The following is a 288,358-nucleotide window of genomic DNA, read 5'->3' as shown; positions in this document are numbered from 1 at the left end:
ACTTTATCTCCTAGGTGTTGTTAATGGCTGGAGTAGTTAGAGATAAAATTAAACTGGGCTTCCTTGGTAGCTCAGCAGTAAAGAATCCACTTGCAATGAAGGAGACACTGGTTGAATTCCTGGGTCCGGAAGATCCCCTGGAGAAGGAAATGGCTACCCACTCCAGTATACTTTCCTGGGAAATCCCACAGACAGAGGAGCCTGGTGGGCTACAGTCCATGGGGTCACAAAAGAGTTGGACATGACTTAGAAACTAAACAACAACAGCAAAAATAAGCTGTGTTGATAAGTGTCACTTGAGATGCAAATACTGGGATGAGAAATAAGCTCTGAAACGGAGAGTTCCAAGCTGTCTAGATTTTTACTACATCTTCCAACCAAATATCAAATTTTGGGAGAAATGACTGACTACTGGGAAGAATGGGGCACTGCAGATGAAATGTCATTGACCCTAGTCCATTATAGATAGTACCCAAGAGATGTCATTCAAGAAAAAGAGAAAAGAAACTAGGAAGAGAGCAAAGAAAGCACACTCAACAAGAAACTGGGTTATAGAAGTCAGTGGAAACAGGGGGTTGGGAAGCTGCAGGCAGAAAAAAAAACTTATGTTTATGATGTGTCCATTGTGTGCTGGAGAGCATGCGGTGAAATGCTTTCCATCATCTCATTTAATTTCACAAGAGTCTGATGAAGTAAGGTGTTTTTGCTTCATTGTAAGATAAAGATCTAAAGTTCAGAATATTTAAATAACTTCACTCCATATCTTGGATTTTAAGTAACAAGGCCAGAAGAAGAATACAAGTTCATCCAACTCCAAAGTGTGTAATTTTCTCATCTATACTTTGCTGTAGGAAAAGAGACCTATGTTCTAAATACAAATCATGTTAAGTAATATACATTTAAAGTTTAGCATAAGGCCTTTTACCTCGTTGCAGCCGAGAAAGCAACATGGGTCACCAGCAGCTCTACTGGAGCCACCCGAGAAAATTCGGCCAGGGTTCTCGCTCTTGCCGAGTCTGCTCAAACCGGCACGGTCTGATCCGGAAATACGGCCTCAATATGTGCCGCCAGTGTTTCCGCCAGTATGCGAAGGACATCGGCTTCATTAAGTTGGACTAACTGAACTTCCTCAGATGGCTCATCCAGCACATCAACCTTAGGCGGAAATACTAGCTCTTTGTATATAAAATAAAAGTTTTCGAAACTTCAAAAAAAATAAAAAAATAAAAAAAAAGTTTAGCATAAGGACTTCCCTGGTGCAGTAGATAAGAGTCCGCCTGCTAGTTCAGGGGCACGGGTGTGATCCCTGGTCCAGGAAGATTCCACATACCGTGAAGCAACTGAGCTCATGCATCAGAAGTACTGAGCCCATGCTCTGCAGCCTGCGAGCCAGAACTAGCAAGCCATGTGCTGCAGCTACTGAAGCCTGCGTGTCTAGAGCCTGTGCTCTGCAACGACAGAAGCCACCACTGCTGAGGTTGTGATGCTAGCACTGGGGAATGTGCCTGCCACTGTCTTTCTGATAAGAAGCCCGAGGACCACAAGGAAGAGTAGCCCCCGCTCTCTGCAACTAGAGAAAGCCCGTGTGCAGCAACGAAGACCCAGCACAGCCAATGCATAAATAAATGAATTAAACAAAGCTTAGCATAGTTTGAGGCCATCTCCCTACTGTGAAATATTACACATATTTCTGGGAAGCAAACTGGAGAAAGGTGTTTTTTCCCCTTAGTTATATCAAACAAATGATCTTACAATTACACAAGTAGCTGCCCATTATGGTCTCGCTTGTCTTCTTGTCCAAGCCTCACAGTGAAACATGCAGACTTTCTGGAACCACATGTTAAAGTCTTGGAAGTTGAGTCAGCCTTTCTTCTTTCTGAGTAACCTAAACTCAGTGCTATTCAGCAGACAAGTGAATTGCAGGGATAAGATCTTTAAAACCCAATGTCAAAAGGTGAATACCTGATACTCATTGCCTCAGTTTCACACTCATGAAAACTGGCTTTGTCTTAATTATTCTCAGGCATGTAGGTGTGTCCTGCAGTGTTGTGCCCTGTATTACAGCCTTTTAAGAAGTAATCAACCCCCAAATTTGGCATCAGTGTAAATTAATGAAATAAGGTTTTTGGGTAAACTAGTCCTGAAGAAAATTCCTAAACAGATATGCTAAAAATGGTGGGAGATTCAGACATCTCTCAAAGAAGCCTAGAGTCCTCAAGATGATTATTTTGAATGCCAGCCTTCACTGGGGGTATTACATGGAGTAGATTTGATAAGGCTGCTAAGGGGTTTGAAGAGCACTGCATATGGAGTCAGGAAGCATCCATTTGCATCCCAGCACTGCATCCCAGCTTCCTGAAAGGCACCATGTGCATACCTGAGAGCAATGTCAGTCACCTAACCTTTCCGAGCTTCTGTCTTCATGTGTGACGCTGTTGAATAATACCTCCTGAAACTGTGATTATCATGACAATATGAAAGCCCTCAAGACAGTGAAGCAGTAGAACAGAATGTGACAACTCACGTATAATTAACCTCTAAGTTTCAGGTCACAATTTGAAACCAAAGCCGTCAGATTCATATGGAACATCAGTGATGGTAATTCCCGCCTCACCCATGTGTGTGAGGTACAGTTATTTTTGTGCTGAGTTTGACATCTAACACCACCCAAGTAGAGTACATTTGTTCAATTTTACAAGCCCCAGAAGAGCAGTGGATACTACTTGCTTTTCAGTCCTGGAACCTAGATCTCAACAGTTTCCAAGGACTCACTTTATCCTTGTCCAGAGTAAATGAGATCAGAGTAAGACTGAATAAACATACTATAAATCTGGTTCTTTGTAAACCACAATGATATTTCATATAGCCAGAAATAAAATCATACTTATCATGTGTAGGACTCAGCTGGGTGACGAGTAGGACAAGAGTGTGTCCATTCCATCTGTGGGCTCAGTGTGTCCCTGCAGATTCCTACTTGAGTCAGGATTTGGCCATTGATAGAAGGAGAAACGAGAGCCAGAGATTGAACTCCTTCCCAATTCCTAGGTCTTTCTCAGCAGCTACTTTGAGTTTCTGGTTACCGATCCTGTAAATCAGTGGTTCCCAACTTTTTTGGCACCAGGGGCCAGTTTTGTGGAAGATAATGTTTCCATGGACTGGGGAGGGGGATGGTTTCAGGATGATTCAAGCCCATTACACTTATTGTGCACTTCGTTTCTATTAGTATTACATTGTGATATATAAGGAAACAATTATACAACTCATCACAGTGCAGAATCAGCGGGAGCCCGGATGTTTTCCTGTAACTGAACGGTTGACTCCAGGGGTGATGGGACTCCGTGGCAGCTGTTCCCCAGTGCTAGCATCACCACCTCAGTTCCACCTCAGATCCTCAGGCATTAGATTCTCATAAGGAGTGAGCAAACTAGATCCCTCTCATGCACAGTTCACAGGAGGGCTTGCACCCCTACAGAAATCTAATGCCACCACTGATCTGTCAGGAGGTGAAGCTCAGGTGGGTAATACAAGTGATGGGGAGAGCTGTAAATGCAGATGAAGCTTTGCCTGTTTGCCAGCCACTCACCTCCTGCTGTGTGATCTGGTTCCTAACAGACCACAGACCTGTACTTGTCCACAACTCCAGGGCTGGGGACCTCTGCTGTAGATCAGAAGCCCATGGACATTAGAATACCATTCCTGGGCTTCCACGGTGGCTTAGTGGTAAGGATTCTGCCCGCTAATGTAGGCGTGATCCCTGGCCCCAGAAGATCTGCCATGCTGCAAAGCAATGAAGTGGGTGCAGCTTAACGACTGAACCTACCTCCTAGAGCCCGGAAGCTGCAACTACTGAAGCCCGCGCACCCGAGAGCTCGTGCTCTGAAGCCACCGCAAAGAGAAGCCTGTGCACCGAAACTAGAGAGGAGCCCCCCGCTTGCCACAACTAGAGAAAACCTACGAATAGCAACGAAGACCCAGCATAGCCACAAATAAATAAATAAAATCATTAAAAAAAAAGAACACCATTCTTGCTCTGCTGCTGCTGCTAAGTCACTTCAGTCGTGTCCGACTCTGTGTGACCCCATAGACGGCGGCCCACCAGGCTCCGAGCAGGGCTAAATGGCTGCATTATCTTGCTCACATTGCCTAACCTCTCTTTGCCTTGGGTTCATCATCTGTAAAGTGGGAGAATCATAGAACCTATTTCTTTCCTACATATAAAGCATTCATAGATGTGTTTATATATATACAGTTATATACACATGCATTGTTTAAAAGCATATTTTCTAAAGTTAGATTGTCTGGGTTCAAATCCCAGCTCCACCACTTATTTGCACTCATGATCTTTTAAAAATCAGGCAGTAATAGTATCAACTCCATAGAGTTATAGTGAGGATTAAATGTACTAATACACATACAGTTCTATCAACATGGCTGGCACATAGTAAGTACTATATAAATGCTATTATATTATTACTTATTTCCTAGAAAAGCTTCAAAACTGTCTATAAAGATACAAAAGTGAAAATTAAAAAATTTCCAAATTGTTTTTTGTTTCTCTGGTTCTCAGGTATAAAACATATAATCATGATGTTGTGATTTTCTCTACTGTCTCAACCTAATATTTCAGCAGTGTTCCTCACAGAACATTTTCACTCTCATTTTTAAAATTAGTTATTGGCATATCTTTTACCAGTTATTTATTGAGATCATTTTATCCCCTGGTTCACTTAAGCTTAATGATATTTAATCTCTCTGAATCTCATTCTTTTCTCTCCCCGTATACAAAAAAATCAATGATTTTTAAAACCTGTGCACAGATAAGATTCACGTATACTGGGAAGATGATGAACGAGCTAAACATTTGTTTGGGACAATTTCTGATTCTGTCTCTTCCCCTCTTTCCTCACAGCATTCATTTTCATGTTTCTGCCATTCATTTATTCATTCAGTATTTATTGAGTAGACTTCTCAATCTTGAGAGGGAGTAAAAAATCCTGATTCTGACACTTGAATGGTGCTTTACAGCTTACAGATCGTTTTCACATATATTGCATTTATTCAGTCCTCAGAAGCACTCACTTCATTTCACCCCAGTTCTTCCTCCCGTTTAAACTTTACATTTCTCTTAATCTTCTTCATTCTTTTCTCAACTCTTTGGTGTGCAGAATATTTACTGTGTGCACTGGGGGTGGGAAGCTGGTTGGAAGAAAAGGCAATAGGTGGGGAAGAGATACAAATCAGATGAGAAAGTAGGTACAAGGATGTAGCCAGGACCCTACATTTCAGGATGAAAGGACAGAGCTCTGTCTCTTATATAGAAAAGTACACAGTCACTTGAAAAGAAACAATCACCATCAATGCATCCATCACTAGAAACTGGACTGAGACAAGATGCAGAGCTAGTGGCTTCCCAAATCTACCCTTGAAAAGTGAAAGCGTTAGTCGATCAGTCATGTCCGATTCTTTGCAACCCCATGGACTGTAGCCCATCAGGCTCCTCTGTCCATGGAATTCTCCAGGCAAGAATACTGAAATGGGTAGCCATTCCCTTCTCCAGGGGATCTTCCCAATCCGGGGATCGAACCCAGGTCTCCTGCATTGCAGGCAGATTCTCTACCGTCTGAACTTCCTTCAGTTCAGTTCAGTTCAGTTCAGTCGCTCAGTCGTGTCCAACTCTTTGTGACCCCATGAATCGCAGCACGCCAGGCCTCCCTGTCCATCACCAACTCCTGGAGTTCACTCAAACTCACATCCATCGAGTCCGTGATGCCATCTAGCCATCTCATCCTCGGTCGTCCCCTTCTCTTCCTGCCCCCAATCCCTCCCAGTATCAGAGTCTTTTCCAATGAGTCAACTCTTCGCATGAGGTGGCCAAAGTACTGGAGTTTCAGCCTTAGCATCATTCCTTCCAAAGAACACCCAGGGCTGATCTCCTTCAGAATGGACTGGTTGGATCTCCTTGCCTTACCCTCTGACAATTAAGCATATTTAATCTACTGAAGAGCCTAAAGAGTTACGGCCCTCCCCTCCTCTGTAAACACCCAGCCCATTAAGTCCCAGCATTAAAGTTCCCTATTTTATTTCCTCTTGAATTTCACGACATCAACCAGTAGGCAGGAAACAGAACATTACAAAATTAACCAGAAAATTATTCCATCAGTCTGGTATCACCGGTTTCACTCATTACTATTCCTCTCATGCACAACCGAGATTTCTGTAAGGAAATCCCAATGATTTTGTGCAGTGGGCCAGCTTCTGACAGATAAATGTGTGAAGTGATGGAGAACAAAGATGCCTGGGCATATACACGTGAGCTTGTCCTGTCTCTTCAAGAGTACTCTGGCGATCACAGGATACATGAAGCTGATACAGCAGAAAAGCTCCCACTGTGAGACATACCAAGCTCATTCCTAACCCAGACTCCTTTCTCTTGCTCTGCCCTCTGCCTGAAATGTCCTTCCTTCAGAACTTCCCATGGCCGTCTCTCTTATTATTCAGCTCAAATGCCACTCTCCTGGAGAGGCTCCCAGCCAGTCTGTATACAGTGGTGTTGTTCAGTCGCTCAGTCATGTCCCACTCTTTGCGACCACATGGACTGCAGCATACCAGTCTTCCCTGTCCTTCACTATCTCCAGAGTTTGCTCAAACTCATGTCCATGGAGTCGGTCATGTCATCCAACCATCTCATCCTTTGTTGCCCCCTTCTCCTCCTTCCCTCAATCTTTCCCAGCATCAGGATCTTTTCCAATGAGTTGGCTCTTCACAGATACATATGTATATTCTCATATACTGTAGTATTCCAGAACTTATTTCACCAACCAGTCCCTCTATCTCATTTCACATTTCTATTTTCTTCATGGCATTTATTGCTACCTGAAGTAGATATACTCATCTATTTACTTATTATCTGTCTCCCTCACAGGTCTGTAAGCCCCCACAGAGCAGAGATTATTTTTTTAAACATGTTGTCTGGAACATAGTAGTAGACCTTTAATAAACATTGGTGGAATAAACAAGTGAGAAACAGTTATCCAATGTCTATTATATGCCAGTTCTGTTCCAGGCACTCTTCCAGCACTGTGGTGCTGAATCAAGCAAATCCCAATTTTTAATCTCTTGGACTTTATATTCTAATGTAGGGAAACAAACAGCAAACAAATAAAGCAGGGTACATGATTCTGTCTGGGTGGGGTTGTGCCGCCTAAGTGGGGTGATCAAAGGAAGGGCTTGCTGCAGAGACCTGGAGAAGATGAGAAGGGAGACACCTGAACAAGATGAGGAAGATAAAAAGGGAAAAAGAGCAGGAAGTGCAAAGGCCCTGAGCCAACAGTAGGGGGAGTAGAGGGTAACCTGATTAAAGCAAGCAAGAAGTGTAGCCCCTCCTGTGTGCTAAGTTGCTTCAGCGGTATCCAACTCTTGGTGACCCCATGGACTGCAGCCCACCAGACTCCTCAGTCCATGGAATTTTCCAGGCAAGAATTCTGGAATGGGTTACCATTTCCTATTTCAACCTGGGTCTCCTGCGTTGCAGGCAGATTCTTTACCATCTGAGCCACCAGGTTAAAGCAACAGTTCATGGGAAAATGGCAAGGGCTCTGAGAGGGTTGCCCAGGTGGCACTAGAGGTAAAGAACCCAACTGCCAAAGCAGGAGACTTAAGAGACTCGTGTTGTATCCCTGGGTCTAAAGATTCCTGGAGGAGGGCATGGCAACCCACTCCAGTGTTCTTGCCTGGAGAATCCCATGGACAGAGGAGCCTGGCGGGCTACAGTCCATGGGGTCACAAAGAGTTGGACATTACTGAAGCTTAGGACGCATGCTGGTCTGAGAGGTCCTAGTGGGGCAGCTTCAATCTACTAGAGTATTGTAAGCAATGAAAGGACTTTAGTTCTTACTCTTTAGTGAGATGAGAAGCCAGTGAGAGGCTCTGGACAGTGAACATGATCTGACTTAGTTAAAATAGGATCCCTCTTTTGGTTCTGGTGATAAAGGACTGTAGGAGGCCAAGGTGGAAGCAGTTAGGAGTCCAGTGGGTGGCTTGGTCCCAGGTGGTGGCTGGGAAATGGTGAAACATTAACAGCCTGGAAGAATTCTGAGCACAGAACTGACAGGATTTGCTGCTAAGATGATGAACAAAGAAATGATACAAAAATATGTACAGAATTGATACAAAGAAGGCTTTTCTTGGATTTACAAAAAAGAGACTGGTTTCTTTAGGGCTTTGACACTGATTTAACAAAGAGCACAGCCCTAGAAAATCAGCATTGGAACTTGGAACTTCTGTGTCAGCTATTATTTATACCCAAGAACAAACAAAAAGAGAGTGGTCAAATATATTCAGTATCAGACTCTGTCCTTGCAATTAAGTGAGCTGATTTGGGGCTTGATCTTATTTCAGCACACTGACATGAATGAGATAATTGTTCAGCAGACATAAACATTTCAAAGTAAAAATGACACTTATCCGTGAGGAGACTGTAAAGCTCATTGGGTAGTTACACAAAAGGGGAAACATTATGATCAAGAACAAAGATCTTGACTGATTTATACTGATTGACAGTCTGTGCTTCACACAGATCTGATAAACTGCTCAGACTTCTAACTCTAGCCTACCCAGGTACACTGAAAGCTCTTTGGAGCGTATTCAACCTTGCATTCTTCTACCGGGTGCAGCCAAACAGCTGGCGCACAACAAATATCCACTGACTTCACGATTTGCCAACAAAGGTCTATATAGTCAAAGCTATGTTTTTTCCAGTAGTCATGTATGAATGTGGCAGCTGGACCATAAAGAAGGCTGAGCACTGAAGAACTGATGCTTTCAAACTGTGGTGTTGGAGAAGACTCTTGAGAGTCCCTTGGACTGCAAGGAGATCAAACCAATCAATCCTAAAAGAAATCAACCCCGAATATTCATGGGAAGGACATGCTGAAGTTGAAGCTCTCATACTTTGGCCATCTGATGCAGAGCCAGCTCATTGGAAAACATCCTGATGCTGGGAAAGATTGAAGGCAGCATGAGATGGTTAGATAGCATTACAACACAATGGACATAAGTTTGAGCGAACTCTGGGAGATAGTGAAGGACAGAGGAGCCTGGCAGTGCTACAGTCCATGACGTCACCAAGAACCTGACATCACCTGGCCACTGAACAACAAAAAGCACACCTCCTGCACTAGCCTCTCTTCTGTCCTCTTTCTGTAGTGCTCAGGAGCACTTCATCTGTTAAAGTCAGAAATCTGATAATCACTCAGAAATGTGAAATTTCATATTGTGTTGGGCCTTAGGGTACATGGAAGAAGCCACCCGAGGCCCACTCGCCTGAGAAGTCAGGGAAGGCTTCCCGGAGGAGACTTGTGTGCTGCATTGTAAAGGGGGTAGGAAGTTACAAGGCCAAATGAGGTCTAGAGAAGGCCTTCAAAAGCACAAGGACCTTGACTAGAGGGAGGGCTGAAGGGAATGACCCAGGCCTGCGGGGAGCAGGGGCGCAAGAACCTCTGCGAGAATAAAGACGCAGGGTTCGAAAGGTAGGTTTTCTAAATTCAGTTAGATCTTCAAACTCTCCGAGTGCACAGAGCCATTCACCCGGTGCTGAGAGGGCCCCGGAGACGGGGCTTTCCCTTAGGCCTCACCTTGTACGCCTCTTCAACCTGGCCTCGAAGGGGAGGGTAAGCGGGGAGGACACCGCGACGGCCACTCAGAAGGGAGCTTGCCCCGAGGTCCCCCTCTTTGCCATTTCAGCCCGTTTCCTCCAGGTCTGAGGTCTCCTAACTAATGAGTTTGCCTTTTGGCCCAGAAAACAAATTACGGGAGAGCAGGATACCGAGGTTAGCTTTTTGTTTGCAGGATTTTTTTTCGAGGCTACTCGTACACGCGAACAAAATCTAGCTGCCTCCGGGCTGGGGGCGGCCCTACCACCTCTCCAGATTGTTTGGTTTCTCTCTAGAACTTTCAGCGAAGCGACGACCGGTGTGTTTACGGCGCCACAGTTCCAGTGTTTCAAGCGGCTAGTTTCCGGGGGAAAGGGGTGGCCAAGGCACTCCCACTCCCCGGGTTGGGGGAACTGGAAAGTTTACATGCTTCTTCCACAGTCCCCGGGTGCAGTTAGGAGAGGAGCAGGCACACCGGACTGCCCCTCCAAAGAAAGCTCCTCTTCCCCAGGGGCCGGGCCCAGGACCTTCCACTTTGGAGGAGAAATAAAAGTTGGGCGGGAGCGGGAAGGCGTTAGAGTGCGGGGCGACGGGGCGGTAGGGAAGTCGGGGCCCCCAGGCTGCGCGCGAGCCGGGGTGGAGCCAGCCGCCGGCCGCGGCGTCAGCGTTTAAGATGCAAATCGATTCCCCGCTCCACCACCCCCTCCCGCCCGGGGAGCGAGGCTCCGCCGCTCCGCAGCCGCCCCCGCCTCCTGCGCGCCGCGGCGCCCGGGCGGGCTGCTCTACTTAAGCGGCGCGCCGGCTTCCACCCGGCACTCCCCTGGAGCGCGCGGGCGAGGCGGGCGGAGCGCAGCGGGGCTCGCGGGGGCGCACAGCTGCGCGCTCGCATCGTGCGCTCGGCTCCGCGCGGCTCTCGGCGGCGGCCGGGGCGCAGGGCTGAGTGAGCGTCCGAGAGAGGCGGCGGCGGCGGCCCCGGCCACCTCTTGGCCATGGCTCTGGCCGACAGCACTCGTGGATTACCCAACGGGGGCGGCGGCGGCGGCGGCGGCAGCGGCTCCTCGTCGTCCTCGGCGGAGCCGCCACTCTTCCCCGACATCGTGGAGCTGAATGTGGGGGGCCAGGTGTATGTGACCCGGCGCTGCACGGTCGTGTCGGTGCCCGACTCGCTGCTCTGGCGCATGTTCACGCAGCAGCAGCCGCAAGAGCTAGCCCGGGACAGCAAAGGCCGCTTCTTTCTGGACCGAGACGGCTTCCTCTTCCGCTACATCTTGGATTACCTGCGGGACTTGCAGCTCGTGCTGCCCGACTACTTCCCCGAGCGCAGCCGGCTGCAGCGCGAGGCCGAGTACTTCGAACTGCCCGAGCTCGTGCGCCGCCTCGGGGCGCCCCAGCAGCCCGGCCCCGGGCCGCCGCCGCCGCACTCCCGGCGCGGGGTGCAGAAGGAGGGCTCGCTGGGCGACGATCTGCTGCCGCTCGGCTCCGCAGAGCCGGAGCAGCAGGAGGGCGCCTCGGCTGGGGCGCCCTCGCCCACGCTGGAGCTTGCTAGCCGCAGCCCGTCCGGGGGCGCGGCGGGCCCGCTGCTTACGCCGTCGCAGTCGTTGGACGGCAGCCGGCGCTCGGGCTACATCACCATCGGCTACCGCGGCTCCTACACGATCGGGCGGGACGCGCAGGCAGACGCCAAGTTCCGGCGAGTGGCGCGCATCACCGTGTGTGGCAAGACGTCGCTGGCCAAGGAGGTGTTCGGGGACACCCTGAACGAGAGCCGGGACCCCGACCGGCCCCCGGAGCGCTACACCTCGCGCTATTACCTCAAATTCAACTTCCTGGAGCAGGCCTTCGACAAGCTGTCCGAGTCGGGCTTCCACATGGTGGCGTGCAGTTCCACGGGCACCTGCGCCTTCGCCGGTAGCACCGACCAGAGCGAGGACAAGATCTGGACTAGCTACACCGAGTACGTCTTCTGCAGGGAGTGAGCTCCCCGCTCCCCCTGGCGACTCCAGCGCGCCCTTCCGTCCTTTCCTTTTTGCCCCGGAGGGGACTCTAGATTTCCCCTCCGACCCACCGCGTTCTCGCGTTTCCCCGTTCCCCACCTCCCGTAGACCCACTGCCCCCTCACTTTACAGGCTGCAGCTTCAGGTCCTCTCGGCTTCTTCGTCTTCTCCGGACCCCACTGAAACAGAGAGCCCAGACGTACCCCTCCACCCCATGTTTCCTCTGCCCCCGGCCCCAAACCGACCCTCCCCCCGAATTGTCCTGCAGTCTGGGTCTAGTCGGGGGGTGGGGCAGTGTGGCTACAAAGCCACCGAGTAGTCGGGAATTGTTCCGACCCTGATTGGACCTTGGCCGCTTGTATAGAAGATTCCTTGAAATCTTCTCAAAGCCCTGATGACTCACTCGCGGTCTAAGAGACTTGGTAGCACTCTGGGAATAGCTTAGTTTCGAAAGGTCATTCGTTACGCAGTCTTTTGACCTTCTTTAAAGGTAGAGTTTCAGAAGGCTAAACGGAGGACTCCGGGGCCGAGCCGGAATGAGTTCAGTGCGGAGGCAGTTCAGTGACTACACGTGAAGAAAGTTCTGAACGGTTACAGGTAGGAGAAGAATCTCGTGCTGGCTCTACGGAGGAGCCTCTGCTTTCCGTGCCGAGTTAAAGATCTTCGCCTGTGGCTTAAACTTGCAGGACGTTCCCCTCCTGCCTGAGGAGGCACCCTTTCAACTGGGCTCAGCGCCCGAAGCCTTTGGTGTTCGACGGCTTGACATGGCAGCCTTTATTGGCAAGAAGGGGAAAGACAGCATGACAGCCCAGGTCACCAAGTACTGCTGTGACTGTGAACGGAGCTGGGTGGTAACGCACGTCGTGGGTGTTAGGAAAGCCCGTTTTCTTGCAGTGAATGGCAGTAGTACCTTAGCTCTTAAGACTTAGGGGGTAGGGTGGGGAGGGAGGAAGGAGAAGGGTAAGAGGGGTGGGAAAGGGGGGGAGCAGATACACTCATTTATTGTTGACAGTTGGAAGTTTGTACCATCCGTCTGAGTATATGCGCATTAACAAAATAGCAGGCAAGAAACAAGCTGAGCGTTTTGTAAAGATCAATCACAGATCTCCTCTTACCTGGCAGTTGATTGAACTAACTGTTTTGAGTCCTAAACTTAGAAGTTGCTGATACTTTTGTAACCTAACCAAAGAGTTACCCAGTAGGATTTTAGTTTTTGAACTTTTATTTTCTTGTTGATTAAAATCTATTACCTTGAGCAAAATATGTTTGAGTTACTTAGATTTAGTTTTCTTATTAAAAAATCCTTATTTTCTCCAAGCCCAGCCAATGTTGACTTCTGGGCAAACCTGAAAATGCCCTTTTGATGCAGGTGGTTTGAAGTGAAGGTGAGTCTTTCCAAATGACAGAGCTGCAGAGAAGCAGAAATGCTGAGGGCTGCCATCTGTAGATAACTGGAAAGTGGGAACATTTTTAAATGAAGGCAAATAAGTACTTCAGAGTGAGCTGAGCAATAAAATGGTGTCCCAGGTAAATGCAGCTGAAGCAGAAGGAGACCTGGTTGCCTTATACCTTTACTTTACCATGGAATAAATCCCCACTGTATATCCTATCTACACTGTAAGTGAAGGGAAATGAATCCTTATCTTTCATGCTGTGAGGCTCCTTTGGATATTCTGTGATTAAGGAGAAGCCTTTCCTTTTTCATTTGTTTCAGCATCATTCTCTGAAGTAAGTTTTTAAAAGATTTTGTAAGAGTCTTTTCAGTGTTGAAATTAGCGCTATTTTTTTCTTCTTTTTAAAAATGAATCTTGTACTGTATCTTCCTATATGTCCATAACAGATGTTAAGAATTGAAATAGTTTTATTCTTAGCCTCATGTGATCCAATCTGTATATACCATACATAAACATTTTACATGAATCATTTAGTTTTTTAATTCATTTACTAAATGCTATAAACTTTCCTGTATTTACCCTAGTAACTTGCATCAGATGGTGTATATACTAAAGCAACATGCTTTGATGAGTTTCTTATATCCTTGTCTATGGGGAAATTGGGTTAGAAAAAAATGCATAATTATGAAGCTGAATTTGCTCCATTCGCTTGGCTATTAGTTGTATTCTAATATGTTGATTAACTATCTTTGTAAACCAAGGTACCTGCATTTTTAATCCACTAATTCTTTTCTTTTTTTATTGAGGGAAAGGACTTGAGGTCTTTCACTGGAGGTTCAGTTTTAGAAAAGTAAAGTTAGCTTTATATACAAAGACTGTAATTTTAAAGGAAGCAGAAAAATTCAGGAAGTCATATTTGCTGGTGCTGAGCATGTTCTCAGACTAGGTAACGCATTAGAACATACCCCTGTTTCAAACCTGAAATGATTTAGGGATGTCACCCGCTGGCCAAAAGTGAGTATCACAGAGATTTCTGTACCCCATGTAGTCTTCGGTATTGTGCAACACAAAGCACATAATTGAGAACATCTTGGGGACAGATCAAAGCCACTGACATATGGCAAGACTCCGAGCTTCTCATTTTCCTTGTTAAATCTGCTCAACTCCAGGAGTCATGGGAAACTGCTCGAGTTTTGTCTCTGCCACTCAAGTCTAAAAAGTTTTATCTTGTAAAACTTTGAGTTGACTGTTCCTCTGCTTGGCAAAATTTTACTCCTTCCAGACATCCCTGGTGGCCTGCAGGTCTCCCCTCCTTCTTTCATTAGCTGAAAAACTGGGAATTGAACCGTTAGAGACAGTAAACTGACCTCTTTTCGTGTGATGACTGTCCTCTCTAAAGCTGAAAGTTGATACGTGAAAAATTCCGTCTTCAACCTAAAGTAAAGGCTGGTTAGGAAACTCATGTTTCCCTTGGGTGGACCCTGTAACTGAGGTAAGATGACTTGGCCTCTGCCCTCTTGGGTCCCTTATTCACCATGTGCTTCATGGAAGGAACCTTAGTGGCCTACATCACAGGCTGGAGTATTGATTGTCATCTGTAGGTTGGATGAGATTCTGAGGGTACATGTGAGTAAGCCCTCCAAAGACATTCAGGAACTTGGAAGAGTGTCATGGATTTATTCAGAAATTATGACTGCATTCATCTGACTCAGTGCAGTGTGTATTTACATATGTAATGGCTCAACTACCATTTTGTCCATAAATACTACTGAGATTTTAATAACAAATTTAACTTTTTGAAAAAGAATAGTTGACATTGGTGGTTAGAAAAACAGGTACCATGTCCAATGCTTTTGCACCAAGAGTTTGACAAATTGTCTGTTTTTTAATACATGTAGAATTATGATCCATGCTCATTTTAATGTTTCAGATTATGTGTTTTGGAAAATACTCCTTGAATGTGTGAAACTTAAATTTTTTTTCCATTTCAAGACAATTTTTATTCATGTGTTTTATTTGGGTTTGGTGTTGATAGCAAAGTAATTTGTATTAATACTAGCCCCAATTGTCTTCTCTTTCAAACCAGATCCATATAAATATATATATAGCCTGTTGCTTCTCTGGGGAAATGCATAATCTGAATTCTCAGTCAAAATGGGCAACTGGCAGTGCTCATGACACATTTCCATTTTTATTAGATTTTTCCTTGTAATGTTATTACATTAAAGCCATGTAAGTTGAAGCTTTGATAATTTTTTACTTTTCAAATTATGGTAAATTCTAATCTAATACTCAAAAACAAACAAACAAACCAGTTTTGTACTCCACATGAAAAATGCTAAATGATAGTGCAGGTATTTAGAAAAGTATTGACTGGGGTTGAATTCCCTAAGAATTTCTTTTATAGTCTAAATCATAAGTACTTTACTCAGTTAACTTAAAATTTTTATTGTAAACTGAATGTTTTTATTCTAAACCTACCAGAGTAAATTCTTTGGATTTTTTTTTCTGTTTTTCCTTATTATAACTCATTTAAAAACTGAATTAGTTTTCTTAGATGACCTAAATCTCTCTCTTGAGAAATAAAATATTGTTGTTTCCAGTGGCTATCGTACCTAAAATAAGACTTCCTAAAGCCAGAAACATGCTATGTTGAAGTTAACTTTATTGTCACAATTTTGGACAATAAACATCTAAAAGGATTAATGTTTGAAGATTAATATTCTCTACTGGGACCCTTGAAACTTCGATGGAAGAAATTCAACCAGAATATTTATATTACAGTATAATCTTGTGTGGTAGGAAGCTGAACTAGTTGATCAAGAATTCTTGTCACCTTAGACATTTTGTGATTTTTTTCCCCCAAGTTTTTAAAAAAAAACTTAAATGTGTTTTGAGGTATGTGGACATAATTGTAATGTAAACTATTATACAACTGTCTTTGTGACTTCATAGGCAGGTGAATTTTGCTATTACTATTGAATACAAATGACAATTCATTTATGATCACTCAAACAGCATTTGTGATGTTTAATGACAAAAATATCCATTATGGATGTTAATTTTGAAGTTATAAATTATGTGCTATTTAAGTTTTTCTGGGCATCTGAAAAACTCTTATCTGGGAGACGATGTAAGATTCCCACAGAGTTACCTGGGATTATGAAATTGTTGAACATGTTATATGCTCAGTGATATGGATCACTGAGCCATTTCCTCAGTGATTGAAGGAGAAAGGGGGAAAAAAATCATCATACAATTAACAGACTTTATAACAAAACAGAAAACCAAGGAAAAAAACAATCCTTCTATATTTTAAAAACTGACGAAGTTCTTCTCAGACATGCCCAAACTTAGAGTGAGGATTTCTTCAACCATCTAAATGCTCTAGAAATTTTGGTTCTCTCTGTCCACAACCAGTTGTATAACAGAAATCCTCGATACTGTTTTCCTCCCTGTGTGTGAAGTAATGAATCATTGATTATGTGACTTGTTATGTATTCTATTAAACACTAAAAAATAAAACATCCACTCCTTTGATTATTCCTCTTGGCTCCAAGATATGGACTGGCTCCAGTACACTGGTCTAATTTCATTTAAGGGGCACTCTGAATCACTTCAGTCATGTCTGACTCTTTGCAACCCTATGGACTGCAGCCTGCCAAGCTCCTCTGTCCATGCGATTCTTCAGGCAAGAATACTGGTTAGTTCCTGGTAGTGGTTCAGTCGTGGCCTACTCTGTGACCCCATGAACTGTAGCCAGGCTGTTGTGTCCATGAAATTCTCCAGGCAAGAATATTGGAGTGGGTTGCGATTTCCTGCTCCAGGGAATCTTCCCGACCCTGGGATCAAACCTCCGTCTCTCACACTGCAAGCAGATGCTTTACCATCTGAGCCATCAGGGAAGCCCCAGAAATACTGGAGTTGGTTGCTATCCCCTCCTCCAGGGGATCTTTCCGACCCAGGGATCGAACCTGAGTCCCTTGCGTCTCCTATATTGCAAGAGGATTCTCTACCTCCGAGTCACCAGGGAAGCCCCTTAAATACTGGTAATGCTTCCTAAATTATTGTGAGGTTAATACCATTAGAAGGGCTCCTCCTCGGAAATTAGCCAGCTGGGCCAGGAGAGAATGGGCCTTTACCCCAGAGTTTTTTGTCAAGAACCCCTGTTGTCGAGGTGGTTTGGTCCTCAGTGTGGAGGTAAAGCCCTTCACAAACATTTTCTTTGACCACAGTCTCGGCAACACATGTGAATTATTTTGAACAGAGGATGGGGTTGTAGATAGAGATGATCTCTTAAAGTTTACTAGGAAAGGAAATAGATGCTGTGAGATAGGCCTTAATTAAAAGTATAATGCATGAAGATAAAATCTAAAAAATGTGGGAAGAGGCTGTGCATTTAAAAAAAAATATTATTTGCTGTTCTTAGTCGATCAGTTGTGTCTGACTCTATATGACCCCCATGGACTGTAGCCTGCCAGACTTCTCTGTCCATGGGGATTCTCCAGGCAAGAACACTGGAGTGGGTTGCTATGCCCTCGCTCTAGGGGATCTTCCCAACCCAGGGATTGAACCCAGGTCTTCCTCATTGCAGGTGGATTCTTTACCATCTGAGCCACCCGGGAAGCCCATTTATTTTATTATCTTAGTATAATTGCTTTATAATGTTGTATGAGTTTCTATTGTACAGCAGAGTGAATCATCTGTATGTATAGATATATCTGCATTTTGGATATAGGGGCTCTTTCTTGAATCATCCATGGTCATTGATGTCCCACTCTTCTTGATTGAAAACACAGTGCCTCCCGGGTTGAGAAACCAGAGACATTGGAGCTGGCCACACCAGCCCTGGGTTGCTGGGCTGTGACACAGGAAGCTGTGCGTTGGGTGGGGTAGCAAGGCCGGCTTTGGCCTTCCTCTTTGCTTTAGCCTGTACTTCCTCTAGATAGCATTTGTTTTAGTTTCTAAAAAATGTAGGGTGAAAAATTTAAGCAGTATAAGAGTGTGTATCATAGAAAGTAGATGTCTACCCTTCAGTAACCCCTAGTTTTTTCCAGGGGTGAAAGTGAAAGTGAAATCGTTCAGTCGTGTCTGACTCTTTGTGACCCCATGGGCTGTAGCCTACCACGCTCCTCCATCCAAGGGATTTTCCAGGCAAGAGTACTGGAGTGGTTTGCCATTTCCTTCCCAGGGGTAATCATTGGTAAATCTTTATAGAAATATTCCATAAATTGAATGAATGAATTAATATAGGAATGAATGAATACATAAATAATTCCTCTCTCTTTTTTTTGTGTTTAGTAGGGTTTATATCCATTCCTTGCCTTGCTTTCTTCTTTTAACCACTGACCCTGGAGCTCTTGCAATGCATGCTTGTACATGGAGCAGTGATTTACCTCATCTTATTTGATGGCTTCATAATATTCTGAGTGATATGCCATTGTTGAGATGTGCTGTCATTTATTTTACCAGTCTTTTTTTGATGGGCATTTAAGTTTTTTTTTTTCTGCTTCAAAAAGTGCTCTGTTGAATATCTTTTTACATATATGCAAATATATCTGAGTCTTTTTTGTATGAAGTGATGCCAAGAGAGAAAGTACCTGGAGATGCTTTTTTCTTCTTTAAGTGCTGTGGAAATAATAGGATTCATTGGAAACTCTAAAGGGAATGAGGATGGTGGTAGGGTGAAATAACTATAGAGTCATTAGATAGATAAGAGTGTGAAGTTTTATGTACCTTTCACACTGAGGACAAGCCCCCCTTGCAAGAAAAAAAAAAAGAAACCCAAAACCCAAACCCCACACACACACCTTTTTTTTTTTTCAATTTATGAAAGTCCTCCTCCCCCCTCAGTTTTTATTCTAGTTTTTTTTTTTCATTAATTATGGCTGATGCTTGTTTTTAAGAATATAGTACGTTAGAGGAACTATAATGTTTCCCATACTTCTTAATGAGGCACCTCTTGGGGGAGTTGGAAAAGGATGGGAAACTATAAAATAAATATGGGGCACCTTCCTGGACTATTAGTTGGACTAATTGAGGTCTGGATATATGAATTAGGGAATTAAGTAATTTACCTGGTAACTGATTTACAAATACTGATTCCATTTTATGGAAAGAATGGTAAATTTACGTGAATTTATTTATTTATTTATTTTAATTTTAATTTTTACTTTATTTTACTTTACAATACTGTATTGGTTTTGCCATACATTGACATGAATCCACCACGGGTGTACATGAGTTCCCAAACATGAACCCCCTTCCCACCTACTTACGTGAATTTAAAAGACAAATTCCTAAACTTTGAAGATACCCTGAAGTTGTAGAATTCCAGGGAGGAGTTCACCTTCTTTTGTCGCTGAGAACTTGGTGATGGTGGTGGTGGTGATGGGGTTGAGAACTGTTGGTATCTGCTGGGCTAGTGTTTTGATGGCTAGGTTAGGGAAGATGTTAGTCTCTCAAGCTCTTTGCTCTGCTCACAAAGTAAGTTTCAAGGCCAGTGCTGTTCTGAGGCCAAAAAGCACCTCCCCTCCCACTTACAGGTAGAGTGCTCTCTGCTGCTGCTGCTGCTAAGTCACTTCAGTCGTGTCCGACTCTGTGCGACCCCATAAACGGCAGCCCACCAGGCTCCACCACCCCTGCTATTCTCCAGGCAAGAACACTGGAGCGGGTTGCCATTTCCTTCTCCAATGCATGAATGTGAAAAGTGAAAGTGAAGTTGCTCAGTCTGGGGCTAAGTAAAAAAGAGGCAGAGAGGGTTACTTTTGGTTATTAACTCTAAACTTGGCTTCTGCAAGATTTCTCTATGGGGAGTCATTCACTAGTCATTCATTCATTCATGCAAAATCTCTTGAGTACCTATTGTATGCTCGGTTGTGCCTGTCTCAAGAGACATACGAGTAAGTGCTGAGCATTAGTAAGGGAGCTGGTGAATAATGACAACATAACTTGGAAGTGCAGTGCTGGGATAGCCTGAGTAATTATGGGAGTGAGAAAGGGGGATATCTAACTCTGTAGGCTTGCTAGAGGAGGAGATGCCAGAACTGAGGTTTCAAGGTAAGAAGGAATGGAGGTGCCTTCTAAGCACAGGCCGACTTAATGAGGAAAGACCCAGGGATAGTAAGAATCATAAACTCATGGGAAAAAGCCAACCCCCTCCAATCGCACAACCCAAAACACCAAACCAAACCAAAACAAAAAAGTCAACCAATCAACCAAACGAAAAAACAGTTGGAGGGGCAATGTTTGTGTTCTTGTTTAGTCACTAAGTCGTGTCCAACTCTTTTGTGACCCCGTGGACTGTAGCTGGCCAGTCCATGGGATTTTCCAGGCAAGAATACAGAAGTGGATTGCCATTTCCTTCTCCAGGGGGTCTTCCTGACCCAGGGATCGATCCCATGTCTCCTGCATCAGCAAGTAGATTCTTTACCACTGAACCACCTGGGAAGCCCATGAGAGCCTCATATATGATATTGAAAGATTTGAACATTATAGTTCTTAGGGATGAAGAATTTTAAGTAAAATGTGAAATAATCAAAGGGTTGCATTGGAGAAGGGAAAGGCTACCTACTCCAATATTCTGGCCTGGAGAATTCCAGGAGAGTCACAGGCAGAGCACATGAGTCTGCCTGTGGGGTAAGGTTTTGTTCACCTTTCTTCTCCCTTCAAATGTTTCAGGTCATGCAACTTAAAAAAATTTTTATTTTTAGTTGGAGGATAACTGCTTTACAGTATTGTGTTGGCTTCTGCCATACAATGTGAATCAGCTATAAGTATACATATATCCCTTCCCTCTTGAACTTCCTCTCCACCCCTACGCCTTCCTACCCCTCAAGCTTGTCACAGAATGCTATGTTGAGCTCCCATTATCTATTATTTTACATATGGTAATGTATATATTTCAGTGCTACTGTCTCAATTCCTCCCACCATCTCCTGCCCCCTGCTATGTCCATAAGTCTGTTCTCTATGTCTGAGTCTTTGTTCCTGCCCTGCAGATAGGTTCATCAGTACCATTTTTCTAAATTCCATCAGTTCAGTTCAGTTCAGTCGCTCAGTCATGTGCGACTCTTTGTGACCCCATGAACTGCAGTATGCCAGGCCTCCCTGTCCATTACCAACTCCCAGAGTTTACCCAAACTTATATCCATTGAGTCAGTGATGCCATTCAACCATCTCATCCTCTGTTGTCCCCTTCTCCTCCCGCCTTCAATCTTTCCCAGCATCAGGGGCTTTTCAAAAGTGTCAGCACTTCTCATCAGGTGGCCAGAGTGGGTTAATATATGATACTTGTTTTTCTCTTTCTGGCTTACTTCACTCTGTGTAACAGGCTCTACATCTACCCCAGTTCAACTGACTCAAATGTGCTTCTTTTTATGGCTGAGTAATATTCCATTATATATACGTACCACAGCTTCTTTATCTAGGTCATGCAATTTTACCTGAGATTTGTTTGCAATAATAATGGGAACAGTGTGGTTTTTCTTTTGAATTTATTTTTAATTGGAGTATAATTTCTTTATAATATTGTGCTTGTTTTTGTCATGCAACAACACAAATCAGCCCTAAGTATACACATGTCCCCCCCCTTTTGAAGCTTCTTCCCACCCTGCAACCCCATCCCACCCCTCTAGGTTGTCACAGGTTGAGCTCCCCATGCTATGTGGCAACTTCCCATTGGCTATCTGGTTTACCTATGGTAATGTATACATTTCAGTGTTACTCTCTGAATTTGTCTATCCTCTCCTTTCCCTGCTGTGGGAACACTGTGTTTGAATGAGGAACTCTTCTGTTAATCCCTAGATCTCATCCTCAAGAGATGTAGTAGAAGTCTTGAGAGAAACCTAATGAATTATTTATTTAGTAGGTAGTTTATCAATCACCTACCTGCATTAATGCCTCAAGAACCCTGAAATAGCAGTTCATCCTTTCAGCTTTCAACAATCATCCACTGAGCCCCTCAAATATCTGAGAAACAGGCATGTCCCTTCAGGTTTGCTTTCTTTATCTTCCACAACAGTGAGCAAAACAGTGAACTGGCCAGTTAAAGAAACTTTACCTCTGGAACAACCAAAAATCACAGAGATCTTAGCCATGTTGGGCATTATACACTTGGCATTTTTGGGCTTTTATGAATAGTATCTCCTCTTGCAATTAAAAAAGTACACTGAATAGCTTCTAAGAATGATACCCTGTTATGTGCTGCCCTTCCAGAGTTTTTCAGAGTGGAAAAGATGAAGCCAGCAATGGCATTTTTTCAAAATTTGGGGCTTCTCCTTTGTTATAGTAACTGGAAAAGATTTCCCAAGTTATTTACAAATTATTCCTCATTAATTCATTATCTTTCTCCATTACTTTCTGGGTGGGTGATAAAGAATCCAAGGTGAGATGAAGCCCTCATTTCTGTATGTTGATGGAAAGGGCAGTACAAATATCTTCTTGTTCAGCCTTTATCTTTCTTCTTTGGAAAACATTGAATGAAAGCCACTGGTTAGGGTGAGAGGAATGTGAAGGAAATGAAACTAGGAGTTTAGATTTCCTGGCGACTTGGGTTGTTTGCTTTTCTTTATGGTGTAGTCTTAATATTCACTCACCTTTGACATCTATTTGCCCATTTGTAGGAGGAGAAAAAGCATTTATGTCTTTAGTTTTGTTTCAGGGCTCCCTACTGCTTAGCACATAATAGATCATCAGTAGAACTGTGTTGAATAAATGAATGAGTGCTTATGTTAATTCATTCTTTTATGTATTAGGGAAAAAATAAACTAACTTAAAATTAGCTTTTACCTTTTTGGTAACACTACCAAGAATCACTTTTCCCTCTGTATACCTATGTATATATTTTTTGAGAAATTTGTAATTGTAGTTTTCACAAATAAATACATAAAAATGACTATCCTCTTTGACTTGAAAGTCGCAGGAATTATGATGAGACCTAAACTGATTTGGTTATTTTTTTCTGAATAGTTGTTAGGTGGCAGCTGTTCCAAGGCCCCAAATACTTGACAATATTTCCATTTTATGATGGAAGTTAAGTTCACTGACAGCTATATTATAGGCTTTCCTCTGGGGCTGTTATTTGTTACAGAGTTTTGAAAATCTTAACTGGAAAGTTTCAAGAGGTGCCTCTTAAGAGTTGTAGGAAAGAAATTTGACTTCCCTGACATGCTAGAGTGTACTGTTTCAAATATTCAGCTGGTGAGAGTTGTGAGTTTTTAAAATGACAGCTTTAAGGACTTTAAAAAAATGAATGACCTGTACAATGATGTGCTGACCTTACAATAGCAGATATGTTTTTTTTTTCTCCTTCAGCTCAGAACCACGTGTATTCAAATGTATAAATTCTCCCCCTCAGTTTATGTTAGAAAAACAGCTGTAAGGTCTATGTTTTATCCAGGGATCTGGGAGGCTTTCTTTTAAAATGTGAGCAAGAAATAGCAACAGTGCTATGGGCTGAATGTTTATGACCTCCCAAAATTCATATGCTGGAATCCTAATTCCCACTGTGATGGAGTTTGAGGGTGGGGACTTTGGGAGGTGATTAGGTCATGAGGGTGGAACCCCGATGCATAGAGTTAGTGTCCTTATAGGAAAGACCCCAGAGAGACCCCTCATTTCTCCCACCATGTAAAGTCAATGAGAAGAGGTGTGTCTATGAACCAGAAAGCAGTCCTTCATCAGACACCAAATCTGCCAGTTCCTCCATCTTGGACGTCCCAGCCTCCAAAACTGTGAGAAGGAAATGTTTGCTGCTTCAGCTAGGGGTCTATGGTATTTTTGTTATAGCAGGCCAAACCAAAACTTCATTATATTGTTGTTATATTTCTCCCCTATAATGTACAATCTTCTCCCAGTGTCTTAAGAGAATTCTCAAAAAAGCTTCATGCTATTATCATCATTTAATTTAATTCTAGTGCAATTTGAGGATAAGTGAGGAAAATCACTGCTTTTACCTTAATTTCTGGATCTAACAGGAGAAAAGAGCCTTTGGAGCTTGTACATGGTAAGCTCCCCTAGGCTGTTGACAGGGAGATGCAAGAAGGTCAGGATGATTCAGGCATTGAGTAGTGGGAATGTATGAAGCACGATTAGGAAAAGGCAAGAATTCTCCTTTTGTATAAGAAAGTTGAATTAATAAACCTATATAAATGCTGTCCTTGAAAACAATTATTTTGGTAGACTTTACATTAATTTCAGTAAGAACTATAGGAAATTAATTTAAAATGACGTTTAGCAGATTATTAGTAGGCAGAGGAGAGGCAGTATCTAGTAAAAGCTGTTGCTATTGGAGAAGGCTGTAAGGTGAGTGTGGAGAAAAAGAAAGCCAGCCAGCAGTCAGGCAAAGAAAAGGAAATTTATCAGAGGGAAATGAGATGATGACTGGCCCTTAAGGAGAACCAGTGTCCTCCTTTTTTGATGGGGTCTTTCTTATACCCTTGGCAATGAAAAATTCTCTGAAGGGATGGTTAATTTTTAGCCTGTAGCTGAGTCCTGTGGTCACGTAGCCAAAAGTCTTAAATCAGGTGTCCTTGTAGCCTTGAGAAGGCAGGGGCCAGTGGGAAAACAGAATGTTATTTGGCAATTTGGTCAGTCTCAAGGGTCACTGTGATTTTATTCTTTGTTTGCAAAGTCAACATAATGAGCCATTTTAACAATGAGCCCCCATGTAGGCCCTATGTAGATGAAATAGTTTTGGAATTGAATGGTGGTTATGGCTGCAACAACAATGTGAACGCACGTAATGCCACAGAATTGTCCACTTAAAAATGGTTCAGTTCAGTCAGTTCAGTTCAGTCGCTCGTGTCCGACTCTTTGCAACCCCATGAATCGCAGCATGCCAGGCCTCCCTATTAAAATGGTAAATTTTACATTATGTATAGTTTACCATAGTAAAATAATATGGGCTTAATAAAGGTAACAAAATATAGACAATTATAAAGCAAGCAAAAGTTGTTCTTTAGCTTGACCAAAAACTTAACACTAAAATTATCTCCAATTATGATGAAGAACTATGGAAAGTCATTTCTTTGGTTGTGTTTTGCCAATAATGTTATTCTCACAATTCTTCACTTGGATGAGTTATGAGTCACACAATAAAATCAGTCTAATAACTTTTAGTAACCTTTTAATTTCTGAAAATTTGAGAATACGTGTTTGTGTCAGTATGTGCTTAAATTTGTATTATGTGGATTTTTAATTTTTTGTGCTTTACCCCTTTGCATTAGCTCAGATAATTAAGAATTGTTACTCAGAATGAATTGAAATTCCACTTGATTTGAAATTTCAAAGGGGTTTGCAAGAACATATGATTCCTATTTAAAGGGAGAAATGAATAATTGTTCAGGAAGGTACGTGAGTTTAGAGTCAGGAACCAGCTTAGCATCTGTAATTTTAAGAGAGGGTCTGATCTATGTTCTGTCTATTAATACTCCCACTGTTATATAAATTAATTTGGTGTTCACAGGGCTTATAGCATAAGGCCAGTCTTTGTGGAACAAAGGTATGTAATGGAGAAATTATTGTTGCTCCTCTGCAACGGGAGGGTTAAGGATGACTAACAGATGTGAGGATCTGTCTTAGCTGCTTTGGAGTTGGCATCATTTGCGAAGTTGAATCAAAGCTGAAGGCTGCCAACTCAGGAGGAAGTAGATGCTTCAGAGTAATGGATTGTAAACTTGGGTGAAATTGAAACTGGGAAGGAAATATACACCAGATGGCAGAGGAACGAACTGAACTGAAGTAGTTTTAGACATACAGAGCAGTGGTTTTCAATGGGGTGTCAGGATGGAGGGGCAGTTCTTCCCTCTCCCCAGGGATCATTTGGTAATGTCTGGAGACATTTTTGTTTTACAAGTTGGAGGAAGACTGTTCCTGACATCTACTAAGCAGGGACCAGAGATGCTGCTAAACATTCTATTAATATACAGGACAGCCTCCCACAACAAAGAATGATCTAACCTTACATGTGATAGTTTTGAAGTTGAGAAGTCCTGTGATGGAAAAGAGAATGAATAGACGGACAAAGAAATGGCTAGGGTAAGGTGTTTGGTCCAAATGTAGAGCAAGAGCAAGGCATTGAATATTGCTGAATTCCAAGAGCAAAAGATTATGTGGATTGTCAGATTTGAGAAGGGCTTAAATGAAGGAGGAAAATGGTGTGTGGGTAGTTAGTCTCTTGCCAAGGTACTTTTGTAACCTTGGTGGATGTTCTATTGGGAATAGCCAGGAGAAGACAGGACATGAAAAAAAATTGATCAGAAGGTCTTGCCAGGTTTGTATCAAGCCTGGAGAAGAGCAAGAGAGTACCATAGCAAGAGGCAGCAAAATGAAGGTCAAGAGGTCCTAGAATGATGAAAAGAAGTGGGTAAATATGGTGGTCTAGGTAGCTAAGTGTGGAAGAAAGTCTGGGAAGAAGTGAAAGGTAAAAAGGAGCAGAAGCTAGCAAGGTAGAACAATGGTTCTCAAACCTGTGTACATTAGAATCACTTATGGAATTAAGAAAAATACTGGTCCCTGGGCCCGACCTCAAACTGTTACTCCAAGTTCAGTCATGCCAATAAATCAGAGATGAAGTATTGAGGCAAAGAATACAATTTTATTCGGAAAGCTGGCAGACCAAGAAGATGGCAGATTAATGTCTCAAAATAACCATCTTGTGGGGTCTGAACGCCAGGTTCTTTTATAAAACAGAGAGGTGGTGAGGTGAGGAAGTAAAGTAAAAAGGCCATTTATCTTGCAAATATCTTCTGGAATGGCCAGCCTTGGGGATCAGTTCAGTTTAGTTGCTCAGTCGTGTCCGACTCTTTGTGACCCGATGGACTGCAGCACGCCAGGCCTCCCTGTCCATCACCAACTCCCGGAGCTTACTCAAACTCATGTCCATGGCATCAGTGATGCCATCCAACCATCTCATCCTCTGTCCTCCCCTTCTCCTCCCACCCTCAATCTTTCCCAGCATCAGGGTCTTTTCAAATGAGTCAATTCTTCATATCAGGTGGCCAAAGTATTGGATCCAGCTTCAACATCAGTCCTGATGAACACCCAGGACTGATCTCCTTTAGGATGGACTGGTTGGATCTCCTTGCAGTCCAAGGGACTCTCAAGAGTCTTCTCCAACACCACAGTTCAAAGCATCTATTCTTCAGCGCTCAACCTTCTTTATGGTCCAGCTCTCACATCCATGCATGACTACTGGAAAAACCATAGCTTTGGCTAGATGGACCTTTGTTGACAAAGTAATGTCTCTTCTTTTTAATATGCTGTCTAGGTTGGTCATAGCTTTTCTTCCAAGGAGCAAGTGTCTTTTAATTTCATGGCTATAGTCACCATCTGCAGTGATTTTGGAGCCCCCCAAAATAAAGTCTCTCACTCGGAGATGGGATAAGTTAATTTCTTTGTTGTAGCTATTCACAGTTGGACAGGGTCAGGATGTCTTCCTGAATAAAGGCATTTTGGTTTAACATTCAGTCAGGGGGTAGGGTTCCCTGAGGAAGTCCATTATGAATGGGCAGTATTCTATTAGTGAACAAAAACAATGGGAAACAAAGGTTAAAGTAAAACAAACAGATTCCACATGGGGTCAGATTTTGTTTTTCCCTATAACAAGAATGGGTTCTGGACTTCAGGTCTGGTTATCGACATCTCCTAGGTACTTCTTATGAGCAACTAGTACTGAGAACTGCTGTCCTAACAGGTCAGTAAAGTCAAGGATGAACAAATACGTCAACTAGAACAATACTCTGAAATAAGCTGCCATCCAAGATTAGAGGCTGCTTGCCCTGTGTTGCAGTGTTTTGCTACCTGTCCTTTGCAGAGAGGTGTGTAGGCTGCGTCTGAGATGACAGGAGCTTCAGGCTGGGTTTTGCTTGCAATTTGATGATAAGGAGTGAGCAGGCAGCAGGCGCTCACTTCTTCCTGGTGACCAATGACACAGCTTTGGGTTTAAACTGGTAGAGAGTAGCCAAATTACCCTGTGATGAAGAAATACCACTTAGAGTAAAAATAATAATAATGTAAGTTACATGGACAATTAAAAATTACTTCATATTCTACATATAAGATGGCATTACAAGAGACAAAATGAAAAGCCATCAAACTGTGGCTATCTTGGCAAAAATGCATCATTTTCTCTACCAGTAAAGGTGGTAAAGGTAGCCTGTTTTCTTACCTTGTTGCCCAAGGAAGGCTAATGAACTGGTCAGAGGGTACCTCTAAGAGCTTCCTTTTCAGAAGGTCATCCTTCATCTGTCTTTTCCAGGTCAGAGAAGACGTTCCTTTCTAGTAGAAAGGGAATATGAGTGAACGTGTTCTCTGTCTGCAGATTCCAGAGATGTTTTCAAAGGGGTTGAATAAGTGACTGGTGGTAAGAAATCTGTTCTGTTTTCATTTGTCTCTAGCGGGGGCTTGGTGGCAATTTAATATTCTTTATTATTATTTTACATGTAACTTCCTTCCTAGCTTATGATTCCTGTCAGGACTGAGTGTTATTACCCATTAGTCATTTTTCTTGGGTTGGCCTATGATGCTGCAAAGGAGGGCTGGTGTATTTCAGTCATTTTGCTTACAATTTGATTTGTGTTCTCTAGAATCCCAATTTAGTTTCATCAGCACATTTCAACATACAACAGCTGGGTCCCTGGATGAAGTTATTTACATACATTAGCAGCTGAAAGCTAAGCACCATGACCCAGAAGCTGGCCTGATATTTTCCCAGAGCCTCACCTGACATTTTTTAAAGTAAACTCTGCCTTCTTATTTGTAACTGTTGGTGTCAGTGACAATATCCTGTGAACGTTAAAAAACAAAACAAAACAAAAAACTGTTGGCCTCTAGATAATTTTTAAACTAAAATACTTTGATCAAAACCTCAAATCCTTATTAGAGAACAAGTTTGGTCCTAGTTTAGTATCGGGTAAGAATATTGCCTGCCTCCATTACAATTATGTTTTATTATTAGCCTAAAGGCAGAGAATCTGCTGATCCACAAACATCATTATGACTAAGACCCTGAACATGACTCCAAACACCTGACATCATATAGTCATGACATGAGAAGGACATGGATGGTGTGAGGCTTAGGGATAAGGCAGGTTGCCCACCTCCAACCATTTTCTTTTTCTATGTTTAAATTCTTGAGCTATGGTCCTGAGCAGTGTGATCAGTATGATAGGCTGAAAATACCACCACCATCTGCACTCCCCCCCAAAAGATCTCCTTCCTAATTATTGGAACCTGTAATTGTGAAAACAGTGTCTTTACAGATTTTGATAGAGTTAAGGATTTTGAGATCAGGATATTTGATTATATGTTGCATGTGTTAAGTCGCTTCAGTAGTGTCTGACTCTTTTCAACTCCAAGCCCGCCAGGCTTCTCTGTCCATGGGATTCTCCAGGCACGAATCCTAGAGTGGGTTGCATACCCTCCTCCAAGGCATCTTCCTGATGCAGGGATCGAACCCATGTCTCTTACATCTCCTGCACTGGCAGATGGGTTCTTTACCACTAGTGATATGGTGGTTCTTAAATGCCAACACAAGTGTTCTTATTAGAGAGGCAGAGAGAGATTGGAACACAGAGAGAAGAGGATGAGCTCGTGAGACCATGGAGGCAGAAGCTGGAGTGATGGGACCACAAACCAAGGAATACACTAAGTCCCCTACATAGGAACACGTTCCGTCTGGGAATGTAAGTCCAACGAAATTAGCCCAGGTATGCAGCTAACATAATCAGCTATATAGTACTATACTGTAATAGGTTTATCTACTTTTCACACAAATAATACATAAAAAACAAGCCCCCCAAATAGGGAAAACATTTTTAATCTTACTGTAAAGTACCTTGGAAAGTAGAGTAGTACAGTCCGACAGCTGGCATACGGATGCTGGCATTGAGTGGACAGGCTAGAAGAGTTACTGACTGGAGGAGGGAGAGGAGGTGGGGCATGGTAGAGCTGAAGGGTCATCAGCAATAGGAGACGGAGGGCAAGCTGCAATTTCACTCATGCCTCATGCTGATGGCACAGGTTCTGGTTCCCTGCTGGATTCAATTCTATCTACCTTCTTGAGAAAAATGATCCAGTGATGTCTGGGCAGTAGCTCTTTTTTTCCTCATCACAGATGACACAGTAGCACTGGATTGCATTCTGAATGGCTGCTGCAACCTTCGTGTGCCATTCTATGTTTGGGTCCTGTGCCCAAAACCCAACAGTGCCTCCTCAAATAAAGAAAATCCCTTTGCCATTTCCTGAGTCGTGAATCTCTTTGTTTCTTCGGTAATGTCTTCTTCCTTTTGTTTCTCTTGGTCCTTGCTCTGGGCCTCCAATTCCGTCTTTGCCTCACTGTTTCAATTATTTTCACCTTTGTTTCCATTGTTATCATTTGGCACTTCTTAGCAGTACCAGTGACGTCACTGTTCCTTTTATGCTTGCTTCCAGACATCCTGGACTTGAAATAAAGATAGTGTACTACTGTACTCTGTACCGTTCTGCACAGTAAAAGCCAACCACTGGTAGAGAATGCATATATGTGACAAGGTACGCCAGACACATGAACCCATGTGACTGAATATGTGAATGCACTAAGCATCTTTGAAAATTTTCAACTTGAAGGGTGCACTAGATTTTGGACACCTAGCCTCTGGACCATGAAGGAAAAAATTTCTGTTGTTTTAAACGATCAAATTTGTGGTACTTTGTTGCACAGGAACTTAATACAGTCAATAGGCGTCTATCCTATGGTTCTTGGACAGGTAGTTTATTTATTCTGATGTGTCAGTGTTTTTTTCTGGAAATGTTGATTTTCTTGATATTTTTCCATTTGGTATCTTATTTAGGATCCTTTCATTCTATTCAGTCCTTTCTGTTTGAGTGAATAGAGACCAGTATGGTAGATGACTAGCAGGATTGGTTGATTTGCTGAAGAAATCCCCAGACATGGGGCAAAACAATTGTGAACAAGTAACCCAGAAGCCTCATTATTTCAGGAAGGAGAGAGAATATTCTCTGCTATATATTGAATGTTCATCAGTTCAATTCAGTTCAGTTGATCAGTCATGTCTGACTCTTTGTGACCCCATGGCCTGCAGCACGCCAGGCTTCCCTGTCCATCATCACCTCCTGGAGTTTACTCAGACTCATGTCCATTGAGCCAGTGATACCATCCAACCATCTTATCTCTGTCCTCCCCTTCTCCTTCCGCCCTCAATCTTTCGCAGCAGGGTCTTTTCAAATGAGTCAGTTTTTCACATCAGGTGGCCAAAGTATTGGAGTTTCAGCTTCAGCATCAGTCCTTCCAATGCATATTCAGGACTGATTTCCTTTACGACTATTTTGATCTCCTTGCAGTCCAAGGAACTCTTAAGAGTCTTCTCCAGCACCACAGTTCAAAAGCATCAATTCTTTGGTGCTCAGCTTTCTTTACAGTCCAACTCTCACATCCATACATGACCCCTGGAAAAACCACAGCCTTGACTAGATGGACCTTTGTTGGCAAAGTAATGGCTCTGCTTTTCAATATGCTGCATCACTTCAGTGTTTTATTTTCCTTTCCAGTTTCTATGATAGACCCACTGTATTTTATCAGTATAAAAATAATGTTCTATCTTAGAACTGGAATTATACTCTATGGATAAGATTGTTAAGATTCTGGACTGAAATGGGGAGAACAGAACCAGGATGTTCTTGTCCCGTTTAGTCAATAGCAGAATGCCATCAGACTTTGCTCCTCTGCAGTGATCTGACCATGATGCACTGGGCCTGCTCACGAATTATGGGAAGCTATAATACAGGTGTCACTGAGGATAATGTGGGCCCTTAGGGGGGCTTATTTATACCTAAGTTGTGATGCCCAGTGAAATGTTTCAGAAAAACTAATGGATTTTTGGTTTTAGCCAAAGGTCCTGGAAATATGGATGAAACAAACTGCTGAATGTTTTAAAAATGTTCTTCATTAAAGCACTTTATGAATTCTTTTCTTAAAAAACCAGAGAAATATAATTCTTTTTATAATTATCTATCCCCTAGTGCAACAACTGCTTAAAGGGAACAGTCAAATCTTTATAATCGAGTTAGAAAAACTGAAATGGCCTTCTTTTGCAAAGAATTCTATCATTCTATATGTGCCTTTATCTTTGCCAAAAGATATCAATAAGCAAGCATTTTTGGAAGACATAATTTTATGACAAAATTGTTAAGTAAATTTTCTGTTAAATGTAAATGGTTTATTTTCCCGAATACCTTCCTCTTGGAAATGGGTGAACTCTTCAAAGATAGATTTGAGTCAATGGTAGGGGAAATCTATACTTAAAGATTAATTTTTTTTGCAGGCAAATACCTAGGAGGTTATCATTTTCACATCCTCTCCTTTCCTTCCATAATTCCTTACAGGGCACCTTAGTAGAAACTGATTGAAGTAAATAAGACATTGTCTTTGCTATTAAATATTTCATCAAAGCCCTCGTGAATTTTCAGATCCAAAGCAGCTGTGAGCAAGGTGGGCCTGAGATCAGATTGGGAGGGGAGAAGCTGTTCACTTCAGAATGAATCTCCAAAAGAACAAAAATAAGTTAAATTTCACTCAGTTGGGAGGTGGGTTATGCATGTGTAATTTTTATTTGCAAAATAAACCTTTGATAAGGAAAATGCTGAAGAATAATGACAGGCTTTGCTCTGAAGGGTCAATCTGAGAATTGACCAGAGAGACGGCAAATGAATTATGAATTTTCTTTTCCAGTGAAATCTCTTTTATCACAATTCTCAAAGAAATTGTCGTTATGCATATTGAAGAGAATGAGAATTAATTTAATTATCTACTTTCTCTTGCTCATTATTTATTTTTTATCTGAAAGACAACACTGAGTTTTTTGTTTTTTTTTTCACAGCTAACACTTTTGTTAAGTGAAACTATGATGAAAGCAAATAGAATGTTTTTGTTGTTAAAAATGTTCTAATCTATAATAAGTGTGTTTTCTTTATCTGAGACAATACAAACTGACTTACCTATCTTAATATACTAAAAATATAAGAAGGTGGATAGTGAAAGTATCATGTAAAGTTGAAATTTGCTAAGGGATTAGGTGATTGAGTTGTGTAAGAAGATAAAAACAAATAGAAAAGTTTTTTTTTTTTTAATTTGGAGTAAAGTTTGTCTTTTATGTTTGTAGACATTTATGTGGAGGGAAGGGAAGAGGAATTCAATTGTGGCAAAAGTGAGAAAGCAAAGGATTTTAAAACTCAGGCCTAACTAAGTATTTTCTTGCAACTGTCCAGTGGTCCTGCTTTCACTACACGCTGAGTTCCTACTGCTCAAGTCTGAGCGAGCTCCGGGAGTTGGTGATGGACAGGAAAGCCTGGCGTGCTGCTGCCCATGGGGTTGCAAGGAGTCAGATATGACTGAGCGACTGAACTGAACTGAACTGAACTAACATTGTATGTTAGTTGCTCAGTTGTGTCCAACTCTGCGACCCCATGTACTGTAGCTCTCCAGGCTCCTCTATCCATGGAATTCTCCAGGCAAGAATCCTGGAGTGGGCTGCCATTCCCTTTTCCAGGGTTATTGTCCCAATCCAGGGATCGAACCTGGGTCTTCAGCATTGCAGACAGATTCTCTACTGTCTGAGCCACCAAGGAAGCCTGAAGTAACATTAAGACTTATTAAATTATCTCCTTTGTGCTTCAGTTTTCTCAGTATAAAATGGAAGTACTGTGCAGTTTTGTTTCAAGTAATTCTTAAAATTATATATATATATATATATATATACACACACATATATATATATATATATATATATATGCATCTAGAAGTGATTTGTAAGTAGTGGGGACTCAGTCTTTTTTCTTTCTTTTATTTTTATCATTATTATTTTTTGTAAAGAGCACCTTTTTCAGCCAGTCATTGAAGCACCTCCTTTAGGTGGTGGTGTAGATTCTAAAGGTTCCCTGCAGATATTTCACAAATATTTTATTATTTTGAAATAACAAATGAGCAGACGAATTAAGGACTTCACACGTGCATATGCCTATCTATCTATCTATCTATCTATCTACCTATCTATCTATCTATCTATATCTGTATCTGTATAGCTTTTGTTTTTGAGGGGACATCTTACCTTTTCTTCCCTTCTTTTGTGTGTATATAAGAAGAAGGGGACGACCGAGGATGAGATGGCTGGATGGCATCACTGACTCGATGGACGTGAGTCTGAGTGAACTCCGGGAGTTGGTGATGGACAGGGAGGCCTGGCGTGCTGCGATTCATGGGGTCGCAAAGAGTCGGACACGACTGAGCGACTGAACTGAACTGAACTGATATATATTTATATCTGTAGGTTTTTTATTTTTGAGGGGACAACTTACTTTTTCTTCACTTCTTTTTTCCACATCTTTTTCTCAGACTGGACATACAGCTGCCATCAGGGGCCCTGGGCAAAATTTTGAATTTTGTTTTGGTAGCAACTTTTTGGAATCCCTTCATGTGTGAGCCTTACTTTGGCTTCCTACCATTTTCCAATTCTGTCTTTAGGGATAACCAGCATATAATGCTGCTTGTGGCAGTCAACCAGACCAAGGATCTTGAAAACCCATTTCTGAAGAGCTAGAACATGAATTAGGTTTGCATTTCCTAGGAGGGATTTCTCTGTGTAAAGAGGAATGAATTAGTCCACTTGAGAGGATGACCAGGGCTGGGAAAGGTCTTCTCCACTTGTTCCCTTCTTTTAGGTTTTATAAGGATTTGCAGATGTAGATAACAGACATGACTTATTTAACTTGCATAAATTAAAATAATGGATTGGCTGCAAATTTTCAAACTCAGTAGATTTTGCACTCAAATTTAGATTTAGGTTTCCCCTAAAAAAAGCCTGGCACTATCCAAACTGGCTAAGGATTGATGGAGGATAAATAGCTGCCTTAGGAAGGACGAGTGATCCCTAGTTCAGATAGTTTTCTTCTGCCCTGTGCAATTAGCTAAAATAGCTGTTTGACCCTTGTTTGCATTTGGATTTGTGACACCCACTCCACGCTTAGCACAGCTTACTCACCTCTACCTGTCTTGACCACATCTTCCCTCTTCCTGCCCCAGCATCCACCCACACATGTATGTTTTTCCAACAGAGCCCCTGAGCTCAGCTAAAAACAAGAACTGGTTGTCAGAGAAAGAACAGTGCTTACCATGGCAAACCAATGATACTCAAAGCCACAAAGCATAATTCCAGAAATGCCAGTTCTGTTTCTTCTTTCTTTTGAGAAGTAAATAATCCATTTTGGAAGTTAAAATTGTAATTAGAATGTTACAGTGGTAGTAGTCTTATGGAATCATTTGAAAAACAGTAGAGATGATAAAGAAAGACTGGAATTAAAAGGATGTAAAAGATAAATTGGATGAGTTCTCACCAAAGAACAGCTATATTAATTTATTTAAAAAATAGACTTTTAAGGCAAAAAGCATTACTAGAGATAAAGATAACATATTCAGTTTCTTTGAATGATGCAGCAATATTAAGTTGGGTGCTCCACATAATATAGTTTCAAATGGATAAAGCAAAATCAACAGAACTGTGAGTAAAAATAACTTTACAATCATAGTGGGAGATGTAACATCTCTGTCTCAATAAGTAACAGAACTAGTTAACAACAAAATTAACAAGGAAGGAAAGAGAAAGTTTTGCACAACACATTAACAAATTTGATCTAATGGTCACATACAGACAGGAAAAAGTGAAGAATACATTTCTTTTTAGTAACAGATGGGTTATTTATAAAAGTTGGTATATCCTGTGCCTTGAGGGAAGTTTAAACAATTTAAAAATGATAAAATCATACACAATATATTTTCTGACCATAAATGCGATTATGTTAAAAGTCACTAAAAATAGATAAATAAAAATAAATCAATATATGTTAAAATTAAGAAAGAAGTTTCTAAATAACCCATGGGTCAAAGAAGAGTTCATAATAGAAATTAGAAAATATTTAGAATCACACCTAAGTATACTCTGTATAAAAACTGATGGGATGCAACCAAAGATGTACACAGAGAAGTTTTAGCCATAAATTTGTACTTCAGCTTATGCATTCGTAAATATAGATGAATTTCTAGAAAAACATAATCTCCAAATGCTGACTCAAGAAGAAATAAAAGACCGTTCTACAAAGAACATTTTAGGGTCAGGTAACTTTGTCAGAAGTTTTACAAAATCTCTAAGAAACAACAGGCTATACAATACACACAAACTTAGAGGATAGAAAAAGAGGAGTAATGTTTAGAATAAAGAACTCCTGTGAATGAGAAGTCACTCCTGTAAGGACAGATCGAATGTGACTACTGGATTTGACAACAAAGAGAATGTTGGTGGTGATGGTGAGAGCAATCCCTGTAGAGTTGTAGGGGGATTAGGGCAAGAAACCTGGTTATGGTGAATTAAAGAGTAAATGGGGGATGAGAGAGTGGAGGTAGGGAGAGACGGTCCAAGGGTCTTGGTTATGCAGGATATGAGAGACACTGGAGCTGGCCTGGGTCCTGTCCTATTTCTGGCTGGGAATCCTATTCACTATGCTCCCCAGCCAGGACTGTGTTCGCTGTGCATGCCCTGCCTGTGTATTTCAGAAATTGTTGAGTAATTCCCAGGCCTGGTAATGTTAACCTGTCATCCATTTCTCTGACCATTCTAGTTACTTTTCTTCGACCTTTGTTAGTGCCAACATTTCCTTCGTCAGATGTGGCAAGAACTACATGTATGCTCTTGTTGAATTTAAACGCGACTTTTTTCTCATTGTAAAAATGATATGTGTTTCATCATAAAAATGAAAAATAAGAAGATGCAGAAGGAAATGTAAGAAATATATATAACCCTAAACCACGGAGATCATCAAAGATAAAATATCGCTGTGTTTTTCTTTTAGCTCTCCCCATCTACATTTGTATTTACTTTGTATAGTGGAATTTTTGCTGGTGTTTAGTCCATAAGTCGTGTCTGACTCTTTGTGACCCCATGGACTATAGTCTGCCAGGCTCCTCGGTCCATGAGATTTCCCAAACAAGAATACTGGGGTGGGTTGCCATTTCCTTCTCCAGGGGATCTTTCTGACCCAGGGATCAAACCTGTGCCTCCTGCTTGGCAGACAGAATCTTTACCACTGAGCCACCTGGGAAGTCGTATAGTGAAATACTATTTTGCTTTATAACCTGGGTATTTTCTTCATGTTACATGATGAATTTCTCATCTTATGAAATGTCCCTGATGAATACAATTCTCTGAAAAGTATTCTGTTGTATGGATAGGTTATTTAACATTCATCAGTTAATGAACATTTGTATTGTTTCCAATTTTCCTTTGCTACATTGTGCCTGCCTATGATATGTTATCTTGGGATAGGTTTGTAGCAGTGGGGTGATTGGTTCAAAAAGTATCAGTTCAGTTTAGTCGTTCAGTGATGTCCGATTCTTTGTGACTCCATGGACTGCAGCATGTCAGGCCTCCCTGTCCATCATCAACTCCCAGAGCTTACTCAAACTCATGTCCATCGAGCCAGTGATGCCATCCAACCAACTTATCCTCTGTCCTCCCCTTCTCCTCCCACCCTCAATCTTTCCCAGCATCAGGTCTTTTCAAATGAGTTGGTTCTTCGAATCAGGTGGCCAAAGTATTGGATTATCAGCTTCAGCATCAGTCCTTCCAATGAATATTCAGGACTGATTTCCTTTATGATTGACTGGTTGGTTCTCCTTGCAGGTTGAGGGACTTTCAAGAGTCTTCTCCGACACCACGATTCAAAAGCATCGATTCTTTGATGGTCAGCTTTCTTGATAGTCCAACTCTCACATCCACACATGACTACTGGAAAAACCATAGCTTTGACTAGATGGACCTTTGTTGGTAAAGTAATGTCTCTGCTTTTTAATATGCTGTCTAGGTTGATTAGAGCTTTCCTTCCAAAAAGCAAGTGTTTTTTAATTTCATGGCTGCAGTCACCATCTGTGGTGATTTTGAAGCTCCCCAAAATAAAATCTCTCACTGTTTCCATTTTTTCCCCATCTATTTGCCATGAAGTGATGGGACTGGATGCCATGATCTTAGTTTTCTGAATGTTGAGTTTTAACCCAGCTTTTTCACTCTCCTCTTTCACTTTCATCAAGAGGCTCTTTAGTATAAGATACTTCTAAGGTTTTTGGCAGGGTAGCAATTTGGTTAAATGGAGGCACTCTTGATCACACTTGAGTTATAACACAGATTCTGCCATTTTCTAGGTGTATGATATTGGGTAAGTAACTGACCCAAGTTTTGGTTTCCTAATCTGTAGAATGTGAATCATAGCATCTACTTCTGGAGGTTCATAATAGATTAAATAAAATATTTTGTGGAGAGATTTTAGCACAGTATCTAACTTGGTGGTGGTTTAGTCGCTAAGTAGTGTCTGACTCTTGTGACACCATGGACTGCAGCCCACCAGGCTCTGCTGTCCCTGGGCTTCTCCAGGCAAGAATACTGGAGTGGGTTGCCATTTCCTTTTCCAGGGGATCTTCCCAATCCAGGAATCGAACCCAGGTCTCTTGTATTACAGGCAGATTCTTTACCAACTGAGCTATGAGAGAAGCCCAATCTAGCTTAATAAATAGGAACTGTTTCTAGAAATGATACGTCAATTTACAAGTCTGAAACAAAGTCTATTTTATTTTGGGGCTTTCCAGGTGGCTCAGTGGTAAAGAATCTGCCTGCAATGAAGGAGACGCAGGAGGTGGGGGTTCAGTCTCTGGGTCAGTATGATCTTCTGGAGGAGGAAATGGAGTATTTTATTTTTAATCTGCTACCTGTAAAGTTTAGCGTGTATGTGCATGCTAAGTTGCTTCAGTTATGTCTGAATCTTTGCAGCCCTATGGAGTGTAACCCACCAGACTCCTCTGTCCATGGGATTCTCCAGGCAAGAATACTGGAGTGGGTGGCCATGCCCTTCTCCAGGGGATCTTCCCCACATCTCTTATTTCTCCTGCACTGGCAGGCTGTTTCTTTACCACTAGCACCACCTGAGAAGCCCTAAAGTTTAGTGTATGAGTTTTTTTCTTTTTAATCTACAATGATAGATGGCTAATGTGTCCAAAGATATTTATCTTAATAAATTTGGGTTCAGTAAGTCTTTAGCCCTAAGATTTTTCCCTCAGGCCAAATATTTCAAGTTCAGAGGTAACATTGTGTTGGCTACAGAATGTTCTCTAGATAACTTTCATTTTGCCCTTCACTGGGTGTCTCTTGCTAGTACATTCTGTGTAGATTCTCTTACTTTTGATGAAAGCATTTGAATTAATGCAAGTGGTGCTTATACTACTTCCTCCTCAAAGGACTTCCCCCATCTCTAACCTTTAGTTTCTGTAATGTATTAATCCGTCAGGACTAAACAAAGCTATAAATTGGCTTTGAATAAAAATAATGCTTAGATCTGTTAAAAAGCACTGATACCAAATGTAACCTTTAGGCCCTTCTGGAATCTCTCAGAACAGAGAAAAGGCAGTCTTATAACCTTGCTAAAATGCCAAAGGATTTTCAATAGCTAGTCAAGTGATCTATAGCTCTGATAGCATCTGACTTTTCCACTCTCTGCCCCGAGGCTCAGTTCCAGCTCGTGGAGGTTTTCTGGCCCATGGATTTGCTTTAGTGTGGCAGTCATGGAGCCTAGAGTTCTCACTGCATAATAATGTCCTCGAGATTTGAGAATAATCTTTGGGAGGATAGAATCAAGGTAGTTCACCTGACACTTTTGTGTATCAGAAATAGCCCCTACTGGATTTTTAATTACCAAGTGGAAACTTACATGTTATTTTTTTTATATAAGCTTATTTTCAATCTATTTTTTTATTTTTAAAAAGTTTTTATTGGTGTATAGTTGCTTTATAATGTGTTGTTTTTGGCTGTACAGCAAAGTGAATCAGCTATATGTAGACATATAGCTGTCCAATCCCCTGGAGAAGTGCAAGGTGATCCACTCCAGTATTCTTGCCTGGAGAATTCCATGGACAGTGGAGCCTGGTGGGCGGCAGTCCATGGGGTCACAGAGCTGGACATGACTGAACGACTAACACACACACACACACACACACATAGCTGTATATATAAATATCCCCTCTTTTTTGGATTTCCTTCCCATAATAGGTCACCACATAGCACCGAGTAGAGTTCCTTGTGCTATAGAGTAGGTTCTCATTAGTTATCTATTTTATACATTATAGCAATAGTCTATATATATTAATTCATCCCAACTCCCCTTCCCCCTCCTTGATGTCCCTGTATTTGTTCTCTATATTTGTGTCTCTTCAATCTATTTTTTCAACGTATTTTTTCTTTCATAATAATACAAAATTCAAATAATTAGAATGATGTTTAAAATTATGTGATTTTCCCCTCTTTATCTCCTCCCCCCGCCCAAACTTTAATTTCTGTATCTCTGCCAAGGGTTTGGCAGTGGTTGGCTGGAACTGGCTCATCTGGGGCAATATTAAATTTTCACAGATTGGTTGAGGTCATGTTGGTAGCTTGAAGTTATCCTTGGTGGGGTGTTTACATCATGGAAATCAGCAATAGTACAAATCAGGACACCCCCACCCCCGCAACATCTCCTTTCCCCTCTCCCGTCAAACTGGTTAGTGAATATTTACCTGCAGATGACTGCTTTTTGGGCAGTTTTAAAGGAACTAGAAAATTTAACCTATCAGATTAAAGTTTCATCTACCATAGCTGAGGTGGAATAGAAAGCTTAGTTACCAGGTATTGCACATCCTATCAGTGGATGTTTGTGAAATGCTATCATTTACTAAAAAGATAGTCATTGAGAACACGACAGACAAATTGAACGTGGGAAGAAAGGAAACCACAAATAGAAGACACATATTACAGTAAATGTAGAAAAATAGACAGCAAAGGTAAGAAAACAGAAAGCCAAAGGAAAAATTCTGGAAGAGTGAAGGACAGGAAGAAGGCTGTGCCAAGCGAAACTGACACTAAAATTGAATTTGAGAAGTACAAACAGGTTAAAAAAGGCATCAAAATGAAATAGTTTTGAAAATGGTCAGCAATACCAACTTGGTGAAGTAATGTCTTCCACCCAAGGTGACATTTCCTGAGATGGAAAGTGGCAGTAAAACCACCAGCCGCTGAAAACAATGCATCTTGCCTTTGGCATGTTGGCGTGCATTTAGAGAATAGCATTGTGAGTAGGGGACCGTATATTTATTGTCCAAACTGGGACTTCTGTGAGTGAAAGTGACTCTATTGAGAAGTACTTCTGAACAATATTAAACCAGAGCCATTGAGGCAAACCCAGAGGTATGTACATACTAATAGGCTCTACCATTGGCCACCCAATTTCCAACCCAGTAAGGTAAAAAAAAAAATCTTGACCAATAAATGTTACAATGAAAAGGTTAAAATAAATATTCCAAGCATCTATAGTGATATTTGGGCAGTCGGCGGAGAAGGTGATGGCCCCCCACTCCAGTACTCTTCCTTGGAAAATCCCATGGACAGAGGAGCCTGGTAGGCTGCATTCCGTGGGGTCGCAAAGAGTTGGACATGACTGAGCAACTTCACTTTCACTTTTTACTTTCATGCATTGGAGAAGGAAATGGCAACCCACTCCAGTGTTCTTGCCTGGAGAATCCCAGGGATAGGGGAGCTTGGTGGACTGCCATCTATGGGGTCGCACAGAGGCGGACACGACTGAAACAACTTAGCAGCAGCAGCAGCAGCATCAGCAGCATTGCAGTCGGTAAAGATCTGCCTGCAATGTGGGGGACCCGGGTTTGATTCCTGGATTGGGAATATCTCCTGGAGAAGGGATAGGCTACCCACTCCAGTATTCTTGCCTGGAGAATTCCCATGGACATAGGAGCCTGGTGGGCTACGGTCCACGGCGCCACAAAGAGTCGAACACGGCTGAGCAACTAAGCACACACATATAGTGATATTTATTAGGTGTTTTCCCATTATGAGAAGATTAAAAAGTAAAAGGAGGTGATTCATAGTACTGTTGAATAAACACCAAAAAGCATGTGAGGACCTGTGAAGCCCCATCTCCTTCTGGTTTCTTCTGACCTGGTACAGGGGTGATCCTCAAGTAACTGTTCTTGTTTTAATTGTCAGTGTTGGACACTGTAATTCCAGAGACTCTCCAGGCAAGAATACTGGAGTGGGTTGCCATTTCCTTCTCCAGGGGATCTTCCCAACTCAGGGATCGAATCCAGGTCTCCTGCATTGCAGGCAGATGCTTTATCCTCTGAGCCACTAGGGAAGCCCAATATTTCTAACCTGGTTCCTTTGTCCTGCTAGAATGATTAAGTTTCTCAGAGCTCCCGACACCCGAGTAGGAACATGTGTGAGCGTGGCTGCCTTGGACAGAAGTGCTTGTGAACTCCAGTGAATTCCATGGTTTTCCTTCCTCAAACTTGCCATTCTTCATTATAGCTGTTTGTTGTAGTTGGCTTTCAGAAATCTTTCTCAGAGACCCACCTAGGATTTCTCTTGAAAATCACCAGTGTCCTGATTCTTTGTGGCTTCTATAAGCGCTTTGCTGAATTATGCATCCAACATGTGCCCCAGTGTATGAGCATACTTGTGATATAATGGGGCTGCATCTGGCACTGCCAAGGTGATTTCATGTGGTGGGGCTTTGGCTATATTTTATGATGTGTTCACTTTACTTTCTCCTGGAGAAGGCAATGGCAACCCACTCCAGTATTCTCACGTGGAGAATTTCATGGACGCAGGAGCCTGGCGACCTACAGTCCATGGGGTCACAAAGAGTTGGACACGACTGAGCGACTGTAGTCTGCCAGGCTCCTGTGTTCATGAAATTCTCCAGGCGAGAACACTGGAGTGTGTTGCCATTCCTTTCTCCAGGGGATCTTCGAAATCCAGGGATCGAACGTGGGTCTCCTGCATTGCAGGCAGATTCTTTACTGTCTGAGCTACCAGGGAAGCTCTTTCTAGGAAATGATTCAACTTAAAAAGTTCAATATCTCAGGCAGGGGACTCAAACACTTTTTTTTTTTTCTTCTTGGAACTTTCTTCACAAGTATCTTCCTAGAAATCTTAGGGTCATTTTTCTGTAAGGAAAATTCTAGTAAAACTGTGTTCCCGTTCCCTTCATCCTGAACATCAAGTAAGCGTGACAAGTGGCACTGTGCAACAGACCTTTCTATGATGCTGGAAAGGTTCTCTTTCTGGGCTGTCCAATATAATAGCTATTTTCTACACGTGGCTACTGAGTATGTGAAATGTGGCTTCACATGATTGAAAACTAAATTTAAAATTTAAGTTCATTTAAAGGTAAATAGCCACTTATATCAAGGGGCTACTGTATTAGGCGGTACAGCTCCATAGTAACCCAGCAGCTGTGCTGCTGCTGCTGCTGCTAAGTCACTTCAGTCATGTCCGACTCTGTGCGACCCCATAGATGGCAGCCCACCAGGCTCCCCTGTCCCTGGGATTCTCCAGCTGAGAGCACTGGAGTGGGTTGCCACTTCCTTTTCCAATGCATGAAAGTGAAAAGTGAAAGTGAAGTCGCTCAGTTGTGTCCGACTCTTTGCAACCCCATGGACTGCAGCCTACCAGGCTCCTCTGTCCGTGGGATTTTCCAGGCAAGAGTACTGGAGTGGGGTACCACTGCCTTCTCCAACCCAGCAGCTATAAGCTCCGTCTATTCAGCAGTACCCTTGCCACAGTTCAGTTCAACAGTACTCCCCAAGCAAGGAGTGGTCTTTAAGGGCCCACATTGATCTGAGTGAGATCATTTCAAAGTCCCACTGCTATTTCCCACAACATCAAGGAGCTGAGGTCGAGAGGGGGCAGCTGGTCTAAGGGGTAGCTGAATGTTGCTCTGGAATTTGGACTATTCCTGGGCAAATCCCTTCTCCCTCAAAGATAGTAAACATTTCTGAAGGCTCTCCCCACTCAGGTAAAAATAAAAGAATAGGGCTCACGATAGTGTTAATACTAGGAATACTGTGAACACCGCATGACAACACTATAAACACTGGTCATCATCTCTGACTCAGTTTTGTAACAGATGCAGCTTCTGAGTCTTCCCTGTCCCTGAAGGTGACTGAGGACAGGTCAGAATGGCAGTCCTGCCACCACTGGTGGTGCCAAACGCTCCCTCCACAAGGCTGGATGAGAGAGTTCCCACCCTAGTCATCGTCCCAAGGCTGGCCCCTTTTCTGTCAATGCCATTTCCTCTTTTGTTAGACATGTCATCATATACTCACAGTTCCTTCCAAGGGAAGCTTAACATTTTTAAAAAGAACTTTATTGAGATATACTTTGCATGTTCTTCAATTCACCAATTTAAATTGTAAAATTCCTGTGTTGGGAAGATCCGCTGGAGAAGGGCTAGGCTACCCACTCCAGTATTCTTGGACTTTCCTTGTGGCTCAGCTGGTAAAGAATCTGCCTTCGATGTAGGAGACCTGCTTTCAATCCCTGGGTTGGGAATATCCCCTGGAGAAGGGAAAGGCTATCCACAGAGTTGGGCAACCATTACCACAATCAATTTTAGAACATTTTCATCATCCACAAAAGAAACCTTGTACCCATAAGTAGTCAATTCCCATTCTCCCTCATCATCTCATTCCCAGTCCTAGGCAAACAGTGATCTATTCCCTGTCATGGGGATTTATTTATCCCCCACCTGTTCTGGGGATTTCATACAAATGAAATCGTACACTACATGGTCTTCTGTGAGTGACCTGCACTTAGCCTAGGTTTTAAATGTTCATCAGCATTATAGCTTGTGTCAGGACTTCATTCCTTTTTATTACTAGATAATATTCCATTGTGCCAATATGTCACATTTTAGTTTTTCATTTATCAATCAATGGACATTTGGATTCTTTCAACTCTTTGGCTATTATGAATGATGTTGTTTTGAACATTCTTGTCCAAGTTTTGATATGAACAGCTGTTTTAATTTCCCTTGGGTGTATAACTAAGAGTGGATTATGTGCTCATATGCTGACACTGTGTTTAACATTTTAAGGAATAGGCCCAGTGTAGAGTCTGGGATTTCTTTGGAAGGAATGATGCTAAAGCTGAAACTCCAGTCCTTTGGCCACCTCATGTGAAGAGTTGATTCATTGGGAAAGACTTTGATGCTGGGAGGGATTGGGGGCAGAAGGAGAAGGGGACGACCGAGGATGAGATGGCTGGATGGCATCACTGACTCGATGGACGTGAGTCTGAGTGAACTCCAGGAGTTGGTGATGGACAGGGAGGCCTGGCGTGCTGCGATTCATGGGGTCGCAAGGAGTCGGACACGACTGAGCGACTGAACTGAACTGAACTGAGAGTCCTAAGGAGACTGTCGAATCCTAACCACTAGACCACAAGAGAGCATTGAGTCCTAATGATTTAAAAGCCAAATTGTCTACAGGAGAGAAGCCTATGTGACTTATCTCTTAGGACAGCCATCCTAAACCTATTGCAGCCCACCTGACGCATCTGAATGCAAAGTGTGTTACATCTTTACCTTCCCTGAAACACATTCTCCCCGACTCCCACTGTTACTGAGAACTCATTAACATACATCACTGTTAAGTTTAAGGCATACAAGCGTCATGGTTTGGTTTACATATATTGTAAAATGATTATCACAACACTTTGGCCACCTGATGTGAAGAGCCGACTCATTAAAAAAGACTCTGATCCTGGTAAGATTGAAAGCAGAAAGAGAAGGGAGTGACAGAGGATAAGACGGTTGGATGGCATCACTGACTCAATGGACATGAGTCTGAGCAAATTCCAGGAGATGGTGAAGTACAGGGAAGCCTGGCATGCTGCAGCCCATGGGGTCAAAAAGAGTCAGAAAGGACTGCGCAACAACAACAAATATCCATCTTCTCATATAGGTACAATAAAAAGGAAAGAAAGGGAAAAAAGGGAAAAAACATTTTCCTAGTGAGCACCCTCAGGATTTACTCTTTCATCAGTTTTCTTATGCATCATGTAGCAGTGTTAACTGCAATCATCACACTGTACATTACATCTCTATGCTATGCTCAGTTTCGTCAGACATGTCCCACTCTTTGTGACTCTGGACTGTAGCCCACCAGGCTCTGCCCATGCAACTGCTCATGCAAGAATATTGGAGTGGGTTGCCATTTCCTTCTCCAGGGGATCTTCCCCACCCAGGGATCAAACCTGAGTTTCCTGCATTGCAGGCAGATTCTTTACCACTAAGCCACCAGGGAAGCCCACAGTACTTCTCTGGTACTTATTAATCTTACAAACGGAAGTTTGTATGTTTTAACCACCATCCTCCAGTTTCCCCTCCTACACCCTCTGCTTCTGTAAACACAAGTGTCTGATCTCTTTTTCCATGTGTTTCACCTTTTTTCTTTTAGATTCCACACATAAGTGAGATCAAATAGTATTTGTTTTTCTGTCTTATTTCACTTAGCGTAATACCATCAAGATCCATTCATATTGTGGCAAATGGTAGGATATCCTCAGTTTTATAGCTGAATAATATTCCATTTATTACCTCCTTGTGCATTCATCCACTGGTGGACACTTAGTTTGCCTCCATTCCTTGGCTATTGTAAATAATGCTGCTATGAACACAGAGGTGCATTTATCTTTTCAAGTGAGTGTTTTCATTTTCTTTGGATATATTCCCAGAAGTGAAATTGCTGGATTCTATGGTAGTTCTATTTATAATTTTTTAAAGATCCTCCAAAGAAACTTTTTTTATAGTTCCCCAGGAACCAACAGTCTCAGATGGCATTCCTAGGCATCACATGACTCTTGTCCCCAGTCATAGTTCATTGTTCCCGAGACTGGTACCTGTCCCAGAGGCAGCTGATTCCCAGGCTGTCCAGAGTCCTAAGATATCATCTGGCTTCAAGAAATTAGCTGTACTGACTCAATTCTCTCTGTCAAGAATGTGATCTGTGGATTCTAACGATAGAGAAGAGGTCAGCCATGGGAGCTGAAACTGAAAGACTGCTTAGAGAAAAGCCGTGGAGTAGTGTTAGCACCGTGAGGGTCACGACAAACCAAAGTCATGACTAAGCAGAAGATGCAAGGCAGGGAAAAGAGAAACAGATGAAGAGTCAGTCTCTAGCTCCTGGAGAATGGTAGAGACGTGAAGAAGAATCAGAGCCACACCGATGACGAAGCCCTACAAGGAGAAGTACAAATTCCTGCTGCTGAGGCCTTGAGTAACTGGGTATCTGAATGGCTCTGGTCCCGGAGCCCGATTCAGTCTTTTCTGTGTAAGACAGGGCTGTTGGCATCTCTTGGGTTCCCTCGTATAGATCTGTATCAGGCAGGGTTTTCCAGGGTAATAGGATATATATAAATGTAATATTATATATGCACATCATATAACATAAAATATTTAATTATCACATATAATATATAATAAATAAATATAATTTATATAGTATATATAATAATATTCAATCATTTAATTATATATACATGTAATATACATGTAATATGTAATTAGTGTATATTTATGTATGTAAAATATATGGAACACATATATTTATGTATTATTATATTGCATGCTATTCTATATCATATATGTGTGTGTATATATATATATATATATATATATAGAGAGAGAGAGAGAGAGAGAGAGAGAGAGAGAGAGAAAGACAGAGAGGAAGGGAGGTGAGGAGTCAGAGAAAGAAAGAGAGAGAGAAATAGATTTTTAGGAATTGGGTCCCATGATCGTGGGAACTGGCAAGTCTGAAATTTAAATTTAGGTAAGAGTTAATGCTGCAGTCTTGAGTCCCAATGCTTCAGGGAAGCAAGTTGGAAACTCAGGCAGGGTTTCTATGTTACAATTTTGGGGAGAATTTCTTCCCCTTTGAGGAACCTCAGTCTTTCAAGGTCTTCAGCTGATTGAATGAGTCCCACACACATTATCGACAGTACTCTGCTTTACTCAATGTCTACTGATTTAAATGTTAATTACATGTTAAACAATAGCTTTACTGCAACGTGTTGCCTGGTGTTTGGGTACCATAAGACTAGCCACACTAACACATAAAATTAACCTCCACAGAATCCTCACTGAGAATCTCCTGTTGCATGAGGTAACTTTAATCTCAAGTTTTTTCAGCTTGAAGGATTTGAACCCAGAATTCTGACTCAAAATTTGCATTTTTAACCACTAGGGGCCTACATCATTTTGTCTTAAATCTATCATTTACTAACTCATTCTTTTTTAAAAAAGTGTTATTGGATGTACTATGTCTTTGTTGCTGTGCATGGGCTTTCTCTAACTGTGGCCAGTGACCACCGCTCTTCCCTGTGGTGCAGTGGCTTCTTGCGGAACACAGGCTTTAGGGCACATGAACTTCTATAGTCATGACTCGTGAGTTCCAGAGCGTGAGCTCAGTTGTTGCGGTGCTTGGGCTTAGTTGCTCCTTGGTACATGGAGTGTTCATGGTTGTGTCCCCTCCATTGGCAGGCAGATTCTTAACCACTGGACCACCAGAGAAGTCGCTAACTTATTTCTTTATACAGGAATATTTATTGGAGACCTCTTAAATGGTTGGCATGGTGTTAGCTTCTGGGGAGACAGTAAATAATTAAAATCTATAACAATATATTTATTAAATATGATAATTAAATATGATTACCAGTAATGCTGAAGAAGCTGAGGGTGAACAGTTCTATGAAGACCTACAAGACCTTCTAGAACTAACACCCTAAAAAGATGTCCTTTTCATTATAGGGGACTGGAATGCAAAAGTAGGAAGTCAAGAAACACCTGTAGTAACAGGCAAATTTGGCCTTGGAGTACAGAATGAAGCAGGGCTGTGGCTCAGATCATGAACTCCTTATTGCCAAATTCAGACTTAAATTGAAGAAAGTGGAAAAAACCACTAGACCATTCAGGTGTGACCTAAATCAAATCCCTTATGATTATACAGTGGAAGTGAGAAATAGATGTAAGGGACTAGATCTGATAGACAGAGTGCCTGATGAACTATGGACGGAGGTTCATGACATTGTACAGGAGACAGGAATCAAGACCATCCCCATGGAAAAGAAATGCAAAAAAGCAAAATGGCTGTCTGAGGAGGCTTTACAAATAGCTGTGAAAAGAAGGGAAGTGAAAAGTAAAGGAGAAAAGGAAAGATATATCCATTTGAATGCAGAGTTCCAAAGAATAGCAAGGAGAGATCAGAAAGCCTTCCTCAGTGATCAATGCAAATAGAGGAAAAGAACAGAATGGGAAAGACTAGAGATCTCTTCAAGAAAATTAGAGATACCAAGGGCACATTTCATGCAAAGATGGGCTTGATAAAGTACAGAAATGGTATGGACCTAACAGAAGCAGAAGATATTAAGAAGAGGTGGCAAGAATACACAGAAGAACTGTACAAAAAAGATCTTGATAACCCAGATAATCACGATGGTGTGATCACTCACCTAGAGCCAGACATCCTGGAATGTGAAGTCAAGTGGGCCTTAGAAAGCATCACTACGAACAAAGCTAGTGGAGGTGATGGAATTCCAGTGAGCTATTTCAAATCCTGAAAGATGATGCTGTGAAAGTGCTGCACTCAATATGCCAGCAAATTTGGAAAACTCAGCAGTGGCCACAGAACTGGAAAATGTCAGTTTTCATTCCAATCTCAAAGAAAGGCGATGCCAAAGAATGCTCAAACTACCGCACAATTGCACACATCTCACACACTAGTTAATTAATGCTCAAAATTCTCCAAGCCAGGCTTCAGCAGTACATGAACCGTGAACTCCCTGATGTTCAAGCTGGTTTTAGAAAAGGCAGGGGAACCAGAGATCAAATTGCCAACATCTGCTGGCTCATCAAAAAAGCAAGAGAGTTCCAGAAAAACATCTATTTCTGCTTTATTGACTATGCCAAAGCCTTTGACTGTGTGGATCACAATAAACTGTGGAAAATTCTGAAAGAGTTGGGAATACCAGACCACCTAGCTGCCTCTTGAGAAATCTGTATGCAGGTCAGGAAGCAACAGTTAGAACTGGACATAGAACAACAGACTGGTTCCAAATAGGAAAAGGAGTACATCAAGGCTGTATATTGTCACCCTGCTTATTTAACGTATATGCAGTGTACATCATGAGAAACGCTAGGCTGGAAGAAGCACAAGCTGAAATCAAGATTGCCAGGAGAAATATCAATAACCTCAGATATGCAGATGACACCACCCTTATGGCGGAAAGTGAAGAAGAACTAAAGAGCCTCTTGATGAAAGTGAAAAAGAAGAGTGAAGTTGGCTTAAAGCTGAACATTCAGAAAACGAAGATCATGGCATCTGGTCCCATCACTTCATGGCAGATAGATGGGGAAATAGTGGAAACAGTGTCAGACTTTATTTTTCTGGGCTCCAGAATCACACAGATGGTGATTTCAGCCATGAAATTAAAAGACGCTTACTCCTTGGAAGGAAAGTTATGACCAACCTAGACAGCACATTAAAAAGCAGAGACATTACTTTGCCAACAGAAGTCCATCTAGTCAAGGCTATGGTTTTTCCAGTGGTCTTGTATGGATGCGAGAGTTGGACTATAAAGAAAGCTGAGCGCCGAAGAATTGGTGCTTTTGAACTGTGGTGTTGGAGAAGACTCTTGAGAGTCCTTTGGACTGTAAGGAGATCCAACCAGTTCATCCTAAGGAAGATCAGTTCTGGGTGTTCATTGGAAGGACTGATATTGAAGCTGAAACTCCAGTACTTTGGCCACCTGATGCAAAGAGCTGACTTATTTGAAAAGACCCTGATGCTGGGAAAGATTGAAGGCAGGAGGAGAAGGGGACGACAGAGGATGAGATGGTTGGATGGCATCACCGACTCAATGGACATGGGTTTGGGTGGACTCCAGGGGTTGGTGATGGACAGGGAGGCCTGGCGAGCTGCGGTTTATGGGGTTGCAGAGTCGGACATGACTGAGCGACTAAATTGAGCTGACATACAATGTGTTCAGTTCAGTTTAGTTCAGTCACTCAGAAATGCCTGTATTAAATATGCTTTAAATATAATGAAAACATTTAAACTATAAAATTAGATCTCATGTGATAATAGTTGGGGGAGGAAGGCACAGTCAAGAGGGCCAGCTACTGTGGTTGGGAGGTAGGTTGAGGGGAAGTTTCCACTGGGCAAAACTGGATGTTGGATGTGAATGATGAATCAGCCTTAGCTAGATAGGAAGAAAGAGTGGAGAACACGGGGCTGGCCCAAGAGGAAAAAATGTCACCACTGAAATGTTAGCTGGAGGTCTCCATTTAAGATGTAGGTGCTTTGAAATAATGATTCACATTTCTCCCTTTCTTCTTTCCTTTTATTTTTTCCTTTCTTTCCCTCTTCTCTGATTTCATCCCCCAGCCACTTGATTGAAGCATTATATATCTCTACCCTCTTTATTATAATTACCGAATGAATGAATGACTACTAAGAAAAACACATTTTATCTTGAAAACCAAATTTTTCCACAAGTCTACCTGCTGCCTTCAGAGACCAAAAAACAGATCACAAGTCTTAGTTGAAACAATAGTTCTTGTTCATTCAAATAAAATCATTTGATGATGATATATTCAATTATTGTTGCCCCTTCCCCCTTTCTGCATGGATAATCAAGGACTGGTTGTGGCTATGAACCAGGTAGGCAGAGGAAGAGCCTGAAGACTATGTTGAAACTTAGGCTCAAGCAATGGAATGTTGCAATTGACTGGGGGGAACAGCTGCTACAAATGGCTCCTTCTGGAAGCCAGCAATTAGGAAATAGGAAACTTGGTGTTCAGTTTGATTAGAAGCGGTGGGCCATCTGGAGGGCCAAAAGGCAAGGCAGTGCCTTGTGATGAATATTGCAAGAAAGAGTGTGTGTGCACCATACGTGTGTGGACATACATCTAATGTGTTAGGAATGTCTCTGTTCATGAATGCTTTCTATTTAAAGGAGTGTTAATACAGAACAGTGAGTGACATGGGGAACTATTATTTTGGCTTAAATAGTTATTAAAGTGTTTTGATCTTTTAATTATATATTTTAGAAGGAACTGAGAAATTGGATTTATTTCAATGCACAACTTAGAGGCAATCTGTTAAGTAAAAATATGTAAGGTTTTTTGCCTATCCCAATAGCCTAGCACACGTGATATAAACAGAAACATGTGCACTATCAGGTCTGTACAGAGTGATGAAAATAGCTAGCCATGAAAGTGTGAAAGTGTTAGTTGCTCATCATGTCTGACTCTCTGCGACATCGTGGACTGCAGCCCACCAGGCTCCTCTGTCCATGGCATTTTCCAGGCAAGAATACCGGAGTGGGTTGCCATTTCCTTCTCCAGGGGATCTTCCTAACCTAGGAATTGAACCTGGGTCTCCTGCATTAAATAGCCTAGCACATATGATATAAACAGACAATGTGCATTATTGGGTTTGTGCAGAATGATGACAATAACTAGCCAGAAGTCCTAACTGTAACATTATAGTATAGTCCACAGGTTCATATGGGATTGAAAACCCTTCTTATATCGATATTCTTTTGGCTCTAAGCTTGGCACTACTCCTGGCTACTTATGAGTAAGTTCTTTAGCTTTTCTGAGCCCCAGTGTCTTTATCAGTAAAACTGGGGACCAAAGTAGTCAATTATTCTAATTCATAAAATTCTGTGTTCATCAGAGAGGTCTTATTTTTAAAAACATTTTGAAAAGTGTAAGAGTTCATACAAAGATAAGAAGTAGAGCTATCTGTAATTCAGGGGATGACAGTGGATGAGATGGCTGGATGGCATCACTGACTCGATGGACGTGAGTCTGTGTGAACTCTGGGAGTTGGTGATGGACAGGGAGGCCTGGCATGCTGCGATTCATGGGGTCGCAAAGAGTCGGACACGACTGAGCGACTGAACTGAACTGAACATATTGAGCATATTCACTGCTGATATGTGTATAGTTCTGTATTATATATGTGTAACTATATCATATGCTACAGACTTTGCTAATTGTTAAAACCACATTGATGCAGGACAGCTTTTTTTTTCTGTGTGATATGTCTGGTCTCTTTGAAGTGGTTGAAAACAATTGGAAGATTATTGTGAGTTTCTATGTTACCACTTAATAGATGTATGATTTCAAGTGTAAAATGGAAGATTATACTGAATTCCAGGACTGTATCACAGGATGGCTATGAGAATCAAATATGGTAATTGTTGTAAAATGTATTAAGTGCTATACAATGAGACTCAACTACGAAATAGCAAGTAGAGAGAGACAAGAAATTAGAAGAAGGTCAAACCATGGAAACTTCTCTAACCTATGGACAGGGATAAAAGAAAACACAAAAAGAGAAGAAAATTGACAAAGAGGAAGGTAGAAAAGTGAGAGGAAGTAATACATAGGAATTATAAGCCATCTGTACTAAAAAGATTTTTCCGATCTTACTTAGTTTAATATATTGAATTCATAGCTCTTATTCCAGCAATATTTCCTTCAAAATTTGGGTACATTTTTGCTTTTTAAAAAAATCATAAAAAAGGAAAAGCATCTTTCTGATTCTTGTGTACAAGTTCTAAATTAGTTTATTTCTAGCTTAAGGAAAGGTCAGTTCTAAAAAAGTCAGTCTGTATTTGCCCTTTATCCTGAGCCTGTCTTTTCAGTTACTTTGCTCAAAAGATTTTTGCTTTGGACTTGGAGAAAGAGCAAATGGTGTTTCAGAAGAAAAATTCTACCCAGTTGACCATAGGCTTCTAGTTGTGCACGGGAGCACACGTTCTGGCTAAGTTCTGACACCTAAGCTTCATATTTTCAAAGAACAGTTCTTGTTGGACAGTGTAACTATTTCATTGGTTTTGTTGAAGGCAGACAAGATTAAATGCTTCATTGATGCAAGAGCAAAGGTAAGCTAGGGGATCTGCAAAAGTTGAGCAGTATATTCTTAAAGTGAATATTACACCAATTTTAAGAGTCTGCCAGTCACATTTTGGTTGAAAATCTGATCTTTTTAAATACCATCTTGACAACATGTAAGATGTTTTGAGACAAACCCATTTGATTATTTTTATTGTGACATGTTGAGAAACTGTCATTTTAAGCAATACAGTGAATTAGTGTGCACTGTATTTGAAGCTTTTACAAAGGAAGGAACTTGTTTGTAAGTGGTTTTGCTGATATTTATCATTATCGCTCTTCTTTGGTCTCCAGCATTTTGGCTAATGCTTTATAGTCCTTCCCTTGATTTAAACTCTAATCATTATCTACTTTGAGTCACTCATGAATCTCAAAATTGTTTGCTGAAATAGAACCTTCGATATTTAGGGCAAGGTTTAATGATCTGTCTTCTTCTGAAGTGACTAATCTTAAAGGAAAAAATGCTGAGTCATACTCACAAGCATGCATTATTTTGTGACAGATTTTTTTTTTTTTTCTGAGCATAAAGAATTTCTTCTTAGAGAAATAACTTGGAAGAAAACAGCCACCAGGGCCAATACATCTACAAGTGGATTGTCTACAAGGGGAGCAGCTTATCTTAAATTTATGCTGCCATCAAAAATGAAGGTAGATAAAACCTTCTTACATTGTCACCTATGGGAGGAAAAGCACAAATGAATACTTACTGCTTTGTATTTCTTCTTACATATCTTACGAGAAAATGATTTTCCTGCTCAAAGCGTCTTTGCTAAAATTTATCTCTGGAGAGACACTGTTATTCAATCAAATCTTTGTAAGATTTTACTGTGGTGTTCCAAAAAGAAGAATTACTCAGTGTGATATGTTTTATTGTTTTCTTTTGAATAATTCCAGGAATAGGTCATAAAATGTTTTGGTCAGCAAGTGTTCCAAACTGAGTCTTGAAGATTAAGTTGTCAAATTAAAAGAGAGAGGTTACAGAATCCCTGTCTGGGATGGTTTAACTGTTACTGTGTCAAGCTGAGAAGTAGCTTTATGTTGTTTTATTTATTTCAGAGAATGAAACATGAAATAAATACAGTTTTGCTTATACTCAGCCTTCTTATGTTAAAGTGAGAAGATAATCTCTTATGGAAAATTAAAAAATATTGAATTAATTTTTGAGATGTGAGGTAAAGAGGTATGCCTTTTTTTTTTTAACTGTAGCACAGGGACATTAACTTTTTTATTTTGTTTTGCTAAAATCATATACTCCCTCTTGGTCTGGGTTATTTTGGACACATATTTTTCTTCAATTTTCAAAGCTGATAGAAAAAAGTACCCATTCTCCCTTCAGATTTTCAATGTGAGAAAAATGCTGGCATACTTATATGCTACCTGGAAACTGACTAATAGTATCTTTATCACTTTGGTATTTAGAGGAATAAAACAAAAAGTTCTTGCGTGTGTATAGGTATGTTTGTTTCTCTTTTTTCCCCTCATTTTTTGCCTATGTTTTTACTTGTGATTTAAAAACAAAAACTCGTTTCAAACATTAATATCAAAAGTTGACTTACTTGTTAAGGTTTATGAGCCCTCAACAATGAAATTATTAATTTTTAGGGCTTTTGTAGTTTCAATTAAAGTTCTCAGTCTCCATGTATAACATACGTAAGTAGAATGGTTCTCAAATGAAAAAGAGTAATAAACCCAACCCAAATTTAACAGTGAAATTGAAAGTGTTAGTCATTCAGTTGTGCCTGATTCTGATCCCATGAGCTGTAGCCTGCCAGGCTCCTCTGTTCATGGGAAGAATACTGGAGTGGGTAGCCATTCCCTTTTCCAACCCAGGGATCAAACCCAGACCTTCTGGGTAAAGAACTGCAGGCAAATTCTTTACCATCTTAGTCAACAGGGAAGCCCCTAGGGAACTGTATAGAAAGACAAATATTAAAAAAATGTATTCATTTAAAAATTTATTCCCTGCCAAGAATCTTGGTTCTCCTGTTAACCAATCCAAACTCCCTAACTATTCCTTCCCTCTGGCAACTATAAGTTTGCTTTATAAGTCTATGAGTCTCTTTCTGTTTTGTAAGTAAGTTCATTTGTATCATTTATTTTTTAATTCCACATATCAGAGATGTCATACGATACTTTTCCTTGGGAGGGTCATGTACATGCTTCTGTATTTAAAATGGATAACCAACAAGGACCTATTGTATAGCACACGGAACTCTGCTCAATGTTATGTGGCAGCCTGGATGGGAGGGAGCTTTGGGGGAGAATAGATACATGTATGTGTATGGCCGAGTCCCTTTGCTGTTCACCAGAAACTTTTCACAATATTGTTAATTGTCTATACCCCAATACAAAATCATAAAGTCAGTCGTAGTTTGCTCAATCTCTTTTTTCCCCAACCTAATAGTTTTCTGAGTTTTTGTGAAGTTAGTGTATGAGTACTAATCAGAAAAACACTTGGGGGTTATTTGTTGAGAATCTTACTTTAACCAAAACTGCAAAGGAGTTTTTCTTTGGATCAAGCACTGGGGCCTCAAAGCATCGTCATTTAATATGCAATTTTTAGTAGACTTTCATCTGAACAAGTTAGAATTTTTAAAGTGAAATTAGCCCTCCAATTTCATTATTATTTAATTATTTATCAAAGGAATCAGGACCAAGGGAACTTTACCTTTTGCTTTTACATGCCTGAGTTTTTACTTTTGGTTTATTAGAACTTCAGGGCTTCAAGCACATCTTCTTTGAACTGATATATTGAAACGAAATGCTATTCCAAGAAAATTGAGGGCTGGTACTAGGGAGGCTACAGGTGATTGGAATTTTCCCATGACAGTCACTTTTATATAACATTCTACAATTTTACTCTAGTTTCTAGCCACTGTCCTAGCTAGCAGCAGTCTCATTCCTTTTCTTCCACCATTTTCTTTTTGCTTATAGGTAATAAGAATTTTAATGGTTTTAAATAGCTTTCTAAACTAACGAAATAAATATTTGTTAAATGCATTTTTGTACATTTTATGTTTTAATAATTAATCCCCCAGAATTCATTTTCTTTTTTGCTAAGGGAAATTCTAGGAAGTGTTTTATTTCATAGTGTTGAAACATAGACTATTGAAATCTCATGCTGTGGTGCCGTATCACTTGATTGCTACTGTTTATGCCACAGAACCATGTTTCTTAACTTTTCTTGGTGAAGTTAAATTTGATTTGTGAAATTAACCAGAACACTTTAAACCAAGAATTCTCATTTCCCCATCCAGTCTTAGAAATGGAAAAGTTAAAGTCCCTTGTGTGCTAAGTCGCTTCAGTCGTGTCTGACTCTTTGCGACCCCATGGACTGTAGCCCACCAGGCTCCTCCGTCCATGGGATTCTCCAGGCAAGAATACTGGAGTGGGTTGCCATTTCCTCCTTCAGGGGATCTTCCCGACCCAGGGATCGATCCTGTGTCCCCTGCGTTGCAGGTGTATTCTTTACCGCTGAGCCACCGTGGAAGCCTCAGAGATAGTTCCGGTTTCCTTTTTTGATTGTCGTGTGCAGTGGAGAGAGCAAATTAGCCAAGCTGGCATGTTCAGGGCTCTCTTGCCCCATGTTTTGTCAATAATGACTATGTAACAGCTGAGATCGCTTATAGCACTGCTTCTACGCCTCAGGAGGTGCTCACTTGGTCGCAGGCTACTGTGTGCAGTAAGCCTGTATGAGCTTCACCAGGAAAACCCTGGATGCTGCTGCACTGGGTCTACGCTGGAGCGGCATCAGGATTGTGTTATGCGTGGTTATGTTTATTATGTTATGTCTGCTTCTACGCCTGCTGAGCCAGCCAGGAGAGAATAAACATGTCTGCAGTTCCTACGGCTCCGTTCATCTTCTTCCGACCTTTTAGCTTGTGCCTTGCCTACTCTGGGTTCGATGAACAGTGTGCACAGTAAGATAGAGTGAGACAATTGGCATCACAAATAGGATCAGCAGTACATCCTCTGTCTAATTTATTGTCCTGAAAGAGTCAACGCGCTCACCATTCTAAAGAGGTTCCTCTTTGTCACCAGGCTTTAGTCCTTCTCTGGACCCTCAGGCTGTGTCATATTCGGGATGCCTTCAGCACCTGCCTCAGTGACACAGACTTCCCAGGCTTTGAGTTACTTCTCTCCAATAGCTTCCACCATAGGCCCTCTTTATCATGTCCTTCTGTTTTCATACTCTGCATCTTTTCATCACCTCTGTCTTCAGCACGGAAATTTTGTATCCAGACTTTGCTTCCTTGACATAGCCTCTGGCAAGAATCATTTATTTGTTGGTCACATTGGACTTTGCAGACTCTAGTTTCTTCTGTTTTCTTTCTCTGTTACCCACTTTCTATATTTATTTCCCAAGCCATTTAGATTTTATGAGATTTTTAAGAGAGATTCTGTCTCTGTTTGACAGTATCAACTCTTTTGTCTTTTTGTTTGTTCTTCTCTCACCTCTGCTTAGCAAAATCTCAAGCCAGGATGAATTCAACCATTGGTCTAACACTCCTGAGTCCTGCTGATTAGAAAACCTCCCCATGAGTAGATTGGTGCTGCCAGAGGTTTGACACCTTCAACTGGATTCTCAGTATATCTTGGCTTTGACTCCTTGTTATTCCCAGGAATATGCCACATGTCTTCCTTCAGCTATTTGAGACCCCTTTTAAGACTCAGAAAAAAATGCTCTGACTTTATATGTGGGTTTGCATATTTCTTCTTCAAGTTTTTCTTTAGTATCAGTAGTTCAGCTTGTTGAAAGATCCAGGGTAAATTGTGGCTGAGTCTCCAATGTGGTGGAAATCTGTGGGCACTAACACTGACACTGAGTCTAATGGGAGGTGACATGGTGGTACATGGTCTTTCTGATTTACGGCTGGATCCCAGGTAATAACTGGGTAACAGGGATTGGCAAATGGTCTGGGGAAGTTGTCAGCACCTCAGCTCAGTGTTCAGGCTTGGGGAAGAGCTTCAAGCCCAGTAAGGGGACAGGAAGGCTCAGTCAAAATCTGAGCAGTAAGGCTCAGTGTCCTCAGCTGCTGGGTAGGATTAGTTCAGTTATGGTTCCCAGGGCTCACCCAGGCACACTAGATACTGGTTGTGTTACCACAGGATTGATTTAAGATCTTACCAACTGCATACATATACCTATGGCTGATTCATGTTGGTATATGGAAACCAACACAATACTGTAAGCAATTATCCTCCAATTAAAAATAAATAATTAAAAAAGAGAAGATCTTGCCAACTGTTTCCTTTGTCAGGACTGGTCTTGGGATATGGGGTAGAGCTGAGAGTACAGGTCTTCTCATGTTTGAAAAGAGAGTCCCTTGGACTGCAAGGAGATCAAACCAGTCCATCCTAAAGGAAATCAGTCCTGAATATTCATTGGAAGGACTGATGCTGAAGCTGAAACTCCAATACTTTGGCTACCTGATGTGAAGAACTGACTCCTTGGAAGAGACCCTGATGCTGGGAAAGATTGAAGGCAGGAGGAGAAGGGGACGACAGGGGGTAAGATGGTTGTATGGCATCACCGACTCGATGGGCATGAGTTTGAGCAAGCTCCAGGAGTTGGTGATGGACAGGGAAGCCTGGCGTGCTGTGGTCCATGTGTTTGCAAAGAGTTGGACATGACTGAGTGACTGAACTGAACTGAGGGTACCGGTGGGTGGGCTAGTGAAACTCTAGGGGTAACAGTGATGGAGTTTCATCAGAGATGAGGCAAGAGGCATGAGCTAGACTCAGCCTGTAGAAGGCTTAGCTGAAGGTCCTTGCCTGGTGGAAAGTCCTGGAGGAGAGGGAGCCAACTGTGGAAACAAATTAAATGGAAACTGAACAAATAGGAGAGGGTCAGTTGTAACTTTTTTTAAACAGAATTATTTCATATAAAAGGGATGGAAGAGAACTTCTAAGCCAAGATCAGCTCTTGGTTTGCCCTTTGCAGATTGTAAGTTTGAGGAAATTTTAGACCTAGGCATAGTTTTTGAGTCTGTGGCCTCCTGGCTCTCTTTTCTGCATGCTAATCTTCCAGTTTCAGTACATTCAGGGAAAATAAACTAATTTTAATATTGGCTTAATTAAAGTACAGGAAGGCAGATCTACTTTAATAAGATAATATGGTATAATACAAAGTTTAATATATTTGTTTCCTGCTGTAGGCAACTATAATATATTAATAGATAATTACAAAAAGTCAATTGAAGGATACTGATTTGCCTTACAAAATTTGATCATAAGATTCCTGTAAAAAAACCCCGAATTTCCTCTAGGGAATTTAAAATTTGATTTGGTGTACTATGATTCTATTTGCATGCACATTTATCCTGATTAATAATCAAGTGAGACTTATTAATAGAGATAAATATACAGTTTTGAGTGTAGGCTCAAAAATGTCATTGTAAGATGGAGTTGAATGCTCTGACTTTTCAGCAGACCAAGAGGCTAGTTTTATTAACTGAAAACCAAGTATAAAGCTATAATGTGACATGGATGCCCAAAAATGTGAGCACCATCCCAACCTCAGTTGACAGAAATCAAGGTCCGGAAGGAGAGTGGCACAGAGACCGCCATGTGAACCACATCCAGCTACTTCCTGCCCCACTTTTCTGGGGAGCTCTACATACTCAGTGCCTGTAGAGGCAAGTGTCCTGCACGGTGAAGGAACTGGGGCTGCAACAGAGTCTCAAAGGGTGAAGACAGAGGATGCTTGTCCTGAAGAGGATGAGGATGGTTCCTTAAAAACTGCGACGGTTTGCCATGTGGAAGCAGACTTGGATTTATCTGTTAGAATGTCAGATTTAGAATTCAAGGCAGAAATTACAGGGAGGTAGTTTTTGGGTTCTCCTTTTTCAGGTCAGAGAGTGTCAAGTTTTCTTTTAAGTTTTCTTTTTTTATATACAATTTTGAAAGGTTACACTCAGTTAACAAAATATTGGCTATATTCCCCATGTTGCATAATCGTTCTCATAGCCTATCTTATACTCAATAGCTTTACCTCCCCCTGCCCTACCCCTATACTGCGCCCCCCCCCCACCCCCGCCACTGGTAGCCACTAGTTTGTCTTCTTCTTTTTTTGTTTTATTCACTCATTGGTTGTATTTTTATATTCCACATAAAAGTGATATTATACAGTACTTGTCTTTCTCTATCTGACTTATTTCACTTAGCATAATACCCTCCCAGTCCATCCATGTTGCTCTAAAATGGCATATATACACACGCACACATATATCTATATATATCTAGAACTCTTTTGGGGGGACTTCCCTGGTGGCTCAGCAGTAAAGAATCTGCTTGTCAATGCAGGAGACATGGGTTTGATCCCTGGGTCGAGAAGCTCCCTTAGAGAAGGAAATGGCAACCCACTCTAGTATTTCTGCCTGGGAAATCCCATGGACAGAGGAGCCTGGTGGACTACAATCCACAGAGTTGCAACAGACTCAGGCAAGATTTAGCAATTAACAATACATATTGGCAATTGTAAGTAATGCTGCTATGAACATTGAGGTGCATGTGTCTTTTTGAATTAGTGTTTTTGTATTTTCCAGACATATATCCAGGAGTGGAATTGCTGGGTCATGATTTTGGTTCATAGAGGATTCTTATATGAGATAAGAGGTTAGACTGAAGGCTTTCATGGCTCTTCCACTGACTGATTAGTTTAAATTGATCCCATCAGGCATCAGCTAAGCTACTCAGCTGTTATTATTTGTTTTTTATACTTATATATCACTTACTATATACATATATGTATATATACATATACAGTTCTGAACACTGAAAAATCACCTCATTTCACTTATTTAACAACCCGAAACATAGCTATTAGCTGCATTTTATAGATGTGGCTAGTGAGGCTCAGAGATGTTAAGTTATTTGCACAGAGTAGCACAGCAAGAGCCAGAAGCACACCCAGGCTATCTGCCTCTTTATTTTAGTAGGAATATGTGTCTTGAGGATTACATTATGCCTGAGTTATGTATGTGTATTCTTGGTGTATTATTGAGCGACTGCCTGAAAATGATTTTTATCTTCAATTATTATTATGATTTAAAGTTTTTCTTAGTTGAGAAAAATATTTCTGATTAACTTTGATGCACATATGTATGTTTTGCTAGAAAAGCAAACAAATATTTTTTGGTCTTCCTTGTGATACAGATCATTTTTAAATGGTAATTTGGATGCTACTTTATCAGCTCAGGCCTCTCTTATTTGTAAATTATATTAAATTTCAAAAATGACATCTCTCACAGTTGCTTCTCTTCACAACCCATGTGATTTCTTTACAATCAAAGAATTTTATATTATACCTCCATGACTTGGAAAAACTGTTTTGTTTGTTTTTTTCCCCCAATTTAACTCCCTATCAGGGATAATCTTAATACTAGAGGGTATAAGGTTTATTAAACACAGAATGGTCTTTGCAGTTCCTTCAGCTCACAATCTCCGAAGCCTCATCTGTTAGCAGACAGCTGTAACACACCCATAATAGCCTTCCCAGTGTTTATGTTTAGTTCATGAAGCAGAAAATATGACAGGTTCTGTATCTTTCCAAACATCTCCCCCCAAATGCTAGTTAATCCCCTGGCTTTCAAAGGCCCGCAAAATTTATCTTTCTGCTGGCAGCAAGAATATAGGCTTTTTTTTTTTCATCCTTATGTAGATATTATTTATTGACACTGTTGTTTATCCAAGATAACTGTAATCTTTCATATAATATTAAACAGACAAACCTTTGTTTCCAAAATATGAACTAAGTTGATGAAGGAAAAAATCAATCACTGAGTCCAGTTCCAGCTTTTTCCTTTGTTATGGAAATGGTGAATACTTTCAGATCTGAAGAAGTACTATCTGAAATAAGTCCATAGACAATTCAAAAATGTCTTGATAATGTAAGTATTTCAGAGAACAGTTTGATTATCTAAATACAATAATACGACAATTGGAAATGCTATTTGCAAACTGTGTGGCTCTTACCAGTTTTATTGTGTGTTCAGCTGAAACTAGACTTTGCTGGAAGTAGGAAGGGGCCGAGAAGTGATTGGACAGGGGAGGTTTCTGAGAACCGCAGGGCACCAGGAAAATGTGCCGTAGTAATAAAACTGGTAAGGTGGAGAGAGACAAGTGATGGGAAGATGTCTGTTCCCATTACCGGGTGACACTGAAGACAAAACTTATGAAGCTGGTGTCAAGGGGAATCAGGAGCACCAGCATCAGGATGCTGGTCACCCAGAATGTGGCTTCCAGGAGGGCAAGAAATGAAAAGCCTGCAGCAGGAGCAGCCAGAAGTGCATCAGCCCCTGGAAACAGGAAGATGGAGTGGGGAAGACCTAGAAGGAAGGGCTCTCTGGATGTTTCCAGGATGCAGCTTATTCAGGGAAAGGTGGAACGCTGAAAAGAGAAGCAGGAGCGCCAGGGACCTAGTTTTATCCTAGTTTTGAAAAGAAATCAGATATCAGTGGCAATGGGAAAGCATGACTGCTACAGACTGGTATCTCTCAGGTCATCTCAAGAGCAGCATGGAGTCTATAAACTTATCTATTGGTCAGGAATGCATCTGGCTGCTTGCAGCAGAAAATCTGAATATGATGTCTTAATTGTAAAAGTTTTTTTTTCCATATATGATGACAAATCTGAGGGTGGGGGGTTGTTGGCACACGCTGTGGGGCTCAGCAAGTTAGCACTAAGGTCTTTGATTCTTTGGGGGTTTCCTTCATTGGCTGGTGATCATTTCAGTAGGCAGAAGGGAAAAGCTGCATTGTGCCATGTGGCCACTGCAAGCTGGAAGAGGACCTAGGGAACTGGGGTTGCCCATTCAACCAACAATGTCTGCCAACAGTACTTTTCTGCTAACTAATTTTTATAATTATCTCTTGAGAAGAGTTTTTTGTTTTGTTTTGTTTTTCTCCTGTATTTCAAATATCCCAGGAAGTGTTGGGAAAGAAGAAGATATGTGAATGTGAAATACGCTGTGACATTCCATGAAACTGTTTCTGAGAATCCACAATCTGTGGATTGTGGTACCTTATAATGATGATGGGGCTTCCCTGGTAGCTTAGCTGGTAAAGGATCCATCTGCAGTGTAGGAGATCCTGGTTTGATTTCTGGGTCGGGAAGGTCCCCTGGAGAAGGAAATGGCAAGCCACTCCAGTATCCTTGCCTGGAGAATCCCATGGACGGAGGAGCCTGGTAGGCTACAGTCCACAGGCGTCAAAAAGAGTCGGATACAACTGAGCGACTTTTTACTTTACCCACTCCAGCATTCTTGGGGCTTTCCTGGTGTCTCAGACAGTAAAGAATCTGCCTGTAAGGTGAGAGACATGAGTTCGATCCCTGGGTTGGGAAGATCCCTTGGAGGAAGGATTCTACTCCACTCCAGTATTCTTGCCTGGAGAATCCCCATGGACAGAGGAGCCTGGTGGGCTACAGTCCATGGGGTGGCAAAAAGTTAAACATGACTGAGCTACTAAGCACAGCACGGCATAATGCTGCTGCTGCTGCTGTTGATGATAATATTTAATAACTAGCACATACAGCTTCTTATGTTCCAAACTCTGATTTACATGCTGTGTGTAAATTACTGTTAAAAATCTCGTCAAGAACATTATGATGTAAGAACCAGCGTTATTATCTCCATTTTACATGCTGGATGACTGAGACCACTGAATGAGTAAATGACGTTTCCAAAGACATCTAGCTAGTGTTAGTGAAAGTCGATCAGTCATGTCTGACTCTTTGTGACCCCATGGACTATACAGGCCATGGAATTCTCCAGGCCAGAATACTGAAGTGGGCAGCTTTTCCTTTCTCCAAGGGATCTTCCCAACCCAGGGATTGAACCCAGGTCTCCTGCATTGCAGGCAGATTCTTTACCAGCTGAGCCACAAGGGAAGGCCGGGAATACTGGAGTGGGTGGCTTGTCCCTTCTCCAGCAGATCTTCCTGATCCAGGAATTGAAGCGGGTTCTCCTGCATTGCAGGTGGATTCTTTACCAACTGAGGAAACCAAGAACTACTCTGCAGTCTGGCCCCAGGGCCCGTGCTCTTCCCCTCTGGTCTACTTGCTTTTTTAATTTTAATTTTTTTTAACTATCACACTTACCTCTTTAATATTATTTTAAACTTTGTCATCATTGTTATTTTTCCTAATGATTGCTGAATTTTATGGTCCTGAAAAAGCTAAAAATGTAAATACGGACATTTGCCCATCTCCGAGAAGTAAAATCACGGCTAGGAAGATAATACCTATGCAGATGAGATGGAAAGATGAGACACTGCATCCAAATATGGTGAACTGGCCAAAGTTGACTGAGTTAGTCCAGTTTTATCCATTTTGAGAAGTTTGGCCCAGATTAGAAACCTTTAGAGAAAGCATTGTGCACAGTTCAGGTTGGAGACATGACATATTTAAAAGGCAGGCAGCTGGATGATTCCAGCTCATATATAACTTTGGGTATAATGTATTTTGTCACCTGCCTGAACCAAACAGGATTATTTCCTGCTGGTGTTTTTCTTCGGTGTAAATGGTTTTGAACATCCAGGACTGAGCAATTTATTTCTTATACTGAGGCAAAGTTTCACAAAATGCCAGCATTCAAATAAACTAGCTTCTCACCTCTCCAAATTGAGTAACAGTCAGTGTGTATGTGTGCATTTGTAGGTATGAAGCAAATAATTGAACACATTTGCAAGCGAAAAAACCTATTAAATAAATTAAAATACTAAGGATAAAGAAATAATAATTATATACATTTGTTGATGTGACAGGCTATACTTGGAGAAAAATATAATTTGCTGGAAAGAGAAGTTAGCTAGGAGTGAGAAAGCGTCTATTTTATGACACTTTTAAAGCTCTTTTCATTTTACTGTCTTAATAACACTGTGGTATATGTCCTGCAGTATGAACTGCCTTCAGAAGGATAGTTCCATGTTATAGGACCATAGTGGTGTTGGCCATTTAAAATCAGAAAATAGAATCTTGACTGGAAGGGATTTAACTCAGAGGTCATTTCCTCCAATACCCATCGACAGAGATGACCCATGAAATGTTTGAATCAGTATCTCAGCAGCCATGTTGATGAGGATTTTTGTGGCATTTGTTATAGTGTGGTTCATCTAGAATCTAAGCTGTTCTTATTTTGCTTATTAGATATCAGAAGCTGCACGAAGTCTTTCAAGCCGAAACATTCTCCATTTGCCTTTCGGATAAAGTCCAGTCTCTTACCTCCAACCTTAGCAACTAGCAAGTGGTTGCTGCCTCTGTAGAGAAAATCTCATTACTTCCAGCCTCATACCAAGCAGAACTACCTAGGCTCCTTCCACATACCATGTGATCAGTGTCCTCTTCCCTCTCCTTACGGATTTCCCCTGACCTGGAATATCCATCTTCATCTTTCACTCAGCTAATTCCTTTGCCAACTCTAAGTCTCAACTCCAGTATCCCCACTCCAAAAGCCCATAGTCTTGCTTGCTTCAGGTTGAGTTAGGCTGCCCTTCCTTGTGTTCCCATAATGCCCCGTGCATGTGTACTTTAGTATAGTGTGGCCCACACTGTGTTAAAATGATCTGTGTATGCCTCTTCCCACTAGGACTCTGAGCACCTTGATGGTAAGGACATGTGTTAGCCACTTTTTGTATTTCTGGGACCTCCTACAGGACACATTATTAAATTCTCAGTAATACGTATGGACTTTCTGAAAGAATAGGAACAAACACCCCTGAATATTCCTGCCACAGTGTATGGGGGTCGTTATATCCAGGGTTGAAATGGAATGAGTTTTGAGACTGCCTGTATCCTGGTAAACACAATTTTGGTTAAAAGCCCTGTAGGTTTTTCTTTGTACATCATAGTCTAGAGTTGGGTTTCAGTGCATTTTGTTTGATAGCAGCTGTTGGTAGCTAAGGGATTTTATTTGTTTAGTTGTCCTAAACAATAATATGAAACGTTTATACTTACATTGTTAGTTGATATCTGATATTATGGCTATTTTCATTTTTGATATTTATTTTCTCCAGTATCTGAACTAGTTCAGTATCTGCACAGTATGTTATTTTGCAACTCCTTTGTTCAACACGTTGGAAGGTTTAATACCAGCAAAGCTTAGGTGTGGTAAATTTTTTGCTAGTTGCTAGACTCATATTTATAGTGTGTGTGGTTTTTTTTTTTTTTTTTTGTATTATATAGTTTGCCATCGGAGATCTGAATCAAAGCCACACACCAAGTATTTGTTGAATCTGTTATGTGCAAAGTCCCATAACAGGTGCAAAAACATGTAAATGATGGACTAGCAGGAGACACAAAGCAGAAGTTACTTGGAAAATTAAAGTCAGAATAAGGGTTAAGTAATAAAACAGGAACAGCTGTGAATTGCTGGGTGAATGTGTAGCTAGATAAGTACTGTCAGATTATTGTTCATTAGCTCATTTGTGTTCAACTCCTTGTGACCCCGTGGACTGTAGCAGGCCAGGCTCCTCTGTCCTCCATTATCTTCCAGAGTTTGCTCAAATTCATGATCAATGAGTAAGTGATGCTGTGTAACCATCTCATCCTCTGCTGCCCGCTTCTCCTTTTGCCTTCCATCTTTCCCAGCATCAGAGTCTTTTCACATCATGTGGCCCAAGTATTGGAGCTTCAGATTCAGCATTAGTCCTTCCAGTGAACATTCAGGGTTGATTTCCTTTAGTATTGACTGGTTTGATCTCCTTGCTATCCAAGGGAATCGCAGGCAGGCAAGAATCCTGGGCTGTGGAGATCTGCGAAGATTTTGGAGTTGAGAGACTCAACTGGGACTTTGAGAAAAGCAAATTCTACCTTTAGGCAAAAAGTAGGGGAGAGGGCTTTGCAGTTGGTGGGGAAGAAGGTTGAGAGGTCTGGAAAGCAGGGTAGTTTGGTTTAATAGGAGCAAAGTATTCATGGGGGGCTGAGGCCATGAAGGGAGGACATTCAAAGAAGTTATTCTGACATCAAGGCTGATAAAAGTAGTTTATTGGATATATGCTAAGTCCCTTTAGTTGTGTCCGACACTACGACCCCATGGACTGTAGCCCACCAGGCTCCTCTGTCCATTGTTGCTAGTGGTAAAGAACTTTCCTGCCAATGCAGGAGGCATAAGAGATGTTGGTTTGACCCTTGGGTTGGGAAGATCCCCTGGAGGAGAGCTTGGCAACTCACTCCAGCATTCTTGCCTGGAGAATCCAATGAACAGTTTATCAGAGTGCTTCTCAAATGTGGATGTAGCTGTGGGTTCTCCTGAGGATCCAGTTAAAATGTAGATTTTGATTCAGTTGGTCTGGGGTGGAGCTGTGGACTCTGCATTTCTCCCATGCTTCGTGGACCTCACCTTGAACAACAACAGTTGGGAGGGCTAAGTGAAAAGTTGTGTAGATTTAATTGGAAAAATGATTAATGATATTTTTATTATATACTATATAACCTGACTATTTCAGGGTTTCACATGGCACTTCAGAGGCATGAAAGAGTTATATCTAAAGGTGCATAATATTCAACCGGGGAGTCACATAGACAAAGTTTACATTCAACTGGTAACGCAGTTTTATGGAGCTGTCCTGAAAGAGAAAAACTGGACTGGCTTTTTATAAAATATAATTATGAAATATGTATTTTACTGAGTGTTAGACAAATTAAAAAATCTAGTGAAATTACTTGTTTAAATTAAACTGGGATATCATTCTTTAGTATTTGTCCAGTCATAATTGTGCAAGAAATTATTTTTTTGCATTTGCACACAAGCTTGGTACTCTGCTTTTCTTGGGTTGGATCCTTAATTTGGAACCCTGACTCACCTTTGAACCACCTGCAGTGCTTAAAAAAAAAAACCAAACACTGCTCTATGCTAGACCAATGAAATCAGAATTTCTGGACCTAGTACCTGGTGCTTAGTCATTTTTAAAGGCTTCCAGGAGATTCAAGTGTGCATCCAGGATTGAGATCCAATGCATTATCTGACCAGACTGCCTGACACTGAATTAAAACACTGGAACTCGGGGGGTTTGACTAACATACTGCTGAGTTGGCAGGATTGAAATTGGAGTAGATGCTGAGAGTCAGTCTGTGGTCCAGGAGGCAGGATGCCTGGGACCCACATCTGTAGTTCTAGGAGTTCACAGGGGAAGCTGCGAACATTTAGGGGGTGGTGTCAGAGGTGGGCTGGTGATTGGAAGCCCTGGTAGCTAGGGAAGCCAGAGGCACGGGTGTGGGAGCAGTTGCTAGGGAGCAAGGTAAAAGCTTCCTGCCAGATGGTGCAGCCATCTCCATGGCAAGGAATTGTTCCTGGGGCGAGCTTGTTCTTGCAACACCGTCTGCAAACTCCCATCCTGGATAGGTGGTTCAAGGCACAGAGCCCTTTGATGTGGACGGGCAACGTGAAGATAGTGTCTGTGGATGCAGGACTGAGAGAAGCTTCCAAGGGATTCTAGAATGTATAAGAGGGTGCAAAAGAGAGAGAAGGGGACAACCCATAAGATATCACATTCTTCCTAATCCTCCTTAGTGGCGCTGTGGTGAAATCCCTCATTCAGTGCCAAGACTGTGCCACTGACTCGTCATTCATAAAACACAGGTCCTGGTGGCCAGATTTTTGATCTGAAAAGTGACAGGGAAAGTGTTAGTTGCTCATTCATGTCCAACTCTTTGTGACCCCATGGACTGTATGGACTGTAGCCTGCTAGGCTCCTCTGTCCATGAAATTCTCCAGGCAAGAATACTGGAGTGGGTTGTTTCAACCTGTGCTTGTATCAGATCTGAGCTGATGGTGGAAAGCCTTTGCCCAAGCTGTTTTTTAGGTTTTAATGAGCTTCAGGTTCGATCCCTGGGGCTGGAAGATCCCCTGGAGGAGGGCATGGCAACCCACTCCAGTATTCTTGCCTGGAGAATCCCCATGGACAGAGGAGCCTGGTGGCTACCGTTCATGGGGTCGCAAAGAGTCGGACATGACTGAGGCAATTTAGCACTCACTTAGCACAATGAGCTTCCTATTGGAACATGCCAAGTTGAGTGAGTTTGGTACCAAAACCAGTCTTTCAAAACAAAATGAAACTCGATGGCTTAGTTTAATTCTTGACTATTTAGATGTAAAAATTTTATTTCATGTAAGAAATGAGTTGGTCTTCCTAGTGCTTTCTCAAGGATTTATGGAGGCAAACATTCAACAACATTCACATCTCCCCGGCAGCCAGCCAAACCATGAACTGGCTTTCAGGCTTCATCTGCATGTGCCTTTGTGATGCTGACTCCAGCCCTGTTGAAATTAGAGGGAGGCAGTTACTGTGGGGCAGATCTGACATCTTGGCTCCCCTCTGGGGTCCCAGGTATAACAAACAAACAGGCAGAAAGGTAGAGAAAAGCACTTCCACGCTGTGGAGGAGTTGGGCAAATGTAAATTATTACCTGCTCTCAGTTTGAGACTGAAATAGGGCACAGGGGAGACCATTCTTGTTCTTAGCAAAAGGGTCTGGATTGTAAAATGTGTTTTTCTGACATCTTGGCGGGCAGGAGATAAAGACAGTTTTGGTGGCAGGACTATGTCAGGAGCTGAGCTACAGTGGCACCTTCCTCTTCCTACCTGGGACCTTGGCTGTGTAGGAGCCCTCAAGAGGGTCACAAGCACAGGCTTGCTGGGAGTGGTGTAGGGGAAGCGGGCTGGGGGAAGGACTGGGAATGGAACAGTTGGACTCCCGTAGGAGAGGCCAGTTTTAATAAAAAATAAATTAAGCCAACTCAACATTGTTAAGATTATACTATTGGTTCACAGTGCTTTTTCCAGGTCTGCTATATCCTTCTACTTCTCTGTATATTCATTCTATTAATTTTTATATTAATTCTATTAATTCATTCTATTAAACTTTATTATTAAAGTTTGCTATTGAAGCTCCAACTAAGAATCTTAATTTATCTACTTAGAAAAAGAATTGTATATATAGTGGAACTATATGTAACCTTGTTGTGTATTTTTTAAGTCTGTTGTGAATAATTTAAAATGATAATTTAAAATAATAAAATTTATTATTTAAAATATAATTTAAAATAATAAAATTTCATAATTTAAAATAATAAAAGATTAGAAAGAGAAAAAAATTTCAGGATAGGAAGAAAAATAGGTGAGGCTCTGTTAAATCATCAGCCTGTAACTTTGCAATTAAATGTAAGGCCAACTGTATACACAGTAGTTCCCTGGTTGGAACTACAAGATTTGGCTAATTTTCTTTTCTTTTTTTTTTTAGAAAAAAATCTCTCACAATTGGAAGAACAAAGCCCTTTAAAGCAGTTATTCAGCAAAAGGTTTCAAAGTTAGGATTGATTGCTTTTTTTAGAGACTAGTGCTTCCACCACCGCCCAGACAAAGCCGCCCGCAGAGGACATCTGTTGTCTCTTTTCTCCCTCCTACTTTTGTTCAGATGCCCCAATTCTTCTTATTAGAATATGTTACCTGGGAAAAGGTACGAAGGACTGACAGAAGTTTAAAACGTTCTCTCTCCAGGAATCACTTTAACAGGAATCCAAACCTTAGGCTACAAGCTAATTCCAAACTTGACTAAGGGGCGCTCTAGCTATGCTGGCTTCCCATTTCCATGAATTGGAAAAGCCCTCAAAGGGCTGATGGGGGTAGTGAGACAAATTCGCGCTGTTTGTTTAAATGTCAGAGTCTGTGGACGATTGGCCACCCTCCTTTCTCTTCCTATGCTGGTGGTAATCTCCCTTTTTTCTTCCTTCCCACCTTCAGGCCTTGCAGAAATTGGGATCTTCCATGGAACAAGTCCAGCCATTCCTCTCTACCTAAGGGAGGTCATACAGTCCTGGGACCCCTTGAGGAAGAAGTCTCTTCCGGGCTTCAGGGAGTTTGTAAATCCCTGAGTATTAGTCTCTGAGTTGTATCTGACTCTTTGTGGCCCCATGAACTGTAGCCTGCCAGGCTCCTCTGTCCTTGGGATTCTCCAGGAAAGAATACTGCAGTGGGTTGCCATTCCCTTCTGCAGGGGATCTTCCCGACCTAGGGATTGAACTGGCATCACTTGAGTCTCCTGCATTGCAGGCAGACTCTTTATCACCTGAGCCAGCAAGGAAGCCCTGAAATTGCAGGCAAATATGTTCACTTATTTTTCAAAGAAGAAGATTGATTAGATTCATTATAATCTCAAAAGGCTAAACCATCCCCCCCACACCTCCCGCTTATCCCCACACCTCACCCTGCCCTCCCCGCCCCACCACACCCTGCATCCCAGATGCTCTAGGATGGCATTAGCAGATGGAAGAATCCAGCTGAGGTCTCTGTAGTCTTCTTGGCACACAGATCTCATGGAACAGGAGTCAGCTCCTACTGGTACCTACCAGCACACAGTCCCCCATTAAATATCCTTTGGGCTTATTTTCTGTCGAGTGTCGTCTCAGCATTAACATGGTGAGCCTCTTAACTGAGCCTCACAGCAGCCCTGGGAGACCCAAGACGGAGGTCTGAATTATGCAGTTGCAAGTTAGTGTAAACAGAAGAGACTATTTATTGGCTCACATAAATGGGATATTTGGGGGGAGGAGGAGGATGTTAGGGTTGATTCAGCTAATATTAAGAACTGCTCTCCGTCTCAAAGATAAAGGTGGCTGTGTAGACTGCCAGCTTTTCTTCTGCTAGTTTAGTAGCCATAATAGAAAGCCTTTAATTCCTCCTTCCCTGCATCCCTCCCCCTTCCTTTCTGATCTGATAGCTCCAGCACATGCCCTAGGGAACTCTCTCGTGAACACTGTGCCATCCATGATTTATTTGCTGGGACGGGGGGAAGAAAGTATTCTGACTGGTTAAGCTTGGGTGATGTGCCTACTTCTGGAATTGGAGGGAGTTATTCTACTTTTCTTGAAACACGTGGACTGAGGATGGGAAAAAGGGGATCTCACAAAGGGGAACTAGTGCCATTACCAAAAGGAAAGGGAAGGGTGCTGGGTAGGCGAGACTAATGGTCGTCTGCCATGATGACCTTCTAATTTAGGTGCCTTCACCATCTGAGAGATGATGGGATGTGGGATCTTAGAATGTCTTATGGTTAAGAGACTTATGATTCCTTGAACTTGTGAGAAAAAAGAGTCTGGCACATATATAAATGTACCTAGTTTCAGGGAGAGGATCCATGCCTTTTGCCAGCTTCTTAGATAAGAACCGCTGAACTAAGAACCTTTCATTTTTCAGATGAGGAAGCAAGGGCTCAGAAACTCTAAATGACCTGGTCTTGGAGACCCCAGTCTTGGGTCTCCCAGGGCTGCTGTGAGGCTCAGTTAATACTGTATTATCCGCACCTCCAGGGTTTTCTAGCAGGACACTAACCTCTGGATACTGTTAAAAATAGGCTTCTCTGGTCAAATACATCTGGGAAACTGCAGGGCCTCTGGAAATGCACAATGCATTGTGGCATATTCGAAGTTCTGAGAAAGCTTATTCTAAAGAAGTACATCTAACTGTATTTAACCCAGAAACCTATTTGAATACATTTCCTTTTCACGAGCCACCAGTAACATGCTCCGGGAAACTGTTGCAGTGCCTTGCCTCTCCTTTCGGCCAGATGCTGTCCCGTGGGCCCTTGGTGGGAATCTGGGACACCTACTTTCCAGCCCCCTGTGATCCCTGTTGATCTGGTTCACTTTTAGAGGTTTCAGGACGGAGTCCTGAAGTTGAATGTGTGGAGGCTCCTCCCCTCAGTGCTCTCCTGCATTTTGTCACGCTTCTCTGTGCACAGTAGGGCAAACAGGCAAATGCTCCTGGCTCAACCCCGGAGGGAAAGGATGACTGCAGTTCAGTGCCAGGCCCCCAGCGGACTTTGGTCAGTGCTGTGTGCCTGGGACCTGGGAAGTGTCCACAGGGACTTCTGTACACTCTTGGATGGTAGGGGAAGCTGGTCTGCTTGCTTTCTGTTTCAGCTCACCACCCACTTCCTTCCCCCACCCTCCCTGCTGCAACTATTCACATTACCCCATGGGGCCTTCCTGTTCTGGTTTTCTAGACATTTTTCCTCTCCCATCTTTACTTCCCATGTTTTATCAGTCATTGGTGATGACGATGATGATAGTGATAATAATATTTACTGGGAGCTTACTATGTATCAGAAACTGTGCTGAGCATTTCAGATGTGTTCATCATTAACTCTTCCAAACACATGAAATGCTAGGTGCTGTCCTGTCTCTGCTTTATAGAGGCAGATGCATATTTCATTTTACATCCAGGGATTTGCACAGCTCTGAGGATATAGCAGAGAACAAGACGAACATATGTCTATGGTTAGACTTGTTCCCTTGGGACAGCTGACTAAAGTGACCACCAGGAATACAACACCCAATGCTCCTGAAAATACTAAAGGTCACTAAGGACACAGTGCATTCCTCCCAGCTAGTGTTCTGCTTCTATCGTGTGTCTTGGAAAGATAGGATGTCTTTAACTTAAGAGTAATCCTAATGATGAGAGTTGTGGACCTTGAGGGGAATGATGGGGGGCTGATTTTTAATGAGGGAATCTTTTATTCCTCCTTAAAGCAGAACATTCTTGTGTCTGCCTAAATGGGATTGCCTCCTACAGGCCACCCATCACTTTTTTTTTTTTTTTAAATTTGGAATTTACAGAGTGGGAGAAACGGGGTGCTTATAGTGAGGACATAGAGACAATGTTTACAGGTCCATTTTTGCCAAGACTTTAGGCCTGTAAAACAACTTAGGAACCCCTCTTAAATTAGCTGGTTTTTCGTGGCTTGGATGAGTTGGAGAATGCATTGATATGTCTTTGTCCACACATGTCTGCACAGTCTATGCTTCTTCCTTTATGGTCTTTTTGTTCCACAGGAGAGTCCACAATATCCTAACATGAACCTACCCCTGCCATTCACATGAAGGAGTTGGTGGCAAAATGTATCACCCTTCCCCAGAGTTCTGACATTTCAATTAAGGACTTGGATTTCAACATAGAATTGTGAAGAACTTCCCTTCAGATGAACTAAAATGTCCTCCTCACCATCTGGGTCATTTTTCATAGACTATACCTGTTTGGCAGAGTATAGAGATTTTCATTCAGCTGATATATAGTTACGGGTCTTTGGTTAAGGAACCAGATTAAGAAAGAGGAAAAAGGAAAAAAAAGTGTCTGGTGAGTTCAGCTGCTAATGAGAGGCAGGGACTTCCCTAGTGGCTCAGCAGAGAAGAACCCAGCTGCAGTGCAGGAGACCCGGGTTTGATCCCTGGGTCGGGAAGATCCCCTGGAGAAGGGAATGGCAACCCACTCCAGTATTCTTGCCTGGAGAATCCCATAGACAGAGGAGCAAAGAGTTGAACACAACTGAATGACTAACACACACACACACACACACACATACACACACACACATGCACAACAGGAGGCAGTGACTAGAGTGGGTAGAGGCCAGGAGAGGCTGGAGGGAACAAGGTTGAGGGCAGTGGACAGAAAGAGGGACTTGGAGAAGAATTAGGAGGCTTCTAAGTTATGGACTCAATTATGCTTTACCTTGATGGGTGTATTATATAAACTCATATTCCAAAATCTGTGATCAAGCAGACGTTGTACTCTAAAGAGCTAATTGATTATTTGCTGTGAAGGAAGGGAACTAGGCTGTGACCTCTAGGCAAAAAATTGAAGAGGGGTGAACTTCGTCCACTCGCCCTCAAAAAGATATGTTGAAGACTCAGTCCCTAGTACCTCAAAATGTAACCGTATTTAGAAACAGAGTCTTCAGAGTGCTGCTGCTGCTAAGTCACTTCAGTCGTGTCCGACTCTGTGCGACCCCATAGATGGCAGCCCACCAGGCTCCCCCACCCCTGGGATTCTCCAGGCAAGAACACTGGAGAGGGTTGCCATTTCCTTCTCCGATGCATGAAAGTGAAAAGTGAAAGTGAAGTTGCGTAGTCGTGTCCAACTCTTAGCGACCCCATGGACCGCAGCCTACCAGGCTCCTCTGCCCATGGGATTCTCCAGGCAGGAGTACTGGAGTGGGGTGTCATTAGTCAGGTTAAAATGAGGTCATTAGTGTGGGCGCTAATCCAATATGGCTGATATCCCTGTAGAAAGGGGAAATTTGGTACAGAGACAGACATGCACAGAGAAAAGACTGCGTGAAGTGACACAGAGAGAATGTTACTTTAAGATGGAAGCAGAGGCTGAAATTAGGCTGCTACAAGTGGAGTCCGGGGCTCCCAGTGGCTGGAAGGGCCAGGGGAGGAACTTTCCTCTATAGGTTTCAGAGAAAGCATGGTCGAGCTTCACCTTGACTTTGGAGTCTTACTTGCAGAACTGTGAGACAACAAGCTTCTGTGGTTCTGAGCTACTCTGTTTGTGGTATTTGTTGTGGATGCCCTAGGAAACTAGTTTCAGGGGAGAAGGTATTGGTAATTACATTTGCTAAGATTTCTCATGTGAAAGGCTTTGTGAAAAGGGCATCAAAGTTAGTGCTTCTCTTTATCTTCATGGCAATCTTGGGAGGTAGGCATCGTTATGATATTTAGGCTAGATAATTGCTCAAGGATATATAATTAATATTCAGTGGACTCTGGGGTTTCAAAAAAAAAAAAAAAAAAAAAAGCCAGCTCCACTCACCACACCGCAGTTCTCAATTTTCTGGACAGTGGTAATGGAATTCATGGTTAACCTGGGAAGTTTTTCATTTGGGGCCACCCTGGGAATTTGGTCTGAGACCTCATATCTCAAAGCACACTAGTGTCTCCTGTGTTCATCGGAAATTGTTATCATCTACTCTGTTACACTTGTTGGAAAATTTTGATTTGAGAAGCACAGTGATGAACTAGTATTATCATAGGTCTCTCATAATTTGGGTTTCCCAGTGGTGCTAGTGGTTAAGAACCCACCTGCCAGTGCAGAAGACTGAGATGAGGATTGGATCCCTGGGTTGGGAAGATCCCCTGGAAAAGGGCGTGGCAACCTGCTCCAGTATTCTTGCCTGGAGAATCCCATGGACAGAGGATCCTGGTGGGCTACAGTCCACAGGGTCACAAAGGGTCGGACATGACTGAAGCAACTTAGCCTGCATGCACTCATAGCTTTGTTATTCTTTGTACTAACTTGGAAGCCTCCAGAGGTTTTATTTTGCTGTAAGACAGTCTAACCTAGGATCAGCAGGATTATCAGCCTCATTATCTTCATCAAAAGTAATTGATCTTCTGCCTTAAGTCTAGTTATTTCCTGGAAAAGGTACATGGCAAGTTAAAAAAGCATGATACTCATTTGCATATACATTTCAATTAATTAATAATCTTTAAATTCCACAAACAGTTTAAATAATGCACTCATAAAGTAAAGTAATGAAATCTGAATTGAAAAATAATGGAATCAAGGGGTAAAACATTTTGGGGTAGATGTCAGGGTAGGAAGAAAACACAAAATGCACATATGCTAAAACTTACCAGTTTGGAACTGATCAGGAGAGAGAAACAGTCATTTGAGTGTGGAAAGTTGAATAGAGAGAATTACTGACTGTAACAGGGAATTGAAGCAACAAGGTGTTGCCTGGGAAGAGATCAGGAGAGCTCTATGGAATATTGGAAGAGCAGAGATGTGGGGCAGACACTATTCCAAGGGCTGAGAGTGAGTGGGAGGAGGTCTCCCCCAGGGCTGAGACCCAGGCCTGGTTGGAGACCGCGCAGCTATGGCTGCCTGGGTAGCAGAGCAGCAGTGTGATGCTGTGCTCTAAGATTTATCCAGAAATTCACCCCTAGGAGCTTGCTGGCAATCTGCCCTCTAGGATTTGGAGGAGCTGTTCACTGGGAGGTGGATGCACAGGGAGGTGTCTCACGGGAGAAACTCTGCCATAAATCTGCCCAAAGGGGTTGGCTGCTGGGTGAAGTGGACCACTGTGCTATGCAGGAGTCCAGCCCTAGGGAGGCTGCTTCTGCTGCAGGTGCTGGGTCCTGGGGAAGCCACGTGTGCTGTCAGAGGGCCTTAGAGAAGCTGTGCGCCCTGCAGGAGTCTGGAGAAGCAGCACCAGACCAGGAAACAAAATCCTTTCATCCTGAAATGTCTCTCCAGAGCCCACTGCTGATAAAGGTTAACAGTGCCAGCTGATGAAGGGAAAACATTTAAAGGGCCCATACCCCTTTTCAGAGTAGACACAAAGAATGCATTTGGAACTGAGAGGCAATACATTGCTAACTGGCCTGTGTGCACGTTAAGTCGCTTCAGTCATGTCCGATGCTTTGTGACCCCATGGACTGTAGCTCACCAGGCTCCTCTCTCCATGGGATTCTCCAGGCAAGAATACTGGAGTGGGTAGCTATTCCCTTCTCCAGAAGATCTTCCTGACCCAGGGATCAAACCTGCGTCTCCTGTGGCTCGGGCATTGCAGGCAATTTCTTTACCGCTGAGCCACCTGGAAGCCCACTAACTGGCCTACTAAGTCATAAATTTTAAATGGCTTCAGTTCTGTTTGGATCTAAAATAGATGCAAATATGATGGGCCTGAAAGTGAAGCTGAGTCTCCTGGTGGCCAAGGTAAACTGAAAAACATGATCACTTTTCATTGTTTATAAGACCAGTGATTTCAAGGAAAGCATTTCATAGAACAAAAATGTAGAGATATTTTCTCATGTAGTATCTGCTTTCAGAAGACACTGGGAGAGGTAAGACATCCCCAAAGCAATGGATTTCTTGAAATTTTGTAGTTTTCCTCAAGTAAAAGCTGAAAGCTCTTACACTTTAGTGAACACCGATGTTTAGAACCTTACCATCCTGTGCGGGAAACATTGAGGTACAAAAAAAGTGAAGTCAACTAGATTTCTGATGAAAGAAGAAAATTGAACACCTAGCAAGAGATATCCAATAATACTTTCCTTGGATGAACAGAGAAGAAATAGGATGGAGAAAAAAAGCGCAAAAAAGGGCTTTTTTTTTTTTTTTTTTTTTTTGGCTCGGACCACTAGAAAATGTTAACTTTCCCATTAATTCTACTTAAAAATGTTTAAATTAGTATTTGATTTCTAGGATATAGATTCCCATCTATACCACATTCTTAGTATTTTCTTGAAAATTGAGGGTTTGCAGTTTATTTTCAGACATGCTTTAGATAGAATGATTAGCATACCACTCACTTGAAGAGGTTAAGGGCACGTTTGGTTTCCTCACAGCCAATTTTGAATGTAGGAGATGTTTCTACGTGAGTCTCTGTGCCACAGAGAGGCAAAAGTTTCTCTTCCCTGTTTTATCTGACTTGACTCTTCAGGGAGGATGAGAGGAAATACAGTGCATGCTTTCTGATGTCCCCTCAAAAGAAATTCGAGACAGAAATATTGGCAAGTTTTCTTCTGTTGAGCCAGTCTCCATGCTATAACAAAATGTTTTATGAAAATTAACTTTAAAAATCCTTAGAATATACTCTTTCTGTAGACACCATGATCAAGTTTACAGTATGAAAAGGGAGTGTCTTGGTCACTAACCTGTGATTAAATGCACTGCTTCTGGAGCCAGCTTGTCTGGGTTCAGTCCTGGGTCGGTCCCCTATATGCTGTGGGATCCAGTTGAGTTTTACACAGGCTGTAAAATGGAAATAATAACATTTACTTGACGGAGTTGCCACAAGGATTGGTGAGCTCTCAGCGTGTACCTAACATGTTTAATCAGCACTGTTCAGGTAAATATTGGGCCAGTGTGTCCAGATTAATGGGAGATGCTGAGGTGTTATTTCTGTCTCTGCCAGCATGCTTGCTGGGGAAAAATCAACTGCTGACTTCCTTCTACCTGGATTCCCTAAGAAAGATGTCCTACTTAAGAAAACTCACAAGTGTCAGCATGTGGGGCAGAGCCATGCTAAGAAGCAAGGGCATCCATAGTCATGCTGATAGGTAAAAACTCTATGGGGTAAATTTAAAATCACCCATCTTTATGGATTGCCTGAAATTAACACAGCCTTATGTGAAATGCTATGGGCATTCCAAGAAATCTAACAAGACTTTCTGCCATTAAAAGCTTTAGTGGCTAATGGAGGAGATAAGACATATTTATGTATAAATAAGTAAATGTGTTCTTAGTCGCTCAGTCTTGTCTTACTCTTTGCAACCCCATGGACTGTAGCCTGCCAGGCTCCTCAGTCCATGGGGATTCTCCAGGCAAGAATACTGGGTTGGGATGCCATGCCCTCCTCCTGGGATCTTCCCAATCCAGGAATTGAACCCAGGCCTCCTGCATTGCAGGCAGATTCTTTACCATCTGAGCCACCAGAGAAGCAAATATATATAAATCAGTAAATAAATAAATAAGTCCATGGAGTACATTTAAAATCACATATCTTTATGGATTGCCTGAAATAAACAAAGCCTTCTGTGAAATGTCATGGATGTCCCAAGAAATCTAACAAGAGCTTCTGCCATTAAGGGCTTTAGTGGCTAACTGGGGAGATAAGAGGGATTTATGTATAAATAAGTAAATAAGTAAACAAGAAAAGACACAGAGTTTGAGACAATGATAGAAGTGATGTCATATGGTACATGACCTACTGACAAATGGGTTATAAGATAGTAGTTACTACAGTAGATTTTTTTAAATTAATTTTTATTTGTATATAGTTGATTTATAATGTTGTATTGGTTTCTGCTGTACAGCAAAGTGAATCAGTAATACATACACATGCATCCACTCTTTTTTAGATTCTTTTTCCGTATAGGTCATTACAGGGTATTGAGAGGAGTTCCCTGTGCTATATAGTAGGTCCTTATTAGTTATCTGTTTTTTATATAGTACTGCATATATGAGGATTCCCCAGCAGCTCAGTGGTAAAGAGTCTGCCTGCAATGCAGGAGACCTGGGTTTGATCCCTGGGTCAGAAAGATCCCCGGGAGAGGGGCATGGCAATCCACTCCAGTATTCTTGCCTGGAGAACTCCATGGACAGTGGAGACTGGCAGGCTACAGTCCATGGGGTCGCAAAGAATTGGACAGGGCTGAGTGACTGAAGCTTTTACTTTTTTACTTGGCTGATTAGTCCCCAAGCCTGCTGATGGGGTCTTCCAAAGTTTCTGTAAGTGAATTAATATCACTTAATCATATTTTTTTTCTACTCCAGCTCTTTAGAATAGTTGGTTTTGGATTACGTAAACTGAAACTAACATGGCAAGCTGCTGTGGGGGCGGAGGGGCCCAGGCACTCTAGTGTCCATCACTGTAGGGAAGATGCACTTTTGCATCCTTTATTTGAACATTCTATGCCCTCTTTGTCCTCTTCCCCCACCCTTCTGCACAATTTATAGACCGAGGCACCTTGATCTATAAATCAGTCTAGGTGATTTATAGGCCTTTTGGTGCCTTGGGTCAGCTGTCTTTGCCACTTTTAAAAGCAGAAATGATCAGTACCTCCAAATCCTACTGATCCCAAGTTATCGTATTGACAGATGTGTTACGCTGCTTTGAACACATGGAATGCAGAGCCCAAACTCTGAACTCAGAGTTCCTGATGACTTTGAACTTCTAGAATGATAAAGTTAATAGAGTGAGTGGACAGATAGGCAGGATGGAAGATGGAAATAGAGAGAAGGACAGGGTATCTGCAATCTTTTAGTACCTGAAGCAGAGTGGAAAGTGAGAAGGGTGTCATGATCAGGGGTTGGAAACATGAGGAAAAGAGTAGAAAGCATGTACCAAGGGCACACCCTGCCTTGCCTCCTGCCCCCGCCTCTGTTTATCCTCTTTGTTGTTAACTCAGGGTGCATATACCCCAAAGACTCAGTTAGCTCCTCGCCTGGGTTTTCTTTCTCACACCATCGTCCTGGCAAATGTCTTTGGAGGAGGAGATGCCATCAAGCTATTGTACTTTTATGTAACAAGTTTACTGTTCTTTTTAAAAAAGTGAAATCTCCGTTAAAGGACAGCACCAATGTCTGGGGTTTAAGAAGCCACAGAGCCCTGGGCTTTGTGGTCTTTGGGGGGATAGGCTGTCTGAGAATGACTGTTGAGAGGAAGCTCCTGTGTGAAGTCTGAGAAGTTGCCCTAAGTAGACTTTCGGAAGGAAACCATTAGGGAAAGTCCTAGAACCATTCCACCAGCCACATGGCTGGATTCGGAGAGATCGGGAGCTATCCTGGTTAGAGATCAGGGGGCGGAGAGGTGGACTTGGGGGCGTGAGAGCTCATGCTCATGTGGAGTAGTTCTATTTGACCTCCCATAAGATATATCCTCTAAATAATATATCTTTATTGTGGCGGTTGTTACTGTTCAGTCGCTCGGTCGTGTCTGACTCTTTGCGAACCCATGAACTGCAGGATGCCAGGCTTCCCTGTCCTTCACCATCTCCTGGAGTTTGCTCAAATTCATGTTTATTGAGTTGGAAAATATGCAACATGTTGACCATTTTTAGGTATCTGTTTTAGTGGCATTAAGTACGTTCACACTGTTGTGCAGTCAGCACCACCATCCACTGCCGGAACTTTCTCTTCTCCCCAAGTGGAAACTCTGTACCCATTAACCCTCATCTCTCTGTTTCTCCCTGGAAAACAACATTCTACTTTCTCTGTCTGTGAGCCTGACTACTCTGGTTACCTCATATAAGTGGAATCATGGAGTGTGTGCATTTTGGTGATTGGCTTGTTTCATGTAGTATAATGCTTTCAGGGTTCAACGATGAAGTGGGTGTCAGGATCACTTTATTTTAAAGACCAAATGGCATTCCAGTGTATGCATATACCACATTTTGTTTATCTGTTCTGTTGATGGCCATTCTGGTTGTTTTCACTCTTGACTATTGTGAATAGTGCTGCTATAAGCATGGAAATGAAGAGGCCTCTTTGAGTCCCTGCTTTCAACTTTTGGGTATATGCTCAGAGGTGGAATTGCCAGGTCATATGGTGATTCTGTATTTAATTTTTTGAGGAAACACCATAATGTTTCTAAATAACATATGGAATAAACCTTATTAAGTTTAAATACACAAAATAGAAAGACTAGTATAGTAAGTTCTTAAGTGTACAACATTTGGTTTTGAAGTTTATTTAGGTTGAATAGTTGATGTGCAGGATGGATCCCTTTAGCGATTCAGCAAACATTTGTTGAGCAATTGAGACTCCAGTGATGATTCAAGTGTGAACTCTATCAGCTGAAGTGGTGGTGGTGATGAAAATAGGCAGCTCCAATCTCCAGCTCTGCAGTCATGGCTGATTGACAGCCCCAGTTGCTGCCCCACTGAATCTACCATCACATTTGCACCAAGTACACACTTCCAGTGGGCTGCTACCAGCATGGTGGGGCCATTACTGCAAGACTTCCAACAGTGACTTTGACTTAAGGACTTTCCATCAGTCTGGCTGGATCTCTCATAGAACTGCTCTATGACCTGAGGCTCTTTCCACCCATTTTTCCTTCGCTCTCCCTCTCCTTTCATAAGTGTCAAATCTGCATCTCTCTCTGAAGTCTCTTCTCACCTTCTATAGCCTCTCCTCTTACTCCTTTACATGTGCTTCCCCAGTAAGTCTCTTACACGTTCAATTATGTCTGCTTCTTGGCATACCCAAGCCAAGGCACTTAGGTTTGGGGATTTAAATAATATAGCCTTGAGTCATTCAATGCACATATCCTAGGAAGCCCAACCTCATGACCAAGACTTCTGCAAATTTCCTGAAGGTTTATATTTTCACTTTGGCCCCAAGCTGTAAGCCTCTGAACTCCTACCTTTACTTCTATCTTTTATCCATGGTTCTCCTCCCTCTACTTCATCTCAACTCCTGTATGGAACTTGGCTTCTTTTCCTTGATTTGGTCCCAAACCACTTACCACATGCCCCTTTGTGTTCATATCAGGGTTTACCAGAAGTCTTAAGTCTTTCTCACATCTCAGAAATACAAACAATTTGAACTTAAAGATGACCAATTCCTCTTTTAAATGTTCTGCAGCCCCACTCACCAGGAATCTCTCACTGGCCACCTTTTTCTGCAAGCTGAAATATTTTTTCATGTTGTTTGTCTGCCTTGGTCCCATTCACCCAACTTATTTTTCCCTGCCCACCTGGATGCCTGAATATATGTGTACTTCTCTTACAGAGAAATTAGGTTTATCTCTCTTTCTTTGTCTTGTTACAGTCAGAGTCGTTGGGACTCATCTTTCCTGCCAAAACTTACCTCTCAAGGTATTTTTCTTGTGAAGAAAATAGCTGAAAATTTTCAAGTTTAGGATAGATAGGAAGACAATGTCCTATCCAAGCAGACTTCTGATACCAGCTCTCCAAAGATACATTACTTATGAAAATCCTAGAAGAAAATATAGAGGAAAAATCTTGACACAGATATTTTTGGGGTATGACACCTAAAGTACCTGAAGCACTATCTGAAACTAAAAAGCTTTTGTAGATATTTTTGCAAAGAAGGTATGTGTATGATCATTAAGCACATGGAAATATGCTCAACATCACTAGTCATTCAGTTCAGTTCAGTCTCTCATTCGTGTCTGACTCTTTGCGACCTCATGAATTGCAGCACCCCAGGCCTCCCTGTCCATCACCAACTCCTGGAGTTCACTCAGATTCATGTCCATCGAGTCAGTGATGCCATCCAGCCATCTCATCCTCTGTTGTCCCCTTCTCCTCCTGCCCCCAATCCCTCCCAGCATCAGAGTCTTTTCCAATGAGTCAACTCTTTGCATGAGGTTGCCATAGTACTGGAGTTTCAGCTTTAGCATCATTCCTTCCAAAGAAATCCCAGGGCTGATCTCCTTCAGAATGGACTGGTTGGATCTCCTTGCAGTCCAAGGGACTCTCAAGAGTCTTCTCCAACACCACAGTTCAAAAGCATCAATTCTACAGTACTCAGCCTTCTTCACAGTCCAACTCTCACATCCATACATAACCACAGGAAAAACTAGTCGTTAGGGAAATGCAAATCAAGACCCCTATGACATATCACCTCACATCTGTTAGAATGATCCTCAAAAGGATAAGAGATAACAATTGCTGGCAAGGGTGTGGAGAAAAAAGTGAAAGTGAAGTTGCTCAGTTGTGTCCAACTCTTTGCGACCCCTTGGTATGTAGCTTGCCAGGCTCCTCCATCCATGGGATTTTCCAGGCAAGGATACTGGAGTGGGTTGCCATTTCCTTCTCCAGGGGATCTTCTTGACCTAGAGATCGAACCAGGGTCTCCCGCATTGCAGGCAGACTCTTTACCATCTGAGCCCACCAGGAAAACAAAAACAAAAACAACATTGTAAACAGTTGGTGGAGTTGTAAATTGGTACAGCCATTTTGGAATATAGTATGGAAGAGCCTCAAAAAATTAAAGAGAGAACTACCATGTGATCCAGTAACTCCACTCCTGGAAATATATCCAAAGGAAATGAAGACAGTAACTTGAAAGATATCTGCACCCCACATGTTCATAGCAGCACTATTTGCAATAGCTAAGAAATGGAAACAACCTAAATATCTGTTGAGTGGTGAATAAGGAAATTGTGATATATATCATTATATGTGCATATATATAATGGCATATTATTGGAATGTATATCTACATTGGAATATTGTTGCTAAGTCACTTCAGTCGTGTCCAACTCTGTGCGACCCCAGAGACGGCAGCCCACCAGGCTCCCCTGTCCCTGGGATTCTCCAGGCAAGAACACTGGAGTGGGTTGCCATTTCCTTCTCCAATGCATGAAAGTGAAAAGTGAAAGTGAAGTTGCTCAGTCATGTCCGACTCTTCATGACCCCATGGACGGCAGCCTACCAGGCTCCTCTGTCCATGGGATTTTCCAGGCAAGAGTACTGGAGTAGGGTGTCATTGCCTTCTCCACATTGGAATATTAGTGGAATATATATAGAAATATTAATGTGTGCACATATAATGGAATATTATTCAGCCATAAAAAATGAGGAAATCCTGCCATTTGTGACAACATGCAAGGATGGAGGGCATATGATAAGTGAAATAAGTCAGATAAAGACAGATAATATACGAGCTCACTTACATGTAGAATATAAAATAAGGAAAAAGAATCCCAAACTCACAGAATAAAAGATCAGATATGTGCTTAGAGGAAGGTAATCAAAGTACTTCCAGTTAAAACATAAATAAGTACTGGTGATGTAATATGCAACATGATTAATATAATGCTGCTGTAAGTTATATATGCAAATTTTTAAGAGAGTAAATTCTAAGATTTCTCATCACAAGGAAAAATGATTTTTTACTTTATTCCTGTATGAGATGACAGAAGTTCCCTAAACTTACTGTGGTCATCATTTCATAGTATATGTAAGTCATACATTTATCCTGTACATTTGAAACTCATACAGTCATGTGTGACAATTATATCTCAACAGACCAGAAAAAAATGTTTAAAATATGTCTTTCAGTGGCACTGTACCTTACTATAGATAGATAAAGTCAAAAGTGCAGTAGTTGCTGTACTCTGTGCTATATTTAAAACAGATAACCAACAAGGACTTAATGTATAGCACAGGGAACTCTGCTCAATGTTATGTGGCAGCCTAAATGGGAGGGGAGTTTGGGGGAGAGTAGATACATGTATATGTATGGCTGAGTCCCTTTGCTCTCCGCCTGAAACTGTCACAGCATTGTTAATCGCGTCTACTCCAATATAAAATAAAAAGTTAAAAAAAAAGAAGTGTCTACTGGGTAGAGTGAGCCACAGAGGAGGGGATGTTTGATTTGAACTGGAGGTGGGTGAGGTGAAACATACTAGAACAGGAAGCTCTGTTAGGATCCTACTTGTTGCCGGCGACCTGGGGTGGGGTTGGGTGGGTGTAGAAGCGGGGCTGGAGGGGAGAAGTGGAAATACTAAAGAAAGCCCTGATAAGAAAGAAAGATCATTGTCATTGAAAAAACTGCTGCCCCTTGGACAGCAAGGAGATCAAACCAGTGAGTCCTAAAGGAAAACCCTGAATGTTCACTGGAAGGACTGATGCTGAAGTATTTTGGCCTTCTGATGTGACTCGTTGGAAAAGACCCTGATGCTGGGAAAGACTGAGGACAGGAGAAGGGGACAGAGAGGACAGATGGTTGGATGGCCTCATTGACTCAATGGACATGAGTCTGAGCAAACTCTGGGAGAGAGTGAAGGACAGGGAAGCCTGGCGTGCTACAGTCCATGGGGTTGCAGAGTCAGACCAACTGAGTGACTGAGCAACAACAATGTAGCATTTATTACCTGCCAGACACTGTTCCAAGCCCTTTGTATATAACGCAACAAACTCACATCACAGGAGGTGTTACTAGCCCCTCTTTCTACCAGAGGGGAATGAGGCACCGAGGGAGTGACTGGGCAGTCATCAAGGTCATAATGCTAGTAAGTGGTAGAGTCAGAACTTAGACTTGGGCTGGCTCCAGACTGAAACTCTGAGACTTTGTGGCTGGCCTGCTCACTATTTGGTTGTGGATGTGTGGGTGTTAGAGAGAAGGAATGCTTGGAGTTCATCATCTTAGCAACTGGCAAGCTCATCTTTTCATTTGACCTCAAGGGGAGAGACAGTAGTATCATTACTGATGCTTACCCTAATATAAAAGATAGCATTCAATATTTATAGTCAGCCAAGGCCATTTATTTAAGCAGATGCAAAGAATGACATGAATGCTATTTATCTGTTGCAATACCATTTGCAGGAAATGGTGGGTATTTCTGAATTTAATTGTCATGCCTCTTTCAGTGCCCCCAATCCCGTACAGCTCATAACTCACTCAACCTTTCTCTTTCTGAACTGTAATAAAATGTCTTTGCCATAGTGTGTCATCTTTACCTGCAATTAAAATGGAATAAGGATCTATGAGTCAAAAAGCACATTTTAATTCTTTTCCAGTCCTCACCTCCATGAGCTATGGAATAAAATAACAAAAATGACAAGAGATGGTTGAAATGTGAATCTGCAGGTTAATTTCTGTGTCCCATTTCCAAAGTAAGCCAGAAAGTATTCATATTAAAGAAGATTTCATTTCTAAAAAAGTATGGTATACATTGTATACCATTGATATACAATTGCTTATATGTCTCAAATTATTTTAACAGTAAAAAGACTTCCAATTTATAAATTTCGTGTGCTGTACTTTCAAAGCTTTATATATTTCCCCTGAAAGTACTCAGCAAAACACAGATGCAATAAAAAACAAATGTCCTAAATGCAAGACCAAATCAGTACAATGCCTCTTGATTTGGGATATATGATATATTGACTTGATGCATAACAGAAGCTATTTGTATTCTTTATTTATGGTCACTTAAATCTAATGCTTTAGAATCTAAGGGAAATTTTTGACTGATTTAGAATACCTGGGGGAACAGTTGTGGAGCATTTTGAAAGGTATGCACAGTCCTGGGCTTGAGTGTCTTGTGGAGGAGGTCCCATCCTGGCTTGAGAGTGTCCCATAGTTCTAACACCTATTACCTCTGCCCTCGTTTTATGCTCACACCTCAACTGTGGTTGTTAACTGTTGGTGAGTGAGGCTTGGTGCTATCACACTGACTGTAATCTGTGGCTTGATCACAGGATGCAGAGCCTTTTTGGAGAAGACCCCGACATGCAGTTGGCTGCCCCCAGGGGACCGACTCTCTCCTCTGGCTTCCCCGCTTTGAGTCATGCTCAGCATGTTATCAGGGAAACCAGCAGTCCATGCATCGATGGGAAGGTTTTGTTGATTTCTTTCTCCAGCCTGTCAGCTTGGCTGCAAGCTCGGTGACTCAGACATGGTTGGTTCCCTGTTGTGCGAGCAGGTGATGCTTCTGTGTGCTAACAGGCACTCTTCCTGACCTGCTGCCTCCCACAGCCTCTGAGACTCTTCTGCCGCCTCATCCAGTGTCCTGGGAGAGAGGAGACACTAACCATTGTCTGGTATATTCAGAGAAAACCAGTCCACAGAGACTGTCTCTCCCATGTCCACCGAGTCCCCTACTGAAACTCATTGGGAAATCTCTAGAGATAATTCTGGTAAAGCACTCTAGATTCTTATATAGAACAAAGCCTACAGGCCTTTTTACTGTCATCCTCATCATCATCTTCACAATCTCCAATTAGAGATCAAACATTTATTAAAGACCTAATTCTAGATGATTTTTCAATGTGATACTGAATCAAAAATTAAACAGCCTAGATTCCTTCTATCTAGGATTACTCGTGCATTTGTGCTCAGTAGCTCAGTCATATTAGACTCTTTGTGACCCCATGGACTATACAGTCCATGGAATTCTCCAGGCCAGAATACTGGAGTGGGTAGCCATTCCCTTCTTCAGGGGTTCTTCCCATCCCAGGGATCGAACCCAGGTCTCCTGCATTGCAGGGAAAATCTTTACCATCTGAGCCACCAAGAACACTGTCCACGGGACTTCCTAGGAGAGAATACTGGAGTGGGTTGCCATTTCCTACTCCAGGGGATCTTCATGGCCCAGAGATTGAACATGCATCTCCTGCACTGGCAGGTGGATTCTTTACCACTGAGCCACCTGGGAAGCCCATGCAGGATTATAATCTAAAGTAAACCACTGGTATGGCCACTCATATATAGATATTACTGAAAGATGAAACCCATCTGCTAGCAGCCAGCATGGGGAGCACACTTAAAAAGTGGGTCCCCGAGTGGCATATCAGAACAGCTGTAAAGTATCTCAGAGGAAAGGAAGCACTTCACCTTTCTCTGGTGAGCATTCAGGGGACAGTGGGAGGAGAGTTCACCTTCGCTGAGTCTTGGCAGTCCAGGAGAGTGTGGAGTTGATGGGTGTACCGGGACTTCTAGGTGCTAGGCTTTTTTTGGGCTGTGCTGGGTCTTCAGTGTTGCACACGGGTTTTCTCTAGTTGCAAGAGCGGGGCCTATTCTCTAGTTGTGGTGCATGGGCTTCTCTTTGCAGTGGCTTCTCTTGTTGCAGACTACAGGCTCTGGGTGTGCAGGCTTCAGTAATTGCAGCACGTGGGCACAGCAGCTGTGGTACGTGGGCTTATATGGCCCACTACACGTGGGATCTTCCCAGACCAGGGATCGAATCCATGTCCCCTGCATTGCCAGGTGGACTCAAAACTAGTGGACCACCAGGGAAGTTCTATGTGCTCAGCAAGGAGTAAGGTTGAGTTGATTAAATGAGCTTTGTCCAGTTGCACCTGAGATGGTGGAAAGAGCTGCCGGGTTCCTGGCCCAGGCTTGGTTTGGATCACAACCCTGTTACCCGTGAGCTGTACAATTCAGGGCCAATCACGCAGCCAGAAATTCTCAGCCTCATTTATCTGTCAAGTGGGAATAGGAACATGTACCCTGCCTAATATATCTGAGGTCTCTGGCATGGGCCACAAAGAGTGATTACCGTTATCTCAGCACATCAGAAGGGACAAAACAAGACCATCTGGGGGACCCACATGAACAATCCTGGAGGCTTGGATTTCAGCATGAATGCGTGCTAAGTCGCTTCAGTCATGTCCGACGCTTTGTGACGCTCCAGGCGCCTCTGTCCATGGGATCCTTCAGGCAAGAATACCGGCATGGGTTGCCATGTCCTCCTCCGGGAGAGCTTCCCGATCGAGCGATCGAACCCCCGTCTCTTACAGCTACCTGCACTGGGAGGCAGGTTCTTTACCACTAGTGCCACCTGGGAAGTCTTTCAGCATGAATACCTATTTTCTAAAGATGGCATGACCCCCGGCTTAAAATCTAGGTTTTGTGTTGCCCATCCATCCATAATCTAAAGCAGAGGAAACCGTGTCTTTTATTTTTAGACTCTCAAAGCCCTGTTTTAAAATGAGTTAATGGAACAGTTTCTGCAGGGGAATTCGTCTGCTTTCACACTGGCTTTTGAGAGGTGCCTGTGGGGGCGGGAGGGCAGGGGCCCTGCAGCTGTGGGTTAGTCGAGAGCCCTCCATGCTCCCTCTCTGCATTCGGTCTGCTGAGGCCGAACCACAGCTTCCCTTTTTCTGTTTCCACACATTTCCACTGTAGCTACAGGCGGCCCAGCCCGCAAGCAAGAGGCCCTGGGATGCAGAGGTTCTTTCTCTGTGCCTGAGCACTGAGCTGAGTTCCGTTACTGCTGCCCCCGCATTCAGAGCTGGCATCAGGAGGCAGGGGGCAGCCAACCAGATGCCTCTAGAGGGCTGTGGGCAGAACCGACGAAGGTGCCACAATTTCTGCTGCAGAAAACCCTCAGCCGGCCATGCTCCAACTTTTCCACTCCAGGAACCCTCTTTACTTCTCTTCTACTTTCTCTTCTCTTTCCTTGCAGCAACAAGGAGACTGTGGGGAGTGGATGGAGAGTCATCTGAATTCCAGTCCTGGCTCTGCCTTTGTGTCATCGTCAGTCCCCACCACCCCTCATGGATTTTTCATCAGTAAATGCTGAAAGTGGACATCATGTGTGTTGAAACGCCTGGGCCTTGAACTCTAAGGGCATTCAAGACCTCCACTCTCCCCTCCGTGGGACCCATGTTCCTAGTGCACAGGACACCAGGTCTCTGCTTGTGTCTCAGCTCCCCTGACTGCCCATATCCTGGCTGTTTGCCACCCACCTCCTGTGTGGAGCAGAGGGTGTTGAGAGTTTGTGCTCAGGCAGGAAGTGAGAGGAGTCAGAGCCTGTTGCAAACCCTCCATGGGGAGGATGGGGGTAGTGGAAAGTTTGCGCTCACTTCTGTGTTGCCTGATGGAAATTGAGCCGGGTTGCTGGGAGCCAGAAAGCATCCCATAAACACAATTTCTGGGGCAGGAGTCAGGGGGCTCCACTCCCTGAAAATTCCACTGCTCTGCTTCAGGATTTTCGCATGAAACTTTTCAACACTTGAGTGCTTAGCTAAAGCTTGGCGCTGTTCCTTCACTGCTGGCCTTCCTGTTGGACTGGCCAGGCTGCCAAAAATGGCTCATTGTGCTTTGGGGCAGTGAGGTTTGGTAAGACCTCTGATCTCATTCTTGCACTTTCCTCCTTACTGTCCAAACCTGAGCAATAAATCTAGTACCTGAGGTAGAGCTGAAGAAGCTGAAGTTAAATCTGGATCAACACATGGGAGATGGAAGAAGGGATTAGAGAGATGTTATAAGAAACATCTCATTAAAGTGGCAACTTCATTATCTGGATATTCCAGATGAAACCTCTAGAATGGCTTGCTCCCTTGAACATAAATGCATCTAAAGACAGTGAGGAGGCTTCTCCGGTGGCGCTAGTGGTAAAGAACACTCCCCAGCCAGTGCACGAGATATAAGAGACGTAGGTTTGATCCTTGGGTCGGGAAGATCCCCTGGAGGAAGGCATGGCAACCCACTCCAGTATTCTTGCCTGTAGACTCCCATGGACAGAGGAGTCTGGCGAGTTACAGTCCATAGGGTCACAAAAAATTGGATACGACTGTAACAACTCAGCACTCAGGAACACAAAGACAGATGCATCTGTATTTGTGACCCATGGTATTTTGCCTGGTGTCCAGTAATATGCTTTATGGAGGAAACATGTAAAATATGACCTGTGAACAGCTTTTAAAAATGATTTCTTGGAAATGACTGCCACCGATGGCCCTTAGCATGTGAGATGGCAGATGGAATCGCATATCCGCCCCCTCTCCCTGAGTAAGGATGTGTGTAGAGATTTCTTTCATACTCCAGTGCATTTGTTAACTGAGACGTAGGAAGGATCATGGAACTTTATACCTTTGCTCATTACTGCTCAAGGCTAAATTCAGCCCCAATCACTTCAGTTAGAGAAGTGAATTTAGACAGTTCCTTTAATGTGGCAGGAAGGGGAAATTCCATTTTCTGCCTGAGCTCAATGCAGTCTGCCCCAGGGCTGAGGGGTCCAGATGCAAATGAACATCCCCAGACCCACTTGGATTCTAGTGGAGCTGCGTCAGCAGACCTGAGGCTCAACCCTAACTAGGAAACAGATGCCATGAAAAAAGAACAGAATCTGCTCTGACAAAGCTGCTGCCACAGCTTGCATGGCTACCATCTACTGTTGCAATGTCCCCTCCATCATGGCTTCCTGCTTCATCTGGTACCCTTCCCATGCGAGTGGGGCTGCCTGGCTTGGGAGACTGTCTTGAGAGTCCCTTGGACTGCAAGGAGATCAAATCAGTCAACCCTAAAGGAAATCAACCCTGAATATTCATTGGAAGGAGACTGTGATGCTAAAGCTGAAGCTCCCATACTTTGGCCACCTGATGTGAAGAACTGACTCATCGGAAAAGATCCTGCCTGATGCTGGGAAAGATTGAAGAGAAGACGAGAAGGGGGTGACGCAGGATGAGGTGGTTGGATGGCATCATGGACTCAATGGACATGAATCTGAGCAAACTTTAGGAGATAGTGAAAGACAGAGGAGCCTGACGTGCTGCTGTCCATGGGGTCACAAAGATTTGGACACAATTTAGCTACTGAACAACAACAGCAGATAAAAATAATGGCATTAACATCTGCACTTAAGCCTGGAGCAGAATCATCTGCTCTCAAGATTGGTCTCAGCAAGGGAGAAGTAGGAGGTTGTCTTCATCTGCCCTCCCCTCCTTCTCCTTCTTCCCTCTTGTCAGTTCTCTCCTCCCAATCGCCTCCTTCTCTCCTGTTATCATCTGTGTTCTCTTGTCTTGCCAATTGCACCTAGTAGGCCAATGGGCAGCTCACCTGGAGCATCTGTCTCCCAATCCAGTGAAGAAAGCCCTGGGGAGAGGGCAGTGCTTGTTCCCGAAGAATGGACTTTTGAACTGATGGTTTAGCAGGTGCCCTGCTTACTAACAGCAGGGTCAATGAGATACTGTTGCACAAGGTTGCCCCCAGATGCCTGTCCTTCCGATCAGACCATCTAGGTCATTTGCCACATTGGGGGTAGGGTTGGCCCTGACAATAATTAATTTTAGTCCTTCCTTCAGAGTAGGAGGACCCAAGAACAGGAACTGTTGACATACAGCTGACCGCCCTGGGGACAGTTTCTTCAGACATTTACGGAGTTTCATTTGGCCTCTATTTTTAGCACAGGGTTCAGATGTGGTACTAACTATAGGGCTCTGCGTGTCTTAGCTTGGCTGGCTATAACAGAATGCCACAGACTGGGTAGTTTAAACAGTAGGCATTTATTTTTGATCATTCTGGAGATTGGAAGTTCAAGGTCAAGATGCTGGCTGATGTGGTTCCTGTTCCCTGGTAGCTCAGTGGTAAGAATCCACCTGCCAATGCAGGAGACATGGGTTTGATCCCTGGGTCAGGAAGATCCCCTGGAGTAGGAAATGGCAACCATTCCAGTACTCTTGCCTAGGAAATCCCATGTACAGAGGAGCCTGGCAGGCTACAGTCCATGGGGTTGGAAAAGAGTCAGATACAACTTAGCAGCTAAACAACCAACACAACAAGGAGTCAATGCCTGGTTTGCAGACAACTACCAACTTGTGTTATGTCCACACATGGTGGGGCCGGGAGGGTCAGGTCGAGGGGAGAGGATTTGGGGGAGGGGGAGTCTATCCTTTTAAGGGCACTAATCCTATTATGAGGACCTCACCCTCATGACCTCATCTAAGCCTAATCATCTCCCCAAGGCCCCACCTCCAAAGACCATCACGTGGAGGGTTAGAGCTTTAATATATGTGTTTTGGGGGACACAAATGTTCAATCCATAACACTGGGCAAATTGTGTGACATCTCTGGGCCTTAGTTTCTTTATCTTTGAAATGCAGATGATGATAAGACCTGCTCACAGGATGCTTTTGAGGACAGGATGAGATGGTGTGTGCAAAATGCCTGGGACTTGGTAAAGATGTCATCACTGGTAGCTCTTTTCTTTCTCCCATCTTAGCAGTGTTTCTCAGTAGTACACTACTCTAGTATCTTAGCATCATAAGAATTTAGAGCAGAAAAGAGCCCCGGAAAGGGTCTCACCTAGCTCTCTCACTGTTTAGATAAGGAACTAGTATGAAAGTATGAAAATAAAGGCTTCCCAGAGCTGTACTGGCTGCACCAGATCAAGGAGCCAGTATTCTGAATCCCAGTCTATTGTTATTTCAGCAACCTCCTGGTGCCTCAGGTACCAGTTGTTATTTTAGTTACAAAATCTGCCATTTCAGACTTCCTTTTGTCAAGGAATTTGTTCTTATTAAGTCATTTTAATAAAAAGAATATTTGTACTTTCCTAGAAGAAAGTTGAATACCTCAGGATTTGCAGATGCGACCATCAAATGATTAGTATTTGCATCAAAAACAGGCCAAATATATTCTTCCCCAAGGAAAAGTAACACTAGTTCCTCTAAGCAGAGGTGACAACCTGAATGAAAATATCACATGGTCCTTAAGATTGTGTAATAGCAATATTGTGTATGCCTGTGCTTAGTTGCTCAGTTGTGTCCAACTCTTTGCAACCCCATGAATTGTAGCCTGCCAGACTCCTCTGTCCATGGAATTTTCCAGGCTGCAATACTGGAGTGGATTGTCATTTCCTCTTGCTGGGGATCTTTCCAACCCAAAGATTGAACCCTCATCGCTTACATCTCCTGCACAGGCAGATTCTTTACCCTGCACCATCTGGGAAGCCATGCCAACTGAATATCAAGTTCCAGAGAATAGCAAAGAGAGATGAGAAAGCCTTCTTAAATGAACAATGCAAAGAAGTAGAGGAAAGCAATAGAATGGGAAAGACTAGTGATCTATTCAAGAAAACTGGAGATATCAAGGGAACATTTCATGGAAGAATGGACATGATAAAGGACAGAAATGGTAAGGACATAACAGAAGCAGAAGAGATTAAGAAGAGGAGGCAAAAATACATAGAAAAACTATATAAGAAAGGTCTTAATGACCTGGATAACCATGATGATGTGGTCCCTCACCTGGAACTGGACATTTTTGCGTGAGAAGTCCTATGGTCTTAGGAAGCATTGCTTCAATCACAGGTAGTGGAGGTGACAGAATTTCAGCACAGTTATTAAAAATCCTTAAAGGTGATGCTGTTAAAGTGCTGCACTCAATATGTCAGCATATTTGGAAAACCCAGCAGTGGCCACAGGACTGGAAAAGTCAGTTTTCATTCTAATCCCAAAGAAGGGCAATGCCAAAGAATGTTCAAACTACCATGAAATTGTGCTCATTTTACATACTAGCAAAGTTTTGCTCAAAATTCTTCAAGCTAATCTTCAGTAGTATATGAACTGAGAACTTCCAGATGTACAATCTGTGGTTTAGAAAAGGCAGAGGAACCAGAGATCAAATTGCCAGCATTTGTTGGATCATAGAAAAAGCAAGGGAATTCCAGAAAAATATATACTTCTACTACATTGACTATGCTAAAGCCTTTGACTGTGTGGATTACAACAAACTGTGGAAAATTCTTGAAGGTATAAGTGTACCAGACTACTTCACCTGTCTCCTGATAAACTTGTATACATGTCAAGAAGCAATAGTTAGCACCAGACAATGAACAATGGACTGGTTCAAAATTGGGAAAGGAGTACAACAAGGCTATATATTGTCACCCTATTTATGTAACTTATGTGCAGAGTACATCATGCAAAATTCTGGGCTGGATTAATCACAAGCTGAAATCAAGATTGCCAGGAAAAATATCAATAACCTCAGATATGCAGATGATACCACTCTAATGGCAAAAAGTGAAGAGGAAGTAAAGAGCCTCTAGAGGAGGGTGAAAGAGGAGGGTGAAAAAACTGGTTTGAAACTCAACATTCAGAAAACTAAGATCGTGACATCTGGTCCCATCATTTCAAGGGGAAAAAACTGGAAGAAGTGACAGATTTTATTTTCTTGGGCTCCAAAATCACTGTGGACTGTGACTGTAGCCATGAAATTAAAAGATGTTTGCTCCTTGGAAGAAAAGCTACGACAGCATATTAAAAAGTGGAGACATCACTTTGCCAACAAAGGTCTGTATAGTCAAAGCTGTGGTTTTTCCAGTAGTCATGTATGGATGTGAGATTTGGACCATAATGAAGGCTGAATGCCAAAGAATTGATGCTTTCAAATTGTGGTGCTGGAGAAGACTCTTGAAAGTCCCTTGGACAGCAAGGATATCAAACCAGTCAATCCTAAAGGAAATCAACCCTAAATATTCATTGGAAGGACTGATGTTGAAGCTGAAGCTCTAGTACTTCGGGTACTTGATGTGAAGAGCCGACTCACTCTCTGTAAAAGACCTTGATGCTGGGAAAGACTGAAGGCAAAAGTAGAAGTGGGTGGCCAAGGATGAGACAATTGGATGGCATCACCGACTCAATGGACATGAATTTGAGCAAACACCGGGAGATAGTAGAGGAGAGACTTGGTGTGCTGCAGTCTATGGGGTTGCCAAGAGTCAGACATGACTTAGGGACTGAACAATGACAACAACAATTGACAATATTAACTTTGGAAATAAAACATTTCACATACAACCACCATGAGTCTTAAGATCCTTGTTTGACCTTATCAACATGATGAAGAATGAGAAAAGATATGACATCCAAGTGTGGGAGAAGGAGTAAAGGACAAGTGAGTGTTGGATGCAGGGAATCAAGAGAGGTCTATGTTGGTACTGGTCTTTCAGACTCTATGCTGGGAAGGCAGAAGGCACCCATCTTCCCCAAGTTAACGTGTTAATTTCTAGAGACATGTGTGTTCCTGTTGTGGTGATGAATGGCCGGAAATCCTATAATCTGAATTCTCGTACTAACTTCAAGGCTAAACCCACAGAGTAAATTGCTTTCAGTCTGTATTCCGTGTGGTATTCAAAATCAGAGAGGCTGGGCTGGCTAGAGGAGACATTCGTGAGGATCTTGAATGCTGCATGGCTCAGTGTAAATGCAGATGCTGGCTTTTTTGTTTATGCCTCAATATCCCGTGAGTTTAAATCCCCAAGAGGTGCATTCACTTACATGTGCTAAGGAAGGAGCAGGATCCTATGATCCTTGTCCCCAGTGTCCTCTGCCTGCCTTTTATCTGTAGAAAAACTGTAGCCAAAGAGTAAGTTTAATCAAAGAAGTGAGAATATGAAGAAACAAAGGAAAACAGTCAAAGGAGACCAAGTAATAATTTACTCATTAAAAATAGTCAAGGACCTTTAGTTCCTTCTCCTGGGCTATAGATAATATTCTGAGCCATATCCTGTGAGCTGTCTTATAGATAATGAAATCCCCACCAGGTGGGAGAAGTTAACTACTTGATGATGAGACTGTAGCTATGATATAAACTGCTCCAATTGTGAGAACTGACCTCAAGAAATGGAAACAAACCAATCCTGGAGCTGAAGAGTAACTGTACTTAAAACAATGAAGATGATGCTGGTCAGACCACCAATGACCAGTTTCAAGATGACTGTCAGAGCTGACTGTGCTGTTTCTGCACGCAGCCCCCTCCCTCAGCCTATAAAAGCTCTTGCCCACTAATTGTCAGTGGGGAGGTATGGGATTGGCCTTTGGACAGGAATCTTCCCCTTTCCCCCAGCTGCCAGCATATAAACTAAAGCAAACTTTCCTTCCACTAACCTTGCCTCTTCACTGACTTTTGAGTGGCAAGCAGCCAGACCTCACTTTTGGTTACACTAAGAACACTTAGAACATGAAGTATCAGAGCCTACGAAGGGGAGGACTTGGCTTTGCTCAAGGAGAAAGCCCCCAGGGGAATGTAACTTTGAGGGATCGTTTGGCCCTAAGCCTGGCAGCCCTCCTGGTGACACTTCTAACCTCCTTTCTATGTAACCAGGGCAATTATTTATATGCATATAGTGTAACTGAACTATATTTCCTCCAGCTAGTCAAAGCTTAACTTCACCCTGCTCTTCTCATTTCAACTCTTCCTCTGCCTTTCTCCTCCCAATTCCTGGTTTTATTTCAGCGGCTGCCTGTGGGTCTACTCATTGTTGAAACAACTTGAGAAAGTGAAATGGTCTTATCGCCGGCTACTCTGACTTGTGTGTGATACAATCTTATCTTGGACAAAATGAAATGCATTCTTAACCTGTTTTCTAAGAAATGAGTCATTTCTAGGTGTGTTTCCAAGAAAGGTCGATTTATTAACAAAGGTGTTTGTCTTTATGTACTATGTAATGTATTTGCCTTAATAACATTTTACTTTATGGTCCTGCATCAGGCAGGGGACGAATGGGACAGACAGTCTCCTACCAGATGAGGGGAAAGAATTTAGACCGTGAGAGTACTGATGACAAAGATGACAGAAGATGGCTTTTGTGATAATAACAATAACGGCAATAATAGGGTCCCTGTATATATGTATATCGGGCTTCCCTGGTGGCTCAGTGGTAAGGAATCTGCCTGCCAATGCAGGAGATGCAGGTTTGATCCCTGGGTCAGAAAGATCCCCTGGAGTAGGAAATGGCAACCCACTCCAGTATTCTTGCCTGGAGAATCCCATGTACAGAGAAACCTGGTGGGCTACAGTCCATGGTGTCCCAAATGAGTCAGACATGACTTAGCAACTAAACAACAGCAACCATATATGTGTACCACTTCCCATCCATTATGGTGCTTGACCTTCAGGACAACTTTGTGAGGCAGCTGGGAAGACTACATTGTTTGTCTTAATTATACACGTGGAAACTGGAGAATGCTTCCTTTTGAATGAATTTTCTGTTTGTGGTGGGGAGTGATGTCACATAGGTGACACAGGAGATTTTGGAAATTCAAGCTGCTATTGATTTGGAATCCAGATTCTCCCACAGATCTATCTGCTATATAACAATCAGTGTCTCCCACTAGCACTATGACCAGAATGACATCATCGACCTACCGGGAAGAAGTTAGTTTATTAATGATTGTTGTTGAGTTCCTATTATGTGCAGGTCACCCTTCCAAATTCTAGGGAAAGATTTATAGACGTGATTCTTGCTTTGGAGGTCACAGGTAGTGAAAAACATTATCTAAAGGGGGCTTCTTTTCATTGAATAATCATCACTGTTCTGCATGTGGGGTTATAAAGATAAATTAGACATAATCCATAACTTCTAGGAACTCTTTCTTGATGTTGAAGATAGAAGCATGAATAAGATACTGTTCTATACTTGACAGGTACAATCAAGTAAATGCTGCTACTGCTAAGTCGCTTCAGTCGTGTCTGACTCTGTGCGACCCCAGAGATGGCAGCCCACCAAGCTCCCGTCCCTGAGATTCTCCAGGCAAGAATACTAGAGGGGGTTGCTGTTTCCTTCTCCAATGCATGAAAGTGAAAAGTAAAGTGAAGTCGCTCAGTCGTGTCCGACTCTTAGCGACCCCGTGGACTGCAGCCCACCAGGCTCCTCCATCCATGGGATTTTCCAGGCAAGAGTACTGGAGTGGGGTGCCATTGCCTTCTAATAATGATAGCTCCTAGTGACTGATGATCTACTGTGTACCAGGTGCTGTGCCAAACACTTTGATTCTTCTCCTTAAACATTAGGCTTTGTGACTTTGTCCTAATATTTAATTAGGACTAGTGATCCCAATCACAGAGAAGTGTTTAGGGTCATAGAAATAAAGTGAGCTGATATTGATCACTTGGGCAGAATACTTTGGAAAAAAGATCAAACTTAGTGTGACTCTAAAGCTGGCCTATTTCCTCTGTACAATAATATAAAATCCTGTTGTTGAGTAAAGTTTTATCATCAATAAGGAACAGGTTCTCTTATACCATCTGCATTGTTTCAGAAGCTCTAGTGATAAATGGTATAAGCAAGCATGTGGCCTCTATGGTGGGCATCTCAGAAAGAAGATTGACTAAGATAGATTCACCACTGTAACGAACAAATTTGAGTAAAGAATGTAGAATCGCTCACAGACAATAGAAGTTTACTTCTCACTTATGTGACACCCTGAATGGTTGGATTGAAGGCTCCTAGTGATGAATCAGGGACCCAGGCTCCTTCTATCTTGTGGCTCTGCCATCCACCCCACGTGGCTTCCCAGGTATTTGTGTTTGTTACATCAGACTAGTGGATGGGGAAAGAGTGAAGATTACTGTGCTTGGAGTTTCATGGGCCAGACTTCACACTGCCACTCAGCCCTCATAATCCACTAATTAGAATTCAGTCTTGTGGTTGTAACTAACTATGCGGGAGCTGGGAGGGGAGTTCCAGATGTGTGCCCAGGTGAGAAGAGGGAAATGACTAGTGATCTTTGCCAGAAAATGATCTCACTGCACCTCAGTACCAAAAAGCATCACTAACTCGGCAGCACAAGGCTGTCCTGTGGAAGATAGCATGCTGCCTTGGGTATAACCTCAGCATAGTGGCCTGGAAGTTCTGGCTGGATGATTTTGTAGGGAAAAGTAGGGAGGAGATTTCCAAAGGAGAGAGAAGGAAAGGTGAGGACAGGTGAGATTTGGCACCCTCACATTTCCAGAGCCCTCCTCTCATCTCTAAACTCACGAGGCTCTTGCTGGCATTTAGCCAGTGTCTCTGCACTTAAAACAGCTTCTCAGTGGAGTGTGGGAGTGTCTTCCTGAGTAGCTTTGCTATGGACTGTGCGGAGCTGCGGAAGACCACCCAGACCTTGTGTTGAAGACAGAAAGATGGGACCTTGACTCTCATTTTACAACCTAATGTTCACGTGGCCTTTCAGGATCAGACTCACAGGACCCTGCAGTCAGCAGGTTAGGGTGGCAGAAGGATGAGGAAGCTGATCTTTGGAGCAAAACCAGAGCATGTTATTTTTCCTTTTCCTCAGATCTCTATTCTTTCCCTCATTTCTCTTCACTGAGCGTGAACTTTCTCTGAGAGAATATTTGTGGAGATCTCCTACCTCAAGGTTTCCCCTCCATCATCCAAGTTATGGAAAATGTCAGCTAGGGACATGCTGAGCAGAAGTTCCGTGGGGAGAAGAGTTATAAGACCAGCCCTTGGCACAGCTACGAATGGGTGACATTATTTGGGTCTCTTTTGCCTTTCTTTTCGTTACGTGTCCCAGATAGGTCCCTTTCTCTCTTTCTTGGCTGGAAAAATATCTGACGATAGCTGTTACGTGGGGGTGGGTTTTGTATTGTGTCTGGCAGCTCTTCACACATCTTCAGAGCAAATCCCCAGTGACAGGATTTCTGGCTCTTCAGCAACTTGCTGGGAGTTAGAGCCTGGGCAAAGCCTTCTACATACCCTCCAGTAGCTATAGATGGATTCTGAAGATTCATATTCTTGAGGTCAGTTTTTCTTTTTCCAGTGACACTGAGTGATTTTATCTGAGCCCTGGGTGGGGTTGCTTTACCTACGTGTGAGTGCATGCTAAGTCACTTCAGTGGTGTCCGACTCTTTGCAACCCCATGGACTGTAGCCTCCCAGGCTCCTCTGTCTATGGGATTCTCCAGGCCAGAAAAGTGGAGTTGGGTGCCATTTCTTCCTCCAGGGGATCTTCCTGACCCGGGGATCGAACCCTTGTCTCTTACATCTGGTGCACTGGCAGGTGGGTTCTTTACCCCAGTGCCACCTGGGAAGTCCATCTTTCCCCTGTATACATAAAACAAATCACTGAGGAAATTTGGAAAAGTTCTCAGCTACCCCAAATCATTTTCTGAAAGTCTCATCTTTAGGCAATGTACTGAGTTAAGCACCTGGTAAATTATGATTATTCAGTGGCAGAGGTGCTAGAGTTGGAGCCTTTGATCTACACTCAACCCTGAGAACAGAGGTTCTCAACATTTGTGCCTTCTAGACTGACAGCACACTGCAGGAGGTTGGGGGTCTCCCCACAGCACAACAAGCAAGCATCGATTGCAGTGCAGTAGCTATTATTACCTAGTGACACTTCACGGGGTCCAGGAACGTCTGCCTCTTTATCACACTGCTCACTGGTTTGCTCCAGTGGTGTCTGTTTTGGTGGGCTTACTGTTTGCACAGAACTCCTTCTCTCATATTCACACAAGGCAAAAATTCTTGTGTGTTCTAGTGCAGCGGTCTCCCACATTTTTGGCACCAGGGAAGACAATTTTTCCATGGGCTGGGTGGAGGGAGATGGTCTTGGGATGATTCAAGCACATTGCATTTACTGTGTGATTTATTTCTATTATTATTACATCATCCCTTCCACCTTAGATCATCAGACATTAGATACTGAAGGTTGGGGACCCCTGTTCTAGTAAACCGACAGTCTTTATCCAGATAATATTCCTCCCTCTTTTCCACAGCAAATTGTCTTCTCTATGAGATTTAAATTAAAATACAAAGGCATATCCATGCAAGGTCCACAGTGACTGAGAACCAGTTCAATAAAGGGTGGAATAGGGACTTCCTTGGTTGTCCAGTGGTTAAGACTCTGTGCTGCCAAGGCAGGGGCACATGGGTTCGATCCCTGGTCAAGGAACTAAATCACACATGCCACAGCTGAGACCCTGTGCAGCCAAATTAAAAAAAAAAAAAAAGAATTGAATATACAAAGAGGAGCACGGAATAGCTAAGCAGCAGTACAAGGCTACTTTGTGTCAGTATTATAGAGGGTACTGTGGGTCAATTGCATCTCCCCAAAAGATATGTTGACGTCTTAACCCCTGGACTGTGAAGAAGGCTGAGCGCCAAAGAATTGATGCTTTTGAATTGTGGTGTTGGAGAAGACTCTTTAGAGTCCCTTGGACTGCAAGGAGATCCAACCAGTCCATCCTGAAGGAGATCAGCCCTGGGATTTCTTTGGAAGGAATGATGCTGAAGCTGAAGCTCCAGTACTTTGGCCACCTCATGCGAAGAGTTGACTCATTGGAAAAGACTCTGACACTGGGAGGGATTGGGGGCAGGAGGAGAAGGGGACGACAGAGGATGAGATGGCTGGATGGCATCACTGACTCGATGGACGTGAGTCTGAGTGAACTCCAGGAGTTGGTGATGGACAGGGAGGCCTGGCGTGCTGCAATTCATGGGGTCACAAAGAGTAGGACACGACTGAGCGACTTAACTGAACTGAACCCATGAATGTGACCTTATTTGGGAACAGAGCTTTGGCAATGAAATCAAATAAAGATGAGGTCATCCTGGGTTCTGGTGGGGCCTTAATTCAATGACGAGTGTCCTTATAAGAGGAGGCAGCTTTGCACACAGGGACACAGAGGCACACGAGGAGAGTGCCATGTGACTACGGAGGACCAGATTGGAGTGAGAGAGCTGCAAAACAAAAAATGCCGAGCAACCCTAGCCAGCAGGAGAGGACAGAGGCAGGAGACAGGTTCTCCTTGGAACCGCCAGAAAGAACCAACTGTGATATCAGACTTCCAGATTCCAGAGCTATGAAAGAAAAATATTCCGTTTGAAGCAACTCAGTTTGTTATGCTTTGTTATGACAGTCCTGCAAGAAACTAACACTTTGGGTAGTGTTGAAATGTCTTCCCCGCCTGCTACAGGTGTGCCTGGTATTCATGGAAACCCTGGAAATGTCTGCTGGTGGGAAAGTGCTTTTGCTATAATATTGCTCCCTCTTGGAGCTAAGACAACTCTCTCTCCCTTTCCTCCTTCCTTCTCCATTTCTCCTACCATCTTAAAGGTCACTCATTGGTAAAAGCATCACAGTGATACATGTACTTTCTTTAAAAATATGTGCTGACAGGGATCTATGGATTTCTCTTGCCTTTTCAATTGCTGAAATTTTTAGTGAGGTCCTTTCTTGCCAATACTGCAGGGCTTCAATCAAATAGTATTTGAAGTCTTTCAAAGACCTACAAGATTGAAAAAGATTCCAGCCTTCTAGAATGAGGATAATCGGTTTCATACACCCTCCTCATTCCTATAAATATCCCCCTTCGCTTGCTGGCTAAAACTGTGAGAGAGGAGGGGACCAGTGCTCAGAGGAGATGAGAGGGCTTTGTAGTTCAGGGCAGCGTGGAACACAGGACCTGGCATTTTGTAGATTACACCGATTTCCTGATTATCCCAGAAAAGTCTATTGAATCCAAGGTGCCTGTTAAAACTAACCCAGCAGTCCCACTGTTGCCTTTGATATTTAGAATGGAGGACTCCCCTTAATGGAGGAGTCCAATCAAGAATGTGGTAACTTTAATCAAATAAAGATTAAGGACAAGCAAAGACAAAAATAGTACCTAAACTGATTTCTGGAAGATAATTAAATCAGCCTTACAGAACAGGGAGAGAAGGGATATTGTAAGTTTATAAAAGAGAAGACCTTAAATTCTGCAACATTAATGCTCTGCATCAACAAAGCGAATAAATCCCCTCTTTGCTGAGTGATGTAGGGGAATCAGGATAGTAAGTCACTATTAAAAAAGATCGCAAGGGTGAACAATGAAATTTCCTGAGCCATTGAGTATCATATGCTACACATACATTGAATAGTTGGATGAAATGTTTTTAAACTGGCTGCATACAATACAAAATTTTTCAACACAGGGAGGTAACTCACTTCGTTGCTGTTGGAATAAGTGTTAGTCACTCAGTCGTGTCTGACTCTCTTGCGACTCCATCAGTTATGGATCCCTGTCCACGGAATTCTCCAGGCAAGAATACTGAAGTGGGTTGCAATACTCACTGAAAACCCCTGTTAATGAAATTTCAGGATATATCACTAGATACATGTCTGTGTGTGTCATGCCTGGGAAAGGTGTTTTCTTAGCACTTGTCATTTTCCCCTGGAGAGAGTTCATGGCAGACTTCCTGCCTGGAAATTCAACTTCCCTGGATCCTCTTTACTCACTGATCAACAAGAAGCATCTGTCCATATATACTCACTGCCCCAAATTAAATAATATGTTTAATTGGGTTCCTGTTTAGAGTTTGTTTCATCAGTAACTGAATGGTCAGAATTCTTGGACTGTAGTCAAGAGAAACTGACTTTGGGCAATTTTAGAAGGGAATCTCCTGGAAATTGACCAGGAGCTCAGCAAATCAGTTGGAAAGCTAAGAACAAGGATTGGTAATAGTCACTACTTAAGGCTGCTCTGAAGGGCTGAGAATGTTTCCAGACAAGGCACAATCATGTCAGGGAACCATAGCTGGAAAGAATGATTTCAAATTTCCTCTATCCCAGAATCTCTAACATAACATGCAAATACTGGAAGACAGTAGCTGATTCCCTGGGCTTCTGACTCTTGAAAGTGTGAGGAATGCTGGTTTATTTGACATTCCTAGTGAGAGGCAGGCACAGGATTCACTGTTCCCTCAGTTGGTAAAGAACCTGTCTGCAATGCAAGAGACCTGAATTTGATCCTCGGGTTGGGAAGATCCCCTGGAGAAGGAAATGGCAACCCATTCCAGTATTCTTTGGAGAATCCCATGGACAGAGGAGTCTGGCAGGCTACAGTCCACGGGGTCGCAAGAGTCAGACACGACTTAGAGACTAATACACCACTGAAACGATACCACTGGAAAGAAGTCATTCTCAAAAAGGAAATTTGTGTTTTATAGAAAGGATAAGTGGATGCTGAGCTGCCAAAAATATTAAACACACATGCACACAACTATCTACCAAAATAACTTCTATTTATGTATTTATATCTGATTGTTTTATGTATATGTATTTGTATATATGCTGTGCATAGATTTTTTGCCACTTTGTGATGGTACTTTGCAACGATAGTGCTTAATTAATACTTACAATCAAAGTGTTACAAATTTCATGTAGATTTTTGAAGGCTATGAAACACTCCTTTGATGACTGTCTTTTGGAAATAATATTCCCTAATCTGAATGAGGAGATCCAACCAGTCCATCCTAAAGGAGATCAGTCCTAGGTGTTCCTTGGAAGGACTGGTGCTGAAACTGAAACTCCAATACTTTGGCCACCTCATGAGAAGAGTTGACTCATTGGAAAAGACCCTGATGCTGGGAAGGATTGGGGGCAGCAGAAGAAGGGGACAACAGAGGATGTGATGGCTGGATGGCATCACTGACTCGATGGACATGAGTTTGGGTAAACTTTGGGAGTTGGTGATGGACAGGGAGGCCTGGTGTGCTTCGATTCACAAAAAGGACAGAACTGAGTGACTGAACTGAACTGAACTGAATCTGAATGACTTCTTATTTAGAGTCTAGCAGAGAACGAATGAGGGTAATATATTGACTCAAAAGTACAACTGCTGATTTATGGGATACTTCAATAGTGACTTGGAGATGAACAGATCATTAATTGGCTAACTGTTGAAAATAAGTGAAAGTGAAAGTCACATCTGACTCTTTGTGACCCCATGGAGTATACAGTCCATGGAATTCTCCAGGCTAGAATACTGGAATGGGTAGCCTTTTTCCTCTCCAAGGGATCTTCCCAATCCAGGGGTAGAACCCAGGTTTCCCACATTGCAGATGGATTCTTTACAAGCTGAGCCACAAGGGAATTGTTGAAAAGGTGAATGGAAACACATAGTGAGGGGCTGAGATTACTGAAACACCAGCCCTTTTAACATATTCATGAAAAGGATTGAAAGGGTGCAGGGATCTGGCCTATGAGACAAAGTAGGTGGTTGGAAAGGAAGAGGTAAATGAATGTAATCATCTAGTCTAGGTCATTTTTAAAAAGGTTTTTAAAAATTTTACTTATTTTTAATTGAAGAATAATTGTTTTACAATTATTACAATTATTGTGTTGGTTTCTGCCAAACATCAACATGAATCAGCCATAGCTATATAAAGAATTTTTTTGATGTGGATCATTTTTAGTCTGTTAAATTTGGTACAATATTGCCTCTGTTTTATGTTTTGGGTTTTTGGCTTTGAGGCCTGTGGGATCTTAGCTCCCTGACCAAGGATCAAACCTGTACCCTCTGCGCTGGGAAGTGTAGTCCTAACCACTGGACTTACAGGGAAGTCCCAGGTTATTTTTAAGACTTGTGAAGCTAAACTCAAAATTATCAGAGTTTACACTTGACAAGTATACCTTTTGTCTTGTTTCTAGAAAAAGGAGACTGTTGTTATTTAGCTATATTTATGCTAAAGCTGAAACTCCAGTACTTTGGCTACCTCATGCGAAGAGTTGACTCATTGGAAAAAGACTCTGATGCTGGGAGGGATTGGGGGCAGGAGGAGAAGGGGACGACCGAGGATAAGATGGCTGGATGGCATCACAGACTCGATGGACATGAGTTGAGTGAACTCTGGGAGTTGGTGATGGACAGGGAGGCCTGGCGTGCTGCAATTCATGGGGTCACAAAGAGTCGGACACGACTGAGTGCCTGAACTGAACTGATGGGTAAACATCGTTATCAAATTCAGTATATATTCTGAATTTTTATTTAATTAAAAAAGTAGGGTTATCACATTAAATTCTTAGACAAACACAATTAAGAGGTCTGTTTTTTGAAACAGTGGTTGCTATGAAAGGATATTCTAACATTTTGAAAACATTGGCATCTGTGATTAAAACAAACTGAGTCTAAGTTGTTATATTTTGGATCTTGAGTTTTTGTCAGTGTTTTAAGACCCATAGTCATTGATACATATTGTCTGCAAATGAATGTTTTCAGTAGAAGAGGGTGGGCATTCACTACTAGTAAAAGTTTCTAATAGAGTTACATGTTATTTACTTGGGTATACAAAATGAAATGTGCTTTTCTCTATGTAATTTCCTTTAAAATCCAGTAAAGTTGTGGCTTTATTTTTTCACAGTTCTGCCATGATGGTGCTCAGTTGAGATTAGTCTCTATTGTTTTCCTTGGCTCTCCTGTGGTGGGTCTTACTTTCCTATAAGGCTGATGGTATGTAAGAAAGGCAGGGTGGGGATTTCCCTGGTGGTCCAGTGGTTGGGACTCTGTGCTTCTACTGCAGGGGGCATGGGTCACATCCCTGGTCGGGAAAGTAGGATCCCACCTGCTGTGTGGCACAGCCAGTAAATAAATAAATAAGCAAAAAAGAACCATTTATTTGAAAAAAAAATCATTAAAAAAAAAAGAATGACAAGATGATCTATCCTGGAGACCAGCTTTTGCTTTACTGATAGGTGGTTATATGAGCTAAGACTAAAACAGGAAGTGGATGGTAATATATTTGGTGGTCTCCAAGGTGAAAAGTCAACAGGTTCCATATCACTATAATTTCCTTAATGAAGGAAACTTCAGCCATGGCATTCACATATTTTGTGTAGTCTTAAAAGCAGCAATGCATATATAGAAATGTGAGAATCTCAAGCAAAATCTTAAGCTAGTGTTCTTAACATGAGATCAGTAGTTCCCTGAGACCTGCAGGAAGATCATAAGAGAGAGCTTGAACATAAGAGAGAAAGAGAAGGTGCATGCTATGCTTTGGGAGGGGTGGGCTGAACATTTTTCTCTGAGCTTCTTATACCATCCCCCTGCCACTGTGCTCCCTCCCATTCCTCACAAATCCCCTGAAACCTTCATCCATGGGGGTGGCTGCTATACCTGAACTTAAAGGCTTTTCTTCTATTATTCTCACAAAGTCTCCCTAGAGTAGGCTAATATTATCACCATTTTACAGATGAAGGAACATATGTCACTACCCCACAATTATAAAGAAAATGACAAAGCAGAGATTAGAAAATTGTTCTGTGCTTAGTTAACCGAAAAAAGATTCATGATATTCATGTGATTAATCCCAGAGTTAGTGGTGTGAAAGTTTAGAAATATCTGGAAAATTGCACTCCCCCCACCAGGATTTTTTTCTCTTTTTTCCCCTAAAATCGTTTCAGTGAGAAACTTACCAGTGATTTCAGAAAATGAGAAAAAAAAAAAAATCCTTCCCACACTGAAACATTAAAAAATAGGTTTTCCTGCCTTGATCCAGGAGACATAAGAGACACAGGTTTGATTCCTGGGTTGGAAAGATCCCCTGGAGGAGGGCATGGCAACCTGCTCCAGTATTCTTGCCTAGAGAATTCCTCGGACAGAGGAGCCAGGAGGGCTACAGTCCATAGGGTTGCAGAGTCGGACACAACAGAGACAACTTAGCACACACACACACCTTAATCCAGAGAGAGCAAAAAGGTGGGTACTCCTGTCTTGAGACCCAGTATTTTGGAGGCGGGAAAGGGGGGAGGGACAGGCTGAAGCTGTCTCAGGGCGATGATGTGGATGAAAACGTCAGTTTTCATTCCAATCCCAAAGAAAGGCAATGACGAAGAATGCTCAAACTACCGCACAATTGCACTCATCTCACACACTAGTAAAGTAATGCTCAAAATTCTCCAAGCCAGGCTTCAGCAATACGTGAACCGTGAACTTCCAGATGTTCAAACTGGTTTTAGAAAAGGCAGAGGAACCAGAGATCAAATTGCCAACATCTGCTGGATCATGGAAAAAGCAAGAGAGTTCCAGAAAAACATCTATTTCTGCTTTGTTGACTATGCCAAAGCCTTTGACTGTGTGGATCACAATAAAACTGTGGAAAATTCTGAAAGAGATGGGAATACTAGACCACCTGACCTGCCTCTTGAGAAACCTATATGTAGGTCAGGAAGCAACAGTTAGAACTGGACATGGAACAACAGACTGGTTCTAAATAGGAAAAGGAGTGCGTCAAGGCTGTATATTGTCACCCTGCTTATTTAACTTATATGCAAAGTACATCATGAGAAACGCTGGACTGGAGGAAGCACAAGCTGGAATCAAGATTGCCAGGAGAAATATCAATAGCCTCAGATATGCAGATGACACCACCCTTATGGCAGAAAGTGAAGAGGAACTCAAAAGCCTCTTGATGAAAGTGAAAGAGGAGAGTGAAAAAGTTGGCTTAAAGCTCAACATTCAGAAAATGAAGATCATGGCATCTGGTTCCATCACTTCATGGGAAATAGATGGGGAAACAGTGTCAGACTTCATTTTTGGGGGGCTCCAAAATCACTGCAGATGGTGACTGCAGTCATGAAATTAAAAGACGCTTACTCCTTGGAAGAAAAGTTATGACCAAAAAGCTTTGACTATGTGGATCACACAGATAGCATATTGAAAAGCAGAGACATTACTTTGCCAACAAAGGTCCATCTAGTCAAGGCTATGTTTTTTCCAGTGGTCATGTATGGATGTGAGAGTTGGACTGTGAAGAAGGCTGAGTGCCGAAGAATTGATGCTTTTGAACTGTGGTGTTGGATAAGACTCTTGAGATTCCCTTGGACTGCAAGGAGATCCAATCAGTCTATTCTAAAGGAGATCAGCCCTGGGATTTCTTTGGAAGGAATGATGCTAAAGCTGAAACTCCAGTACTTTGGCCACCTCATGTGAAGAGTTGACTCACTGGAAAAGACCCTGATGCTGGGAGGGATTGAGGCAGGAGGAGAAGGGGACGACAGAGGATGAGATGGCTGGATGGCATCACTGACTCGATGGATGTGAGTCTGAGTGAATTCTGGAAGTTGGTGATGGACAGGGAGGCCTGGTGTGCTGTGAATCATGGGGTTGCTAAGAGTCGGACACGACTGAGTGACTGAACTGAACTGAACTGATACACCTATTGCAAATAGGTGTCTAGAGTCAGGGTTCTGTAGCAAGGAACAGAAGGAGACATGGCCACTAGCAGATGTTAAGACACCATGATTAGAGTATATGGTGGCTTCCTGTCACTGAAGCTGAGATTAGGGTTGGCTTCTGGGTAGTGCTCTGGCGATGTATCCTTCAGGATATATGTTTTCAGCCTTCTTAGGATTCTTCTTCCCCTCTGACTTTTGCTTGTGTCACTTGTCAAAATCTAGAGCAAGTCAAAGCAGAAGTTAATTTTGTTATATTAGGTCTCAGAGAAGATGCGCTCCGATGAACACTGAAGACCGCTATGGTGAATTCTTAGTATAGTATCCTGAATCAATGATGGGTTGATTTCGGATTTTAACTCCGTGCATGCATGCTAAGTTGCTTCAGTCATGTCCAACTCTTTGTGACCCCATGGATAGTAGCCCGCTAACCTCCTCCATCCATGGGATTCTCCAGACGAGAATACTGAAGTGGGTTTTCCATTTCCTTCTCCAGGGGATCTTCCCAACCCAGAGATTGAACCTGCATCTCTTATGTCTGCCTGCTTTAGGCAGGCAGGTTCTTTACTGCTAGTGCCACGTGGGAAGTCCATTTTAATTCCATCTGGCAATTAATATGAGTTTCATCAAGTCATAATTCTCCAAGCTTCAGTGACCTAATCTGTAAATTGGAGCCCATCTTCCTGGGTCTTGATAGGCTGTTTTGAATGATGACTGAGTTAAGGTACATAAAGGTGCTATACACAGTAGCTAATCTATACTGAATACTTTGGTCTGACCTACAATTGTAACCCAGGTCTTTTGGATGAGGTCTGAATTCCACCTTTTGGAGTTACATGTTAGAGTTATCTCTCTAAATAGCAATGTAGAGCATGTGCAGACAGAGCATCTTGTGTTTGAAACTCAGATCTGTGGTTCTCATAGTTGCTGATTACCTCAATCTCTCCCAGTGTTTGTGATTGTCACAGAGCCACTTAAAAATGGTATCTCACATTCTTTGTAAAGGCATCACTTACCCACCTAAGGCTTAATAAATTGAAAATTTTGCTGCTTAGAAAATAATCAGGTGTGCAGAAACACAAGTTGTACTATCATTTTCTGAAGGTTACTTGGCCTTTTCTCTTTTTGTTTGTTCCTCCACAGAATTACCATCTAACACAAGGCCACTTTTCAAGATGAAGGAGGGATTGAACTGTCACACCAGTGTAATCAATTAAACGACAGAGGAAAGAGGCATCTGCTACCTGACAATCTCCTGGGCAAGAATGACTGAATGGGGAAGGCTGAATACAGTAAGACTCAAAGATGGAGAAAATCAGCAGATTATCGTTTAAGGAGGCACAAAGCAGTATGAATGTTGACTCATGACAAAACAGACATCCTCAGGATAAATGCTTATTAGGATGTGTACTGGTTCACTTATTTGTTCAATTCTGAGTGACTGCAAAATGAACATAAACACCTTTAGCAAAAGCAATATGATATAAAATGAAGCAGCTACGTTTTTCAGAATTTCTAGATTTTATGTTACTTAACTTGCTCAACCAAAGTGACAAGGAGAAAGATGACACAAAATTTATGCAAGCTATAGGAAGTTCTATGAAGAAGACAGAGGAGATATGACTAAGAAGGGAATATGATAGCTGACTTCCTGTTTAAAGGCTCGTCATTGGGAGAAGACTTAGACATATTTTGGTGGGAATGGCAGAGTGGAGGGTCATAAGGCCTTTGGCTTAGTGTGAGGAATGGCTTTCCAATATTTGTCATTGGAACAGCCATGCTCAGTTTCCTGTTGCTGGGTTGATGGATAACCACGGGTATAAAGGGGTTCCTACATTAAACAAGATGACCTCAGTCACCCCTTAATATGCCTTTTCTGCAGCTTTAAATCACAATGGAGAGGTCTACAATGTTTCTGAAACTTCTTTTGGAGCAGAACTGAATGAACTTTGGAACTGCTTGGGCTCTGATAGAATTAGTCCTTCTTAGCAGCGGGTATGTATGTTGTTGGCCTGGGAATGGTTGCTAGTCTGTTTCAGTTATGGACAGCTGGTGTTAGCCAAGGGCTTTATTGGATTAGTCATCCCTAGTAACCATTACATGAGGCGTTTCTCCCTGGATTATTAGGTGATATCTATTATGTTCACATTTTCCATTTTATATATTTTTTTCTTTTCCAATGCAAGCACAACCTAATGCAAGTGTTGTGGTTGGGAATCTGCTTCCCAAAATAAGCTACTTTTTTTTTTTTTTCTCTAGAATCCATTTGGCTGTTTCTATTTGTGGAGTCAATAGTGAGACATCCATTTATCATAGCTGTGGAAAACTAGCAGAAGGTCCAGAGAAAAGCCGTGGAAATGATGAAGAACCAGGAAAATGGATTTCAGCCATGTATCCAGGAGAGGTAAGGTTGAGAATAATGTTTATACTTGTTTGCAAGCCTCCATTCCTAGCACAGATGCTCAAATACATATGTGTTGATTAACTTATGTATAACTGTGGTCTTCTAGTTTATGAAGGCTACATAGAGGATGTTTTCTATTGAGACATAGGCATGACCAAGATGGTCACATTTAACAAATATTTGTGGGATTAAGTTGAATTCAACATTAGTTTCAATATAAGCATCACACTGATAGGGAAGGTCATTAAACTTTAAAGTGTGTTCCCAAAGAATGCTGTGGCATCTCCATTTGAGAACATCTTTTAAATTGGATGGGATTTCCCTGGTAACTCAGACGGTAAAGCATTTGCCTGCAATGCAGGAGACCTAGGTTCGATCCCTGGGTCAGGGAGATCCCCTGGAGAAGGAAATGGCAACCCACTCCAGTATTCTTGCCTGGAGAATTCCATCGACAGAGGAGCCTGGTAGGCTACAGCCCATGGGATTACGAAGAGTCAGACACGATTGAGCGACTTCACTTCTTTAAATTGGATAGCTAATTATCTGTTTAGAATAATTCTGAGCACTTCATAAGGACTCCTACAGTTCTGATTTCACTTGTGTGCTTTGCTTGTGTGTAAGCTGGAATCAAGATTGCTGGGAGAAATATCAATAACCTCAGATACTCAGATGACACCACCCTTATGGCAGAAAGAGAAGAACTAAAGAGCCTCTTGATGAAAGTGAAAGAGGAGAGTGAAAAAGTTGGCTTAAAACTCAACATTCAGAAAATTAAGATCATGGCATCTGGTCCCGTTAGTTCATGGCAAATAGATGGAGAAACAGTGGAAATAGTGGCAGACTTTAATTTTTTGGGCTCCAAAATCATTGCAGATGGTGACTGCAGCCATGAAATTAAAAGACACTTACTTCTTGGAAGAAAAGTTATGACCAATCTAGACAGCACATTAAAAAGCAGGGACAATTATTTTGTTAACAAAGGTCCATCTAGTCAAGGCTATGGTTTTTCCAGTGGTCATGTACGGGTTTAAGAGCTGGACTATAAAGAAAGCTGAGCATCAAAGAATTGATGCTTTTGAACTATGATGTTGGAGAAGACTCTTGAGAGTCCCTTGGACTGCAAGAAGATCCAACCAGTCCATCCTAAAGGAAATCAGTCCTGAATAGTCATTGGAAGGACTGATGCTGAAGCTGAAACTCCAACACTTTGGCCACTTGATGTGAAGAGCTTGATGTGAAAAGACCCTGATGCTGGGAAAGATTGAAGGCAGAAGAAGAAGGGGATGACAGAGGATGAGGTGGTTGGATGGCATCACTGGCTCGATGGACATGAGTTTGAGTAGGCTCCGGGAATTGATGATGGACAGGGAAGCCTGGTGTTCTGCAGTCCATGGGGTTGCAAAGAGTCATGACTGAGCCTAAACTGAACTGAACTGAAAGTTAGTTGAAAGTTAAGTTGCTCAGTCATGTCTGACTCTTTGTGATCCTATGGACTGTAGCCCACCAGCCTCCTCCATCCATGGGATTCTCCAGGCAAGAATACTGGAATGGGTTGCCATTTCCTTCTCCAGGGGATCTTCCCAACTCAGGGTTCGAACTCAAGTCTCCCACATTAGAGGAAGATGCTTTAACCTCTGAGCCAACTGAAGCAAAGCACTATATCCATAACTTAGGGGTAAAATAACACATACATAAGATAACTAGGTATGAAGAAGCTTCTCCTTTGAAGCCTTGATTTTCCTCTAATCAAAGAGTATATGATAGTCCTAGTTCTCCACTATCATATTTCCTATTAAAAGTAATGATCACATATATGCCTAAGAGTGCTCACCATGTATTGCAAACCTATTGTCCTTAGGAAAAATCAATTCTGGGGAAGAGGAGATAGATTAAAAATATATATATATATATATATATATATATATATATATATATATATATTTCAAAGTGACTACATGGAGAAAATATTGTTCTAGAACAAATAATACCAATAGGAATTAAGAGCTTCAAGCTCAACTATGATTATAATTATACTGCAGGAAAACTTTTCTTTTCTGGTTGGTGAATACTGTAGTACACATTCAGTGTTCACCTCTCCAGCATCCATTATCCCCCTGGAAATTTAGGTGACATTGATCCTCCTTATACATCCTAGTATATAACCCGATGGCTCTGATTGGCTTGTTCTAATCTGCACATCTCAGTCTCCCTGTCCATAACAAATGAGTACATAACACAGTCAGGCCAGTGAGAGTGTGGATTCCAGAAGAGAGCTTCTTTTCCTCTGAATAATTTGGTGATTGAGATGTAAAGGCTGACACTGCTGCAGCCATTTTGCCACTAGGAGGGAGAGCCAGATCCTCTCAAGATGAAGCTGACCAACTCTGAGTTCTTCTGTTTCCTCATCTTTAAAACAGATATGATAATAGCAGCTTTGCCTGGGTTTGTTGTGAAACTAAATTTTTTAACTTACATAAGATGCTTAGAACAGTAACTACTCAATAAGTGATCATTTTTATTAGCAGATAGAGTGTATTTCCTCTCCTTTAACAAATAGCATCATTTCCTCTCTGTGAGCCCAGTATAACCGTTTTGGGGGCCTGAGCTGTCTGGTTAATTATATTTAACTCCTTAAACCAGTGGTACCCACACTTTTTGACACCAGGGGAGACAATTTTTCCATGGACCAGGGGGAAGGGGGATGGTTTCGGGATGATCCAAGCACATTACATTTATTGTACACTTTAATCTAATGCCATTGATCATCTGACAGGAGGTATCAGTTCACGACCTGGAGGTTGGAGACCGCTGCTTGTTTTTTTCTTCTCTTAGGTGAGCTCTATACTTAAGTCATCTTTGCACAGAATTGGTTTTGCCAGTAGTCAACTGTCCATGTCAGCATTTAAATAATGAAACCTTAGGGACTGGTCTCTTCGTGCCATTTCTGGACTTCTAGTGCCTGCAGAATCATCTGATCCTTCCTCTTGGACCCGAAGCTCTGTCCAGGTTTTGCAGAGAAGGAAGAGTTGTGATGCTATTCCCTGGCAGTGCCCACAGGCAGGATGTGTTTTCACATGGGAGCTGACCTGGGGCATCTGTTGAGCCCAGTTTTGAGTTTGAGCTGATAAAGGTTGCCATATGCTTGTGTCTGGGAGACCAAAAACTGCGCATGCAGGGCCTTTTTACTGTTCTTGCTGTCCCAGTAACATTTTTTCCTCTAATATTAATGTTTATTTACTTATTATTTAAAGATAACAAAATGAGCAAAGAGAAAATAATGGTCAGCATCAATTGTAGAGGCTACGAATAATGAACATTTCTTTGAAAAACAGTGATCTCATTTTAGTAAAAAAAAAAAATTGTCGTTTTTGGTTACATTTGATGGGACAAAGATTTGAGATATTTATAGATATTCTTGAGGAACTTTGGGAGTGAGTGATAGGAACCATGTAGAGATACCTACTTTTAAAATGGAAAGGATCTAAAACAGGGTATCTGTGGATAGAGGAGTGGGTGGGCAGAGGGTGAGACTTCAAGGAGAATTTCCATTTTTCACTCTGTGGACATTTGCATGGTATGAATTTTATTTTGCAGTGATTTTATGCATTGCTTGTATAATTTTCAGAATTTACAATGTCAATAATTCCATTTAAGGGAAGGGTTGTATTTTCTCTGACTACTTGTTCAGATCAGGTCGTTGTAATCATTCCATGCGTTTGTACCTGAGTCACCTGATGATTCAAGTGAATTCAGATGATTAAACTTAGTGAAAATATTAGTCGCTCAGTCATGTGCTACTCTTTGTGACCCATGGACTGTAGCCCATCAGGCCCCTCTGTCCATGGAATTTCCCAGCTAAGAATGCGGGATTGGATAACCATTTCTTTCTTTCTCCAGGGGATCTTCCCAAATCAGGGATCGAACCCAGGTCTCCTGCATTGCAGGCAAATTCTTTACTGTCTGAGCCACCCGGGAAGCCCAAACTTAAATATTGGATATAAAGCTAACTGCTTATTTATGTTTGCTATACTACATGGTTTAGGTTTCTCAAAGACCACCTTGCCTAGTTCAATACCGTAGATACTGGGACTGTATTTACATCTGCATCGAACATTTTGCCTAAGAGGTTTGTTCTGAGATAAAACAGCATGTTGGATCTCCTGCATACCGATGACTCGGCTTTCGCCACTTCCGGTTGAATGAAGATCACTCTGTGAAGGAACTTTGCAGCACCTTCATTCATGTTCATGGCAATTAGAACTTTCTGCTGCAGTTGGATCTAGCAGCTCATGGAAAGCAGACTTTTCAAGCAAGGGCCCAGTCTTCAGTTCATACGTGGGGAGAGTTTGGCCCAGATGCTCAGGGATTTCCAAGGTCCCGGATTACACTTGGGGGGCAGGATGGGGACTCAGAGCCAGTTCTTCTGGCTCCTTCTGCTTCCTGACACATGGTGAACTGAGAAGTCACCCAAAAGTCAGCCTGCTTGCTTCGTTTGCATCCTGGATGCCAGAAACAAAGTTGAACCATATGGGCCTTGGGAAATCCAGAGAATAGGAAATGAAATTAGTGGCGTAGAATGTGGTGTAAATAAACAATAACGTGCTGGTTTAAACTGAGGACTATCCTACCTCTATGTAGCAGTTTTTTTTTTTTCTGCTTATAATAATAATACATATTCAGGACTTCCCTGGTGGTCCAGTGGCTAAGACTCCATGCTCCCAATGCAGGAGACCCAGGTTTGATCCCTAGTCAGGGAATTAGATCTTGAATGCCACAACTAAAGATCCTGCATGCTGCAGCTAAGACCAGGCACAACCAGATTTAAAAAATTAATAATACATGCTCAATTTAGTACACTTTTGAAAGTATGAAGAACAAAATCAAAATCACTCTTAACCACTTTATCAAGAAATGTTCAAGATTAGTATTTTGGAATCACACACACATACATATGTATAATCCAATTAGATCATACTGCATACCTAATTTTCTCTCTGGGTGTTTTCATCACATACTATATGATGAGCACTTTCCCATATCATTGCATGTTCTGCAACGCTATGGTTTTTAAATGGCTAAAGAATATTCTCTGGTTGTTCCTTTTGGTTTTTGTTACTTGATGAACCATTAGAACAGGATGATGTGGCATAAATCCTGGTATAGAATAAAAAGAAAAGCATGCTAAGGTTTGGTGCTATGATCTGATCTGGGATGTCAGTGTGGAAGCATTGGTGACAGCAGCAGCTGAGAGCTGTCAGTCCTCTCCAAGCAGCAACATGAGGGCATTTAGCGGCAGATGACAGTCAATTGAAAGACACACACTTGAAAGAATGTTATAGCTTCTTATTTTGTCCTCCTCGTCAGTATCCATTTGTAATGCTAAGCACCATTTAGGCCACAAGATAAAGTCCTCATCTTGGAAGTGTGTGTGCCTACATGCTAAGCAGCTCAGTTGTATCTGATTCTTTGCAACCCCATGGACTGTAGCTTGCCAGGTTCCTCTGTGCATGGGATTCTCCAGGCAAGAATACTGGAATGGGTTGCCAGGGGGGTCTTCCTCCTCCTGGATCCTCCTCCAGGGGATCTTCCTGACCTCTGGATCGAACTTTCCTCTCTTATGTCTGCCTGCATTGGCAGGCGAGTTCTTTATCACTAGCGCCACCTGGAAAGTGACTCAGATGCAAAAGGCGCCGATTATCCAGCCCACTTGGTCACCCCTTGGACAATCAGCCTTTAGACTACATCTCTGCTTGTCACTCTCCCATCAAAAGGAGGGCAATTAAAAGAGGAAGGGGTACAATTTCAAACAGTCTGTTTTGTTCCATGTCAACCAGTTCTGCTAAAAGGTGTGTTGAAAGATGAGACAAAGTGTTTGAAGGGCTTGCCTTCCTTTGCTTTGTGTATTCCCTGTTGCCATGGACAACTGGGAACCTGCAGAGTGGGAAGAACCCCCATAACCTGAGTGATGAAAGTCAAATCTGGCATCGAGGCTGGTTTATCATTTGGGGCTGTGGAGTCCTACGTGATTCAAGAGAGAGCTTCTCTACTGAAAAGTCCTGGGAGAATGAGGCTGGGACAGCAGTGATACCCAGCCTAGCTCTAGTGCTCTGGATACAATAATGCTTTTCCTTCCCTCTTCCCCTATTTCCCTAGATTTCTAGTATTAATTCTAATAAATTGAACAGAATTCATGTAGGGAGCGCAGTACTTCAGGTGAGCAGAGAGTTTCTGTAACGATTCCAGGAACTCTTCTTAAGACTGATGGGTACTCACAAAGTACTGAGAGCAATCAAGATGCAGTGTCTTTTTCTTGCTTTGTGTTTTCATTGTGGGTTGGGTTGATGAAGAACCTGTTGCCAGCAGGGTACCATTTCCTCCTGTGCAGAAATGCCAAATTTGCAGCGCTTAGATGGAGGATGAGCTCGGGATGTGATTTCTTCCTTCCCCAGCAATTTTCTGCCTGCCTGCATGAAATGCTAATGAACATCTCACACATGACAGAGCAATGAGACCTATCCTTATTTTACAGTTTTTGGCAGATCCAACTCGACAGAGTCTAAGTCTTCTTGTGTCGGTGACAAGGCACTTGTGGCAGACCTCTCTCCCACCTCCTTCAGGTTTCTGCTCTGGATGGATATTCCCCTCCCCACGCTGACCCCATGTGTTGTGGCTCTGACTTGAAGTAAGCTCTAAATTGCCATGGCATCTCTGCATCCTGTTGCTTCCCGCCAAGCCTCTGTGTCCAAGTCTCCAGGGAGAGTCCAACTCCAGCCAAAGCAAGTCTTGAACTTCAATCTCAGACCAACTCAGATACTTATTATAAGTTGTGGGTGAGTAGTATCAAGTCAGATTTTATTTCTTTATTATTTTAACTAGTTGGGGGTTGTGTGTGAGTGTGTGTTAATTGCTCAGTCGTATCTGACTCTTTATGATCCCGTAGACTGTAGCCCGACAAGCTCCTCTGTCCATGGAATTCTCCAGGCAAGAATATTGGAGTGGATAGCCATTCCCTTCTCCAAGAGATCTTCAAGACCTAGGGATCGAACCTGGGTCTCCTGCATTGCAGGTGGATTCTTTACCACTGAACCATCAAGGAAGCCCAGTTTGGGGTGGGATGAGGCACAAATAGGAGGAGTTAACATGCTTATGGGCTACAGGTTAAATGCATTGATGATTTTATAAATTTACCATCAAATACATAGACTTGTGGGAGGACTGAAGTGAAAACAGAGCTTCCTTTTAGGACTCGGCTGATTGATGATGCCAGTGGAGAGCTTAGATTGGGGGCCTGCCTTTGTGGAACTGGTTGCTCTGATAGTCTTGCCATATGTACAGGAGGGCCACCCTCAGACCATGAGTGACGGAAGTACACATGTGCTTGAGGCATGAAGGATGCATTCTTGTTAACTGCAGGGACAAATAGAGATGCTGCTTGGGGGGAAGTCTTATCTCAGCACTGACTGATGAGGAGCCCCAACATATGACATTGGGGTTCATCCTACTTCCCGCTTGCACTCCAAGGCTGCCTGTGGCAATTGGGCACAATTTCTTTCAACTGTAGAAGAATGAGAGAGACCAGAGAATGGACAGATTTTGTAAATACAATGAAACTTAGAAAGATCTGGGCTTGGGGATACATTATTCCCCAGCATGAATCCAGCTTGTTCAGGGTCCCCTGGTTCTGAGGTTTATTTCAGGCTCTGTGTTTTCTTATCTCTGTTCCACCTTCACTTTAAGCTCTCCTCATTCATCTTCTCAGTGACCTCAGAAATTCTAGTGAATGACATTAAGGTTACCATCCAAAAGCCCATGGCTGCAAACTATACCAGCTAGAAGGCCCTTTGATCAATAATATATCAAGGAAAAGATGTGTTTTCTCTTTTGTTCCTCTTAGTTATCTTTCATACAGGAAAGGAATTGAAAGATACCACAACTGGATAAACAACTTGGAAATAAACTCACCTGATCTCAGAGTAGCCTTGGGTAGTGAACTCGGAATAATTATAAGTACTAAGAAAGATGAGTTGGAAAGGTCCTTTATCAGAGAGAGCTTTAATAGTTAGAAAAAATGTAGTAAGTTAGCTTTTGTGGTTGGGATAGCAAAGGCCAAGAAAGTTTGATTGAACATAATGAAAGTGTGAAGAATATAGATTGGGTTGACATGCATGGGCTGGATTTAAGAACACCAGGCAGGAGACAGAAGTGGAAGCTTGTGAATCTATTGACTGGATCTCACAGAATCTATAGAACTATCCTCGCAGAAGAATAAGGATATAAAATATGAGCAGCTTCAAAACAGGCTTAGACACATAACAATAAATGTTATAAAGAAAGTGATGAGTGCATGGAGGGTAACTTTCCACCCTTGTTTTTAATATTCTAAATATTATTTTGAACTAATTAAAAAACACACTCCTATTAAAATAAGAATGTACATATATGTATAACTGAATAGCTTTGCAGTACAGCAATAATTAGCACAACATTGTAAATCATAATTTAATAAAAAAGAAAGCATCTCTAATTTTGTCTTTTATTATTGGAAACAAATTATACCCTATTACGCAAAAAAATGATCATGGAAGATTTAAAAAACTGACTTGGAAACATAAAAAGGAAGAAGAAAAGATTAATTATAGTCTCACTTTACAGATTTTTACACATTTTAACATATTTGTTTTCACTTTTCCACACTATTTAAAAGTTATCTTACATAGTTGTGAGTTTGCAAATTTTTATTCCTCTTTTATATTTTTATTTAAGCCCAGAGTTTTTTTGTCTCTAGGAAGTCTTTATTTTAAATTATTTTAAGATGCTGTAGACTATAGAACACATTATTCTACACACTGCTATGAAAGGAAAAAGATGTTTTCAATTAAGCTATGACCGGATTCACGATCCGGTCATAGCCTTTACGATCTCCTGAAACACATTTGTTACTTACACTAGCCTTTTGATGCTTTGACATTTCTTTCATCTCTTCTAAGCATTTGGCAATTCTTTTGCCTAAGAGTTGCACTACTTAGCATGTAGGAGATGCTTCTTTTGCATATTCCTCAGAAAACTAAATGTAGCACCGTTTCATCTATTTAGGTTCCATAAAACACATGACTTTTTTTTCCTTTGGAACAAAATATGGAATAGTGACCATTTCTCCCATGGTGAATATTTGCTTCACCAATATAAACTTTACCTGCTGCAGTTCTGTTTACATGGTTACACAATAACTTTTCATCTCAATACTGAACCACTGTGTTACTTTTAAATGGCAGTGAAAGCAACATGTGTAGTACCAACAATGTTCATCATTCAACAGAAGTAATGACAAGATGAACATCTGTGACCAAGTTAATGCTTGCCTGCCAATGACAGCTCAGTTCAGTTCAGTCACTCAGTCGTGTCCGACTCTTTGTGACCCCATGAATCGCAGCATGCCAGGCCTCCCTGTCTATCAGTAACTCCCGGAGTTCACTCAGACTCACGTCCATCGAGTCAGTGATGTCATCCAGCCATCTCATCCTCTGTCGTCCCCTTCTCCTCCTGCCCCCAATCCCTCCCAGCATCTTTGGAGGGAATGATGAAACTCCAGTGACAGCTACTTAGTGGCTATTGCATAGCTGATGGGGATAATAAGATGCCAGCTACTATAAAACATATTCCAATTTCAAAGATGTTAAAATGGAGAAAGGTGAGTCTTAGTATCAATGTTTGCACCTGAATTTAATTGACCATTTTGTTATTATGGGTCTTTTATTTATAAAAGACAAACTTTTCTTTTTTTCTTTTAATACAAACTTTTCTTTGCATTTTTGATTATTTCTTTACTACAGATAATGAGAAGAGGAAATATTCAGTCAAAGGATGGACGTATTTTAAGGTTTTGACATACATTTCCAAATAGATTTACAGAAAAGTAGTTGTACTTTTATAGTCTTATGAACAATGTTATTTCAGCTTCAAAAACTTGGCTTTATGGAGGAAAGCTGTGAGAGGTAGCCTGCAGGGTGACACCAAAGATTCAGAGTGATGACATGTGGCTTTGAGACTCCATCTTACAAGATTGTACCTCCCACCTGCTCTTTTGGACCACATGTTCTTTAGATGACTGTAATATCTCACAAAGAAAACCACCATGAGATTTTCTGGATTCCATGAAGAAAGAAAAATGTTTTACATTAAATCCAGGTCAGTATCACATAATATTGAATCCCTCTATCAACATGAATTATCTTATATGTTAAATTATCTTATATATTTAATAATTTAAAATAAGGCACAAAAATTCCTTTTGATGCAACTGTTTCCATTTTTCTTGAGCTGATATGTCTGATCTTTGTGACTTTGGGACTCTGCCTTGCAGATGCTTAATGTGGGTGGGATCCAAATGCATGTCAAATGGAATATTGCTAGATGTTAATTAAGAGCTCAAGAGAAAACAGGAGGGTCATATATCTTTGCATTATGGATGAAGGTCATAGTAGCAATTGGACTGAATTCAATTCAAGAAAAGACTTATTGAGTTAACTCAGCATGCGCCAGCTACTGTTACAAAGTGGTCACTAAAACTGCTGATCTTCCTGCCCTGGTTGAACTTATAACCAAGGGGCAACATCACTTATCCCAACTTTCCTGAAGTGAATCTTCATCTTCTGTTATAAAATGTAAGTATTTGAGGTGTTTGAAGGAGGCTGAAGCTAGGAGTGGACTGTAAAATGTCCTAACTGGGTGAAAGAGTTTTTCTTATACAGCATACAGTTCTTTGTTGTTTAATCACTCAGTCGTGTCCAACTCTTTGCGATCCTATGGATGGTAATCCACCAGGTTCCTCCTTTCCATGACATTTTCCAGGCAAGAATGCTGGAGCAGGTTGCCATTTCCTTCTCCCGGGGAGTCTTTCTGACCCAGGGATTGAACCCATATCTTTTGCATTGGCAGGTGGATTCTTTACCACTGAGCCACCAGGGAGGCCTCATACGGTTCTTAGAGTTCATTAACTGACTCAGTTTATTCACTACCTTGTTTTTCGGTTTTCTTTCCTTCCTTTTTTTTTTTTTTTTTAAAGTTCTATGGTACTGTTGATTAGAAACTCTTTGTCAGTTTCCATGATGTCCAGCTGAATGTGTCACCAATATGATTTCCTATAATTCTGACAGTCAAACAGAATCCATCTTCTTTTGGTTATCCCAGGACCCCCAAAGGTCCATGTCTTCTTCCAAGAATAGAAACACTGCTTGTGTTTGTGTCTTGCTCTTCTCTGGTGCCTTCTCTCTGCATGTCATCTTGGGCACCCTCAGAGGTGGCATGATACTATGGAAAGTTACAGGAATTTGGAATTACACGAACTAGATTGAAATCTGTTTCTTCTACTTAGCTGTGTGTGATCTTAGGAAAATCACTTAATTTTTCTATTCTCACCTTTCTCATCATTTTCACAGCCACTTTAAGATTTAGATATTATACCCAACAACAAACTGGTTCCAAATCTGGAAAGGAGTATGTGAAGGCTGCATATTGTCACCCTGCTTATTTAACTTATATGCAAAGTAAATCATGAGAAATACTGGGATGGATGAAACACAAGCTGGAATCAAGATTGCTGGGGGAAATATTGGTAACCTCAGATATGCAGATGACACCACCCTTATGGCAGAAAGGGAAGGAGAACTAAAGAGCCTGTTGATGAAAGCAAAACAGGAGAGTGAAAAAGTCAGCTTAAAACTCAACATTCAGAAAACTAAGATCATGGCATCTGATCCCATCATTTTATGGCAAATAGATGGGGAAACAATGGAAACAGTGAGAGACTTTATTTTTTGGGGGCTCCAAAATCATTGCAGATGGTGACTGCAGCCATGAAATTGGAAGATGCTTGCTCCTTGGAAGGAAAGCTATGACCAACCTAGATAGCATATTAAAAAGCAAAGGTCTGTCTAGTCAAAGCTATGGTTTTTCCAGTAGTCATGTATGGATGTGAGAGTTGAACCATAAAGAAAGCCAAACACTGAAGAAGTGATGCTTTTGAAATGTGGTGTTGGAGAAGACTCTTGAGGGTCCCTTGGACTGCAAGGAGATCCAACCAGTCTATCTGAAAGGAAATCAGTCCTGAATATTCATTGGAAGGACTGATGCTGAAGCTGAAACTCCAATACTTTGGCCACCTGATGCGAAGAACTGACTCACTAGAAAAGACCCTGATGTTGGGAAAGATTAAAGGCAGGAGGAGAAGGGGACGACAGAGGATGAGGTGGTTGTATGGCATCACTGACTCGATGGACATGAGTTTGAGTAGCTTCAGGATTTGGTGATGGACAGGGAAGCCTGGCATGTTGCAGTCCATGGGGTCACAAAGAGTCATGACTGAGCAACTGAACGGAACTGATACCCATTTTACACTTGAGAAAACAGAAGTTCTGTTAGGTTAGCTAATTTTCCCAAGATCTAGGTTTCAAATATATGGAGGTTGACTTTAGTGTCCATACTTAAGGACTCCTTTATGTCAGTCATTAAGAGCTGAACACAGTATTTGTTCATAGGAAATCCACGATAAAATATAGTTATGGTTATGGTTGTCATGGCTCAGATCCAAGATAATCGGTGCCTGTGAAAGCTAAGTAGCTTCAGTTGTGTTCGACTCTTTGCCACCCCACAGACTGTAGCCCACAAAGCTCCTCTGTCCATGGGATTCTCCAAGAAAGAATACTGGAGTAGGTTGCCATGGCCTCGTCTAGGGCACCTTCCCACCCCAGGGATGGAAGCTGCATCTCTTAAGTCTCCTGCATTGGCAGGCAGGTTCTTTACCACTAGCGCCATCTGGGAAGCCCAAGATAATAGGAGTATTTACTAAAAGTAGAAGCAAAATCTCCTTGACAGACCTGTGGTAGAGTTATTTTGGCATAGAGAATCATTCTCATTCAACCTCTGACCCCACCCACATGTAAGGCTAACCTTGATTAGAGTGGTAAATGTCATCTGTAATTGAAAGATCTAATTTTTATAATTCTACTTCTGCTGTAAAGAAAAATTACACTTTTGACATTTTAAGTTAATGCTCCAGATAGTCCTGGATTGACATATGTGGTATGAGGGGCCTTAAACCAAGAGCTGAAATATAGAAATGAATTCTTAATCAATGAGTTATGGGTCTGGATAAAAGGTTAAAGTTAAATAAAATATCTGCAACTGGTGCTGTTTTGAGGGGTTGAAATTGTTCCTTTTCTACATGCATTTTTAAAAATAGGGGAAAATCTATATAGATTTTCATATATGGCAACACAAGCAAATTTTTTGGCTAATGATGTACTCTTATCTTTTTGGTTCAGCATGGAGAAATGCAATCTACTTTCCTTATCATCTTCTCCCTAACATATTAGCATTTCCAAGGTTAATCATCTGTGACATCTTCTTAAACTGCTCTTGTTTTATACTCACAGGTTTCATTTATTTTTTTATCCACCGTAGAGAGATATTGTTCTCATCTTTTTTGATTGCATTTAGGTATGGGATTGTTGTTGTTTAAACATTATGTTTCAGGATCTTTCCCCTTCTTTCCCGTTCCATTATTTTTTTAAGTTGTCTGTTGCATCTGAAATAATCTGTAAGTTTGGGGAGAGGATTAAAAAACCATAGCAAAAGGTACAGCAAAAATTATTACAATTATTTTTCCTTCTATGAAACAGAATAAAATCTCATTTTTCTATATAATTGTGACCCCAAATCATCTGAGTTGAGTAGACAAACAGGACAGTGACTTGAACATGAACATATCCATCCTCACAAATCCTTGGAGGGAGGGTGAAAACCTTGGGATATGACCACCAAAACGTGTGTTCTGCTTGATTTTCCACAGAACTGTGAAAGTTCAATTCAGATAATGTTTATCAATGGAGCTGTTTTAAAAAAGTTTTTTTCAAACCCACACCAAGTAAAAATAAACTTATGCAGAAGCTGCTGGCAACACCTGATTGTGGCTTTGCAGATTTGCACCAGCATCGTAATAAGATTCCAAAGCATGGAAGGAAATGGAAAACGAAATCTAAATGAAAATACTTCTGTTTTTGAAGGAAGTGAAGAAGAAAACACATAGCTTCACACTGACATAAACACTTATAAACATGGAGGAAAATCAGTTTTGTTTCTAGAGTATATGTCAGTTCTTTTGAGCTGAGAAAACTCAGACTTCAGGCCTGGGACCTAACTGGAATTATTTATTGTTAATGATTTAGTGTTTTATTTATTCATTTTTCAGAGTTCATTACTCTTCAAGGTTAAATAACAATAGAATGAAACTAACAAAATATTGTAAACCAACTACATTTCAACAAAAAATAACAATAGTAAAAAATCTTTTTCTTTAATATTACTCCACTGTCAATGACACTGTACTATGGATGTTTTCAAAAAGAAGTAAGTAAATTTGAAAGTTTAAGACATCTTACTTATGGCTCAGTGGAAAGAACCTGCCTGTGATGCAGGAAATGCAGGAGATACAGGTTCAATCCCTGGGTTGGGAAGATCCCCTGGAGAAGAGCATGGCAACCCACTCCAGTATTCTCTACGGTGGAGAATCCCATAGACAGAGGAGTCTGGTGGGCTACCACCAGGGAGGCAGAGAATCGGACACGACTGAGCCACTGAGCATGCACATGCTCATCTGGAAGGGTCTATTCCATCATCATCCTTTATGTATATATATTTTAAAATAAATTTAGACAATTGAACAAACCTGAAATATTTTGTTTGGAAGGCATCAAGAAACTCTAAGGCTGGGACTCTTAGTGGATATTTATTGAAAATTGTAAGAGCCAAGAATGGGACAGTCCGTTTTAGGATCCTGAAAATATATAATTAAACCAATCTGCTTGGTTTCATAAAAGTGACTGAAGACCAACAGAATCCAGTTTTATCTCTAGTGTGATGCTGTTTGTGACAGACAATTCATATGATATAGAAGCTAACCTGCTTCATAAAAAAATGTAATAAAGTTTTCTGTTTCTGCCACTGAATCACAATCCTTTCAAACCCTTCTCACCAGTGCATTTATTCCTCCTAGAGAGCTCTATCAGGAGCCCCCTATAATCAGTGTGTGTAGAAAGGCGTGAAAGTCCCGTGGAGTTATTAATGATGGGGGAGAGGCAAGATTAACTTCTTAAAAACTGAAAGACTCTCAGAACATGTCCTTTTATTTTACGCAGGTGTGAGGGTCTGGAAAATGTCTTGTTTAAACATACATAGGTATTGTTATGGGCTCTTACATCTTTGTCTTACGCTGTAGTTTCCTCCCATATGTTTATTGTCAGCCAACAGCAGAGAACTGATGAGCTGAGTGGAAATGCTTTTTAAAGCTGCAGCTCTTCCTTTCTGTCAACTGTTTCTTTTGTTTAACTCAAACTTCCTCTAAAAAAACAATATGATTTATTTGCATATTTTTTTGTTCCCCGGCCAGTTAAGGGTAAGCTTTTGCATGAAAGGCGGTTTTGTTAGATACAGTTTCTTTCATTGTGATTAGAACGGATGTGACAGGAACATGCTGTGTTTTGGGAAGATAACTCTGGCTGCAGTGAGGGAAATAAGGTGAGACTGGAACCAGGGAGACCAGATTGACGCATAGTAGGAATGGTGTGGAGAAGAGGGAACAGAATTCAAGGATATTCTAGGAAGTAGATGTTAGAAGAGAAATTTATTGAGGGGGAAAGAGGATTTATTATGACTCAAAATGCCTTCCTTGGGTGGTGGCACTAATAAATAGCATTGATAGAGATAGGGAATGTAGAAGAAAGATGCTGCTGTGACATTCTGAGATTGAGCTGCCCTTGGTACCTGCATGTGGTTCAGCTAGGAGTTGAGCTCAAAAGAGAAGTCTGTATGGAGATTCAGAATTGGTGGTCTTCATCCATGTGACAGTTGGGAGGGGAGTGTGGGGTTTGATAAGACAAAGGGAAGGAAAACGAGAAAACTCAAACATACAAGGGTAGATAGAGAAGAGGAGGCTGTGAAGGAGTGTCAGAGAAAGGAGGCAAAGATGCTTGAGTCTCCTTACCATCATGTGAAGAATGCTTGAATGAATGGCCATAATTGGTGTTAGGGAGAGCACGTCCTTTCAAGGCTGGACTGGTGTGGCTTTTAGTCTTTTAAAGAGGGACTAGATTTAGTCCGTGTTGCTCCTCCTGAGGGCACTGAGGAACTTATGAAAGTCAGTTCTGTTTATGTTAATGCAAGGACTTTCAAAGAATAGAAACGTACAACATGGAATGGAACTACCTCAAAGCATCTTTAGTTGCCTCCCCATTAAAGAGTCTTATTGCCCATCAATAAAGAAGTAAGTCCTGATTAGAGGGGGCCGGGTAGGGACACTTGATGACTTCTAAGATTCTCTGAAGTCTAAGAGTCAATAAAAAGTCTTTAAAAAGTCATACTTAAAGAAAAAAAAAGATCTGTTGTTGTTTGTAGTTCATTTATAACTTGTTCTTATGAAGACACATTATGTGAGCAATGCTTTCTGGTGATACACTGGGTAACTATAATGAAATCATGACACTGTTTTCCTGATTGGTTATAAAAATAATGTAGTTTAGTTCTGGGGCTTAACCCTTTCATGTGAAAAAGTCATACTTTTTTTGGTTTTGTTTAAGAAGGTGTTTTGCAAAATTTACGCTCAACTTTAAGGGGACAGTATAATGCTATAGTGACAAAGCAAACACACACATACACAGTGAAAAAAAAATTGCATTTCTCCTTCATGTTCTCTCCAAATCATGATATCTTAGTCCCTTTGCATGTATGCTAAGTCACTTCAGTCATGTCTAACTCTGTGTGACTGTAGCCTGCCAGGGTCCTCTGTCCATGGGATTTTCCAGGCAAGAATACTGGAGTGGGTTGCCATGCCCTCCTCCAGGGAATCTTCCCAACCCAGGGATCAAACCCATGTCTCTTACGTCTACCTGCATTGGCCGGTGAGTTCTTTACCATTAGCGCTACCTGGGAAGCCCCTTTGTATAATATTCAGCCTTAAAGTGAAGTCAGTCAGTCATGTCCAACTCTGCGACCCCATGGACTGTAGCCTACCAGGCTTCTCTGTCCATGGGATTTTCCAGGTAAGACTACTGGAGTGGGCTGCCATTTCCTTCTCCAGAAGATCTTCCCGACCTAGGGATCAAACCCTGGTCTCCTGCATTGCAGACAGACGCTTTACCATCTGAGCCACCAGGGAAGCCCATTCAGGCTTAGAAATTACATAAATTAACCATTTTGAGGGGCGATCAGGCAAATTGTTTTGCATTGTTATCCTACTTGTATTTGAAAATAAGGAAGTATATGTATAGAGGTTTGTAGTCTGATAGTCGAATGTTTAATACTAGTTTTCCAGCAAAGATATGATCTTTCATAATACAGATTTGCCACTATGCTGATTCTACATCAGAATCTGAACAAATCCTAGGTTCACTCTACTGTGGCACCATAATGCTGTATCTGATGTACCAAAGAAGACTCAGAAACATATTGTTCATGGGGAATCCTTGAGAGTACATTAAATGAAAATAACCCATAATAACCAATGATTTGGTCCTATTAAGCCAGGCAAATGTGGCAGGGTTGGGAAGAATTTTGCGTGTTTTTTAGAAACACATCTCTGATGGAACATGTAGATTGAAGTTAGCGTGTTGGGATAGAAACTAGGAGAGGACTTGAATGGAATTCTGGTTGTTCATATAATTTCTCCGGCTCAGTCACATAGACTTTATTATCCCAAATTACAATTTGCTTCATTCAAATGCAAATGAACGTTCAAAGCTCTGTGTGGGCTTCATGTAATTTCTTTCTGGGCAAGTGCTGCTCACTGTTTTACTTATTTGAAAGAATTCAGTGATGCAACTGATTCCAAGAGAAATAAAAATGTGAATTTGAAAGTGTTCTTCCTATTGGAGGGGATGATATAATCATATCAAATTCACATCTGGTTTTATTTTGCTGTCTCTCTCTTGGCTTCTCTAAGTAATATATTATATCTCTTTACCTGACTATCCTTTGTTTCCCAGAGCTTGAATCTTCCCAGAATTATGATTCCACTTAAATATTGACTATAAAAGTAAGGGACAGAGAAGAAAGTTTTGAAAAGCAAAATAAGCTAACGATCTTATTATGGATATGTGGAAACTCATTCAATGGTAACACTTCATTTTTGGCTTTTATGAACCAATCTCACAGTCAACCAAACTGCTCATAATGCAGGACACTTCATAAGTCACCAAAGCTGCCTTGGAAGTTTATTTTAACATCTTTTGTTCTTGAATGTAAGAAGATATTCACACGACTTTAATCCTCTCCAGCTGTTCATTGGTAAAGACCTTAACATGAGGCTTATAGGAAGAAAATTGTGCTTGATTTAAATTCTAAAAGCAGCTCTACAAAACGTCTGATTCTCTTTACCCTCTACTCTCAGAAGATGTATCAGTATCTTTTCCCCTCAGCCCCATGACACTTGTCGTGCTCCTCAAAGCTTTTCAGTGGCATTTCTGTGGTCACTGGTTCAGGTTACTCAGTGAAAAACTAACTGGTGTGATCTTCTCTTCAGATCTTTTTCTGACCAGCTTGTTCCAGTGGAGAACATGGTTTGCTTCTGAAGGGGTCCTCTGGAGAGCTGACCACACAGGATACTTCATGGTGAAAAAGGTGCATGGGACAAATTAGCTTGGGAACTTAATTTAGAGCTTATAAATGAAGTAGCATATAAAGGGGCTTCCCAGGTGGTGCCAGTGGTAAAGAATCTGCCTGCTAATGCAGGAGACATAAGAGACAGGTTCAATCCCTGGGTTGCCAAGATCCCCTGGAGGAGGGCACGGCAACCCACTCCAGTATTCTTGCCTAGAGAATCCCATGGACAGGGAAGCCTAGCAGGCTACGGTCCATAGGGTCACAAGAGTCAGACATGACGAAAACAACTTAGCATGCACACATGCATTAAAGTGTCTAAGATATTCCACAGTAAAGAATTTCTACTTAACTCTGTTTAACCCAGTAGTAGATCACAGTGTTTAAGAGCACCACTCTGAACACAGGTAGACTTGTAATGAAATCCCAGGCTCACCATTAGCCCTGAGACTTGGGCAAGTTTCTTCCCTGTACAATGGGAAAATGAGTCCCAGCTCAGGCTTATGTGTAGCAATACTTTTAAAGAACTGAGAGGGTCGGTACCCTTATATCATGAGAATTCTCTATTAAGTTGGCTGATACTTCTGTCCTGGTGTTGTATTCAGAGACAAATATATATAGAATTTTGTGTAGATAATGTGAAATTGACTTTGAAATATAACACACAAAGGTTGTTATAAACAAGGCCTGTTTTCTGTCTGGAATATCAAAAGCTAAATTCGAAGACCTAAACGTCCAGAAAGAAGCACCAGGAGGGTGAGAGAGAAAGAAGGGAAATTTGTTTCCTAGTGTAGAGAAGAAATTAATGGAGAAATGAATTTGAACACCCGCGGGAGCAGGAGTGGAGCCAAGTCATCTTTTAGAGGAGAGATGAGGGTGTAACAAGGCTGATTACTAATTAGGTTCTAGTAGGTAATTGGCTTTTAAGCCCAAGTGAAATGTAAGAAAGGTTTGTTTCACTCCAGTAACTGCCCTTTTTAGTTTTCTCCTTTCCCTTTGAGGTACCCCCTGGCTGGATAGCATCACTGACTCAATGGCCGTGAGTCTGAGTGAACTCCGGGAGTTGATGATGGACAGGGAGGCCTGGCGTGCTACGATTCATGGGGTCGCAAAGAGTCGGACATGACTGAGCGACTGAATTGAACTGAACTGAACTGAACTGCCCTTTTCTTCATTCCTCCCCACCCTAGGCACCTTGCTCCATGAGATAAAACTGTATGGAAGCCTGATCTTTGTTAGCTAAACTTATGAAAGGATCGGGTCATTAATTTATGTGGAAGTATAAAGCAGGGTTATTCAACCTCCTCACTAGTGACATTTTGGACTGGATAATTCTCTATTGGGGTTGGGGGTGGGGTGCTGTCCTGTGCATTCTAGGACCTTTAACCAAATCTCTGGTCTCTACCCACCAAAGGCCAACAACTGCCTTCACCCCAGCTGTGACACCAACACTTTCTGTAGATATTGCCAAATGATTCCTGGAGGGTGATAGCCCTCTCTCCCCTCACTGGAAACCACTGAGTAGAAAGGTTTAACAACAGATAAATCTGTATCATTCTCTGACTTAGGTTTCCTTTCTTTCATGTGTAATTTCTTACTTACCCAAGACAGACTTTGAAAAGAAAGTTCATTTATAAGACACAGGTCAGGGAAGAATGGTTTTGTACAATCACATGCAAGAGGTGGCTATCTCAGTTCCTTAAACCAAATAGTCCACATCTGTTACAGTGAACAAACTTTCCTCCTTAGCTGATGTCTTTGAGGCTTCGTCCACATCTGTGTTAAATGTGAAGCCTAATTCCTGCCCTTCACTCCAGATAGTTTTAATGACTGAGCATTTAACAATGAAAAGGGTCTCCCATAGTCTATCTGACTTGGTCATGGATAAAGCAAAATAACAAAATAGATCGACTACTCATTTTTTGTCCTTTGGTGACTGAATTAGGTTTATTGTTCAACAAAACCTATTGCAGAGCAGCACTTCCAGCAAAGACAAAAAATAAATTCCAAATTGGGGATATTTTTTTAAATACACATGTGACAACAGACCCTAAAGCAGAGGCTGAAGTCCAGAGATTGCTGTTTTTTTCCCCTTAATTTGCATGTGGCTTTTGGGGTCTGGTCTTTCACGTACCTGTTTCCCTTTCTCCCTCCTCCACTGCAGTTCTTCTCTGTGAACTTTTTGTTTAACAAAGAGGAACACATATTGTGCAATGAAAACATGGGCTGAAAATCATCTTAGCTATAAAATGTAGCTGTGTGGAGCCTGGTAATTGGGTTGCCTTTCTGAAAACAAGAAGGACAGCCAACATCTGAATGTGTCAGTTAATTGGTCCACAGGGAGAGAGACCCTGGGAGTGTCCAAAGGACTGTTTTTTAAAACTTTTTATTGTTCTATTTTTTTCCAGGGGACTTGCAGTTTTTCCTTGCTAATCGTTTACCACAAATAACTTCATTTTGTGTGATGAAATTCCATTGGTATCACAGAATTCAGAGCTCTGACACAGGGAGACCCTTTCAAAGGCTTGAATGCTTGGCAGGCAGAAATATGCATGCTTTGTAGATTCAGTGCAAAGTGACTGGGAACATTTCTTTATGGCCACAGTGTGGTTTGGGACACTGGCTACAATGTTATCTGTGAAACCCAGGCTGGGAGCAATGCGAAATCCTTGCTTTGGTCACAGAGCAAAAAGTTAATTTATTTTGGATATTTTAAATGTGCGTGGAATTCTCATTGCTTCATGAAATCCGTGGGATATATGCTATATAAATGTGCAGATTTGGAGTAAAAATAGTCAATGCAGTGAGCAACCTGATATGTGTGTCAATAATTTGTTCTCTGGGTGGTCCAGTGGTTCAGAATCTGCCCTGCAATGGAGGGGACAAGGGTTCGATCCCTGGTCATGGAACTAAGATCCCACACGCCTCTGGGCAACTAAGAGCCTGCACAATCTAGAACCCGACTGCTTCAACAAGAGAAGCCTGCGCCCAGCAATCAGAGAAGATTTGCATGATGCAGTGAAGACCCAGCACAGCCAGAGAAAAAAGAATTGTTCTCTACAGTCAGGTATCAAGAAACATTTATTTGTTCTATAAAGTTTGAGGATGTGTATTCCCTGTATTGAGATAAGAGGAAGGTTTAGTCTTTCCTTTTTTGCCAAACCGGAGAGAATATATTAAATTATATATACATTTGCACTTCTCTCTTTTAATTAGTAAATGTCAATCCTGAGATCCAGAAGCGTGGTTCCAGAAATGTTGGGAGCTTACATTTCAGAAACAAAAGGATATTCTAGAAAAGCTCAAAGTTGAGGTGAGCTGCACCAATGGCTGATGTCAACTTCTTCTTTAGAGCATAGTCTAATGTCGCTTTCCTCTCCTGTGGGTTAGGGTCTGATATCTTTAGCACCCAGCACCGCAGAGTCACAAGGGTATTCAATAAATGCTGACTGAACTGATTAACACTAGTCATCTTCTTCATGGCATTTCTTCCTGACTGACAGCTTGAGAGAAGGGTGGACAATGATGGGGATGTGTGGCGGGTCAGCCTCATGGAGAACGGAGCATAAAGAAGATGCTTTGCATGACAGTGATAGAAACCCCATTTAAAGTAGCTAAACCTAAAGGGATTTAAATGGAGTTTCTATTACTTTCATGCAAAGAATCAATCCATTTATATACATTTAAATTTATGATCCATTTATATACATTTAAGTAATAAATATTTATTAAATATTGAGGGTCTCACTAACCCAAGAAGAGGAATTCAGTCAATACTCAGGAACTTACCAGAAACAGGGAATCAAAGACCACCAGAGCTTTCTCCCCAGTCCTCGATTGTGCCTTTTTCTGTTCAACTGCTCCTCTTTTGTCTACTGGAAATTTAACCCACACTGCCTCCATTTTATCCATAGCAAGACACATGGCAGACATCGAGACACCAGCATCCAAAGTGTTAGTTATCTATTTATTAATTGTTTGGCTGCATTGGGGCTTAGTTGTGGCATGCTAGATTTTCTGTGCAATACGTGGGATCTTTGTTGCAATGGGTGGGCTCTCTAGTTGTGGTGACTACAGCAACTTAGTTGCTCCTTGCAAGTGACATCTTAGTTCCCCCACCAGGGATCAAACCTGTGTCCCCTGCATCAGAAGGTAGATCTTTACCTACTGGCCCACCAGGGAAGTCCCTAAACTTTGTTTCTTTCCTGACTCAAATCTTTGGGCATTGAGTCTAAAAATTCTAGAGCAGGATCTCACTGGCCTGGTTTGGATTAGAGAGTCTTTCCTGCTCCATTGACCAGGATCAGTGGTGGGATGTCAGTCTATCAAAAGGGCTCAGGCATTAAGCAGGGACAGGAAGAGGAACATCTCCTAGAAGGAAGATGGTGGAGTGTCCACTGGTTTCAATGATCCAAATCATAAGTGAATGAAGAGGAAGAAAAAAAATCAATGGCATGAAGGTCTACTATTTTATATACTATATGATTATATGATGTATTGTTATGGGCTAAATTGTGTCCCCCTGCCCCAGACTCATATGTTGAAGTCCCAACCACCAGTACCTCAGCATGCACCTGTGTTTACAGATAGAGTTTTAAAGAGATAATTAAGTTAAAATGAGGTTCGTGGTGTTGGCCCTAGTCCCTTGTGATTAGCCTTATAAAAAAAGAACGTCTGAAGATAGATACATCCAGAAGGAAGACCATGTGAAGATGTGTGAAGAGGCATCTATCTGTAAGCCAAGAAGAGAGGCCTCAGAAGAAGCCAACCCTGTGACACCTTGATCTTGGCTTCTAGGCTGCAGACTTGTGAGCAGATAGAAAGTGAAAGTGTTAGTCGCTCAGTCGTGGCTGACTCTTTGCAACCTCATGGACTGTAGCCCACCAGGCTCCTCTGTCCATGGGATTCTCCAGGCAAGAATACTGGAGTGGGTAGCCATTTCCTACTCCAGGGGGTCTTCCCAACCCAGGGATCGAATCTGGATTTCCTGCATTGCAGGCAGATTCTTCACCATCTGAGCCACCAGGGAAGCCCCTGTGAGCAGATAAGTCTCTGTTATTTAAGCCACACAGTCTGTGGTATTTTGTCATGACAGCCCTAGCAAACTCATACACATAATACTTTTTATTATGACTAGTGCTAGCTTGGCGATTTAAATAATATTTTCTATGACTAGACCTCCTGGGTTCAGATTCTGGCCTTACTAGTTATGAGTTTATAAGACCTTGGATACTTCTGACTCTGCCAAGATAGAGTAGTCCCATTCCTCCAAGGTTCCCCCCTTTACAACTGAACAGACCTGATACAACAAACAAGCAAAGGAAGTCTGTGCAAGGTGAAAGAATGCGCTGCCTGAGACCGTGAGACCTTGAGGAATGACAGTGATGAGTTCCTGGGTTACCTTGTGTGTGTGCATGCTAAGTTACTCAGTTGTGTCCGACCCTTTGCAACCCCATGAACTGTAGCCCACCAGACTCCTCTGTCCATTGGATTCTCCAGGTAAGAAGACTGGGGTGGCTTGCCATGTCCTCCTCCAGGGGATCTTCTCAACCCAGGGATCGAACACACATCTCTTGTGGCTCCTGTGTTGCAGGCAGATTCTTTACCACTGAGCCACTGGGGATGCCCCTGGGTTACCTTATTATATATTTATTTTGAACAGGCACCACAGAAGCCTCCAACCCAGAACCACCAACAGGCACAGATATAAAAAGCTCCAAGGAAAGCCTGTTCTCCCTGGGCAAAGGACCAAGAACATTTGAAAACATCTCCTGTACTGTAGCCAAACACCAGCTCAAAGATGCCCCCTCTATCCTCCACTCCCTTGCTGGGTGGAAGCAGGCAGGCAGCCTGTTCCCTTAACTCCATAGGGTGGTGGTATGAGCAGGGCTGAGCTGGAAGATGACCTTCTATCCCATGCATGATGTAAGCAGACCCCCCCATTCTTCCTCCGAGTGCTGTCATCAGAACCAGATGGGCAGCTCATCTTTCATTCCCTGTCTAGTGGAACCAGTTCTACTGGGGTAGTGTCAGTGGGGTCCAGTGGTGACTCGAGTCTTCATTGTCCTTCAGCAGCAATGAAATTTAAGGAGATGGTACATGCCAGGACTAGTCAGTACTCCGCTCTCCCCTGGGCTCAGTGGGGAACTTAGCCTCCATCCCATCCAATAGCAACAAGATAGAATTAGGAGGCTGGAGGTGGGCTTATGACACTCCATCCCTCTCCCTCCCCTCTCCTGGTGGCAGCAGAGCCCAGCAGGGTGGGAGTCGGTACCCTTCTCATCAGGAAAGTGTCAATAGGGCAGGAGGGGGAGATGACTAGGAACCCACTCTATAATGGGGAGGGGTGAATCAGTGCCCTACTCTTCCCATGCTGGTATTGGCAGGGCCTGGAGGGAACTTAAATATATACACCCTTACACTAAAAAGCTCAAAGGAAACTGTCACCAGGGGGACTGTCTGCTTAAAACAAGATACAACAGGATCCAGAGTCTCATAGTACAATATCCAAAATGCTCAGAGTACAATAGGAAGTCACTTGTCATACCAAGAACCAGAGAAATAAAACATAAATTTGAAAAGACAATCAACAGATGCTAATACTGAGATGAATCGGATATTGAAATGATCTGCCAACAATTTTAAAGCAGCATCAATCAGGAAACTGTTTCCCAAGGAATTACAAATTCTCTTGAGCAAATGAAAAAATTAGGAAATTTCAGGAAATAAAATAGGCATTATTTTTAAAAGAAACCAAAAGGAAATTATAGAACTAAAAAATACAATGACTACTGTAAAAACTCATTATTGTTGTTGTTCAGTTGCTAAGCCATGTCTGATTCCTTGTGACCCCATGAACTGCAGCACTCATTGGATGGGCTCAATAGTAAAGTGGAGAAGACAGGATAAAATCTGTGAATTTGAGAACAGATCAATGCTATGTAATCAGAGTGAATAACAGAGAACATAGACAGAAAATAAAAAGACTTTGGATGAGTTATCCAAACTGTTTGGATTTCACTTTCTTCCCCGATGGCTCAGTGGGTAAAGAATCTGCCTGCAGTGAAGGAGATGCAGAAGATAGAGGTTTGATCCTTAGGTCAGGAAGATGCCCTGAAGGAAGAAATGACAAGCAACTCCAGTATTCTTGCCTGGAAAATCCCAGGGACAGAGGAGCCTGGTGGGTTACAGTCCGTGGGGTCTCGAAGAGTCAGAGATGATTAAGCGACTAAGCCTCTCCCCCACACCTTTAAAATGATAGTCTTGTTTGTAGCTCTGTCAAAGGTGTGTTGTGACAATTAATTGAGGTGTATATAAAAGGCTTATTTGTCAGAGTGCCAGACACATAGTAAGTTCTCAATAAAAGTTGTGCTTAAAAATAAAAATTACTCCATCATGTCCAACTTTTTGTGACCCCATGAACTGTAACCCTCCAGGCTACTCTGTCCATGGAGATTCTCTAGACAAGAATACTGGAGTGGGTTGCTATGCCCTCCTCCAGGGGATCTTCCTGACCCAGGGATCAAACCTAGGTTTCTCGCATTACAGGTGGATTCTTTACTGTCTGAGGCACCAGTACAGTTCAGTTCAGTTCAGTCCAGTTCAGTCGCTCAGTCGTGCCCGACTCTTTGTGACCCCATGAATCGCAGCACGCCAGGCCTCCCTGTTCATCATGATCTCCCGGAGTTCACTCAGGGAAGCCCCCAATAAAAGTTAACTGTTGTTTTTAATCACCCTGAGTAGCTCACTATGTGATTTAATCTCTTTGTACACTTAATCTGTAATTCAAAATGCTAAATGCTGTTCTTAAAGCTGAGAGAGAGGGAGATCAGTGTGAGGGACTGCTGGGGAGGGAAGCTTTCTTGAATGAAAGTGTTTTTGATGAGTTTGGAAGATATCACAGGCCGGGATGAACAGGTGGAGGTGGGGTGCCTGGAAATGAGAAAGACCTGGTTAGGAGGGAATAAGGGCTACTGCTGGAGTCTCTTGGCCTTCTTAAGCTGCTGCTGCTGCTGCTAAGTCGCTTCAGTCGTGTCCGACTCTGTGCAACTCCATAGACGGCAGCCCACCAGGCTCCCCCGTCCCTGGGATTCTCCAGGCAAGAACACTGGAGTGGGTTGCCATTTCCTTCTCCAATGCGTGAAAGTGAAAAGTTAAGTGAAGTTGCTCAATCATGTCCAACTCTTCGTGACCCCATGGCCTGCAGCCTACCAGGCTCCTCCGTCCGTGGGATTTTCCAGGCAAGAGTACTGGGGTGGGGTGCCATTGCCTTCTCTGCTCTTGAGCTAATAAGGATAAAAAGTGCAGTGAATAGAGCAGTGAGGAAAGCAGCCCTCAGTCCCTAGGGGACCATTTAGGAAATGACTTCGGTGCCGAATGTGGTTCTGGTCTCAGTGATCTCATAAGAAGCCAGTTGCTATGCTAATTCCCCTTTATCTATCTCTGCTCTTTGTCTCCTTCTAAGCCATGGAAACACCTTACTGTTTTATTAGAAGTGATCTGCTCTTACAAACAGCTCTTACATGTGCTTACATGTGCCCATGTGCATACATATGCACACTCACAGCATGCTCACATGTACACTTATACATACATGCACATACACCCATGTACATCCATGTTCACACAGAGTTGCGTGTTTTCACAGGTATACCTCCGACAGATAGGCACTCTTGCATAGAGTCACATATACTCATATACGCTGTTACACTTTCATACACACATGGCACACAATTATACATCCAATCATATGTACAACCACATACATAACCACTCAAGTCACACAGATGTATGTAAACACACCAAATACATACGAGTTGTTGCCTACACATGCTCAAAATGTGAGTGACCACCTGTGGTCCTTCCCACAGAACATATGTACGTAAACACATATGCACGAGCACCTTTTGAAAACATCCCAATGTATTTATTTTCATAATATGATTTAAGTTAATATGTAGACAATTTTCATAAAACAGGCTAAAAATATACTCTTTATTAATTAGTTAAGAATTAATTTCTACCAAGATCATAGAGTGAATTGCTTTTCTTTGTGTGATTTCTCAAGGTTTAGTTTTGTGGGAAAGCCCCCAAGATTCTATAACTTCTCTTAATAGGCAACAAAAATGTACTGTTACTGGGCTTTTTTATTTGCTTGGAGTCACCGTGGTTAACAAGAACACACATTTTGGCTATCAACTTCTTAAGTAAATAAGCGTTGTTTTGTTTACCATATCCTTTCTACCCTCTCAGCATTTTCAATTGTATTCTGTTTTCTGAAACAGCCATCTATTCTTCAATTGATCTTGTAGGTGGTTTTTCTCAGAATCATCTTTTTTTGTAGTGGTTAAATTAATCTCCCAAGCCTTTGGATTTTTTATCTTTGCTCTTTGAACTCTCTGAGACTCTTTTCTTACAATCAATTACTTTCATTTCATTCTCTTTCACCTCTACTTGTTTTTATAGAAATATCTTTTTTTTTTTCTGCTTCTGGTATTGCCTTTAATGTAATAGCACACTGCTTTCTTCATTCTAGCTGTGAGTAGCCTGCATGAGCAGATAGAGAGCTAAAACCCATGATGAAGAGGCTGACATTATTTGCACAAGGCCCCAAATATCCATTTGTCATGCTGTGCACCTAATGGTTGAATCTATCACCAAAGCAATAAAGGGAGCATATTAAGCAGATATATTGGTGCTGAGGATAGTTGCTTAAGAGAGTATAAATAAGCACAATATTTCTCAAACAGATAAATACCACCTGAGTTTCCATCTTCACAAAGACAATTGGGAGCCATAATGATAACCAGGGATTGCTGCTTTATAGGTTTCTTGGTTTTTAGTTAGGTAAACAAGGGTCTGTAATTTAGCTCAGGGCCATTGACTCTCTGATGGTCAAATAGGGACTAATAATGCCAGTTAAACAAGTAATATACCTCATCTCTGACCTCGAATAGTATGATTCCGGATGAGAAAATACTAGGTAACTTGGTATATTTAGCTTTCTTAAAACATTGAAACTGGGTCTGTTAACTGGATTAGACAATTTTAGATTAGCCCAGTAGGAAAACTAGGTAAATGTGCAGCGGCCCAGAAGTCAAATGGTGCTTTCCGGGAGGTTAGTGGGGAGGGCCAGGGTCTGCACTAGTCTGTCTCAGTGCTGTTTTCACCCACCCCTTCCTGGTCTCCCCCCACCCTCCCCGGGGATTTACCATGCCATCCATTCTTAGGTGCCAGGCTGGCAGGCCTGTTTCATCAACATAAAGCAGTCCAGGCCTATCACTCTTCAGCTCTGTTTTCATTCTCCTCCCTGGTGTTGGTGTCATTGGTGGTTGTGGTAGATATAGCAGTAAGAGCCCTTTCTATGGTTCCTTGCAATATATGAAGTCTTCACATTAAGCCTTGTGAGATGGTAAATCACCCTTTTCACTTGATCAATGAGAAAATGGTCTTAGAAAAGCTGGATGACTTGCTCAAGTACTATGCTTGTCCCACTCATGGCAGAAGTCTTTACTGAATATCCAAGTTCTCCCCAGCATTTACTAGTGCCTTATGGGAAGATGGAACATTTGCGAGCCAGTACATGACTCTGTGATCCCTTGCTCTGAGGGTCTTTGTCGCCACCATGATATAGAAGCCACAGCTTAAGATTCTGGAACCCCAGGATGCAAGTGGACTGGATTCCTGACTCTGTGCTTGAAGAAAACTGCCCTGCAGAGCTTCCAGATTGACAGTGATTATACTTGAGTGAGGAATAAACCTTTGATCTGTTTAACTAAGGAGCTTCCAAGATGGCTCTAGTGGTAAAGAACCCGCTCGCCAATGCAGAAGATGTAAAGTGATGTGGGTTCGATCCCTGGGTTGGGAAGAAGATTCCCTGGGTTGGGAAGAAGATTCCCTGGGTTGGGAAGAAGATTCCCTGGAGGAGAGCATGGCAACCCATTCCACTATGGGCTTCCCTGATAGCTCAGTTGATAAAGAATCTGGTTGCAATGCAGGAGACCCTGGTTCTATTCCTGGGTTGAGAAGATACCCTGGAGAAGGGATAGGCTACCCACTCCAATATTCTTGGGAATCCCTGGTGGCTCAACTGGTAAATAATCCTCCTGCAATTTGGGAGACCTGGGTTTGATCCCTGGGTTGGGAAGATTTTAGTTATTACTTATTATTGCAATATAGTCTGTCCACTTTAGTAAAATGATCCTTATTTTTATCTAAATATGTATAGTTTAAAAATACATTTTTTATATATAAAATTTAATCTCCACAAGAATTCTGAAAATTAAATATTACATTTATTTCTACTTGATCAATGTAGTCACAATACTGATACGTCCCAATTATTTTCTGCTCTTTTAGGACTGGAAACCTTTCACACTTAGTATTTATCACAACTGGGATTTTATACGTATTTGTATAATTCTTTGATCAATGGCCGTCTAGAATTCAAGCTCCAGAGGATAGTATATTCTTAAGCCTGAATTAGATGGTTAATGCTAATTTGTTGAATTCAGTTAATATATGAGTGCATCTTATTCCTATGGACTAGCCATAAAAATTCTACTTAGAACCAGGAGAGTTAGTTGTGTGGTTTGACTAATCCGTGGCATTTGGCAAAAAGGAACTTGATCAATTTGTCTTCATTAGGGGCTATATCTACCCTTGAAACAGGATGAGGCCTGCCCTTGGGCCAGCACATTCATTTTCTGGCTGTTTTGATATTGGAAAATAACAACTTCGGGCTCTTTATGTTTTCACGTTTAAAATGATCTATATTGGTGAACAGACTTCGTGCTCATTTTATTGATGTGATACATTCTGACGGCATTGCAAACTTTGCTACAGTTACTCTAGAGGCAAAGCCAGTGCTACTGCATTCTATGCTTTAAGGCTGCAGAGAAAATTCCTGAAGGCTTTGGTCGTGATGATGTCACCAACTCTGTGAACCTGAGACTCTGATGTTCTGACACTGTATATGCAATATTAGTATAGGTGCTGGCTTGCAGTTGTTTATAGACACTGGGTGAATGACACTTTTAATGGAACACTTATATCTTCAATGCAACTATTTTCACAGGACTATGACCCTCCCTCCACTTTTTGGGGGTGGAATGGATGCTTTGATTTGTTTCATCTCTTGGGATGGTGGATTTGTGCTGACCTGGCCGCACTTTGATAACTTGGTATTCTTAGTAACCTACAGTCATTTCTGAGACAATTGGCGAGGACTAGTACAGTCTGTGACATGGAACTGAGTGACATTAATTGACAAATGGATAGATTAATGGTTCTGACCTTATTAAAATAATGTGCTTATCATCTGAACTAAAGAGCACTGACTTCAAAGAGAGTTCTTGGAACCAAGGAAAGCTGAAGGAATAAAATGCAGACTGAGTGTATGTGTTCTCTGGATTCAACCAGCAACAGAAATCCTGTTCAACTGTATAAATCTGCCCACCATGGACTTCAGGGCACCCATAATTGGGCAACTGAATTCCTCAATCTAATGAAGAAAATGCAACAGCAATCTGCTTAATTTGGACACAGCTCTTCTTATCTGTGTTCATGAACATGTTGTGTGTGATAACCAGAAGTCAAAGCAATGGTGGCACTGTTTACAGAGGTTACATTACAGTCAAGGTTGTGTGTGAGTCATTGACAGTGAGGAGGCTGCAGCTCCATACTCTGACCCTGCTGAGTTGTCATCCAAGATGAGGCCATTAGCAAAGCATATCTCAGTCATGGGGCAGAATCACAGAGCCCCCACCTGTAAATAGCCCCATGTCTTATATGTCAAATACAGACCAGACATCTAGAAAGGAAAGCCATGTAGGTACAAATGCTGATCTTTTAATCAGACTGGGAAGCTGAGGGGAGTCACTGTTGGCCAGACAGAGATGGTTTGCTTCCAGGGCTGGAGGTCTTGTCCTCAAGCTGACACTACCCAGGAAAAGCCCTTCATCTCTGACCAAGCAGGTATTCAACCACTGATCTGGTTTCTTTCATAATTTCCTGAGAAAATCCTTTCATCTGAAGTTGCAATATTAAGAGTGACTGTGGTGATAAAGAACCTGCCTTCCAGTTGGGAAGATCCCCTGGAGGAGGAAATGGTGACCCACTCCAGTGTTCTTGCCTGGGAAACTCCATGGACAGAGGAGCCTGGTGGACTACATTCCATGGAGTCACACAGAGTTGGACCCCACTGAAGGAACTTAGCACGCAAGCACAGATTCAGATTGAAGTTGTAGGTAGCAGAAGGCATTTCCTGCCTATGTTTCAGAGCTTTTCTTAGTGCACAAAGCCAGGAAAGTGTTGAAAATGAAAGTGAAAGTCCATCAGTCATGTCTGACTCTTTGTGACCCCATGGACTATACAATCCATGGAATTCTCCAGGCCAGAATACTGGAGTGGGTAACCTTTCCCTTCTCCAGGGGATCTTCCCAACTGAGGGGTTGAACTCAGGTCTCCTGCATTGCAGGAGGATTCTTTACCAGCTGACCCACAAGGGAAGCCCAAGAGTATTGGAGTGGGTATGTTGCAGGAAGGGGGACCCTTTTCAGGGCCTGGAACTGGGCTCTTGTCTAATGCTTGGAAATGAATTTTCTGAGGAGACACATATGCTGACAAAGCAAGAGATTTTATTGGGAAAGGGCACCCGAGTGGAGAGCACTAGAGTAAGAGAACCCAGGAGAACAGCTCTGCCACGTGGCTCGCAGTCCTCGGTTTTATGGTGATGGGATTAGTTTCCGGGTTGTCTTTAGCCAATCATTCTGACTCAGAGCCCTTCCTGGTGGTGCACTCCTTGTTCAGCCAAGATGGATGCCAGAGAAAAGGATTCTGGGAGGTGGTTGGACATGTGGTGTCTCCTTTTGACCTTTCCTGAACTTTTCCGGTTGGTGGTGGCTTATTAGTTCTGTGTTCCTTACCAGGACCTCCTGTCCTAAAACAACTCATGCAAATGGTTACTATGGTGCCTGGCCAGCGTGGGTGGTTTCAGTCAGTGTACTTCCCCTAACAGGTAGCCTATCCCTTCTCCAGGGGATCTTTTCACCCAGGAAACAAACCATAGTCTCTTGCACTACATGCAGATTTTTTTACCAACTGAGCTATCAGGGAAGCCCAGGAAAGAGTTAAGTGTGAATAAGTTAAAATTCATGGCTTGGGAAATAGATTTCTGAATGAGGAAGATGAACAGTCCACTGAAGAAGGAGGAAACAGACGTTTCCATCAAACGAGGTGAAAATCGTCAGTGGGTACTGTGAGTCAAATAAGCAAGGGATGCTTTTTTTTTTTTATTGCACTGTTCCCTTTTCTTTTTCTTCTCTTAAAATTTCTTTTAAAAGAAGCCTAAGAAGCAGCTTGTAAAGCATTTGGAATAATGCAAATTTACTCTCAAATGCTGAAAAATGTAAAATAGCTTTTTTGGGGGGGAAAGGCATTTGAACGAAGTTCATTTTCTTGTACCCTAGACGTTCTTGTTTTTGTGGTAGTTTGTGTTATACTTTTCACTGTAAGCAGTCTTGAACCAGCTCAGCCATTTCTGAAAATGAGGCCCACGACATTTCTTTCAAAATTTTCCTGTTAAAAATTCTTTCTTTGTTCAGTGTCACGGAAGGAACTGTTGGTTGCCCAGAGGTCTTTTAAGGAAGAAAAACACTCTATAAATAGCAAGCTTTATTAAATCAACACAAATTCTCCACTCCATGAGGCAGAAAGCAAGCTTTCTTGAAAACCAGTGGCATAAAGTTTATCTAGATTGAGAGGAGATTGGGAATGAAGAGATGAGAAGCCTGTCTCTTCACTCCTTGCCTCCTCACTCTGTGTAGGGATAGTGACCCAGGCATTTAATAATTGTGATAACAATAGCAAACACTTATATAGCACTTACCTTGTGCTGGGAAATGTTCTAAGCACTGTGTTCTGTAAATAGCTCAAGGACTCCTCTCACACCCCATGAGGGAGGTATGTTTTCGCGTGTGGGAAACTGAGGTACAGAGTTGATGAGACTTGTCAGATCACACAAGCGGTATGTGGGCTACTGTAGTTTTGCAAGCTTTACTCATAGATCAAGATGACCCTTCATGGGATACCTTTTACGTCTACCAGAAAGAGACCTTCCTAGTCAAGCATATATCCTTAATGCTCTCTGAGATTCTTATCTTAGTCCAAAGCCTGATCAGTACAAGTTTCATTTGAGTTAAGTGCTGAGGGTAGATTTTATTCAAAGGAAAGCCTCAAGAAAGAGACAAATCACATTGACTTTCCTACTGTCAACTAAAAAATGTAGTCACAACCTGAAAGTAGAGCTATTTTATCTGGTGGGAATGTTTAGGACTCCGAGCCTGAGAGACAGCATCTGATGGGGAAGTTGGGCTATATATTAGTTTGCAACAAAGGGAGCAGGCAGTCTGAACATCAAAGATTAGGTATCAAGTTAAGGAATTTAGCGTTCTATGTATGGGAAAACGCAAGCCTCTGGGCTCACTGAATTAATTCCATTCATATGCACCTCAGCTATCTGGGGCCGCTCTGGTTTCCTTGTTTTCCGTCCTTCTTGCATTCCCCCAGCTCCTCAGCAATCACCCTGGGGGGTGGCAGCATCTGATGGATTAGTTTTGGGGGCCCTCATTCACATTTGGAGGCCAGAAATCACTAATGGCTGTGACATTTCTTGTTTATTGATATAGCAAGAGATATTTTCATTTCACACTGCATAATTGAGGGAAATGCATAGGTAAGAGAGGTTCACCTGTGTGTGGAGCCTTGTAGACCAGAGACAGGGCAGTGAGGGTGGTCCTGGGGACAGCAACCTGTCCTCCAATGGGGAAGCCAGGTCGGAAAAGGTAGGAGGGGCCAGAAGAGGCCAGGTGGATGGATTTCAAGAGTCAGGCTGACTTGAGTTTGAAACCCTTGCTATTTCTTCCCAGCCTACTTACTTCACCTCTTACCCATGGTGGATTCATGTCAATGTAAGGCAAAACCAATACAGTATTGTAAAGTAAAATAAAGTAAAAATAAAAATTAAAAAAAAAAAGAGAAAAAAAACCCAACAACTTCAGTTCCTCTTCTGTTACCTCTTGAATTGGTTTTAAACATCAAATGAGATAATGAGGATAATATTTTAACAGAGACTTTAGCACAAAATGGAGAGGAAAGGTGAAGAATGCAGACTCCAGAGCCAGGCTGCCCAGGTTCAAGGTCAGGGGGCCCAGCTCATTGGCTGTGTGCCTTTGGATCCATTAGTAAAATTTTGTGTGATTTGGGGACCCGGTATACTGTCTACCTCATTGTGTTTTCTTGGGGTGTGTTGGTTGAGTTAATGAGCTGTTTAAAATAGTCCTTGGTATGTAGTCTGTGCTGTATTATTATTGACTATTTTTAGAGCAAGCACTCAAAAAAAAAAAAAAAAAAAAAAGAAAAGAAAAAAGCAATGATACCAGTAAGTATAAATTGGTGCTTCCCAGGTGGTGTTAATGGTAAAGAACCTGACTGCCAAAGAACCTGCCTACAGGCAAGAGATGTAAGAGACATGGGTTCGATCCCTGTGTTGGGAAGATCCCCTGGAAGAGGGCATGGCAACCCACTCCAGTATTCTTGTCTGGAGAGTCCCATGGACAGAAGAATTTGATGGGCTATAGTCCATAGCTTTGCAAAGAGTCAGACACCACTGAAGCAACTTAGCATGCATGCACACATGTGAGTGTAAATTTGCCTCCTTAGAATTTTCTTCTAGTAGGTTCATGCCATGCCTTGCTAATCTGTAAACAAGCTTTTTTCATAGGCTTTGAACTTTCTTCTGCCCTCTGTGAACTCTTTGCCTGTTGTTTTTTGGTTAAATGCTATCACTTACTGAATATAAGTTTGGTTCAAAGTGTAATGGGATTTGAGAAACAGTCATTGTAGGAGTGAAGGAGCCCATCTTTGCGTTTGGATGGATAATCAAAGGGTGGATGTGAAATTTACATGGCTTTGTTGTCCACCTTATCAGGAAATAAACCTGTGGTTTCCTGTTCAGCTTCCTGAGCTGTGTGTACCAATGTGACACTTCAGAACTGGGTCAGTTCCAGAGTTTCATTCTAGTGACACAGAAATGCACAGGATTCTAGCTGAGTGGCAAGGTATACTACTGATGATTCCATTTACAAATATATATTTGTCATTAATTCCCAGGAACATTTTAAAATGGTCTTGGTGCTTTATTCTGGCCTCCATTTCAATGTGCTCTGACTGGCATTCCCCCAGGGATGTTGTGAATAAACATGAAATGCTGGGAGTCATATTTCTGCAGTTGGTGACTGATGACTCACTTATCCCTCCATTCCCCTAAAACATGTTCATTGTTCATCTATCACGTGCCATTATTCTAGACATTATTCTAGACCAGCAGTAAACACAAGAAAGAGAGACACATATCTCTGCCTTCAGGATGCTTGAAGGATGAGAGGTAAGAAGGTGAGATTAGCATGTGGCATGTCAGGGGGTGATAAATATATTGAGGAGACGAACACAGCAGGGGAGGTTGGTAGGGAGGTGGGGGTGGGGGTGGGGGGTGGGGAAGCCTCCCTGAGAGGGATGTTTGAATAAAGACCCAAGGATTTTGGGAATGAGGTGTGTAGGAAGGCTCTTCCAGGCATAGGGCACAGCAAATGTGAAATCAACAAAACTGGAGGGCAGGGTAAGGGGGCTGTTGTCCTACTGGGAAGGATGGTGAGTGAGTGAGTGATAATGAGCGAGTGATGGGGAGAGTAAATGGAAATAGAGTCAGAAGACTGACACATTATCAAGGTCATGGTAAGGGGTTTGGCTTTTCTCAGGGTGACATTAGAAGCTATTGTATGGTCTCAGGCAGAGTCACCCAATCTGAATTTCATTTCTCCAGGATCGCTCTGGTTGCTGGATTGAAACAAACTGAAGGGTTAGGGCAGAGAACATCAGGGAGCAGCTGTGGTCATGGTGCTATTGAAGTGATCCCGGGGAGAGAGGAGAGCAGACAAGTGGTTGGACTCTGGAAACATTTTGGAATGTAAAACAGTACCGCCACTCTGGAAAATAGTTTGGCAGTTTCTAAAACAAAGTGAAAATAACAAACAGACATAAAACCCTAAACATGCATTTACCATACAACCCAGCAGTTGCACTCTTGGGCAATATCTCAGAGAAATAAATACATTCACACAAAAACCTGTACAGGATTATTCATTACAACTTAATTTGTAATGGTAAAAAAACTGGAAACAATCAAAATGGCCCTCAATAAATGAGTGGTTCAACAACTCCAGACTATCTTTACCACAAAATACTACTTAGCAATGAAAAAGGAACAAATTATTGGTATATACAGTAAGGGCCTCAAGGATATCACAATAAGTGAAAAAACCAATCTCAAAGGATCACATACTTTATTGGCTCCATTTATAAGACATTAAAGAAATGACAAAATCAAAGAGATGGAAAACACATTAGCAGTTTTGTAGGGGTTAAGGATGAGGGGGTTATGAGAAATTTTTATTATAAAGGGGTAGCATGAGAAATTTTTTCTTTTTCATGATGGAATTGTTCTGTCTCTAGATTGCAGTGGTAATTACAGGGGCCACCACCTGGTTAAATGTCATGGAGCAATACATACACACAGATGTCAGTTCCCTGGTTTTGATAATATGCTGTGGTTATGTAAGATGTAACATCATTGAAAAGTGGATTAAAAATTGTGTGGGATCTCTGTACTTTGCAACTTCCTGTGAATTGTAAATATTTCAAAACAAAAAAGTTAAACAATATTATTAGCTAATGTGAGGGTAGGGCAGAAGTGTCCGTGTAGGTGGGGAATGAGGAGGCTCTGAGGGTCTGGCGGAGTTGTGTATAAAGGTTGTCTATGTTCCTTGGCATTCTTGACAGCATCTGTGGTTTCCTTTGAATTTCTGTAGTTGTGTGAGGCTTTGAGTTTTTAATAATAATAGAAGATGCTGATGGGGGCAGAAAATGAGTGGTGTCAATGGGCTTTGCTAACAAAGCTGATGTAAAGAGAAAAGGGAGCTAAAGATGACTCCAAGAGTTTCAGCTGGAGTAACTGAAAGAACTGAGTTATAGTTAGCATCAAAGGAGCTAAGTTAGGGGTATAAATCAGGAGTTTAAACATGATAAGTTGAAGATGCCAATTAGACATCTTTGGAAATGGTCAGGATGGAAATGGTATTTCAAGCTATAAATCTAGATAAGATTACCAAGGGAGTGAGTACAGATAGAGAACTTGGGGAGAAGCTTGGGGTACTCCAACAATTAGGGACTTGAGAGAGGAAGAGGAACCAGAAAAAAAAGATCAGAATGGAGTATCCAGACAGGTAGGAAGAAAATCAGGAGAGTGAAGGGTCCTTAAAGCCATAGAGGGAAGTGACAGAAAAGTACTGTTATCACCTGTTTCAAATGCTGCTGAAATATCAGCAAGCTGAAGACAAGAGTTTGGGCCGTAGCTGTAGTAATGTGGAGGGCACTCACATTGATGGAGTTTGGAGGGCAAAAGTATGACTGGAGTCAGTTCAAGTCACAACAGAGAACATTAAGTTGAGAACACTTCTCATGACAGATCCTGGGGAAACTTGCTATACAGGGAAGGAGAAAACATGGAAGTAACTGGGGAGAGAGGTTTTTTTTTCCCTAAGATGAGTGCAAGAGAACACGTTGTTTTCTGGTGGCTATATTCAGTATAAGGAGGAAAAAATGGATGTTGCACAAGACTGGGGAGAACAGCTGGAGGAATGTCCTAGAAGAGGTAAGAAGGGTTGGGATCTAGTGCATGGGTGGGAGACAGCATTTTCCAGGAGAGGAGGAGGGCCCAGGGTCCCTAGTGTATCCACAGGGTGGGCACATATGAAGAGGTGCAAGCTTGCAGGAGCTCCCTTTGGCTGGCTTCTCTTTCCAGTGAAAGGGTAAGTAAGGTCACAGCTGCTGAGGGTGAGAATGAGGAGGCAGGCTGGAGGTTCGAGGAGAAAGGAGGAAGTAGAAATCAGGAGGAATGCATCAGAGGCAACTTGAGAGTTTCTCCGGCAGCGAAAAGTGAGTGAGTGACCAAGTGTGGAGGTGCGGTTCTCCAGGGCACCTGTGTTCAGCTATAGCATGTGCCTTGATGCAGCAAGACCTCCCAACCACTAGTTCTGTGTATCTGTCATTGCAAAAATTATACTTCCTATTTACTCAACGATTCCACAGTTTGTGTAACCCCCATAATCGCAAGTCTGTTTTGACCACTTGAGTTGAAAGGATGATTTTGAAATTGTAGGTTTTGGGAAAAAAAGAAAAAGAAGTGAGGGAATATCTCATGAGAGGAGGTTTGGAAATCAGTCAGGAGGAGAGAGCATAACACGGCTGCTTGTTTCAACAATTAACAGCATATTGACCAGAAACTTATTATCATAATACGTCTTTTGTTACCTGAATGTTATTGACCAGAAGCATTTCAATATTCACTTACATAACAAATTGAGCTGATCACCCAGGTTAGTTTCTTCAAAAATCCCCTCATCAATAATGTGTTAAAGAATTCATGAAAGGGTTTTAAGTCACTGACATGCAAACAGGGGCAGTTGGACCTAATGGCGTAGCTGGGAGAGCTTCACTTGTGCTACATTCATTCAAACAAATGTTTGCTGAGATCCAGTATTGGATTCAGGCACTATGCTATGTCCCAGGGATGTGAGAGCAGATGGTCACTGCCCTTGAAGGATTGTAGGTACTAGGGAAGCAAAACTGTAAAAAGTGTGGCAAGGGCAAGAATGCCAGAAATGGAAAAACACATTCGGGAACCAGAAAGGGAGACTCTTGGGGCTCATCTGGTGGTGGGTGGGAGTGATTCAGAAAGATGCTGACCTAGGGAGCTCAGAATTGAGATTTACAGGAGGGAGGGCTAGCCAGGTAACTGGATAGAAGGGGGAAGACAGGCATTTTCTGCAGAGGGTGAGAGCAAAGATGACAGAGAAACAGGGAAAGAAGGGCTTCAAGGGAGAGACTCTAGGACTAGCTGTCAAAGGGCCTACATGGAAAGGATGAGAACCCAGAGGAACTGTGGTCAGTAAGAGAGGGAGGAGAGGGGCCTGAGAAGGGTTTTGACCCTGCGAACCTTCATTTTATTGCTCAAGAACTGTGACTGTTGAATCTTCTTGTAAACCTGACTGTGACCTGGGAGAGAAAGAGGAACTGACCAACAAGGAAATAAGGACAGGATGGGAAGAAAGTCAATTTACTGGTAGATGCAATGGGAATTGTCCACGATGAATGAGGCCCCAGTACTCAGCCTGCCTTCCCCTCCTTCTCAACCTGGGTGAGAGTTGGTACAATTTGTCAGTCAGCCGGGGAGCCATGGAAGAGAGCTGGGCTGGACATCAGGAGGCTTGGGTTCTGGTCTCTGATGTGAATTCCCTGGGCAAGTCATTTCCTGTGGACCCTGCTTTCCTCATCTGTGAAACCAGGCAGTGGGCCTGAAGCACAGATGAGTCACTCCTAAAGAATGCTCCCTTGTATTGGACATGAAACCTTTAGTGATCTCAAGGATATCCTATCTCATTCCCCACTCAACTTTGCACTCAGTGCTTGGCCTCTCTCATGCTGGTGAACTCTTCTAATTCAGGCTGTGGCAGTTTTTGTGGCCCCTCTGCATTTGTCCTCTTATTCTCCTGTTACTTAGTATACTGGTTGCCATAGATGATTTAATCCTTTCACAGAGAGGATGATGGACTGTCAAACTTGAGGGTTGATATACTGAGAAAAGTGAGGAGTATTCTGAGAGGTGTATATAATAATAATAGGATAATGATGGGGATGATGATGAAGAAGATGGGGATGAAGATGTTTATTCTAATAATGTTTATTGACCACCTATTTTTTACATGTATTATCATATTGAATACAACAAATGTTTGATGTAAAGCATTTCCATTATTTGCACTTAAGAGACAAGAAACTTGAAGGACAAAGAGCCAAGGTAACTTTCTCCAAAGTGCATGGCACTTGAATCCATGTGGTCTGACCATGGCTTACATTTTGGCATCACAGTAGGTTGCCTCTCATGGACAGAAATGGCAGCTCTGTGCAGAGCTCCAGAGCTCCACTAGAGGGTGTGAGTAGAGGAGGGGAAAGGGAGAAAGGGTGAGGGCTGGGGAATACATTATTCTTGCAGATCCATGGCAGCTCCCGAGTTGAATGCTGCCAGGAGTTACCCTTTCTGTCCGTGGACTTAATTTTAGGGGTTAATATGAGATGGTTGGATGGCATCACCGACTTAACGGACATGGGTTTGGGTGGACTCCAGGAGTTGGTGATGGACAGGGAGGCCTGGTGTGCTGCAGTTCATGGGGTCACAAAGAATCGGACGTGACTGAGCGACTGCACTCACTGACTGACTGATGCATAGACGAGGGCTTCCCAGGTGATGGTAGTGGTAAAGAACCTGCCTGCCAATGCAGGCTGTGGGTTTGGGAATGTTAGGTAGCTAGAATAGGAAAAAAGGAGTCCAAAATAGTGGTGGCTTAAAGACAAAGAAAGGAAAAAGCCCGCAAAAATAGAACAAAGAAACGTCTGAGGAACAAAGGTGAAGAACAAAGGTAAGAACCTCAGGTGAAGCAAACAGCCCTCCTGGCTAGCCCAATTTACATAGGGCAGGCTCAGGGGGAAGAGAAAAAAAAAAAACATAAAAAGAGGACTCAAAATTGAGCCACCAGATTCTCTTCTCTTCGCTTCTTTTGGGTCAGCCAACCCTCATGCCTCAAGGATGTATTTTCCTTTGCTTGCCAAATAAAACCGAGCTGTAACACTGGTCTGTCACTTCAAATTTTTGCTGTGGTGAGACAGAACCGAGGAAATTACAAACTCCCCCAAAATATATTGTGCCCTTTCTGAAATTTAACCTGGCTGAAATAACCTCAGCTCAAGGCGGAGGCCAAGCACAGCAGAAGCCCAACTCAGCCAAAGCTCCTGTGGTGGAAGCTGAATGCGAAGAAAACCCTGCACAATGGAAATGACAAGAAGCCCAGCATGCTGGAAATCAGGGGAGCAAAAACAAACTCAGCAGAAAGCTCATGTGGGTCAGTCTCAGATTCCAGACCTCTGGCAGGGGTAGGAAGTCCTCGCCCCTATGGCTGGAAGGACATATGGCTAACAAAATCTTAATTCCATTACGATCTCTCCTTTCTTGTTTTCTCAAACTCTCTGTGAATAGGTGAGCAGCAGTGGGTGCAGTTGAGGGACTCTGGCAGGGGCTACTTAGTACCTGTTGGCAGGTGGGTGGGGGTTCTTCTGTCCTTAATCCCCTTTGTTTTAAGGATCAGGCCAATGAAAACTATGAGCACAGGTCAGGTACTTAGCAGGTTTCCCAGCAGGTTATGAAGGGGATTCCTCAGCATGTTTTTCCCACCACTGTTTCCTCCTATCTTTCAGCTCCTCTCTCCCTCTATGCCGCTGCTTACAAAGTATTGGGCGGGTCATCATCTTTTCATTTCTGAAAGTTGTGTTTAAAACTGATTAAGATTGGGACTCAAACCCACATGGCAGGGACTCTGTGCTATGCTTAGTCACTCAGTTGCATCTGACTGGGACTTGAGCCTGGCCAAAGCCCACAGTGCCTGGTTTCAGGTCCTAATGAAGCTCAGGTTCTTGATGTCTCATTGGGGGAAAAAAAAATCAGTGAGAGACATAGGGATAGGTAGGAGGTTTAGATTCAGAGAGAACCACACTCCAAGAGTGTGGGCCTTCACAGAGGGGAGTGAAGTGGCCATGGAATGTGGTGTGGTTAGTTTTAGCAAGCTGGGTGATTTCATATGCTAATGAGTGGGAGGGTCATTCCAACAATTGGAGAACCACCCACTCCTCCATCTTTTGACAGTGCCTTAGAACTGTCCTGGCACCTTTGGGTGTGTCATTTAGCTTGCAGATTGAGGATCAGGTTTGGCTATGTAATTCTTTCAAAAGTTGTGCCTTCTCCCCTTCCCTCCTGTTCCATACTCTTTTCCTGAGCCCCCTTGTGGGTCTGGGCCCACAATTTTGTCTCTACAATCTTCTGGAGGGACAACCAGAAAATAGCTGGCCCTTGAGAGGGAAATACTGTATAATATCCAATCTCTCTAGATATTTAGGCCTTCATCTTCCATGTTTCCAACAACATGTACAAAAACATCTCTAAGTGAACCTGCTAGGGCAGGTAACAGGCGCACAATGCCTGTTAGAAGTCCATCTGTTGGTGGCATCCCTTCACAGGAAAATGGGCTTCCAGGGATAATGTTTGCCACTTTGGGAATTAGCCCTGCAGGCCGTTTGGGCCCAAACCCTTACCATCCTTCTCCTAAAGTTACAAACATACCCCTGGATCAAATCTCCACTCCACTTTGATGGAACATCTGGTTTGTTGCTTCTTATCAATTTGTTTTTAAGCCACTTACTAACTCCTACAACCCTGCCTCCTTATAAGCAGCATCATTTCACCCCACTTATTATTAAAATACTCTTAATGCCCCTAACAGGACCAGATAACCCACTCCTTTGTCATTACTTCTGTTATTACCTAGAGCAGGTCTGTGACAATGAAATGTTTACTACTGGAGACACCCTAAACTGTTCTTATGGAGGCTTAGGGGAGAATATCAGTGACTTACATCCCCTCAGAACAAAAAGAGGATAAGGCTTATGTCTATTTCACCAGGTTCCCAGTCTCAGGGCACATGCTTGGATGGCTTTACATCATGGTATCTATTCCCATCCGTGGCGGACAAACTGGCAATAAGTTAAGATTACAATCCTTTAATCCTACCCAGCACTGGTCATACTGGAGACCTTGGTGATGCCCACCTCCAGACCAGGGCTCCCAGGAGGTTGACATGTCACGACCTGCCCAGGGACCCAGTTTCTCGGGAGGCTGACGTGCCTCAACCTGCCCAGGGATTCGAACTCCAGGAGGCTGTCATGCCTCAGCCTGCCCGGGGATCTGCACGTGATCTGGGGATGTCCAGCTCTCAGGTTGCAACAGTACTGGGTAGGATAAGCTTCAGAGAGACTCACTCCCTAAGGAAGTCCACCCATAAAAATAGAAGAAAGCCTATTAGTTGTGGGACTGTGCCGGGTCTCAGCGATAACTCAGGAGCCCAATGAAAATCCCATTGCCTCTTGGGAAATGCTAAAAGAGGCCCTCCAAAATTTTACTAAAGGACTTAGACCTTACAAGGGACAGGTGATTTTAAAGGACAAATTCCTGTCCCAATGTGCATCAGACATCAGGATAAAGTTACAACAGCTACAGCAGCAGGACTCTGCTGGCTCTTTATACAAGATGGTCCAGACAGCCACCAATAACTTTTATAACAGAGAACAGGATAGGGAAGCCAAGGCTCAGGAAAGGAAGAAAAGAGAAAAGGCATGCCCAGATGCTGGCCATGCTCCAGGGAAGCCCTATGGCAAACCCCAAGTCCTTGAAGGACAAGGTGCAAGGCATATGCCTAATCTGTAGACAGGTGGGACATTGGGCCAAAGAGTGTCCAAACTGTGACAAGTCTCCTAAAATGGCTTGCTATAAATGCCATCAGTTGGGACACTGGGAGGCACTCTGCCCTCAGGACCCAAGAGCCTCAAGTTCAAGAGTCAAGCCTTCCCTCACCAAACAGGACTGAAGTGGCCTGCTCCAGCCAGCCCACCTGTCATAGATAACCATCACAGGGCTGGAGTCAGGGTGCAACTGGAGTGGCAGGTGGGTCCAAGAATTTCTTGGTTGACTCAGGGGCTGCCTACTCTGTCCTGACCTCCTACTCTGGAGCCTTCTTCTCTCAAACTTTTACCATTTTGGGTGCTACAGGAAAAACAATTACAAAAAGATTCACCTGAGCACTTCTTTGTTACTGAGATGCACAAATATTTTCCCACCAGTTTCTGGTGGCCCCTGAGTGTCCTACTCCCTTATTGGGAAGAGATCTTTCCCTGCCTTTGCAATCTTGCAGCTATCACAGTTCTGATAGAAGATGCTTTAAAACTCTCTTGGGGGCAAACTAACTATTTTTACCAACCACCGAGCGAAACAACTCCTGAATGGGAGAGTTGTCTATAAATGGATGTTGTCTATAAATAGATAGATGTCTGATCAAAGGAACCTTAGATATCAAGTAGTACTGATGGAAAATCCAGGCTTGACTATATCCCCTTGTGAAGTTCTTAACTCAGCTACCCTCTTGCCTACCCCCGAGGGCTCTCTCCCCTTTCAATCTTGCCTGGAAACTTTGGACCACTGGACAAAACCCTGAGAGGGATTGTCAGAAGATCCTCTGACCAATGCTGAGGAAATCTGGTACACTGATGGAAGCAGCTTTGTCTTGGATGGAAAAAGAAGAGCCAGATATGCAGTAGTCTCCAATTTTGAGACCATAGAGGACAAACCTTTGCCACCAGGTACTTCAGCCCAATTAGCTGAGCTCATAGCCCTGACTTGAGCTTTAGAGCTGGGAAAGGGAAAAGAATAGCCATTTACACTGACTCCAAGTATGCCTTTCTGGTGCTACATGCACATGCTGATATTTGGAAAGAAAGAGGCCACTTGACCACCTGAGGGTCCCAAATCAAATACAGTGATCAAATCCTTAGGCTCTTGGAGGCAGTCCATCTGCCCATTGAGGTTTCAGTCTCCTATTGTAAAGGACACCAAAAAGGGAACACAGAAATGGCATGAGGGAACCAAGCAGCCGATCAGGCAGCTAAGAGGCCAGCATTACAGAACAATGACCTAATAGGGGTTGCCACCCTACTTCTGCAGACTAATTTGCCAGAAACTCATTCATATATTGAAGGTGAGACTCTTAAAACTAAGAGTGAGGGCTTTTAAGAAGATGTTACGGATGGTTCCAAAAGTAGGGACTCCTTTTTCTGCCTGGGAACCTCCAATGGAAGGAGGTTACATGCCACCTTACATGCCACCACTAATTTAGGGGAAAAAGCCCTCCAAAGATTACTAGAAAGGTCCTTCAGAAGAACAGGCCTTCAATATGACTATGAAGAAGTGCTCTCCTCTTTTCCCACATGCCGATTAAACAACCCCCAAGGAGATCGAAGACCCCAGCTTGCCCAGCCCCTCCAACAGCATGGGACCTACTCAGGAGGGACCTGGCAGATGGACTTCACCCAGTTGCCAGTTTCTCAAGGGCATAAATACCTATTAGTTATGATAGATACATTCATAGGATGGATTGAAGGCTTTCCCACCCAGACTGAGAAGGCTGAGGAGGTGGTAAAAAAACACACAAAAAAAACTGCTCCATGAAATCATTCTGAGATTTGGCCTTCCCAGGTCATTTCAAATTGATAATGGGACATCATTTACTTCTAAGGTCACCCAAGGGGTCTCTAAAACATTGGGCATTGGTTATTATCTCCACTGTGCCTGGAGGCCTCAGTCTTCAGGAAAAGTAGAAAGAGCCAACCAATTCTTAAAATCAATGATAGAAAAGATAACCCAGGAGACCTCCCTGGGATGGAAGGAGGCTTTACCAATAGATCTCCTCCTCCCTACACACCCATCTTGCCTCTAAGGAACAGGTTGGTCTTAGTCCTTATGAGATACTATACGGGGGACTTTTTGTTTATGTCAATGACTCTTCCTAGATTCAGAGGCTCAGATCCTCTGGTCTTATACCATGGCCATTGGGAAATTCAAACAAGATATATACTTGTTGGGTGTCATCCAGGACCCAAAAGATTCTAAAGAGCCACCACTATATGCTCCAGGGACTCAAACCCTGATTAAAATCTGGAAAGACGGGTCCCCAAAGACTCAACTCCAGCCTACATGGAAAGGCCCCTACCCTGTCATACTTTCTACCCCCACAGCAGTTATGGTACCAGGACACGACTCCTGGATTCACTACTCCTGAGTCAAGCCATGGAAGAAAACAGAAGAGGACACTCAATACACCTGTGAGCACCTGGGGGATCTCAGATACCTATTCAGGACTACCAATGAGTGCCATTCTAATGAAAACCCCCAAAATTAAGTTTCTGGAGATAAGATTTCTGAAGATAGCTCTAAAGAGCCAACACAGCTTGGCAGGGACAACACAAAGTAGACAGGAGACAGATCTCCTGATCCCTAAACAAAGAGAGACTTGAACTATGTTGAATGAGATGAGTTGTTTCTGGGTAAATACCTCCAGCAAAGATAAAAAAGCCTCAGAGTCCTCAAGAAAAACATTCAGATCCTACAGGATCTCAAAGAATGACCTGGAGAGTTCTTGGGGTGGCTACAATCTCTTGGGGGATTTTTCTCCTGGCAAGCAGGAATTTGGAGTTGGTTAACGGCCCTACTAATCCCTGTTATCACCATATTGATGCTGCCTGTGATTACTCCATGTATTGTCAATTGTCTAACCTGTTTTGTCTCTGCCCAGGTCAACAAGCTACGACATACAGTGCCAGTTCAACAGGATATATAAACCTACACCTGACCATGGAAGATATCACTCACCCATAGATGGACACCACTATAAGGACTCTGAAAGCTTGAGACTAGCGAGAGGGAGAGGCCCAATGCCCGTTGCTGTCCCAGTTCAACAGGAAGTAGCAAGAGAGACCTTGATGCCCCTATTCCCAAAGAATTGGGCCTCCCATCTCTTGAGGGGGGAATATTAGGTAGCTAGAATAGGAAAAAGGAGTCCAAAATAGTGGTGGCTAAAAGACAAAGAAAGAAAAAGCCCACAAAAATAGGAAAGGAATGTCCAAGGACTGGGGTGAGAACCTCACGTGAAACAAACAGTGCTGCTGGCTAGCCCAATTTACATAGGGCAGGCTCAGGAAGAGGAGAAAAAAAAAAAACCCCCAAAAAAGAGGAGCCAAAATTGAGCCACAGGCTTCTCTCCTCTTTGTTTCTTTTGGGTCGGCCTTCCCTCACATCTTGAGGATGTATTTTTCTTTGCTTGCCAAATGAAACTGAGCTGTAACACTGGTTTGTCACTTCAGATTTTTGCTGTGGTGAGACAGAACTGAGGAAATTACAAACTTCACTGATAGGAAGATCGCCTGGAGGAGGGCATGGCAACCCACTCCTGTATTCTTGCCTGGATAATCCCATGGACAGAGGAGCCTGGCGGGCTACAGCCCATAGGATCACACAGAGTCAGACACGACTGAAGTAACATTAGCATACACATGCATAGAAGATGAAAAATGTTGCTGCACCAGCAGCAGAAGGACTTTGCAGCCCAATTAACATGGCAGAAGTGGAGTTTGGAATCAGCACCTCTTCCCTCACCTTCCTCTCCAGTTCAGGAGGCCACCTCTCTGTTACTTTGGCCTCTAGTCAGACAGGAAACTCACCATGACAGGACACTTCTTACCATATGGGTCTGTTTACAGACAGCAAACATGTTATTTGGAAGCAATTAAAAGCAGATGATGGGAATGACTGAAGGCAGAAGAAGTTGGATGGCATCACTGATTCGGTGGACATGAACTTGGGCAAACTCTGGGAGATGGTGAGGGACAGGGAAGCCTGGCACGCTGCAGTCCATGGGGTCACAAAGAGTCAGACATGACTTGGTGATTGAACAACAACAACAAAAGCTGATTCTGTAACCATTCATATAAGCGAACTGGCATTTGTGTCACACTAGAGAGGTGGCTCAGACAGTAAAGGATCTGTCTACAATGTGGGAGACCTGGGTTCGATCCCTGGGTCGGGAAGTTCCCTGGAGAAGGAAAAGGCAACCCACCAGTACTCTTGCCTACAAAATCCTGTGGACGGAGGAGCCTGGTGTCCATGGGGTCACAAAGAGTCGGACACGACTGAGTGGCTTCACTTTCACTTTCAGAGGTTTGTGAAGAGTTCTCACATTGTAGTTAATATCTATTGAGTACCTACTATATGCCAAGTACTGTGCCAGGGTTGTGTGTTATTTCACTGGATCTTCACAATAACACTTTCAGACTACTTTCATTTTTATCTCTCTTTTACAAATGCTGAGACAGAGACACAAAAGTTGTGAGCTGTTTAGTCACATGACTAGTATGCCAAAAATTTGACTCATGCCCAAAAGACCTACTGTAAAACAGAAATGAGCATTTCCTATTTGTTATAAGGACATTTTCTTTGTATGTCAAATTTGACTTGTGGCACCAGGGCTATTGTAAATGTTCAGTTTTCCTGTGACTGACTACGACTTGTAAGAAGAAGAACTTTTTTATATTCACCCAAAATCAAAACCTCCTTGATCCAAAGGAAATCTGTAATAATTTTCTTATCTTTCCTCTAGTGGGCTATGAACCATTTCTGTAAATAGTTATCCCTTCATTGCAAAATCCTACAAAAGAGGTCAATGTGTGAAGGAAAGAAATGACACATTTCCAAAAATCTGCTTTCCTCTTTCAAGTTCTTTCCTGGCTGCTTCTTTTTCCTGTTTTGTAATCTGGCCAATTCTCAGTCTGACGAGGCAAGTCCCCTCCCTCTTATTATGAATTTTTGGTGGTTGATCTTTTTGACATTTTGGGGTTGAAATTAGGCTGAGGGCCCACCATGTAGTTTTAGTCTCTGTAGTTTTAGTTTTAGTACCCTTATGTACTACCTATGCTGGGTAAATGTCAAATACTAATGATGCTAACAGGGCAGATAAGATCAGCTGTTCACAGCATTCAGCTTCCTTCTGAGGGGAAGGAACAGACCAGCATGAAACTGAAACGCTGGCCACTTCCTCCTTGAACCCAAGGCTCTATGGGGGCTGGCTGCAGCCACCCATCTCCATTTGAATGATCGATTGTACTAAGAATAGAGGAACTAATTTCATTTCCACAGTGCTGCTAGGATCTTAGGTAACTCCTTTTAGGATGCTACAGTTGCTTGCAGTTGTCTGGCTAGAGAATGAAGTGGAAAATCTACTCTCTGGTGGAGATGCTATTGCTCATATTTTGTTTTTCCCTCTGCTGAATGGCATTCCTCTCCCTTGGCTTCCAGAATTCTTTACAAAGCCTCTGCATATAAAAGTGATGCCAACTGTAGGGAGTGAGTACTCTACACACTGGTGCCAAGCTTTGTTTTCAGTGACTCTGCCTCCTGACTTACTCTGTGGCTTCAAGAACTCAATTCACATGGTCTCTGAATCTGGGGTGTATCTTGTTTTATTTGTGTTTTCTCAGAGCTATAATTTCTATTGCCAAAAACAGTAATGAATGAGACTATTTCTGAAATTATGAGTAAGCTTACAGATTAAAGGAACACATTTTCTAACATATATAAATTTTGATATATGAAAAATGCCCATTTTTAAAAAAAGTAAAATGATACCAATCTAGAGATCTCTGAGTGATTTAAGGATAAATACTTAAGAGTGTTCTGTTTGGATGCTTAAGAGACACAGTCTAGAAATATATGACAGGTGGATTCAGGGACTCTATCAACCACCCAGTGCAATTCCCTTGGTGGGGTGAAGAGGCTCCATTTTGATCTTTGTGGCTGTGGAGAGAAGAAGAACCCCACTTTCCATGTTTGGACACAATGTTGAGCTCTGGAGGGGAGAGACCTGCCCCTGAAATCTGGGGCGGCTAAGAAATCTCTGGGCCTCTGGGATCTCTCACGTTTGGGGTATGACTATGTCAGAGGGGTGACTTTATACAGATGGAGAATGGATCAGCTCCCAGGCTAAGTGGCCTGGAGAAGAGGGGATCATGCTTAGAGGATCCTGGGGAGAGATTAGGTTTCTTGGAACCCATGGTGGTAGGCCATAGTTGTCTGGGCAAATGCAAGTCTAGACGTTGCTGTGTTGCTGTGAAGGTATTTTTCAAATGTGACTAACACTTAAATCAGTGGACTTTGAGTAAAGCAGATTACCCTCCATAATGTAGGGAAGCCTTATCCAATCAGTTGAAGGCCTTCATAGAAAAGACTGAAGTCCCTGCAAGAGGAAGGAATTCAGCTTTCCAGTCTGCCTTTGGACTCAACGGTGCAACATTGACTTTGCTGGACTTTCCAGCGTGCTAGTCTGCTCTGCACAATTTGGACTTGCCAGTTCAGTTCAGTTCAGTCCCTCAGTCGTGTCTGACTCTTCGTGACCCCATGAATCCCAGCATGCCAGGCCTCTCTGTCCATCACCATCTCCCGGAGTTCACTCAGACTCACATCCATCGAGTCAGTGATGCCATCCAGCCATCTCATCCTGGGTCGTCCCCTTTTCCTCCTGCCCCCAATCCCTCCCAGCATCAGAGTCTTTTCCAATGAGTCAGCTCTTCACATGAGGTGGCCAAAGTACTGGAGCTTCAGCTTTAGCATCATTCCTTCCAAAGAAATCCCAGGGTTGATCTCCTTCAGAATGGACTGGTTGGATCTCCTTGCAGTCCAAGGGACCCTCAAGAGTCTTCTCCAACACCACAGTTCAAAGCATCAATTCTTCGGCACTCAGCTTTCTTCACAGTCCAACTCTCACATCCATACATGACCACTGCAAAAACCATAGCCTTGACTAGATGGACCTTAGTCGGCAAAGTAATGTCTCTGCTTTTGAATATACTATCTAGGTTGGTCATAACTTTTCTTCCAAGGAGTAAGTGTCTTTTAATTTCATGGCTTCAGTCACCATCGCAGTGATTTTGGAGCCCAAAAAAGTAAAGTCTGACACTGTTTCTACTGTTTCCCCATCTATTACCCATGAAGTGATGGGACCAGATGCCATGATCTTACTTAACTGAATGTTGAGTTTTAAGCCAACTTTTTCACTCTCTTCTTTCACTTTCATTAAGAGGCTTTTTAGCTTCTCTTCACTTTCTGCCATAAGTGTGGTATCATCTGCATATCTGAGGTTATTGGTATTTCTCCTGGCAGTCTTGATTCCATCTTGTGCTTCTTCCAGTCTGGCGTTTCTCATGATGTACTCTGCATAGAAGTTCAATAAGCAGGGTGACAATATATAGCCTTGACGTACTCCTTTTCCTATTTGGGACCAGTCTGTTGTTCCATGTTCAGTTCTAACTGTTACTTCCTGACCTGCATATAGGTTTCTGAAGAGGCAGGTCAGGTGGTCTGGTATTCCCATCTCTTTCAGAATTTTCCACAGTTTCTTGTGATCCACACACTCAAAGGCTTTGGCATAGTCAATAAAGCAGAAATAGATGTTTTTCTGGAACTCTCTTGCTTTTTCCATGATCCAGCGGATGGTGGCAATTTGATCTCTGGCTCCTCTGCCTTTTCTGAAACCAGCTTGAACATCAGGGAGTTCACGGTTCACGTATTGCTGAAGCCTGGCTTGGAGAATTTTGAGCATTACTTTACTAGCGTGTGAGATGAGTGCAATTGTGCAGTAGTTTGAGCATTCTTTGGCATTGCCTTTCTTTGGGATTGGAATGAAAACTGACCTTTCTCAGTCCTGTGGCCACTGCTGAGTTTTCCAAATTTGCTGGCATATTGAGTGCAGCACTTCCTCAGCATCATCTTTCAGGATTTGAAACAGCTCAACTGGATTTCCATCACCTCCACTAACTTTGTTTGTAGTGATGCTTTCTAAGGCCCACTTGACTTCACATTCCAAGATGTCTGGCTCTAGATGAGTGATAACATCATCATGATTATCTGGGTCGTGAAGATCTTTTTTGTACAGTTCTTCCACCAGCCCCTACCATTACTTGAGTCAATCACTTAAAATAAATCTATGTATACACACACACACACACACAAGCACACACACACACATTGTATTAGTGGTTTCCCTAATGGCTTAGATGGGAAAGAATCTGCCTGCAATGCAGGAGACCCGGGTTCGATCCCTGGGTCAGAAAGATCACCTGGAGAAGGGAAGGGCAACCCATTCCAGTATTCTTGCCTGGAGAGTTCCACAGGCAGAAGAGAACCTGTGGGCTACAGTCCATGGGGTCACAGAATCGGAGACAACTGAGCGACTAACACTTTCACTTTCACTTCATATAGCCTATTGGTTCTGTTTCTTTACAGAGCCCTGACCAATTCAGAAGCCCATTGGATCCCAGACTGAGACTTCAGCATGTATTCTTTGGACTGCTGGAGGAATCTTTACCTGGAGCTATGGGAAACCACGGAGATTCCAAGTGTGGCTGCTTTTCCAAGCTGACCTCAAGTCCCTAATTCACTCAGGCTTCTGTGTGATTCAGACTTCAGTGCTGGCAGATGTTGTAGGGCTCATGTGTCTTTGGCTTCGAAGTCTTTTGCGTGACTAATGGGTTGTTTATTTAGGACTGGAGTTTGGTTAGCCTACTCTGGGAATAGGCAATGTCTCAGCATCTCTGTATCCTGGATCTAAAGGATTAGTGGCTCTCTTGACAAAGGAAGAGAGCCTGTTTGGTAGGGAAGACATGGAAGGAGAAATGGAACATTTCAAGCTCTGAAGGTATAGTGTACTTTGTGGGGACATGAAGGGATGGGGGTGTTGGTGAAGATGGAAAAGATGAGATGTATTAAGTTAACCAATTAAATTAGTGCAAAGAAGGGCCAATGAGGAGAAAGGTGAGGACTATGTATCTCAAGAACCTGGGGGAAGGAAAGAGCCTCAAATAATGTCAGGAGGGTGACAGGCACAGAGGTCAAATGAAGGCTGGCTTCACTCCCTGACATTCTACTCACTATATGCACTACAGCATGCTCCACAGGCCTGCAGAGTCTGAATAGGTGTGTGAAGTTTCTGTAAATGAGGTTGAATCTTGTTCATGTTCCCCTCAGGGGCTGTTTCCTCTTTACCTTTTTACAGGTTTCCATTTAGTTGACATGCTTGCTCGTCTTTAAGTTTGGGTAGAAGTTTCACCTGACAGCAACCTCCATAAATGTAAATTTAGGCAGATAGTTTGGAGGTGTTGGGGTACGTGTGTGTCACCTGCTTTTAAAGCCTCATAAACCCAGAGCTGGAAAGAGAGCTGCCCATATATACATGGCAGATTTACCTCTGGCACCACCGGAAATTTCGGTCTTGGCTTCAACCCAGCTGCATGCAATTACTACCTTACTCTAGATAAACCCTTTTATTTTAAAAATTAGTTAGTATGATTTTCTGTTTGTCTTTCAGATATTTTTATGATATGCAAATGAGGGGTACTGCAGGTTATTCTCATTATATTTAGGCTTGGATTTTTATTCTGCAGGTGAAAGTCGCTAAGTCCTGTCCGACTCTTTGCAACCCCACGGACTATAGAGTCCATGGAATTCTCCAGGCCAGAATACTAGAGTGGGTAGCCTTTCCCTTCTCCAGGGGATCTTCCCAACCCAGGGGTGGAACTCGGGTCCCCTGCATTGCCCGAGGATTCTTTACCAGCTGAGCCGCAAGAAAAGCCCTGGATTTTTAGTCTAGCTTTCTTTATAAGAACAAATGAATTATATTAACATGGATTATATGAAAGCTATCATAAGGGACATTCAAAGGCAGAAGTGGTAGGGCACCTGTGAAGTTTTTGTAGGCCCAGAAAAAATGCTGCTCAAGTCTATTTGAAAGGGTTGTGTTAGGGAGCTGCAAACACTGATGGGTGTGGGATCTTGGCCCATGTGGAAGATAATGTGTGGATGCTGAGTAACTGGTGATGGAAAGAATTATACAGCACGTGGTCTCTGTTGCTTCATGAGAAGAGAAGACGCAGATGTGATGAGCTCATTTAATCTGCAGACAACACGTCACCCAGTTATTTTGTCATTTTTTTTCTGAGCTATATGAGGTATGTGAAATTTTCTGGGGTCAGAATTATAAATATGACTACACACTAGTTCTTCTTGTGCCAGTTAGCAAGCTAGTATACTGAGCTACGAGGGATGTCACAACTTTTACCCTGAAATCACAGGACATCTTGGTCAATGGAAAGAGAGACCTGGAATCGCCTTGAAAGGGCAGGTACATTAAGGAGTCCTATTGTGTGGTGATAGATGTTAACTAAACTTATTGTGGTAATCACTGTGCATTATAAACATACATCAAATCATTATGGTGTATGCTTTAAACTAATACAATTTATATACCAATTATATCTCAATAAAATGGAGAGAAAAAGAGTAACAAGGAGGAAGATAAGAAAGGAATTATTGAATGTCTACCTTGTACTGGATGGGGTCAGGTCCTATGTGGGAATTAAATATGACTAAGACAGAAATTACAAGTGACCAAGACTGGTCAGTGAAATGAAGACGTCATAGGTTATAAACACAGTGTTACTTTATGTACCATTAAGGCAGAAAACCGCTGCCAGTTTTAATTGTATCTTAAAAATTTTTTAATTGTATTTTTTTCAATGTTGTCAGGTAACCCCAGAGATTTCAGAGATGTTTAAATGCGAAAAAAGTATCCCTCTTAGAATTAGTGCAACTAAGTACTTCAGAGTTTGGATTCTGGTATCAAATTTCTGGAGCAGTTTAATTAATCTCTCTCTATACAGTCAGCAAAAACAAGATGGGGAGCTGACTGTGGCTCAGATCATGAACTCCTTATTGCCAAATTCAGACTTAAATTGAAGAAAGTAGGGAAAATCACTAGACCATTCAGGTATGATCTAAATCAAATTCCTTATGATTATACAATGGAAGTGAGAAAGAGATTTAAGGGAGTAGATCTGATAGATAGAGTGACTGATGAACAGTGACTCATGAACAGAGGTTCGTGACATTGTACAGGAGACAGGGATCAAGGCCATCCCCATGGAAAAGAAATGCAAAAAAGCAAAATGGCTGTCTGGGGAGGCCCTACAAATAGCTGTGAAAAAGAAGAGAAGTGAAAAGCAAAGGAGAAAAGGAAAGATATAAGCATCTGAATGCAGAGTTCCAAAGAATAGCAAGGAGAGATAAGAAAGCCTTCTTCAGCTATCAATGCAAAGAAATAGAGGAAAACAACAGAATGGGAAAGACTAGAGATCTCGTCAAGAAAATTAGAGATACCAAGGGAACATTTCATGCAAAGATGGGCACGATAAAGGACAGAAATGGTATGGACCTAACAGAAGCAGAAGATATTAAGAAGAGGTGGCAAGCATACACAGAAGAACTGTACAAAAAAGATCTTCACAACCAAGATAATCATGATGGTGTCATCACCCACCTAGAGCCAGACATCCTGGAATGTGAAGTCAAGTGGGCCTTAGAAAGCATCACTATGAAGAAAGCTAGTGGAGGTGATGGAATTCCAGTTGAACTCTTTCAAATGCTGAAAGATGATGCTGTGAAAGTGCTGCACTCAATAAGCCAGCAAATTTGGAAAACTCAGCAGTGCTCACAGGACTGGAAAAGGTCAGTTTTCATTCCAATCCCAAAGAAAGGCAATGACAAGGAATGATCAAACTACCTCACGGTTGCACTCATCTCACACACTAATAAAGTAATGCTCAAAATTCTCCAAGCCAGGCTTCAGCAATATGAAGCTTCAGTGAACTATGAATTTCCAGATGTTCAAGCTGGCTTTGATCAAATTGCCACCATCCGCTGGATCATGGAAAAAGCAACAGAGTTCCAGAAAAACATCTATTTCTGCTTTATTGACTATGCCAAAGCCTTTGAGTGTGTGGATCACAATCAACTGTGGAAAATTCTGAAAAAGATGGGAATACCAGACCACCTGACCTGCCTCTTCAGAAACCTATATGCAGGTCAGGAAGTAACAGCTAGAACTGGACATGGAACAACAAACTGGTTCCAAATAGGAAAAGGAGTACGTCAAGGCTATATATTGTCACCCTGCTTATTGAACTTCTATGCAGAGTACATCATGAGAAACTCTGGGCTGGAAGAAGCACAAGCTGGAATCAGGATTGCTGGGAGAAATAACAATAACCTCAGATATGCAGATGACACCACCCTTATGGCAGAAAGTGAAGAGAAACTAAAAAACCTCTTGATGAAAGTGAAAAGTGGACAGTGAAAAAGTTGGCTAAAGCTCAGCATTCAGAAAACTAAGATCATGGCATCTGGTCCCATCACTTCATGGGAAATAGATGGGGAAACGGTGGAAACAGTGTCAAACTTTATTTTTGGGGGCTCCAAAATCACTCCAGATGGTGATTGCAGCCATGAAATTACAAGACGCTTACTCCTTGAAATAAAAGTTATGACCAACCTAGATGGTATACTGAAAAGCAGAGACATTACTTTGCCATCAAAGTTCCGTCTAGTCAAGGCTATGGTTTTTCCAGTGGTCATGTATGGATGTGAGAGTTGGACTGTGAAGAAAGCTGAGTGCCGAAGAATTGGTGCTTTTGAACTGTGGTGTTGGAGAAGACTCTTGAGAGTCCCTTGGACTGCAAGGAGATCCAACCAGTCCATTCTGAAGATCAGCCCTGGGATTTCTTTGGAAGGAATGATGCTAAAGCTGAAGCTCCAATACTTTGGCCACCTCATGTGAAGAGTTGACTCATTGGAAAAGGCTCTGATGCAGGGAGGGATTGGGGGCAGGAGGAGAAGGGGACGACAGAGGATGAGATGGTTGGATGGCATTACCGACTCGATGGACTTGAGTTTGGGTGGTCTCTGGGAGTTGGGATGGACAGGGGCGCCTGGCATGCTGTAATTCATGGGGTTGCAAAGAGTTGGACACGACTGAGCGACTGAACTGAACTGAAACCTCAGCACCTTCATCTGAAAAATGAGCATAATAACAATAGTCCTAAACTCATAGTGTTATGAAAAAGACTAAGTGAGACAATTCATGGATAGCTTACAACCCAGTGTCAGACATATAGTGAATGCTCATTAAATGCTGGCATTTTGTGACTTTATTTTATTTTATATAAACTTTTAATTGAAGTATAGTTGGTTTACAATATTGTGTTAGCTTCAGGTGTATAGTAATTTGATTCAGTTATATATTTATATTTTTCAGATTATTTTCTATTATTGGTTAATATGGGACATTGACTGTATTTCCCTGAGTTACATAGTAAATCCCTCTTGCTTATATATTTAATGTGTACTAGTTGGTATCTGTTAATTTCATAGTCCTGATTTAACCCTTCCTTGATCCCTTCCCCTTTGGTAACCATAAGCTTATTTTCTCTGTCTGTGGGTCTGTTTCATATATAGATTCATTTGTATCATTTTTTTGATTCTACATATAAGTGGTATAGTATTTGTCTTTTTCTATTACACTTACTTCACTTAGTATAATTTTTTCTAGGTCTATCTACATTGCTGCAAATAACAACATTTCATTCTTTTTATGGCTGAATATTATTCCGCTGAATATATAGCGCTTCTTAAGCCAATTGTCTGTTGATGGTTACTTGGATCATTTCCATGTCTTGGTTACTGTAAATAGTGCTGCTATGAACAATGAGGGACATACACCTTTTCGAATTGCAATTTTCTTCTTATCCAGATTTACATCCAGGACTGGGATTGCTGGATCATTAAGTTCTTGCCCTAATAGCTTAGAGTGAAACACAGCTAACATAAGAGAGCCAACAAAATGAGGAGATGAAGGGGAAAATTTCTCAGCCTATGTATTCCAAGTGGGAAGCTGATATTTGGGTGTGGGCTGCTTTTCCAACTACAGACAGAGCAGCATAATTTGTTTAAAAGAGGTCAGTTGGAAGAGTTTCAAAAAAATATTTCTAGGCAGTTAACATATGTGGCGAATATCATGCCTATTTAAATGGTCTGAAGAAAATCTCCCTTAGTAGTAAAGAGAAATATTAACTATATAGACAGTTCCATTACATTATGCCTCAGTTCCTCTCATCTGCGTAGAGTAGCCCTATCTGGGAAGACTGACCCCTGCATAGCATTTCAGTTGTCAGAAAGGCTTGAACGTGGCTGAGGGCGTTAGAGGTTCCTCCTGATGGGAGACTTACAGAACATGTTTTTCTGGAGTGTTCTCACATTTTCACCAGTGAATGGACTGATAAATTCCCCAGTAAAATTGTCCTTTGGATGCAAATATCCCAAGCATAGTGAGTAACTTCCGTTTGTTTTCCAAGGAAATGTTGACTATTGCAAAAGAATGGAATCATCTTCCCAGAAAAAGCTGATTATCATAGTGTTTAGAGCTCTTTGAGAAAGAATCCTTTCCCAACGCATTTTATTTGCTATGTTTGATTTAGAACAGAGAGCCTCTCTTTCAAGTATGTTTATTTCTTTTGGTTAAGTGGTATCTATGACATTTATAGCCTAGAAGAGTGTAACATATCAATTATGCCGTCAAAAAACTAGCCAACCTAAAGTTTGCCAAGTTATCTCTTGAGAATTTTTGGTTTCTTAAAGTACTCATTTGTTATATTATGTAGTTTAAGCTTGAGAAAAAAAAGTCAAAAATTCTAGATTTTTAAATATATATATCAAAATAGTATTTTATTGTATTCAGGGAAATTTTAAAAAATAGATTAGTCTTACTTAGTAATGTCCTTTTTCTAAGTTTTACATTACTTAAGGACTGAACTTGGGATATTGTCACTTAATAATATTCATACAAATATTTTCCCTTGTATCAATAGAAGTTGAATATTTCTCAGATTCCACCAGCTTGTGGAAGTCCCCAGGCTGAGGTGACTCTCACAGCAGTAGTCTTCTCACCGCATGCATCAATGACCACTTCTTCTGAGAGAGAGGGAGGCCCTGATTTGTTGTGGCTATTGTGTTATTCAGAGAATCCTCCAGAATTAGAGGAGGCGAAGGCAGACGCTGCCTGGCTTGGCCTTTCTGGTCCTGTAGGTTTCCTGCTGCCTCTCTGCTTGGCGTGTGCAACTTGCCCTTGACCTCTAGTGACCTGGAGTGTTTATCCTGAGTTGCTATGGTCTGGAATTCTGCCTCTTGACCCAAGCTGTTCATTTCACCCTTTGGTCAATGGGAAAATGGCCTCTCCTTCTAGAGCCCACTTCTCTCCTTCTTGAGCATGTAAGTGGGAGGTAATGACTGCCTATAACAGACTTTAAGAGTTACCATGAGTTTCAGTTATGTTATGAGCTCTCCAGTGGCAAAATGGCAATTCATACAGCAGAGTGGCGTAGGGTCTTACTGTGACAGGTTTGCACATTTAAAGAAAGTTGTTGTTTAACATATTTCTCTCTTTTTTAAGGTGCGTAGACAGTCCTGCCCTCAACAATTTTGAGGCCCAGAATAAGAGTATAAAAATGGAGATGCACATGTAAAAGTCTAAATACTTGAGTATAAATCAAGCGAACCTAATGTGTTATTAAAACATATCTTATTCTCCTAACGACAAATGTCCCTTTATTTCAATGAAATTTCCGTTTTTAAAATTTCAGCCTTTTTACATTTTTGAACTCATTTCTCATTTTCTATCATAATTTTGTCTTGTTTTCAACCTTGATGATCTAAAGTATAGTGTACTAAATTTGAACACACTTTTTAAAAACATAAATTAAAATAGATGTAAAGATTGAAAAATAAAATATTTTTGTATGTTCCAAAAGGTGTTTTTTTTCTTCTTCTGAAATATTAAAAAAGCTCTATTGAAATTAAGAGGTAAAATTCAAATGGGAATGAATAAATATAATAAATTTTAGTCAATTTTGAAAATAAAGCAGGATATTTAATTTTCTGGATATAAATAAAATAATTTAAAGATACCTATAAAAATAAAACTATTACTACTTCTAGTGTTCAAAGTCCAACTAGTTACCACTGTAAAGATATTTTGCTTCATGCATGTTGTTTAGATCTTTATGTGTTGTTTTAAAATGTGAACTTATATATGTATAATTCAAGTCATATGAGCTATTTAATATTGAAGAATGTTACTCATTTTGCACACGCAACTGCTATAAGCAATGTGCCGATTTGTGAGTGCCTCTGGACCCCCAAGTTTGAAACATAAAAAGAAAGAAGACTGAATGCTCAGTAGTAGTGGGAAATGGTACCTCATTACGCATGAAGTTATTATATTCATAATATTGGGCGGTGATTATGACATATTCTTTATTATGGTTTTCTTTTCTTAAGCACTTTTAGCTGCTAACGCCCTCCCTGTACTCTGAAGCGTTGTCAGTCTCTGAAGTTGGCAGGGTCATAGCCCTCAAACCTTCATGGCATTTGGATACAGTTGTCATTCCTTTCAAAGACAGGATGAGAGATGTGAAATTTCCCTGAGGCTTGAACAACATGAATAATGAGAGCAGATATGTAGGCTTTATGGACTGTGTTTAAGTTCTGAGTCTTGGTTTAGAAGAGACAAAGGTACCCAGGTGTTCTTTACTGAATTCCTTTTGCTTGGGTTTAAGGGCTTAAAAAAAGAAAACTCAATCAAGAGACCGAGTTTTGTTTTTTTAGTTTTATATTGGAGGATAGCTGCTTAACAATGTTGTGTAGTTTCAGGTGGACAGCAAAGAGACTCAGCCATACATATCTGTGTGTGCGTGCTAAGTCAGTTCTGTCTGACTCTGTGTGAACCTATGGACTGTAGCCCGCCAGGCTCCTCTGTTCGTGGGATTCTCCAGGCAAGAATATTGGAGTGGGTTGCCATGCTCTCCTTCAGGGGTCTTCCCAAGCCAGGGACCGAATCCACGTCTCTTACCTGTCCTGCATTAGCAGGCAGGTTCTTTACCACTAGCACCACCTGGGAAGCCCCAGCCACACATATACATGTGTCTAGTTCTCCACCAAAATCCCCTCCCAGGGGATCTAGGCTACCACATAACATTGAGCAGAAGTCCCTGTGCCATACAGTAGGTCCTTATCTGTTACCCATTTTAAATACAGCAGTGTGTACATGTTTATCCCAAACTCCTGAAAAGTGTGAGTGTCAGTGCATCACTTTGGTCTGGGCCAGTCAGCACTTTAGCTTTGGATACTTAAGTGTTGTTTGGCTTCTCATTTGCTCCCAGATTCTCTCCTTATTCAGTGTTTTCCTTTGGCTGTCCTGCCATCTAGTTTCCTCTGGACATTTCCAGAAGTCATATTTTTAGTGTACCTGAATATCATTGTTGTCATAGTTTGAGCCCTTTCCGTGTTTTTCCTGTCTCTGAGGATCGTGACAGTGAAAGATACTTGTTTTAGGGTCTTAGGGAAGATCATAAGTACTCCCAGAAGTGTTGCCTAAATCCACATGCTGGTCCAACCCAACTGGTGGTCTAGCTTACAAAACAGCACCCTGTGACATTTAAATTATTATCCTTCTGAATAACCTCTTCTCAACACTGGTGGTCTAAAAAAATGACAAAATGTTCCAGATAGTGTGCTTTGAAGATAGACATGATATTGCTGACAGAACTTAGTCCTCTATTCTTTGGTTCTTCTGTCGATCTTACTTCCTCATAAGAGGTAGTTACCACCCAAGTGTAAAAACAGAGGCCGTTTTTGGCTTTTCTGAGAAGGTCACTTCCTTCATTTTGACTATATTCATATGGAGCAGATCCCACATAGATAATTTATGGTTAAAATAGAGAATTTAGGAGCTCAGTTTATCTTTTTTATTGAGATGTAATTCATATATTAGTTTTATAAAGATTCAATATTTGTATACATTGCCGCATGTGTAATGATCTCCACAATAAGTCTAGATAACATGTCACCTCACGTTGTTGTTCAGTTGTTAAGTTGTGTCTGACTCTTTGTGACTCCATAGACTGCGGCACACCAGGCTCCTCCGTCCTCTACTATTCCCTAAGTTTGCTTAGATTCAAGTCCATTGAGTCGGTGATGCTATCTAACCATCTCATTCTCTGTCTCATCCTCATCTCACATAATTACAATTTTTTTCTTTTTATGAGAACTTTTAAGATCTATTCTCTTAGCAACTTTAAAATATACAATTATTAACTACAATCACCACACTGCACATTATATATACCCATGATTTAATTATTTTGTAACTTTAAGTTTGTACCTTTTGACTTTGTCCACCCACTACTCCCACCCTAGATTGCTTCTGGCAAGCACCAATGTGTTCTCTGTTTCTATGAGTTTAGGTTCATTAGATTCCACATATTAGTGAGTTGAGACAGTTTTTTTCTTTCTCTGTTTGGCATATTTCACTTAGCATAATACTGTCAATATCCATCCATGTTGCTGCAAATGGTGAGATTTCATTCCTTTTTATGGCCAAAGAATATTCTACTGTATGGATATGCCACATTTTCCTTATTCATTTATCCCTCAGTTGATACCTGGATTATTTCCATATCTTGCTATTGTAAATAATGCTGCAGTAAACTTAGGGGTGTTTATATCTTTTCGAGTTACTCTTTTCTCTTTCTTTGGATGAATACTCAGGAGTGAAATTGCTAAGTTGTATGGTAGTTCTATTTTTAATTTTTTGAGTAAACGCCATACTAAGGAAACCATTTTCCTTAGTAACTGCACCAGTTTACATGCCCACTAACAGGCTTTCCTTTTCTCTACATCCTTGGCAACACTTGTTATTTGTGGTATTTTTGATAATAGCCATTTTGACAGGTGTGAGGTGGTATCTCATTGTGGTTTCAATTTGCATTTTATCAGTTCAGAGTATTTATAGATGAGACTAAACATTAACTACCCAGGTATTGCTCATCAGTTCTGTGTCTCTCATTAGTCTTAAACTTTTTAAATCCTAGTACTTCCTCAATTACCTTCTTGCTTCAGAATGATCAGTCATTTTGACACCCAGTATCATCTTTCAGTTCTCTTCTGTAGCCCTTCTTCCCTTTCACTTTTTCCACATTCCATGTTAAAATTTGCATGGTGGTTAAGGCCATGAATCCATAGACTGCAGCACACTTAGAGCTAGGCCTTGTATCCTAGCTCCATCACTCACTAGAGTGTGACTTTTGGAAACAACCCACCCTGTCAGTTTCCCTATTTATAGAATGGGAGTTATAATACCAACCTCATAGGATGGTGGGAAAGATTAAATAAGATAATGCAGGTAAAGCACTTGGCAGAGATCTGACATAGGAAAGATACTAGCAAATGGTACTTACAGCTATTTGTCTTTCCTTTTATTTGTCTTTGGATTGTTTCATAGCTTTAGCTGAACATCAGTTCAATTGAAGGGGGAGAATTGAAAAGGAATTTAAAAATTAAACAGCAGAGTCAAGAGTTTCACAGTAGTCTACTGGATATTAATTGAACACGGAAACATAGGGTGCCTCCTCTGAGATATACTGCTTTGAGAAAGAAGGAGATTCTTTCATGGATGTTAGCAAAGCCAAATAAAATAATTATTTTTTTCTCTCCAGGTATGGGTTTCTGACATTATTTCTATTTCCAGGGGAATTGAAGTTAAGTAATTAATAGAATGTTATCTGTATATAAAATGCTAACAAACAAGTCCCACCAAACCCCCAGAACAGAAAATTCAAACCCAGTCCTAAGGCACTCATGCTGTTATTCCCTCCACCCCCAACTATCACCAGGCTGGCAGTAGGGTGGGCAGATGGTGGGAGGAACATGTGTGCCAACACGTGGCTTCTTCAGGGAAGAGGTCATACTTTGGTTGTGAAGAAGCACTACTTCAGGTCCTGTATTTAGTTTACTACCAAAAAAAAAATACGATGCATTAAAGGAAATAGAACCTAAGATAAATGGGGATAAAAACCCATTGAATCAAAGCATTTAATCCTCTAATGAGCAGAAAAATGACCCCTTCCTAGACATAATTGAAATGAAATAATTGAAACTTTTTGAACATGTTAATTGGCTTTCTCTGCTTGCTTCCTCACAGACTTACTCAGTGTTCCTGAAAATTCTCAAAGAGACCCTCCTGCATATCTCTAATCTTGCTATTCCTGGACTGGATCCCCTCTCTCTACCTCTCCACGAATCCTAAATAGTTCAAGGTCTTGCTGGCATTTCTGTTCCTCCTGAGACCTCTCTTCCTCCTGCTTTACCTTTTCATTGCTCTCTAAACTGTTTCAGTTAAACTTTAAACCGTGTAGGAGAGCAAGGACCATGTCTTGTATTTTAAAAATACCGTGTCCCATGTGGTACCTGGGTGTAGTTCTGGAAACACTAGATATAAACTGAATACATCTTGTCTGATGGTTTGAAGACCTGCCTTTTACTTGACCAGAAATTCAGACAAATTTGGCAAGACGTTTATCCCTTTCAAAATATGATTAATGAGACTTTACGAAAAACTCTGTGTCTCTTATGTTTTAAAATTTCCCTGCTTGTATAATTCTATGAGGCTGATAATACAAAGCAGCCGTGGAGAGTGAACACTAACTGTACTTTCATAAACAACAGGAAAAGCAAACAGATGCAGTTGAAACCCATCCGGAAGAGTAAAAGGTGGTGGAAACATCACACTAGGAAGTAAATTCATAAACACCGTAGACTTTGCTGTTACCCCTGAAGAATCATCCCAAATATACTAGATAACAACCTCAAATTCCTGTGACGCTAAACAAGCAGAGCTTCTGGAAAATAATTCCTTTTGTCTTGCCTTTTTTTCTTGATTAAACAAGAAAAACAACATGGAAGTGATTGGCAAGGTAGTGGCCAAAGGAAAAAGGAAAACCCCAAACCCAGAAGGCCACGAGTGTGAGATGACCTTTTAGTTTACTCTCTGCTTTTTATCTGCTGCTGTTTGGGATTCAGGAAAGACAGCTCTTCATGTTGTCTCAGCTGCATCTGCTGTAGCTTTTCTTTCCATTTCTGAAAATCTCTCCGCAGATTCTATCATAATAAAACAAAACAGCACAAACCCATAGATAACTTCCCTCCTGGTTTTAAACCTGCCACATTTTGATGTCAGGAAAGAACAATTTTTTCTCTTTACTCCTCTCTGTTCAATAGTAGCTTTGGATGTGTGCTTATGTCTCTTAAAGTTTTCTTATTTCAGGGTATATACGTGATGTTCTTTTTCAAATCCATGTTAGGTAATACAGATAAGGATGGTTTCTATAAATTACTGCATAAATCATTATAGTAGCTACATCAGAGGTTGTTAGATGGATTATTGAAGATGAAACACTGTTCTCATCCTCTATTCTCTTGGCAGAAATGGTATTTGTAGAGGCAAGTAGGCTTGGCTTGTTCTGTTACTGATTTAATCCTTCTTTTCATTCTTTCTCCTCTTGCCTTCCATTTCTTCCCTGCTATGCTATTCTCACCCTGCTATGCAGTAATTCTAAAGTATAATGACCTCCCAGTGTCTTCTTAATATTTGCCCACTTCATATAGGAAGCGGGACAGTGGGCCTTGGTTTGCTGTTTTCTTTAATATTGACATATTTAGCAGCATTTTAGCTTATGGATACAAGCTCAGAATTTTTTAAAAATTTGGCTTCTATATTTAGCTCGACTCAGTGTGATCCTCTTCAGTGTCACACAGATTTTCCATGTATTTTAACATGCATTTCCCTCCAGTCCTCATTGAATTAAATCTCACTGCTCTTTAGTTCTCGATGATGGTTCTTTCCAGGAATGGTATCATATTAAATTTTTAAAAATATGTGGGAAATAATTTGACTTTTAGAAGCTATGTTTTGATTTTGGAAGAAAATGGATGTGATTTTTAAAAAAGCTCCTTCCCCAACTATTTGAGAAAAATCAGAATGTAGCAGCTAAGTTGTGGTTACTATGTGTTCCAGTATGTAATGAGGAAAGTTAATAATCACTCCTAAAGGCCCAGGCATTTGCCTCCCATTATAGAGACAAGTGATAAATAATACATTATCTGTAATACTGTGTCAATAACATTATCAATAATATTAACTAGAATTGTAAACACCCTTGGTGATGATAGTAAACACCCTTGGTGAAACTAGCTTTGATACCCAAATGTAATAAGAATAGGGCAACTAAGGGACTGAAGTATCCATAAGCTGGGAATGAGAGAAGGGCCTTGGACTGTTTATTTGGCAGAAGAAGAGATTAAAATGAGTTGTGAAAGGGAGCAAACTCTGTCCCCATTGTCCCTCCAGGCTTGTTGGGTTTGCTGCTTTCTCGAAATAGTGCAGCAGAGGTTGAGCGACTAGACTTCTGGAAAATGACAGAGTTCTTTTCCTGGGTCAGAGTGTGGGGCAGATGGTATCTGTGGTCTGTGCACGAGAAATGGGGAGAGTTCCAAGTTGCTAGTTGACGTAAAGGCAGGTTGTTACTGGGGTCGCTGATGGAAGTCTGTACTGAGCTTTTCCGATGGCTTAAGGCTGTGAACCCATTACTTGTGTGGGTTCCCCTGTCTCCTGTGTGCTGTGAGTTGTGAGGCTGAGGTCCCTTGTGGCCAACAGGGAAGTCTGCGAATCTGCAATGGAACACCAGGTAGCAGGGAGAAGCACCCAGCAGGTTGGGGCTGAATATTTTGTTTGGTCAACTCATAAGGGAATTTGTTTATTGACACCAGACTTGCCCTGTTTTTCCACTGAGATCACAAGAGCTTTCCTCTTGTTAACTTTAGAGAGGTTGAGAAGGTGAAGGTCAAAGCATTTGTGCATGGTAAGTTGCTTTAGTCATGTCCAACTCTTTGTGACCCTATAGACTAGCCCACCAGGCTCCTCTGTCTGTGGGATTCTCCAGGCAAGAATACCAGAGTGGGTTTCCATTTCTTTCTCCACGGGATCTTCCCTAGCCAGGGATCAAACCCATGTCTCTTATGTCTCCTGCATTGGCAGGCAGGTTCTTCACCACTAGCACCACCTGGGAATCCTTTGTGGAGGCTGTCAAAGAACACTCTTATAAAAGCTATAGTTAGTTAGTGTTAGTTGTTCAGTTGTGTCCGACTCTTTCTGACCCCATGGACCCCACCAGGCTCCTCTGTCCATGAAATTCTCCAGGCAAGAATACTGGAGTGGGTGGCCATTTCGTTCTCCAGGGGATCTTCTGACCCAGGGATCAAACCCATCTCTCCCTCATTTCAGGCAGATTCTTTACCCCTGAGCCACCAGGGAAGCCCCTAAAAGCTAAAGAGTCTCTCAGTAAGCCCTGAGCATGGTGTGAACATCAGTTGGGACCTGTATGTTATCTGAGGACCTGACTGTCTTGGAGGCTTTCACTGCTCTGTCACAAGGCATCATAGACGTCCTTTCCTGTGATGGCTTTGTTGTAGCTAACAGGAAGAAAAGAAACGGCAAGTGTAGGCTTGGGAGAGTGAGAGAAGTGGTATGAGAAATACATAGATGTACTGAGAGGAAAGGAGTGGAATCGTAGGATGGGAATTTGAAACACGGAAGTGGGAGAGGAAGAAAAAGAGATGTTCTTTGGATGCTTACAGATCAAAGAACTAGAACTTGAAAAGGAACTTGACATATAGAGACAAAGCATATTGAATATGTAAGAGAAGAAGCAATGGGAATAACTTTATTTCTTCTTTCCTATGAAACAGAACTCTCCTTTGGTGAAATATGCATTGTCTGGTCTACTCCCAACCTCCAAGCTCTATAAGTAGGCACTTGTGATATTCCTTGTTTCAATCTAGGAAGCTGATGGATCAACCATAGTGATAACATACTTAAAGTAAGCTTGATTTAAAAAAAAACAAAACAGTTAAAGATAGGTTTGCATCCAGAATTTTACATTGGTAGAAACCAGAAGGCTTAAGGAATCTATGAAAAAGAGATTTTGTTTTCATTTAACATCATTTGATTGGAAACACAAGAACCAAGAGGTGGTTTTTAAAAACTACTAATGGCAATAGTAAAATAAGTGTGACTGATGTCCTGGAGTGAAGCCAGAGACCAGTATACGTCCCAGTTTCCTGGGATGAAGGAAGGATGCTCATATTTGCGGAAGGGGAAAGGGAAGTCCTACTTACGGAGTGCCATGCCCTAGGCTAAACACATGTTCAATCTCATTTATTCATCACAACCCTGCAATTCAGCATTATTATTGCTGTTTTGCAAAGGAGGAAACTGGTTCTGTCACTTAGGAAAAATATATAAGGGCCATAAGTAATTTTTTAAACTATGCCTTTCATTTATTGGGTATCTGGGGTTTGGAGTCAAGTGTAAGATTTCTATAATTTGACTTTCAAGGCTGTGAGATTTCTTTTGAGAAATTGTCAGCTCCTCCCTTCTGTGAGAGTATATTGACATCCTACACTCCCTACTGCCACTACTTGGTTGCTACTCATCTCAACTAAGATGGTAAGAAGAGCTGGAAACCTCCAGGTCATGATGTCTTGCCATTCTGAAACTTCACTTGCAGCTCCTGATGGTAACACCTGTTGAAACCTGGTTAAGCCTGTAGTCAGACAAGGGGACAACTTACCCATCCTTCTCTTGACTCAGGTTCAGCGGCTCTCACGCTTGTGATGGAGAGTCCCTGTGGAAGCATCTTGGAACTAATGTCTCCCTCATGGTAAGTCCCATCTCAGGATGTCTTAATGGACTGAATTGTGTCTTCTCCTTCTACCAATTCATATGTTGAAGCTTCAACTCCCAACATGACTGTATTTGGAGACAGAGCCTCTGAGAAGGTCATAAAGATTAAATGAATCATAAGGGTAGGGATTAATCCAATAGGACTGGTGTCCTTGTAAGAAGAGGAGGTGATATCAGATCTCTCTCTCTGCCAGTACACAGAGGAGAGGCCATGTAAGGACACGGCAAGAAGATGGCCATCTACAAACAAGGAGGAGATGCATCACTAGAACCAACCTTTGCAACACCATGATCTTGGACTTCTAGCTTCCAGAACTGTGAGAAAATAAATATCTGTTGTTTAAGCCACTCAGTCAATGCTATTTTGTTATGGTAACCTGAGATGATTACATAGATGATTTCTGCCAAAAACTGAACCTGAGATAAAGGTTTGAGCACCAGTAGTTTCTTTGGCATGAGGTTCCAGAAAGCACTGTGAGATGGTGGGGTTGTGAGACAAAGAAGGGAGGAAAACCAGTGAAAAGTGTGGTCATGAGTGAACTGGGGCTATGAGGAATTGGATCTCAGTGCTTCTGGGGAGCTTCTGAAGGACTGTGGAACACATCTCAGAATCTTCTTATTGCAGAGTATTTATCCACCTACTTCTTTCCCCCAGTCATTGAGAGTCCCCGCCCACCCCAGAGCAATTTCCAGCCTGCCAAGATCCTCCCACAGCCAGCACAGGCAGAGAGATGCAGAAAGCCATTTAAGCATGAAGAGTCAAACAGTTATCTCTTGAATAGGCCAAGAGTGACCTTCAAAACAAATGTTAAATTTCCATCTTAAAAAGAAATCATGGTTCATGATTGGGAACTCATGTACACCCGTGGCGGATTCATGTCAATGTATGGCAAAACCAATACAGTATTGTAAAGTAAAATAAAGTAAAAATAAAAATTAAAAAAAAAAAAAAAGAAATCACTATACAATGTGTGCACTCACTCCATCTCTACGCACCTTATCCTGGATCCTTTCCAGTCACGAGCTTATCCTATTCCTGCAACTCATCCTTTCCTGAACTGCTCAGGTGTGGAGTAACATTTCTGAATGGAGGAAAAGTCACAAATGTCCTCATGTCGGAACCTCACCATCAAAAAGTCCCACTGTGAATTAAAGAGTTTTGTTTCTGGTAGGACGGTATAGACAGACAGTTGATAAGTACTAGCCTGGGAAGCTTAACTCAACTGAAATTCGCCTGACAAAGACCCTGCCACTGCCTAGCACTCATCTGACAAAATTCTTGCCTTTAGAATTTGTACTTTATATTAAGGCATTATGCCCACCCACAGGCTAACCAAGGGCATATTTCAAGGGGATGGGTGGACAACACAAGGGTGCATTGTCTCCTATGGGCACCTATTATCAGAGCAAAATGAAGAAATGCAATTGGTTGTATTTGTTGGGAAAGAAGCAATCCTGGGCTCTTTGGTAGAGGGTAACAGCAGAACCTGGTTACTACACCCTCTTCCTGCCCATCACTATTGCTCTTCTGCCTTGGACTCCATCCCAAGTGAAGTGTTCCTCCCACTAATTGTTTAATGTGGTTTAGTCATGTTTTCCTCAAAGAAGGCGCTTGGCTTGAGTGTATGTGGTGAAAATTTTCTTGCTTTCCATAGCTCCCTCCCTTCTTTTCTCACTCTCCTCCTGTTTCTTTCTCTTTGCGTGCTTAGTCGCTCAGTTGTGTCCAACTCTTTGTAACCCCATGGATGGCAGCCTGCCAGGATGTTCTATCCATGGGGATTCTCTAGGCAAAAATACTGGAGTGGGTTGCCATGCCCTCCTCCAGGAGATCTTCCCCACCCAGGGACTGACGCCAGGTCTCCTGCATTGCTGATGGATTCTGTACCTATGGAGCCACCAGTCACATAAAAAATACTGACATTATCTTTAAAAAAAAAACATACTTGCTCACCATAAAATATCACACAATGCTGAGAAGTATAAAACTGCAATGATTATAAATATCTTCAATTACCTACCAGAAATTACTTATGGTTATTTCAGACACCTTTCTATATATGTTATAAAGATAGATACATAGAGATATAAATACTTATAAAAAATGGAGTTATTCTTCATATGCTACTTGAAAGTGATATGCATTAAATTATATCTTGTTAATAATTTAACCAAAAAAGAAGAAGAAACAGAATTAAAATGAAGTACTGCTGAAGTTCAGATAAATTTTCACTGTAAGGCAAATTAGCTCTCAAGGAATCTTGCTAAGAGGATACAGAGAATGTAGTCATTTTTTTAAAAAACTACAGATTTAGATTTTGGATAGTATCTATTGACTCCTTGCTCTGAATATTAGAAAATTAGCACACTTCCCCCCTCCAGCTTTCACCTGGATGGCAGTTTTGAAAATTATTCATACTATAATTTTTCTATTTTCAAGATTTTTGAGATATAAGTTTATGCTTAGTTCTATGTACACACTGATTTGACGTTTACCACCTGTCTGTTCTTTCCAAAGTAATTTATTTTTGTTCATTTTTATGTTGATTGGATCTTACCTTTCAATATTTAAAAAATCTTTAAATTAAATTAAATTAATTTTTTGAGGGGGAAGCAACTTGCGGGGTCTTGGTTCCCTGACCAGGGATCAAGCTTGGGCCCAAGGAAGTGAATGTGGCAAGTCCTAACCATTGGACTGCCTGGGAATTCCAAGTTTTTCATTTTTCTTTCTTTTTAGGTCTTATGGGTTATAGAGTTTCCAAGTTCTTGCCCAAACTGACTCTGAAGACTATAAATATTTTCTGGAATTGAGAAATTTTGTGGAGAAATTTGGAATCTATCTGATTAGTCACTTGCTTTTTATGCCTAGATTTAAACAATGTTTGTTAATTTTTAATGGCAGTCAGTACTTTGCCAGGGTGTACACTGCCATTGATCATACTGATAATGTTTTTACATGTTTTACTTGAATAATTTGTACCTGGAAGGTTCTAGTTCAATAAAATTTATATATTTTTCTAGGATATCTTTGTACATTTTCTTCTATTCCATTTTTCTGTTCTGTCTTCATAACAATTATGTGTATGTTCATTTTTAAATCTATCTTCCCTATCACTTTTTCTAGACATTTTAAGTATATTATTCCTCTTTTCCATCTCATTTTGTTTAATTTTCTCAAGACTATTATGTCCCTGAGGATACTTTCAAGTTGTTCTTATTCCATTTTCTCAATTTCTTCTTGTGTAGCATCTACCACTGAAATGTTATTTTTCTCTTCCATTTATTTTCTGAGCTCTGCTTTCTTGCATATGATGTTCTTCTATAATTTAACAAGCTCTTCTTTGTACTGTCCCCCCTCCCTTTTGGGCTTACATTCCCTCCCTGCCCTTCTGATGACTTGGTATTTTCTATGAGGCCAAGGAGAGCTGTTTGTCGCTTATCTTCGTTTTCTTTCTTTCCCCTACTCATTCCTCATATTTGAATAGAGCCAATGGTTTACTGATTCACTGATGCATATTTGTGTCAGAATTAGGGTTAAGGTGAGACAAGCAAAGTGCCTGGGGTGCAAAATTCAAGAGCAACAGACTTTCAGTTTCTCCCTGTGTTCCTTGCTTGCCTCACCTTACTCCTGGCCCTCGTTCATATGTGCGTATGTTTTTGTGTATGTAGAGAATGGGTGGTGGGGCGTAACACTGAATGGGTAGCAGTGGTGGAGTAAGTCATGGACACCCGCTGACCCCCTTAGGGTTTCTTGTCTTGGAGACTTTCTCCCTTCCCAAAGTTGACGCTCCCTTTTCACCTAGGGACAAAATTTTCCCGTTTTTTCCCTATATAGAGAATAGTATAGTGAACAGCAGTCACTTGGATCACAGGCTCACCGTTCTCTGCCCATCACTGTTTCCTCTCCTCCCTTCCCTCTGCTTCACTTCTGCCTATTTCCCTTGGGTAAGAGGCTGGATCATCCCATAGAAAAGGTAAGGTGACATGCTTTCACTTTGAGCTCCTTCTCCTTTCTCCAGTTTTGTGATATTGCTCTATGACTGTCCGGGACCATTCCCTGCCTCTCTCATCATCTGTTCTCATGTCAAGAACACACGGTTTCAGTTCAAAGACTACTGGCTGTGACCTTCACTTACTGTAGGGGATGACTTTATCTCACCTAACATCTGAGAAACTGTGCACATAGGCAGTTACCTGACTCAGTCCAGATTGCACAGTGCCTGCCAGGTTGGCTCTTGGATATGTGGTTTGTGGTTGTGATGCTGCCCATGTTTTGCAGAAGTGGGAGCTTTTCCTCTGTATTTTTAGATATTTTTGTGGGTTTCTCTAGGGTGGCAAGCTGAGCAAAAGTGCTTTTGTGCTATATTCAGCAACAGGTGGCACAGGAGATGCAAGGTAGTTACTGGTTAATTGCGGATGAACTTTAAAAAGAGGCATAGGGTGAAAGGAGATGGGCAGGATCCAGAAAGGGGCACTGTTGTTGTTGAGGCTGTGACTTCCACAAGGTACCAACATTTTGCTTTTGTACAGGCTCCAAGCTGAAATTAGGGACATTGATTAAGAAGGGAGGAAATTTTCTCTAAGCTTTTCATTTTTGTTACAAGGAAGGGAGGATGTGGAGGGCCTTTTCCAAGGCTAGAGCTGAAGATTCCAACCACAAATAATGCACAGAAGTTGATTACTTCTGCATTGTCATTTCCAGAAATAGATACACTGTTGTGATTCACCCAGTGGCCAGTCATGTCATAGTTTGTCCATAGTGAACATGGGGTCTCTTTAGAGCTAGATTGTTGCTTGTCTGGGTCTTTCCCAGGCTCTTCCTTGGACTGCCTGGCCTCTAAACCTAAATAACTCTTTTTTTTTTTTTTTAATTTTAGCAAAATAGACTAAATTAATTTAGTTTATACTTTTTAGTCATAAGAAGAAAGCAACATACTACCCCCAAGACAATGATATTTAGGAAAAATGTCTTTTCCGAAACTTGATTATTTTTGTTGTTCCATGATAGAGTTAAAAATAGTCTTTTGAGGTTGTTGGGAATTGACCAATGGGTATTTTTAAGGCTGATTGTAGCATCTCCTTTTCTGAGCCTTGTTAGAAAAGTTTAAACAGGACTAAGTCGCCTAGTTTGAAATCATTACTGTCTGGAAGAATGTAGGTTTTTAGACAACTTCTTGAGATCATTTCCAGATCTATGATTCAATGGTAAATCCTCCCGAAGTTTTCCAATGTAAAATTACTATTTATAGAAAAACCAAGAGAGAAAGAAAAAAAAAAAAAAAGAAAAACCAAGAAAGAAGGAGTTATGGTAGATAATTTCTTGTAATATTTTTGGTGATCCTATACCAAGTCCTTTTAAAAAGTTTTCAGCAATTCATTTGACATACTAAGTGCAAAAATCTTTTATTTTTCTGTTAAAGACATTTGTCTCACTTGTAAAACATGATCAGTGGTATTCATAAGCTCTCAGATAATTCTGTCATGTAAATTAATAATCTTTCTTTTAGATTTGAGACTGTAAAGAATCTGCCTGCCATGAGGGAGACCCAGATCAGGAAGATCCCCTGAGAAGGGAATGGCTAACCCACTCCAATATTCTTGCCTGGAGAATCCCATAGACAGAGGAGCCTGATGGGCTATAGTCCATGGATCTCAAAGAGTCGGACACAACTAAGTGACTAACACTTTCCCTTTCTTTTTTTCATTCTTGAATAAATTGCCTTTGAGTGTTCATCTAGATTTACAGTCTTTCGAGTCAGTACATTATTGAGATTATCTGTGACTTTAGTTTATATTCCCCATTTTCTCTTTTTTGAATATATTAATATTTAGCTTCAGTGTGCATCATATCTATTTAATTTTAGTTTTGAATAGCTGTAGTAATGACATCTTTGAGTTTTACTGTTCATTTCTTTTTTCTTAAACTACTTCAATTGCTTTATTGGTTCTTTGCAACAGTGTTTAAATATAAAATTTAACCATGCACTTTCTTTCATAAGGAATCACATCTTGTGCTTCTGAGTGATTTCCTCCCCCTGCCCCCATTCTTCCCCACCTCTTTTTATTGTCATCCTTTACTTCTGTCTATACTCCTTCTCTGAATCAGCATTTGTTTATTTGAGAGTGTGAAAGTGAAAGCGTTAGTTGCTCAGTTGTGTCTGACTCTTTGTCATCACATGGACTGTAGCCCATCAGGCTCCTCTGTCCATGAAATTCTCCAGGCAGGAAGACTACAGTGGGTTGCTGTTCCCTTCTCCAGCGGATCTTCCCAACCCAAGGATCGAACCCAGGTCTCTTGCATTGCAGGCAGATTCTCTACCGCCTGAGCCACCCCTGAAGTAGTCGTATATTAATTGCTTCGCTGTTGATGGGATTGACCATATGGCTCCCAAATTTGATGCTGCAGTGGGCCAACACTTTTGATATAATCCAGACAGTACTATGAAACTGATAACATTAGGTGAAGCAATGTTGGAAAAAAAGTATCAGTACATGTAAAAGAATCAATTTTTGCTGGTTCTAATCATCTTGCTTTTATTTTCTTTTATCACTCTGCCTCTTTCTTTTTCCTTTCCCATAGGCTACTTTGATCATGCTATTTTTTATGGCTCCTCTTTCCCATAATCTGTTCTCAACTAGGATGACTGCTTAGCACAGAGTAAGAAATTTTCTCCTGTGAGCCTTCTCTCTCATCAAGCTCAACTTTTATTTTTCTCAAGAGATGGATTACAGAAGGAGCAGATTTAAAATTCACTGCCTGCTCATGAATAAACATGGTAAAGAGAGCTGTTGAGGTAAAGTTATATTATAAAATATTTGTTTAAAAAACTCATCCTTTTGCTCTCATGGAATTTCTCTCTTAAATTCACTTTAGCAAATAATAACAACCATAAAAAATATATATACCCAAGGGCCTTAATAAAAAGGGAGAATGAATGCACAGCCTTTTATGTCATGAAAATAATAGCTCTGGGAAGTCCATTGGAACGTCCACTGCTTCAGCCTGACTTTGGCTGTTGGATTTCCAGTGCTTCCCCTCAAGTTCTGGATGAACTGTGAGCGCATGCATGCACGCAAGCTCACATGTGCCTGAAATGCATCTGCTGACTAGAAGTTGGTGTATTGAGGTTTCGTGATTATTTTTGTTCATCAAAGTGCTTTTTTAAGACAAATGAAGTTAATGGCAGTCCACTCACCTCTCATTCTGCCCTCCTCCTCAATCTTTATTTCCTGGGTAAATAGGAACTTGTTCTTCCCAAACAGTTTTGCTGCGATTGGGAACCTTTTTTTTCCCTTTTTTTCTGAGCTGGTGACTGTGGTTCTGAGTAAAAGACAACTGTCTGCTAAAAAGGCCTGTATAGCCCCATGAAAAGCATTGTTTGTTGTATTGATTAAAAAAGAATCAAAGCAAAAACCTTGCTGCTCTCTTTCTAGCTTTTTTGAACTCTCTCTAGTCAACTACTTTGAAGGGCAGAACAGTGAGTCCACTTTTTAAATAGTCTTTAAAAGCTGGGTTTTGGAGTTAGAACTGGGCTTAAATTATTTTTTTTTCTTTTTGAAGTATAGTTTATTTACAATATTGTGTTAGTTTCAGGTATATAGCAAAATGATATGGTTACACACATATATTATATAGCTATACATTTATATTATTTTTTAAAATTCTTTTCCATTATAGTTTATTACAAAATATTGACTATGCTGCTAAGTCGCTTCAGTCGTGTCTGACTCTTTGCGACCCCATAGACGGCAGCCCACCAGGCTCCCCCGTCCCTGGGATTCTCCAGGCAAAAACACTGGAGTGGATTGCCATTTCCTTCTCCAATGCATGAAAGTGAAAAGTGAGGGTGAAGTCCTCGGTTGTGTCCAACTCTTCACGCCTCCCTGGACTGCAGCCCACCAGGCCCTATTGTATATAGTGAATTCTTATTGTTTATTTTATATATGATAGTGTGCATTGATAAATTCATACTCGTAATTTATCCCTCCCCCCTTCCCTTTTGGTAACCATAACTTATTTTCTATGTCTATGAGTCTGTTTCAGTTTTATAAATAAGTCTATTTACACTACTTTTAGATTTCACATAGAAGTGATATTCTATAACATTTGTCTTTGTCTGACTTCACTTTTGCATGGCAGTTTCTAGGGCCATTCATGGTGCTGCAGGTGAAATTATTTCATCTTTTTTATGACTGAATAATATATATATGTATGCATATATATAATATATATGTGTATATATATATGGTATCTATATCTATATATCTGTATACATCTATATATCACTTATTCTTTATTCATTCATCTGTTGTTGGACATTTAGGTTGCTTCCCCATCTTGGCTATTGTAAATGGTGCTACTATGAACATTGGGGTGCATCTCTTCTAATAAAAAGTTTCATTTTTCTGGATATATGCTCAGATTGGGATTGCTGGATCATATGACTCTATTTTCAGTTTTTTAAGGAAACTCCGTACTGTTCTCCATAGCAGTTACACCAATTTCCATCCCCACCAACAGTGTAGGAGGGTTCCCTTGAGGCTTAAATTCTGATTCCACCATTTACTACATGGCAGCCAGCAAATTATGTAAACTTTCTATTTTTTCATCTATCAAATAGATATTTTTTGAGACAACACAAAATAATGCATTGAATAACTGCTATCACAGAATAAAACCTCAGTAAAATATATCTCTTGTTATTGCTGTCGTACTATGGCCACTTGATGTGAAGAGCTGACTCATTGGAAGAGACCCTGATGCTGGAAAAGATTGAAGGTAAAAGGAGAAGGGGGAAGCAGAGGATGAGATGGTTGGATGGTATCACTGACTCAATGGGCATAAGTTATAGCAAACTCCAGGAGATGGTGAAGGATAGGGAAGCCTGGCGTGCTGCAGTCTATGAGGTTGCAGAGAGTCAGACACAACTTAATAGGTGAACGACAGCAACTATACTAATGTGTGTTTGGAAGCCATTTTATTATTTTTAAAGTGACTTTCTATCCTTTTTATTCCCACTAGACTTTGAAAGAGTCTTAAAGAGCATTGCCATTATCTACATTTATAATCACCAGTATTTTTGAGCTTTTTTGATTAGAATACTGGACTGGGCTTTTTGGTTGTTACCAAAAAATAGTGGAAGTAACCATTTGTTTTCTTAATGTGCCAAATGTTCTAGTCCAAGCTAAATATCATGGCTGGGATTGATTTAGGGAGAAGGACTTCTTTTTTTTCCTTACTTGGTATTTTTTATATATTTAAAAAATTTATTTATTTATTACAATTGGAGGCTAATTACTTTACAATATTGTGGTGGTTTTTGCCATGCATTGACATGAATCAGCCACGGGTGTACATGTGTCCCCCCTTCCCAAACCACCCCCTCCTCCCCACCTCCCTCCCAATTTCATTCCTCTGGTTGTCCCAGTGCACCGGCTTTGAGTGCCCTGTTTCATGCACTGAACTTGGACTCGTCATCTATTTCACATATGGTACTTTGGCCACCTCATGCAAAGAGTTGACTCATTGGAAAAGACTCTGATGCTGGGAGGGATTGGGGGCAGTAGGAGAAGGGGACAACCGAGGATGGGATGGTTGGATGGCATCACGGACTCGATGGACATGAGTTTGAGTGAACTCCGGGAGATGGTGATGGACAGGGAGGCCTGGCGTGCTGCGATTCATGGGGTCGCAAAGAGTCGGACACGACTGAGCGACTGAACTGAACTGAACTGAATATACATGTTTCAATGCTGTTCTCTCAAATCATCTTACCCTCGGGGAGAAGGACTTCTTGGATAGAGGAGGACACAGAATTCTGAGAAGCAGGTAGGGTTCCTTGTCCTTGCACAGAATGGACCAGGAGTCCGAAGACTTGCCTTTTAATTTGTCTCTGACACTAACTAGGTGTCTTCATACCACTTCACCTTTTGGAATCTTTGTCTCTTTGTTGATTAGGTTAGTTTTAGAGGAGAACTGCTTCAGTCTTGTTTCTCTCCTGCTTTCAAGGCTCTCCCCAGCTCGCTGAATTAAAGTCCAATTCTGTGCTTGGCATCTGTGGCCCAGAGCCTGCCTTCCCGACCTGGTCTGCTGTGAAGCTGCTGCAGGCACCCCCCACTCTGTCGTGGGTGGCACGGTTCCCTAGGGCTCCCCTGGCTCTTTGGTCTCAGCCTGGCCTGATTGTCCTTCTCACTGCCCTGTTCTCCTACAGCGCACACACTGCTTTCTACCCAGCAGCTGAAGGCAGAAGTCTAGCTGTTCTGTTACACATTCCCTCAGCATCCCTCATCAGGTGATCCTTTGCCACCGCGTCCTATTAATTTCTTCTGATTAAAATCTTTTCATGCATTTCCTCTGTATTCCATGTGCTAAGTTGAGTCTCCTTTGTATTTTACCTCAGTTGTTGCCATAACCTCCTAATGCTTTTTGCTTCAGTTCTTCCCTTTAAATCTGTTCTCCATCCTGCTGGCCAGGTGATCTCTGTAAAATGCAGTTACAGTCACGTCACTCCTGCATGCAGTCCTTCAATGCGTTTCCATTAATCTATGGAAAGTAACTAAAACTTTTCACAGCCCACTTTGTACTGTGGTTACACGCGACTTTGCTTTGTCTTGCCTCTTGATTATGAGCTATCAGAGAGCGGGGACTATGCGTTACTCAGCTTTTTATTTCCCAAAGCGTCTAGCAGAGCAGCTCACATTCTAGTAGGTGTTTGCTGCATGCGTGTTATGTGATTCTATCGAATAGAACTTATATTATCTACTTTATCTTTCTCAAATTAGGTGTGATGATTCCACGAAATATTGTATGGAAGACTATCGGTAAAATTAAATGGATCCATCCTCAGCAATTAAAAAAAAAAAGCCTGCATGAGTCACATAATCATAAGTCCATCCGAAAACTTTTTCTTTCTATGAGTAAAACCTCATCTTTAAGTAAATGATGTTCGAGTCATGATGAACTGTTGCAAATCTCGGAAACAATGGCTGAGCTCTCCAGATAAAAGTCCCAAGAAGGTGGAGCTGGGATGCAGTCTATCTATGGAGCTCTCGGCAGCAAATAGGGTGGCAGGACTTGATGTGCTAAGTGATCCTCAAGGACTCAGCAGACTATAGAGCTTCCTACAGACAGCCAGCAAGCCCTTAATGGGCATCCCAGAGGGGCCTAATTTTCCACGTGCTGTGCTCAGACTCTCAGTCACGTCCGACTCTTTGTGACCCCATGGACTGTCGCCCACCATACCATCCATACCGTCGCTCAAGGACCTTTGCTCTTGGCTAAGATTACTTGGTAAATCTGCAGAGTTGATTGGCCCACAGCCAGAGTTCAAACATTCTCTTTCTCTCTCATCAGTTTTCCCTTTTACAGCTCCCAGTCATGGAAAAAAGCTATGAGACGGGCCGGCTCGAGTCCTGGTCCACTTTAAGCATTATTTCACTGTAAGAAACAACTCACCGTTGCCCCTCTTAAGGAGATGAAACCCCCCTGCTTAGAATTCAGTGACTCATGCCACTTGGACGCAGCTACAGTCTTTCTAGGGCGGAAACCCTGAATTCAAGTGCAGCTGGCCAAGTTGGGGAAGAACGTTGAGCTGTTTCTGGGAAAGAACTTAAGTCTTCTTACTGATGATGAGAAACAGTTTTTAGTCTTTGTGAAGAGTTAGAAGCAGGATACTGGTGAATAATAACCTTGGGGCCAGCCAAAGAATGTTTTGAGTGGTGTTTTGATTACCATTAAGTTTTTTCTTTTTTAGTGTAACCTACTAAATTTCTGAATTCTTGTGATAAATGTAATTCTCGAGAAGCATCAAAGGGGAAGGAAGTACAGATGGGAGTGAAAACAGGGAAGGGTTACCAGATATTTGTAATAGCAAAGTGTCTTTTTGCTAAACACTTTTGTAGCGAAAGCCACAATTTTCCGTGTAGTTGGGGATAGACGCCATATTTTCTTCTTATATGGCGGGATCTAAGCTAGGCACTCAGCCCATATAATAGACCTCACATAAACCCTGCAAGATGGACAGACTCTAACTGCCAAACAGAATCTACATTTGCCTGAGAGACCGATGAGTATTTATTCAGTGTCCCTGGTAGAATTACTTAGGGACTAAAATAAAGCTGTGACAAAGCAGGAAAGGCAAAGCAGTGAGAAATGCAGTGTTTAACAGAAGGGATGTTGATGGAACAGGACTGATGCTAAACTCTCTTGGGCAAGTAATCATCTCTTCTAGCATTTCTAAATCATGAAAGTGTGTTGTGAGTTTTTTCTGGTTTGCATGATTCTGTAGTCTGCTGAGTCCTTGAGGATCGCTTAGCACAATGCTCTCACCCAGGGTAAAGGGGATCTAAAAAGAATATCATTCAGCCTTATTATCTAACCAAAAACCTTGTGCCGTGGACCTGGAGACTCCTAAGTGCCTGCTATGGTTTAAGATCCCAGGGGCAACAGTTCAGTAGCGAACCGAGGCTTTCTTTTGTGTACATCTTGCCAAAATCCCTTAAGAGCATCTTCACTGCTTGGCAGTTTTCAGGATGAATCCTTTTCAAGTGTAAAATAAACAGGGGTTTAAAAATCTTCCCTTCTGTTGAGGACAGAATTCCAGCTGTCTGTTTCTTCCTTCCCTCCAACAAAAACAAAGCCAGTGACTTGTACCCATTTACAGGCCACAAAGTTTCACCTTGGTGCCCCCTTTACCATACAGGATGCATTCCTTCTGTTGCGTTTCCTGCATCAGCTAGCTTTTCATCTTCCTGCCTCCCTCAGTGTTTCCGCTACTCATTGTAACTCTTCAAGCCCTTATACGTTTTCCTATTGCTATCGCTTGCTAATTTTTTTGGTTCATTTTTCCAGTATTACCCTTTTCCTGCCAAGCCACCATGCTGCCATAGTTACCTTTACAAAACACACCACAAGTTTTATCTGCCTTAAGCCTGCTTAAAACTGGTGATAAGTCCCTACTGTTTCCCAAAGTGTATGGGATAAAGTTCCAGCTTCTTGGTGTTGGGGTTTGAGGCAGAAGCTTAATTACTTACAGTTCTTCCTTTCCAGATTCAGAATAAATTGTGTGTTCGACACACAAGCCAGATGGAGATGAAAATGCAGTGTCCGGTTTACTACTGATCACTCTGCACTGGGGTTTGGGCCAGAGGCAGGCTAAAATATGACTTCCTGGAATCTTTTCCTTGAACTTAGCCATAAAGTTCAGGAAGAGCTGCTGGAGGACTTCTGGTAGAGGTTTCGCGTGGCCTGGGGACAGCCTCAGGGGTTGAGCAATCAATCACAAGCCTGTTTGCAGGGCTCGCTGTCTCTGGAAATAACACTTCCTTAAAATCTCAGAGGGAGGTCAACCTATTCAATGTCTGGAAATCCAATAGGCTAGCAACTAAGACACAGTCATACCACAGCCTGATCCTTGAATCCAACCTGCTTTCAGAGTTCCTAATTAGCCCACTTGGAGTTCCTGTTTCTTAGCAGTATCTTTAACCTGTTTCCCTCTTAGTTCCTGTTCTTGGAATAGGCTGGGATAATAATATGGGGTTATCTGCCCGGAAGTCGCTATAAAATGGTGACATCATAGTCTTTTTGAGGTGGGAGCATATATCCTGAAGTACTTGGTGAGGGCTGGGGAAATTTGGTTTCCTCGGTGTTCTAGCTCTTCCTGCCTTCCCATATGATTTCCTTTCAAAATAGAAAAATAAGTTCTTATGTCCGCATAAAGATTGCTGGAAGAAGAAATGGTGAGACTCTGTGGACCCTTCCTTTCTCCTATCAGAGGATGAGCTTGGCCTGAGAAGTCTAGGACCTCACTGAAGCATGACTAAAACACAGTCAACCCACTTAACTTTGTCATAGTTGGTTCACCAGACACACGTAAGTGAACTAGATTGAGTCCCAGAACACAGATAGGAAACATCTGCCAGGCTGCTTTGTTACCACTTACCAAGTACTGTCACCTTCCCAGTAACAAAAGGGCACTCTCACTGCCCAGTATCCTGCTTGTTTTCAACCAGACTCATGATGTAATGCCTGTCAGTTTCAACACCCCACTTCCCACTACTGATCTCTGTTTTAGGCAGAATTCTTGTGGGTGCAAGTGAGAGAAACCCAACTCAAACTAGACTATGGTTAGAAGTATGGAAACCCAAGAGGTGTCTCTGACCTTAGGGTTGGCTGCATTCTGGGGCCTAAACTACCTTACGATGAGTTTTTGTTTTTGTTTTTCTTGCCATATCTTGTCTCTTCTCTTGGGTAGTCTTTAACTTCAGTCTATATTTTTATAACTGCTTCTAGCAAAGAGTCAGAGATGCCTGAGCGACCGACCCTTTCACTTTCTAGCACCAGCCAAAGAAGACTCTTCTTTTCCCAGAGACCATGTCTCAAATGTGACGGAGAAGGCCTGATTAGCCCACTTAGAGTTCCTGTTTCTTAGCAATGTATTTATCTGTTTCCCTCTTGGTCCCTGTTCTTGGAACAGTCTGGGATAATGAGATGGGGTTTATCCTCCTGGAAGTTGGTTTAAAATGGTGAAATCACAGTCTTTCACTCACCTGCTGCTCCCTTGACCAATTTCAATACCCACATGGATGGGTTGCTGTGATCAACCAGGTACAACCATTGTACCATAATTGTGTGTTTATGTGTCTCACTGAGCCTCTGTGTCAGAGCTACAGCATGGCAAAGAAGATCACAATTTGTCCCTCCCACAAAGTCAGAAGGCCATGGTACAGTCTGGAGCTCATTTGTTTGAAAAGGGAAGGAAAGAGACTCCCTAAGCACTGCAGCCTCATGGCCGTGTGCTGTGTCCTGTAACCACCAGCGCCAGTGGGGTCATCACCCCATCCATCACACTGAGAAAGGATCCTGGCACAACCACTGGCCCCGCTGAGCTTGAAACTTCCCCTGCTGAAACCCGAGGCTCAGTGTAGCTGTTGCCTGGGAGGTCTGCAGAGATGTGGCCCTGGCCAAACCACCTGCTCTGGCTTTTCATTGCCCGCCGCCCCCCTCCCCGCCACTGCCAAACTTTCCCAGGGCACTGAGGTTTTTGAATATGGGTTAAGAGCATTCACCGTGACTCTCAGAGATGCACCCAGGTAAGGGTGCTGCACACCGACATGGTTTAGGTTCCAGGTTCTTTTTATAACATCCTTCCTTTCCTTTTTTATAATGTCCCTCCCTTCCTTTTTATAACTGAATTTCGTTTATTATTATTTAATAATTTTATTTATTTATTTTTGGCTGTGCTGGGTCTTTGTTGCTCTGTGGGCCAGGGCGAGGGCTAGTTTTCTCTAGCTGCGGTAAGCGAAGACCACTCTCTTGCTGCGGTGTGCGGGCTTCTCATTGCGTTGGCTTCTCATGTTGTGGAGCACAGGCTCTAAAGCACAGGATCAATAGTCGTGCTGCATGAGTTTAGATCCATGGCCCATGGGATCTTCCCAGTTCAGGGATCAAACTCATGTCTCCTGCATTGCCAGGCGTTGGCGGATTCTTTACCACTGAGCCCCCAGGGAAGCCCCCAAACAAGCGTCCTTATTTAAATTAATTTTAGTTTTACAGAAAAGTTGCAAAGACGGTATAATTCCCATACATCCTTTGCCTGGCTTCTCCTCTTGTTGACATCTTATAATCATGATGAATTTTTCAGAACTAGGAGATTAATATTATTCTTTCCTAAAATACAGACTTCATTCAAATTTCAGTAGTTTTCTCACCAATATGATTTTTTTTGTTGCTGTGCCAGGATATCACATTGTCTTTAACCAAGTTCCTTTGATTTACTCACAAAACTAATTCTCTTACATCAGTTTCTAGTGTGGGAAATTAGTTGTCCTAATGGCCTTCATTGACGACCCCTCCCTGTATCCATGCTCCTTGCAATGTGAAATCTTAGCATCTCCTATAAAGAAGTGCTCTACCTCCCCATTCTTGAATCCGGCTGATGTTGTGACATGCTTTGGCCAATAAATTGCAGCAGATATGAAGGTCTGCTTATTCCAAGCCTGGATCCCAAGAAGCCTTGGGTGCTATTGCTCCCTCTCTTGGACCCCAGCCTCCTTTATGAGAACAAGGCTGGGCTAACCTGTTGAACAGAGGAACTACATGAATGGGATAGGAGATATCCCAGCTGTATACTGAAGCCACGATAGACAGTCAGGCCCCAGCTGACTCAGATCCATGAGCAAGTCCAGCCAACATCAGCTAAGCCTGTCCCATTGCAGAAGAGTCATCCAAATGGCCCATAGACTTGTGAGCAAAATAAATGTTTAAGATGGTGAGTCACTTAAGATTTGTGGTTGTGTTTATGTAAAGGTGTCATAGCAAGAGAGAGCTAATACAGATGGGAATGGATGGTGACCCAAAGTTCACTGTCACCAATAAGTTGAGTTAAATTCATTGAACTTTTCAGGTTGTAGGTCTTTTGGGAGTGGTCTTAGACATTTGTAACCCGAGTTAATGAACACTTCTTTATAGGATCCCCTGCTCTGGATCTGAGTGGATTTGAATAGAAATCACATATGTGAAACAATATTTCTCTTGTCATACTGGGTAGTTCTGAGTGCTTTCCTAACCACTAGTTTCACGGGCTTGTGCATACTGTTTGAAGTCATGGGTCACCACAATATGTCCCCAGGTTTCTTTCTCTCTCATTCCAAGGACAAGAAATCTCTGCATACTTGCTCTAAGTTTTTGCTGCTTTGAGTATTTCCCAAATAAACTGTCTATATTGGCAGGGTTTTCTGCTGACTCTAGTGGATACAAGTCTGGAATTTAAATTTGATATCTTCAGCCATCTTAGATTAAACTTTTTTTTTTCCCTTTCTTCCAGGGCAGACAATGGTCATTTTTAAAAAGTGCTCTGAAAACTGTGGTGTGCTGCTTTGAGGGAAAACCAGTTACAAAGGGGCAGCCTATCCTCTCATATAATGTCCATTAAACAGTTTTACTTTCTCAGTCTTGGAATTAAATTCTGATTCTCCTGGAGAAGGTTTTGCTTTTCTCCTTTACAAGGTTTCAAGCTTTTCCTCTGCCTTTTCCTCCTTCCTGGATTTCTCCTCCTTCTTACTGGAATGGTGGTAGTTTTCCCAGGATTACAAAGATGCAGGTGGTAGTCCCACGTTTCTGCCATTCTCCCTCCAGAAACTCTTACCCCTGCCCCCCATGTAGGAGTTTCAGTATCTTGTGGATGCAGAAACAAGACAGCCATGTGTTTCTGAGCTCTGATCAGCAGCTGTTGTCTGGAGGTGACAAATGAGGAAGGGGACCTGGAGTGTAGCAGCTTTCAGACACTCCTGTGTGTGGTTCTCTGCCCAGCTTTTGAGACAACACTATTCCTCTCCCAGTGCCTGAGTCTCTGGGTTTTTGTGAAATAAAGTGACTTGCCTCATTCCCTCTTCCTCCCTTTCCAGTGCTCATTAGGAACACTTGTTCAGTTTTTGGTAACTTGAGTACTTTTCCATCTTCCAAAATGTCTTGACACTGCTCATTCATTTATTTATTAAAGTATTTTAATGTATGTATGTATTTGGCTGTGCCAGGTTTTAGTTGCAGTGTGTAGGATCTTTAGTTGCAGCATTTGAACTCTTAGTTGCAGCCTGTGGGATCTACTTCCCTGACCTGTGCCCCCTGCAGTGGGAGCACACAGTCAGCCCTTGGAATGTCCCAACACTGCTCTTTTACTCTTATCTCTTACATTCTCTTAGTCCTTGTGAATCTTCTTTTTGAATGCATTATTAATTTTTATTAAACTTCAAAAGTACATAAATGCTTGACATTAATTTTCATGCCTTTTGTGCCTAAGTTATTTAATAGTATATAAAAGCAATTAACATATTATTTACTATCATAGCCATAAAATGGATGATAAGAAGACATATCAATATGAAGAAATATTGAATAAATATAATAAATCTTCTTAAAGGTAAAATGAAAATAAATACACCCTCAGATGTAACTTATATAAAACTTGATGCTGCAGGGGTGGGTTTAAATTTTGATTTGATATCTTCTTTTATTTTAGTGGGTTTTGCAAGGGAGTTATGTTCACATTCCATCTGCCATGTTAGCCTGAAGTCTTCAGACTTTTTAGATTTTTATGAACATATATAAACTTGTTCTGCTGTAATTTTCTTCTTTAGGAAGTCTGTCTGGCTTTTTAAAAAGTCTCTTAATAAATTATTTCAAAAGAAAAAGGAGTTGAAACTGTAGAGTTTAGAATTTTCAAGCAAAATTATTTTTTATCTCTAAGAATTTGAGTAGCTCTGAAAAGAATAGCAACAAAACGTAAACACTCCTGGGCACATCTAACATTTGATTATATACAGTTTTTGTTCAAGAGAGTGGATTTTCTTTTCTTATTGATATTAGCACTCTCATTAACCCAGTCATATTCATTATTCTCATCTTAATCACCCATTTTACCATTCTTGTGAGAAACGAAGAGTTTTTCTGAAACACAGGAAGTAGCTCTCACGGTTTCTTTTCCGTGAACTTGATGTTGGCCATGATAGGGACAATATAAACAATATTTGTCCTATAACATATAAGGATGTGACATTATAGTGAAGTCCTACCTAAGTTTTCACAGGTGCAAATATTATTTAAATAAATATATATATATATATATATAAACTGGATCATAACACCTTGTGTTTTGCAAATGGCTTATTTCTCTTTATAGATTACGAACCCCTTCACATCAGTACATAAAGAACTAACTCATTCTTTTTTTTTTCTAAGATAGCTTCTCAAATGGTTTGCTGTTCAAAACAATGTTGCAATAAACACGTCTTCATATACATTTTTGCTCATCTGTTTATGTATTTCTGTTAGATATTTTTTCTGGAGTAAAATTACGAGTCACATGACCAGCACCCATTATATTTTGATTGGTAAGGCCAGAATGCCTTTCAAAAAACTATCAATTTATACTTTGCATTTTTAGAATATTCATTATTTCATCCTTTCTTCAAAACTATATTTATTTTCTCCCCCGGATCTTTGCCCATCTGATAAGCAAGACAGTATGGTCTTAGTTCACACTCTTGACTATCAGTGTGACCGTGTTGCTATTCACTTCACCTCCAGTCTCCATACACAAGCCAATACTTTCCTCCCATTTCTTATCGTAGAAGAGTGAAGTCAGCCCTAAGGTTTGCAACAAATCCGGATGTTTGTTCATTAAAGGGAATTGTCATGGAGAACACGGATGACCCCAAAGGTGTAAATCTTGTTTACCTCCTGATTCTGTCACTTTGGTACTATTTTAGAAATATTTTAGAAATATGCCAGTTCAGGACACAAATGCTCTTTCCCTGGTTCTCTCTGAGAAGAGTTTGAACTCTAATAATTGTCTCTAGCTAGAAGGAACCACACTTCTTTGACTTCCTTTCTTGTGCTTTAGTGCAATCTTTGGGAGTTTCTTTCTGTGTCACTTCCTTGTGATAGTCACTAGAGATATATTTTGATTCTTTCATTTTAGGCTTTTGAAGAGTTTGTACTCTTGACTGCTTTTCTCCCCCATGGAATGTGGCCATGGGATGCTTCCTTTTTACCTAAAGCCCTGTGAGAAGGGTTCTAAGGAAGAAAGAGTGGCCTGATGCCCAAGAAAGGGAAGCAAACTGGCTAAAATTGCCAGTGTCTTCAGATGAGAGCAAGGAAGTAAATTGGATGCCTATTATTAATCTCTTCACATTCTTTAGGTTTCATCTCTTACTTTAGCCATTCAGGCTTCAGTCTATTTTGGGAAGTGAAAATTGACTGTATCTTACCTTGAACCTCTTGCTTCCTGTGCTGTGGTTTTTCTGAGGCTGTGGTGAATGTCGTAGGACATTGTAGGACCCCACTTCACACTAATGCACTAGCTTCTGGACTTATGGGGGAGTTTATACCCAGGGCACAACCTTGATCAATAAGGGATGGGTGCTGCCAGAGAGGAGAAGGCAATGGCACCCAGTCGAGTACTCTTGCCTAGAAAATCCCAGGGACAGAGGAACCTGGCAGACTGCAGTCCATGGGGTCCTGAAGAGTCAGACACGACTGAGTGATTTCACTTTCACTTTTCACTTTCATGCATTGGAGAAGGAAATGGCAACCTACTCCATTGTTCTTGCCTGGAGAATCCCAGGGACGGGGGAGCCTGGTGGGCTGCCGTCTATGGGATCGCACAGCGTTGGACACGACTGAAGTGACAGCAGCAGCAGCAGCAGCAGCAGCAGCAGCAGCAGCTGCCAGATAACTTTGTCTTCCTTTCTTCCCCTAGATGGGTGGCCTAAGATGGATTTCATGACTACTTAGAAGGTTCTACCAGAATGAATTGACATAGCAGTGGCCAGTGCATCTGAGGTCGGCTGAAAAATGATACCCCAAAGATAATCATGTTCTTACCCTGGAACCTGTAAATATGTTATCTTATGGCATAAGGGAATTTTCAGATGTAAATGCATTGAGGATTTTGAGGTGAGTAGGTTTTCTCGAGTTATCTGGATGGACCAAATACAATCAAAAGAGACTTTGTAAGAAGGAGGCAGTAGGGGACTTTCCTGGTGGTCCAGTGTTAAGACTGTGCTTCCACTGCAGGGGTGTGGATTCAAGGCCGGGGAACTAAGATCCTGCAGGCTGCATGGTGTAGCCAAAAGCAAAAATAAAAAAGAAGGGAGAAGTAGAATTAGAGATAATAGAAAGTATGATGATGGATACAGGAAGCTGGAGTTTTGTGGAAAAGGGGTCATGGAGCTAAGGAATACTGGCAGCATCTAAGTAGAATCTGAAAAAACCAAAAAAAAAAAAAACAAAATAAAAAACCCAAGGGAATGGATTCTGCTGTCAGAAGCTCCGAAATAAACCAGCACTGTCAGCACCTTGATTTTAGCCTGTAAGACCCACTTCAGACATCTGACTTCAGGACTATGAGGTAATAAATTTCATTGTCTTAAGACACAGAAGTAATAGAAAACTAATAGAGCATCTGTGTTTCATTCCCTCATCCCTTACTCTGTTCTTTGGGATCATATTCCCATATTAATTGCTTATACAGACACGTGTGTCTCAGAGTCTGCTTTTAGGGGAACCCGGGCTACAACAGGAAGTAATTAGACTTTCTCTGACAGTTCCTACAGTTTGTTTTCTTAAAAATCAGATTTGCTTGGTCTGTCTTAAATCCCATCAAAGATGGCCATTGGCCAAGGAAAGAAAGAAAAGAAGGCAAGGAGGTCTCAACTGAAAGATACTAAAGTATCTTCAAGGATCAGAAGGCGGCAGGAACTGCAAGTGCCTACCCAGAGTACACGTCCATGTCTGGGAATTGAAGATGAGGTCCCAGTACTGGGGGAGACTGTGTGTGTGTGTGTGTGTGTGTGTGTGTGTGTGTGTGTGTGTGTGTGTTTTGGAGAGCATCGTCAGGGTCTAACTAGGAAAACAGATAAAAAATACCTTCATATATTTCCAGTGAATGAAACTTAATGCCGGGAGTTGTCCATGCAGGTGACAGAGGAGCTGAGAACCAGACAGGGGCTGGAGAGGTGACCCAGAAATTGGAAAGATCAGGAGACCACTACATCCTTAGGGTGGAGAACAAAGTGAGGAAGGTGCTGTTGCAGTCCATGGGCTGGGACCAGCAGAAAGGAGGTGCAATCAGAGTGGGGCTCTTTGCTAGGACTGACTCTCTGAGGAAGCACAGCCATTTATTTCTGAAGAGGACATTGAAGGTCAAGTGACATGAGGAGAATTATTTTGGCTTCTCCCCTCAGCCCCTTTCTGGTCCCCATTTAGTGCCCTAATTGGCCAAACCCAAAGAAGCCAGCTTGCTGAAATACAGGACAGGCGGGATAAGAATGAATCTGACAGCAAACAGACCTGGGACTGGCCTAGAGCATCCTGCCAAAGAGTCTAGGAAGAGACACCCATGAGAGAAAGAATCCATTTTAAACACCAACCAATCTCTGTGGAAACCAATTTCAGCTTGGTGCCAACTGGGCAAAATTATTTCTTTCTTTGTCTCTTTTTCCTTTCCATGCTCTAAGCCCTGAGGGATCAGAAACTGTGGCCATTAAGTAGGACAGGATTTTGGAGATGCTGATGGAATAAAGAAGGAAGAATCTACCTTTCTTTTTCCACTGCTGGTTTCCCACCTATCATGGGTTAGAGCTATGGAAGGTAGAAGTTTCAACTCTGAATGAAGATTAAGTTTTTGGTTATTACATAAAACACATCTCAATTACTAAGACAAGTCTATTTTAGGCAGTACTGACAACCAGTCCATTCTGAAGGAGATCAGCCCTGGGATTTCTTTGGAAGGAATGATGCTAAAGCTGAAACTCCAGTACTTTGGCCACCTCATGCAAAGAGTTGACTCATTGGGAAAGACTCTGATGCTGGGAGGGACTGGGGGCAGGAGGAGAAGAGGACGACAGAGGTTGAGATGGCTGGATGGCATCACTGACTCGATGGACTTGAGTCTGAGTGAACTCTGGGAGTTGGTGATGGACAGGGAGGCCTGGCGTGCTGCGATTCATGGGGTCGCAAAGAGTCGGACATGACTGAGCGACTGAACTGAACTGAACTGAACTAACTGGAGGATGCTATTTGAGGAAAGCTAGATAACCTATGGTGCATGAGTGCTAAGTCGCTTCAGTCGTGTCTAACTCTATATGACCCTATGGACTGTAGCCTGCCAGGCTCCTCTGTCCATGGGGATTCTCCAGGCAAGAATATTGAAGTGGGTGGCCATGCCCTCCTCCAGGGGATCTTCCTGACCCAGGGATTGAACCTACATCTCTTATGTCTCCTGCATTGGCAGGTGGGTTCTTTACCACTAACACCACCTGGATAACATATGGGGCCTACCCTAATTGTGAGAGAAGAACAGAATTTATTTGAACCTTTCTCATTCCATCTGTGCCTGGGAAGCTTTGTGAACTGGTCCCTTTGAATCTTTTCTCACTTAGTTAGAGGTCACAAGAAAGATTCTACACTTCTCCCTTTACATTCACTGGTGGGTTAGGGGCCACTGACTGTATAACCATTTTTGTTTTTAATTTTTGTTTTAACTACCTCCACTGTAGGAAGTCAAGTGTGGGAATGACTGACATCCATTATTTTGGAGCTTCAGCCACAACTAGATTGTAACATTTTCTTTTTAAAATTTATTCATTTTTAATTGGAGGATAATTGCTTTCGAGTATTGCATTGGTTTCTATCAAACATCAACATGAATCAGTCATGGAAATGTTTGCCCATGTCCCCTCCCACTTGACTCTTTTACCATTCTTTATATCCATACTTGAAATAATTATGTTTTTAGTTTCAGCAGGAAAAAAAAAGGAGTGTATGAGATGTGTTTAGTTATGAAGTTATAAGGAAAACTCTGCTGCTGCTGCTGCTAAGTTGCTTCCGTTGTGTCCAACTCTGTGCGACCCCATAGACGGTAGCCCACCAGGCTCCTCCGTCCCTGGGATTCTCCAGGCAAAAACACTGGAGTGGGTTGCCATTTCCTTCTCCAATGCATGAAAGTGAAAAGTGAAAGTGAAGTTGCTCAGTTGTGTCCGACCCTCAGTGACCCCATGGACTGCAGCCTACCAGGCTCCTTCGTCCATGGGATTTTCCAGGCAAGAGTACTGGAGTGGGATGCCATTGCCTCCTCCAAAGGAAAAGTCTATTGCTATGCAAATCGCTTTCGGTGATTGTTGAAATTCATGTCCCTTGTACACGGACACTTGTCTGGAATGATGAAGAACTCTTGTATGAGGCACCTCTGCTCCACAAACTAATAACATAATCTTAGATGAGCATTGGAACAAGTCAGCTTGAAATCAGAGTTGCGAGCCAATGAGAAAAATGGTGTGCAGCAAAGAAATAAAGTCCCCTCTGATTTTGGAACAGAGACTTTCATAAGCCCATGACTGAAAGTGTATCACAGCAAAGGACGGACATTTAAAGACCCCAATTATAGACATACAGGAGCTGAAACTACTGAAGAGTAGTTTTCCTTCTTCCTGAAGAGGAAATGCTGTCCAATCTTAGATGAAGAGTATGGAGGCCTGGGACATATTAGGAAGGTCTTTGAAAGAAGAGAGCTTACCCCATTATCAGGCAAGGAAGAAATTTTCAAGCTAGGAATTGGGATACTAAAGCAGACTCGGGAAACCTGAGGGAGGAAGTGGGAGGGGCCATGAGAAAGGATCCAGAAAGTGAAGATAAAATCTGCACAGAGTAGGTGACCACACCTCAGAGACTCAGTGACTTTGGGGAGGAGAAAGGAATGTCAGGAGACTGTGTTGGTGTTTACCCCAATACTTTTCTCTGCAGTTAAACAAGAGCAGCTGCTCACCCTCCTTGAGCAAGCACTACCCGAAGCCTGTCTGCTCTCAAGGGAAGCCGTGCCTGTGTCTGAGGTTGGGCAATCTGGGTGCGGTGGGGTGGGTGTGGTCAGTGATGCTGGAAGAAAGGAGAGTGTCTAGAGACATAAATGGTGATTCTCTAGTAGAAAGATGTGAGCACATCAATAGATTTGCATCCAGCCAACATGCTGTTGGGTAGCCTCTTGCTTTGAAGAAACAGATTCCAGCTGTTAACTTTATCCTGCTTTCTGGGAAGGGCAGGTTGTGTGCAGTACACTCAGATGCCAGCAAATGTCACTTCTAGGTGCAAAGCTAGTCAAGCTAGCCAAGGAGAGAAGTGAAGCAAGCTGACGCACATGTACACAATTGCCAGGGAAGGAGATGTGTGCAGAGGCCTCAGGAGATGGGGGCAGTGTGGTCAGTGGTGGTGCAAAAGGATTATGCATGGACTGTGACATGTGAGAAGGATTATGCGTGACTGTGACATGTCATGCGTGGGCCATGTGATGAAAGGGAAAGATTTGGAAGGACCCCACAACAAAGAGCAGAGGAGCCTCAAGACTCTGCCAGCTCCTGCCACATGCACACTATTGGGGGCGGGGCAGGGCATCAGCACCCGTGCATTCCCGTCCATGTGGCCTGCACCACACTGATGCAGAGGACCTACAGTGTGTCTAGTGGATATTTGCTGAGAGCTGATGTGATGGGAAAACCTGATGCCTGTTCAGCTCCGTCTGAAACCCTCAGTATGGATCTCCCCCTTGTAGTGACCCAGAACACTTAGTGGTTCTAATGTCACTCCCAATCCCATCTAGAGAATACATCCAAAACCAGAAATTTAGGTGCTTGACAAACAGGGGGATATGGGACATGGGACAGGAAAACCCTCCTGCCTTTACTTGGTGTGACCAGAGAGAAACAACTTGAGATTCTTTCTCAGAGCTGGGACATGTGGAAACATGGCCATGTGTACCGTCTCTGTTATGTGAGCAACAAAAACTATGTTTTCTAAAGCCATCTCCCTATTCCTACTTCCTTCTTGAAAGGAAGACTGTGACAAACTTAGACAGTATATTAAAAATCAAAGACATCACTCTGCTGACAAAGGTCTGTATAGTCAAAGCTATGGTTTTTCCAGTAGTCATGTATGAATGTGAGAGTTGGACCATAAAGAAGGCTGAATGCTGAAGAATTGATGCTCTTGAATTGTGGTGCTGGATAAGACTCTTGAGAGTCCCTTGAATGGCAAGGAGATCAAACCAGTCAATCCTAAGGGAAATCAACCCTGAACACTCACTAGAAGGACTGATGCTAAAGCTGAAACTCCAATACTTTGGCCATCGGATGTGAAGAGCCGACTCATTGGAAAAGACCCTGATGCTGAGAAAGACTGAAGGCAGGGGGAGAAGGGGGGCGGCAGAGGATGAGGTGGTTGGATAGCATCACCAATTCAATGGAAATGAACTGGGGTGAACTCCAGGAGATGACGAGGGACAGGGAAGCCTGGTGTGCTGCAGTTCATGGGGTCGCAAAGAGTAGAACACAACGTAGTGACTGAACAACTCCCTACCCTATAACTCACATTGCTATTAAAAAAAAAAACAACAAGTAATATTCTACTTCAATTTTGATTTCTAAAGAAGACCCAAAATATGGGTGTCACCAAGACTTTTATCAGTTTCATTGCTCTTTGACATTATAGCACACACTATCTCCATAATCTGAGTATCAGCAAATGTTATCTAGATGTTTATAGGTGGTGCTGAAACCGTAGCTTTCCATTCTCTTACCCTGACTTGAACTATGGTTAGTAATTAATCTCTGAAAGATCAGATGCATTGCTTCTAGAGAAAGTGTGTCCTAATATGAGTGATTCAGAAGTACAGGCAGAAAAAGTCAAAGGTTATTTTGTAATTAATAGCAATTTATGAATATTTAATACTACATTAGACATAGATTTCCTTTGCTGTTTTAAAAACATTTTCATACACAAGTCTAGAAATGCATTTGGCTCAACTCTGAAAAATAGACACTGAAGAATTTAGAGCAGATAGCTAGGCAGTTGTTGAATTTAAGTCCTGTCTTAATCTGGGGAGAGGAAAGTCCGTCTCCAGCATGATCTGATACAGAAAAAGGGGTAAAGGGGGATCTCGCCTGAGTAATTCCACTGAGGGCTCACTCTCTTTGTCTATATTTGTGAGTCATATGATTCACTAGGCTGGTAGTGAAATCATTAGGAAAATGCTGTGCTTGGAAAATTCTCTATATCAACTTATTTTTGTTGTTCAAATAGATAAAGCAATTAAGCTGCTATTAGAGGTAGCTGGCTTTCTAATTTCAATTTGTCAAAAGTAATCTCTTTCATATTATACAAACATACATACAAGTATAAACCTGCCAAAATTATTTTAAATAATTTAAAAATTAGCTAATCATTTTTGAAATTATTTTAAAACTAAAAGTCCCCCAGGAGTGACTACAAACTTGCAAATTAGATCTTAAAGAGGGTTTAAAAAAAAAAAATCTCAGTAAAGTCTCAAACCACAAGAGACAATTTTTTTTTTTAACTCCAAAATTCATCTGGCTTTTATAAGCATTTGAAAAAACACTTTTTTCTTTTGGGGATTTCCATATAAGACACTATATTCTCATATTGCATTTTGCATGTAATTTTAGACACAGTATGGCAGCTTTGGTGAAGTATGAAAGGAACTAAATATTTTTAAACTTTTCATGAAAAATTTTTTGAGGGGGGAAAGGAAGGGAATTTTTAAGTCTGCTTTTAGATTTCTCTCAAAAGTAGATCCAAGATAAAGGGAGCATTAAGCATAACTGGGAACTCAGATAGTGAGGTCCTGTTAATTTAATGTTAACTTACCTTCCACAGTGGGGTCAGCACCTGTCTTCCCATGTTCTCTGGTGGATCAGACACCAGAGACCCAGGTTTGATCCCTGGGTTCAGAAGATGCCCTGGAGAAGGGAATGGCAACCCACTCCAGTATTCTTGCCTAGAGAATTCCATGGACAGAGGAGCCTGGTGGACTGTAGTCTGTGGGGTTGCTAAGAGTCAGACACAGTTGAGTGACTAACAGTTCCCACAGTAGGGCACATTGATTGCAAGCAATAGATACTGATTCTTTCTCACTTAAGCATATAAGGACTTTGTAGGAAGGATTCTGGAGGTCTTACACATTCCAAGGAACTGTTGAATCCCTAGGCCTCTGGAAGGACAGGAGCTGGAACAAGTCCAGGAGTCCACTGACCATCTCACAGTGCCCTTGGAAAAACCCAGCCCTAATGACTTCCATCTGTTTTTCCTGCTGTTGTAGATAGATGGAGCCTCCCAGAAAAGACAATCCAATTACTCTGGCCTGGATCACATGCCCTTTTTCCAGTGTCCATGGGATCAAAGAATGGGCAGGGGTTTGGTTTTTCAAATGGAAAGCAGAGGTTGTTGACAGGACACGGGGGAAGGGAGGCTGCCCAGCATGCTCAGTGCTGTGGCAAGGCAGACCGTGGGATGGAGTTTTACATCCTGCTGTCCTTTAAGCTGGGCTTCCCCAGCGGCTCAGCGGTAAGGAATCCACCTGCAATGCAGAACTCACAGGAGATATGGGTTCAGTTCCTGGGTCAAGAAGATCCCCTAGAGGAGGGCATGGCAACCCACTCCAGTATTCTTGCCTGAAGAATCCCATGGACAGAGGAGCCTGGTGGGCTACAGTCCATAGGGTTGCAAAGAGTCGGACATGGCTGAAGCAACTAAGCACGCACCCTTAAGCCATATCACCTAACATGATGTCAACACGATTGCAGAAACAAAGACAATGTTCAGATTAAAAATCTGATTCTTTGCCATGCTTTTTATGTTCTTCTGATGTTTTTGTGTAGATTCTCAGTTGAGCATTCTGAAAGGAAAGGTGCTGAGCTGAAGGAAAGGCACAGATTAGGAAAGCTGGGTGGTCAAAGACTGCTGTGATGTCTCTTTCTTCTTTCTTAGATGGACATCTTTCATTGTTAGAAGAATTTAAAAAGAAATGAGTCCAATCTACTTTCTATTTATTTTACACCATAATTATAATAATGCACTCTATAATTCATGCAGATTATCTGCAAATCTTAATAAGAGGAACTGGAAAGCAGTGCAATCAACATTCTATATATACTTACCTTGATACTGGGAATTACCATGCATTTAAGTGTAATGACATAAACTGCTCCTGTCTGATTATAGCAGCATAATGAGATGGCTTCTATATCTGACATGCATTTAATTAAGAGAATGTGTCAATGATAGGGACATAGGAAATGATTTAGATGATAAATGATAAACATCGACATTACAAACAAATTTATTTTTATACATTCCCCATCTTGTCTCCATTCTATCCAGAGTTCTGAGGTTCTTGTCTTATGTAAAGAATAGTCTTGCAAAATAATTATATCTCTTTTAGAAGTCTCCCATGATTTTCCTGATTTATAGGCAGAAGTGGATTTGCTTTGAAGCAAATGAAACTTTAGTTTCAGTACCCTTCACTTACCTGGGCTCCTTCCTAGCCTTTGTTTTCAACTTCTTATTTTTGTGGAATTGTTTTCCTTAAAAGATAATTCCTCCAATTTTTTATCACTTTAGGCCCCAGAAACCCTGGATCTACCCTGCTTTTAGATTTTATGTATCTAACCAACCCAATGTTAGCCACCTCCTCAACCACACCATGATTCTGTTTCAGGCTGCATCAACCCAGATTTGGATCACTGTACAGTCAATGGTTTTGTCAAGAAATCCAATAAACATCAAGAATTTTTGTTAGTGTAGTTTTTGGATGATGTTTACTGACAATATGGAGTGGAGGAACATGGGGAGGATTGAGTAGGAATAGGTGTCCTATATTATGTAACATAGAGCCCCCTGGTGGCTTTGACAATAAAGAATCTGCCTGCAATGCAGGAGACCCGGGTTCCATCCTGGGTTGGAAAGATTCCCTGAAGGAGGAAATGGCAACCCATTCCAGTATTCTTGCCTGAAGAATCCCATGGACAGAGGAGCCTGGTAGGCTACAGTCCATGGGGTGGAGAAGAGTCAGACAAGATTGAGTAACATACAAACCTTACTATGTAACATAGAGCATGACAGGACTTGAGAGATGGTTCCATCAAACATCAAAGATGGATTCAGCATGCTGGAATCTGTCTTGGCTGAGAGATGTATGCACCACTAGGAAGGACCCTGAGTCAGACTGAGTATGGGTCAATCAAGACGAATGGCCAGGGACAACCCAGAAACTAACTCTGCTACCATAAAACCTGAGACTGCAAGCCATGTGGCAGGTACTTCTCCTGGGCTGCCTTACCCTACTGCTCTCTGCCCAGGCATCCTTTCCCAGTAAAGTCTTTTGCTTTGCCAGTTAAAAAAAAAAGAAAAAAGAAAAAGGAATCAGATTCCATACAGTTATCTATTTGTTTAAAAATGGTTCACACAGTTGCCTACTAGAAACAGTTCAATATCATTCTAATATATGCATGGAAATAAGCACCTTACCAAGAACTAAGAGCCTTAATTAACTATACCTGCAAAGTCTCTTTTGCCTTGTAAGATAATAATCACAAGCATGATATGTCATCATATTCATAGCCCCAATTTTAATTTAATCATATTATGCACTAAATTATGGCATCACTGATTTGATGGACATGCATTTGAGCAACTCCAGGAATTGGTGATGGACAAGGAAGCCTGGCGTGCTCCAGTCCATGGGGTTGCAAAGAGTCGGACACAACTGAGCGACTGAACTGAACTGATAGTTTTAATGGCATGAGAACATAGCAGCATGAAACTGAATAATTAATCAATTCAATCAGAAAATAATCAAGATTGAAGTTTATGAGTTGACCAAGAAGTTGTATCAAGATTATCAAACACACCAAGAAACTTAATGACTAGGGTGAAAAAAAAATCGTACTAGATAACTTACATTAACTGGACTTCTTTCTTGGCCTTGCCCCTACCAAAACTCTGCTGCTATTTCTTCGCTCTTGCCTCTGCTTCTCTGTGTCCTCTTCCTTCTTTTAAATTTCCCCAGAGGTCTTCAAACTCCTTTGCCCTCTTTTGCAGAATGACCCAGCTCTTTCACTACTTCTACCCCTGGCTTGTTGCTCACTCATCACAGGACCTAGAACATGAGGCCACATTTAACAGGTTTCTTAATCTTAGAAAACACTTGAATGAAAATCTTTTACTTGAATGTGTCCACTGGTGTCTCAATGGCACTAAAATGTGCAATGTTTGCACCAGGAGGAGTTTTGAGAGCTGAAATATTCTTTACCTCCAAATTTTACACGTATGTTTTCACATTTGAAGGGGCTTCCCTGATGGCTCAGATGAAAAATAGATCTGCCTGCAATGGTGGAGACCTGGGTTCGATCTGGGTCAGGGAGATCCCCTGGAGAAGGGAATGGCAACCCACTCCAGTATTCTTTCCTGGAGAATTCCAAGGACATAGGAGCCTGGCGGGCTACAGTCCATGAAGTTGCAAAGAGTCAACACGACTGAACGACTAACACTTTCACTTTTTTTTCACATTTGAACCATATTTAATTGAAAAAAAAAAAAAACACTTGGCATTGGATGGTTTGCTGCCAGATTACTGTCTTATCTCTTCATCATCTAATTTAGCAGTAGTAGCTCATAGTAGAAGCTCAGTAAACAAATGCTGAATGTTTATTGAATGAGATTATCACTTTAATAAGAGGTGGCATTATTGGCATCTGCCTTTTTGGTATGGCTTGATACAGAAGCTGCAGGAAATACAAACTGACTGGGCCGTTTCCTCCAGGGAGTTTCCGGAATCTGTATAGATTAGAAGAACAAAGAAATGAAAAGAAAACCAAGCCAGATTAATCTATTTACAACTTAAGTGATTACTGACAGGGGCATTTTGAGCTAGCTCTTACTCTTGACACGTCTGCGTGCACATTGTTTTGTAAGCAATGTTTTCTAGCTTTGGAATTTTCATAAAAACATAGATTCTGTAGAAAAATAATCTAACTTTTCAGAATCTTTTTTTATATTACACATGAGGAAATACAGAGAAAGAATATATAAAATCATAAAGAACAGATTTATGGCACAGACAAAAGCTAACAAGTCTCTGTTCATTTCAAATATTCTGAATCTTACTGAACATTATCATACAAGGAAAGACAATTTTTCAAAATAGCAATGGAAGAAACAATGTATTTTTAGGTTACTGAAATGGTTTTCTATGTTGTAGCGCTTCTGGCTAGAAATAAATTGTAACATATTTTCCTTTTAATTAGTGTCAGTTCTCAAAGAAGAGACATATTTTCTGGTTCCATCAATGTGCCCCATTAATATCCTTTATCATTGTCGTCTCATCCTTTGAGTTGTCGTTGTTGCTCTTCATTCACTTAGTTGTGTCTGACTGTTTGTGACCCCATGAACTGCAGCACTCCAGGCTTCTCTGTCCTTCACTGTCTCCTGGGGTTTGCTCAGACTCATGTCCATTGAGTTGGTGATGCCATCCAACCATTTCATCCTCCATCACTCTATCTACTGCCCCTAGTCTTCCCCAGCATCAGGGTTTCTTTCAAATGAGTCAGCTTTTTGCATCAGGTGGCCAAAGTATTGGAGCTTCAACTTCAGTATTAGTCCTTCCAGATATTCAGGGTTGATTTCCTTTAGGGTTGACTGGTTTGATCTCCTTGCTGTCCAAGGAACTGTTAAGAGTCTTCTCCCGCACCAGAATTTGAAAGCAGCAATTCTTCCAGTGCTCAGCCTTCTTAATGGTCCAACTCTCACATCCATACATGATACTAGAAAAGCCATAGCTTTGACTAGACAGATCTTTGTTGACAGAGTGATGTCTCTGCTTTTCAATACGCTGTCTAGGTTTGTCATAGCTTTTCTTTCAAGGAGCAAGTGTCTTTTAATTTTGTAGCCACAGTCACTGTCCACCGTGACTTTGGAATCTAAGAAAATGAATTCTGCCATTTTTTCTACTTTGTCCCCATCTATTTGCTATGAAGTGATGGGACTAGATGCCATGATCTTAGTTTTTTGAATGTTGAGTTTTAAGCCGGCTTTTTCACTTTCCTCTTTTAGCCTTATCAAAAGGCCTTTTAGTTCCTCTTCACTTTCTGCCATTGGAGTGGTATCATCTGCATATTTCAGGTTGTTGCTATTTCTCCCAGAAATCGATTCCAGCTTGTGTTTCTTCCAGTCCAGTGTTTCTCATGATGTACTCTGCATATAATTTAAATAAGCAGGGTGACAGTATACAGCCTTGATGTACTCTTTTCCCTATTTGGAACCAGTCTGTTGTTCCATGTCCAATTCTAACTGTTGTTTCTTGTCCTGCACACATATTTCTCAGGAGGCAGGTAAGGTGGTCTGGTATTCCCATCTCTTTATGAATTTACCACAGTTTGTTGTGATCCACCCAGCCAAAGGCTTTAGTGTAGTCAATGAAGCAGAAGTAGGTGCTTTTCTGGACCTCCTTCGAATTAACTGGGGCCAACTCTTTGATTCAGGTTAATAGGAATAATCTATTCAGGGATGAATCCTCTGACTGGCATGTCTGAAGCTTCTATGTCATGTCTTAGATTGGGTTTTGCCACTTCACAAAGGGGTTATTGTCACACTACCAAAAGACCTCATTTAGGCTACTGAAGAGATGGATAAAGGCACCAACTTAGTATTTTAGTCACAATCTTAGTATAAACCATTTCCTTAAATAAGTTTCTAAGACTAGTTATCTACTCTTTGAGTCCAATATCAGTAGCCCTGGTAGCTCAGACGGTAAAGAATCTGCCTGCAATTCACTAAACCTGGGTTTGATTTCTGGGTCTGGAAGATCCCCTGGAGAAGGGAACAGCAACCCACTCCAGTACTCTTGCCTGGAAAGTCCCATGGACAGAGGAACCTGTCAGGCTACAGTCTATGGGGTCGCAAAGAGTTGGACACGACTGAGCGACTAACACTTTCATTTTCATATTTCAGAGCCCAATGTCATCATTTCAGAGAGACAACATTAACACCAGAATTTTCCATGACTTGGGAGCTTTTTTGTCTCAGCAGATGTCATATGGCATGAGAGTTAATAGAATACAATATAGATTAAAAGAAAAACATATGTATTTTTCTTTCTTTAACATGTTTCTGTGACACTGTTTATTGCAACTCCATCTTCCATTCCTCCTTAAGAAGTTTAGTCATCATGCTTTTTGTTAGCATAGACAGGAACTGAAAATCTGAACCTAAAATATTTTTTTAATATAAATTTATTTATTTTAATTGGAGGCTAATTACTTTACAATATTGTATTGGTTTTGCCATACATCAACATGAATCCACCACAGGTATACACGTGTTCCCCATCCTGAACCCCCCCTCCCTCCTCCCTCCCTGTACCATCCCTCTGGGTTGTCTCAGTGCACCAGCTCCAAGCATCCAGTATCATGCATCAAACCTGGACTGGCAATTCATTTCATATATGATATTATACATGTTTCAATGCCATTCTCCCAAATCATTCCACCCTTTCCCTCTCCCACAGAGTCCAAAAGCCTGTTCTATACATCTGTGTCTCTTTTGCTGTCTCACATACAGCGTTATTGTTACCATGTTTCTAAATTCCATATATATGCTTTAGTATACTGTTTTGGTGTTTTTCTTTCTGGCTTACTTCACTCTGCATAATAGGCTCCAGTTTCATCCACCTCATTAGAACTGATTCAAATGTATTCTTTTTAATGGCTGTGTAATACTCCATTGTGTATATGTACCACAGCTTTCTTATCCATTCATCTGCTGATGGACATCTAGGTTGCTTCCATGTCCTGGCTATTATAAACAGTGCTGCGATGAACATTGGGGAACACATGTCTCTTTCAGTTCTGGTTTCCTTGGTGTGTATGCCCAGCAGTGGGATTACGGGGTCATAAGGCAGTTTTATTTCCAGTTTTTAAAGGAATCTCCACACTGTTCTCCATAGCGGCTGTCCTAGTTTGCATTCCCACCAACAGTGTAAGAGGGTTCCCTTTTCTCCACACCCTCTCCAGCATTTATTGCTTGTAGACTTTTGGATCGCAGCCATTCTGACTGGTGTGAAATGGTACCTCATTGTGGTTTTGATTTGCATTTCTCTGATAATGAGTGATGTTGAGCATCTTTTCGTGTGTTTGTTAGCCATCTGTATGTATGTATGTGTTTGTTAGCCATCTGTATGTATGTATGTATGAAGAAATGTCTGTTTAGTTCTTTGGCCCATTTTTTGATTGGGTTGTTTATTTTTCTGGAATTGAGCTGCAGAAGTTCCTTGTATATTTTTGAGATTAATTGTTTGTCAGTTGATTCATCTGCTATTATTTTCTCCCATTCTGAAGGCTGTCTTTTCACCTTACTTATAGTTTCCTTTGTTGTGCTGAACCTAAAATATTTTTAAGGACAGATTGACAAGAACTGGATTTAGTATTAGAAGACATCGTTAGTTTGGGATAATATGTTCCTTGAAAAAGTCCATGTAGCCTCAGACTTCTGTAAGAATTCATTTTATAAATTCAAAGTACATAAAGCAAACATAAAAAAATCTTATTTTTTCTTACCTTGTCTTTCTTGTTATTATAGTAGTTAAAAAAAAATGAAGGCAGCCTCCATTAATCGCTTAACCTATTGATGTAACCATAGTTGTATCACTGATTTCCAATTTTCAGGAAAGCCATTCCTGCTGGTGGTGGAAGCCCAAATCTATTCATTTATTTTTGTGTGTACTCCAGAGAGGTGGATGAGCCCACTGATCCAGTGGTGCACCAGCTGGTAAATATTTAATATTTATCACTGAAATTATGTCAGGTTTGAATATTGACAGTCACTGGCATGCATGGTCTGGTATGGCCTGTGATACATAATACGTGTCCAGTGGGCTACAGTTCATTTCATCTTTGTAGATTAACTTCTTTGCTATGTCGTAGTTTTGCAACATAATTTTCCAGATAGATGTCCTGCAGTCCAGATTTGAATTTCAGTTAATCTTGATGCCTTTTGGTGGAAGGATTATGTAACGGACATTTTGTCTTTACACTTTTGCACTATTTGTATATTATTAAAACTTCAACATCCTTAAGTGTACTTGAGAATTATTGACCTTTATGATTGTCATAACAACTGTGCCTTCTCATGCTGTGTCTTACTCGAGATGCTTTGCTGCACCAAGAGGAAAATTCTGCCTTCAGATTTTCACCATGGCAAGAAACGTTTTGCTATGAGCCACTAAGGTCATTCACATTTAAGTTTTTAAATCTTAGCTTTTATTTTGAGATCCTTGGAGGTCTGCCCAGACTCAGTCTTTGAAGCCATAGTTATCTTCTCAGTCACCATATACCTTCTGGCTCCTTCAGTTCAGTTCAGTATAGTCACTCAGTCATGTCTGACTCTTTGCGACCCCATGGACTGCAGCATGCCAAGCCTCCCTGTCCATCACCAGTCCCCAGAGTTTACTCAAACTCATGTCCATTGAGTCGGTGATGCCATACAACCATCTCATCCTCTGTCGTCCCCTTCTCCTCTTGCCTTCAATCTTTCTCAGCATCAAAGTCTTTTCCAATGAGTCAGTTTCTTCACATCAGGTGGCCAAAGTATTGGAGTTTCAGCTTCAGCATCAGTCCTTCTAATGGTCATTCAGGACTGAATTGTTGAATCTCCTTGCAGTCCAAGGGACTCTCAAGAGTCTTCTCCAACATCACGGCTCAAAAGCATGAGTTCTTCAGCGCTCAGCTTTCTTTATAGTCCAACTCTCACATCCATACATGACTACTGGAAAAACCATAGCTTTGACCAGATGGACCTTTGTTGGCAAAGTAATGTCTCTGCTTTTGAATATGCTATCTATGTTGGTCATAGCTTTTCTTCCAAGGAGCAAGCGTCTTTTAATTTCATGACTGCAGTCACCATCTGCAGTGATTTGGGAGCCCAAAATAAAGTCTGTCACTTTTTCGACTGTTTCCCCATCTATTTGTCATGAAGTGATGGGACCAGATGCCATGATCTTACTTTTCTGAATGTTGAGTTTTAAGCCAACTTTTTCACTCCCCTCTTTCACTTTCATCAAGAGGTTCTTGGTTCTTCAAGGGAGCATGAATACCTAGAAGCAGTGGAGACGGTTCTTCTGCAAACTCATGTCCTGCTGGACCGGTTCTGGTCCGCTAGAATTCTGACTTCAAGGTCAAGGCTTCTTGTCCCTTGTGCCGATTGCTGTCTTTGACTCTTGGCTTTGGCACGAGCCTTCTGTCTCTTGGACTTTTGAGCCTCATTTTTTCCCAGTGGTTCATCATCAGGTGTCCACTTGCCTCTGAGTATTCACAACTCTACAGTTCCCATTCCAGCCTAGGGAATCTGATCCTGAGCAAAGCCAAATCATCAAACCAGGCTTAATCATAAACCTGGTTGAGTTGGATCAGCAGTCTGTTTAAGAGGAAAAAAACCATACACTGTTTGACTGTTTCTATGTTCTTTACCACCAAACAGGTATAAGACCCCTGCTTTCTGGTTAGGGGGTCCAGATGTTCTGTGCTATTATAGCAGTGTTTATACTTTCATTTTAAAATTGTGAATTAATATTAACTACAGCTTATCAGGCTTCCCGGGTGGTGCTAGTGGTAAAAAACTCACCTGCCATTGCAGGAAACATAAGAGACATGGATTCGATCCCTGGGTCAGGAAGATCCCCTGGAGGAGGGCATGGCAACCGTCTCCAGTATTCTGGTCTGGAAAATCCCACAGACAGAGGAGCCTGGTGGGCTGTGGTTCATGGGGCCACAAAGAGTCAGACACAACTGAAGAGACTTATACACACGCATGCACAGCGTATTCATTAAAAGTCACACATTTCACTGGCTTCTGTACAAAACTAATTCTGTTATTTCTTTCATCTCTATGGGAAATCCATGAGAGTCCAAGAGAAACAGGGTCACTAAACAAACTTTTGGCTCGTTATACTTGTGAAATGGATAGGAAATTGGAAACAGTGTAATAATTCTACCTATTGTATGGGAAAGACTAGAGATCTCTTTAAGAAAATTAGAGATACCAAGGGAACATTTCATGCAAAGATGGGCTTGATAAAGGACAGAAATTGTATGGACATAATAGAAGCAGAAGATATTAAGATGAGGTGGCAAGAATACACGGAAGAACTGTACAAAAACAATCTTTACGACTCAGAAAATCATGATGTCGTGATCACTAATCTAGAGCCAGACATCTTGGAATGTGAAGTCAAGTGGGCCTTAGAAAGCATCACTATGAACAAAGCTAGTGGAGGTGATGGAATTCCAGTTGAGCTCTTTCAAATCCTGAAAGATGATGCTGTGAAAGTGCTGTACTCAATATGCCAGCAAATTTGGAAAACTCAGCAGTGGCCACAGGACTGGAAAAGGTCCGTTTTCATTCCAAGCCCAAAAAAGGCAATGCCAAAGAATGCTCAAACTACTGCACAATTGCACTCATCTCACACGCTAGTAAAGTAATGCTCAAAATTCTCCAAGCCAGGCTTCAGCAATATATGAACTGAGAACTCCCTGATGTTCAAGCTGGTTTTAGAAAAGGCAGAGGAACCAGAGATCAAATTGCCAACAGCTGCTGGATCATGGAAAAAGCAAGAGAGTTCCAGAAAAACATCTAATTCTGCTTTATTGACTATGCCAAAGCCTTTGACTGTGTGGATCACAAGAAACTGTGGAAAATTCTGAAAGAGATGGTAATACCAGACCACCTAACCTGCCTCTTGAGAAATCTGTATGCAGGTCAGGAAGCAACAGTTAGAACTGGACATGGAACAACAGACTGGTTCCAAATAGGAAAAGGAGTATGTCAAGGCTGTATATTGTCACCCTGCTTATTTAACTTCTATGCAGAGTGCATCATGAGAAACACTGGACTGGAAGAAACACAAGCTGGAATCAAGATTGCTGGGAGAAATATCAATAACCTCAGACATGCAGATGACACCACCCTTATGGCAGAAAGTGAAGAAGAACTAAGAAGCCTCTTGATGAAAGTGAAAGAGGAGAGTGAAAAAGTTGGCTTAAAGCTCAACATTCAGAAAAGGAAGATCATGGTATCTGGTCCCATCACTTCATGGGAAATAGATGGGGAAACAGTGGAAACAGTGTCAGACTTTATTTTTTTGGGCTCCAAAATCACTGCAGATGGTGATTGCAGCCATGAAATTAAAAGACGCTTACTCCTTGGAAGGAAAGTTATGACCAACCTAGATAGCATATTCAAAAGCAGAGACATTACTTTGCTGACTAAGGTCTGTCTAGTCAAGGCTATGGTTTTTCCAGTAGTCATGTATGGATGTGAGAGTTGGACTGTGAAGAAGGCTGAGCATCGAAGAATTGATGCTTTTGAACTGTGGTGTTGGAGAAGACTCTTGAGAGTCCCTTGGACTGCAAGGAGATCCAACCAGTCCATTCTGAAGGAGATCAGCCCTGGGTGTTCATTGGAAGGACTGATGCAAAAGCTGAAGCTCCAGTACTTTGGCCACCTCATGAGAAGAGTTGACTCATTGGAAAAGACTGTGATGCTGGGAGGGATTGGGGGCAGGAGGAGAAGGGGACGACCGAGGATGAGATGGCTGGATGGCATCACTAACTCAATGGACGTGAGTCTGAGTGAACTCCGGGAGATGGTGATGGACAGGGAGGTCTGGCGTGCTGCAATTCATGGGGTCGCAAAGAGTCGGACACGACTGAGTGACTGAACTGAACTGAACTGAATGTATGTTTAGCTTATCAAGTGCATTTTAAAAGAAATATGGCTTTTTCTATAGTTTTAATCGGATATTATTAAATACTCTAGAAGAATGCTTTGTTAAAAAAGGAAGGGCCTAGAAGCAGACTGCGTGAGCTTTAATCCTGGCCTATGGGATCTTGGGCAAGTCACTTAATTTGTCCTTGGTTTTCTCATCTGCAAATGACAACATTTAGAAGGTCTGGAAGATGATGCGATAAAGCGAGATAATGTTTGGAGTATTTATCATGGATCTTGTTCATTATAAGAACTACATAAATGTTATGCTTTCATCTAAAAGTAACAGAGATTTAACTCAAATTAGCTTAAATATTAAAGAAATTTACTTTCTCATGTAACAGAAAGATCACTGGTAGGACATTGATTACTGCTCTTAAGGGGTGGCTGAGTCCATACGCTGTGATGATTCATATTCTTTCCACCTGTGATCTGCAATTCTTAAGAGTTGGCTTCAGGCACAGACAGTAGCATGGTCTTGGTAGTTTCCTTAAAAAAAATCCAGTAGAACAAGGGAAGCTATTCCATCTAGCAGCTCTCTTTAAGCAAGGGGACTTTTCTTTGTTCTCAATTGAGTCATAAGCCTCTTACTGAACCAGTCACTAACAAAGGAAATGAGAGTTCTCTTAGACAAATTAAGTACAACTTCTGGATCTAAAGCGGCTGCCTGCAATGTGGGAGACCTGGGTTTGATCCCTGGGTCAGGAAGATCCCATGGAGAAGGAAATGGCAACCCACTCCAGTACTCTTGCCTGGAGAATCCCATGGATGGAGGAGCCTGGTGGGCTACAGTCCATGGGTTGCAAAGTGTTGGACATACCTGAGTGACTTCACTTCTGGATCTAAAGATGGGCTCAGTTTTCTTTCGGGGAAGATATGCCTTTTTCAAGATTGTGTGAACAACCTCAGTAACATAAGAACTTCTTCAGAGATTGGTGTAAAAGTATTAAGGAGTATTCTGTCTTCTTGGGAAATGTGACATATTGACTTCACAAAGGGAAAAGCAGCAAGAATTAGGTCTTCCTGACTAATCCTTAGGATAATTTCCAAAATCCCCATTTTTGTAGACTCAAGAAGTTCAATATGGGATTTTGATATTTGTCATATTTAAAATAGGATAATTAATAAAGTGTTGTTTCTTCATTATCAATTTTTCAATCACATAATTCCAATATGATTTGTCTGAACATTCCACATTCTTTTAATCTGATCCTTACTGTTCTCATGTAATAACGCAGAGCTGATATAAATGTCTTTATTTCACAGATGTAACCAGAGGTAGAGAGGTAAAGTGACAGTACTGACATCCTCCTGATACAGACCCTAGGCCTTTCCATTATATAGTGGCCTTGTGTCTCCTATTTTCCTTGATGTCCTATCTCTTTAACTTGAGGATATACTTTTTAAGGTAAGAGACATAGTGAAATAAAATTCATATTTGAAGGCAAGACAAGAAAAAATTTCAACACAGACATTTTTTCTGCCCATTTGGGCCTCCTCCCTCCCCGCTAGTGTGCACTGTGCAGCTGACTTGTGTGTTAGCCAGACCGCCCTATGGCAGAAATACCTGCTTAGCTGTCAAGGTCATTTTTCTTCGCCTGGCACCAGAATATGCTAGATTTTAGAAGATAGCATTCCTTTCTCAGTCCTCCAAGGGGTTACGATGACCCATCACACATGTACATGCACGTATCTTTGGTGAGCTTTATATACAAAGCCAATAATTTCCGTTAAGTAATTTACCTAAGTAATTGCCTTAGCTTAAATATTTACTTTTGACCCTGTTTTTTTTCTCAGTTTTCACATTTAACTTTTGTTTTGAAGATAATTGTTTTACAATATTGTGTTGATTTCTGCCATACAACATTGTGAATCAGTCATATATGTGTGTCATTATATATATATATATATATATATATGTATATATGAGCCTCCTTCTTCTCCCCTCCACCCCAGCCTGTCCTTCAGAGTCATCACAGAGTGCCAGGCTGGGCTCCCTGTGTTATTCAGCAGCTTCCCTCTAGCTGTTTATTTTACACATGGTAGTGTATATATGTCAAGGCTACTTTCTCAGTTTATCCTCACCCTCTCCTTCCCCTGCTGTGTCTACAAGTCTGTCCTCTACATCTGTGTCTCCTCTTCTGACCCCGTTAATGTTACTAGCTTGATTACTTGTATTCCACCTATTTTACAAGACTACTGTTTCTTGCATTACCAAATTTGTGACTGAAACTCTGCTTGAAAAGAATGATAATTAGGTGACTTGAAATATTGACCAAATATTCAATTTTGTAAGATCAATGATTGTGATAGTGTGTGATAGATCAATAATTGTAGATATGGGGAAAACAGCCAGAGGGAACCATTTCTTGGACCATGGCAGGCAAGTAAGACAAGCGGTCCAGAGAGTTTTGGTTACTGTTTATAGGAAGAGCACATTGAGTGGCCCACCAGCAAAATCCTTGTCTGATCTGGGGATGTGCATTCCTAGCACCTTGGGACAAATTGATCATGAGATACCCCCTCAAACCTTCACTGAAATTAATAATGAAAGGGTGGGGATTGTAAAATAAAGAATGCTGCCCATCACTCAGTTTTCTAAGAATCAAGTCTTCAGCCACTGCTGTCCCTGACCTCCAATACACCCTGAAAGGAATTCAGGACAAAGATCAGGATGAGGTACTTTGTGCTCTGAGAAAACTGGCAGAACTGGCCCTCAGAGAGTTAGAAATTTTCAGGAGAAAAATTTTTATGAACCTGGATTCTGACATCTTCCTGTACTTAGAGAAAAGCACTAAAATCATAAACTAAGATATCTGCTACTTGTGACTAGCAGTAAACTTCTGCCAGGCTGTGTGCTTGACTGCATATACCTGCTTTGCCAGAACGTAGATGCTGGACTCCCCCCTTACCTTTTTGCAACAGTCCTCAGAGCTTTCTGAAAGACTAACTTCCAGATTATAACCCTCAGGTTAGCTCAAATAAAATTCTCTATATCTTTCTTTGACTATTAATTTTTTGTAGACAGATGTATCTTCTATGTATTCTAATGTCTAGTATTTTAGGGTTCAGAAAATGTTTATTGATTATAAATATTCTGCTGAAACAGAGAAAGATTAAAAATCTTGAGTTTGAGTCTTTCCTTGACAGCAATATACCTCTGGACAAAGCAATTAATCTTTGTGTGGGTCAGTCTTCAAGGGCATTTATTTACATCCAAGTAAACCCATTCTCCTATAAAATGGAAAAGGCAGTTTGGTACTTAACTTCCTCTTCTTGACTTTTTTGTGATCTTCCATAGTATGTCTCACAAATTAGACTGATTTTTAAAACATGAAGTCATTAACATATCTGAAAACCTAAAGATCATAAAGTAAGTCGAGTATATAATTAAACAAAGCCAAAATCCAATCTGGCTAAAAAAAACTAAAAAGAAAAGCAAACCAGTTTAGCAGAAGCAAATGGAATTACCAGCTTCCAAGCCTGGCTTTTCCAGGAGAGATGAGCACAATCAGTTAGAAATAGATTAATTACCTAATCAATATAGTTCAGAATAAGATAATAGCAATAGCATCAACTAAATCTAATTGAGTATTTTAAGATATCTGAGACCAAACACTTTTGATCATAAATGAATTACTTTCATTAAATTATGTTATCTTAATCTATGGGTAATTTTCTAAATGAATTATATTGTATAGTACTCATCAGCAAAAAGCCCAAGGCCCAAAGACTACAACCTAAACCCAGATGGGTAAAGAAGTGACATTGGATCAGATTTACCTGTTTAGAGTTATTTGAAAAATATGCTATTTGTTTTTTTTTTCTTTCTTTCTTTTTTCATCTTGAACTCATTCCCAAATTGTTTTGATTTTATCAATACACTGAATTATAACGAAAGTCAACTAGGTCATCTACATGGACAATTGCTGCAAAAGTTTTTGTAGGTAATAAATAGCAAAAAGCAAAAGGAAAAGGAAAGATATAAGCATCTGAATGCAGAGTTCCAAAGAATGGCAAGAAGAAAGCCTTCCTCAGTGATCAATGCAAAGAAAGAGAGGAAAAGAACAGAATGGGAAAGACTAGAGATCTCTTCAAGAAAATTAGAGATACCAAGGGGACATTTCATGCAAAGATGGGCTTGATAAAAGACAGAAATGGTATGGACCTCACAGAAGCAGAAGATATTAAGAAGAGGTGGAAGGAATACACAAAGAACTGTACAAAAAAGATCTTCACGACCAAAATAATCACGATGGTGTGATCACTCACCTAGAGCCAGACATCCTGGAATGTGAAGTCAAGTGGGCCTTGGAAAGCATCGCTATGGACAAAGCTAGTGGAAGTGATGGAGTTCCAGTAGAGCTGTTTCAAATCCTGAAAGATGATGCTGTTAAACTGCTGCACTCAGTATGCCAGCAAATTTGGAAAACTCAGCAGTGGCCACAGGACTGGAAAAGGTCAGTTTTCATTCCAAGCCCAAAGAAAGGCAATGCCAAAGAATGCTCAAACTACCGCACAATTGCACTCATCTCACACGCTAGTAAAGTAATGCTCAAAATTCTCCAAGCCAGGCTTCAGCAATATGTGAACCGTGAACTTCCAGATGTTCAAGCTGGTTTTAGAAAAGGCAGAGGAACCAGAGATCAAATTGCGAACATCACCTGGATCATGGAAAAAGCAAGAGAGTTCCAGAAAAACATCAATTTCTGCTTTATTGACTATGCCAAAGCCTTTGACTGTGTGGATGACAGTAAACTGTGGAAAATTCTGAAAAAGATGGAAATACAAGACCACCTGACCTGCCCCTTGAGAAATCTGTATGGAGGTCAGGAAGCAACAGTTAGAACTGGACGTGGGACAACAGACTGGTTCCAAATAGGAAAAGGAGTACGTCAAGGCTATATATTGTCACCTTGCTTATTTAACTTCTATGCAGAGTACATCATGAGAAATGCTGGACTGGAAGAAGCACAAGCTGGAATCAAGATTGCCAGGAGAAATATCAATCACCTCAGATATGCAGATGACACCACCCTTATGGCAGAAAGTGAAGAGGAACTAAAAAGCCTCTTGATGAAAGTGAAAGAGGAGAGTGAAAAAGTTGGCTTAAAGCTCAACATCCAGAAAACGAAGATCATGGCATCCGGTCCCATCACTTCATGGGAAATAGATGGGGAAACAGTGGAAACAGTGTCAGACTTTATTTTTTGGGGCTCCAAAATCACTGCAGATGATGATTGCAGCCATGAAATTAAAAGATGCTTACTTCTTGGAAGAAAAGTTATGACCAACCTAGATAGCATATTCAAAAGCAGAGACATTACTTTGCTGACTAAGGTCTGTCTAGTCAAGGCTATGGTTTTTCCAGTAGTCATGTATGGATGTGAGAGTTGGACTGTGAAGAAAGCTGAGCACCAAAGAATTGATGCTTTTGAACTGTGGTGTTGGAGAAGACTCTTGAGAGTCCCTTGGACTGCAAGGAGATCCAACCAGTCCATTCTGAAGGAGATCAGCCCTGGGTGTTCTTTGGAAGGAATGATGCTAAAGCTGAAACTCCAATACTTTGGCCACCTCATGCAAACAGTTGACTCATTGGAAAGGACTCTGATGCTGGGAGGGATTAGGGGCAGGAGGAGAAGGGGATGACAGAGAATGAGATGGCTGGATGGCATCACTGATTTGACGGACTTGAGTCTGAGTGAACTCCGGGAGTTGGTGATGGACAGGGAGGCCTGGCGTGCTGTGATTCATGGGGTCGCAAAGAGTTGGACATGACTGAGCGACTGAACTGAACTGAAATAGCTTTATTCTATGATGTGTGGCCTGCATACATTCACAAGCGGAAAAATACTGACATAAAAAATATATTGGCATTTAATTAGAATATGACAGAAGTAATGTGTAATGAAAATGTAAGAATAAAAATGTTTCTTTTCAACTCATTGAAGATAGACCATAATTAGTATTATAATGTATACTTTTATGAATACTATTTGTACACCCAAGCAAAGTTTATAGTATCTTTTGGTGAATGAAAGAGAGAAGTTCAGTTTAAGGGCTAATAAAAAGGGACTGTTTTGGCTGTTGCACTGGCGCCTCTGCTTCTGAATGAAAAAAAAAAATCATTTTTAAAAAAAAGCCTTCTTTTTTTGGATGTGGACCATTTTTGAAGTCTTTTGTGAATTTGTTACAACATTGTTTCTGTTATATGTTTTGGTTTCTGGCCTAGAGGTAAAACCAAAAGTGGGCTATTTCTATTGTGGTAAATGTTACATTATTCAACAGATGGGTATCAAATTCATGGATTATCTAGTTCCTTTATTTCCTCTCTTTATTTAAACCTGCCTTCATTTTAGTCACCCCCCAGGGAAAATATTAATTAAAGATGAACAAAGAGTGAACTAACAGTGATGGCTAAATGAAATTATATTGCTTGAAATACATTTTAGTCACCCATTCTGCTCTTGTCTCCTCATTTGTTAAGACCACTTTCAATCCTGATTGTCACTAAATTTTAATGACATGCTGAATTTCTGCTTTAGCCTCTCAGCTGTTTTGGGCAAGTAAGGTGTGGCAAATTCATTTTAAGTGACAGTGGTTCTATCCCAATTAATTGTAAACAACTCTGACAAGTTACTTTGCAGCCAGAATGTTTTTAAAAACTATTTCTTCCCTCTGTGCTGCGCTGTCGCTCAGTCATGTCTGACTCTTTGTGACCCCATGGATTATAGTCCACCAGGGTCCTCTATCCATGGGATTTCCAGGCAGAATACTGGAGTGGGTTGCCATTTCCTACTCTAGGGGATCTTCCCAACTCAGAGATTAAACCTGTGTCTCCAGGGTCTCCTGCGTTGGCAGGCGGATTCTTTAGATTCTTTACCACTGAACCACCTGGGAAGCCTGACTAAATTTGAAATAATATTTAAGCTAAAGAGAAAAGGTATGTGAAAGTCTTGATACAATTGCTGATTCCTTTTGGGAGACATATTAGCTATAGTTTCAGCAACATTCTCTATTATTAATCTTATTGCTGAATTATTAAAGTATTTTTCAGGAAATGGATTAATTCATGAAATCTGACAAGATCTCTTGGTTTTATATGGTAGCTAGATCTGTAAGGACTAGGGGGTTATCTAGTTATGCAAATCTTCTGTAAATATTGCCCTGAACTGTGAAAACTGGGAGATGTCCACAGGGTGGGCAAAAAGAAGGGTGGACTCTTACAGGAGGAAGGATGTGATGAATGCTGTTTGTGATGGTTTGAATGCTTTCCAGGCTGCAATCAGATAAATGGGCTAGGACTAAATTACTTTAGAGCTTTCTTCTAGACCAAGGAGCATTTCCTATAATTAACTGTACTTGCTATTCAGAAGTTTCGATCTCTATATTTAGACCCCTATACATCCCATTGTTTATTTTCATGTTTTAATTTTTTAAAAATTTACTGGTTCATTTGGCTGTGCTGGGACTTTGTTGCTACCCCTGGACTTCCTCCAGTGGCAGCGAGCGGAGGCTGCTCTCTAATTGTGGTAGCACGTTGCTTACTGCAGTGGCTTCTCGCGTTTCAGTGCATGGGCTCTAAGGATTGCCAGCTTCAGTAGTTGCAAGCCTTGGGTTTAGTTGCCCTGCAGCATGTGGGATCTTCTTGGACCAGGGATGGAACCTATGTCCCCTGCGTTGGCAGGTGGATTCTTTACCACTGGGCCACTGGGGAAGTCTGCCCCATTGTTTACTTTCATAAGTAACCCAGATAGGAAATAAAGCCTCTCAAGCTCCTGATAACCAAATATTATTTTCTAAGACCCCTGCTAAAATCATGGTTTTGAGAGTCTAGAGCTTGCCTCATGATTTCTGTTAATTTAAAGAATTTTCACTCATATAGTGAAAAACCTCTATATTTCAGCCTCTCCTTTCAGTTCAGTTCAGTGCAATCACTCAGTCACGTCTGACTCTTTGCGACCCCATGAATCGCAGCACGCCAGGCCTCCCTGTCCATCACCAACTCTCAGAGTTCACTCAGACTCACATCCATCGAGTCAGTGATGCCATCCAGCCAACTCATCCTCTGTCGTCCCCTTCTCCTCCTGCCCCCAATCCCTCCCAGCATCAGAGTCTTTTCCAATGAGTCAACTCTTTGCATGAGGTGGCCAAGGTACTGGAGTTTCAGCTTTAGCATCACTCCTTCCAAAGAAATCCCAGGGCTAATCTCCTTCAGAATGGACTGGTTGGATGTCCTTGCAGTCCAAGGGACTCTCAAGAGTCTTTTCCAACACCACAGTTCAAAAGCATCAATTCTTCGGCTCTCAGCTTTCTTCACAGTCCAACTCTCACATCCATACATGACCACTGGAAAAACCATAGCCTTGACTAGACGGACCTTTGTTGGCAAAGTAATGTCTCTGTTTTTCAATATACTATCTAGGTTGGTCATAACTTTTCTTCCAAGGAGTAAGCGTCTTTTAATTTCATGGCTGCAATCACAATTTGCAGTGATTTTGGAGCCCCCCAAAATAAAGTCTGACACTGTTTCCACTGTTTCCTCATCTACTTCCCATGAAGTGATGGGACCAGATGCCATGATCTTCGTTTTCTGGATGTTGAGCTTTAAGCCAACTTTTTCACTCTCTTCACTTTCATCAAGAGGCTTTTTAGTTCCTCTTCACTTTCTGCCATAAGGGTGGTGTCATCTGCATATCTGAAGTTATTGATATTTCTCCTGGCAATCTTGATTTCAGCTTGTGCTTCTTCCAGTCCAGCATTTCTCATGATGTACTCTGCATAGAAGTTAAATAAGCAAGGTGACAATATATAGCCTTGACGTACTCCTTTTCCTATTTGGAACCAGTCTGTTGTTCCATGTCCAGTTCTAACTGTTACTTCCTGACCTGCATACAGATTTCTCAAGGGGCAGGTCAGGTGGTCTTGTATTCCCATCTCTCTCAGAATTTTCCACAGTTTATTGTGATTCACACAGTCAAAGGCTTCGGCATAGTCAGTAAAGCAGAAATTGACGTTTTTCTGGAACTTTCTTGCTTTTTCCATAATCCAGCAGATGTTGGCAATTTGACCTCTGGTTCCTCTGCCTTTTCTCAAACCGTCTTGAACATCTGGAAATTCACGGTTCACATATTGCTGAAGCCTGGCTTGGAGAATTTTGAGCATTACTTTACGAGCATGTGAGATGAGTGCAATTGTGCGGTAGTTTGAGCACTCTTTGGCATTGCCTTTCTTTGGGCTTGGAATGAAAACTGACCTTTTCCAGTCCTGTGGCCACTGCTGAGTTTTCCAAATTTGCTGGCATACTGAGTGCAGCAGTTTAACAGCATCATCTTTCAGGATTTGAAAGAGCTCAACTGGAATTCCATCACCTCCATCCACTAGCTTCTCCTTTATCCTCTCCTTTATCCCATGTCAATTGCAGAGTTCAAAATTACTTTCCTGCCTTTTTCAAAGTCATTTTTGCCTTTCTGCCATCAAACATGCATACTTAAATTAAAGGGAATTATCTCTTAGGGTAACTGATCACTTTGGCAAGACAGTAGTTTATTACACATATGTTATATTTTATTACAATAACTCTCCTTCCTTGAATATCAGCTGCAAAAGAATTTCTTCCTCTTTCCTTTTACAACCTCTCTTCCTTTAAAATTATCTTTAAAACATTGCTCCATGAATAGAAACCCATCTGGAATCATTTAGAGGTAGCCTGCTTTGGTTTATTCCAGAGTTTCCAGTTACATAGGATATAGTCTGGGAAAAGGCCAAAATAAAATTCCATCACAGGTCTGTCTAGTGGCTGTTGACCATCCCTACTATTTCTGCCATGTCTCTGTTAGGGACAAAGATGAAGCTTTAGCTGAAAGGTAGCATCTAGACAAGTTAGAAATATAAGTGCCCTAAACATATTTCTATTTCAATTTTTTTACTCTGCACTTATAATCAAAAACTCATTAAGCCTATGGGACCACCTGGCACTGCTACTTTGAATTATAAATTCAGTACAGATAATACACCCAGCTGGGAATACTTAAGAAAACTCAAATCCTTTTTAAAGTTTTTAATAAAAATAGGTTTTAAAACTTAAATGAAGATCTGTGCAAGATTTGGGTTTAATTGGATGCTGGTCTAAATTAGAAGAAATGATAGTTGAATATTTTCTTATAACTTAACAAATGCTATTCAGTGTCTTCTGATTGTTTTTCTAACCACAGCTGAGAGTAGCATTTTTTTTCCTGGGCATATTTGAGAGTTTGCAAAGCTTTGCTTACAATAGGGGCTTAAACAATTATAGGTTTAAACTCAGTTAGTAGGACTGTGAAGCAATTATGTATTTAAATCTATAGAGTGAAGCTCTGGTGTATGCTTCAGCAATGTGGCAAATCTATAAATACATCTTTTTTTTTTTATTGAGTTTGCATTTACCTGCATGATGCACTCCATTTTTTCCTTGGAAGATATGTTTTCTTCCATATAGCAGCAGAATATGTTATATTCTGAGGTATGTTTAAACTTCCTTTAATTTTACTCCATTTAATCCAAGGATTAACTTTTATTATCTCTTCTCTCTTTTTTCTTCCCTAAGAGCTGAAACATTTTCATGATGTTCTAAATCCTACAGCACTGAATTGAATATAAATGGAATTCCAAACAAGCAAATGCATAATCTATCATCCCTTTCTGGGGCTGCCAAATATCAAAAGAAAGTTTATTCTTTGCTTTCAGGGTTTTCACATATATATATTATTTTCACTTAGGCATTAAAACACTCTGTTAGGTTTTAGTGTTTTCTGAGGCACTTCTATTTTTATATAAACTGATATGTGGAGTAAGTAGAATATTTCTTCTTATAGTTCTGCAATTGGACCATTTTAAAGAAATATGCTTCTTTCTAAGGAGAAACATTGTTAAATGTGCTTGCTTTGGAGTTTCAGGGCCAGTAACAAATTATTCAATACTAAGTTTCCCTAATAATAGGACCAATCTCCTCATGTTAGGGAAGAAGAGCTGAGACTCATGGAAGAAAAGTAACTCCTCTAAGTTACTGGCAAAGTTCTGTGCTCTTTCCAGCAGAACGTGTTGCCTTTCATCCAGAAAGCTTTCCACATTCATTGAGCTGTTACTCCATGCCAAGACTGTATAGGGGACATTTTGTTGAATGTTTCCAGCCTTATTGAGATATAGTTGACATATAACATCATATACATTTAAGGTATACAGTATGATGATTTGATTCAGATGTACATTTCAAAATGGTACCACACTAAGTAAGGTTAGTTAACATGTCTATCACCTCATACATATTATATTTTTTGGTTTTTGGAAAGAACATTTAAGATCTACTCTCTCTGCAACTTTCAAGTTTGTAATAACAGTGTTGTTAACTATAGTCAAATGGTAAAGAGTAGATCCCCAGAACTTACTCATCTTACAACTGGAAATTTGTACCCTTTGACCAACCCTCCCACCCCCAGCCTCTGGCAACCACCATTTTATTCTGTTTTTATGAGTTTGGCTTTTTTTTTTTTTTTTTAATTTCACGTATAAATGGAATCACACAGCATTCATACAGTATTTGTCTCTATCTGACTTGTTTCACTTAGCATCATGTTCTCAAGGTCCAGCCATGTTGTTACAAATTGTTATTGTTTTAGTTGCTAAGCTGTGTTCAATCTCATGGACTGTAACTCTTCGTGGACTGTAACTCTCCAGGCTCCTCTGTCTATGGGATTTCCCAGGCAAGAATATTGGAGTGGGTGGCTGTGCCCTGCTCCAGGGGATCTTCCTAACCCAGAGGTCAAATCTGTGCCTTCTTCTTTGGCAGGCAGATTCTTTGCCACTCCACTGAGCCACCTAGAAAGCTTTCTTTATCATCCATTGATGTACTCTTGATTTGTTTCCATGTCTTGATCATTGTGAATAGTACTGCAGTGGATGGACATGGGGTTATGAGAACATAGGTTCTGATAACAGAGAGGCCCAGATTCAACTCTTATGTCTATTATCTACTGGTTGTTACTTATGGCCAAGTAAGCTTTTATGGGATCTCCATAGCATGTGCACTGGCTGGGACATGAGTAGGATTCTGTGAGAGCATGGAAAAGAGGCCCCAGAAGGCTGGGGGATGTTGAAGAGGTCATACCTGATCCTCTGCAATTCAAAGACTAATACTGAAATTTGTAGTGTAATGTGTTAGATGCAGAAAAGTTTTCTTGTTCAAAAAGTGTTTCTCTCTATCATCAATCATTACTCTCAGTATCACACTGCTGGAATACTTAAAATTGCCACTGTTGTAATAAATTTTTTCAGATAAACCTTTTCTCTAAAGTACATCAGTAAAATACAAGTATGTCCAAAAAGTAGGGTGACATATTCAGAATATATCCCTTTGCCCTTTTTCATCTTCTTTGTTACCTGGAGGCAGATCAGGGATTTGGGAAAATGAACAGGATAAAAAAGTTGTGGCAAAGAGGCAGGGAGAGATTTGGTGGAAGAGTTGAGCTCCAGATGCCTGGAAGGGTACTCCTCTGGAGGAAGGAGGTAGTGTGTAGTGGGTGTGAGCAGATATAGGGATAAACTTTGCTGACCGGATTGTTTCTCTGAGACCATCCCTAGAAGTGGAGACAAGTTTTCATGACAATAACTTTATAAAGCATTGACAGTTGGAAACCTGAGACTATCAAAGAAGGGTTTTCCTTTGTCTATAGTTTTGGCACACATGTTTTATAATTAAAGAAAAAATGAGGGGAAAGGCAGCATGTGTACAAGTGTGGAAAATACAGAAAGTAACTACAATGAGGAATTACTGTTCATATGGGTAATATTTTGTATATTTGTCAAAACCTAAATCCAGGGGTGAATGAGAACTGGAATACAAGGAGAAACCTTTGGGAAGAAGTAGCTAACCAACCCCAAGTTGCAGTTTTCAATTCATATGTCTTGTGACACTGCTGACTGGGTTTTAGGAAATTCGAGGATTTCCATCAGAACTCCTAGTGTAGCCAAAGGGCACCTTAGGCCACTATATTTGACTCAACTGTGCTCTTAGTCCTTGGAAAGCCAAATAGATAAAAAGTTTGCTTCATTTCTAGCATCCTAGCATTTACACTTTGAACAAATTAGATTTCTAGCATATCTTATCAACCATAACAAATCAATGGTATGAGTAAGGCATGTTTTGGGTCATTGTTAATATTTGATTTCATTTTCTAATAGAGATGTGCATGAGCTATACATCAATAGAGCCAAAGAATATCATTATGTGCTTTACATTCTGAAATTCTATCAGATGTCTGGAGTTAAATGTACAGTAATAAAAGTTGATTAGCAAAGTTGTCAGTTTTATATAAAAACAGTGACAAAAACTTTTAAATAAGTGAGTAGGGAAACAGATTGGCAGTTACTAAAATATTAAAAGTGTCTTAACTTGGTAACTTTTTGGAAGAATAGTATATATTCTTGAAAACTTATATATATATATATATATATATATATATATATATATATATATATATATATGTATAAATCGAGGAAAACAACAGAATAGGAAAGACTAGAGATCTCTTCAAGAAAATTAGAGATACCAAGGGAACATTTCATGCAAAGATGGGCTCGATAAAGGACAGAAATGGTATGGACCTAACAGAAGCAGAAGATATTAAGAAGAGGTGGCAAGAATACACAGAAGAACTGTACAAAAAAGATCTTCATGACCCAGATAATCATGATGATGTGATCACTCATCTAGAGCCAGACATCCTGGAATGTGAAGTCAAGTGGGTCTTAGAAAGCATCACTACGAAAAAAAAAAAAAAAAGAAAGCATCACTACAAACAAAGCTAGTGGAGGTGATGGAATTCCAGTGGAGCTGTTTCAAATCCTGAAAGATGATGCTGTGAAAGTGCTGCACTCAATATGCCAGCAAATTTGGAAAACTCAGCAGTGGCCACAGGACTGGAAAAGGTCAGTTTTCGTTCCAAGCCCAAAGAAAGGCAATGCCAAAGAATGCTCAAACTACCGCACAATTGCACTCATCTCACATGCTAGTAAAGTAATGCTCAAAATTCTCCAAGCCAGACTTCAGCAATACATGAACCATGAACTTCCTGATGTTCAAGCTGGTTTTAGAAAAGGCAGAGGAACCAGAGATCAAATTGCCAACATCTGCTGGATCATGGAAAAAGCAAGAGAGTTTCAGAAAAACATCTATTTCTGCTTTATTGACTATGCCAAAGTCTTTGACTGTGTGAATCACAATAAACTGTGGAAAATTCTGAAAGAGATGGGAATACCAGACCACCTAACCTGCCTCTTGAGAAACCTGTATGCAGGTCAGGAAGCAACAGTTAGAACTGGACATGGAACAACAGACTGGTTCCAAATAGGAAAAGGAGAACGTCAAGGCTGTATACTGTCACCCTGCTTATTTAACTTCTATGCAGAGTATATCATGAGAAATGCTGGACTGGAAGAAGCACAAGCTGGAATCAAGATTGCCGGGAGAAATGTCAATAACCTCAGATATGCAGATGACACCACCCTTATGGCAGAAAGTGAAGAGGAGCTAAAAAGCCTCTTGATGAAAATGAAAGAGGAGAGTGAAAAAGTTGGCTTAAAGCTCAACATCCAGAAAACAAAGATCATGGCATCCGGTCCCATCACTTCATGGGAAATAGATGGGAAAACAGTGGAAACAGTGTCAGACTTTATTTTTTTTGGCTCCAAAATCACCGCAGATGGTGACTGCAGCCATGAAATTAAAAGACGCTTACTCCTTGGAAGAAAGGTTATGACCAACCTAGATGGCATATTCAAAAGCAGGGACATTACTTTGCTGACTAAGGTCTGTCTAGTCAAAGTTATGGTTTTTCCAGTGGTCGTGTATGGATGTGAGAGTTGGACTGTGAAGAAGGCTGAGTGCCGAAGAATTGATGCTTTTGAACTGTGGTGTTGGAAAAGACTCTTGAGAGTCCCTTGGACTGCAAGGAGATCCAACCAGTCCATTCTGAAGATCAACCGTGGGATTTCTTTGGAAGGAATGATACTGAAGCTGAAACTCCAGTACTTTGGCCACCTCATGTGAAGAGTTGACTCATTGGAAAAGACTCTGATGCTGGGAGGGATTGGGGGCAGGAGGAGAAGGGGACGACCGAGGATGGGATGGCTGGATGGCATCACGGACTCGATGGACGTGAGTCTGAGTGAACTCCGGGAGATGGTGATGGGCAGGGAGGCCTGGCGTGCTGCGATTCATGGGGTCGCAACGAGTCGGACACGACTGAGCGACTGAAGTGAGTGAGTGAGTGAAGTGAGTACAGAAATTTAAATAATGCAAGACAAAATAAAAGGGAGTAGATAATATAATTTTAAACATTTTAGAATCATTTGGGTATTAGCATTCATAAATGTAAATAAAATGCCATAAACATTGCTTTTAATTATTATTTATTTTGATTTAAGGCTCAAGTCTTTCACAACAAAATGTCTTTCTTCACATTTGTGAGGAAAATTTAAAAGCAGAAGATAAACTGTGCCATCTGAAGATTTTCAAAGCAGGAAAATCTTCAAAATTACATACAACATCCATGAAACCCTTCTCTGATGCAGATATCATGAAGGGTCTAAAGAATGTGAACAAGCAATTATTAGGCATTGTTAGGCTGAATAGTTATGATGCTAAGTACACATTCTCATGGAAATTAATTAGCTGCAAGTTTATTGATGCTGTAAGTGATGCTGAAACATGCATTTGGCTATTCAGCTTTCTGAAGGCCAAGGGTGAAGCTGACTGGCAATTTCAGGGATGTCTGTGAATGAAGTTAACAACTTTGCTTCTCCCAATCTGCAGAAATAAGTGCTGCTGCAGACACAAAAGTGTCTCCAGAATTAATAGCAAATGAGTCACATGATGAATAGAGTGCTGGAGGCAAAGACTCAACACAATTTGGAGAAGGTGGTATTGTTTTATTTTACGTTGCTGCCAGAAAGGAATCACACAGGTGAAAATCAGGATCTTAACTTACACAATGTGATTGACCATATTCCAAACATAAATATATTCTCAAGGTTTTTCTCCTTTGCTAGTTCTAGCGACTAGAAATCAAGTTATCAAAACCTAAACAGGCAATATGTTGGAGATTGTTGCTTCTACAGTTTCACTGAACCACTTGCTTAAACTGCTCAAGAAAACTCTAAAGCTTCAGATTCCCTGCTGTTCTGGAATGCTGTAATTTCAGGAATGAAATAGGAACAGAGCTTGCTAGTAGTGACTGGGGTATCTTATAGATTATTTTCAATAATAACCTAGTGGCTAACTCAGTAAAGAATCCACCTGCAATGCAGGAGCCTGCCTGCAGTGCAGGAGACCTGGGTCAAGAAGATCCCCTGGAGAAGGAAACGGCAACCCACTCCAGTATTCTTGCCTGGAGAGTTCCATAGACAGGGGAGCCTGGTGGGCTATAGTCCATGGGGTCGCAAACAGTTGGACATTTTATCTATCAGATAAAATCTTCAATGAACCCAGTGGAGGGGAGAGAAAAGTATTTTAAAATTCAAATATTTAAGATGATTTTAAAAGTATTTTAAATCATCTTAGACCACGTGAGCCCTGGTAGTTCAGATGGTTCAGGTGGTCCTGCAATGCAGGAGACATGGATTCGATTCCTGGGCTGGGAAGATCCCCTGGAGAAGGGAACATCTACTCACTCCAGTATTCTTGCCTAGAGAATCTCCCTGGACAGAGGAGCCTGGTGGGCCACAGTCCATGCAGGTCACAAAGAGCTGGACATGACTGAGCAACTAAGCACATAGCACAAACCAGGTGAAGTCATTCATTAATGCACTTATTTATTTATTTTTGTAGCCAAACTTGGAAGCCATGAAGTTCATTTAGGCATAAAACTTGAAGGATTGTTTTGGATGTATCTGGCACTCCAGCAAATTGCATTTTCTAAGTATGGCTGCACTAACATGTGTCCCATTGCATATGCTCTTCAAAGAGTATGATACTGACAATAGTTTTGCCCATTAAAACTAGATGTGTGTTTGCAACTGTCTTGACCAACAGAATGTGGCAGAAGTGATGCTGTGTGACTTTCAGGTCTACATTATAATTAGGCAGTATGATTCCACTTGTTGTCTTTTTTGTCTCCCTCTCTCTCAGCTTGTTCACTTTCCAAACACAGCCCCCATGTTGTGTGGAAGATCAGGCCTCATGGTGAGGCTGTGCCTGTGGGTTTCCATCCAGCAGCCCAAGCTCAAGTCTCAGCTGACAGCTGGAATCAAATGCCAGATTGGTGAGTAAACAAGCCTTTGGATGATTCTAGGTGCCAGACTTCAAACTTCTAGCTGCAGGTCCAGACCTAACGGAGAAGAAACCGATTCCCCCAGGGTACCCTGTGTGAATTCTGACCCACAGGAATCACGGCCAGTAATGAAGGACTCTTGTTTTCATCCAGTCCACTCTGAGTGATTGTTATTATGCAGCAGATATCCGTCAGGCAGCGAGGTAATTTTCCCACCTCTCCTGCTTGCTGGCTTTCCCACTGTAGTCAGAACGTGCGTCTTCACAAACAAAATCAATTCATGAAGTTTGTATAAAAAGGAGGAAATTGAAATGGAGTTCTCCAAAGAGGATAAAACATTAAAATGGTGATTTAAAAAGTGTAGTGGTTGAAAATTAACAATGAAAATATTAATATAAATCAAAACTATAAAGATTCAGAATAAAAGTAAGAGAAAAGAATAATTTTAAAAACTAAAGTATAAAATTTAAAATGAAAATTAAGAGTAATTAAAGAAAAAGAATTAAAACATTTTAAAATGAGAAAATTCTTTCTTTGTTTCCTCCATCCTTCTGTCCCTTACTCCCTTTTCCATCCCTCCTTTCCTTTCACAAGGAACCAATTTTCAAATAAAACCTGTCCTTATAAAAAAGAATTAAACATAAAATGATAAATTTTACTCATAGTTGACACTTAAATAAAAATTCCAGTTATATACATGTTTGAAAGCATACGCATTCTCAGTTAACGTCTGACTCTTTGCGACCCCATGGACTGTAGCCCTCCAGTCTGTTCTGTCCATGGAATTCTCCAGGCAAGAATATTGGAGTGGGTATTCCCTTCCCCAGGGGATCCTCCCAACCCAGGAATTGAACCTGGGTCTCTTGCATTTTGCAGGCAGATTTTATATGTATATACACATATATATGTATATACATGTAATACTAAGGGCCATCCTTTATTTAGACGTCTTTTTTTGTTGTTGTTGTTGCTGTTTTGGTCTCCCTGCATTGTACAGCAGAACCTTATGTTTTTATTATCTATTAGAAAATTTTTTTGTTGTTATTGAAGGATAATTGGTTTACAGAGTTTTGTTGTATTCTGTTAAACCTCTACATGAATCAGCCATAGGTATATGTATATCCTCCCTTTTAAACTCCCTCCCTTCTCCCTCTCCATCCCATGCCTGTAAGTTGATATCGAGCCCCTGTTTCAGATTCCTGAGCCATACAGTAAATTCCCATTGGCTATTTTACATATGGTAATGTAAGTTTCCATGTTACTCTTTCCATACATCTCACCCTCTCCTCCCCTCTCCCCATGTCGATAAGTCTGTCCTCTATGTCTATTTCTCCACTGTTGCCCTGTAAGTAAATTCTTCAGAAACATTTTTCTAGATTCTGTATATATGCATTAGAATATGATATTTACTTTTCTCTTTCTGACTTACTTCATTCTGCATAATAGGTTGTAGGTTCATCCACCTCATTAGAACTGACTCAAATGCATTCCTTTTTATGGCTGAATAATACAGCTCAGTTGGTGCAGAATCTGCCTGCAGTGTGGGAGACCTGGGTCTGATCCCTGGGTTGGGAAGATCCCCTGGAGAAGGGAAAGGCTACCCACTCCAGTATTCTGGCCTGGAGAATTCCATGGACTGTGTAGTCCACAGGGGCACAAAGAATCAGACACGACTGAGCAACTTTCACTTTCACTTAGTATTTCATTGTGTATATGTACCACTATTTCTTTATCGATTCACCTGTCAATGGACATCTAGGTTGCTTCCATGTTCTAGCTATTGTAAATAGTGCTGCAATGAACAATGGGATACATGTGTTTTTTTCAATTTTGGTTTCCTCAGGGTATATGCCTAGGAGTAGGATTGCTGGGTCATATGGTGGTTTTATTCCTAGTTTTTAAAGGAATCTTCATACGGCCTTCCATAGTGGCTGTATCAGTTTACATTCCTACCAACAGTGCAAGAGCATTCCCTTTTCTCCACACCCTCTCCAGCATTTATTGTTTGTAGACTTTTTGATGAGGGCCATTCTGACTGGTGTGAGGTGATATCTCATTGTAGTTTTGATTTGCATTTCTCTAATAATGAGCGACTGCAGCCATGAAAAGATGCTTACTCCTTGGAAGAAAAGTATGACCAACCTAGATAGCATATTGAAAAGCAGAGACATTACTTTGCCAACAAAGGTCCGTCTAGTCAAGGCTATGGTTTTTCCAGTGGTCATGTATGGATGTGAGAGTTGGACTGTGAAGAAAGCTGAGCACCGCAGAATTGAGGCTTTTGAACTGTGGTGCTGGAGGAGACTCCTGAGAGTCCCTTGGACTGCAAGGATATCCAACCAGTCCTTTCTAAAGGAGATCAGTCCTGGGTGTTCTTTGGAAGGAATGATGCTAAAGCTGAAACTCCAATACTTTGGCCACCTCATGCAAAGAGTTGACTCATTGGAAAAGACTCTGATGCTGGGAGGGATTGAGGGCAGGAGGAGAAGGGGATGACAGAGGATGAGATGGCTGGATGGCATCACTGACTCGATGGACGTGAGTCTGAGTGAACTCTGGGAGTTGGTGATGGACAGGGAGGCTTGGTGTGCTGCGATTCATGAGGTCGCAAAGAGTCGGACACGACTGAGCAACTGAACTGAACTGAACTGAATAATGAGCAATGTTGAGCAACTTTTCATGTGTTTGTTAGCCATCTGTATGTCTTCTTTGGAGAAATGTCTGTTTGAGTCTTTTCCCCACTTTTTGATTGGGTTGTTTTTCTGGCATTGAGTTGTATGAGCTCCTTGTATATTTTGAAAATTAATCCTTTGTCAGTTGTTTCATTTGCTATTATTTTCTCCCACTCTGAGGGCTGTCTTTTCATTTCGCTTATAGTTTCCTTTGCTGTGCCAAAGCTTTTAAGTCTTTTAAAAGCTTTTAACAGGTCCCACTTGTTTACTTTTGTTTTTATTTCCATTACTCTAGAAGGTGGGTCATAGAGGTTCTTGCTTTGATTTATGTCATCAAGTGTTCTGCCTGTGTTTTCCTCTAAGAGTTTTATAGTTTCTGATCTTACATTTAGGTCTTTAATCCATTTGAGCTTATCATTGTGTATGGTGTTAGGAAGTGTTCTAATTTCATTCTTTTACATGTAGCAGTCCAGTTTTCCCAGCACCATTTGTTGAAGAGGCTGTCTTTGCCCCATTGTGTATTCTTGACTCCTTTGTCAAAAGTAAGGTACCCATAGGTGCATGGGTTTATTTCTGGGCTTTTTATGTTGTTCCATTGGTCTATATTTCTGTTTTTGTGTGAGTACCATACTGTCTTGATGACTGTAGCTTTGTAGTACAATGTGAAGTCAGGAAGGTTGATTCCTCCAGCTCCATTCTTCTTTCTCAAGACTACTTTGGCTATTTGGGGTCTTTTGTGTTTCCATATGAATTGTGAAATTTTTTGGTATACTTCTGTGAAAAATGCCACTGGTAATTTGATAGGCATTTCATTGAATCTGTAGATTGCATTTGGTAGTATAGTTATTTTTACAATATTGATTCTTCCTACCCAGGAACATGGGATATCTCTCCATGTGTTTATGTCATCTCTGATTTCTTTCATTAGTGTCTTATAATTTTCTGAGTAAAGTCCTTTTGTCTCCTTCAGTTCATTTCAGTCACTCAGTCGTGTCCGACTCTTTGCAACCCCATGAATTGCATGCATCACGCCCGGCCTCCTTGTCCATCACCAACTCCCAGAGTTCACTCAAACTCACGTCCATCGAGTCCATGATGCCATCCAGCCATCTCATCCTTTGTCATCCCCTTCTCCTCCTGCCCCTAATCCCTCCCAGCATCAGAGTCTTTTCCAATGAGTCAACTCTTTGCATGAGATGGCCAAAGTACTGGAGTTTCAGCTTTAGCATCATTCCTTCCAAAGAACACCCAGGACTGATCTCCTTTAGAAAGGACTGGTTGGATATCCTTGCAGTCCAAGGGACTCTCAGGAGTCTCCTCCAACACCACAGTTCAAAAGCCTCAATTCTGCGGTGCTCAGGTTTCTTCACAACCCAACTCTCACATCCATGCATGACCATTGGAAAAACCATAGCCTTGACTAGACGGACCTTTGTTGGCAAGGTAGTGTCTCTGTTTTTCAATATGCTATCTAGGTTGGTCATACTTTTCTTCCAAGGAGTAAGCATCTTTTAGTTTCATGGCTGCAATCACCATTTGCAGTGATTTTGGAGCCCCCCAAAATAAATCTGACACCATTTCCACTGTTTCTCCATCTATTTCCCATGAAGTGATGGGACCAGATGCCATGATCTTCGTTTTCTGAATATTGAGTTTTAAGCCAACTTTTTCACTCTCCTCTTTCACTTTCATCAAAAGGCTTTTTAGTTCCTCTTCACTTTCTGCCATAAGGATGGTGTCATCTGCATATCTGAGGTTATTGATATTTCTCCCGGCAGTCTTGATTCCAGCTTGTGCTTCTTCCAGCCCAGTGTTTCCTTAGGTAGGTTTATTCTTAGATATTTACTTCTTTTTGTTGCAATGGTGAATGGTATTGATTCCTCAATTTTTCTTTCTGATTTTTCATTGTTAGTATACAGAAATACAAGTGATTTCTGTGTATTGATTTTGTATCCTGCAACTTTACTAAATTCACCGATTAGCTCTAGTAATTTTGATACTATCTTTAGGGTTATCTATGTACAGTATCATGCCATCTACAAACAGTGAGAGTTTTACTTCTTCTCTGATCTGGATTCCTTTTATTTCTTTTTCTTCTCTGATTGCTGGAGTTAGGACTTCCAGAACTGTGTTGAATAACAGTGGTGAAAGTGGACACCCTTGTCTTATTCCTGATCTTAGGGGGAATGCTTTCAGTTTTTCACCATTGAGAATAATGTTTGCTGTAGGCTTATCATACATGGCCTTTTCTATGTTGAGGTAAGTTCCTGCTATGCCCATTTTTTGAAGAGTTTTCATTGTAAATATGTGCTGCATTTTGTCAAAGGCTTTTCTTGCATCTATTGAGGTGATGATAAGGTTTTTATCTTTCAATTTGTTAATATAATGTATCACATTGATTGATTTTCATATGTTGAAGAATCCTTGCATTCTTGGAATAAGCCCAGCTTGACCATGGTGTATGAGCTTTCTGATGTGTTGCTGAATTCTGTTTGCCAAAATTTTGTTGAGGATTTTTGCATCTATGTTCATCAGTGATATTGGCCTATAGTTTTCTTTTTTGTGTTGTCTTTGTTTAGTTTTGGTATCAGGGTGATGGTGGCCTCGTAGAATGAATTTGGAAGTGTTCCTTCCTCTGCAACTTTTTGAAAGAGTTTTAGAAGGATAGGCATTAGCTCTTCTCTACGTGTTGGATAGAATTCTCCTGTGAAGCCATCTGGTCCTGGGCTTTTGTGTTTTGGGAGATTTTTGATCACAGCTTCAACTTCAGTGCTTGTAACTGAATTGTTCATAATTTCTATTTCTTCCTGGTTCAGTCTTGGAAGATTGAATTTTTCTAAGAATCTGTCCATTTCTTCCAAGTTATCCATTTTATTCCCATATAGTTATTCATAGTAGTCTCTTATAATCCTTTGTATTTCTGCATTGTCTGTTGTAACCTCTTCTTTTTTCATATGTAATTTTGTTGATTTGATTTTTCTCTCTTTTTTTCTTGATGAATCTGGTTAAAAGTTTGTCAATTTTGTTTATCTTCTCAAAGAAACAGCTCTCAGTTTTATTAATCTTTAGTATTGTTTCTTTCATTTCATTTTCATTTATTTCTGCTCTTGTTCCTGGAAATTTTTTGATTTCCCTTTTGATTTCTTCAGTAACTTGTTGGTTATTTAAAAATGTGTTGTTTAATCTCCATGTGTTTGTGTTTCTCACAGTTTTTTTTCTTGTAATTGATATTTAGTCTCACAGCATTGTGGTCAGAGAAGATGCTTGATGTGGTTTCAGTTTTCTTAAAATTACTGAAATTTGATTTGTGACCCAAGATGTGGTCTATCCTGGAGAATGTTCCATGTGCACTTGAGAAGAAGGTGTATTCTTCTGCATTTGGATGGAATGTCCTGAAGATATCAATGAGATCTATGTCATCTAATGTAACATTAAAGACTTATGTTTCCTTATTAATTTTCTGATTTGATGATCTGTCCATTGGTGAGAGTGGGGTGTTAAAGTCTCCTACTATTATTGTGTTACTGTCAATTTCTCCTTTTATGTCTTAGTATTTCTCTTGTGTATTGAGGTTCTCCTATGCTGGGTGCATAGATATTTACAATTGTTATGCCTTCCTTTTGGGTTGATCCCTTGATCATTATGTAGTGTCCTTCCTTAACTCTTGTTACCTATTTTATTTTAAGGTCTATTTTGTCTGATATGAGAATTGATACTCCAGGTTTCTTTTGCTTTCCATTTGGATGGAATATATTTTTCCATCCTCTAACTTTCAGTCTATACGTGTCTTTAGAACTGATTTGGTTTCTTGCAGACAGCATATATATGGGTCTTGTTTTTTTATCTATTAAGTCAGTCTGTGTCTTTTGGTTGAAGCATTTAATCCATTTACATTGAAAGCACTTGTTTATATACATCTTCCCATTGCCATTTTCTTAATTTTTGTGGGTTGATTTTGCAGATCTTTTTTCTTCTCTTGTGTTTCTTAACTGTATAAGTCTGTTTAACTTTTATTGTAAAGCTGGTTTGGTGGTACTGAATTCTCTTAACTTTTGCTTGTCTGAAAAGCTTTTTATTACTCCATCAATTTTGAATGAGACCTTGGCTGGGTACAGTAATCTTGGCTGTAGATTTTTCCCTTTCAGTACTTTAAATATATCCTGCTATTCCCTTCTGGCCTGCAGAGTTTCTGCTGAAAGATCAGCTGCAAAGCGTCTGCGGTTTCTCTTGTATGCTACTTGTTGCTTCTCCCTTGCTGCTTTACTATTCTTTCTTTGTGTTTAGTCTTTGTTATTTTGATTAGTATGTGTCTTGGCATGTTTCTCCTTGGGTTTATCCTGTATGGGACTCTTTGTGACTCTTGGACTTGATTGACTATTTTCTTCTCCATGTTGGGGAAATTTTCAACTATAATCTCTTCAAAAATTTTCTCATACCCTTTCTTTTTCTCTTCTTCTTCTGGGACACCTATAATTTGAATGTTGTTGTGTTTGATATTGTCCCAGAAGTCTCTGAGACTGTCCTCAGTTGTTTTCATTCTTTTCACTTTATTCTGCTCTTTAGAAGTTATTTCCACCATTTTATCTTCCAGCTCACTGATTCATTCTTCTGCTTCAGGTATTCTGCTATCGATTCCTTCTAGAGTATTAATTCCAGCAATTGTGTTGCTTGTCTCTGTGTGTTTATTCTTTAGTTCTTCTATGTCTGTTAGTTGATTCTTGCATTTTCTCCATTTTGTTTTCAAGGTTTTTGATCATCTGATTACTCCCATTATTCTGAATTCTTTTTCAGGTAGTTTGCCTATCTCCTCTTCGTTTATTTGGACTTCTGTGTTTCTAGTTTGTTCCTTCATGTGTGTAGTATTTCTCTGCCTTTTCATTATTTTTTTTTTAAACTTATTGTGCTTGGGGTCTCCTTTCCCCAGGCTTCAGTGTTGAATTCTTTCTTCCTTTTGGTTTCTGCCCTCCTAAAGTTGTTCCAGTAGTTTGTGTTAGCCTTGTATATGGTGAGATTTGTCCTGAGTTTTTGTTTGTTTGTTTGTCCTCTGATAGGCGAAGCTGAGTGAGGTGGTAATCCTGTCTGCTGATGCTTGGGTTTGTATTTTTGTTTTGTTTGTTGTTTAGATGAGGCATCCTGCACAGGGTGCTACTGGAGGTTGGGTGATGCTGGGTCTTGTATTCAAGTGGTTTCCTTTCTGTGAGGTCTCACTATTTGATACTCCCTAATGTTAGTTCTCTGGTAGTCTGGGGTCTTGGAGTTAGTGTTCCCACTCCAACGGCTCAGGGCTTCATCTCTGGCCAGGAAAGAAGATTCCACATGTGGCTTGTTATGGCATTAAATGAGATAAAAACAAATATCCCAAAACAAGAAACCAAAGATGAATCCCAGACAAATGGCAGTTAAATAATCAGGCAAATAATAATTAAAATAATGGAATATACACATATACATATATACCCATGAGCATAGTGAAAACAGGTCAACAAAAATGTACAATAGATTGACCTGTGAACAAAGGAAATCAAAAATTATATTTACCAGCTAAGAACAAAACTAACTAAAGCACAAACTGGGAAACAAAACTAAAGCAAGGTTTCAAGTGGGGAATAAAGCAGTGAAAATAAAACTAACAAGATGTTGAGAAGAAAGGAAAGAAAGAAAAGAAAGAAAGAATAGATATACTAAGTTAAATAGAGGTAGATGAAGAAGATTCATATACATTTAAGATTAACTGCAAGGGGGAAAGAACAGTATGAAAGGCAAACAAAAGAATAAATATAGAAAAAAATATGTTTAAAAAAATTAAAATTATAAAAAAGAAAAAAGAAAAAAAATGGAAGAAGAAAGAAACAAGGGGAAAGAAAAATAAAAAGAAAACTCCACAGAACTACAAAAGCCAACCTAGAGGCAGAGATTTATAGCAACATAAAAAGTGTGACTGAATATACACATATACATATATACCCATAAGCAAAATCAAAACAGTCCATCAAAAATAAAGTATAATAGATTGATTCAGCAAACAAAGGAAACCAAAAATTATATCTACCAGAACAAAACTAACTAAAGCACAAACTGGAAAACAAAACTAAAGTAAGGTGCCAATTGGGGAATAAAGCAATGAAAATAAAACTAACAAAATGTTGACAGGAAAGGATAGGAAGAAAAGAAAGAAAGAATAGATATGCAAAGTTAAATAGAGGTAAATGAAGAAGATTTATATACATTAAAGATTAACTGCAAGGGGAAAAGAACAGCAGGAAAAACAAAGGAATAAATGTAGAAAAAATATAATAGGTTTTTAAAAAATTGAAAGTTAATAAAGAGAGAGAAAAAAAGGGGAAAACACAGAACTGCAAAAGTAGAGGTTTATGACAACAATAAAAAATGTGACTGTGAAAAAAAAGCCCAAAATCTTAATTAGATTTCAAATGCCAATAAAATCAACAACTACAACAGAGGAGGGAGAAAAGGAAAAAAAAATCCCAAAGAATCTACAGAGCATGTCAAAACATAAGAATAATAAATGTTTTTCTTGAGTCACTGCTGTCAGAGTCCTTTCCCTTGCTGGGAGTCACAGTCCACCTCACCTCCCTTGCATTCTTTCCAACACTGTGCTGATCTCTGGGCCTGCTATGGCGGCAGCTCAGATTCTATTCTGGTCCTACTCCCATGTGTTCTTGCTTCCAATGTTCATAGCTATCAGAACTAGTGTGTTTTCTTTTGTGGGAGCTCTCAATGACCATTTATCTATTCCATAGACACAGACTCTGCTTAGTTGATCCTGTGGATTTAATCTGCAGCTTGTACAGCTAGTAGGAAGGCTTTGGGGTATTCTTCCTTAGCCACACTGCTCCTGTGTTTCAATTGTGGTTTTATTTCCACCTCTGCATGTGGGTCGTCCACTGGGGTTTGCTCCTGAGGCCTCCCTGGAGGACTTGGGTTTGCCCCTGTTAGGGCCAGGTGTGGAGGTGGTGCAGCTGCTTGGGTTGCAGGGGTTTTGGCAGCACCAGAAGGAGCGTCAGGTACTCATGGGAGTTGGTGGCTAGGGCAGCAGGAAAAATAGTGCTCTAGAAGTGTATGGCAACCAGTATTGGCCAATACACTCTAGTATTCTTGCCTGGAGAAGACCCCTCCCTGATAGAGCAGCCTGGCAGGCCACAATCTACAGGGTCACAAAGAGTCAGACACTACCAAAGAGACCCTGTGTGCATAGGTGCAAGACTTTTTTTGCCTGTGGCAGCTCTGCCCCAGTGAGAGTTGCGTGTGAAGGTGGCCCAGCTGCTTGGCTTGTGGGGAGCCTGGTGGCGCCAAGTGTGCAGGGACAAGGACTGCCTCTGCTGCAGGAGTTATGGCCCTATAAGAGTCTTTTTTTTTTTTTTTTTTTTGAGCCTCTTGTACCTGGGAATCAGAAGGCCTCTTTCGCCAGTCTTTCTCCATAGCTCCACCCATTCAGGCACTTAGAGGGCTTCCTTGCCTGGGATCCTTCTCTGTTGTTCCACACATCAGGTACATAGAGGGGCCCCCCTGGCTGGGGTCCTACTCTGTAGATCAGGGCATCAGGCACTTAAAGGGGCACCCTGGGTGGGGCCCTACTCTATAGTTCAGGTGCATTAGTCACTTAAAGGAGCACCCTGAGTTGGGTCCTGCTCTGTAGTTCAGTGCCAGGCATTTGATGGGCCAGCCTCTCTATTGTTCAGCTGCCAATGCTGGATGCTGGCGTGTGGATGGAGAGAGAGGCTATGATCCACACTCTATGGGTGACTCAGCAGTATTGCCTTGCTTCCATGGCTGTCTGGCTTTTGTCCACAGGCATTTCCCACCACAACCTCCTCCCTCACCTCCCTTCGATCTGTCTCTCCGCACTCAATAGCAACCCCCACCTTGGGATTACTCCACAATCCTGAAACTCCAGCTCCCAGCTACTGCGCCTTCCAGGGGACCTGCATCCCTGTCCGAGGTATGTATGGCTGAGGCAAGGATCATCTGATTCTCCTTCCATTTAGGCTACCACAGATCCTCTGTTTCATTCGCAGCCTTAAATATTTCTCCTCTGACTCAGACAAATGCCCTGATGTGAAGATTGGACCCCTGCTCCAATTCCCCACCCACCAAGGGCAAGTCCAGTCCTACTAACACGCCTGTTTTTCCTCCTAGCTCCTTCATCCTACTGAGTTTTGCTTGGTTCTATATATTCTTTCCCACTGGTCAGGTACTCCTCTTCGCTTTCAGCTGGTGTTCTGCATGCACTTCTGTGTCTGAAGTTGTATTCCTGATGTATCCATGAAGAAAGACGTACTCCACCTCCATGTGCTCCTCTGCCCTCTTGTTCTCTTTGGCTTCCTTGCTTTTTACTAGATGTACTTTTGTATGCCAGGATCCCATCCAGGTCACCACATTACCTTTAGTTGTCATGTCTCCTTACTTTCATCTTGGCTATGACAGATTCTCACACTTTTCTTGTTTTTGATGTCCTTGAAAGTTTTGAGGAGTACAGTTTGAGTATTTTGGAGAATATCTCTCAATTAGGTCTGATCTTTCTTCTCATGATCAGAGGAAGGAAGGGGAGGAAGACCACAGAAACAAATAATCATTCTCATCATACCATATCAAAGATATATCCTATCAACACGGTTTATCCCTACTAATATTAGTCTTGATCACCTGGATGATGTAGAGGTTGTCAGGTTTCTCCAAGGTAAAGTTACCCTTTTCCCTAGAGTTTCCACACTCTGTTCTCTGGAAGGAAGTTGCTATGTGTATCCTGCATTTAAGGAGTTCTATTCCAGGGGCTTCCCTTGTGGTCCAGTGGTTAAGAATCTGCCTGCCAATACAGGGATGTAGGTTTGATCCCTGACTGGGGACCTAAGATCTCACATGCAACCAAGCCTGTGCACTGCAGCTACTGACCCCCATGTGTCTAGAGCCCATGTTCCACAGCAAGACAAGCCACTGCAATAAGACGCCCACACACCACAACTGGAGAGTAGCCCTCGCTTGATGCAACTAAAGAATAGCCTCAGTTCAGTTCAGTTCAGTCGCTCAGTCGTGTCCAACTCTTTGCGACCCCATGAATTGCAGCACGCCAGGCCTCCCTGTCCATCACCAACTCCCGGAGTTCACTCAGACTCACGTCCATCGAATCAGTGATGCCATCCAGCCATCTCATCCTCTGTCATCCCCTTCTCCTCCTGCCCCCAATCCCTCCCAGCATCAGAGTCTTTCCCAATAAGTCAACTCTTTGCATGAGGTGGCCAAAGTACTGGAGTTTCAGCTTTAGCATCATTCCTTCCAAAGAAATCTCAAGGTTGATCTCCTTCAGAATGGACTGGTTGGATCTCCTTGCAGTCCAAGGGACTCTCAAGAGTCTTCTCCAACACCACAGTTCAAAAGCATCAATTCTTCAGTGCTCAGCCTTTTTCACAGTCCAACTCTTACATCCATACATGACTACTGCAAAAACCATAGCCTTGACTAGACGGACCTTAGTCGGCAAAGTAATGTCTCTGCTTTTGAATATACTATCTAGGTTGCTCATAACCTTTCTTTCAAGGAGTAAGCGTCTTTTAATTTCATGGCTGCAATCACCATCTGCAGTGATTTTGGAGCCCCCAAAAATAAAGTCTGACACTGTTTCCACTGTTTCCCCATCTATTTCCCATGAAGTGATGGGACCGGATGCCATGATCTTCATTTTCTGAATGTTCAGCTTTAAGCCAACTTTTTCACTCTCCTCTTTCACTTTCATCAAGAGGCTTTTTAGTTCCTCTTCCCTTTCTGCCATAAGGATGGTGTCATCTGCATATCTGAGGTGACTGATATTTCTCCTGGCAATCTTGATTCCAGCTTGTGTTTCTTCTAGTCCAGCGTTTCTCATGATGCACTCTGCATACAAGTTAAATAAGCAGGGTGACAATATACAGCCTTAATGTACTCCTTTCCCTATTTGGAACCAGTCTGTTGTTCCACGTCCAGTTCTAACTGTTGCTTCCTGACCTGCATACAGATTTCTCAAGAGGCAGGTCATGTGGTCTGGTATTCCCATCTCTTGAAGAATTTTCCACAGTTTATTGTGATCCACACAATCAAAGGCTTTGGCATAGTCAATAAAGCAGAAATAGATGTTTTTCTGGAACTCTCTTGCTTTTTCCATAATCTAGCAGATGTTGGCAATTTGATCTCTGATTCCTCTGCCTTTTCTAAAACCAGCTTGAACATCTGGAAGTTCATGGTTCATGCATTGCTGAAGCCTGGCTTGGAGAATTTTGAGCATTACTTTACTAGTGTGTGAGATTAGTGCAATTGTGTGGTAGTCTGAGAATTCTTTGGCATTGCCTTTCTTTGGGCTTGGAATGAAAACTGACTTTTCCAGTCCTGTGGCCACTGCTGAGTTTTCCAAATTTGTTGGCATATTGAGTGCAGCACTTTCACAGCATCATCTTTCAGGATTTGAAAGAGCTCAACTGGAATTCCATCACCTCCATTAGTTTTGTTCATAGTGATGCTTTCTAAGGCCCACTTGACTTCACATTCCAGGATGTCTGGCTCTAGATGAGTGATCACACCATCATGATCATCCGGGTCGTGAAGATCTTTTTTGTACAGTTCTTCTGTGTATTCTTGCCATCTCTTCTTAGTATCTTCTGCTTCTGTTAGGTCCATACCTTTTCTGTCCTTTATCAAGCCCATCTTTGCATGAAATGTTCCCTTGATATCTCTAATTTTCTTGACGAGATCTCTAGTCTTTCCCATTCTGTTCTTTTCCTCTATTTCTTTGCAGCGATCACTGATGAAGGCTTTCTTATCTCTTCTTGCTATTCTTTGGAACTCTGCATTCAGATGCTTATATCTTTCCTTTTCTCCTTGGCTTTTCGCTTCCCTTCTTTTCATAGCTATTTGTAAGGCTTCCCAAGACAGCCATTTTGCTTTTTTGCATTTCATTTCCATGGCGATGATCTTGATCCCTGTCTCCTGTACAATGTCATGAACCTCATTCCAAAGTTCATCAGGCACTCTATCTATCAGATGCAGGCCCTGAAATCTATTTCTCACTTCCACTGTATAATCATAAGGGATTTGATTTAGGTCATACCTGAGTGGGCTAGTGGTTTTCCCCACTTTCTTCAATTTAATCTGAATTTGGCAATAAGGAGTTCATGATCTGAGCCACAGTCAGCTCCTGGTCTTGTTTTTGTTGACTGTATAGAGCTTCTCCATCTTTGGCTGCATAGAATAGAATCAATCTGATTTCAGTGTTGACCATCTGGTGATGTCCATGTGTAGAGTCTTCTCTTGTGTTGTTGGAAGAGGGTGTTTGTTATGACCAGTGCATTTTCTTGGCAAAACTCTATTCGTCTTTGCTCTGCTTCATTCCACATTCCAAGGCCAAATTTGCCTGTTACTCCAGGTGTTTCTTGACTTCCTACTTTTGCATTCCAGTCCCCTATAATGAAAAGGACATCTTTTGGGGGTGTTAGTTCTAAAAGGTCTTGTAGGTCTTCATAGAACTGTTCAACTTCAGCTTCTTCAGTATTACTGGCTGGGGCATAGACTTGGATAACTGTGATATTGAATGGTTTGCGTTGGAAATGAACAGAGATCATTCTGTTGTTTTTGAGATTGCATCCAAGTACTGCATTTCTGGACTTTTCTGTTGACCATGATGGCTACTCCATTTCTTCTGAGGGATTCCTGCCCGCAGTAGTAGATATAATGGTTATCTGAGTTAAATTCACCCATTCCAGTCCATTTTAGTTTGCTGATTCCTAGAATGTCAATGTTCACTCTTGCCATCTCCTGTTTGACCACTTCCAATTTGCCTTGATTCATGGACCTGACATTCCAGGTTCCTATGCAATATTGCTCTTTACAGCATCGGACCTTGCTTCTATCACTAGTCACATCCACAGCTGGGTATTGTTTTTGCTTTGGCTCCATCCCTTCATTCTTTCTGGAGTTTTTCTCCACTGACCTCCAGCCTACACAGCAACAAAGACCCAGAAGAGCCAAAAATAAATAAATACATTAAAATTGTTTTAAAAGAAGTTATATTCCACCTCCTTGAGAGAAGTGAGCTACATAAATGTGGAATTCTTCTGCATAGATTTGTATTTTCTCCCACATTTATTTGGTATTCAATTATGTATTTATACTAGTATGGGTTCAGGTGTTTATTTTATACTCTGGATTATAGTCCAATACTACTTTATTTTGTTGCTCAAATTATTGCCTCTTTGACTACTCCAAGCTCCTTTCAGTTCAGTTCAGTCACTCAATTGTGTCTGACTCTTTATGACTCCATGGACTGCAACACTCCAGTCTTCCCTGTCCATCACCAACTCCCAGAGCCTACTCAAACTCATGTCCACTATGTTGGTGATGCCATCCAAGCTCCTTTACATATTACATTGTCCTTCTACATATACACATCATTGTGTTTTCACCTTTTTTTTTAAAGGCACTTTCTCACTTTCTGAAACTACAATATGCTCCTGGCTCATTTTGTATATTTTGTGCTCCCATTCTAGAATTAGTCTTTTCCCCAAGGGATCCTAATTTCTCTTGTTGGAGAATGGGTATTATAAACCACAACTTGGGTGCTAGGTGTAATTGCTACTGGGATGTTATTGCTTCTTGAATCTTTCAGTTGACAGAGCAAGGAAATATATGTGTATACACTAATCTATGCATATACATATATCTGTAAATATTTCCATAATATATCCATATGTATCTATATTAAGCTAAACATCAGTTTATACTGATATCTTCAACTCTAATCCATTCCCATGCAGATCATTCTAGCCTTCTTCTCTTGCTTCTTTGTAAGCTCCCACTCCAACAGTGAGAGATGGTTCCAACCATCCACCATCCACTTGTTAACTCTCAGTATACTTGTATAGTGGCTTCAGAATAGGAAAAAACATGTCAACTAGAGTGTACTGCTTACGTACAATTTCTTTTGTTTTCACTCTTAAGTCTCCCCTCATTTTCAAAGTTACTTAGATCAGCACTTTTCCTTCCATTCCCTCCAAGGACGTCGTTTCACATATTTGTAATACACTAAGATTCTTCTGTCACATACCACATTCCATCCAGGGATTCCCTGATCTTGTAAATTTTAAAAAATTTGCAAGATGTTTACTCTGAAAAACACTATGGTTTTTGACACACGTATACTGTCATGTATCTACCATTACAATGTCATAAAGAGTAGATTCATCACCCTAAATCTCTTCCATGCTTCATGCATGTAGCACCCTATGATGTAATTTAAAAAGCATCTAGAATATTTGTAACTGTTTTCTACTTCTTGCATTTGTATTTTGTTCAATACTTTATACATTTTATTATCATTCTTGTTCTTCTAGAGTTACTATGTTTTTTCTCCCTCTGGCTTCTTGGATTCTTTCAAAGTTCTTTCCTTTTCTTTGATTTTCCGCAGTATGAACATGATATGTATGCCTAGGTTTAAGCTTTTACTTGTTTGCTTTTTAATCCTGCTTGGTATTCACTGAGTTTCTGAATATGTCGTCTGGTGTCTATTATTAAGTTTGGAAAGTTCTTGATCATTATTACTCAAAATATTTCTTCTCTATTCTGTCTCTCTTTCCTTCTGGTATTCTAATTATGTGTACCTATATCTTTTCATATTGTCTCATAGTTATTGGATGTTCTCTATTTTTCTCTCTTTTTTGTCCTTTTCTTTAATTTTACTTTGGCAAGTTTCTATTGTCCTATATTCAAGCTCATTGATTTTATCCTTAGCTGTCTAGTCTATGAATATACTCATCAAAGGTATTCTTTATTTCTTCAAGTGTTTTGACTTCTAGTATTTCCTTTTGATTCTTACAGTTTCCATCTGTCTGATTAACACCTTATCTACCCTGACATGTGGTCTACTTTTTATATTAGAGCCGTTTATGCATTAGTCATAGTTACCTTAATTTTTTTGTTTAATCACTTCGACATCTGAGTCATATATAAGTCTTTTTTATTGCTTTATCTGGCACAAGGATTTAAACTCCAAGTGGGAAAACTGAAGAAATGAAAAATAGAATAAACAAGGATAACAAATTTTTATTACTGAAGTACAAAGACATAGAGATAAATATTTAGTAAAAAAAAAAAAAAGATAAAGGAAAAGATAATACAGGGTGATAGAGTGAATACTCATGTACTTGTGCTCGTGTCCAACTCTTTGTGACTCCATGAGGAGCCTGCCAGGTTCTGTCCATGGGAGTCTCCAGGTAAGAATACTGATGTAGGTTGCTGTGCCCTCCTTCAGGGGATCTTCCTGACCCAGGGATCAAACCCAGGTCTCCTGCATTGCAGGCAGATTCTTTACCGTCTAAGCCACAAGGTATCTACAGTTCAGTTCAGTTCAGTCGCTCAGTCGCGTCTGACTCTTTGTGACCCCATGAATCACAGCACGCCAGGCCTCCCTGTCCATCACCAACTCCTGGAGTTCACTCAGACTCGCGTTCATCGAGTCCGTGATGCCATCCAGCCATCTCATCCTCTGTCGTCCCCTTCTCCTCCTGCCCTCAATCCCTCCCAGCATCAGAGTCTTTTCCAATGAGTCAACTCTTCTCATGAGGTGGCTGAAGTACTGGAGTTTCAGCTTTAGCATCATTTCTTCCAAAGAAATCCCAGGGCTGATCTTCAGAATGGACTGGTTGGATCTCCTTGCAGTCCAAGGGACTCTCAAGAGTCTTCTCCAACACCACAGTTCAAAAGCATCAATTCTTCAGTGCTCAGCCTTCTTCACAGTCCAACTCTCACATCCATATGGGACTACTGGAAAAACCATAGCCTTGACTAGATGGACCTTAGTCGACAAGGTAATGTCTCTGCTTTTTTTTTTTTTTTATTTTTTCTTTCCATTTGCTTTTATTTTTATTTTTTAATTTTAAAATCTTTAATTCTTACATGCGTTCCCAAACATGAACCCCCCTCCCACCTCCCTCCCCATAACATCTCTGTTAGGAAACAATTCCAATCACCATTGCAATGAAAAGAATAAAATACTTAGGAATATATCTACCTAAAGAAACTAAAGACCTATATATAGAAAACTATAAAACACTGATGAAAGAAATCAAAGAGGACACTAATAGATGGAGAAATATACCTTGTTCATGGATCGGAAGAATCAATATAGTGAAAATGAGTATACTACCCAAAGCAATTTACAAATTCAATGCAATCCCTATCAAGCTACCAGCCATATTTTTCACAGAACTAGAACAAATAATTTCAAGATTTGTATGGAAATACAAAAAACCTCGAATTGCCAAAGCAATCTTGAGAAATAAGAATGGAACTGGAGGAATCAACTTGCCTGACTTCAAGCTCTACTACAAAGCCACAGTCATCAAGACAGTATGGTATTGGCACAAAAAGACAAACATATAGATCAATGGAACAAAATGTGTCTGCTTTTGAATATGCTATCTAGGTTGGTCATAACTTTTCTTCCAAGAAGTAAGCGTCTTTTAATTTCATGGCTGCAGTCACCATCTGCAGTGATTTTGGAGCCCCCAAAAATAAAGTCTGACACTGTTTCCCATTTCCCCATCTATTTCCCATGAAGTGAGGGACCAAGGTATCTACAGTAGATCCTAATCCCTGTAACTTGTAAATATTACTTTACATGATAAAAGAGATGGATTAAGTTGAGGATTTTGAGAGGGTAAATTATCTTGGATTATCTGGGTGGCTTCTAAATGTAATTGAAAGTGAAGGGAATGTGACCACTAAAGCAAGAGTTTTGCTTCTGATTTTGAAAATGAAAGATGGGGCCAAGAGCCACAGTGCAAGGAATGCATCTTAAGAAAGTGGGAAAGCAAGGGAATGGGATTTTCTCTGGAAACGAACACGTTCATTTCATCCCAGTGAAAGCACTTTGGACTTCTGGTTTCCAGAATTGTGAGAATAAATAAATATAGGTTAGGCCACTAAGTTTGTTATACTTTATGACAGCAGTCATAGAAGACTAGCTCACATGGTAAAATTTTTAAAAGCGGTCTTAGTCGGCTCTGGTTTCCTTCAGAATTGAAGAGCCCCATGGGCTGCTCTGGTGGCTCAGTCAGCTAAGAATACATTTGCAGTGCAGGAGTTGCAGATTTGATCCCTGGGTGGGGAAGATCCCCTGGAGGAGGGCATGGTAACCCACTCCAGTATTCTTGCCTGGAGAATCCCATGGACAGAGGGGCCCGGCCGCCTACAGTCCATAGGGTCGCAAAGAGTCGGACGTGGCTGAAGTGACTGAGCATCCCCACACCTGAATGGAAACTCTGGGGTTGAATCCCTGGTGAATAGAAGACCCGAGGCAGAATGCTGTAGAGATATCTTCTTGTCTGTCTTTCCTTTACTGTCTAGCACCTTAAGCTCCTTGCCAGAGCATTTATTTCAAGTAGAATCACCTGCCAACTAATTAGAGACTATTAGGCAAACAGGAGTGATTCACGCGTTTTCTGCTATGCAGCTATGAAGTCTCTAAGCTTGAGCCTGTTGGTACAGCCAGAGAACTAAATACTCAGCAAAAATGTAAATAAAATGAAAGTTGCCTTAGAAAAATTGGGCAAAGAAAATTCCTGAATGTAAACAAAATTAAAAAGGATACATTTGAAAGGATGATAAAAATGTCAAAGAGGCTGAGAACATGTGAGCATATATGAAATGCTGATGTTACTGAACTCTTTTTAGAAATAAGGAATTAAAACAGAAATATCTCTAAGTTGACTAAAGACATTTTTGAAATATTTTGTTTGTTAAAATAGAAAACTAAAGGGATAGGAAAAAAAAAACCCTCAAATATCAGGGAGAGTTTTACTGATACAGCATAAACAAATTAAATTTTGATAAAAATTGATTTTATGTTAATAGGCCACTAGAGACTCATAAGGAAATTAGTTCACACAGTCCCTTTCTGTATGTGGTATGAAGTAATTCTAATGTTTAAAAGACTGCAAATGTCTGTAGCATATATCATTCTAGTAAGTGTAACCCACCAAAGACCCTTATTTTACTCCAGTAACTAAAATGTCTTAATCAAAAATCATTCAATGAATCACCTAAATTCCTTTTACGCTTGCAATACCAGATCTGCCCAAGTAATACACAATATTGAGATCATCACACACCATCTTTTCAATTCAATAAGCATTCATTGAATATCTACTATGTGTTAGGCACGACTGAAGCTTCTCCTTGAATTTGAAGTTTTATGAATAGTAACTTTATTTGCTCTGTCATTATCACTTCTAGGTAAATGGGTCAGATGGAAAGGATGAGACTGTTTTCAAAGGATCTGAATTAGGCTGCTGAAAAAATTTTGCCACCATAGTAGGGTTTCTGCTAATCCACAAATTTCTTAGTGGTCAGCATCAGGAGCCATTTCTCATTCTCAAAATTTCCTCTCTTATGCTGATTGAAAAATTTTAAGGATAACTTAAGCATTATTTGAACATAATGGGGCCATATCCTATGCTCTAAATTTTGGCTTTGATATGCCACACCTCCTTTATGTTCCACATCCATGCTGCACTGTCGACATCTACTCTTCTTACTTATTAATTAATTCACTTTTGCTACACAGTTGATTTTCACCAAAGATCTTGTATCTAGATCAATACAAAGAGTTTGTGTTATGTAACAAACTTTGTAATGGGGATGCTTTGGCCTCATATGTTCATTAATTGTAACAGCATCTGAGTTTATTTTATTTGGTCTATGTAACTGAAGTTGCCTAGCAAGAAAAGCTATAAATTACAGTGTCACTGTTGCTGAAGTGACAGTATGAATGTTCAAAGTTTTTGGTCCACTGTCCCTGTAAGTGGGGCTTCCTCTCAGGTGGTGTAGTGATAAAGAATCTGCCTGTTAATGCATGAGATGCAAGAGACACAGGTTCAATTCTTGGGTCAGGAAGATCCCCTGGAGAAGGAAATGGCAACCCACTCCAGTATTGCCAGGAAAATCCCAAGGACAGAAGAGCCTGGTGGGCTATAGTCCATGTGGTCGCAAAGAATCAGACATGACTGAGCACACACGCAGTCTCCCCTGCGAGTGCCAAGAGTCTGGCTGTCTTTGTTCCTGTGGATATGGTGGGGATACGGCCAAGAACCCAGACGTTTAATGAGTTCAGGCAGAGGCTCATAGGTCAGCTTTGTTGCTGGTCCTTTCAGAACCTTGGCCTAGTTAACTGGTCTTTCAGTAACTGGGCCTCGGTGTTTCTTCTCCACATTCTTTTTCTTCTGGGCATCCTGCCTAGGGTCCTAGTTCTTCCAAGACCAAAGCTTCTCTTGTTCCTCCCAATCTTCTCAGGTCTGAACCCTTCTCTTGTCTCTGAAGCCCAGGCATCAGGACTAGATTCAAGAACTCTCTGCCTAATTTCCTCTATCTTTTTCTCCTATCTGGTACAAGAGCCCTCTGAAGTCTCCTCCTTAGAACTGTGCTCTATCTGCTGAGAATCTGCTCTTGGCTGTTCACAGCACTGACTCTTTACAGCTCTTGCTTTTTCCTTATAAAGGCTGATAAGGACCTTTCCTCAGTACCTGCTATCTCTGCCCCATTGCTGTGACCAAAACATGGCATCAACTGCTATTTCTGAATCTATAAGTAAAAGGTAGTGGAAACTGGAAAAAGATACTCATTTATTGGTTTTTATAAATTCAGCAAATTATTTTTATGAAATGTTTGATTATATCAAACACATCATGTAGCAAAAAGTAGTGAATAGTCCACCTTTCCTTTCATCTGATTTTGCCTCTTGAAGAAACTAGAGTCAACATTCTACCAGGAGTAGTTTTCAACTACCCTTGCCTATGGGAATTACCAGAGGAGTTTAGAAAATATACTGATACATGGTATCCATCCAGTAGTGTGCTGCCAAGATTAACAACTGGCTCTGTGGGGGTGGGGATGAGGGGCAGTAGCTAGTTCTCAAGTCAGCATGAACCAGCACCAGGCTCCATCATCCTATCCCATCCCTTCCCTCATCCCACTCCTCCCGACTGTAAATGAATCAGAATCTCTGAGGATCAAGCCAAGGAAATCTGTCTCACATAGAGCGCTTCTAAGGCAGTGCTTGGCATCCTGGGTCTGTAACCTGTTTCTATCCCTTAGTATCTGTGTAACTTTAGGAAACATATTAGGCATCCATTTCCCCAACTATAACATGGTGATATTAAATGTCCCTACCTCTTAGGGTAATTGCAAAGATTAAAGGAGTTTATATGAGGCCTTAGATGAATGTCAGGCATGTTAGCTCTTATTAGTCTCATTTTGCTCATTTTCTTCCGCTTCATGGGGCCTCTTGGAGAAAACTGTCTTGGAGAAGACTTGAATGGTAATTTTTGTGCATTGGATTGTCTCAAATCACTCAGAGATGTGCATTGGAAAGAATTAAGGATGAGCCTAGATTAAGAATTTAGACTGAAGAGAAATAAGAATTTTAATTAAATAGATAACTGAAATTCAGAGAATATTGTATTTCATTTCTTACCACAGACTGGGTCAAAGGGGTTAGAAAACATATGATCAGCTTGAAACATTTCCTGTGGATTTACTCCAATACTGTGAACCCAGGTTAAAAATGCATGTTACTTTGGCAATGCACAATGCATAAAGGCACACTTCTCTTAAGAAGCTTGCCTCTGTGGAGTAAGTACAGGCTTGGACTTTGATGAATACTGAAAGCAGAATCAGTCCCTTGAAATGAATTTCTGAAGAAGAGCTTAAGGGTTCAGATGCACTGCTCATATCATTAAAATAAACGTGCTCTCTTAAGGAAACCCTGCTCACTTTAAATCACAGAAATTTCAAGCCAGAAGGCACCTTAGAGATCATTCGTTATTCACCTAAAAAAGAAGAACTTGTTGCTAACTGGCTCTGAGTTTTAATAAGTAAGTTCTGAATAAGTCCCTGGCATTTTCTCAAATGTTCTTGGGCTCTCGGCTTTCCCCTCCCTCAATTGAGCCTTCTGAATGGAATTTTTAAAATTTGCTGCAAGTTCCTGTTAACTATGCTTTGTCAGGTCACTCTGGACAAAGGGACTCTTACAAAATAAGAAAATAAAGAAAAATAATAAAAAGTTATTTCTTTTTTTTCTTTCTTTTCTTAAAATTTTAGAAGGTTATTTCTAAGTAATGATATTGGATCAGCTTGGAAATATGTTGGTTTTCTGTTATTGTAGTTGTTTTGCAGCAATGAAACCTCTAGTTGTATGTAGGATCCCACTCTATGGCAAGTTGTGGTCTGCATTACGTGATGCTGAAAGGTTCATCCTGTCTAGATGATCCATGTTCCCACCACTGTTTGGATCAGAAAAGCTGTTCACAGTGGAAGAAGTAAGGTACCAGGAAGATATGATTACTCTGTAGGCTGCCCAGTGGAGTAGCAATTATGTTCCTAGCTTGCTTTCTTTTTTTTTTTTTTTCCTGTGGTTCAGAAAACTGGAATTTCATCTTTTTAAAAAGTGTTTTAAAATTTCACATATGATGTGAAATATTGGGGAGGCAGGGGGAAGGAAAGAGAGAAACATTTTTAAATGTTCTTATTTCACATAAGGCACTGCAAGCTGTGGTTTTCATGTGTTTCATGAAACCTAACTTCCATCATTGTCATGAAGTGGTGAAATTGCATGACAGTGGTGTAAGTTAGATTTCACAATGTGCAAAAGTTGTAGGGTTGATACTTAGCAAAACTGTCTTGAGCAGCTGGTTCTGACGCCAAGCGTGTTATGGGTCAGAGGCTATAAGGCCAAAGGGCGTTACCTGTTTAGGTATTTGCCCTGCCCACTCTTGTATGAGCTCCACTGAGAGTAGAAATGCAGTCTTCCTCATCTTTACACCAATCACCAGGCAGTGTCCCCTGGTACGTAGAGGACTGCTCTAGGTCTGCGATAATTGGAAAGATTGTAACTTTAATATGTGTGACTTCGTTATAGGCCCTATCAGACTTTCTTTTTTTCTTTTTTTTTAAATTTTAATTTTTACTTTAGTTTACTTTACAATACTGTATTGGTTTTGCCATACATTGACATGAATCCACCATGGGTGTATTGATAGGAAATTAAGTAGGACTTAACATACTATCTTATCTCAGAACTTAATAGTTGCTAAATAACCCTTAAGTGGAGGCTTCCCGGGTGGCACTAGTGGTAAAGAACCCACCTGCCAATGCAGGACATGTAAGAGACTTGGGTTTGATCCCTGGGTGGGGAAGATCCCCTGGAGGAGGGCATGGCAACCCACCCCAGTATTCCATGGGCAGATGAAGCCTGGTGGGCTACAGTCCACACAGTTGCAAAGAGTCAGACATGACTGAAGTGCCTGAGCATTCATGCATGAAGGAGGTGAGATCAGGAAGGGTATTGTGCGGAGAAGCACGGTGAAGTAGGTAATGTGCTCTGGATTCTAGAGTACTTGGAGGTTTGTTGCAATGGAAGTGGTACAGTTAGTGTTGAATGAGACCAAATATGCTAGTGAAGATTGGTACCATTGTTTAAGCACCATATATACAGTCTCTGTGAAAAAATTCACTCAGTTCTAAATAATCAGTCAAAAAATTTTGAACTAACACTAGTCCTTATTTTGTCTGAACTGCATAAGATATAAGCATTTCAGGTTAAACATGTTGAAATCATCCAAGTTTTCTGAGAAAATGATGAATAATTTTATCTTTCTTTTTTTTTAATTTTTATTTTTACTTTATTTTACTTTACAATACTGTATTGGTTTGGCATACATTGACATGAATCCGCCACGGGTGTACATGAGCTCCCAAACATGAACTCCTCTCCCACCTCCCACCCCACATTATCCCTCCAGATCATCCCTGTGCACCAGCCCCAAGCATCCTGCATCCTGCATTGAACATAGACTGGCGATTCATTTCATGATAGTATACATGTTTCAGTGCCATTGTCCCAAATCATCCCACCCTCTCTCTCTCCCTCAGAGTCCAAAAGTCCGCTCTACATATCTCTGTCTCTTTTGCTGTCTTGCATACAGGGTCGTCATTGCCATCTTTCTAAATTCCATATATATGTGTTAGTATACTGTATTGGTGTTTTTCTTTCTGGCTTACTTCACTCTGTATAATCGGCTCCAGTTTCATCCGTCTCATTAGAACTGATTCAAATGTATTCTTTTTAATGGCTGAGTAATACTCCATTGTGTATATGTACCACAGCTTTCTTATCCATTCATCTGCTGATGGACATCTAGGTTGTTTCCATGTCCTGGCTATTATAAACAGTGCTGCGATGAACATTGGGGTACTTGTGTCTCTTTCTATTCTGGTTTCATCAGTATGTATGCCCAGTAGTGGGATTGCTGGGTCATAAGGCAGTTCTATTTGCAGTTTTTTAAGGAATCTCCACACTGTTCTCCACAGTGGCTGTACTAGTTTGCATTCTCACCAACAGTGTAGGAGGGTTCCCTTTTCTCCACACCCTCTCCAGCATTTATTGCTTGCAGACCTTTGGATCGCAGCTATTCTGACTGATGTGAAGTGGTACCTCATTGTGGTCTTGATTTGCATTTCTCTAATAATGAGTGACGTTGAGCATCTTTTCATGTGTTTGTTAGCCATCCATATGTCTTCTTTGGAGAAATGTCTATTTAGTTCTTTGGCCCATTTTTTGATTGGGTCATTTATTTTTCTGGAATTGAGCAAGTGGTGCTGGGAAAACTGGTCAACCACTTGTAAAAGAATGAAACTAGATCACTTTCTAACACCACACACAAAAATAAACTCAAAATGGATTAAAGATCTAAATGTAAGACCAGAAACTATAAAACTCCTAGAGGAGAACATAGGCAAAACACTCTCCGACATAAATCAAAGCAGGATCCTCTATGATCCACCTCCCAGAATACTGGAAATAAAAGCAAAAGTAAACAAATGGGATCTAATTAAAATTAAAAGCTTCTGCACAACAAAGGAAACTATAAGCAAGGTGAAAAAACAGCCTTCTGAATGGGAGAAAATAATAGCAAATGAAGCAACTGACAAACAACTAATCTCAAAAATATAATTTTATCTTTCAACATTTATTATTTAGTATTTATAAGGTATTCAATAGTATTTTCAATAGAATTTTACTATTTTGATAGTATTTTTCATGACAGATGTTTACACAAGAAATATTATCATGATGAATAATGACTAAACAGGATTTCAGCTAAAATGCATATTACAAGATAATAGACAGAATGGTGTTTGAGAACTATGTTGTTGAATTTGAAAGCAAATGTTGTTTGAAACAACACCATGTCTTGTGTGACAACCTCAGCTGGAGAATGTGCCCTTAGATAAAGCATGCTTAGTTGCTCAGTTGTGTCCCACTCTTTTGTGACCCCATGGACTGTAACCCACCAGGCTCCTCTGCCCATGAGATTTTTCAGGGAAGAATGCAGGAGTGGGTTGCTATTTCCTCCTCCAGGAGATCTTCCCAATCCAGGGATTGAACCCAGGTCTCCTGTGTTTCCTCATGGCAGATGGATTCTTTACCTGCTGAGCTATGGAGAAAGCCCCATAGATAATAGGTAACCTTAAAACTTGGCTTAGAAAATATGTAGAAATTCTTTGCCCAAAGATGTTTGTAGTTTCAAAAAAGACATAAGGTAACCAGACAAAAGTCTGGAACAAGTAGCAGAGAATCAACTTCTCCCATGGAAAGAACCCAGGCTGTGTGTTCCATGAGTCAGCTTGAGACAGGAAATCTGTAGCTGTCAGGTTCCTCCTCAGAGCTTTAGTTGGGAAGACAGATCACAGAGAAACCACAAAATATGATGAGGGAAGGTTCCCCCTGCCTCACTTCTGAAGCTGCAGGATTTCTTAGTATTGTGAGCCTTAAAAATCTCCTTCTTTCAAGTGTTCACTGGAAGATTGGGACTGATCAAACCCAGATGCAACCAGAGCCCTTAACCTTCTTCTCCCCACTGTGTCCTACAGACAGAATTCTTGATGCCTTAAGTGTGGGTTGAAGTGGCTAAATGTGGCATCTGGATGATGAGAAAACTATAGTTTTCTTCCTGGGTGATCAAGATGTGGGAAGAAGCTATTGGAGGCATTCAAAACAAAACTGAACTCCAACAAAAACCCCAAATGAGGAGGAAAAAATCAGTCAGCCTACTGCCCTTGGGGAACCCTTTGAAAACCCATTCAGACTCTGCTATTCTACTTAAAATCTTGTTTCTACCCTGTCTTGATAGGCTTTTACTCTTTTTTTTTTTACTACCTCTTTCATCTCTAGTTTTTGGGCAGGTTTTATATCCCTGAGTTCATGATCTCTTATGCTGATGCCTTATTGGCTAACACGGCTTATTGTTTGTGGGTGGAAAGCAGGAGGTGCTTTGGGGCTTCCTAAATTACTGATTGACTCTAGTTTCAGCTTCTAAAGTGAATTCCAGTCACCAGGTGAATGTGTATAAATGAGAGTGAGGAATTATAATTTGTAAGAACTGGAGATTTGAGTGGGAACAGTTAGGGAAAAGGGGAGACAGAGAGTTGAAAAGTAGGCTTGTTGTTGTTGCTATTTAGTTGCTAAGTCATGTCTGACTCTTTGTGACCTTGTAGCCCACCAGGCTCTTCTGTCCATGGGATTTCCAAGGCAAGAAACCTGGAATGGGTTGCTATTTCCTTCTCCAAGGGATCTTCCCCACCCAGGGATCAAATCCACGTCTCCTACATCGACAGGCAGATTCTGTACTGCTGAGCCACCAAGGAAGTGGAAACTAGAATAGGTATATGTATATGTATCCCAAAGAACCTCCTGGTGAGGTGGATGGACTTGAGCAGAAGGGATAGCAGTAGGTTGGAATTTGAAAGAGAATCCAAACACCTTGGGATGTTCAAGGAGAGAGGGCCAATTTTAAGAATGGTTTGGTCTTCAATGACCAAAGATAGCCATGACAAATAATCTTCTAAGCATAGTTTTCACCTGCAAGTCATCATCTCTCTTGGATTCTAATTTCTCATTTGTATACGATTCATGTGTTTTATTCTATGTATTCATTTTGAGAAATGAAATATTTCCTGCCATATCAGTAAACAAGGATGTCACTAGTTATCAGCGATTCCAGTCCCCCAGTATGAGCTGGTGAGCCCTAAGCGTACTCAGGAAGGAGAATATCTGCTATCTAACAGCCATCAGGGTTCAACCACTCCCTGTGAAAAACACAGGATACTGACCCAGGGCAGCTGCGATACAGAGGAAAGGAATGATTTCAGGGAGTCCAGACTCTTGCATCTTCCCATACATAGAAAAGTGCTAAATTCCTTAACTTGGGATATCAGGGCTTCCCTGGTGACTCCAACAGTAAACAATCTGCCTGCAATGTGGGAGACCTGGGTTCAATCCCTGGGTCGAGATGATCCTCTGGAGAAGGGAATGGCAGCCCACTCCAGTATTCTTGCCTGGAGAAGTCCATGGACAGAGGAGCTGGGGAGGCTACAGTCCATGGGGTCACAAGCCCCATGAATTGGGATATCTTGTTTTCTTTAATTAACAATAACCTTTTGATGTTCAGACTACCTGCCCTTTGTTGCAAAACTTCTATATAAGCTGGCTTCTCCTGTCTCCTCCTCCAAGAAGTTCTCTCAGGGTTTCTTGAGATGCTGCCTCCCAGGTTTGAAGTTCTAAAAACCCATATAAAACATTACTCTCAACTTTGAGATTGTGACTGTTTTATTTTAAGTCGCCAATTTTTAAGAGCAACTTAAAAGCTTCCATCACATGATCATGCATAGCACTGACCACCTTGTAATATACTTAAGTAGATTGTCTCTCTCCTGTGCCATTCTTTAGGTGTAGTTCTAGGTAATGGGCTGTGTCCCACTCGTCTGTGATGTTCCATTGCCTGCAGTACACAGGGCACTGAAATATTTGTTGAAATAAAGTGTTGTATTGGTGTGATGGTATTGTTGAAGCTGAGCTATAACCACTGAAGGGAAAAGTAAGACCTTGGGTAAAGGTAGGTAAGAAGAGACTATTGTGTGATATCTCACACCCCTTTTCCAAAATATGACATGATTTCACTCACCTTCCTTTACAAGCTTTGTGTCTTCTTTTAGACCATATCTGAATGCTCTTCTTTTATTTAAGGTACGATTGGAAATATAATCATTGAAGATTGAAATGTACTAGGGAGAGCTTGACAAGAGCTATAAAAAAGGCTCTGAAGTATTTATATAACAGTTTATCAGACATGAATGCCATGTGTTTAGAAATCTGTGGTGCCCTGCAGCTGACAAGAAAGTATAGTCAATAACTTAAAATCCCAGGGGTAAAAAACCAGGTCTACAGGAGGCAGAGAAGCAAAAGCCAAGACAGAATTAATGGGACTTCCAGGGAGAGTTGAATTTGGTTAAATGTGCTTATCTGATTCTAATTGGACTATGTCAAGATTTCCTTTATTGATAAAAACACACATTATCTCATAGAACAGAAACATTATGCATTTCTCAGTAATTAATGATAAAGTTGATAGGATCATTATAGTGATTTCTCTAGCTATTGTGACAAGAGCATTGATTTTTTATTGGCACTGTTTAAGGATATAGTACAGATACTTCCTTCTCTCAGCTTCCCTGGTAGCTCAGTGATGTAGGAAACGTGGGTTCGATTCCTGGATCAGGAAGATCCCCTGGAGAAGGAAATGGCAACCTACTCAAGTAGACTTGCTTGGGAAATCCCATGGACAGAAGCGCCTCTAGTGGGCTACAGTCCATGAGGTCGCGAAAGCATTGAACCTGATATAGTTTCCTTCTCTCAGAAACATACAATCGTATTTAAAAATCCCAACTTAGAGATACATAAAACACGAAGACAATAGCTCCCAAGAGTTTTAACAGGGTTGAGTCACTTTCCACTGTAGACCATTTAATATCTTTGGATTTTTCAATAATTTTTTTCATTTTTAAAAAATTGATATGTAGTTGACTTAAAATAATATCTTTGGATTTTTGAACCGTATTATTATTCAAAGTTATTTCAAAATCCAAACATAATATCTATTTGCATTAAAAGTAATTCATTTCAGAGCTTCTTTAAATAGACAATTTCCTTTGTGTATTTAAAGTAACATTTCTATTGTACAAATTTCCATGCTTATGGAAATTCAATGTTTGCTTGCTTCTTATTTAAAGGGCTTATATTAGGGAGGTAGAATTATGGAGGAAAGATTACTCAGTAGCTGTGACATCTTGAGTGTCTTATTTACCTGCTCTGCTCTGATCTAGAAGAGGAAAGAGGGAGATAGGTTATTTCTAAGATAGCTTCCTGTTATCTCTTGTGTAGGTCTATAATTCTGCTACATACAAGACAAAGCTTCCTAAAAAATAAAAAGTCTCTTTCATGTCATTGTGCAAATAAATTTCTGTGTACTAGAAGATAACCTAGCCAAAGAGCAGAAGAGGCTTGTTTATTTGATTCTAACACGTCTCCCCTCTGGTTCCTCTTCCTGTAAGTCATGCCCTGTGGTGTGATGGGAAGAGAAGAAACCTGTAGAGCTATACCTGAATTCTCCCAGGTTCTTTTGTTCCAACAGAGCAGTTCCAAATAGCAATCATCTTTTAGTGCTTCTTTCCGCCCCACTTCCCAATTCAAACATCTTTGTTTCTCCCTAAAGGAAATCAACCCGCTAACCTTAAGGAACACCCCCCGCCCCCCATCGCCTCCAACCAACCCTGCCACAACAAACCATTAGGATCAACATATATAACAAAATATTTTCTAATAAACTAATTAAGCAAACAAAAGGGTGAAAAAAGTATGCACTCCTACAGTACCCTATATACTTCCTTTATATTCACACTCATTATACCTGCATTTTGGTGCTTTTGAATTGATGCCTTTGAACTGTGATGTTGGAGAAGACTGCTGAGAGTCCCTTGGACTACAAGGAGATCAAACCAGTCAATCCTAAAGGAAATCAGCCCTGAATATTCATTGGAAGGACCGATACTGAAGCTGAAGCTCCAATACTTTGGCCACCTGATGCAAAGAACTGACTCATTTGAGAAGACCCTGATGCTTGGAAAGACTGAAGGCAGGAGGAGAAGGGGACAACAGAGGATGAAATGGTTGGATGGCATCACCGGCTTGATGGACGTGAATTTGAGCAAGCTCTGGGAGTTGATGACAGACAGGGAAGCCTGCTGTGCTGCAGTCCATAGGGTCACAGAGAGTTGGACACGACTGAGCTACTGAACTGATACCTGCATGGTTTAGCTAGGTTAGGGACTGTATTTGTTATGTAAAATGAATAAAAATATAAACACTTGAAACTTAGAGGAAAATAGGATAACATTTACATGATGTTTTTGTTTCTCCCCCTGGACTGGAATTCCAAATTAGTACTTTTTATTAACCATTTTTTACCAGCTAGGTAACATATTTACTTCTCTATGTTTTTCAGAAAAGGAATTTTAACTTTAGTACAATTTTAGTCCAATAGGCAGTCTTCTATAATTCATGCAGTTTATCTAAAACCTAAATGTTGCTGGAAAAAAGGAGAGAATGAATGAATGACAACATACAACCACTGTTAGCAGTATCAGGAAAGCCAGCCTCCTCTTTACTCACCTGCCAAAGCCATTTTTCTTTCTCCAGGATTTTGTTTCAAAGGCTTAGCCCCAGGTAGCTGGTTACTTCTTGGTATTTCCAAATGTATTTTCACAGATTTCCCTCTAGGGATCCAACTTTTTGCTACATTAAGGGACTATCTGACTCTATTTTAGTTTTCATTTTCCATGCCTGTGCTCACATTTCTCCGAATTTGAAGATGGATTTGGTATTACAAATAAGTGAATGAATGAGTTAAGAGACCATAAACACGTGGGGAAAATGGCTGTGGAAAGGAATTAGCAGAAATAATTTATCTCAAGAATAAGTAAGGAAAATATGCTAAAATAGAAAACATAGATAAAAGACAGAAAGACATCAAAAGGAAATCTAGGAGAGATGCTCTTTATCACTGGTGCTTCCCAGGTGGTGTTAGTGGTAAAGAACCCATCTGCCAATGCAGGAAATGTAAGAGAAGTGGGTTCAATCCTTGGGTCAGGAAGATCCGGGTGTGGGCATATATTCTTACCTGGAGAATTCCATGGACAGAGGAGCCTGATGGGCTGCAGTATATTTTGGATGTTGATAGCAATTGCTGGATCTCTTAAATGCTCAGTTCAATGCAGTTCAGTCACTCAGTCATGTCTGACTCTTTGTGACCCCATGGATTGCAGCATGCCAGGCCTCCCTGTCCATCACCAACTCCTGGAGTTTACTCAAACTCATGGCCATTGAGTCTGTGATGCCATCCAACCATTTCATTCTCTATCATCCCCTTCTCCTCCTGCCTTCAATCTTTCCCAGCATCAGGATCTTTTCCAATGAGTCAGTTCTTCGCATCAGGTGGCCAAAGTATTGGAGTTTCAGCTTCAACGTCAGTCCTCCTAATGATCATTCAGAACTGATTTCCATTAGGATGGACTGGTTGGATCTCCTTGCAGTCCAAAGGACTCTCACAGGTCTTCTCCAGCACCACAGTTGAAAACCATCAATTCTTTGGCGCTCAGCTTTCTTTAAAGTCCAACTCTCACATCCACACATGACTACTGGAAAACTCATAGCTTTGACTAGACAGACCTTTGTTGGCAAAGTAACATCTCTGCTTTTTAATATTCTGTCTAGGTTGGTCATAACTTTTCTTCCAAGGAGCAAGCATCTTTTAAATTCATGGCTGCAGTCACCATCTGCAGTGATTTTGGAGCCCCCCAAATAAAGTCTCTCACTGTTTCCACATCTATCTGTCATGAAGTGATGGGACCAGATGCCATGATCTTCGTTTTCTGAATGCTGAGTTTTAAGCCAGCTTTTTTATTCTCCTCTTTCACTTTCATCAAGAGGCTCTTTAGTTCTTCTTCACTTTCTGCCATAAGGGTGGTGTCATCTGCATATCTGAGGTTATTGATATTTCTCCCGGCAATCTTGATTCCAGCTTGTGCTTTATCTAGCCCAGCATTTCTCATGATGTAATCTGCATATAAGTTAAATAAGCAGGGTGACAATATACAGCCTTGATGTACTCCTTTCCCTATTTGGAACCAGTCTGTTGTTCCATGTCCAGTTCTAACTGTTGCTTCCTGACCTGCATACAGATTTCTCAGGAGGCAGGTTGGGTGGTCCTGCATTCCCATCTCTTTAAGAATTTTCCACAGTTTGTTGTGATCCACACAATCAAAGGCTTTGGCATAGTCAATAAAGCAGAAATAGATGCTTCTCTGGAACTCTCTTGCCTTTTCAATGATCCAGTGAATGTTGGCAATTTGATCTCTGGTTCCTCTGCCTTTCCTAAATCCAGCTTGAGCATCTGGAAGTTCACGGTTCACATATTGTTGATGCCTGGCTTGGAGAATTTTGAGCATTACTCTGCTAGCATGTGAGATGAGTATAATTGTGCAATAATTTGAGCATTCTTTGGCATTGCCTTTCTTTAAGATTGGAATGAAAACTGACCTTTTCCAGTCCTGTGGCCACTGCTGAGTTTTCCAAATTCACTGACATATTGAGTGCAGCACTTTCACAGCATCATTTTTTAGGATTTGAAATAGCTCCACTGGAATTCCATCACCTCCACTAGCTTTGTTTGTAGTGATGCTTCTAAGGCCCACTTGACTTCACATTCCAGGATGTCTGGCTCTAGGTGAGTGATCACATCATCTTAAGTGTTAGCTTACTCTCAGGTGCTTGAGCAACTAGTAGTCCCAACAATAAAATATAGGAGTGCCCATTTGCTCCTATCTTCATCAGTACTGAATGCTCAAAATCTTATTTTTGCAGATAAGGTTGAATATTGCCGTTTCTCTGAATTCTGGTGAAACTAAACATATTTCATGTTTATTCCCAACTTTGTTTCATATTCTCTGAATTGCTTATGTGCACCTTTTGTTTATTTTTCTCCCATTTTTGTCAAATTGGATGCATTCTTATTACTTTTTTAGAAGTACTGGCCCTTTGGCACATGATCGGCAAATATTTCCCTAGTTTATCATTTTCATTTTGACTTTGTTTGTAGTGAATTGGCCATATAATATGTTTTAATTTTATGAAGACAAAAGATGTCGCTCTTTTATTTATGATTTAATGCAATTGTGTTTTGCATAGGAAGTTTTCCTCTACCTCAAGTTTATGATAATATTTTGATTTTCTAATTTTTAAGAACTTGAAAAATACTTTTGTGCTTAACTTTTATCCATCTGGGATTTATTTTGGCATATGGTATGAAGTAGATGATCTAGCTTGTTTTCTTCTAGACAGATAGCCAGTTATGCCAGGATCATGTATTAATAAACCAATTATTTCACACTGAATTAAAATGGCACTTCTGTGGATCTATTTCTGCACTGTCTATTTTGTTCCACAAACATTATATTTACTATTTCTGTGTCAGTGTCAGATATTATGGTAACTTTGCAGTACATTTAAATATTTGATAAAGTACATATTCTCCTTATCATTTCTCTTTTTTCATAATTTTTTTCTACCATAGACACTTCTTATATCCATACATTTTAAAACAATTTTATCCATCCCTCCACCAAAAACAACAAAAGGATCATCAAAATTAGGATTTTGATTGAAATTACATTAAATTATTAAATTGATATTTGTTGAATAAAATTTTGGGGTAAAGCTCCTACTTTTTATATCACAATCTTATTCTTCATCTTGCATTTTAATGTGGAGTTTACATTGCCAATTGCTACCAAAAACTGTAGAAATTTGAAACCAGAGACAAATTTTGAAACAATTGATATCTTTAAGAAGCTCAGATTTTCAATTCATGAAATAATTATAGCCCTCCATTTATTTAAGTCATAATTCTCTTAACATTTTTAAAATTATTGATTCCTAGGTATTTGACATTTTAATACTATTGCAAATGCTATTTAAAAAAACCCTACATTTGTTTATGCTCTATAGAAACAAAATTGATTTTTTCTATTGATGTTTCTGTCTAGAACTCTTGGTAGCATCACATTAATTCTAATAAGTTCTCTTTTTGTTTATAGTTTTTTTCTATGTATTACAATCACCTCATTGTGTCAATGCAAAGAAACAGAGGAAAACATTAGAATGTGAAAGACTAGAGATCTTTTCAAGAAAATTAGAGATACCAAGGAATATTTCATGGAAAGACGGGCACAATAAAGGAGAAAAATGGTATGGACCTAAAGAAGCAGAAGATATTAAGAAGAGGTGGCAAGAATACATACAAGAACTATACAAAAAGATCTTAATGAGCCAGCTAATCACGATAGTGTGATCACTCACCTAGAGCCATACATCTTGGAATGCGAAGTCAAGTGGGCCTTAGGAAGCATCACTATGAACATTAGTGGAGGTGAGGAAATTCCAGTTGAACTCTTTCAAATCCTGAAAGATGATGCTGTGAAACTGCTGCACTCAATATGCCAGCAAATTTGGAAAACTCAGCAGTGGCCACAGGACTGGAAAAGTCAGTTTTCATTCCAAGCCCAAAGAAAGGCAATGCCAAAGAATGCTCAAACTACCACACAATTGCGCTCATCTCACATGCTAGTAAAGTAATGCATAAAATTCTCCAAGCCAGGCTTCAGCAATATGTGAACCGTGAACTTCCTGATGTTTAAGCTGGTTTTAGAAAAGGCAGAGGAACCAGAGATCAAATTGCCAACATCCGCTGGATCATGGAAAAAGCAAGAGAGTTCCAGAAAAACATCTATTTCTGCTTTATTGACTATGCCAAAGCCTTTGACTGTGTGGATCACAATAAACTGTGGAAAATTCTGAGAGAGATGAGACTACCAGACCACCTGACCTGCCTCTTGAGAAATCTGTATGCAGGTCAGGAAGCAACAGTTAGAACTGGACATGGAACAACAGACTGGTTCCAAATAGGAAAAAGAGTATATAAAGGCTGTATATTGTCACCCTGCTTATTTAACTTCTATGCAGAGTACATCATGAGAAACGCTGGACTAGAAGAAACACAAGCTGGAATCAAGATTGCCAGGAGAAATATCAGTCACCGCAGATATGCAGATGACACACCCTTATGGCAGAAAGTGAAGAGGAACTAAAAAGCCTCTTGATGAAAGTGAAAGAGGAGAGTGAAAAAGTTGGCTTAAAGCTCAACATTCAGAAAACGAAGATCATGGCATCTGGTCCCATCACTTCATGGGAAATAGATGGGGAAACAGGGGAAACAGTGTCAGACTTCATTTTTTGGGGCTCCAAAATCACTGCAGATGGTGACTGCAACCATGAAATTAAAAGACACTTACTCCTTGGAAGAAAAGTTATGACCAACCTAGATAGCATATTCAAAAGCAGAGACATTACTTTGCCGACTAAGGTCCATCTAGTCAAGGCTATGGTTTTTCCTGTGGTCATGTATGGATGTGAGAGTTGGACTGTGAAGAAGGCTGGGCGCCGAAGAATTGATGCTTTTGAACTGTGGTGTCGGAGAAGACTCTTGAGAGTCCCTTGAACTGCAAGGAAATCCAACCAGTCCATTCTGAAGGAGATCAACCCTGTGATTTCTTTGGAAGGAATGATGCTAAAGCTGAAACTCCAGTACTTTGGCCACCTCATGCGAAGAGTTGACTCATTGGAAAAGACTGTGATGCTGGGAGGGATTGAGGGCAGGAGAAGAAGGGGACGACTGAGGATGAGATGGCTGGATGGCATCACTGACTCGATGGACGTGAGTCTGAGTGAACTCCCGGAGTGGGTGATGGATAGGGAGGCCTGGCGTGCTGCGATTCATGGGGTCACAAAGAGTTGGACATGACTGAGCGACTGAACTGAATTGAACTGAACTGAGTCGAAGCTATGGCTTTTCCAGTAGTCATGTGTGGATGTAAGAGTTGGACTTTAAAGAAAGCTGAACGCCAAAGAATTAATGCTTTTCAACTTTGGTGCTGGAGAAGACTCGTGAGAATCCTTTGGACTGCAAAGAGATTCAACCAGTCCTTTCTAACGGTAATCAGTCCTGAATGATCATTAGGATGACTGATGTTAAAGTTAAAGTCCAATACTTTGGCCACCTGGTGCGAAGAACTGACTCACTGGAAAAGACCCTGATGCTGGGAAAGATTGAAGGCAGGAGGAGAAGGGATGACAGAGGATGAGATGGTTGGATGGCATCACAGACTCAATGGCCATGAGTTTGAGTAAATTCCAAGAGTTGGTGATGGACAGGGCAGCCTGGCATGTTGCAGTCATGGGATTGCAAAGAGTCAGATATGACTGAGTGACTGAACTGAACTGAACTTTAGACAAGGTAGCTAGAGAAGGCCTCTATGTAGAAGAATCATCCATAAGAAATCTTGCTTCTACCTTTTAGGTGAGGTGAGGTGAGGTGAAGTCGCTCAGTCATGTCCGACTCTTTGTGACTCCGTGGACTGTAACCCACTAGGCTTCTCCCTCCATGGGATTCTCCAGGCAAGAATACTGGAGTGGGTTGCCATTTCCTTCTCCAGAGGATCTTCCCGACACAGGGATTGAACCCTGGTCTCCCGCATTGGAGGCGGACGCTTTAACCTCTGAGCCACCAGGGAAGCTTTCTACCTTTTAGTATCTTGCCAAATCAGAGAGCAGAATGTCCTTTAATAATATATCCAGGCATTTGATATACTTTGTTTTATACCTTTCAAATTGATATTTACCATTTCTTTCTCTCCTTTTCTCTACTTTTGTTGGCTTACTAGAATTTTCCTATTTATCTGCATGTCAATTTGGAAATTCTGTTATACTTTAAAGTTTTGACAAATGTTATCAGCCTATGTTAACCACCACTGTAGTGAAGATACAGAACACTTCTATCACCCTCCTCTCAAGGTTTGTACGCTCCTTTTCAGTCAAACTCCTAATTCGTCACCCCAGCAATCGTTAAGATGTTTCCTGTGTTAGCTCTGCATATTCTAACATTTTATATAAATAGTCTCCTTCAGTATGTACTGTTTTGATTCTGGTATATTTTGCTTAGCTTAATGATTTAGAGGTTTAGCTATGTGATTGCGTGTCTTGTAATTCATTGCTTATTTTTTACTGAGTGGTACCCCAGTGTGTGGATATACCATTGACACCTCTTCTCAAATATTGGGATGAAATGAATTCTATTAAGAATGATTATTGGTAGACAAGGTCCTGCTGTATAGCATAGGAAAGTGAAAGTGTTAGGCACTCAGTCCTGTCAACTTTTGATGGAAATTTGAGTTGTTCTATTTTTTTGGCTATTATTAATTTAACATGAATATTTATTTCAAGGCTTTTGTAAACACATTTTCATTTCTCTTTGATAAATATCTGACAGTGCAATCGCTGGGTCAAAACTTTTCTAATGAAACCTCCAATGGGTTTTACCATTTTTCACCATCATGAATAATGTATAGTAATTCCAGTTGCTCCACGTTCACATCAACAATTGGTACTCTCAGTCGTCCTAATGTTAGCAATTGTGAATGACTTTTAATAGTATCTCATTTCAATTAGCTTTTCCCTGATGACTAAAGATATTGAGCACCCTTCCATGTACTTATTAGCCATATATATGTTTTTTAGTGTTTGAAGTGTCTGTTCAAATCTTTTGCTCACTTTGGGTTTTTTGTTTGTTTTTTAAAAATATTTATTTATTTACTTATGTGGCTGCACCAGGTCTTAATTGAGACACTCAGGATTTTCGATCTTCATTGCAATGTGAGAAATCTTTTAGCTGTGATATGTGGGATCCAGTTCCCTGACCAGAGATTGAACCTGGGCCCCCTGTATTGACGGCACAGTCTTGGCCACTAGACCACCAGGAAAATCCTCACATTGTTTCTAAATGGAGTTTATCTTCTTATTGAGATGTAAAAATTCTCTCTACTTGACATAAGTCCTTCGCCAGTTGTATGTATGATAAAAGTTTCCCAGCCTTTGGCTTGGCTTTTCCACTTTAAAAGTGGTGTTTCTTGAGGAGCAAGTTTTAAATTAACGAAAAAAATCTAATTAATCACTGTCTTCAAAATGTGTTCTGTTTATAAAATCTTTGTCTCTCTCAAGGTTTCAACTGGCTTTGCTCTTTTTTTCTAGATGTTTTTTTTTTTATAATTTTAATGTTTAGATTTATAATCCATCTGGAGTTGATTTTTGTTTGCCATGTAAAGTAAGGGTCAAAGTTCATCTTTTTTTCCACACTGACATCCAGTTACTTAGTACCATTCATTGAAAATACATTTTTTCCCCTCTCCCCAAATTACCTTGGTGAGTTTGTTAAAAAAAAAAAAAAATTCTTTAAACTTCCACTCCTTGAAAAACCTCATACCAAATAGAGCAAATACATGTGGGTCTATATTTAGATTCTGTTTTGTACCATTTTTTTAAATGTATCTATTTGTATGCTACTATCACACTTGACAACTGTACCTTTGTATAGTAAGTGTTAAAATCAGATGATTTACATCTTCAAACTTTGTTCATATTCAACATTGTTTCAGATATTTTGAGTTCAGTTCAGTCATTCAGTCGTGTCCGACTCTTTGCAACCCCATGAATTGCAGCACACCAGGCCTCCCTGTCCATCACCAACTCCCGGAGTTCACTCAGACTCACGTCCATCGAGTCAGTGATGCCATCCAGCCATCTCATCCTCTGTCGTCCCCTTCTCCTCCTGCCCCCAGTACCTCCCAGCATCAGAGTCTTTTCCAATGAGTCAACTCTTCGCATGAGGTGGCCAAAGTACTGGAGTTTCAGCTTTAGCATCATTCCTTCCAAAGAAATCCCAGGGCTGATCTCCTTCAGAATGGACTGGTTGGATCTCCTTGCAGTCCAAGGGACTCTCAAGAGTCTTCTCCAACACCACAGTTCAAAAGCATCAATTCTTTGGCGCTCAGCCTTCTTCACAGTCCAACTCTCACATCCATACATGACCACAGGAAAAACCATAGCCTTGACTAGACAGACCTTAGTCAGCAAATTAATGGCTCTGCTTTTGAATATGCCATCTAGGTTGGTCATAACTTTTCTTCCAAGGAGTAAGCGTCTTTTAATTTCACGGTTGCAGTCACCACCTGCAGTGATTTTGGAGCCCAAAAAATAAAGTTTGACACTGTTTCCCCTGTTTCCCCATCTATTTCCCATGAAGTGATGGGACCAGATGCCATGATCTTCGTTTTCTGAATGTTGAGCTTTAAGCCAACTTTTTCACTCTCCTCTTTCACTTTCATCAAGAGGCTTTTTAGTTCCTCTTCACTTTCTGCCATAAGGGTGGTGTCATCTGCATATCTGAGGTTATGGATGTTTCTCCTGGCAATCTTGATTCCAGCTTGTGTTTGTTCTAGTCCAGCATTTCTCATGATATACTCTGCATAGAAGTTCACTAAGCAGGGTGACAATATACAGCCTTGACGTTCTCTTTTTCCTATTTGGAACCAGTCTGTTGTTCTATGTGCAGTTCTAACTGTTGCTTCCTGACCTGCATACAGATTTCTCAAGAGGCAGATCAGGTGGTCTGGTATTCCCATCTCTCTCAGAATTTTCCACAGTTTATTGTGATCCACACAGTCAAAGGCTTTGGCATAGTCAATAAAGCAGAAATAGATGTTTTTCTGGAACTCTGTTGCTTTTTCCATGATCCAGCGGATGTTGGCAGTTTGATCTCAGGTTCCTCTGCCTTTTCTGAAACCAGCTTGAACATCAGGGAGTTCACGGTTCACGGATTGCTGAAGCCTGGCTTGGAGAATTTTATGCATTACTGTACTAGCATGTGAGATGAGTGCAATTGTGCGGTAGTTTGAGCACTCTTTGGCATTGCCTTTCTTTGGGCTTGGAATGAAAACTGACTTTTCCAGTCCTGTGGCCACTGCTGAGTTTTCCCAATTGCTAACATATTGAGTGCCGCACTTTCACAGCATCATCTTTCAGGATTTGAAAGAGCTCAACTGGAATTCCATCACCTCCACTAGCTTTGTTCGTAGTGATGCTTCCTAAGGCCCACTTGACTTCACATTCCAGGATGTCTGACTCTAGATTAGAGATCACACTATCATGATTATCTGGGTCGTGAAGATCTTTTTTGTACAGTTCTTCCGTGTATTCTTGCTATCTCTTCTTAGTATCTTCTGCTTCTGTTAGGTCCAGACCTTTTCTGTCCTTTATTGAGCCCATCTTTGCATGAAATGATCCCTTGGTATCTCTGATTTTCTTAAAGAGATCTCTAGTCTTTCCCATTCTATTGTTTTCCTCTATTTCTTTGCATTGATTGCAGAAGAAGGCTTTCTTTTCTCTTCTTGTTATTCTCTGGAACTCTTCATTCAGATGCTTATATCTTTCCTTTTCTCCTTTGCTTTTCACCTCTCTTCTTTTCACAGCTGTTTGTAAGGCTGCCCCAGACAGCCGTTTTGCTTTTTTGCATTTCTTTTCCATGGGGATTTCTTGATCCCTTTCTCCTGTACAATGTCACGAACCTCATTCCATAGTTCATCAGGCACTCTATCTATCAGATCTAGGCCCTGAAATCTATTTCTCACTTCCACTGTATAATCATAAGGGATTTGATTTAGGTCATACCTGAACGGTCTAGTGGTTTTCCCTGCTTTATTCAATTTGAGTCTGAATTTGGCAATAAGGAGTTCAGCTATTTTAGGTCTTTTCCATTTCTACATGATTATGAGAATCCGTTTGTTAATTTAAAAAGAAACCTTGTGCCTTTTTTTTTTTTGAAATTGCATTGAATCTTAGATAAATTTGGGGAGAACTGATAGTTTAACCTTGCATCAGTCATTCCGTGGACATAGTATATTTCTCCACTTATTTAGGTCTTCATTTGTTTTTCAACAATTTTTTGTAGTTTCCAGTTTGGAGTCTTGTACATGTGTTTTAAGTTTATCCTCAGTATTCTACTTTTAAATATTACTCTAAATGGCATTTAAGTTGTTTTCATTTTGTAATTGTTTATTGGAGCATAAACATTGTGGTTGATACACAAATATGATTAATTTTTAAAATTTCTCTTGATCTCTGTGACTGTGCTATATTCATTTGTAAGTTCTGATAGCTTATTCTGTAGATGCCTTAGAATTTACTACCTAAAAAATTATGTCATCTGTAAAAAATGAAAGTTTTACTTCTCTCTTTCCAATTGGAATGCCTTTTCTTTTTTTGTCTTATAGCAAAACTGGATAGGGCCTCAAATATTATATGGAAATGGAAAGAGGAGACATCCTTGCTTTGTTGTCACTGTGTCACTTGTAATTCTTTTTTATTATCTTTTGATTCATACATATATATATTTCAATTTTCTATAATAAAAAACAAGGAAAATGCTGATCTCTGACTATGAGAACTAATGTTTATAGCTAATAATGTTAATGTTCAACATTCTAATGAATCAGATACAATATTAGCATTCTGTTTCTTGAGATGGAGTATATATATATGAATATATATATATATATATATATACAGAGAGAGAGATATCTGGAGAAGGAAATGGCACCCCACTCCAGTATTCTTGCCTGGAGAATCCCATGGACAGAGGAGCCTGGTGAGCTACAGTCCATGGGGTCGCAAAGAGTCGGACATGACTGAGCAACCAACACATGCACATACACACACACACACACACACACATACAACTTTAAAATCTCGTGCATGTTTGCTAAGTCTCTTCAGTCATGTCTGACTCTTTGTGACCCTATGGACTGTTGCCCTCCAGGCTCTTCTGTCTATGGAATTCTCCAGGCAAGAACACTGGAGTGGATTGCCATTTCCTTCTCCAGGGGATTTTCCTGACCCAGTTATCGAACCCATGGTCTCCTGCATTGGCAGGCACTTTCTTTACTGTTAGCACTACCTGGGAAGCCCAGATATTAGCATATGTATTGTTTTGTGGGTTGTAACTATGAGATTAAAATGTATGTGTATAGCAATGCTGAAGTAGCCTTGTTGGCTCTCTCAAGGATATATGTAGTTCACTCCACAATCAATTCAGCCATGGCTATTGCTACTGGTCATTAACAGACTGAAACTTGTAGGATGTCTGGCTCTGCTGGTGGCATTTGGTGCCTCAATGTAGATAGTTATAGGCCAATATCTTTTATTGCAACTATTATTCCACTGGATTTTTAGATTTGGGAACCAGAATGCACAGCTAAAGAATGTTTCTCAATATTTAAACATATAGAATTTTCAGTGTGGTAAATGCATTGATTTTACAGCTGTATCCCTTAACAATACCATCCTGAAAGAGGGCGATTCTTGGCACATTTTTGCCTAGGAATCTTCTATGAATGTAAAAGTGTTCTTAGTAATGACAGACAACCTCATTGCAGACTGCCTTGTATACAGCTTCCTTTGGTTTACACAAAGTGGATATTAAAATTGGATTTTGATGTCTAAATTCTTTCTGTTGTTAGAACACCTGGTTCTCAAAATTGCTTTTGATGCATGGGCTCTTGCCTAAGTTTTCTCAAATTAATGTGGTTGTGTATGTGTATTTGTTTTTGTTTCTCCTTCTACTTCTTGGTGTTTATGGCCCTTCCAGATGCTCTAAGCCCTAGGGTGAAAGATGTTCTAAGACCTAGGGTGAAAGATGTAAGACATAATCTCATACAATGTTAAATTTCCCAGTAAGCCAAAGCAAGTCAGTGAAGGAAAAGGGTTAACATATATTATCTACTTGTTTAATAATTTCTGTCTTCATTAGGCTAGTTATTCTTTTCACTAATCTCATCCTAATTTCATTAAATACTGGGTATTTACTTACAGAGCTGCCTTGTACTTTACATGAAAAAATTTTAAATGGATCTATTATTTCTTGGAATGATCTGTCTGCTCTAAATTGATTGCCAGCCCAGTGTTTTGAGCACTATCTGTGGAGTCAGGAAGTCTGGGCCTTTGTCATCTATCATACTAGCTGAGTTTATAAGCGTACTGATTTTGTACTCTTCAACCCATTTGACATCATTCGTGGGATATGCCCACGCATATCCTGCTTCTAAATGGTTGTGTGACCCTGTATAAAACACTTTTTCTTTCTGGGATTCAGGTTCCTCATTTGTTAGATTAGGAGATGGATCTAGATGGTCCCTGAGATCCTTTGTAGTTCTAATATCTCAGGATTAAAGATTTATTAAAGTTCTTCATTGGAAATTTCAGTCTCCAAATGGATTTTTGCAACAGAAGATTATATATAGTTATTTGGTTTCTATGTCAAATTTGCACTGCGTGGGCATATCCCACGAATGATGTCAAATGGGTTATTTTAAAGAGTACAAAATCTGTACGTTTATAAACTCAGCTAGTGTGATAGATGACAAATTATCCATGTGTCATATCAGTAAAGGAGAAAGACATTCATACAGTTATATTAAATCACTGCCATTGTATTTACTGTCTACCTACAGTAAAACAAAAGCTATTTTGTCACATTACTGATTCCTAAGTGGGAATGTTTTGCTGTGTGCTCTCTGAAGCTATACAACAGAAACTTATTTTTCTGGTTTCTGACAAATCTTTCAATCATCTTCTATTAGTTTAAGAAATCATTCCCTTAGAGCCAATAAGTTTCACATCCACTAGAAACCCTAAGCGGTATTTTAGGACTCCTTTGGAGCAAGTTTTATACAAGCTGAGTTTCCTGAGTTGTCACTGGCACTGCTAGTTGAACAAATAGAATGATCTGTAATAGAGAAAAAATTGTTTATAGCTTCCCAGCTTCTTGCCTCTTATATCAGAAACTTTCTAGTTAAATGTTTCCACAGATCTCTGGGGAGTTAGAATTGCTGGGTACAGGATGCCACAACTGAGGATAGTTGAAGCTTCACCTTCTTTGGTTGATTGGCATTTATTTTCAGCCTGTTCATGTGATTGCCTGACACCCTTTCTATGTGACTCCCTCTCTATATTCTGTATTATTAGAATTTGGAGCACTGTAGTGGATTGGATTCACTGTCTTCTTTATTATTGTCTGACAATAACTATTCAACTCTACAAAGTTCCAGTTACTATATTATGCACTGCACAATATCCAACATCATTAAACTTACAACAATGAAAATATTGTCCTTTGAGCAACATGGGTGCTAAAAAATCAGCAAGGTTAAGTTGTTTGCCCGAGACCACACAGTAGGAGGAGAAACTAGAGGATGATCTCAGTTCTGTGACTATAAAGCTTTGTTCTTTCACTGGGTCTTAGGTGTGGTGTACAAAGCAGCTTGTTTGTATGTTCACTCTGATTGTGGAAATTGTTCACACTGCTTATTCTGTTAGATCGGTTATAGATTAAGTAGTGAGACCACCGCTTCGTCCATCAAATCCCCCTTTTCTAATCATTTGCATCTGTTTTCCCCCACTGATATTGTATTCTGTTCTAGTTATTTGCATTATGGTTTTAATTCCTTCTATTTGGCCCAGTTCCTGCAAAAAAGGCCATAGCCATTCACGATAATGGCACAGACACAGTACTAGGCTTTTAAATAAACTTATCCTTATTTCCAGATATGGCTTCTGTTATTAAAAATTTTAGCCTCTTGGTTATAGTTACAGAATCATAAAATAAGAAAAAAATTTCGAGATTATGGGAAAGTGAAAGTGAAGTTGCTCAGTCGTGTCCAACTCTTTGTGACCCCATGGACTATAGCCTACCAGACTCCTCTGTTCATGGGATTTTCCAGGCAAGAGTACTGCAGTGGGTTGCCATTTAACCCTTCACTTAACAAGAGGAAATGAATCCCCTAAAAGGTTGAATATTGCTCAATGTATTTTTGCTCATGGGGAAGTTTTTTAGCTGCATAAAATATTGAAAGAAAAAAGAGCACTCCTATTACATGGTTGAAGTGAAAGTGAAAGACACTCAATCATGTCTGACTCATTGTGACCCCATGAAACATTGTGACCCCATGGACTATAAAGTCCTTGAAATTCTCCAGGCCAGAATACTGGAGTGGGTAGCCTTTCCTTCTCTAGGGGATCTTCCCAACCCAAGGATAGAACCCAGGTCTCCTGCTTTGCAGGGGGATTCTTTACCAGCTGAGTCTCAAGGGAAGCCCATTACTATGGTTAGGTCTGTGTCTGTTAGTCGCTCAGTCGTGCCTGAATCTTTGTGACCCCATGGACTGCAGCCGACCAGGATCCTCTGTCTATGGGATTTTCCAGGCAAAGATACTGGAGTGGTTTGTGATTTCCTTCTCCAGGGGATTTTCCCGACCCAGGGATCAAACCTGGGTCTCCTGCACTGCAGGCAGTTTCTTTATGGACTGAACTAATAGGGAAACCCCATGGTTAGGTCTGAACCCTGGTGGTTCAGACAGTAAAGCATCGCCTACAATGTGGGAGACCCAGGTTCAATCCCTGGGTTGAGAAGATCTCCTAGAGAAGGAAATGGCAACCCACTCCAGTATTCTTGCCTGGAAAATCCCATGGATGGAGAAACCTGGAAGGCTACAGTCCATGGGGTTGCAAAGAATCGGACACGACTAAGCAACTTCACTTTCTTTCTTTCTATGGTTAGGTTTACATAATGATATAATCCAATTAATTTTGTCCTTAAGTCTTTCAGCTTCTTGGATATCCTGTATATTGCTATTGGTATTGCTAAGTTGCTTCAATCATGTCCGACTCTGTGCGACCCCATAGATGGCAGCCCACCAGGCTCCCCCATCCTTGGGATTCTCCAGGCAAGAATACTAGAGTGGGTTGCCATTTCCTTCTCCAATGCATGAAAGTGAAAAGTGAAAGTGAAGTTGCTCAGTCATTTCCGACTCTTAGCGACCCCATGGTCTGCAGCCTACCAGGCTCCTCCCATCCATGGGATTTTCCAGGCAAGAGTACCGGAGTGGGGTGCCATTGCCTTCTCCGATCCTGTATATAACAATGTATAAAATGGTTTTTAAATGAATTTTCCCTACATCATCCCTTGATGACCTGTTTTTTGATTTCTAAAAATGCTCCTATGCTTGGCTACTTCATATTTAGGTAAAAATAAATTTGCTTATACAATAAGGGCATCTTTGTTTAAGATGGAATCTGTTTCACTTTACCAAGGTTAGTGGGCTGCATAGCACTTCATTTGGGGAGTTTCTACACAAAAATAAAGATAAAAGCTATTAGTTGATAAAAATACTAGTTAAAAAAACCCAATTATCCCCTGTGAAGAAATAACTGGGTGATGTAAACATGCAGTTTGTAAGGAATTAAAAACGAACTCCAGGGGTAGAAGACACACATCACCTTTTATTGAAGACGCTTGGATTCTGTTCCTTGATTTATTCAAGTTGTCATTCTTCCCTTTGAGCAGATGTTCTGCCATATACACACTTCTACGGAACTAAAAGAAAGCTGTCTTGCAAACACTTGTGTAATAATTACCACAGTGTGCCATGCATCCACTAGGATGAAAGAAAGCTAGGAGAGAGTTAGCTGTTTATCTACTTGCCACCTGAAGCAACTTTGTTTCTGTCAGTCTAGTTCAGTCACTCAGTCGTGTCCGACTCTTTGTGACCCCATGAACTGCAGCACACCAGGCCCCCTTGTCCATCACCAACTCCCAGAGTTTACTTAAACTCATGTCCATTGAGTCAGTGATGCCATCCAGCCATCTCATCCTCTGTCATCCCCTTCTCCTCCTGTCCCTAATCCCTCCCAGCATCAGGGTCTTTTCCAATGAGTCAACTCTTCGCATGAGGTGGCCAAAGTATTGGAGTCTGAGTTTCAGCATCAGTCCTTCCAATGTACACCCAGGACTGGTCTCCTTTAGGATGGACTGGTTGGATCTCCTCGCAGTCCAAGGGACTCTCAAGAGTCTTCTCCAACACCACAGTTCAAAAGCATCAATTCTTCAGCACTCAGCTTTCTTCACAGTCCAACTCTCACATCCATACATGACTACTGGAAAAATTATAGACTTGACTAGACGGACCTTTGTTGGCAAAGTAACCTCTCTGCTTTTTAATATGCTGTCTAGTTTGATTATAACTTTCCTTCCAAGGCATAAGCGTCTTTTAATTTCATGGCTGCAGTCATAATCTGCAGTGATTTTGGAGTCCCCAAAAATAAAGTCAACCAATGTTTTCACTGTTTCCCCATCTATTTGCCATGAAGTGATGGGACCAGACTCCATGATCTTCGTTTTCTGAATGTTGAGCTTTAAGCCAACCTTTTCGCTCTTCTCTTTCACTTTCATCAAGAGGCTTTTTAGCTCCTCTTCACTTTCTGCCATAATGGTGGTGTCATCTGCATATCTGAGGTTATTGATGTTTCTCCCAGCAATCTTGATTCCAGCTTGTGCTTCTTCCAGCCCAGCATTTCTCATGATGTTCGTTTCCATAGTTCACCATTATAAAGCCTGAACATTCACAAAGTCCTTCATCCACTCTGGTGTACTCACCTACTTAGACACTATGAGTCAGCAACTCAAATGAAGCTGTCATACACACAGGGAAATCCTACTATACATCTTCTGAATATTTTATTTTTTTATTTTTTAAAAGTTTCAAACTCTCTTTAGAACTTCCCTCATAACCCCTTTCTCCTTCACTCGTAGCTGATGACCTTGTCTTATACAACTAATCAAACAGAAGCTCTCCAAACTATCAATCTACACACTTTCCTGTTGGCTCAGACAGTAACGACTCTGCCTGTAATACAGGAGTTCCAGGTTCAATCCCCAGGTTGGGAAGATCCCCTGAAGAAGGGATTGGCAACCCACTCTAGTATTCTTGCCTGGAGAATTCCATGGATAGAGGAGCCTGGCAGGCTACAGTCCATGGACTTGCAAGGAGTTGGATATGACTGAGTGACTTTCACTCACACACTTCTGTAGCCAACTCTCTGGCTTGTTATTGTAGATGGAATGTCCCTGAGCATATCAAAGGTCAAAACCCTCAATTCATTGTGGTCTGAATCATAATTTTTCTTAATTTTAAAAAATAATTATTTATTTATTTTTAATTGATTGATGGTTTACAATATTGGTTTGATTTCTGTCATACATCAACATGAAATAACCACAGGTGTACATATGTCCCCTCCCTCTTGAATCTCCCTCCCATCTCCCACCCATTCCCACCCCTCTAGGTTATTACAGAGCCCCAGTTTGAGTTCCCTGAGTCAAACAGAAAATTCCCAGTGGCTATTTACATATGTTAGTGTATATGCATCCATGCTACTCTCTCCATTCACCTCATCCTCTCCCTCTTCTCCTCCACCTTTGGACAAGGGTGTACATGTACAATGTACATGTAAGTTTGTTCTCTATGTATGCGTCTCCATTGCTGCTCTACAAATAGATTCGTCAGTACCATCCTTCTAGATTCCACGCTGCTGCTAAGTCACTTCAGTTGTGTCCGACTCTGTGCGACCCCAGAGACAGCAGCCTACCAGGGTCCTCCGTCCCTGGGATTCTCCAGGCAAGAACACTGGAGTGGGTTGCCATTTCCTTCTGCAATGCATGAAAGTGAAAAGTGATTCCATATATACATGCGTTAATATAAAATATTTGTTTTTCTCTTTCTGACTTACTTCACTCTGTATAATAGACTCTAGGGTCATCCACCTCAGTAGAACTGACTCAAATGCATTCTTTTTTATGACTGAGTAGTATTTTTCTAAAAAATATTTTGGCTCTGCCAGTTTTCCCTCTCTGTCTCTTGCATCTTCTGTACCTCTCAACTGGATGATTTCCATCAAATATTCAGTGAAATTTCCCTTCCATCTTAAATATCCTGTCTCAAAAAAGAAGAAAAACTCATTTCTCTGTGGCTATAGTTCCATTTCTCTGTTCACCTTTGAAACAAAATTTCTTCTAAATAGTTTATTTTTTCCACATGATATTTATATTTTCCCTTCAAACA

At 41.3% G+C, this 288,358-nt stretch overlaps 1 protein-coding gene across 1 annotated transcript; it reads left to right on the top strand.

Annotated features, from left to right (window-relative positions):
- Window positions 1-10,639: 10,639 nt before the first annotated feature.
- Window positions 10,640-12,487, top strand: KCTD12 (potassium channel tetramerization domain containing 12). The gene has a single exon (XM_052650259.1). It carries the CDS (start codon window positions 10,640-10,642, stop codon window positions 11,624-11,626), a length of 987 nt encoding a protein of 328 aa, XP_052506219.1. The 3' UTR covers window positions 11,627-12,487.
- The last annotated feature ends 275,871 nt before the right edge of the window (window positions 12,488-288,358 follow it).

The sequence above is a fragment of the Budorcas taxicolor genome, chromosome 12, assembly GCF_023091745.1.
Source record: "Budorcas taxicolor isolate Tak-1 chromosome 12, Takin1.1, whole genome shotgun sequence".
Lineage (NCBI taxonomy): Eukaryota > Metazoa > Chordata > Mammalia > Artiodactyla > Bovidae > Budorcas > Budorcas taxicolor.
The sequence above is the reverse complement of the archived record's forward strand: the minus strand, read 5'-3'. Positions and strand labels throughout refer to the sequence as shown.

Bases quoted from the DNA above. Each gene is read 5' to 3' on its own strand.
- KCTD12 (XM_052650259.1), top strand. From the start codon at position 10,640: ATGGCTCTGGCCGACAGCACTCGTGGATTACCCAACGGGGGCGGCGGC.